The sequence below is a fragment of the Semicossyphus pulcher genome, unplaced genomic scaffold (genome assembly GCF_022749685.1).
Source record: "Semicossyphus pulcher isolate SPU_LCO1_2020_fin unplaced genomic scaffold, fSemPul1.0.p SCAF_2, whole genome shotgun sequence".
Lineage (NCBI taxonomy): Eukaryota > Metazoa > Chordata > Actinopteri > Labriformes > Labridae > Semicossyphus > Semicossyphus pulcher.
The window spans coordinates 8,300,036-8,567,421 of NW_027211693.1; the positions used below are offsets into that span (position 1 = coordinate 8,300,036).

Consider the following 267,386-nt stretch of genomic DNA (forward strand, 5'->3'; position numbering starts at 1 on the left):
CCGGTGATCTTTACCAGTCGTGTCATAAAGCCGATAATGTTCACGGCCCCTGTGGTTCATAAGACGTGAGGGGGACAGGAAGGTTAAGCAGACAGGGAGACTGGAGGGACTAAATCAGATGCATCAATTCAGTCAGGCAGTCATAACCCTCATAGAAAGGAGACTAAAATCTTGGGTTAGAATAATATCAGTCTTCAGTTTGTTGGCTCATTAAATTTTGTACTTATTTGTACTTTTTATAGATCATTACCTCCTGTAAGGGATGCATGTTTTCCATCATGTTTAGTGGTGGCGTCCGAGCAGCATATAGGGCTGCACAATAAATCGAATATTAATCCCGATCACGAGTTCGGCTTCCCACGACTAAATAAACATGACTGACAGCGATATTGACGTTTTAAATTTGTCACCGCCTGTAGAAAACTCTGCTTCATATCAAATCAAGTGCTCCCCAAACTAACAGCCACTCCCCGCACTAACAGCGACCCGCCACAGGGGGCGATCGAGAGGTTTGGATTCAGTCAGACATCTTTAACAGCGACGTGTACAGCGCAACACCCTATCCACCCAATTTTTCAAAGACAGACTGACATTACCTGAATTCATGTAAAATTTGTACAATAATGTCCCAGAATGCAGCACAACATGGAACTGAAAGTTTAGCTATTTAAATGTCAAAGCACATCAAAAACATTTTTTCCCTAAAACTAATAAATAATCGCGATTATCATTTTGGCCATAATCGTGCAGCCTGAGTTGAAGCAATGTCTGACAAATTTACTGCAATGCTTTCTCCCAAAACTTCATCTCAATGAATACCTAAGATGCCGTATCAAATGTGTGAAAAACTTTCGAAACAACTGCAGTTTTTTTCACGTACCTTGAAGGAATTTTTGTCTTAAATTTGAATAGTCACATCTGAGAGAAAAGGTAATGAAGGCACAGGAAATGTAGAAGGGATGACATAAAGCATTCTGCTTCTAGTCTTGTTATTGTGTCTGCCTTTTGCACACTTTACTGTACAAGTTCTAAGTTGGACTTGTTCAACCAAGTCCAGTTGCCTTCTGTATTAAACAGACAACTTTACTGCATGAAGGCCATAGTGCCAGACTGAATTTTCTTCATTTACTAATTGTATTTTGATCCGTTTTCAAATCTATACGGATAAAAACATTTCAACAAATGAGCATGGTTAAGCAAGTGCTTAAGCAAGTTTCTAAATGTACCTGATTTAAAGCTCCTGTGAGGAACTTTCTGTTTGTGTTGATTTTGGCGCCCCCTGTGGACAAAGCCGTACCTCTTCTATCTTTGCTGATTTTGTCCTGTACATGCCTAAGTGGTGGTTTATGTATAAGTGTGTGGTTCATTTGTATCACTCACTTCGCTCACAGAGCAATATTTGCCCTGGAAGATGTAAACAAAGGCAGCGTGCAGTTAATCGCTTCGTTTGACACCTACCCCCCGCCAGCGGTCTCAGGCATTAAAAATAACTATCTAGAAATAATCAATCTTGTCGCTGATGGTCTGGTTTGTAATCAGAATTAATTTCAGTCTGTTTCATATCCAGTGAAAAACTCCTCACAGGAGCTTTAAACATTCAGACCAGTGTCTCAGAGTGAAAGAGCTGAACTGACTTTATATTCCCTCTTGAAGAAATAATTCATCCTTTTTTCTTTCAGCTCTTTCTGTCGAGTTTCTGCTCTGCACTTCCCAGAGAGAACTTATCCATCAAACAGTGAGAGCAGCTGTGTGAGGACGTCCTGTGGAGTTTCTGTTAATAATGTTTGATTCTGTCTGCATCGCTCTTTTCTGTTTGTGCTAACTCGCTCTTTGTTGTTCTGTTTATTAGTCGCCCAGCAGCACCTCGGGGCCGGCTGTGTTTATTGATTGGTTGATTGGTTTGTTTACATTTAAACACTTTTTTTCCCCCCCACCATGCACGCTGTTCAGGGAAATCGCATTATGCACTGTTCAGCTGTACAGAAGCCTGCAGAAGGGAAATACAATGTGCACTCATGCACCACGTGGAGATGTCAAAATCAATGTCGTTTCATTCTCTCCAATCATTCACCCCCTACCTTCATCTTTTTACGCTCCAGCAACTGAAAAAAGTGCACGATTTTTAGTTACAACAAATGAATGCATCACAAAAAAGCACCACTTCCTGTTTGCCGGAGGATTTTCCAGGAAAGTATCTAGCAGATGGTGTTTAGAAACAGCTAATATAAAAGCTTTTATAAAGTGGACACAGGTGAATCACCATCATGTTGTATTAGTCGGTGACACAGCAGGAGCAGCGGAGCATAAAAGTCCTTTTTTCACACTGCAGCTACATTATCTTTCCCTGAGTATCGTCTGTCAGATGCTACTTAAGCCCGCAGCCCAAGCCATCCTCTGGAACATTTACTGTTTATTTGGCTGTGCAGTCCTGCAGAACTGAGCCCTGTTGGGAACAAAAGGTCACCTGACACACGTGAAGCTGGTGTTTTGTGTATTCCAGCTCTAGCATGTCCTCCTCTTTGTGCTTTTATCCCCTCAGTACTCTCTTTTAAGGCCCTTGGAGACTGGAAAAACATCCCTGGAGCACAAACTGTGGACGTTATGAGTTTGCTCAGCCCTCCTGTCTATAGGCTTACCTTCCCCTGCCCTGAATTTCCTTTCCTCTCTTGTCCTTTAGCTGGTATTTCGCATGTTGTGCCAGCAGTTCCCCCCTTCTGCGATGTAATTTTTGTTAAACAAGTCTTTCAAAGTCAAGAAAAAGAATCTGGGATGCCTGAATGGTTGATTCCCTCTAATCCCCTGACTGAACTGCCCCCCTCCTATGTAGTGAACGTATAGTTGTGCGTGCATAGATTCTGCACCGTAAGGTCACATTTGTTTGGCTGGCTGGATCACCACCACAGAGGCCTAATCCTGCAGAATTAGTCCATTCAGCGACCACCTCTTGACCAGGAGGCATTGCCCATTAAAATGGTTACAAAAGGAATGCCTGAGTCCTTTACAAAGGGAGCTTTTTTCTCCATAAGGTAAAGGTAGCCCACAGAGTGAGTTACAGTTCCTTCAACTCAGTTTGAAGCCCTGTGTTGCAGATTTCATTCTGCACGTTGACTGAGCTTATTAAACATTTAGAGAGCGTAATTGGAGCATGTGCAGGCTGTACCCTGATAATTACTTGTCCCACAGAACGGTGCAGCTGAGCAAGCTTTGATTTTATTTTGTGTATGAATCAAGAGTTGCTCTGTGTGATCGAGAACAATGGAACTACGGAAGGTTTCTCCGACAGCTTTAAAACACATTTAACACATTATGGGCATGTCTGTAGGAAATCCCCACATCTTCTGGCAGCAGGATATTTCCTATCTTTCTTTTCCATGATGAATGTTACCAAGATGCCACATTAGATTACTCCTCTTTTTCAAACTGAGACCCAATTCAAGCAAGAGCTATCTCCCCCTGTTGAGTAGTCTTGACAGAAGCAATTTCCGAGTTCTAATCGAAAGATTTCTTCATTGGTACAATCTACTAAATACCAGAGCGGACTCACAGCGGCAGCAGATGTGTCCCCGCGTCCTCACACACACTGGAGCCGATTTGTGCTGTGAGACTTGCAAAGAAGCACAGAGAATATGAGCTGAATGTTAATTTGAAGTTAATGAATGTGTAGATGCGTTCATGGTGAAAGTATTCTGTTCCTGCATGGATTATCTTTTCTGCCTTTGCTCCAAAGTTATCGGGAAAAAACTGATCCACTCATTCAAGATGACTTCTGGCAGGAAACTGATGAAAGCAACAGCACGTAATGCATCCATATTGTACACTAATGTTAACAGATATTCATTTAACATACAGGTAGGTAAAAGACGTTCATGTGCTAATGGTTTTGTACTATTTTGAAGCTGGTGCATCAATTAAACTCACTGCAGAACACTATGGACATTTTTTACAGCTTCACTTTTGAATAAAAAGTTGAGTTGTTTTCAGCTTCTGTCCCAACTTTTTTTGCAGCTGTAAAGTTGTGGCGTGTTTCCCTCATCCCTTCAAGTCATCTCACTACTTTCAACTATTGATAAAACTTATAAAAATGGGTCTGAAACAGAAGAAAGTCAGACGATAAGAACAGGCTGAACAACTCGACGTGCTTTATGATCTTATTGGCAAGATGACAGTGTTTGCCAGTGCCAAATTTCCCATTCACAACTTTGCAAAGGCTGAAAGTTTTTATAACTCACCTGTTTAAGTTACATAAAGGCTGAAAGTTTCCTGCTGTAATGTGCCACTGGACTTGACCCCTTGCGTTTCCACTTTCTTGTTCAAATTACATCTTGGATCAAATCCAAAAAGCTGTTAATTGCTTGAAAGGAGATTATCTTTTATTTGTTGTCACTTTATGTTTGAACACCACAAACCAACTCTTTTACGTCCAGGAAGTTCTCACATATATCTTTGCATTTTATGTCAACAACTTCTCTTAACTCAACTTAAATATAGTAATCCACAAACCAACTGACTTTAGGTTGGCTAGATATAGAAAGATATTTACTTTATTGATCCCAAACTGGGACATTGTGCTGTGCTTATGATACAGCAACAGGTTATAAAGCAAAAAATATAGTACCAGTTAAATTATAAATATACAGTCAACATAAATACCGATATAGTACATATAGATAGTGGTTGTAGTGCATGAGTACAGTACAATGAAATTGGATGGCTGTCCTGACCAATGCAGCTGAAAAGGAGAGACGTAAGCCGCCGCGTCTATGCGCCCATCTTGCTCAAAGAACTCACATATACATACCCTAGAACACAGAGAAATTACACTATGCAAAAATTAAACTAAACTATACTCAAATAATGTAATGAAAATATAAAACATAAACATACAATATAATAGGTGTGGGAATCGCAGCTTAACTCATGATACGATACGTGGCCTACGATAGCGATAATATCACGATACAGCGATTCTGCAATAATTGATGTTTTGCAAGAAAATCATATAATAAACAATACAGCATGATTACTGATTAACTTTAGAAATATCTGCCAAATATTTGTAAATTAAAATATCGATATTTGGTGCCAGCCTGTTGATAATTGTACTGCACGAGTCACAACGACAATATATTGCTGTATCAATAGAATGTCCCACCCCTACTTTACAATTAGGGTAGGGGTGTTGATGTGCAAAAACAGTGTGCAAAGGTTTTGAATGTGCAAAAAGTTAACGTGCAAAGTTAAAGCAGAACAGACTTGAGAGCCGTGCGATGATACAGAGACTATGGGGATACATAAACAGTACATATAAATATAAAGCATTTCAAACTAGACCATTGTGTTATAAAATGACTGGCAAGTATTGTGAGCTCTTTATATAGTTAATCTAAAAAATGGCGTGTCTTATTCAGTCATCACATTGCAGACATGAGTTTGAAACACTGATAATAAATGAAATAGTCCATACGACCCTTTTGTTTCCCCGAGTCAATGTCATGTCATATCGAGTTTTTTTATAATATACAGGAGCAACCATCACTTAATGAAGCATTCAACTATCTGCATCCCTGCTTTACATTGTGTTATCGGTGTGTTGCAGTCTGCTTGGCCCATCTGTTGTTTCTGCTTGGTAGGACAGGCAGGTGGTCAGCCGCTAATGTGCCCCAGCTTTGGACCACCATTCATCTCAGCCCACTCATTCTCCACACGGTGATCAAAAGCAACTTGGCTGCTAAATATACAAGCTCATACATATGCATGACACGGCGAAACAGTCTCCGCTGACACCCATTAGTTGTACAGTCACACTGTGGAGGCCTATTTGGAGAATTTGCATGCGGACATTAAGCAGATTAATCACGAGTGACAGTCGAGGGAAAGCTGCGGTCAGAAACCACACGGGAGCCAAGATGGACTCTGACCTACATGTACCTGCTAGATTGCATGGCCTGGTTACTTTATGAGATTCAAATGATTAAAACGACCCACTTTCCTCCTGGCACTGTGACGTGAACGCACACACACATAAAAATAGTCCTTTCTCAAAAAAGCATATCACATTTTTGGATAGTGAAATGTAAAAAAGGGAATTGTGTCCCAGGAATTCGAGGCCGTCTCTCTCTGCAGGCCATGTTTTACAGATATGAATATTGTTTTAATTTTTGCCACAATGCCTCATTCATACTGAAACCCTCACTGCAGTCAATATGAGATGTAGAAAAATAAAACCCTTGAAATTGATCCAGTAATTCAGGGCAGGAACTGGAAGCTCAAAGGCTGTATTGGCCTTGCTGCAGCTGTTCTCTGCTATTGAGCGAGTATCAGCAAGTGAGGCTGTGACCTGGTTTTTCATTCAACAAACTATGGAAATATATACTAATTAAAACTTTTCTTTTTACTTATATTTCATCAATTCTCAGGGACAGAAATATTCTCGATGTTTCAGATTGAAGTAAGTGATTTTAGACAATAAGCCAGGTCTTAGAGAGAATTTTCCTTTCTTGTGTCTCTTTGTAACCTGATCGCTCAGAAATACTTGAAATGACCAGGACGTCTATACACTGCATTACCTGTTGATGGAACCTAATGTGCATATGGGAGAAGACGAAAGCATTTCTTACACATGATTCAGGTTATGTTTGGGCACCTTAACTACTTGGTTATGTTTAGTTGAGCCAGACAGATGTATCGCTACACGATATTATCAGGCCGATTCATGCTTGTCACCAGTGTTGGGGATAACGTTATAAAAGTTAGCGTTACAAAGTAATCCGTTACTGGAAAATAATTGCCTTATTTCCCTTTTATGTTTGTCGCCAGAGAGTCCCAGAAGCACTGTTTCTGTTTCTCTCCTGCTTCTTGGCTGATAGCTGCTCACCAGCGGAAGGGAAACACAGCTGTGTCAGTGTGCATGTGTAGCGAGCTAATTCAAATAACGAAGAGGACAGCGTTTACTTTGTGGAAATACTCTCATTATATTGAATGTTCGTGTGAAAGGGACGAGAACAACAAGTAAGTTGTGTCTGGAGGATAAGTGCTCGTCAGCAGTGAAGAGCTCGACTTCAAATGTAAAGAAGCGTCTGTAGCTAACACAGCTCCACAACACTGGTGGGACTAAGAGCCTGTGTTGTCTCATGGAAACAGCTGTGCCTAATGCTGTATGCCTCCGCCCAGTTCACTATCAGATGGTTAGCATAATAAAGAACTGTAAAGGTTATACTGCATCTGTCATTCCTGTTATCAGGCTGCAGAGTTACAGCTTATGGGTCCAAACGAGGCTGCAATGACAGTAGAGTCGATACATTCAGAGCTAGACGTACAGCAAGCGACATGCCTTCCTGACAATATAACTGACGTGTAACGAGTCACAAAGGGGGTTTCATTTTTGGTAACGCAAAAGTAATCTAACGTGCACTTTTCTCAGTGGGTAACGTAACATAAGGAGTTACTTTTAAAAATAACTTTACCCAACACTGCTTGTCACAGATATATCTGATAGCTTAAATGGTTTCCAATAGGCCCTGAAGCTTTTTTTAACAGATCATATAAATTAAGCTTTGTGTTAGTTCATGCAGGACACGCAGAAGGTCATATGCTTACTGATAAATGCTGCACACACTGCTGCTGCTGGCAAAGCTGCCTCCACCGCCCCCACGCTCCACCTTTCTAGCATGTCTTTGGCCCACTCTTTTTGCATTGTGCTCCCTGTAAAGCCGTGGCGTGCTGCTTGGCTAACCCAGGGAGCATCTTCAGAGCGGAGCCATCAGCGGAGAGTGTATTTCCATTTTTCCATTTGGGAATAAACGGTTAAATGTGAGACGAGTGTTCCTGACTGAACGTGTAGTGTTCTGTGTTTGTCCAACAGCCATATCACGTTATCTTTTTTATTCTACACCACCAGACTATCTGTGCGCATTATGTGATACCACCATGTTATTCTGTGTTAAGAGGTCGTTGTCATGAATTTCATTGCTTTACTTGTACTTTTCTTTTGCCTTCAGGATAATGTAACATGGCTCCATTCAAGATCTGTTCTGCTGCCACGGTATCTTTTTATGACTGCTGTTTCATTCTCTGCAAAATCGCTGCAAGAAAACTGTCGTCACCTGGTTAGACTCTCATTACACACAAACACCGACATGCCAAAGGAGGGAAACCATGAACATTGATTTGTTATGGGGACTTTTTTTTTTTAATGAAGCCTACTTGCACGTGAGTGTTGCAAAGAAGCGTGCGCACAAGCACACGCACTCACTGCACCTTCATAACTACAGTGGTCTTATAGATTGTATGTGCCATTCTGTGAGCAGCGCATGCTACATCATTCATATCTACGGCTGTCATGGAAAATAATTTATCAGTGCCTATTTACAGCACAGATGGACTCTGGCTCCTGCGCCCAATTTACCTGTTGCTGCGAGAGTCCCCGAGAGAGCGCGGCTAAAATTAGAAGCAGCATATCGCCCCGCACTACGGGTATCAATCACACATCTGTCACGGAGAGGCAGAGGGGGGAGATAAAGGGGGGAGAGCGTGAGGGTGACTGAACCATGAGGGCTGTGCAGTATACGAGCTTGAGGCCTGATACTGTTACTGCTCTCTATGAGGTTGTATCTTCACAACTGCTGCAAGGTGAGGCAGGCCTGTAGTTTAATTTCAGGGCAGTCATGCCGTTTCATTAAAATTTCATAGCAGCCTGTCATTGAGCTCAGATAAGTTCAGATTGGATCAGAGCTTGTCCTTAACAAGAAGTAATTTTGCTTTAATATTTAATATATGTCCACACAGGCATGTAGGGAAACATCTGACATCCTGCATGTAAGTGAACAGTGTGACTCTGCATCTAACAGTTTCTCTGAGTATTTAATTAAGTGGCACTGAGGTTGTTTAAAGCATCTCATAAACACTGCCAAGTATACATATGATCCCGTTTTATCATTCAATCTATACGATGTTTAGGTACAGAGACATATTCAAACCAAAGACCTCCTGATTTTCATGCCTGCACAAAAGCGGCACTAAAGATCTCAGCTCCTCGAGGTCTAAGTGATTTTAAAGGAGCATTCAGATTAGTCCAAATCAAAGCTACAATGTTTGCTCGAGTTGGTTTGTGTTCACACGGCAGCGTTTACCAGCAGACCAAAAGCTTTGATGAGCGAGGAAACTGCTCTCTGATTGGTCAGAATTTCCATGTGGGAAAACTCCCTGAAGTAAACAAAGAGAGAGAGCACAAGAAGAGAGAGAATCACAGACTTTATTGTTTTGTTGTCCGAGTTATTTTAACTTTAACCGACATTGTTGTTTCGATCAGCTCCATTCTCCTTTTGTTTTGTTTTTTATCTCTGTGTTCTTCTGTGTTTCGACAAGCATTTGTGAAAGCCCAACATTTTATTAGAGCCCTCCTGTCGTCGCTCCCCCATGTCTGTCCTCAACTCATCTTGCTGCCTGGCTGCGTGGCTGTCTCTGCAAGTGTCAACCTCCATTAACAACCCACAATGCACAGTGTTTTGGTTTGCTTCCTGTATTAGGTCCTACTTTCAGTCCGATTACATTCTCACCTGAATCAAACCGAACCGTGGTTCATTTGGAAACAGACTGAGTCCTGTCTTTTCTAGCGGACCATGATGCGGTTGTTTGGTCCGAACCAGAGTTCAAATGCGTGCTCTCACCTGTCCAAACGAAAAGGACTTTCAGAGTAAAGTCTGGATCAAACGTGAAGAGAACTTTCCCCTTGCTTTTTGCATGCAGTCTGAATCGCAGGGTTTCTTTTGTAGTCAGTCTTTAGCAGTGCTGATTAATCACAAACAGCTAATGCATGCGCTGCTTGTAGATGTTAGCTGTAGCAAGCTAGCACTTGCTAGTGACTTTTCTGTGTGCAGTGTGACAGCTCAGATTAATCGTAATGCTTAACTAGGAATCTTTCAGCGACTCAAGTAGACACATGCACACCTCTGTTTGCACATTTCTGCAAGCTTTGGTTCCAATTTTCTCTTAATTTTCTTGTTGCGTTCTGTCTGAACAAACCTTAAGATCTAAAGTAGGACAGGGGTCACTTTGGAAGCTATCGACAGTAAGTTGCCTTTCTGTATAAGCATTTGCACGTTTAGCACCTAACATCAAATATATATCCAAATATAACTTCATATTCTAAATATGCAACTGATCCATTTGTGTAACATATGGCAACAACGAGAATTATGTAGCAACAAAATCTTTCTGCAGTCAATGAAAGGCCTGTTATTTATAGGAGTAAAACTTCCTCCATGTGGAAAGACGAACAGAAGGACAAGATGAAAACTGCAGCACACTGACTCCCAGGTTGAAAAGTCAAAGATGTGTCTGCTCAGTCAAACAAAAGGGCTTTATTTCCCCTGTGGTATTTAAACCGCACAGGCGTAAACACAGGAAAATGCATACTAGACAAGTGAAAACACGTGAAAAAATATGCTAAAACCAGGTTGTTTGGGGTTGACTTTCCCCTGCAAAAAAAGGAATTTCAGCTCAGCCTGCCTGGAGTTAGTGATTAGGAAAAGGCAGTGACAATGTATGAAATGCAGGTGTGCTTCTTTGACACAAGTAATCCTGGGTTTTATTGGTTCTGCGCTCCACCTCAAAGGCCGGTGGCCACTTGAAATTCTTTTACTGCAAAAACTCTGCAGCCTCTGAAGCCTCTTTAGCAGGAGAGAGGGAGGAGTCGTGGGCTCCATTTAGCCTGATTTCCTGTCTTTAAAAAGGATGAATGACCAGCTTTAGGCCATTGAGAGTGCCCTCACCTATAGCACTCCGTTTGATCTCAGCATCATGGCCGCAAACAGGTTGAAAGAGAGCGGGCCCTTAATGTCAAGGCCATTCTTAATGAGTCTCAGTGGACAGGACCAACCACAGGCCCCTAAGAAAATGTAATCCCCTGCTTTAGCACAATGACTTCCTGTAGACGCCCATGTCTGGTTTTATTCCCCAACGGCAGCATCGGGCTCCTTTGGTGGAGGAAATATTGGATTATTTGAATGATGAGTTAAATATTTAAAACCTTCATCTTATTAATGGATTTTTATTAGTCTGGGAGTTTAATTTATCTATAATCGGGTTATTGTTTTTTAACAAAAGCTAATCTTAATCACCTTATTGTTTCGTTGTTATTGTTATGTCTGGTGTGAATTCATCTTGTGGTGATAATGCTGCTTTCTAGCGGAGCCTCAATGGGAATTAGAGCGGTATCAGAGCTTTATCGGTTTATAGTCAGCCTCTGCGGTTTGATTGACAAAACGCTCGGTGATAAGAAGGGGAGGAATTGAAATGACTTTGGAGCGACTCCATTTGTGCTCTGCATGGAAAATCACAGAAAATTTGTGCAATTTAACTAATCACGACTCCGACGTTGTCATTTGCATATGTTAATAAAGCAATTCCACAAGCGGGGAGGAGAGAAGGAGACGGGGATTTAATTTGAAATCTGGAAAGCTTGTGCACAGATTTCATCGCTGAGTGTTAAGATGCGTTTTTGTTAAAAGGAAGCACAACGAGCGACTCCGGCGTCACTGTTCGGCTTTGTGTGAGTCTCTCCTGAAATCTTCCACCGTGCGAGGTAGCCCCTTTGTGTCACTGTATTCCCTCGGCTCCGTTCCACCCCTTTGTTTGCTTTGGTGCAGTTTCCTTGGTGACTGAGCCCAGGGCCCCCAATCAGAGGCCCATAGCTCTGACAGGCTGAGGGAGGGTGTTTGGGGGGGTAGGAGGCAGAGCACACTCACACTGACACACACTTAATATACACGCACACATGACTGAATACATGCATATTCGGCCTGCCATTTGCACCCACATGCACACACATACACACACACCTACAGGCCATCAATTATCAATGGTAATAGCCCGCTCTCGACTCCACCATAATAAATCCAGCAGTGGCGGATGCGTCAATGACAAAATGCCCTTGTGATAACACCGTGAGCTGTTTTTGCACCCTAATGTAGCATGTGACAGCTCTGAAATTCTTCTTCCTCCCCTCCTCCCTCTGTCACCACAACACTGACTTCCATTCAGGTGAAGTCTTTGTCTACCTGGAGTCTTCTCTTTGTTTACTTTCCCCCTCCTGTCCCCGTTCCAAAATAGAAAAAATATCACAGGAATTCAGCGGGTTTAACACTTTGAAATGTTAACCACCACCTGCCATCGCTACAGGCCGTCCAAACCTCCCGAGTTTTCACGCAGACTCATCTCGAATGCTTGATTTGACCTGTTGTTATTCAAGCGCTCGAGGGGGAAATACCGTTTAATCACTGATGTTGTCCAGCAAAAATAACCTGCTTTTTTTCTGGGGGAGTAAATTTCGACTTCAAAGTGATGTTGAAAGTTGATCGTGTTGTGCAACATCACTCCATTATCCTCCCCCATCCTCCCCCCTTCTCTCTCGTCTTCTCCATTACCTGGAATCTGGGCAAGGTGCTCATATTGCGCCCTGCTGATTGACTTGCAGGCTTGTTGTCACGTCTCCTAACCTTTTGTCGAGCTTTAATCATCTGTTGCTGGCTCTCTGCGCTCCCCCCCCCTTCACCCCTCTCCTCCCCTCCCTGCAGGCTGCTGAAGCCAAGAAACTGCTGTAGGTGCAGCTTGCCAGAGAGGCTGCAATTTATTTCAATGAAGCTTTTTTGAAAGCATGTGTGTGTATGTGTGTGTGTGCCTGTGTGTGTGTGTGTGGCTCCACATGCATTGGTGGGCTGTGTGTTGGGGTGTCTTTGTCCACAGCTTGCTAGCATGCTCTTTATGTTGTGCAGCAGGTGACTGGAATACTGATTGCCTCGGGGTCTCCCTGCAGCACGCAGACGTTCCCTTCTTCTCTGCAGCTCGGATCAAATGTGAATTTTGTTTTGGAAAACAAAATACAGAATGTGATCAAAAGGAAGGAACTACACCAAAAATTAAGTCCAGTTTTAATAAATTACTCAGGGACTTGCCATTTCACGAACTGAAAAGTGGAAACAAAACCTTTCGGGAGTTCTCGTCGACTTGAGCAGAATAACATCCTGAAAGGCGACATCAGTGAAATGCCCCTTTGAGAGCAAATTCTGTCCGTGTCTCTCTCAGCATGAAGCTACAATTGATCTCAGTGAGGTTCCAGCCACTTTCATCACCCTCCGATTGGCGACTAAAAATCAAATAAAAGGCCTGGATGTGAAAATAATGTATGAGCGCAGGGGAAGAATCATGAGTGATGAATCAGTGCATCACTGTGCACAGTGGGTTTGCATACTGACCCCTTTTAGAGATGTTACAGCGCTTATGAATGAAACGTTTCTACTGGACAGATTTATTTGGTGTAATGACCATTAGCTTTTTTTGCAGCTGATTATCTTAAATGACCTTTTTAAATCAGGCAAAGCTAACAGATACTCAGAGAATAGAGATGGCAGAACAAAGACTGTGAAGATGTGCTTTTCAATGGAGACAAGGATTTGATATTTAACTACTGTTTCTTTTAAACACTTGCCTTTAACCTGCAATATATTTTTTTTGCCTTGCCTTGTTGCAATCACTGGCATTTCTTTGTATAACCAGTGTGACTTGCTTGAACTGGCAGGAAGTCACAAGGAGGGGGGCAAGTGGACGGTTTGGTCTAGAGCAGGGCTTCTGTCCTGGCAACATCCAGGCAACAAATAATCCAACTGAAAACACATCAGCAGGTGAAACACACGAGGAGCCACAAGGACACTAGGCTCAGGATGACAAAGGTTTCACAGACGGGCGGGCGCTAAAGGGAGAGAAAACAGAGACTAAATACACATGGGGTAAACAGACACAGGTGAGACCAACAAGGGTGGGACACACAAAGATGGGAAAACACACAAAGGCAGGAAGTGAGCAACACAAGGAGAGTAAACTACAAAATAAAACAGGAAATGATGCTAAACAACCAAATACAAATGAAATACATGACTATCTTATAAGGCAACTTATTTACTAATGCAACGTGTTTTATGAGACACTGATGATTGGTTTTAAATTCTACTTTTATGAAATGAAGGAAAATATTAGAAAGTTACTGCAAGTCCTTTCCTGTTTTATTTTGAAACCTACCCATGTCTCTTGCTGTGTTCGAAATGCCATACTATGCTAGCAGTACGTACTGATTCGGACAAAATCTCCAGTATGCATCGGACCAGTCTACCTCGCCTACTGTATCCCACAATGCAAAGTGCTGGAACATCACAGCGGCAGTTGAAATAACAGACAGCAGCAGAAGGGGGCGCTATAGCGAAAGAAGCAGAGGTTATTGTTTACTTCCACCTGGCGTAGCATACTGCAGAATTAATTTGAAAAGCTCCTCCGTACTACAAACTACCACCGAACGCAGCATGTAGTATATAATACGACATTTCAAACACAGCCATTGTCTCCTAGATTCAGGCTTCCTGTCTTTTCCCGCCACCTGTCAGCCCCGCCCTAATTGGCCTCACCTGTGTCTCGTCTTCCCCTGACTGTCTGTGTATATAAACCCTGCCTGTCTTCCCCTCTTTGCCAGTTTGTTATGTGCTCCTTTGTGTCGCTTCGGTCCAACCTTTAACCTTGTGCTCCTGAATGTTTTCGTGTTTTGACTCTTTTGTTTTTTATTCTGCCTTTCTGCCGACCTCTTTCGAACGATGGCCTTTCTGATTACCTGTGTACCGAACGTCGAGTGGACATTAGGCTCTTCCTGTTTTTACTCTGCTCTGTGTGAGTCGTGCATCATCTGTTATTCCATTGGTTGTGTCTCATGTGTGATTTGATTAAAGTGAAAGCATCAGTCGGCTTTGCCACAGCTCTTAAATAAAATCTATTTTTATTTATTTCCGCTGTAGTCTTGTTTTGGTTTGCAGTCTGAAAGGAGAACGGCACGAGAGCAAAGCAAACCAGATGTTTCTGTTGTTGTTTCTGGTCTTTTCTTATTTTAAGGGATAAAAGAAAGTTATGTTAATTCAAAATGTAACTTCTGATTATTCACAGTATTTATTCGGTTCCTGTTTTCAATTCCCTCACGTCCCATATTCAGAGGGGTTATCTAAATGCTAATGTCTCAATGCATCAAACTGAAGGCGCAGTCGGCTCCACAAACAGAGACCCTCCTTTGTTATCACAGAGGTGCTGTTGGTGCTGTTGGCGTGGGGGATAAAAGAAGCGAGAGTTGTATTGAAGGGTTTAGAACATGAAATAGATGTCTCCCACAATCCCGTGTTCCATTTCCTGAACTTACACTGGAATTGGCACAAAGGACACGTCATTTAGATTTCTGATAGGGTAAGTCCGGTCCTTGCACTCCGGCACGCCGTGTAGAAATGTTCAATTTGTGTCATGAGCCTCCCAGTATCCCCGTGCTGCTGTGGATTAGGCATCAGAGATAGCATTGTATCCTCTGTCAGACGGACAGCACAGATGTGTGATACAGAGTGAGAGAGTGTGTCTAAGTGTGTGTGTGTTGGGGGTCGAGATGAGGTTGATGATTGAGTTAAAAGGCATCGGGCAAATAAAGCTCACTTCCTGTCCTTCTAAGTCTAAAGATGACAAAACCTGTGACTTCAGTTAAATTGTATTTCTTCTCCTCCATGTTCAAAACCCTTCCATTCCTCCCTTTGCTTTAATTTTGTTTCCTTACCTTTTCTTGCTTTCCTTTCTTTCTAGGCACAATCTGAGGATGCTTCTACCTGTAAATTACCTGGCTATGCTGCACACTAACCTTTCTCCTTTCCTTCCCTTTCCCTTTCAGTCACATTACGCTTCAATTCCTTCACTTACTTACTTGTTGTCTTCTTGTGCTACAAGACATATCGGGGACAACATCAGCAGTCATCTCCATGGCTGGGCCTGTCTGCTTTTAAACTGCAGTGTACCAAGGACAGGCTGAACAACACGTTTTCAGATTGGCAGGTTTGAGACGTCACAAACCTAAGGAGCCAATCCCGTTAATGGACGGGGTGACGCTATGCATATCATTATCTGTAACCTATGGCAACCACTTTGGCGATTTGCAGCTGTAACCATCAAACTCACTAATGACTACAAATGTTAATGTTACTGCTACTGATTACTACATTTCAAGCTCGCTAAGTTTCAACAAGTTGCCACAGAACGATGGCAGAGACGTGTTTTGTTTTCCTGACGGAGGAGGCGGTTGGAAATTTGCATAGTGGGCGGGGCCTATGCAGATTTAGGAATATTTAATGAGGGGGAAGGAGGAGACGCTTTGGGAGGATTTTTACAAGGTAATTAAACATATTTTGCAGAAAAACATATCACACACATTTTTTTATTTCAAGTAGAACATTTTGAATATGTTAAAACATGACTGAACTGCTCTTAAATACACTAAACATTAACCATTTTCCTCTCCTAAATTGCTACCTCCCTCCCTCCTTTTCCTTTCTCTCTGCTTTCCTTTCCTTCCAGTGGTGAAAGGTGAGTTGAAAAACCTGTAACTAACCTTTATTTTCCTTTCCTGCTCCACCATTTTCAAACCAGAATATGACCTGATCTAGATTAACCCTTTCCTTTCTTCTTCTTACTTTAGTTTCTTCTCTTTTCATGCCTTTTCTTCTTTAATCAATCTGAGTATGACCCACCTGTAAGTCACCTTTTTTCCCCTTCCTTTCTGTTCATCCCTTTACTTTCCTTCCCTTGATCCATCCTCTCCATCCCTGCACTTCCCAGCTTATTCTGAAGATGGCTAAACCTGTAAATCCCCTGGATATAGATTAACACCATCCTTTCCTTATCCCTCTCCTTTCCTCATTTCTCCTCCATCTCCCTTCTTTCCTTTACATTCCTTACCTTCGCCCCTTGCAGGAGAGGTGTGGCCACGCCTGCAAACCTCCTGGATTCAGATAAACTTGTTTCATTTCCTGTATAAATCAAGGACCAACTAAGTTCATATACACTTTGTTTTCCTTTTATTTCTGGTCCTTTTCTTCTCGACTCAAGGATGGACCCACCTGTAAATCACTTTGATACAAATCCAGTCCACATGAACCTTTCCTTTTTTTTGTTCAAACTGATGATCACCTGGGTGCAGAAACGCTCTTTCCCTTCCCTCCCCTGCATACCTTCCCGTCCCCTCATGGCTCCATCTGATGATGGCCGGGCCTGGAAATCACCTGGCTACAGATAAATACCCGAGAGGAATTTGTGGTGCTTCTGAAGTCAGCAAGGCGAGCGAGTGAAAGCCCTCCTCTGTGCCCTCCCACCCACCCCGGGTTGTATAACACGTCTCTAATGGAATCTGACCTTCGCTGCATTCCAGTTTTGGTCGAGTGTTAGCAACAGCAGAAGAACCCTCTGACTTACTCTCCTATGGTTACAGACACAGAACAGTTTCCCATCCCAATCATGTACAAAAGAAAAATGTGACATCAGGAAAATGCTGCTTTTTTCTGCTTGCTTTACATGCTCTCAAAAATGTTGCTTGTCTTAAAAAGCCCTACTGTTTGTTGTGTCCATACACCTAACTTTCCCAATGCTATGTTTATATTAATATTTAAGTAATTTTCTCATTTGGACAAATTCCAAAATGATTGTAACCTTGAAATAAGTTCAACATGATGATTTTTTAATGCCCAGGAGCCATAACAGTGTGTCAGTGGTAGCGGTGCCCTTGGTGCACTCTGCTGTTTGCTGTATTTTTAATGTAAAGTATGGCAGGCCGCCTCTGGGAGCCATACTGCAGGTCTTATGCAACAATAGCTGAGAACAGATGAGTGCATTTCTGAACACACAGTTTTGCCAGGATTAATTAAAGATGATTGATTTCTGTGCTCATTATTAAGTGCAGGGACTGGACTTGTTAAGTTTGCGTGGAGTTTTTTTTTCATAAAGTTAGATTCTCTTTCAGCAAATGCTAAACTATTATGGCTCTGGAATCGAGGAGTATTAAATGATTCAGATCTCATGCTGTGACCTTAACTCTCATTCCAATGGCATCACCATCAGAGATGTTGGACTGACTAGTTTATACAGTCGCACAATACATTGTACGCAGTCCTGAAAGGGATGTGATTTCAACATGACAATGTTAGTAACTAGTTGTATGTTATTATATCAGTGTGAAAGCACACTCTGGAATAATGATGTCATCACTTTCAACCATCAGTGCTCCTGTATGGGAAGCTTGAATGAAGATGACCTTTGACATGTTATGCAGGGTACATACTACAAGATGATCAAGCCGATTTTGGGCCCGATTCCTCCCCTCCGACAAAAGATTTTTTGATGCTTCTAAAGATTTTCATGTCAGATGTTCCTGTGATGTGGGGTTTTAAGAGTGATTTTACTTCCCCCGATCTACTCAAATTCAAATTGTAAATATTAAACATGTTCGGTGCAAATAATCTGATATCCGGTTGTGTGGGGGGAACCCAGAGGACAGCCGAGCATGCACTCTGTGGATTGTCAAGTGAAACAAAATGATTGCCAATTGGGAAGCAAGCTGACTATAACATGTACAGCCCATGTTCACACCTTCTCCACCACTTTATCCAGAGAATTTTCTTTTTTCTTCATGAAGTTTTAGTAAAAAGTCCAAAAACCTTCATCACTAATGCTGCGTTCGAAATGCCATACTAGCAGTACGTACTGATTTGGCCAAAATGTCTACCGCCGAACGCAGTATGCAGTCTATAGCATGCAGTATATCGCATGCGGTATATAGCATTTGGTATATAGCATGCGGTATATAGCATGCAGTATATAGCATGTAGTATATAGCATGCAGTATATAGCATGCAGTATATAGCATGTGGTATATAGCATGCAGTATATAGCATTTGGTATATAGCATGCGGTATATAGCATGCGGTATATAGCATGTAGTATATAGCAAGTATATAGCATACAGTATATAGCATGCAGTATATAGCATGCAGTATATAGCATGTAGTATATAGCATGCAGTATATAGCATGTAGTATATAGCATGTAGTAGATTATGTTCTATGTAGCATAAGTATGTAGAATGGCATTTCGAACACAATCCAATGCTTCCTGCCCATCGTCTGCCTTGTTTGTAAGTGGTAAATGGACTGTACTTATACATCACTTTTCTAGTCTTCTGATCCCTCAAAGTGCTTTTACATTACATGTCACATTCATCCATTCACACGCTCATTCACACACTGTTGGCAAAGGCCTAAGTGCTAATCTCCAAACAGATCTATGCCCATTCATACAATCAGATCGATGCCTATTCGTACACCAAGGCTCTGCCTTCGGGAGCAATTCTGGGTTCAGTGTCTTGCCCAAGGACACTTCAACATGTGACTGCAGCAGTCAGGGATCAAACCACTTTCGATTGAGAGACGACCGACTCGACCACTGAGCCACAGCCACCCTTTGTTTACTCTTAAGTCACATTTGACTGTGAGAGATTTACTGAGATTTCCAGCTGAGGACTCCAGTTGATGGTGAATGAATCTGTTAGTACAGTAACACACTAAAGGAACAAAACTGTTAAATCTACGATTATTTGTCGTCATGAGTGGGGGCTCAACAACTGTTAATATCTTAAAAATCTTTTAGTGTGGGTCAGGTCTTAGTCCGTCAGAGCCATCTGCAGACTTTAGTGCAGGTTTCATATGTAACAATACTATAATTTAAGATCCACTCTCCATATAATGGGTAAAAAAAAGATCTATTAGTATTTGTAACTCCAATGCATGATAAGATATTGTTGAGAAAGAACACTATAACTTCCTGTTTATTGTCCCAAATTTGATTCTTGAGCTGGATATTTTTTTTATCTAAATATCTCTATGTGGCTATTTATGCATTCTGCAGGACGCAGAGGGAAATACCTAGCATGTTGAGGGTAATGTATTACTAAATATAATTTATACTATTACTTACTTTTTTATATTTCTAAGGCATTTCAATTGATCTGATTGCTGTCAGCAGAGAGTGAAAGAAAATATTCACCTGTATTTCTCACAGGTTTTATATTAAGAAGCTATTCTGGTACTTAAGGCCGCCTCCAGCTAGGCAGCTCCCTGCTTTGGTTTTCATTACATTGCATATTATAGTGGTTCATGTTGTACAGAGGTTCATTATACCCCACTGCGATGCTGTTCCTGAGAATCAAACGTATTGTTTTACCACTTTTTCCATAATTCCACAGTGAGATCACTGCGGCTCCACCACCATGAGGCAGCACAATGTGATCACTACACACGGATACAATACTCCATTGATGCGTGCCTCTCACACTGCTGAAGCTGCAAGTTTTACTGGGAAAAGAATCCCTGCAGTGTGGGCATGTTTGATCCCCCAGAATGTTTAAGTCATGAGACAGAGCTTCAGCTGTACAAGTTGTGCAGGCGTCTTTTTTTCCCCCTCTTTGTGTCTCCCTCTTGTATCCCTCTGTTTCTCCCCTATCTCTGCCTTTTCTCCTTTCCTCCTACACACACCAGCTGAAGGAATCAAAACATCTCATAAACAATAACGTGACAGAACATTAGCAGAAATATGACTCCAAGCATGTACTTAGAGGGCGATTCATGGGAAAAGTTAGCACTTATAAGCCGCAGTATCTCAGCCAAACGCTCATTTGCTGGAGTTCAGAATTAGGAACATTTCTCAGCTGCTCAAGCAGACATAATCTCATCGGCTGATTTACCTCAGCGGCTGGACTATGAGAACTTTTAGTGCGGATAAGTAGTTTTAGATTGCAGCTCTGTGGAAAAGGCAAGGAGTCATAGAAGGAGAAGGCAATATTATGACACCTTGCACTTTTCCTAACAGAGTAAAATGCTCCGCAGTTACAGTTTCTCACAGAGCAGGGTTTCCAGCTGCCAATTTGAGGCAGGTTTCTTTTGACAAGCGGAGCTTTAACAGAAAGAAAACTGAGTCTAAAACTTTAAAAACAAACTCATCCTAAAGGAGCACCTCCAGCGATTTGTACGCCGCTTCATTAGAGAGTTGCAAGACTTGCATGAGGCTGACTTTTATGGTTCAATAACTGGATTTTAAAGTTGCTTTGATGCATATTGAAATAGTGTCAAACTCGATGTCATAAATTTGTAACTCAGCCTTTTTGTTTGAAGTTGTCGTCTTCGATTCGAGGTTGAGATACACAGAATGGAAGATGACAAAGTCTCCCCTACAACCATGAAGCCCTCATATAACCTTTTCCATACGCTATGTTAGTCCTACTGTTCATGATGGAAAAGTAACTTTGACAAGTAATATCTGTCGAGTGCCCCTTTATCATCCACATCCTTTGTAGCCATGCGTATGTTTCGTATGTTTAGTAATGAGAAAGTTTCATATTTGTTTTCCCCATGAAGACAGATCCTCCGTAATATCTATACCTAGCTTTAAGATACGTTGTCAGCCTCCAAGGCCATATATTGTCATGCACGCCGAGTGCCAAAGATAATCTGGGCAGTGCTGATATTCAGTGTAACAGCACAACCTCAAGTGTGATATTCCTTAAAGTAATAATCTTTAAGATTTTCATGTAAATAAACGTCTGTTAAGTCACTATCAATTACAGAATGAGGTAACACAATTGTGATTGAGCCTATGGCCCACTGATGAAAGCCTTTGCAGTATTACAGACTGGCTGTCTGTGGCGACTTTCGCGTAAATAATCACAAGTGGTGCCCAGTTAGTGACGCGTTTTCCATCACCCAGCAGTGGTTGGTCTGCCAGAGAGGGTAGGCGGAGCTAAGCGGCTGCTTTTCCGGTCTCTGCAAGTGTTGTGAGTAAACAGTAATCTACTATGGCTGAACAAACAAAGAAAAGATCGATGATTACAGATACAACTTCAAAAATAAGTGAAAATCCAAAGAAAAAGAAACAAATTGGACGCTGAGATGAAGCAAACAGTCTGAAAAGGAAGGCGACCGTCAGCGAGGAAAAACAAGAGTTACAGCCGGAGCCAACCGTGGACGTCACACATGCAACACTGTCTGGATATCTGGGAAGTGTGCTCCTACAATTACTAATTATCACCATAGGTGCCGCCAAAGAGAACGGAACTAAGATCTTCGAGATCCAGCAGCTACACGTATGTTTCATATGTGTAGTCATAAGAAAGCGAAGACAGATGCTGCATGTTATCAATAACTAGCCTTAAGATACTTTGTTAGCCTTTTAAAGGTTTATATTGTTATGCCCATGGCCAGATGCCAAAGATAATCTGAGCTGTGCTGATATTCAGAACAACAGCACGGCCTTGAGTGTGAGATTGTGTTTTATTGCGAGCAGCATACATTAAACTATTCCGCAACATGACTGCAACTGTTTGTCTTCATGTTAGCACAGACCAACTACTGTGTATCATCAACATTTATCTGTATGTTTCTGGATATTGCGCAACCAGTACGAGTCTAAAATAAGAGATAATAGTTGCTTTTCTGGCCTGTGTTTTTCTGAGCTATCAGGTTGATCAATCCAGGTATGGACTATCTGCTGTCATGTTTTTTAAGTGTATTCAGATCACCTGCAGCTGGGTGATGCATTAAGTTAAAGCTCCCAGTAATGTTGGACTCTATGGAACGCCTCTTGTCCAATCAGATTACTTGCTCAGAACTAACTGTTGTAAAATATGAAGCACCATGCCATATCTTGTAGAAGAAACTCTTCTGGGATCTTAATAAAAGTAACAACAGTATCACAGGCTTAAATAATCCAGCTCCCCCAGCTGTTTGAAATGTATTCTTTTAATACTACAGACAGTACCTGCTCACCTCCTTTCTAATTGTAACACACGCTATGCATCCTCCCGGAGCAGAGGTTCCTCTGCTGCTTAATGGTGCAGAGAGAGGCAGCCATGAATAAAACACAGCCAGGCGGAAGGAATCGCACTAGCTGGAAGGTGTTCACACGGATCGTGCACAGGAATGTGACACGAAATGATGAATCGGAAGCTCCACAGCGAGGCTTTTTCATGGCCTCTACTTTGACTGTAACGCAGAAACGCTTCCTCCCACCATATTCAGTGTTCAGCAGTAAATTACATTACAGCGGGGTTTTGTTTTCCTAGTGTTCTGCAAGTACATGTTGGACATCTTGATCCTTCCCAGGGTTCTTTGTGCAAAATTAGTTTAGGAGGAAAAACACGCATGCCTAAACACACTCGTTTCCAATTTCATGCCTTAATGTAGGACAGAACACTCAAGTAAATTGAGTCTGAGAAGTGACGGCACCACACCGGCCTCATGTATCACCTTTTTATTCCCACATTAAGTGTTTCTTTCTGGTTGGTTAACTATTATAAAAGTTTTATGTATTTACTTTTAGTTTACAGGTGGTGGAAAAGATACTCAAATACTTAACTTGATCAATGTAAAAGTAATAGTACAACAAAAAAATCCTGCATTTAAAATGAAGTATCACTAGTGAAAGATCAACATTAAAGTAATCTGATAATCTTGGTCTGCCAGAGAGGGTAGGCGGAGCTAAGCGGTTGAGTTACAACCGGACCCAACCGTGGACGTCACACATACGTCTCTAGACCTTTTTACATCGGGTTCCACCTCAGCGCCGTAACGAAGTTCCGTTCTCATGCCACCTTTGTCATTTTACATTGGACCAAGCAACGTTGGCGTAAAGCCGCCCCAGTGTGTGTTTTTGAATTGCATTCCCGTGTTGCAGAAGCAAAACAGCGTGTGCTTCAAATACACACACTCGGCGCTGCTCTGTCCTGGTGGCTCCACTCTTTACAGACACCGCTACGCCTCTGTTAATACCTCCGATACCGGCTCGGAGGCGGAATAACTTCGCTCCACCATTCCGCCTTTTAGGCTTTTAGGTATTTGTTTGGGAAAGATACAGCTGTTCCTATTGAGCACTTTATATAATGGATGACTTTTTAACAGACATTCATGGTTCACAGGCAGTGAAACAGACTGGCTCTGATGATCTTGTGACTTTTCCTGTAGCGTCACAATAAGGCGGACATTTTTGGATTCCAGGGAAAAATCTCAACAACTGTCGATAGTTGACATTACAAATTGTAAAGATATATCTATATCATATATCTATATATGAATTGAGGGGAATCCATGACTTTTCCTCTAGCAGCACAATCAAGTGCCAGTCCTATAGTGGCTTCGACGATACCCCCACCTTTCCTCTCAGCCACAGGCATGTTTATGTTTTTGGCTTAGAGTAAGTTGATCCAACAGCTGAATGAATTCTAATGTAATGGATAAGGAAAGGTAAGCCATCACCTGTCAACAACAAGGCAACTTTGGTGCATCTTTCAGTTTGTTTTTCTCCACAGTAAGCATCGAAGTCTCACCGAACTGCAAAGGTCGCTGTAGACACGACTTTTAGTGTCGTTTGGTTTCATACTAATGGTAGAACGCAGCTACTTGTGCAAAATGTTTCCATTTTCCAGGAGAGCAGTGAACGACAGGCTGGCTCCAGCAGGTTATCCCTGGAGAGTTTAGCTCTCCAGTTTCTTGTTACTCTGGTCTTAGGTGGCCAGCGATGCACCACTTACCCCTGAACAATCGCTGAGCCCACAGATATTTAATTAGAGCTCATTAAAAGGCCGTCATGAAAGAAATGTGGCTCCTTGCCACTGCAGCTTAGAAACAGGGAGTCTATTTGGCTGAAGTCTACGACAGGTCTTCATTTCTCTGCTTAATCCACCTCGTCTGGAGGACCACTGACAGCTCCTCTTTGTCTGGGCCTCATTCAGGTTTGGATTGAAACCCGGGGAGGAGGGCCGGAGGAGTGGAGGGCCCTTATGAGAAACGTGGGGACGCAACAATACAGCTGCTATTCCTGGACCTGATTGTTTGCTTTTCTGAAGTGTCTGCTGGAAAAGGGGGCGGGCGGCTTTTTTGACATAAAAGGGATGATTCTTAAGTTCAGCAGACACGCACAACGATTTAGCCTCCAGGTTCGACTATAGACTTCACCTCCTATCTGCAGAGGGATGTAGACAATGGAGCAATCACCACGAAATGAGGCACACAAACCGGTGTCAAGATCAACAAAGTGATGACAAACATGTTCCCCTTTTATTGTATTTCTGATTAGAATTATTGTTGATCGCAGCTGCTTATCGCTTACAGCACTCTGGCTCATGTTAGAGTGCAAGAGAGACAGTCAACACACCGCTCAGTGTATTTACCCCCCCTCCCCTTTCTGTTATTTCACAGGCCTCTGCCACCCAAAACCCCTCTTCGTGCTCAAAAGGCCATGACAGTGCTCACAGAGCCAATCCGAGCGTGACGCTATTGTAGCTGGATGTGTCCGGATGAGTTTTTCCTGGGATGTGTGCTTTGTGTGTCAGCGGCCCAGGAGTCAGGCTCATCCTGGAAACAGGATCAAGACGGGGCCGAGAGGTCGATGTCAGGGGGAAGACGGGATTAGACTTATTCCCTGAACTCCAGTGATCGATCAGATGCATCGACACATTACCTGTGTTCTTGTTGGAAGGGATAACATGCTAATTTCTTTGTTTGTTTTTGAAAGGAGCATGTTCCTCGAGAGATGTTGCAGACTCCAATGATCCCTTATTTTTGAAGTTGTATCTGTAGTCATCCATCTTTTCTTTGTTTGTTCAGTTATAATAGATTACTGTTTACTCGCAGAGAGCGGAAAAGCAGCCGCTTAGCTCCGCCTACCCTCTCTGGCAGACCAACCACTGCTGGGTGATGGAAAATGTGTCACTAACTGAGCGGCGCTTGTGATTTCTTTCCACGAAAGTCGCTACAGACACCCAGTCTGTGATACTGCAAATGCAAAGGCTTTCATCAGTGGGCCATAGGCTCAATCACCATTGTGTTACCTCATTCGGTGATTGATAGTTACTTAACAGACATTTATTTACATGAAAATCTTCAAGATTATCATTTTAAGGAACTGGAGATGACATTTGATACTCTGCTGATTTATTTTTCTATTTTGCAAACTGCCCTCAGTATTTATCTGTAAGCTCGTTCCAAATCACCTGCAAAAATTATATGCAGCAAGTGCCTGTAATGGCCTGATCCCTAAATGAGTGTTCCTAATTAAATTGGCCGGTCAGTCTCAAACCATTCAACCTCTAATAATTGTTCGCAGGTTTGACTCGGGGCACTTAAATGCTCCTCTCTAATTAATTTGAAAGCACACAAATATTTGTCTATAGATTATTTTTCTTTCCGAACGTGTTTGAGTGAAGAGCAAATTCCATTTTGAAGGTCAATCCCCCGTTTTTACATTTTCCCTCCATTAGGGCTGCATGATTAATTGGATTTTTAATCATGTTGCCATTTCAATTAATGCTGTCAGTGTGACGATTGGCGAGAAGCTCAGCACGCCCATGCTTTTATTAGCAGTGATGGAATTGTCAAACATGACACGTTATGTTTTATTCATAATTTGCGACTTCCACACCACTTGCTCTTAATATTTCTGCTGTCACAAGCAATGACTTCTCCGGGCTCTGTGGATAATAATTAACATAAAGGCTCAACCACAGAAGCCCCACTTAATATGACAGAGTTTACATTTTCATAGAATATATGAAAAGAAATAACAGTGCCTCCTTTTTTTGATGTTTAATGTATTTCTTTCCAACTGGGCTGATGCATAAAACATGAAACTTTATACACAGAATGAATCTCCAAGTTTGAATCTTGCACATTAATTTTACATGTTCCTTCCCTTTCCTGCCTGCTACATGTTTCATTCAGCAGAGACGGATGTTAGAAGGACATGACATCCCTTACTGTACATACTCCTTCCTTTATGGACTAATTGGCTACATAAACTACTAACTAACTAACTAACTAACTAACTACTACTAAACTAATGACAGTGGAAGGAAAAGTTAAAGAACACAAAAATGATAATGCAGTTCTAAAGCTGTATGTTTCATAAAAGGGAATATTGGACCATTTATCTAACATCTACATGTTCAGTACAATACAGTAAAGGATATTGTAGTTAGCAGGTTGTTATCGCAGAATGGTACCCCGACAGGGTGAGCAGGACTTAGCAGGACGTTATTACATGACTATTTATAGAGATGATTGTATTCAATTAAAAATGATTATATTTCTGTTTTCTATTCAAAATAGTCCGTTACACTCACAGTTAGAGCTACGTCCATAGCAACGGTTAACACTGTAGCCTTCTGAGAATGAGCTAAGCTATTAATACTCACATTAAAATGAGCTAAGCTAGCTGTTATGACTCACATTAAAATGAGCTAAGCTAGCTGTTATTACACACATTACAATGAGCTAAGCTAGCTGTTATGACTCACATTAAAATTAGCTAACCTAGCTAATATTACTCACATTAAAATTAGCTAAGCTAGCTTTTATTACTCACATTACAATGAGCTAAGCTAGCTGTTATTACTCACATTAAAATTAGCTAAGATAGCTGTTATGATTTAAATTAAAATGTGCTAACCAAGCTAATATAACTCACATTAAGATTAGCTAAGCTAGCTGTTATAACTCACATTAAAATGAGCTAACTGGGCGAATATTAATCATATTACAATGAGCTAAGCTAGCTGTTATGACTCACATTAAAATGAGCTAACTGAGCTAATATTACTCATATTACAATGAGCTAAGCTAGCTGTTATGACTCACATTAAAATGAGCTAAGCTAGCTGTTATTACACACATTACAATGAGCTAAGCTAGCTGTTATGACTCACATTAAAATTAGCTAACCTAGCTAATATTACTCACATTAAAATTAGCTAAGCTAGCTTTTATTACTCACATTACAATGAGCTAAGCTAGCTGTTATTACTCACATTAAAATTAGCTAAGATAGCTATTATGATTTAAATTAAAATGTGCTAACCAAGCTAATATAACTCACATTAAGATTAGCTAAGCTAGCTGTTATAACTCACATTAAAATGAGCTAACTGGGCGAATATTACTCATATTACAATGAGCTAAGCTAGCTGTTATGACTCACATTAAAATGAGCTAACTGAGCTAATATTACTCATATTACAATGAGCTAAGCTAGCTGTTATGACTCACATTAAAATGAGCTAACCAAGCTAATATTACTCACATTAAAATTAGCTAAGCTAGCTGTTATGACTCACATTAAAATGAGCTAAGCTAGCTGTTATTACACACATTACAATGAGCTAAGCTAGCTGTTATGACTCACATTAAAATTAGCTAACCTAGCTAATATTACTCACATTAAAATTAGCTAAGCTAGCTTTTATTACTCACATTACAATGAGCTAAGCTAGCTGTTATTACTCACATTAAAATTAGCTAAGATAGCTATTATGATTTAAATTAAAATGTGCTAACCAAGCTAATATAACTCACATTAAGATTAGCTAAGCTAGCTGTTATAACTCACATTAAAATGAGCTAACTGGGCGAATATTACTCATATTACAATGAGCTAAGCTAGCTGTTATGACTCACATTAAAATGAGCTAACCAAGCTAATATTACTCACATTAAAATTAGCTAAGCTAGCTGTTATTACTCACATTACAATGAGCTAAGCTAGCTGTTATGACTCACAATACATACATACAATTTGCATTTTTGCTCCATGTAACTTTAGTGCTGGCCGGGACAAGACTTCCCAGCAGATTTTCAAATGACATTTGGCTGACTGTTGATAAATTCCATTGACCATAATATTGTATAAATAATGGATGGATGTATCACAGTCTAAAACCATGACTGTCCCCCAGCCAAATAGTTTTTGCGTCTAACCTGCGACTGACAGTTTGGTGAGGGACAGGAAAAGATCTTGGTTTGGGTAAAAATGTATAATCATTGTATTTTGGTTTCACAGAGGTCACAGGGGTCTCCTGGGTCCTTCGCCATGTTTAAAAGGGGCCCCATATTCCTCCTGAAGGGTGTGCTGTCAAGATAAGCGGTGCCCAATATGATTATAAATCAAAAACACTTTCTGCTTCTACTTCACCATTCTGCTGAACAAGGTTTCCAAGTTCATTCTTCACAAAAATATATCAAACGTCCAGCTCTGAAGCTAATTTATTCACCAGTCCCTCCAGTACTGTTACTTAGATACTATCACAAAAAAAACAAGTGTGATTTATTATATTTGCACACAAAAATGTAAGCTCCAAACAATGAATACAGAGCTCTTCCTCCTTCTAGGTGTTTGAGCACTCGGTTCTCTGTCTCACTCTGGAAGGCGCCTCTTGCTCCTGGTGCTTTGGCCAAAACTGAATGTCAGCGCCTTGTTTACTTTGGTCCTCTTTTTATTGCTGACTCTCTGGACTTAGTGCCAAACGGTGGCCCTTTGCTGCATCACCCGCCTGCCTCCTATGCATAACATATTTCACACACTGGTGTTCCCATTATAACCCGGCAAAGCCCCAGTGTCGTCCCATTGAAGGGTCTAAACACACAGCCCATTAGGCTCGTCTGTATTGACACAAGCACATTTTGCACATCTACTCAGAGTGGCCTCGTGGTGAGAGAGAGCCGGCCAGTGACAGAAAGATCACAGGTTTCATCTCTGCAGCAGCTCCAACCAAAACATACTCTCGTCAGATACAATGAATAGAGTTTTTTTTAAAGAAATAGCTTTTAAACATACAGAGAATATAAAAATGAAGCAGCGCATCAGACAAGTCAGCAATTATTTTCATTTTTGATGAATTCACCAATTTATTTTGACTAATTACTACATTTTGGGATCCTGCAGGAGAAAACGATGCTCGGGGGAGGGATGCTGATGGATAGATATCCCAACATCATACGGTACTTCTTTTTCATGTGGTCCTGCTGAATTATATAACAAATCTCCTGCTACTTCCATTAAATATTTAAGGCATAATCAATAATAACTAATCCCACATTTAGGTTAAATTTTATGCACATGGAATTTGAATTAGTTAGCTACACAGCAGAGAGTGAGTTTCTCCAGAGTTTCCTCTGTTTGTCTGGAGGCTGATTAAACTCAGTGGTAAGGTGAAACCTTGCAGATAAAGTTCTGTTGAATTGTGATGGGATTCATGATATTAGCAGCAGAGATTTGTGCACGAGGGACAACCCACGCAGAGTGTTATTTATGACTACCCTTACACTTTCAGTGTCATCACCTCAGGCTTTGCACACACTGCCGCTGACCAGTTCATGCCCATACTGCTGTGAAACTGGAGGCGAGGCAGAAAGGGCCAGTTCGCCGATTTTCAACCTCAGTCCTCTCACATTTTAATGGGGAGCTAATGCCATTATGGTAAAAAGGCATAAAAAATGCAGTTTTGCTCTTTGCCTTTTGAGGACACTATCCGCTTCTGCACTTGGCTCTGGAAAACACGTTATCTGGCGGAGGCCAGGGAGCTCGCTAAACTACACTTCCTCAGTCGAGGATGCCCGTGTCCGATGTCATGTCTCGTTCAAAATCATCAGATTTGACATTTTTTTAGACGATCCACCGGTATAATCTCGTCGTATTTCGGATTCTGTACCGTTCTGAGCCATTGTCTGCAGCGATCAATGTCCTTGACTGGAAAATGGTAGTATTTCACTCTCTCGCTCTTGCCAGTCTCTCACTGGGCCGTTCCTTTCGGAGAGAGGGGTGCAATGCACGCTGGGTGTTGAAGGAATGTACAATGGGAGAAAACACAAGCTGTTCCTACAACTATCTTCACAGCTATGGCGCCAATTTCAAATATTATTGCTTCTATCGATTACAGAGAACACCAGCTTTAACTGACTGGCTTTTTCCAGGGACGAACTGCTCCTTTAATGCTGAAAAATGCCAGGCTTACAGGAGCCCTAAGCGGACATGCGTCCATTCATTATATGTACATGTCATTTCACATCGTTTTCAAGAGATCTTGAATTATTTATGCGTTCTCTCAGGATAACAAAGCTTGTATTGTCTTGATAATAAGATAATCTTCTGGCTGGTCACTGTGATATTACAGAGCAGGACATGCCATGCTGTCATTGCCCACACTAATGAGTGAAGTTAAACCGGTTTCTATGTTTGCTTTGTGCTTTTGCAGCTCTGGGGATACGAGTTATTATTATCTGCCGTTACAGTGGTGCAGCATTGTTAGTGTGAGATAAATAAGTCAAGAGAAACAACCGGAAATGACTCGTTATCACGGGGTAAATAAAATGTCTGCTTAGATTGGTTCTACAGTATAATCATAATTTTATCTAATATTTGTTTGGACAGCACAACAACAGCATGAGCATTGATTGCTGTCATGTCTTAATATTTCAGTATTATCTTCATTTTCTACAAAATTCAAGTGGAAAGACATCCGAGTTTTAGATCGGGGCTCTTTGGAAGTTCAGTGCAAAAAGACAAAAGCATGAAAGAACAATCTCTCATTTTAAAAACTCTATTTGGAAGCAAAGTCCAGCTACGCTAAGTTTTAATAAAGTCGTTGAATGATGACCTCCAGTTAATGACTCATCCTAACGAGGGAAGAAGTCTTGTGTAGTTCTACTCATCAAATTCAGCATTTTGAACTCGGTCCTGTTGATTTGATCCAAACTCCCTCTGCGCTCTTCTTCTGTTGTCCCCACCTCCTCTGAATAACTCACATTCCCCAGTCGCTGCATTGCCTCGTATTATGTAGCATGAGCACAAGCGAAGGCCTGGCAGTGCATGAATAGGGTCAGTTAGATTTCAAACCTCTCCCCGATGAAAAGAGCGCTGGCTGCGGCTGGAGACACTGGAGCTGCTCCCGGCAGCCCCACAAAGGCTAGCTTTCAAAAAAGAAAGGAGATGAGGGAAGGGTTAGAGGGTTTTTCTTCTTTCTTTTACCTCATCTTCCATACAAGCAGGGAGAGAAGAGTTGTTGGAGAGCAGGAGAAAGACAGAGAGAGGCACAAAGAGGAAAAGACGATGGGCATATTGGTGGAAAGGGAAAGAAAAGAAGTAAAGAAAAGGGATGTTAGAATCAGAAGAAAGAGGAAAAAGCTGGAGGGTTAAAGAGATACAGAGGTATTAGTGGTTTTCAGTACGTCAGGGGAAACTTGTGATGAGCAGCCAACAGCTCACTGTCCTTATATTGATGTTTACATCATCTCTATCAAAGCTTCGGTACATCAGTGATACCAGATTGCATTGTCTATTGCTGCTTTACAAGAACAGACCCCTTCAGGTGGAAAACCATTCATCTGAAGCATAGCAACACATGATACAGATACAGCCTGGATTTGGGCAAGGACACCGACTCACGTTGGCCGTGGTCGACACCAAGCAGGACCACAGCAGCAGGAGTGAGATTAAAGAATATTTTCAATGAGATGATTTCATGTGTGTTCTTTCCAAATAGCCTGTCTTGCAGTAAAATATCTGTTTCCTTTGTGGTTATGCTGAGTCACTAACAGCGCTTGGTAAGAGTAAGAGAAGGATTATTGTCAGGTTTGATGTGGTAAAAGTTAAAGGCGACTTTAGACAAACATGCTTACTTACAGTCAACCAAAACCATGATCTTTCTCCAAGCTTAACTACATTGCTTTTGTTGCCTTACCCTAACCAAAGACAGGGGTCTTGTTGCGAACTCTACAGCCTTGCTCTGACGTCTCACTCATCTGTCAGCGCCAGTTCTGATTCCCAAAAGTCGCCCACAAGGCGGCATGGACTCCACGCCTGGCTCTTTGCCAGCAAGCTGGGTTTTTTTTATCCATTTTAAGAGAAAAGCTTAAAATCGTTTTGGCCACAGAACCTCAAACCATTCACTTTACCAGATAAAACTGTGAGAGCCTCAGCTACCCTGAGGGAACCTCCAGGGGGAACAAGCTACTAGATGGTTTGACAACTTTCCCCCCTGTACTCAGATGGGAGAACCAATTTGAAAGTCAGGGCTGCTACGGGCCTCCATCTAAGATTCCTCTGACTTCCCCCTGCCCAGGAATAGTTCACCATCTTCCAGGTCCGATCGCACGAGTCTGGAGTCACAGTTCTGTGCTTTGTACGCTCTTGTCCAAGTGCTGTTGTGTACTTTTGATCTGGGGCAGTGTTTCATTATTTGAGAGAGGCACATTGATTCCAATAAAGGGACATCTTTATTTCGTCAAGGGGAACGTTTCCAACTTTAAGGAGGACTTTAAGGCGGGTTTTTGGGCTTCCATTACAGTAATTACCATGGGCTGGGGAAAATAGATGAACTTTGGGCTGCTTCTGTCAACATTTGGCGGGATTTTGAACACCAAACAAGCTGTCAGTTTATGGTCAGAAACTAAGATTTCGTCAAATTCTCATTGTATTCAATCGTATGAATAAGGGGGGACCTATTTACTTTGACATCACTACCATGGCATACTTATTTAGTTATATTTTTTATTTATTTGATGTATATGTTTGATTTTTTAAATAAGTTGGATTTTGGTGTTTTTTTGTTGCTGACTTTTGATGGCAGTATTTGGTGGTTTTGCCACAACGTCAGGGGTGCATGTCACAATTTGTGTGTTTGGTTGACTAACTGCACTCTTTTTAGAGTACAATAGCATATTTATCTAACATTTTATCTTTGGTTATTAGACACAGATGTGAAGCTTTGTATTCTTCTACTGCGTAATGGTTTTTTACGGTTTTACATGGGTTTCTGGCACGGTCATGATTTGGGCTGGTTATGAGTTGTGATTGGGTTGGAAGCTTTCAATCTGATCTGGTTACACTGTAAGTACTGCCATAAAGAAACTGCTTTGCCTTTGTAGTGTGGAAGAACTTGACAGTCCTTCACCAAACCCTGATCAAACCAACCGCATTGGGTTGAACTGGTATGTCGACTGTGAGCCAAGGATTATCGCCAAACATCAGCGCTCAACCAATGTTCTTGTGGTGGAAAGGGATGAAATCCCTGCAGCCAAAATCTGGTGGAAAGTCCTTCCAAAAGTGGAGGTCTCGTTGCTGAGTATTATTGTAATGACCAAGATTTTGGAAGGAGATGTTAACTGTGCACTTTTGGCCATGCGGTGTAAATGAAACCCACACAGAGCAGAAGATTTAATTTAAGAGAGAGCAGGAATAACAAAGACGTGAGGGTGGTAGAAGAGCAGGACAAAGAGGGGAGCTAAATAAGATGATGTGAGTGACAGACAGAGAGAAGAGGGTATGACAAGGGAGAGGGAGATGAGTTCTGAGTCAAGTATTGGTCTGAGATTATTAGTAAAAATGAGGTGACGGGAAATAAAAGGAGGAAAACAGGCAGATAAAACGAGCACTGAAAGGGGAAAGGAGGTTTAAGAGCAATGGGAAGAGGGGAAATTTGGTAAATGGAGCTGGAGAGGCCGAGGGAGAGAAAGAAAGATGACAATAGCGAGTAAAAGGACGAGGGGCTGCCTGAGAGAGAGAGAGGGGGGAGAAGGGTTGACGAGATGTAAAAGGGAAGAGAGAGAGAGACCAAATGAGAGGGTTGAGTGAGAGCAAGCGAGCGAGAGGGGGAAGAGAGGCTCCACTGGCTGTCTGAGAAGCCCTGCTGTAAAATGCCAGCTCACACAAAAGAACAGGTGTTTGGCGGTTTAAGGTTTCAGGCAGAAGGAGCTGATGGGATAACAGGGATGTTGACATTCAGCGGCGACAAAGGAGGGCCTGTTCATGGACGTTATGTTGTTTTAGGGGAAAATATGCATAAAAGATTAAGGCATTATGAGCAATATGACGATGACAGCTATGAAATGTAATTCGCTGCATATCTCGGGGTAGATCTTTATTACACTCTAACAAATCCTGACATTTAAGGGCCTGTGTAAGCATCCAGAAAGCACAAAAAGCCTAATTTGTGTCTTTTTCTTTTCTAGCTGAAGCCCAAATGTGAGGTTTCTGCGTGACATTAAGCTGTCGTTTGGAGGTATTGCTTTCTGTCTAGGTGATAGTCGAACAATCTTGGGCCCAGAGGGAAATTCAATACCTCGGAAAGTACAGCCCCTGAGGGGGACAAATTACTGTTTTAAGTGTCACATGTTGACAGGTGAGAGGCCCGGCCTTCACAGCTCATTTATTGCAGCTCTTTGTCAGATGTTATTGTGCGTTTGCAAGGCGCTGGCACGGTGCGCTCCTGCTTTCGCTGCTGTTGTTTGCGGAGTCCTTGCATAATGATGATGGTCATACTGTTACTGTATGATGATGGGGTTTAAGTGCTTGACTTGATGGGACAATGTCATTGATTTTAAGCGGTCTGCACTCTAACTTGCAGGCTTTAAGATCTGCTTTCATTTTTGCAAACTCACCACATGCTCCATTACTGAGGCGAATGTCAGCCTCATCAATAACCAAATACATCCATTAACAAAGAAAGCAGACTGCTGGCTGATTTTCTCCATGATGCCTTCAAGTTTTCATCTTCCCCTTTCTGCCTCTCTGTCTGCAGTGACCTGAGACGGATCTTAATGTCAGCCAGCTGAGGAGTATAAACTTTGAAATATGATTCATGTCACCAGCTAATGATACTATATGCCACAGTGCATCATTGCCTGTGTTGAGGTGACAGATTAGCCTGAAGCGCTGCGATGCATCAGAGTCCATTTAAATGACTGTATTCCAAATGAGACACACAACAGTTGAAAAATTAGTGACACACTGTCTCCACCTCTATATATGCACGTATATATACAATGATAGATGGCACAACATACAGGTAGAGTATTGTATAGTGACATTTGATTTCATCCCGTATCAGCGTATTGTGCCATATCAGTTTAACAAGACAAGATGTTGAGTAACGACTGTTATGTTGAGTTCTTTGTTGTTGTTTTGATATTTTGTGATTTATAGTGTTTCTCAAAATAACTGAAAGCTTGCACATTTTCACAGAACAAATAAAGGAAATATAAACTGAAAAAACTTTGATTTGAGCTACGCATGTCTGCTCTGAAACACAAATCCATCACTTCAAAAAAGCTGGCGTGCTCAGCTCAACAACTCTAGAAAGGTGATCGGTGCTGACTCCAAGGTAATACTGTAAACACAAAGACGTCAGCACTCGCAATAATGTCTAAAACTTTTAATGAAAAAATAATGAACAGAAACAAACGTGTTTCAGCCCGAGGCTTTCGTCAGCGTTTCACAAACAAATGTGGGTGTGACACCTTTTTAAACCACCTATTTGCAAACATTAAAACAGTTAAAAACATGTACTTTATTTAATGCAACTCACTAAAAGTCACTGTAGGGCTGAAATGATTCATAGATAACCAAACTGAGCGATTGGGCAATCTATGTTGATCCTTTATCTCCTTTTATTGCTTTAATCTCTTCCGTTGCTTTACTGATTTTATTTATTTTTATTGCTTATATTGCTATTAGCTCTTCTATTGTTTTTGTTGCCTTTACTGGTTTCTATCTTTCCTATTGCTTTCACAGCTTTTATTTCTTTTTTGCTTTATTTCCTTTCTTTTGTTTTATTTACTCTTTCTACTTCTTCCTGCTTCGTCCCCTTGGTCTTGGCGGTGTGGGTTCTCCTGTTGCCTATTGGGTATTGGGTTTTGTGATTTGCTGGTTTTATGATCTGCTTGTTCTCTGCTTTACTTTGCTTGCTTGGCTGCCAAAGCACTTTGTAAACTCTTGTTTTTAAAGGTGCTATATAAATAAAGTTATTATTATTATTATTATTACTATTATATTAGATGGATCATTGAAATGATTTGTTAAATACCAGGTGTGATCTTGTTCACATTTATCAAATATAAGATTTACTTACTTTTTCATTTTATATCACTTTAAAAATATTGATCAGGGAAATTTCCCTTTCTGTGTGTGATCTATAAATCTGTCAGTTTTGACTAGATAACAAACCATATCTGACAGAATGTAAGACAATCATCCTGATTTTAAAACAGCCCCACACTTTCCAACACCAGAGGAAGATTAGATGTAAGATTAGAAACTCTTATCAGACTAGTGCTGTTGGGAATAACAAGTAAGTGGGGGGAATCGCAGCCTAACTCACGATACGATACGATACACGATAGAATACGATACACGATACGAAGCAAACGATACGATAATATCACGATACAGTGATTCTGTGCTAATTGATATATTGTTAGACAATCATATAATGATACATCACGATATCTGCTTAACTTCTTCTTACCATCGCACCATTGATAATTGTATTGCACAAGTCAGGACGACAATATAGTGCCGTATCAATATTTTGTCCCACCCCTCGGATTAACGATCAATCCACGTGTAATAGTTCTTCCTGGAAGGTCTTTGTCTTTAACAAAAGTAAAACATGTACAGAAGTGTTTCCATTAAAGCGTTATGTAAATTTGTGCAGCTTGTCCAAGTACGTTCTCAAGTGCAGCTAATTCTTCACTGGGTTTAACGGTCACGTCACTGATGTGATTCAGCCATCCACCACTCATTAGGGGTTTATCCTGCTTCTTTAAACAGGTTCATTATATAGTCGCAAAGACTCGCTGCGGTAAATGTGTAAATATGTAGAGTATAACTTGTGAATATCCACACATCTCTTTGTAGCTCTCCACATGATGGATGATTGTTTTCCACTTAGTTTCAAACCTCGTTGGACTTGAACTTAACTCAAACTCTACTTTCTCAGACCTTGGTGTTGACCTGGCTGACGTGGTTGTGTCTGCAGGCCCAGTTACGTCAGCTGGTGGTACATCCGGTTTTCCCCACGGACTCCAACCCCGCAGTCCTCACTTTCTACCATATCATGTGGCCTGGCCTAGATACACATGAAATGTAGCAGCCTCCGGCCTCTATTTTGTACCATTCTCTTCCCTAACCATATTTCAGGCTTATTCTCACAAGGGCGCGATATGTCCCTCCCAGGCACGCAGCAGCAAAGTGCTGTAGACGGAGGGTACCCAGCAGAGTCGGCTGTCAGGTGCGACAAATTAATGGCAAATCTAACCCGGCGCTGCTGCCAGGCAGGCAGGGGTGGCAGCTGTTCGACGAGAGACTCGCTCTCGCTGCTGCGCGCATTAATGTGGCATGGAAACTTGTTTCAGGCATCACTGAGACAATGTTTACGAGCTCTGATTTCTCCTGAAAGGTGAAGCGCGGACGGAGAGGGAGCAGAGACCAGCTGTCGGCGAAGCCCGGTGGATTTGAGTCAGCAAAGAGGCTCTGCTGTTAATGACTGCTGTTAAAGATGGCGTTCACTCCACAGAAGGTGAAAATCAATGGTTACGACATGTGGCCTGAAGGCAAAAATATCATCTCTGATAGCTGTTTTTTTTCTCTCATGACATTCTGTTATGTGTTTCTGAGTGGAAAGAGAAGTCCACTGTGCCTGTTCAGGCTTTCAGAGTTTCATTCAATGCCACTGCAAACCCAAATCCACGATAGCTTTCTAACTTTGTTATTTAGGGACTTTTGTGCATAATAGAAAGCATCCAAACACGATTACAAGTTTAAATCCACTGTGAAAGAAGCATGTTGGTGAACTTTTCTGATATTGGGTTTCATCTGGGCGCGGTTAAACTCAGATATTGCATAATTAATTTAGCAATCTAATCATAGAAACAGTCCCACGGGAGCTTTTAGGCTGTTAGCATTAGCCCTAGCATTTGCTACAGAGCTTTCATATAGCATTGAGATCATAACTCTAAGAACAAAACAGGGCATCTCAGCTAACATTGTATGCTAACTGCTAACTATAGCCATTTTTACACTGCCGGTTCAAGGCGGGATTATTACGCCTCTGTTACGTTCCGTCTTTTATGTTAAACGCACTGAGTCGGACAGGCGGCGAAATCGTTCAACAACAGAAGCTTAACACAGGCGAAACGGCGTCTGTGTAAACAGCGGAGCAGGCAGGGCGGAACAGCAGCGTACGTTTTGAAGCTCACGCTGTTTGTTTACACCTCACACACCTTTTGCTTCTGCAGCGCCGGATCGCTATGTAAACGCACACACTGGGGCGGCTTCATGCCGGGCTTATGACATGGATGGAAAAGCATTTTGATACTCAGCAGTCAGTGATCAGTTAAAGTGAGGGCTTCAGCTTCCTCCTCTGATTCACTTAGATAATTCAAACATACAGTATAAAGCTGCACTGCACTAATATAGCATATGCACTAATTTAATAAGCCAGGCACCTGTCATTCAAAATGTGATCGACCACACCCCCACAGTCTTCAGAAATCTCGATTTTCTTGTAGTTATGAACATTTATTCCCCTTCAGATTTTTGTGGTTGCTTGATGAGACTCTGAACTTTGATGTGTTTGCATTTTTACAGTTTAAAGCCAACTTTCCAGAGTCTTTAAAACCTTTTTTTTTGTAATAAATCTGTAAAAAGCCTTCATGTGTCCGGGTTTTTCCCCTTACTCCTGCCAGTGTTATCCCCGTGCTCTCTGACTTCCATTCATCCAGCCACAGTTTACAAAGACAAACCACTGAAACAGTGAGTGCTGTCGTCACAGGTTCACTGAGTTTGAAATCGTACCCGGACGCCCGCCCCCTTCCTCTGTCTCTGCGCCACTGCCACTGAAATGTGTTTGTCTGATTGCTTCTGAAAGCCGGCACTGACCTGAAAACAACTTCCAAAAATTATAAATAACCCGCCCTCCCCTCCTTTAATCCAGTGGACGGATGATGGGAAAGTGGCCCCCTCGTTCACACATCCAATCAAAGTCTTTAGAAAGATCAAAGGTGTCTCTGGACACTAATGCAAATCTCTGCAGATTAACACCGGATGAAACCACTGTGGAATTTTCTGCAACTCAGAGTTAAACCCTGAAACCCACTGACAAGAAAAAGAGAAGTCAATAGCAGCAACAAGAGCTTGAATTGAAATGATAGGCCCCTCCAGTGCTAAACTTACTTAATGCTGTTTCATGTCTGCAGCTCCTGAAAACCATCACAACACTAGTGGCAGCCTGACATTATTTTCTTTTATACACTATTGTCTAATTAAACTTTTGTCTTGGACTTTTATAAAACATCAGTTGTCACAAAAAATCGCTCTCAGCTGCTGATATAGATCCAATAGTCTGCATGGAATACAGAAGCAGAACCAGTGGACACAACGAGCTGCACGCGGGCAACATTGATAGGGTGGCATAAAATGACTGAAAACCCAAATTGAATAAGGTTAATGTTCTTTGTACATTGTCCTTGCTCAAATAAAGAAACATAACATAACATGTATCTAAACCTGTAAGAGAACCATAGTCTACTCTCAAGAGTCAATTGTATTCTGCTTACACACAAACAGTAGCTTTACCATATATATGTTTGTTTTGTTTGGCGGCACCTATGGTGAGAGAGAGGCTGTAACAGACAGAGCCCTCGATGATGCTTTTGTCTGTTAATTTGATGTAGAATGTTTATTTTCTTTGGATATGCACTTGTTTTTAAAGTTTATCCTAAGTAGGGATCAATTTTTACTCTGTGTCTTCGACTGTAGTAACAGTGAATGTCCCGGGAATGTCACCTAGAAATCCAGGTGGTAAAACAAAAAAAATACTGCCATTATAAGGACTTTTATAAGCCAAAAGATATTTGATACATTAGACTTGACAGACGTTTTAACATAAAATCATCTTGGACATATGCGAAATTTGCTTGTACTCAGAGTTTTGTTTGTTTGTTTGTTTGTTTGTTTGTTTGTTTATTTGGATTATTAGTTTATTTGACAGGACAGTGAAGAGTGACAGGAGAGATGGGGAAGAGTGAGAGGGGAATGGCATGCACCTCAGGGCCGTGGACGAAGCGATGAGGATTACGCCTCTCAACATGGGTTTCCTGCTCTAACTGAGCTGAACCAGCACCCTGTTCCGAGAGTAGACCATATTTGTATAATTAATCTGAATCTACCACAAGCAGCTTATTAGCTTTGCAAATTTAACTTTGTAGTTTTTGTACTGATTATTATGTAAATATGTAAAATGACAGCTGGCTTATACTTTGAACTTCCTTGTTGGCCAAGAAATTGTCCGGTGTTCAAACCCGGCAACGTGTTTGTTTTTGTGCAGATCAAACTAACGAGATTTAACATGTTAGTTTTTTCCAAGTGCCAGAGCACGGCTTACTTTTCGAAGCCTGTGCTAAGCTAAGCTAATACTCTGCTTGTGGCAGTTATTAGTGATATCAAACTTTTAAGAAGGCATTTTTAAAGCCTGAAATGAAGAGCTTTGCATTCAGATCACAATCCATTTTTTGTGCACAAGCCTCACACTTCTAAAGAATTTAAATGCACAAAACTTTTCATATCATCATGCAAGAAAAGCCTGGTGTTCCCAGTGTTAGTGTTTCTTGTTCTCTCTCTTTTTCAAAGTACAGACTGCGAGGAATGTTTTCATCTTCATCCTTTGCTGTCACACCTGTGCTTTGTAAGTATTATTTCTAATTCTGAGTTATTTTCTTTTGTTCTCGCCAGGTGTCTGAATCCATTCAGACTGCAGCAGGATGTGAGCTCGCTATATTTGGAAACATAAAATGCTCAGTAAATGGATTTCCGTATTGCTTGGAAGACTTCCAACAAATTACAGCTGTGGTGTAACACTCGGTGTATCTCCTGCTGATTGATTTCTGTTCAGCATTGCTTCAAACATCACTGTGCAGTCTGAGCAGAGGTTTAAATGTGCCTGTTTGTCCGTAAAGCTCGGTAAATGCCTGCAGCGGCCATCCCCCTGCAGTGTCCTGACCGCTGCAGTTTCCAAAGGGCCCGGGTGAGAGAGTTGTGCACTCACTCATCCGTTAAGTGAACACCCAATAGCAGGTCTGAACTGGTGCACCAGCTAAGTTACAAGTTGTGACAAGCTCAGATGGCTCCCTGACTCTCAGGCCACGGTATTTATTAAAGTCTATTCAGCTCTGTGTCTTGCAAAAATAAACAGAGTGCCAGGCTGCTGGAGAAAGTGCTGACAGTGAGCATACTTTATCCAGGTTGGAACAGAATGGGACTGAGCCTTATAGCCCCTAGGATACCGAGCCTGCGGGGGGAAGAGGGAAGCAGAGCTCTACTGGTGCGACTACGTGAGCAGGCCTTCTGCTTTCCACTTGACTTCAGGTGCAGTCATTTGTGGACTGAAATGGTTGTGTTGCCGGAGAAAGAAAAAGCAGAGGGGAATGTGCGGAGGAAGGGGAGGGAGTGAAAGCTTAGGAGATAGAAAAAGTGAGAGAGAGCTGAAGAGCGCTGTGCTCTCCTGCCAAAGAGGGTAATGAGGAGTGGATCTGCAGAGAGAGCAGAGTTACTGAGCGGTTCATTGACATGCTAAATGTCAAAGGTGAAGGAAAAATCTCTTGTTAAGCTTGTGGCTCGCCTTTTTAAGCGCAGCGGTGTAATGATGTGAACTGTTGCGTCGAACCTCACTGCTACTGCTGCCACGACTCGATTTAATCCAAGAGGGATCTGAGAGTGTGAGGAAGAGCTGGAACAAACAGCGAGTCCCTTTAGAGCTCAAGTTAAAAGAGATTTAAGACAGCAACTGTAGATATGTACAAGATCAAACTAAGATTTACTATAGCCTTAGATAACACATATAACTCTAAATGTATCAGCCAGTAGTCACGTCTTTTAGAGCAAAAGTTTAACATATTATGGCAAACTTTTTCTAACCTGACGCTGCGGTGCTGTTGCTCTCTACGGAGCGTCTCCGTGTCTTTTAGCTCGCTCTCCTTGTTTTACACCAGACAGCAGACATACAGAGTTAGCAGTTAGCTTCTAAAAATACTGAAGCATTAACCATATAAAGCTCCAGACGTTGTCCTTGGGAGTTACTGAGAGCAAACACAGTGCTGTCAGTTTGCCAGAAACACGACTCCAAAGAAATGCTAATGTTGCTCTGCGCGTGTTTGGTTTGTAAATAGGCGACTGTTTGCTCAGACACATGAAGAATGATCAACTTTATAAGGCGTGTAATACATGTGTGTGGTTCAAAGTGGTGTGAAGTTAAAGCTCCTGGTTTGGCGTCTTTAGAGTCTTCACGGTTTGTCTGCCAGAAGTGAACATTGCTCAGATAACAAAAGGGAGTTACGTTATGTCGAATAGGAACATTTTACTTCTGCAGTGAAACGTTTGCAGACACATTCAATGTTTGCTCATTATCTTAATTCAAAGTTAATCCAGGCATAATTACACTTCCTACGAAACATATTTGCAGATGCAGATTAGTTGTACCATGAGCATCATTTCAGTGGAAATATTTGATGTCGTATTAACACGTTAATGATGTCTTCATTTATTCATCAAAAACTGGGAACTGTTCTCTCCTCCTCTGTCCACTGAAGATGTTCAGTGAAGGTCAGACCTCGCTTCTAGCTGCCGCTCGGAGTGAAAACTTCTGCTGCATCTGCTTCGTTGTGTTCATCCTGGCATGTTGTACTTCACGCTTGGCATCCGGTGAGTTTGGGGCTGCGATGAACACCAAACTGATGAACGCAATTTTTCTCTTGCCTCACTGGCTGGGTTCCCTCGTCTGGCAGATTTGCTCGTCAAACATCTGCCTCGCCCTCCATCAAAGCGAACGACGGCCAGCAAATGTGCTGCTTTGTCTGCAAAGCACCTTAAGAGTCACTGTTACTGGTTGAATTCCAAAATTAGGCTCCGGATTGGAGCTCGGTTGTTGCTGCTGGTTTCATCTTGGAAATTATTCATTTGACACTGAGCATAATTGAATCGCTGTTGAGCTTTTGTGCACAGAGCAAGCAATCTAACTGGTTGCTGGGTGGTTGGTAAAGATAACAAGAATTCATATCTGCTTAAATTTGCAAATTACCAAAATTCACGTGGCGGCCATTTTCCTCTGATGTCACCCTCAGGGTAGAGAGCTCTAATGCTGTTTTAATGTCGTACTGCTGTGATTAGGCTTGGAAGTCATTTAAGCACAGAACATCTGACAAGTTTCACCGCTGGATCGTTAAAATGTAGAGAGAAGTACAGCTCTGGAAAAAATGAAGACTTCACTCTCTCTCTGCATGTCCAGCCAGATGTGAACCCCAATGAAAACCTCCTGATATGATCAAGAGGGAGATAGTTGGTCACAAGCCGTCAAACAAAGCCGAGCTGCTTGAATTCTTGCACCAACAAAATATGTGACAAAATATCAACCAACACTAATGTGAAAGGCTTTCAAGATGCATGAACGCTGTAATTAAAAACTGTAATTATCCCACCAAACATTGATTTCTGAACTCCTGAGTTAAAACATTAGTATTCTGTTGTTTCAACAAGAACATCGACTTGTTTTCTTTTAATTATTTATGCTCTGAAAAAAATCTTTTTGTTTTCCTAACCAGTCGTCTGCAAATGTCTGCAAATAAAAGACCTCAATAAGTATATTTGATTTGGAAGTATCCGTCCATCCATCTATCTGGGGCGGCTGTGGCTCAGTGTTAGAGTCGGTCATCTTTCAGTTGGAAGGTCGGAGGTTCGATCCCCAGCTCCCTCAGTCAACATGTCAAAGTGTCCTTGGGCAAGACTGTTGGGCACTTTACGCAGCAATGTCTGCCATGTAGTAGTGTCTTGTAAAAGCAGCTTTGAGTGGTCGCAAAGACTACAAAAGCACTATATAAGTACAGTCCATTGTTCTAGAAAGTAGAACCAAAGACAAACATATTTTTGCAGTGGTCTCTTTATTTTTTCCGGAGCTGTATATTCGAGGTACAACATATTTGATAACCCATGAGCTAGCCTTCCTCTAGACAACAGCTAACGTTAGCTTTCATCCACTTCCAAGCTAACTTCACTTTTGAAAGTTTGAATAGGAAATGTCCTGTCCATTTTATTTACAGGTTTAATCAAACGTGCCATAAATGTCTATGTTTATAACTTTCCTATCATGCCGTGTAAAGTTATCAAGCAGCACGTTTAGCTAGCAAGGATTGATGCTAACGTTAGCTGTTCAACTGTAGCTAACTGCTAATCAAATATTTTGTTGTAGTTTGAATTATGGCCTTCTCGCCCTCCTGATCCATCAATAAGCTGTGATATTATAAAGATTTATCAAATGTATTATTACTGTAGTGCAACATTTCAACAGAATTTAAGCTTTAATCCCCGAGTGCATCAAAGGAATAAATGGCTGCCAGGTGAATAAAGTGAATACTGCAGGTATCAAATAAATCATTTACAAAACTTTTCACCTTCCAGCCAACTAAAGTCTCATATTTAGCTGGCATTAAATGTAGTCCGAAACTGAGACGAGGATAGACGCTGCCATGTAGGTCTTGTTGCTCGCTGTGTGTGGGTGGAAGGCCCTGAGGGAAGAGGATTTACACTGGGGCTGGGGAAGGAGGGGGGGCAGGATCATTGGAATTCAATTTCAAGATCAGGGGGTGATGACCCCACTTTTAGGGAGAGCCTCAGGAGAAGGGGCTTAGAGATTGGCGGCCCACGCTTGACTCCCACCATCTCTCCTCCCAACACACACGTGCATGTGCTCATCATCCTGTGGTATCTGAGGAGGGTTAATCACTTCCTGAGACCTTGGGCTGTGAGGCCGGCCTGGGCCAGGCTGGTTCAAATCACATCTCTGCCTCTTTGTCTCAATCTGTATGTATTTGTTTTTTCTTTTTCTCTATCAGTCTCCCTCTTTTTTTCAGCCCTCAGTCCTTGACTCCCATTTCTGTGTTAAATACAATGACCAGTCTTTTACTTTGAATGTTTGGGGAAAACCTAGAAACTCCAGCCAAAAGATAAGGGCAGTGGCTGAATAATGAAAGCACAGATAGGGAGTGAAATGACCCAGCCAGGCTCAATGCCCCACTGTATTCCTGCACTGTTTTGTCTCCTCGTTCACTCTCACTTTCCTCCTCTCCCCGGTGGCCTCCTCCTCTCAGGTTGTGAATACTGATGCAGCCTGTGTGGGCATGATGGGAAATGTCAATTGGAGAAAACTGGCGAGCCGGCTCTGGCTGTTTCTCTGCAGAGCTCGCTGTTTGCACTGCCCTCAAGAGGTTCAGCACGTCTCTGCAGAGGAACGTCCAGCCAGGAGAGCAAAGGTTACAGACAGACAGGAGCAGGCTGACTTCTTTTACTGATGTGGTTCAAAATGTTAATTTGGGGCCAATGCCTTCATGGATTCATATCTGAGGTCGACAGCAGGGCAGAAATGAGACTTTATAACATTGGATTGGATTGTTGAAAAAGGGGTGAAGGTCAGACAAGCTTCCTTGTTCATATATTTGATGGAAAATCTGAGTTTTCCTTAAGGTCTGTGAAGTCAGTTTGACTGTTGTTTGATACATTTTAGTTACATTACTTGTGATTTTTAAAAGTTAAAGTTTGTAAAAGTACAAAAAAAATCCTTTATCCATCCATCCACTTTATCTTTACCGCTTATTCTGTTCAGGATCACTGGGGGACTGGAGCCTCTCCCAGCTGTCATTGGGCAAGAGGCGGGGTACACCCTGGACTGATCGCCTGTCAATCACAGGGCTGACACAGAGACAGACAAGCTTTCACTCTCACACCTACGGGCAATTTAGAGTCACCTATGAACCTAACGAGCATGTCTTTGGTCTGTGGGAGGAAGCCGGAGTACCCGGAGGGAACCCACGCATGCACTGGGAGAACACGCAAACTCCACACAGAAAGTTCCCCTATGTCAGAACCGGGATTCAAACCAGTAACCTTCTATAAGTGAGGCGACAGCGCTTATATCCTCTGTTGATAATCTTGAAGTTGAAGTTGAAATAGTTTTTTATTTATGGTATATCTTGCTAACACTGACCTCAGCATCCGTCATTTGTTTAAATGACTTGAAGTGGCACGTGATTTTTAACTGACAGAGACTGTGAATTATGAATCTGTATTTTAAGAGCAAATGTGGAACAAACTTGACATTGTTATACAGCTGCAATATTTCTCTTGGAGGTGGACGTTGGGGGGGATGTATGGCTTCCTGTTTCATACCGACAGTCAACAACGTTTGACGGTTCAGTCAAACTGAGCCTCGAATAAGAAGAAAACAAAGTCTTTAATGTGGATCTTTCATGTACAAAATGTTGGCCTACCAATCTGAATGCAGACCTGTTGGTGAGGGACAATATTTTCTTTACACAAGGACTCTGGTTCCGTTTGTAGCCACTGACTGGTCGAGCAGGTTTTGGTTGTATGAAGGAAAAGTGGAGATAAAGAGGCAGAACGCATTTGCCAAATTCAATCCTGTGACCGGTCAGCTTTATGTGAATCTCTATGAGCAGAGAGGCAGCGACTAACAACATATGTAAGTCTTTTTTAACACAAAACAACAGCACAGAACAGCAACGTCATCGCCAAGCAGTATGACATTCATAATTTCCAGATAATATTCTAAGTTATAGATGCACAGGAGGTCTTCATACACCGCTTCATAATTTACATGATTTTCAGAGCAGAAAATAAAAGGGAGGTAAATTACATATTGAGCAATGAGGATGAGCAAACCACCAAGCGCGCTCTCTGTTCAGATAAATATAGTTTCCATTTTGTCCGTCTTGCAATGTACAAATAATTTCTCAATCTTAGTCGGAAATCAGTCTTTCCATCTCATTTCAAACCTGTTGTGGGTGGATCAGCCTGGAACCACTGACGAGTGATTGCTTTTTCTTTTTCTCCTCTTCTGTAAATATTTTCGGGAGGTATCAGCCATTTCCTGTTATTCCTTCCGGCAGATCACACAAATGAAGTGACATGAAAGTCAATGGGAACGTTAGTCCGAGACTCTGCGGCATGATTGTTTTCCCAAAACAGTTGAACCTGTGGGCAGAACCAAACAATGTGGTGCCTCCTCGCTCCTGCAGTGACTCCAACATGCATGGCTAGATGTAAGATGCTGTATATTTTCAATGTAGGAGTAATTAAATAGCGAACAAGGTTCTTCCAACCAAATTCACGCCAGTACACTGAACAAGAAGTAGAGATTTCACTGCAATATGTGCTTTAATGTGGTTTGTATACATGGATTTTGCATCAACAAGGAGAAAATGCCATTTGGCTCATAAGGCAAGTTTTCATCATAATTCATGTGTGGTTTTCCTGATCAATAAGAAGATGAAGGAGAGCAACATTTTGAATAAAGAAGTCAAACAGAAATGACAGCGACGCCTTCCAAATCATCATGTTAGAAGCAAAGGTTTCGGCAGCCCTCCATGTGCTTGTCTTTATGTCGGCTGCAGTAAACAATCAGAACCAGGTCACAGTGCGACCGCATATTTGGGGTAATTGTAAAAGAGGAAGGACATCAGTTACAATCTGTGCGCGGCCGAAGAAAGTTCTTTGGCAGAACCACAAACAAACACACAGAAAAAGAGCAAATGGATTTCATTGTGAAATTCCAAACATGAGCCTGTCAGCGGCTGTGTGGACTCGGGAGCGATTGAAGCTTATTCATTCATAAATCTTGAAAGTAAAGCATGCGCACACAACATGTGGAAGTGTTTTTCCTGAACCAGGTCCACATGGTAGCGTTATTATCCACGGCAGCGTGACGTGCTCGGAGCCGGGAGAGGCGGGAGGCTCGACAGAAATTATTTTTTCCACACGGGTATCTGATGGAGGGAGAAGAAGCCAGCACCACAGCTATCTCAAGAGCCCCTCCGCATATGGAGGCAATTATATCAAATGGTGTTCTCCGGCGATTCCCCCAGTCGAGGAGAAATCACTGAAATTCTTCTCCCTCTCTTTCCTCCGTCCGTCCTCCTGCTGTTAGCCGGGGCATGCAGCAGTGCGCCGTCCTTATGTCGTCTTAATCATTATGTCTTTCTCTGCAGCAGCCGATGATTAAAGGCTCTCAAGGTCTTATTTTACTTGTAAAGTCAGAAAAATGCCCTTGTGGTGAAATATATCTGCCAGGCTTTGACTTTCAAATACCTTTGTCTGCCCCTGCCGACTTAATTAGCCTGCCCCTTCCATTTAAAAGTTTATTATTCATATCAGCTGCTCTTTCATTAGCTTAATTTCCTTGTCATTAAACCGATAAACCCTGAGATGTTCAACATGTATGATGCAGAGTGTTTATCGCTTTGGTTATGGCTCTGATTTTTCACTCAGAGATCACTTGTCATTCAGACAGCGTGGTCGATATACCTGTGATGTCTTTTTTTCTTTGATACGTTGTTGATGAAGTCTGAGGCTCTGCAGGTGGCTCGCCCCTTTCTCTCTGTTCGGCCACGGTGGCTTTTGCAGCTCATGTTGACTATCGACTTCTCGATCTATTCTTGAACGCACCCCTTCCTGTGCAGCTGAGCTTTCAAAAGCACCTACCAGACCATCAGGTGTTTACAGTAAGTGATGCATGGATCAATATGTAATGCATTGATTCTGCAGTACATGAACCTTTTGTGAAGATTTTCATAGGGGTAATAGAAACTAGCTTCTTACAATACCAACCAATTCTTCCATCACATGTTGCCTAATTGGAATGATAAATTGTAGTCCACAGGCCTCAAAGAAGCAGGTTGTTTTTGTCGCTAGTTAGCATGCTACAGTGGAAGTACCACAAATGTGTTAATCGGGAGAAAAGAGCTGCAAAACAAAGATACAGCAGGGAGCAGTCCCAATAGAAGAAATTCCATTGATGCATCTTTATTTCTGAAGGTAGTAATTATCCAGTAATGTGATTAATAACCTCTACAGGTGCCTATAAAGTGTTGGAGGTTGGAAAAGATGCACTTAACTCAAAAAACATGACCTAACCCAGTTTGTGGTAGTGTAAATACAATATAAGACTGGAGACAGCAGCACAATCCATACAGAATCTAACTTCACAAAATCTAACTTTCATGTTAGTTCAGCTGTGCCATTTTAAAAATGTCCACAAATATTTTATAGTGTATATATTAACAATGTTAGCAACCTATGCTTTCATACATGTGCTGATAAAACGGATCAGTTTTCTGTGGCAGTGGAAAGTTTTGTCATTTTGGATGCAAACCTGATCAACTCCTTTTAATCTAACATGCTTAAACTACACCGATCAGCCACAACATTATGACCACCTGCCTAATATTGTGTAGGTCCCCCCTTTGCTGCTAAAACAGCCCTGGCCCGTCGAGGCATGGACTCCACTAGACCTCTGAAGGTGTTCTGAGGTATCTGGCATCAAGATGTCAGCAGCAGATCCTTTAAGTCCTGTAAGTTGGGAGGTGGGGCCTCCATGGATCGGACTTGTTTGTCCAGCACATCCCATAGATTCTCAATTTGATTGAGATCTGGGGAATCTGGAGGCCAAGTCGACACTTTGAACTCATCGTTGTGTTCCTCAAACAATTCCTGAACCATTTCTGCAGTTATCCTACTGAAAGAGGCCACTGCCATTAGGGAATACTGTTTCCATGCAGGGGTGTACTCGGTCTGCAACAATGTTTAGGTAGGTGGTACGTGTTAAAGCAACATCCACATGAATGGCAGGACCCGAGGTTTCCCAGCAGAACGTTGCCCAAAGCATCACACTGCCTCCGCCGGCTTGCTTCTTCCCATAATGCATCCTGGTGCCATGTCTTCCCCAGGTAAGAGACGCAAACGCACCCGGCCATCCTTTTCCTTTTTTCCATGCTCCAGTTCTGATGCTCTTGTGCCCATTGTAGGCACTTTCGGCGGTGGACAGGGGTCAGGGGGCACCCTGACTGGTCTGCGGCTACACAGCCCCGTACACAACAAACTGCAATACACCGTGTTCTGAAACCTTTCTATCAGAACCAGCATTCACTTTTTCAGCAATTTGGGCCACAGTAGCTCTTCTCAATGAGCCTGTCGCAGGTTCACTGGTTTTCCTTCCTTGGTTCATTGTTGGTAGGTACTGATCTCTGCACACCGGGAACCCCCCACAACAGCTGCAGTTTTGGAGATGCTCTGACCGGGTCGTCTAGCCATCACAATTTAGCCCTTGTCAAAGCCGCTCACATCCTTACGCTTGCCCATTTTTCCTGCTTCCAACACATGAACTTCGAGGACAAAACATTGCACTTGTTGCGTAACATATCCCTCCCGCTGACAGGTGTCATTGTAACGAAATAATCAATGTTATTCACACGACCTGTCAGTGGTCATGATGATACGGCTGATCGGTTATGTTGCACTACTCAAGGACTTTAACAAGCTAACAAAGGAAACGCCTTTGTCTGGTCTCGCAGCAACACAAAATGAATAAATAAATAACTGTTCTGTAGAGTGATGTTTTACAGCAGCATGTCAAAAGACTACAAACAGACAGGCTGCTGCAAACATTAGTTGTTAGTTTTAACAGCAAGCCTGGAGACACAGACATACGAGGATGGAGGCTTACTAATGTTTTATCCTGCCCCCATTCTCCATTTAAACATGTACAGTTAAAACATTTTTAATCACTGAAATGTAAAAGGATTGGTGAAAAAGTTTGTCACTCATTTTATGGGGCGCTCTGAACCTGAGCCATCGCCATCAGAGGAAAACGTTGAATCAAAGGAGATGAGATTGAAAATAAAATGGAGTCATGACTTCATCCTTGCTGCAGAGTGACCTTGTGGCTTCCTGTAAAAGTGATGGAGACAGAACATAATACACCTGATTGAACTGATAGAGGTGTAGGCGTCCGATCCAGTCACCCTGCAGGGAGCGTTCACTTTCATCTCGTTGCTCGTACTGTACATGAAGCAGAAGAAGCCGTGTCGGGTGGATGTTAACTGCACTCAGGTCAATGGATAGTTGAACTATATTTCACAGCAGTTTAGTGCAGGTTCAAGGTAATCTGTGCTAACTTTTGTTTGGGCAACTTTTTTTTTTTTTTCTGTTGACAGTATTTAGTGAACTCCAGCGTATGAACTAAATATATTTGGTAAAACTTACATAATGAAGTAACTGACACTCTACAGTTTGAACAAAAAGCGACAGTTTGACCTTTAACCCTCCATAAATCACAGTTTTTTAATATTAACAGTGATTAAAATCACTACTGTTGAAGATGTTGTTCCTCGTGACAAACTGAATTATCACCCCAAACCCCAAGCAGCTCTACAAACCGTAGCTTTTACCTTCACTAGCTGTGTTGGTTATTTAGCATTTGCTACAGTTAGCGATCAGCTAGCCAAAGACATCTCTCCCTTTTCTGTTGTCGGAGACCAAAACATAGCTAAAAGGGGACTGCACATTTTTTCAATTCTAACAACCAATCGTGTTGTTCTTTCATGCCATGTGTGAGGGTTAATGGAGAGAATGAGGGAGCTGCACAGCAGGCGCCCCGAGCGGTTGGGGGATTTGGTGCCTTGCTCAAAGGAAATGAATTGGCACCTCTCCAGCTACCAGTCCCAATTTCAATGCTTGGCTCACAAAGGGGCTTGAACTGGCCACCCTCCGGTTCCCAAGCCAAGTTCCTGCAAACTAACTAACTAACTGTGTTGTGAACTGCTGTGGTTAAGGTTTGCGTCCAGCTGGTTAGTGAAATATCTGTAGTTTTTGGATTGAAATAAGTTCTTTTGTTAATGTCGGGGGGGCTCTGCTGTCATTGTGACAATATGGTTTAAGTCAGTGAATGACTGTGACATGCAGTCAAACACATTGCAAACAAACTGCAGTCTTTTGTGTTGGACTCTGATGTTTTGTTTACCTTCCGTTGTCCATGGTAACATCACCTGACTAGTAATAAGTATTTAAAGTTGTTTGGACAGTCAAATCTTTTTCTGTGGTGAAGCTGTTGGAACTACTTTGTGCTATAGGATGGTCAGCCTGTATTTAAAAAAAGCAACTAGTAACTACAGCTGTCAGATATAAAAGTACAATTATTCCCCCTTTGAAATGTAGTAGAGTTGTATTATAAAGTAAGACGTTCTTAAGAACCGTACGTCATAAAGGTTAGAAACTACTCTGATGCACTCCTTTACACAACTTTTTATGCAATACCTGAAAGGGGGATAAACTGTTTTCAGCAAATAATACGTTTAGTGACGAGAAATCAGGTGAATTTACCATCCGCTCCGTCCTCTACTTGAGCTTTATAAGCTGATTTTACTGTGAAAATCTGACTTACTGTCTGAATACATTCACTGCAGTGAAGCAAATGTGACCTCAGGTAAAGACGGGAGTCATTTTAAGATTAATTTCAAGCTTATTTTTGGCGTGAATTCTAAGAATACAACCTGTGCAGCCTCTCTTCATGCTGTCTCGACCGCTTTGAGCCGCACAAAGCCAGACAACCGCAGTTCCTCCGGACATTAATATTCACCAGCGAATGCTTCAAAGAAAATCCCTTTACAAATCCAGGAATGTATCTCATGTGGATTTCAGGCTTTGACATTTCACCAATGTGGATGTCCCTGTGGCTCAGCGGCTTGAAAAGTGCATCTTCAGCGCTTATAGTATGTATTATTCCCCCTTATTTGCAGAGTGAAGTCTGTATAGGTTATATATAATTCATTGTCGTTCCCCAGCTCAGGCAAGGTCAGATCTATTTGGATATCATTTCAACTGCAACTAATATAAATATGTATTATTGAGGTGAGCTTCTCAGTATGCACTCTTCTTGTTACTGTATGGATGTGTCACTCACGGCGGCAACAAAAAAGGCGTCATATGCACTGACTGCATAATGAGTGGTGTGTATGACTGCTTGAATTGAGCAGCTCAGTCCTTGAATCATATTTGTTTCATTATGCATGCGTTTCTCTCTCTGGCCTTTTTACTGACAAATTCCTTTTAATTCAGATATTCTCCAAATAATGTGATTCTAACTGAAAATTGTTGAAATGACCTTTAACCCCTTCTGCAAATTAGATACTGTGGTCACGGTTGAATAACAGTTTCAGGATTTATTTATATGTGAAATAATTGGACGCGTGTTGACTCTCAGTTCCACCCATTAACTATAATAAGAGGTGTTGGTATTTACCTTGGAGACATCAAACACATGAAACCCCTTTGGTGGAAAAACAGACTAATTCTGCCAAAATATTCAGTTAAAATCTCCTGTTTTTGACACATTTTCCATCTTAAGCTTCCTGTTTAAAGAAATATAAACAAAGGCAGTAAAACTGAGCCCCATCGTTATATATTTGTTTTCATTTTTTAAAAGACCCAAGCCCATGGCCCACTTTGGCTACCCTACAGGGCTAGTATAAAAAATAAAACAGCAGCACTCCCATCGATCACCGGGCACACATGTCAAGATTGCCCTAATAAAAGCGAGGTGTAAATAATGTAGGGGGCAGATATGGCGCGCAGCACCATTTGCTGTGTGGAGATACAGGCTATAAAAACACAGCAGCACTGTTTGTCTCAATCTGAGCCGCTTCACTTTCCTGTTTGCCAGCACAGCACCAACATTTCAGCAAAACACCCCTCTGAGTGCCAGATTCTCCATGTGTTTAAACAAGATGTTTGGTTTGCTGTTTGGCAAAGCGGGAGCTCTTGTGTTGGATGTTTTTTCTTACCAATGTTTTCCTATTAGGGAAAGGAGTTTGTTTTGTTAGATTTTGTTGGATTTAATGTTTTTAATGCAGTCCTGTTCGTAATACTAAACATATTTTAATACAGGAGAAATAACACAGAAAGTCTACAGCTGGCCTAGCAGCTCTGTGATTAAGGCAGAGTAGTGGGAATGCTAACATGCTGTTTATCAGGTCCAATGTTTACCATGTTCAGTGTTTAGTGTATTAGCATGCTAGCCCTGAACACAGAGTACAGATAATAATGACAAGAATATCATTGGTTCTGCAGGTATTCAGTTAAACAACAAAGTGTTGGACAAGCTAAAATGTGTAAATGGTGTCGTCCGACTGATTGCAATTAATCCTGAGGAGGTCTTTGTGGTTTCCAACGTAGTGGCTTTTCATTTATAAACAAACATGTCTATTCTATGGTGGCCCAACAGGACAAATCAGAAGATGTTTATGTTGTTTCTAAATTAAAATTTTCAATGTATTTTTATGCCTCTATTTTAGAGAGGGCAGTGGGTAGTGTCGCACAATTTAGCGCCTTCAAAATGTAATCTTTCCTTTACAGTAATTCCTAAAGATCATGTTTATTTTTGAGGCAGACATGGCCACTAAAGTCAGTTGGATTGAACCTTTGAAAACCATCAAAGTCTGTAGCAATATTATTGCCGTCAATCTTTAATCAAACACTTTAATCTGCTGGTGGCAGTACATAAAAATTCAGAATCACCAAAGTAATTAAGATTAGCCGTCTGAAAGTCACAAACTTCTGCACACATATTCAAGTCATTCCCTCAAATAGTTGATTTCAGCGTGACCAAAGAGGTGAATCCAACAGACTGAGAGGACTATCTGTGGCTTTAGTCCACACATGGATGGAGAGGAAAACAGATGGGCGAGTGAAGGAAAAAGAAAAACAGGAACATTTATTTTCCATCTGATATTTTTATGTTGCATATCTTGGCTATGTAATTACAAAAAGCTTTTCCATCACTGCATATTTGCTGAAATAGTCCTTAGAATCAGCTCAGGAGAGGATTTAATAGGAAATGCATCGATATCAAAAGGAAAATCATTCATGTCTCTACACAAAAGCATTTTTATTTTTGCTATCAACATTCCTCATCTAAAGCATCCTAAACATTTCTGAGTTTGGGCAATGTTCTTATATTTTCATAACTATGAAGTGTCTAAGCAATAATACGACCTCCCTGAGATGTTCTGCAGAGCACAAGGCCTCTGCGACCTTTGACACAAATACTGTCTGACCCCAGAGAGTCAACGAAACCCTCTCAGAGAAGCCTGTTTCTTTCCATCTCATTGTTTCTAAGCGGTGAACCTGGTGGGCCGAGCGTTGTGATATGCATAGTAGGAGCTTTGATATATGTCTCACTGTCAGAATCCATCCACTTCAGAACGCCGTCTGCACCGCGCTGCATGAGCGTTTTCTCACCACACAATGGAGATGTCACACAGGGACATGTGGAAAGCTACGGCCCCTTATTCTTAGCCCCTGGAGAACACAGGAGGAAACCCCACGCTGGTAAAAAACAATGCCCCTCTTTCACCTCGATGACTGTGAAGTGCACTCCTGTGGGTGCCTACTGTATGTGATGATAATGAGAGCAGGAAGGAAGGCAATGACTTTGTAAGTGACTGGGAACTGATATACGAGGGCCCGGTTAATTGGCGCCTTTTATGAGGTGATGGATATCGTGTTGCCCTGTTACAGGAGGTCTGGCTGAGTTCCAGTCGCCCCCCTTTTACGTGATGTATTTACGACTGAAAGCAATTTTCTCGATGAAATATTTATGATAGTAACTTTACTTACTTAGTCCAGTACACAGGGGTCCGCAGTGTCCGGTTCCTGTGGGGGTTACGCTTTATGATTCATACTGTAGGGCACAAAGACAGCACAGAAATCATTAATCACACACGATGATGGTATAATTAAATTCTTGTATAGTTCTATTAATGTAGGAGCTTAATAGCAAACTGGGATTTCCACCAGTTTGGAAGCAAACCAAGAAAGTTATTCTGTCGTTAAACATTCATTATCTGAAAGGTTAACTCCAGTTCAGTAAAAGGCTGGGCTTATTTTATTCTTAATCATTCTTATTATTGAAGTTTGGGCCACTGTCTCAACTGACTATAATATCATTGTTCCCCCCCCAGTTAGACGCTGAAATCAGTGAATACAGTGATATCTCCAGCAGGGAGTCTTCTACGTGGATGTCCAATGAGTTACTGGTGGTGAATGTAGTCAGATCATTGATTTGTGAATCCCTCGCTGGCTGTCTGGCTGGCTGGATGGATGGATGGATGGATGGTGGTTTGGACAACAGGGTGGATACACATTGTTGCGTTTCTCTCCTGGTTGACACGCTGTCATGGTAGTTACTCGTCAGTCACAAGAAGCCACATCCCATGGCTGCTTTATTGTCTATTTTACTCTAATAATTTACAAAATGAACATCACGCTGCATTGAAAAAGACTTGAGACAATAAACACAACAGGAAAATGTTTATTCAGGTTTATATCCAATGAGATCATTTTAACATCCGCTTTCATCAATCTCAATTGATGCCCCCTGCTGGCTATTAGAAACATTGCAGATTTAAGACACATTTGCATTGGCTTCATTTCTGAAACCAGAGGTTATATCAACCTCTTATAAACAGGTGGCATTGCACGCCATTAACTGCAGCTGTGGACTAGCTTGGCTGCATTTCTTCCGCTGTATACTTGGCTTTGCTTGTCAAAGTCAGAGTCCGCCAAAACACTTTAAAATGTTTCCTTTTATCAAACATCCTCCACACTCGTATTAAGGCATGCCATATTTGCTGACGGGCGAGTAGTTGGGTCGCTAGTTTGCAATACAAGCAAAGCTGGAGAGGTTGGTCGTTCTGATGATGTCGTTGGTGCCAGAAGAACAACAGATTGTGCAGCTTTGCAGAGCTCTAGTGACAGAGAACATCAGCAACAACTGCTGTATGTTTCACTCTATATACCTCACTCTATATACCTCGCTGATATAGAGATAAGGTTGGTGGTTAATGCGTTGGCAAAGTCAGTGTAAGCAATGGGACAGTAGGCAGTAGCATAGGTGGAGGCCATCAATCGTGTAGCATGTTGCTGTCAATCTTCATCTCCAATAACATGACATGTCACCTACAGTACACACCAAACACACTGAGCCTAATCAACACAGCCCGAACCTGACTGACACTCCTCTCAGACATCGAGCCAGGAATCGCAGAGCAAACTGAACCGCCTCGACCAAACAACCCTCTCTTTTGCTCTCTGTTTCTTGGCCAAAGAAAATAAACGTGCCATAAAAATTCAAAGCATCAGCGGAGGAGCTGCTCTCTATCATCGTCTGGGGGTGAAGCAGCAGCGTGAAGAGGTGAAAGCAGCCAACAAGAGCTGTGTGATGCCTTTGAGTCTGTCGCTCTTCTGCGACCTCAGGGCCAAAGAAAACTCCCGGGTAACAGCCCGTGGATTGTACCTTCACCTGGCGGAGGATATAACATGTACATTCATGAAACTGAACAGCTCATACCTGACTGCCTGGACAAGGCCCTCTTTCACCCCGCTGCTTGTTTCCGAGACCCGAAATCTCCCTTTGGAGAGTTCGTTAGAGGAGTCGCCCAAGGTCAACTTTATGAGGAACTTGTAGAGTCACTTGGTGCATGTAATTTTACATTTTATGCTGCTCTGGAGTCATTTGGTTACGTGACTTTTGACTAATGTTAAATGCAAAACACACCAATCAATTTGTTCTGTTTACAATCTGTAAGTAAGTTTTACTTTTAGTGCCTCAATTTTTCGTCCTGTTGAAAACATTGTGACAGTTTAACAGAAGCAGCTGAGCTGCTGGTGTAACAGAGTATAGTTTAACATGTGCCTCGAATGTACTGACTGTCGCCCGCTTGTTTTCACTTCAGCATTTTCAAAATCTGATATGTTAAAGCTGCTAGCTAACAGTTGTGTTAGTAAGTGTTGTGTTTCTGGCCTAATGATGAATATAAATACTTTAACTTTGTTTTTAGTCTGCACCAACTCCAGAGGAAAACCTCTGTCTCTTAAAGTCGAGCTGAAACGGCATTTCGAGAGTATCTAGCTTCCGTATCGTGACATATTTCCGAGTGAAACAGGAAGTGCAGGCGGGACATATCATTAGAGGGATTTGATTTGATCGTTGGGAAGTGGGCGTAGACAGACGTTCTCCACAGCGCAGTAGCTAGCTAACTGAGCGAGCGTTCTTGGTGCTCTGCGGCTAAATGTTGCAGATTGATTGGTTGAAATTGTTTGGTGCTAACTTATGTAAGCACACGTGAAATTTAGTTTTACCGGAAGAAAAAATGATCCGATTTTGATATAAGAATATGAAGAAATTGATTTTCTGTATTTCTTTTGACCTATATTGTCAAATAGATGCACAATATTACCGGGGATGTGATCTGAAAGGATTAAAATGACATTTTTCATTTCACCTCGACTTTAAGCAGCCCAATGATCTGCTAGGTTTACCAGCTTGCTCGCTTTGACTGTGAGGCATCTGCTGCTGAAAAGGCAGCTAAGAGTTGGTATTTCAGAGCTTTTTGACAAGACTAGGTCAAAACCTAGTATGTGGCTGACCGCATCAGGTCAATGTGCGCTTTTGTGGGCAATGTGTTACAAGGACTGTCCTCATGAGGCCGATGACAACGTGTTTGAAAGCAGGTGCGCGCTGCGGACGTAGGTGAGAACAGCGGACGAGCAGCAGAGGAGCAGCCCCGCCTACTCCTCGAACAAAGTATCCAGAGCCGTCAGTCAGTCAATCAGTCACATACAGACCCATGTGTAAAAAACTGCCTGCAAACATTGCTTAGGAGAGTGCTAAGAACAAAAGAGTAAAGATGCTGCACATATAATTAGGATATAATGAGGTGAAAGATGCTCTAACAGTCTGCAGAGTCAGGTGATAGTTCTCTGTGGCTTTATCATTTCATCTACTGTGAATATAAAAGCTTCGTTATAGCAGCTCTAAATAAATGTTTCGTATTAGTATTTAATTATTCTACAAGTATGCTCAGCCTAACTCAATTTCAGTCTTTCAATGCTGCTTAAAGTACATTGTATATATCATACTTTTATTTTTTGCATGCAGTGTTATTGGACCCATTTTCAACCCCATGTTAAATCAATGTCCCTCATCTAGATTCCAAGTTGGATTTTTTTCTGAATGAACATAAACAAGCTGCTCTGAAAACTCTCACAAACTCACAGTGACTCATGTGATGGAGCCCAGCGGAGATGTTGTGTAGAGCTCTGAGTTCAGGAGAGCAGCTGCTGCTGAGGAAAACAAATTCTATTAACACTTCCATGACAACCTCAGAGCCCGAGGTTTACCCCATATATTTTTTAAGAATCTGTGCTGCTGATAAATAACAGTGAGACGTCGGGGTGCCTCTGACAGGCTGAGAAGTATAGTAAGCCTGTCAACAGGGTGCCAGCAAGACAAAAACTCACAGAACAGAAGCCTGCAATCTGATACCTATGGGTCAGGTTACTATATTATTTGTTATCGATATCCTAGTCAGCATACTCATGCAGTGTTAGCTAAAATGCTCTTATTTGTTTTCATAGCTTTATAAGCAATGCTAAATGATACGTAGTGTTAGCATAACTCCAGCAGCTGAAAACTTCACTCAACTTAGAGTGACCGTATTTTCAAACCTCCAATTAAGGACACTTTAATGTTACCGCAAACACACATCCATGAGCTCATGGATTTTTCATCAGCGCACCTTTCAGCACCATGGAAAGTGTATCAGCGGATGAAAAATCATGTCTCCCAAGACACCATGGATACTTGCAGCGTGTGCAAAACGCAGAATATTCACTGCCTGATACTTTTCGAAGGAGGCTGTAACTCTCCTGGAGCTCCTCGGAGAACGCTGACTTCCTCTTCGGCACGGCAGCTGACGTTACGCAGCAGGTTCTGTCAGTAAGAAAGCTGGGCTAGCTAAGCAACAGCCGCACGCTGAGATTGATTGACACATGAACAAACAAATCAGTATTGAACTTTGACGCGGTGCATTAGTGATGTTTTACTATTGGTTAAAACAGCAAAAGCCTTGGCAACGGGGCCTGTTCAAAACCGGGACATATTAGTGTTTTATAGATATTTGTTGGGACTCAGGACATGGAGCTTGAAAACGGGACAGTGCCGGTCAAACCGGGGTGTCTGGTCACCCTAAAGCAACTTCTTCTACTGTCAGTTGTCACCTGTGGAACGAGCTAACATTCATTTTTAAATGGATGAAGAGCTAGTTAGTTTGCAGAATGAATGGCTAAATTTCCTTCATAAATATCCGAACATAACCACTTCCATTTGAAACCCAATGTCCGGAAAGATAGGGAAACTTAAATGCCAATTTCTTATCATTTTTAGATGCTAACTACAGTGTAAATAAGACCCTGAATTACATAGTTAGAAGGCTTCAGTGGACTTGGGTTTCCAGGGGCTTTAAAGGCAGCATTAATCCCAAATCTTGATGTGTACATGGCCTTGTGTTGTTGATCATGTGGCTGTAAGAAGAAGCACAAACCAACACAAACGGTCCAACATGCTGAATCCTAAACAGATCACCATGTGGAGGTAAACACAAGTTCACGACTCTGCTTTTACAATGCTCTGTAAGACAGCTTTGTGAGGCTGAACTATGCAACGGGACGTGACACAACAGCGCCGTCAATCATAAGGCACAGTGTCTGACTGCCGTCTATTGGTGGTCTTTGCTCCTGCACAGTGAGGGGGCTGCAGGGTACACAGTGGGGTAACAGGCCCCCGCATGGACACCAAAGACGTCTGTGTGGAGCAGGCGCCAGCTGGTCGTGACTACTGTAATCTCTGCCATTGATTAAATGGGTTCCCAGGTCTGAGGGGGTGCCCGCCTCCTGATGGAGCACGACCGCAGCGGAGGGGCCGGGCAAATGGATGAACACACCCTGGGCTGCTTTCTGATGTCGTCTGATGGGGCTGTTGGTGTGAAAGACATTGGCCCTGGCAGCCCCAGAGAGTGAGACCTGCTGCGTGGGTCTATAGGACAGGGGGGATTTCTAAAGACAGCAGCGTGATGGGTCGTATGAATAGAGGTTTAGAGAAATTTTTGACAAAGCATAAGAGCGAGCAGGGAGCGACTGCTGGGTGCCGCCTCTCCACAGAGCCATTAGGAAATATTTCGAATACTTTTGAATACCTTGACCCATATTGACAGATGAGGAAAGAAAACTGAGACAAATGGAGGTTTCAGTCTAATCTACTGATGGTGCAAACTGAAAACAACAGCATATATCTAAGACTAAATCTATCTACCTATGTTAGTTAGAGAATAGGTTCCTTCTCGTAGGTCATAAGTAAAATCAAGGGATGATTAAAAGGACAGCAAAGAAGAAGACAAAAATCCTACTTCATGAATCATGCCCAGTTTTTTCATCTATAATCTTTGCTTCTTACTTGCAAAATGCTGAAGGTTTGTCCCTCTTCAGTCCTCTAAATACAGTTAAATTAAACAATCGGATAAAAGAATTGCTCACCACTCATAAGGGGTCAAATATAGACGTAGCTCATCTTTAAAGGAAGTAGTTAAATGTGAACATTGTGTTTGGTTGCCAAATAAACCCATGTTCAGTATTAAAATTACCTCCATTTAACCCTTTCTCTTAATAAAAATAACATCCACACAACTGAAACTAAGTGTTGTTAGATATTAATGTATCTGGCACATTTCTGAATGCAGATTCTGAATATATCAGCAAAGATTCACTGACAGTGGATTTTATTTTCCTACACACTTCGCTTTCACATTACAAAATCCCCTCTCAGCAGCTCCAGCGTGATTACACTGAACCACAGTCTTTCACAAAGATTCAACCAAAGCGCTTCTCATCCCTGACCCAACCACAATCACAGTCTAAGTGTCAGAGTCCTGCACTTGGTGCACGCATCATCCAGCCCTAAATCCTACTGTTATTTCATGTGATAAAAAAACACAACAGTTCATGGCTGCCTTTGAACAGCTCACACATTGTATAGTTTGTTTAACACTTATTAGAGACTGTGACAACAATAGATTTTTAATCATGATTAAAAGACATTCATTCTTTTCTTCTTGCGGGTGGCAGCAGGCTAAGCTAACCTTACCTTAGTAAATAGTAGATCTACGTCTGGTGTGTTGTACTAAAAACGAGTAGAGCTAATTTATTAAAAACATGCTTTCTTCTCTGCAAAGAGGGAAAAACCAGACATTCACAAAGTTTGTGACAAATGACAAGTTGTTTCTTCTTTTAAAATTAAATTAGGCTGCTTTATTTTAGGGCTTTAGCCAAGGCGGGTCGTTTTTGACCCGAAGGACAAGGGGTGTAAACAGAAAATAAGGACAGCACGAGGGTTAATGTATTTTATTGCCTTTTGTAGCATTACGCAGGGACTGTAGTTGATCCAAGACGGCCAACATTTACAAAAAAAGCTATTAATGTAATGTGTGCTTTTCCTATAAATTAACAAAAAAAAACCTACCAAGCACAATCAAAGGAGCAATAACATTTCCCTTTAAACAGGCCTACCCAAACAAATGAGTAACATAAACCTTATTTCTGGGAATGGGTTGTGTATCCTGTCTTTGAGTTATCTGTGTGTGTAATTTACAGGATTCTAACACATAAATCTGCATGTTAAAGTAATGAAAGGAAGTTGTGATTTACACACTTGGTTAAATTACATCTCAGAGATAAATATCAAAAGATAAATAAACCAGATGTGCAGGGCTCCAGCACCGAGGTTCTGTCTAACAAATGGTTAACTACTGAACGACTACCAACACTTAGAAAACGTTTCCGCTGTCAGACACGTCTCTGTTACAGCCCCCACACTCCCTGCATTGCATACCCTTGAGCTATTATGGCCTGTAATTGATGCACATTATAAAGTCATATTTTCACAACAGCGGAGGATAAACTAATTACGAGCTGAAATCCAACATAAGCGTCTGGTGGAGAGGTAATGTGTCACCGTGAAAAATAGAGTAATAATACTGACACGGTGCGATTTGACGTGTTTTTAGCTTCAGCTGAGGCTGACATGTTTGTGATTCAGGCAGGAAGGTTTAGTTTCTTCTCTCACATAGCGACAGTGGATATCATCTGCAGAGGGAATTTCTGAGGCATCTGTATTGATCAACAACCCTATCATACCTTCCTCAGATATATTGTTGTAATTTTTTACATGGCGCAGTAAAAACCTTACCTATTGCCCCCCTTCTACAGCGCGGTTTGATGTCCTAATTTACACAGCTATGGCACTGAACAGCCATACAATTTCTCCTGGAGAGCACACTGCCGAGAGCGAATACATCACACCCGCCTGCTGACTTGAAATTCGAGCGATGGCGAGGGGCTGGTGTGCTCGGGGGGGCAGTTTTCCTCGAGGCTTACCTGAGCTGTCAGAGGCGGCGGACGACAGGCTTCTCCATCTAACAGCCTCTCGCTCTAATAACTGCAAGTCCCATCTCGGAGAAAGCCCGCCGCGTGACTGATCAATGTCGACAGGTAGTTTCAAGGCCGCTGCTCATATTGCCCAGAACAGGGAGCAGCACATTTTCCTGAGGGCTCAGCTGTGTACGCCTGTTACATTATATAATAAACTTTATTTGTGAAGCACTTTCCAAAACGCAGTTACAAAGTGCTTTACAGACAATAAAGCCTGGAAGATATTAGATAAAAACACAGATGTATGCGCTTTTTATTGATATATTAATGCAGATCCAATTGTGTAACTCTGCCACAGCACTTTTAAAATCATAAAACCAAACATTCAAACGTGATTCCAGCTTGAAGTTGCATTTATTATTAACGACTACGACTGCAGACACATGTTTTAACAGAGCTCTGGGTGTATTTGATTTTAAACAAATTAAAACCTGCAGAGAGTTAAACCAAAAAGCAAATATTTTCAGCAAGTGAGGTAAAAATAATCTTCCTAGTAATGCAATTTTCCTGGTTCCTTTTTTATGCAATGAAAATTATGGGTAGACACTCCAACTGCCAACTTCAATGCCCATCTAAACATGCAGCGCGTCATACGGACAGACAGAAAACACCCACCATTGGCCAGCCACAGTTTCCATGGAGACCGCAGTCTCCTTTTCCTCCCGAGAAAGCGTAAACAGCGAGTGAACATGAGACGATTCATATAAATTGTTTCCTAATCTTGTTATTTCTCATTTCCATGCTGGAATGGATATTGGATTACAAGTGTGCAGGGAGGGGACGGAGGCCGGGCTGCAGAAAGAGACAGAGAAGTTTTCATGTTTGACATTTCTCTGGAGTGCATGACATGGTGCAGTGTGGACATCTACTGTTGTGTTGGGAAATGCTCGCAGGGAGTGAACATATCATTCAGTGGCTCTATGAGGCACGTAAGGACAAAAATCACCATCATTTCTCGGTTAAATTTAACTTCATTAGTGTATTTTTAGTACCAGATACATTAATATTATAGCAGCTGTCCATTTTAATTTGCTTGCTGATATTAGCTTTCTTACTTTGTGACTATTATGCTTTCGGGAACACTCCACTTTACAGGACTATGGGCCCTAAAGTGCATGGGGCAGAGGCATTATGGCAGGTCCAGCCCCTTTATGCTACTTAAGCAGTGCATAACCTGGGGCGAAAGGCGCAAAGGTGTGTGTCACCTGCAACTTCTTTTTAAAGCCAAATTTTCTTCGCTGTGTGTAAGTGCTTTGTGATCCTGCCTACTTAGGCGCATCTTGAATGAGCATCTGAATATTAGTGATGTGCGAGTTATGAGTCAATGGTAAGAAACAAACGACTCTTTTTACTGACTTGGTCGTCACAAGTCCTCATCTCCACTAACTTGTTCGCTGACTCACCCCTCCTACCCGCTACTATCCACTGCAAACTTCGAATTTGAGGCGAGACCACAGTAGAAGCCTCACCCTGTGAGAAAAACAACTGCTTTGGCACTTGTTTCAACTCAGTAGTTTAAGTTTGTTTCAGTTGTTTAGTGCTGCAAATTGAATCTCCATTAATGTTAGCTGAGTGCTAAACTGGATGTTAGCCCAATTGAGCAATGGAAGTCTCTAGTGCGCATGCTCTATGGGCGCTTGGGCTGTTGAGGGATTAAAGCTCTGGGTAACTGACTCAAGTGACTCGAAAACCCGACTGTCTTTAATTAATGACTCATACAAACTCGAGTTGGTAAAAAGAGTCGAACCTCCCATCTCTGCTGAATATTGAACCCATTGAATAGCAGGAGAACGGCACCATTGACTTTGGACCAGGTTATGTCATTAGTTTTGCAACCACTTGGTCACAGACTAAGGTGTTTGGCTAACTGACATTTTGACCTGAGGATGGCATTAGATGAAAAGTCAAAGAATCACTTAAGTAATAGCGATTTATTCTGAGATGGACATGAATATCTGGACCTAATTTAGTGATAATCCAGTAGCGGTGGAGACATTAAACTAAAAACAACATGTTACCCTCATGGTGGAGTTACAGGAAAACTCAGGCAGTCACCAAAGTCAGTAGAGTAAATACAATAGGCTCTATAAATTCCTGTAAGATAATGCAGTCCAGACCAAACTGGTGGACCAACCAACATACAGAATGACGTAGATGTTCACGCTCTGGACCGGAATGCTGGATTTAAACATACAGTATCTACATCAAAGGCTTCCCTTTTCTTCAGGCCATATGTAATGCCAAATAAATCACCTCGGTTAGCGGGAGGTTGAGGGTGAGATAAGGTTTCCTGACACTCCCATGTCAACCTTGACCTATTTGCACTGCGGTAATGTAGGTCTCTTTTGTGCCGCTTTTGATGCCACTTTACCTACAGCCCCTTTTTTTCTGAGCTGAAACACAAGACAGAGGGGTTAGCCGCTTCATGGCTCCTGCATTTGCTGCTCTGCTGGGTTTCAAAAGGAAGAGCTATCTTTGCACTCCAGAAGCGTAATGTCCCCGGGTCAGGGCTCTATATCATGTCCAGATATGAAAAGGCTGTCAGTGGGGCAGGGGCCCATGAAATAAACACCTTTTGACCAATGGCACCCCTTGAATCCATCATGATTGTGCAACATTCACGCCCCCCTGTCATAACACGTACAGTATCAATTAATGGAATTACAGGACGCCATAAGCTGGACTCGCATCCTCTTAATACGGAAGCTAATTTACAAAGTGCTGGACTAAGCTTGTTTTCTGCTTATGCAAGGGGTGAAATGATGCCACTTATAGACTACTGTACCATTCATCATGTTTTGGACACAAGGAGGGGGGTTCTCTGCTGGGAGGAGGCAGAGGTTGTAGCCTATTGGTGGTTCATGGTGTGCATCCATATAACACAGAATGCAACACAGCCCAGTGAACAAGAAACTACACCACCACTCCTACTGCATGCTCACATTTGTTTCCTGATACACTGGTGCTGTGGACTAAGCTGTGTGGTATGACTATGTTAATCCTCAGAGTTACATCATCTTGTTTGTGTTGAGACTAATGTGTCCGACTTGATGAAGTGAATCCAATCTTTTGTGCTTCCGCAGAATAAAAACAGCAGCGATGGATTTTACAAATCCAATTAGTAGTTTCTGCTTGGCTTTCACTGATGATTGGAAGAGCCTGCTATCGCATATTAATGGCACAAAGTAATTAGTGAAGTGAAGACAGTCCATTAGAATCATCATTGTTATCATCTAATCAGGGATATTACTTATAGAGGGAAAAGGCTAACTGTTCCTCAAGGACATGTATGGATCATTAAGGGGAGGATCAGGGTTGTTTTGACTTTGGTACTTTCAACAAGTTTTAGTGCTGGACACATTCAGTTTAAAGACAAGCGGACTATCAATTATTTTTAGTGAAGAAATAAGAACATTAAGGAGCCCCTTGGTAACCGAATGTTTAAAGTGTATGGCCACATGTTCCCCTGCAAAGTTGTTGGCTTAATGACCTTTTTTAAATCATTCCTCTCTCCCTACCCTGTTTCCTGTCGACCTCTGCTTGTATACAATTAATGTGGAAATTGAACTTACATTTAATGTTTTGAATCATTTTAGGGCATATTTGTGATAAATGCATCTAAGCTTCTGAAAGGGCAGTTTTCTTTGCAGCAGTGGACTGAAATTTGAGAGCTGACATACTGACAGCGTCGGTGCCGCACTACTGACTACAAATAGCATGGGCTATCACCTGCTAGCAGTGATAGATGTGGGGCCCATTGTGTTGTTAAGTTTGTTTTCCACTCAGAAGATGGAAGCCAGCAATCTAAACTGACTTTCTTTGGATTGGCGGCACCTAAATAGCTAGCCTAGTTTGCTAGCTAGCGTAACATTAGGCTACTCTCAGTTCACATGAGTTCAGCCCCTGCAGAGCAACTGGCAGCTCTCATACTTAGTGTTACTTTGTTCTGCATTATGAAAAGGAAGGGGCCTAGTTAGCATTAGCCATCGCTACGGTCATTAACCTCAACACTCACAGAGCATGTGGGACGTTGAAAGCTATAATGTATTTCATCTGTTTCTTCATTTCTGACTGATTCTGACCTTAAGCATGTAACATATCTTTATCCTCTGTTTGTTTGCACAATATCATTGTAGCTATTAAAACATTCAGTCGAAGGTATGCATATGGGCTTTTCAACCAACTCATGAAGCTAACATTAGCTTTGCCAACTAGCTAGCTCCAGTGGATAACATTTGCTACTGATAGTTGTCGTTAAAGCCAACCAACAACAGTTGCTGGCTAAATGACACACCTGCTTTCTTTTTTTTCTGTGGCTGCCTGTCAAGCATCTATGTTTCCCAAACCATTAAAATTTGAGCGGTATATTTACCCTTATTATCACTGTAAACTGTACGGGCTGTGTGTTCGGCCGAAGACAGCTTAACAGGCACACCAATGGTAACAATGAGAAAGCTGAAATGACACATAATTTTGGTGCCAAGCTGCAAATTTATACCAACTTAAGAACAATGATGTAAGGGTTGTTGCAGAGCGTTTTTCTACATATGTCAACATAAATACACGTGTCATGAATGAGCAGATTTCACTTGGACGGATTCATTGAGGATTGAACTGTAAAATGTAGCTGGAAAGTAAATATATAAATAGTACTCCTCTGGTGCTCCAAGTCACAACATCCTCTATAATTTATTTGCAAGCGCCTCTTCACCACGGTCTACTAACAGCATCAAATTACCGATCAGCTAAGCAGGAGAAAAGCTGACAACTGAGATGCACCAGCTTGCCCACACAGTCACACCTCCTTCAGTTTGTTTACAGTTTTTTTCCCCCCTCCATCCCTTCACAGTTAAATCCCACCGCTCGTCTCATTGATTTAGGGTTATTACGTTAGTGGCAACTGGTCCGCAGAGTGGAAGAGGTCTTGGATTAACGAGGACAGCGATAAGAGTGCAACAGAAACCTGCGTCTCTGTATTCAATAGCTCCTGCCATGGGGTGCTACAGCTCGTGCAGCCCTTTGGGATTTTATTACACAAAGACAAATGGATGATCCAGGCATGGCTGAGTTTTGGGAATGGGGAGGGCAGGCTGGAAAAAAGGGGGGACAGGCAATTAGCCTACTCAGTGGTAGCATGTCTCGAGTGGCGGGTAAGCACACAATAAGGCGACCTAGTGAGAGGCGGTGCACAACAAAGGAAGTGGTACATTTGTCGTCTTCTGTAAACTGCAAACTGTGGCAAAAGATCAGAGCGGAAAAACGTTTTTCATCCGTGGCCACAGTGGACTGTGAGGGCGAAAATACAACAATAACTGTTTTCTCGTCCGAGCCACAGGTGATTTTTTGCAACGAGGACAGGGAAACACACTCCTGATGAGAGCTGGTCTCCTGCCAACGATGCTGCTAGAGTTAGAAGAACATTTTACCAGTCACAGCCAAATCTACCAGCATGAGGCACATAGTAATTTCCCATCCTTCTTTCACTAAGAGGCTCTACACCTGGAAGTTAGGATTGGAAGAGATGCCACGCTGTTTGTGTGCTCACAAGGAGGTTTCAAGAACATGGTAATTGCTCCCACAAAGTCTTGGAAAGGCAATCAAATGAAAATTGAGCTACTAATCAGAGCTTTATGGGGTAATGTAAACTCTATGGAAGTCCAAAATTAAAACATTTCTGCTTTTTTATCTTATAAATTTGACATTTAATGCAGACATAAAAGTAGGTATATTATTTAGTAACAGTGTAATTACTTGCAGACATTATCATGGCATTTAAAAAGCAAAGCTGTCAAAGCAAAATGCGTTTCTGTGTCTGCAGAATTGCCATTTACTGCGTGAAGGCTTTCGAGAAGAAAACCAGTCTGCAGGCTTGTAAAAATTCACAATCCGTGACTTTTTGGTCTCTCACTCATTGCTGCACCAAATTACATATCACCCACATGTTTGAAACAACACTGCCAGGGGTTCTGAGAGAAAATCAAACCACTCACGATCCAATGACTGACTTCAAATCTCTCCCTTTGTCCTTTTGTATGCATTGTTAGACATTTGTTGCTCTCAGCTGTTGACTCTCTTCGGTCTTTTTCCCCGCACATTGTCTTTGATAACACTAAAGAACAAACTGATATTGTGCATTACAGAGAAGAAAAGCGAGAAATCTTGTCGGTTGTGGAGGAGTCATGGCTGAAAACACATCTCACTGTGGTATACTTGAGCTCGGCCTTTGAAGTCATAAGTCTGCTAATGCTTCCTGTTGGACCGGAGCTTCAAGAGCTCCTTTTAATTGCTCCCAGAGAAAGAGGTGAGTGGTTAAGGAGTAACAGATTCTATGTAAAGGGGATTACAGTAATCTGAATACAAAATATTGGCAGCTGTAATCTGTTACGGACTGTTTTTTTCTCCTCATCCTCGTTTATATCCTGTCACATGTGCCGTTTGAATCCATATCCTTTGGATCTAAGGGAAAATACTTGTATGAAAATAATCAGATTATGTTACAGAGTTTGATTTTAGCGACACATTAGTTTAAGGCCCCTAATTTCACCCATATGGAAGAACAGCTGAAATAAATCTAAACTGGACAACAAGCAACACATACTGACAAAAACAACCTTCAAACTACCCTTAAACAAACCACCTTTTTCAGATGTTTCACGGCATAACTGTACAAATAAAGTTCTGTTGGTGAAGAAATGTAAATTAAAAACAGCTGTTAACTGATTACTTTAATAAGAATTAAAGTAATCATGGCTGCCTCAGAATCGCATTCCTCACTGTGCAGTGAGTCTTCTCTTTGTGTACTTATCGAACATTCAATCAATATTACAGTCAAAGCGTCAGCACTGGAAAGAGATTCCTCCATTAAAAGCTTTTATGGAAATACCTCGAATGACAAGCAGAAAATCAATAAGTGCACACATGCACTCACCACGGGGAGTCATTAGGAACATCTGAGCCGAATTCCCTCACATACATCAAGCGTGCAGAAACACAATAGGCTTTAAATCCTGTTTTTGAATGGCTGACTTGACATGGGGGCAGCTTATTGCCATTGTGTTGACACAAATTTACTTCAACAATAGAGCAGAGGGGAGATCAAATGTGCTCCTTGACTAATCAGTCGTTATCCTGCTAGCTTAATGACCTGTGTAACGTGACATTACGACCATGAACGGTGACGATGAGGAGTACTCTTAATCTCATTCTTCAGCCGGACTCGAGCGTGGACACCAAGAGATTGCAGCTGGAGCTCAGAGAATGCACGGCTGCCCTTCCAGCAGGATAAAAGCTGATACTGCTTTTACTATTTTACAGCCTGCGTCAGCTGTGTTTTTAATTAAGATAAAGGAGATGATGTTTTATGGAGAGTAAACTATAAGCTACAGAAAAAAGGGGGGAAGCTACTTTAGTATTCACCCAAAGTTCAACTTGAGGACTCCATGTTTGAATCTTTCTCCTGATGGTCTCTACCTGACAGTCTGTATCATTAAGTTAGTCTTTAAATTGATTGCAGCCCTAAGGAATTAATTGCATGTTGTGTTTGTATCTCAGAATTACCTGTAATGGTCAAACTAATTAGCAAATGCCAATTAGTGTGAAACCTCGCGGTTGATTTTCAATTTCCAAAGGGTGTTATCAACAAGCACAACCCATAATGCCCCTGGACCCTACAACCAATCAGAGTAACAGTGTGCGGGACGCTATTAGCTAGTTTTAACATCCAATTCAATGCTTCTAGTTCAACATAACACACAGACGTTTGACATGACATGGTTTAGTAGCCGACATTTACACTAACAATGTGAGCTATCATGCAGTTTGCGTAATATCGATGTGATATCAGATTCAGAATGTTCCACTTCAGCAGCAGCCATCTTGGTTTTTTTAGGGAAAAGCCTCAACTGTGCATAAACCCGCTTCATGTTAAACACATAATCAGATCTGCTAACCTAGGTTTACACATACGAGGAGTTTGTTTCGGTGATTTTGGTGCAGAACATTCAACACAGAACTAGAATAAAAATAAGTAAAAGACTTAAATAGAATAAGATTAAAAATATAAAAAGCAATACGTATAATACAAAACATGTACAACAGTGTGATTAAAAACTGTACAGGTGTGCAGGATATTGGCGAGTGCAAAAAGCTTACAGCATAAAGTTAAAAACAGTGCAGTGTACAGACAATATAAAAGTCCAGTGTGCATTAATGTGACTAAGGGGCTGGATGAGAGCCCATGTCACGTGGGGGGGGTGGGGGGGTCTTGATGATCAGGCTGGCAGCAGAGGGGAAGAAACTGTTCCTGTGTCAGGAGGTTTTGGTCCTCATGGAGCGCAGCCTCCTGCCAGAGGGGAGGGTCTCAAAGAGACTGAGTCCGAGATGAGAGGGGTCGGCCTCAATCTTACCTGCTCACCTCAGGGTCCTAGACCTGGAGGTGTACAGGTCCTCGAGAGATGGAGTCAATCACCCTCTCTGCAGAGCCATCCAACACCTAGTCTTGATCATTGTCCAATACTGAGTACCTCTCTGACCCCAGTGTGATAAAAATGTATATATATATTATTATTATTCAACACCTGTAGGCTATGCTACTAACCTGGCATGGGTGTGATCGCTATCATTGTTGGCCAGGCTCAGTACATTGAAGGAACTGTTACCTCAAAACAAGCTATGCACCTGGAAACAGGCTAAGCTAACGTTCTGGCCCTTTCTAATGTCCTGTGTTTGCCTGAGAGAGTCGGAGCAATCCTACATTTTTACATGAAACTGTTTTATGTTACATTTTGCCTTTTAAATTGTTTCAAGCTGAAACAAAAACAGGCCTAAAATCTGTGATTAGAATCCACAGATTGCTGACCTTTCGCTAGCTTGAACTAGCCTTTCAGCTAGCAGTGCACCGTTCTTCCTCGCAGCTCTAAAGTAGTAGTTGCAGGCTTAATATGTGTTATTGATGTGTTGGTTATTGTTTTGGAAAATAAGACACAAGTTGACTTTGGGAGGATAATAAGTTATGGTAACATATTGGTGCATAGAGAGCTGACTTGCCTATAGGCTACCCAGGCCGCATTTTATGCAGTATTTCCAATACTAGTATTGGTATATAAATAACTCTAGTCTTGTTGTTTTTGCAGATTGAAGGAGAAAAAAAAGGTAACAATGAAAAAATACAGCATTCAATGAAAATGTGAACAATCGTCCGATCTAACAACACATTGCATAATAAGAAGAGAAAGCGTGACTGGACAGTTGCATCTTGTTAGTTCTGCTTTAAACATGTGAAGTTTCTTTTTGTGCCAGATTTTAATTAGATAATCAATCTCTCCTAAACTGTAGTGGTCGAAGGCTTTGGTGGAGTGCTTCATCAATGTCAAAATACCAGCAACCCCCCTGTCCTCATTTCCTCCCTTCGGTAAGCTGCAAAGTTCAGGGAGTTACAGTGGAGGATTTATCTGTGTGAATCTCTCAGGCTTGTAAAAAAAAAAAAAAAGGCTGAGAGACGGACAGATACAAATGGGCGGCAGCAGCTTTCCAGGTGATTTATATATCTTTACAAGAAAGTTCACTGGGGGGATACACCTCATCTGATATCTGCCACCTTTGACCCGCAGCCAAGCTTTTACAAGTTATCATGTCAGGAGACTTGAATCCCGCCCTCTGCAGCCTAAACTCTAATGGCAGATGTTTATGCGAGGGGCCGGATTCCCCCCACTTAGCTGGCCTGATAGAATTCAGGTGGCAGGAGCTAACAACATATGGAAAGCCCATTAGAGACTGCATTAGAAACAACCTTTTAAGCCCTCCGCCTGTGCTATATTTCATCATTTTGGACATTACCTGCAGAGGCATTAGACTCGGTTTGAGTCTGAATGGATTAGGATGTCTATTGATGTCTGAATTTGGGGGAAACTCAGACGAGTGGTCCGTCCCGTGTTGAAAGCAAGACAGAAACACGCTGGGTTAGTAATCGTGTCGGACATGTGTTTTGAAGTCATTAGTCTTGCTTTGAGGACACGTGAAACCGAGTTAGGGTTGGATGAAGTGTTGCACATAACCTTCAGAGCTTTATGAAAAGATTCAGTGCGATACAACTTTCTGTGAAGGTTTAAATTCACCCCAAAAGCCCCCTTTACTCCCCCTGCTTTATATAATTACCTCAACTAAGTCAACTGATGATTTTAGTAGTGAAATTGTGTTTGTAGAAAATTCACATCTGAATTAGAAGGTTTCTAAATAAGTTAAACAAAGAATCAGTGCTTCTATAAACCAGCAGCCCTCTTTTATTTTGCACAAATCACATTACTGCTGCATGTGCTTTCATTTTTGGACTTCTACGCAGACTCATTTGCATCTGCAGGCCAAACATAAATGTCAAACTGCACTCTCTGGCTCATTAATAATAAAATGGAACATCTAGATCCCAAAGCTTGGGTGGCATTTTTGGCAATTAACGGGCCGACTGTTGTAATTTCAAATACTGCCCTTAGGGCCCGATATGCATATGATAAATATTTAAATGAAACTGCAGTCAACAATGAGCCTGGGAGAGACAGATTTAGGCAGCAGCTATTTAGCCAGTGTCAGTCACCATGAATCTTTAACAGTGAATGTGCGGACCCTGTAGCTAAGCAAGGTTCATGAATGTGTAGATGTACTCTCATCAGGTTTTTCTACCACAATAGAAGACGTGCAGGATTATTGAGATGCAAATCAATTGTAGCCTTGGTTTTATTTGAAAGACTAACTGCACTTTGTGGCAGTTTATTCAATATGTATTTACCCAGGTGAATAAAGTGTTTTCAGCAGGAGAACATTCATAGAGTTCCCTGCCTTCACAATGATATTGAAACACTGAGCGTAAATAGAGCTGCCGACGGTAACATGCTCTGTTTACGCCTCTTAAACAAAGCTGGATGTTTTCAGCCAAACATATTACATTCTACTTTACAACCTTGACATTCTATTCAGTCTATTCAGTTTCTATGTTTATAGTAAAATTGTCTTTTATCTGATTTACTGCTGTGAAAACTTTTCAATTCCTATTAGTAAAAACTTAAAGGCACAGTATGTTGTTTCTGCTGCCAGGGGTCTCTTAATAAGAACAATGACAATAGAATTGCTTAGATACGGAGGTAGTTTGGAAGCATGTTTTCTTTGTTAAACAACGACCATTGTTGATGAAACCCTTTCAAAGAAGACTCGTGCAGATCATGTTCAAGGAGGAGATAATGTTATGGTTTTAACATTTACTACTGTTATGTAGTTTCATTCTAGTAATTAGCGGTAAGAAATGTTACGCCCCCTGCTGACTGGCTGCAGTATAGGTCATAAAGCCCGCCTCCTCCATGATAACAGGTGGGACATGGGTGGGTGGAAGTGCATCCGCCTACCCTCTCCGTGGCCGTGGTTGGGTGATGGAAAAATCGTCACTAACTGGGCGCTGCTTGTGATTTTTTTCCGTGAAAGTCGACACAGACACCCGGTCCATAAAAATAATATATACTGCAAATGCAAAGTGGGCCATAGGCTCACTCACCATTGTGTTACCTCGTTCGGTGATAGATAGTGACTTAAGAGACATGTATTTAAATGAAAAAGTTCAAGATTATACCTTTACCTATTACGTATAAACGCATGCACATGTCTGAATTCAGCAATGCAGTGAATATACTTTTTTTATGGGGGATGAGGCTTAAGATCAACATCCAGGTTCCTGGACGTTGATCCTCTGCAACTTTGAACAAACAACAGATTTACCTTCCTTCAACAAGTATCGTCAAGTAGTCGTGTGTATGCATGTGCGTGTCCCTCAATCCCAGCGGAGCTATTCCTGCAGGCTGCTGCTGCTGCAAATAAGACGGTGCTTAGTCAACCTGCCTGCAAGAACAACAGCTAGAATTTTAAACACCACTGATATCTTTTGTCTGACATTCTGCAACATAATATCCGTCATCTAAAGTAAGTGCCATCAACAACACCGTGTTTGGGTAAAACTTTCTTTCAAAGTACTCCCCCATTTAAAAATGCAAGGCACTATGTAAGTGCTTTGTAATGCAATAAAGGGAAGTTGTAAATATATATAAGGGCGTGTTTTAAGTGCTTATTCATGCATTTGGAAACAACCTTAACTGCCCCCCAGGCAGAGCCATAACTGCTGCTTTAACAGTTAATGAAGGCTTTAAAAGAGAACACCATCATTTATTTCTTTAAACAACTAGAAAGGTTTCGTGTGCATAAACAGTCAATTAATACTTAATATCACACTAAATTAGTTATACGGTGTCTTTTGATTTGTTATTCACAAATACACTGTGTACTACCTCAAAGCAAAGGACATTTTTCCATCTCCTGCAGCTGTGAATTACTTTCCCAGCCTGTATGGTTGAACAATCAATTTTTATATAACAATGTCAGCGTTTATTACATTTATCATGGATGCATATAAATTATTCATATTCTTACTGACAGTGAGTTTTACAGGATTCATTCCCTGATGGTCATGCAAATGTTTATTTAAAACTCATCTCAAAGCCGTCAGTCACTCAGACGAAGTGTTTGTGTGCTTCCTCTCTTCTAAAGTTTAAAGCAAAAAAAGGAAACTTCTTTAGAAAACAACTTTGGTTCTAATGGGTAACTGCTGTGTGGCTTGTTGCATAGCAGACAAAAGGTCTGTTTTTTGACAGGGCTTTGTGCCATTAATGTCTCATTACATAAACTGTGATTATCTAGCCCGTGACTCAGATGCCATAATACGGTGTCCTCGACTTGTGAGCTGAAAAATAGAGGTGAACATCTGCTATTAAGGATTTGAAAAATGTTGCAAAGGCTTAAAGTTTTAAAGAATTTACTGGCATTTTTGGATATAAGCTTATTTGCTTCCTTGGGCACCGGTTTAGCTCAGTGGTTAAATTGCGTGGCCCATGTACAGAGGCTATAGTCAATGCGGCGGCCCTGGGTTCAACTCCTGCTCTCAGCCCTTTACTGCGTGTCATCCCCTGCTCTCTTCCCCTGTTTTCAACACGATCCAATGTCCTCTCACTCATAGAAGGCCAAAAAATAATCTTTATTTGCTTCCTTGTAAAAACAAAGAAAAAAATAAGATGAAAAGCTGGAGCCATCAGTATTTGATTTTTCCTGGAGGGGGGGGTTTATCACCACCACCATGAAGGCTCTGTTTGTCAAGATAATGCAAAAACTATGGGCCGGGTGTCCTCTGAATTGGGTGAACCATAAACTAAGGAACACCATTAAAGATCAAGTGTTTAACCTTGTAAACATCTCCATGTGGTGTTCTTCATGTGCTACAAGACATATCAGGGACAACATCAGCAGTCGTCTCCATGGCTGGGCCTGTCTGCTTTTAAACTGCAGTGTACCAAGGACAGGCTGAACAACACGTTTTCAGATTGGCAGGTTTGAGACGTCACAAACCTAAGGAGCCAATCCTGATAATGGACGGGGTGACGCTATGCATATCATTATGTGTAACCTATGGCAACCACTTCAGCGATGCGCGAGCCAGCTGTAACCGTCATCGTAATTTTTGCAAACTCACTACTGACTACTAACGTTAACGTTACTGCTACTAATTACTACATTTCAAGCGAGCTAAGTTTCAACAAGTTGCCACGAAACGATGGCAGAGACGTGTTTTGATGACGACTGGGTGAGCGATTGGAAATGTGCATAGTGGGCGGGGCCTATGCAGATTAAGGAATTTTTAATGAGGGAGAAGGAGGAGATGCTGTGGCAGGATTATACAAGGTAATTAAACTAAAAAATATATCAGACACAATTTATTATTTCAGGCAGAGTATTTTATACGTCTTTAAACATGACTGGAGCTGCTCTATTTTGACGTGATTCCAAATCTGACTAAAAAAAGAGCAAATTATATCTTAATTCTTACGGTATGATTTACAGAAATCTTTGGATCTTGTTCCAGAAAGGTCGCCTGGACATTCAGGGCTGACGGTGAAAAAGCTATGTTTGGTTAGGGGAATAGGCAAGTTTTACATTTTTGGGAAAACCCTTAATGGCTTTTTTTGCGCAGAGTTAGATGTCCAGATCCTGACAATAGTCTTTTAAATATTTTATATGGTTTGAGCAGGTTGTCTATTAGCTTAAATTAGCATGACTTAGAAAAAAAAAAGGAAGCTGGGGAAAAGAGCTAGCCTGCTTAAGGTCACCAATAAATGTTTTATTAGTGAGCTTATCTGCGTGCCTACGGCTGAATCATAGCTGTGGTATTATTCAGTACAACATCACGACCTCGAGTGTGATATTGCTTACAGTTACAAGCGGCAAATAGTAGTAAAAAGTAACATACAACAGATTATTTTTTGCTCCACAACTTAACTGAAAGTGGACTTTTGTTGCCAAGCAACCCAAACAATCTCCTGCACTCTGTGAGGTTTGTGTATGAAATATTTAAATGACTGAAAATGTGAAGTTGAGTAAACAGGAGTCACAATATTTTTGTGTGATTTAAACCAGATTTATGTTATACTTTCTCTTGTAATCAGTAACTAGTTGAAAAGAAAAGTGTATGAAAACTGACACATTGTAGCTCAAGTGTGTTCTCAGCATTGTGCTCTTCTGTTTGTGTATAATTTGCAGTTTTGAATCCTGCATTAAACAAGACTCACTGAGAGTCCTTCTTCAAGTGTGCAATATTAACATGTTTATTTTTAAACTTTAAAAACAGCCAGGCTAGTTTTTCTGCTTGGCTAAACTAAGCTAATTAGCTCATAGCACTAGCTTAATAATGCACGGGTATACGAGTTGCATCATCAGCCTCCTACAGGAAAACGAGCAAGTGTAATTTCCCCAAAGTTTAAACTATTCCCTTCGGCTGAACAGGTATAGGAGTGCTTGGATATTGAAAAATCCTTAGTTACCATATACTATATGAAATACTATAAAACAAAGAAATAAACAGGCGCTGTGGATGAATGAGATAACCACAACAGACTGTATATTTTCACTGAATCCACCAAATTAATACCCGACTTCTAATGAAACTTTATATTGCCCACAATGAGTTCCTCCTTAATTAACTTATAGCTTACAAAACCGTTTGTCTCAATGGATTCAACCATCTGTCCCACCATTTTCCCTCCCTGTTTGTTCTGCTCACGGCGTATTTGGTTCAGATAAATGAAAACAAACAAAACCGTGAGGCAGATTTTACCACTGTGCAACTGTATGTCCCAATTGTGACACCATCTGTTTGGCTGTAAATGATCACTTCACCTGACTGTCAACACACTGAGAAGATATCTTGTTTCCTGCGCTGAGATACAGCGAAGGCTGAGTGCAGCTTGTTATCTGTGGCAGGACAACTTCAATCTATCCGAGCCGTGTCCTGCGTGTCCCTGTTCTGCTGCCTGTTGAAAAATACATGATGATATTGCTGAAGAAAGACGCGGGCTCATCCTCTCCTGGGTCGCCGGTGTCTAGATATTATCCATGTTTCCTTCGCCGTCAATGCGGCTCTCATTGTTTACCAAGAGAGCGTAATACAAAGCGCAGTATGAGGCAGTGTACCCGTTCAAAAGATGGCCGAGGAAGTCAGTACCAACTGTGCAGTGAATGCCATTATCTCTGGTCTGCATATTGAGAGGCACCAAGGGCATCAACAAGAGCGTGTTGTGTGTTTTGCCATGCTGTGAGCTGCCTTTCAACGCATTTCAAGGGCAGCGTTGGAAATGCGCTATAGGGGCCCAGTGATAGAAAACAATATTCTCAATAGGCTCATGTGCTTTTCTCAGTGGCGAGAGAGAGAGAGAGTGAAACTGCCGTGACCTTTAAAATTCACAGAGGAGAGGTGCCTCCCCTCGGGGCTCTCAAGAGCGCGACAGCCTGAGGGCAATATCGTGCAATTCCAGTGTAGTTTAACCATGTCAGGGGAGGCCATGAGTGCGTAATTTCTGGTATTACTCCCACTGAAGTGAACAAAGAGCTGTTTTCTGTAACAAACAGATACACTGAGGTTTTTTTGTCTTTTGCTCTGCAGCCTTCAAGCAACGTTAGTCGTGCAGATGATAAGAATAATAATGTTAAAACTGTAGCAGGTAGCATTTCAGTGCGTTATCTATCAGTGACGTTATTCCGGTGTAGACAATTCCTGCGCCCAAAGGAAGCAGCATTCAAGCACTTCCATCAATGTCAGATCATCTGCCTCACTCGCCCCCCTCGAGAATAAAGCATTGCAGACTGGCTGTGTTGGTAAACATGAGCATGCACAGTGTTATGCAATGTGATTTAAAGGGTAAAGATCCATTTTTCAAAATAAAAGTGCTCCTTGGTGCTATTTGCAGCCGCTAAACTGAAAGTATGCGAGTGCAGCTTTAAACCTCGGAGTGAGGCAGTGCTCATGTTCTTGTTTGACATTGGTTGTTTGTTTAAAAGCTTAAAAAGACAGATGTTTATATGCACAACAAGACTCTTCTTTCAGAAGCAAAAGCAAACTTTTTCGCTGTGCCTTAGGGAAGTCTGCGGGCTGTTTAAAAGAGAGTTTGCGGTTCACAACCTGCATCCTAAAAACAACCTTCCCCGTTGTGATCTTTTTTGAAAAGTTGTTTCTGTTGTGTGAACTTGACTAAACCCAGACCATAGAGGAGGCAGATCAGAAAATGTTTAGCAGTCATTTTTGGATCCGTCGTATTGGGCGCTGCATCGACAGACGCTGCACTCCTAAACCCTTTGTTTGAGTTGATTTGCTGCAGAGACGAGGACACTCCGACTCGTATGCCCTCGCTGTGATTGCAGGAACACAACGATGCTGACATCTCGAATAAAGCTGGAAGACAACTCTAAGATTAGTTTGCCTTTGACTTATTACTGCAAACAACTGTGAAAGTATAAGACAACTAAAGTGATTACAGATCAGGAAACCATAACAGGAGTTAGACAAAGGGCGCTGCAGAGATTACAGTAACAAGGAAGCTGTATTCACAAGGGTTTTTACTCGTCATTAAAACAGTAAAATTGTTCTTCATACTGAGAATAACCAAAGTATCATAGATTAATATTTAAGTCCTGTGTTTGCATACAACACTGTAATTAATCTAGTAAACCCAAGCTGATAGGACACATTCAGGACGGGGTAATATACATCGCCACAACTTCAACTGTTCCAAGGTGAGCAAAGAATTATTGCGTCAGTGTGCTGCAGCGTTGAAATCACCCTGATGCCAAGATGGATGATAAATGATGGATGATGTTAGTGTGCATGTCTTGGTAAGGCTATCAATGTACTTTACTACCAAGAAATTTAGCACTGGTGTTCCCCCCATTGGCTGTTCACTGCCGAGGGTGAATATTTGTCGGTTACACAAAACTCAAAGAAACACTTCAGTGGCTTTATTCGCACTAGTAACATGAGGTATTAGTTTGCATTGCACTTGGTCTGAACACAGTTCAGTTAGGGCCTTTGAACTGGCAGCGCCCACGACCTCAATATCAGAGCGCTTCTCACTGCCGCTTACTGTTGCTAGGTTACGAAAGTTGTCTGGCAGCACTTCCGCTTTCCTTGGTAGTGACCGTTAAGGGCCCTAATTCTGTTTTAAATTGCTCTGTGTGCTTAATATTTGCTTTTATTCAAGGGAATTTTACAAAAAAATGAAACATAAAAACTCTGGAAATGAACCGTGTCCTGACGTTAGCAGCAGCTCTGGAACTGGAAATTGCACCCTCGAAAAAACAAAACAATTAGCTTCTATGCCATTGCTGCCATTGCTGTTGACAAAGTTGATATCCTAAGTCACGCCCCTTCTTGATTTTGATTCGTCGGTGAGAAAGAAGTGACATTGACGAGCACGGCGGTGTTACAAAAGACTCAACTGAGAGCGCTGTGAGCACAGCAACAAGAAACAGCTGATGTCTAGGGCATTTTTGCGCTGAGAACTGCATTGGTGCTGCCAGCACTAAAACACAGGCCCTTAATCCCATTGGCTGTTGGCTGCCAAGGGTGAATAATTACAGGTTACAAAATACTCTTAGAAACACTTTAAGGCTTTATTCACACGAGTAACACGAGCCATAAGTTTGCTTTGCACTTGGCCTTAACACAGTTAATCAGACTATTGTATTAGCAACATACTAGCCACAGGCAGCTAATGGCTAGTGTTTTAAGCACTCCAAGTGGTTAGAGAAAAACTGTACAAATGACAAATCAACAATCATAAAGTGTACCTACAGACCTACAGAACATGTTCCAGCAATGGCTTTTGTTTGGACAGTATATAAAAGATGTCTGTTTGTTTGGTCAAGGTTCTGACATAGTGGCAGGTTATCGCTATAGCAACAGAATGTTCAACTGAAACCAACTGCTGTTGGCAGAAAAGAAACAGTTAAACAGAGACTCCAGTTTAATCTAAAGATATTGATCAGAATCTCGTTTGCTTCATCCTCAAACATCCAAATTTAAGTGTTGTGTTGTTTCACGGTTCTCTCTTGTGTAAATGTGCTGAATGTCAGAAACTCTGAGGCCGTCTGAGAGCTTGAACTGCTCCCCACTCTGAGAAAAACATCTAATTCAATGTTTCTGAGCACATTTGAGTAACACTTGACTGACAACATGATGGATAGCATTAAGCAGAAGTACCAGTGTGTATTTGTAGCTTTGTGTCAATCACTTGCAACTCAGCGCAGTTGTTTCCTCCCCTCAGACGAGGCTGTTAGCTGCCATTCATTCCTGCACAGCATGAAAAACAACTTCCACACAGTTAGATGATTCATCACAGGAAACATTAGGCTGTAATTGGGTTTGGTCAAAGTTTCTGTTGTGTTGTTATTTGATTATGAATGAGTCGAGTGTTTTCAGGAGTGCTGCATTAACGTATTGTTCACTCGCTGTCAATCATCAGATACACGCACAGGGAGAAGTAGATTTTACTCTCATTATTCAGAACATTGTGAGCATACAAAGCGGAAAGAGGTGGGTTGTGTTGTGTGTGTTTTGAGTTTAGAGGAGGTTTTGACACTTGCAAAAGGACACACAAGACGGCAATGATTTGTAAAGCTTTTTAGAAAGCTGCATCATCAGCGTACACAGATATTAACGCCAAGGTTTCAACCCATAAGTTGGTGATGTCTGTACACACAAATTGTGTGTGGACGGTCTGACATGAGAAAAATTTGTTTGCAGTCTGAACCAAACCTTTGATCCGTCTCTTTGCAGAGACGCACCTTGTAATTTAGTTTTCAGTTAGTAAATGCTACCCCAGTGATATTAAAACAAGTACACTGAGGTCTATAATGGATCATTTGACAGCCGTCTGGGAAATCAGATCACAACATAGCTCCAACTCAAGACAGCCGACCAGGGAGTTTTCAACTTGCCAATTGATTTTTTCCAAAAACAAATTTGTGTTGCACCTCCCCTAAACCCGACTGTCAAAAAGCTTTTCTGGGTAAATTTGCCTGAATTGTAGAGCTGCAAACTGAGACCAGTGAGGAGCACCACACAACGCCACAAGAGGTCTGTCTTTACCTGTGGCCTTCAGACTGTGGAACTGCTTCCTGTTCAGCAGGAGGAAAAATGAGGCATGACTTTTCATTATCACGTGCAATTGTGCTGTTCTGTGATGCCTGTTATACAACTTTTGATATCATGTGCAATTTTATTTTTACTTTCACTATGTTGGAGCAATGTTACTTTTCCGTATTATCGTCAAAGTTGTGCAAGTTCACACCTAAAAAGAGCGAGCACAACTTCCTTCACACAGATTAAACTGAACAAGTTCACGTTCATCTTTTGTTTTCTTTTTTGTTTTTTTTTGCACTGAGCTTTTTGAGCCTCCTATGCTTCCTTCCCTGGCTCTTACGCCTGGATCCCACAGGATCCGTGTTCGGCTCGTTCCGTCTATGCTGCGGTTCTGGTCCGTCAGACGGTGCGGGCCCTCGCCCACAGGAAGCGTGTCTGATCCGCAGCGCAGCGGAGCGCTGGCCCAAGCAGCTGGATTCACGAGATCACAAGATGGCACGAGAATTGCGAAATCACGTGATAACATTTCAGTTCAGTTTGCACCTCTGAGGTTGATTATCTGCTCATTTGGATATCTATCCGTGACTTTTGTGCTTCTACCGTGGCTGAGTACACTGCTTAATTAAAAGTGTTCTTTTTTCAAGATTTCAGTGTGTTGTTGAAAGAAAGAACAGGAGTCTGTACCGGTCTGTACATGGTGTTTTATTTTGAAATGACCGGATGCTGTAAGCTGTTTTCGTGTGTGACTTCCTGTTTGGAACGATCTGCTCTGTTCAGTTTGACGCGTGCTTGAAGCGGCCTCCGTCAAAAATAGACTGTGGAATCATGAGCATTGACTTGAATTGGCGCGATCGACACAGGGAGGCCAAAATTGGGGTTGAAAATTGGCTTAATCTGAACATTACATGAGTAAAGACATTTATTTTCTTCCTAATATCATGGTAATGTAAATGTGTAGGCTAATATTTTCATGGTCTTCAGCAGGTCACCTTTAGCGCGACTGTTCGCTCCCGCAGAAAATCATGTTATTCATATCTCTGTGTTCTCGTCCTGTCAGCGGCGCACAGCGAGGTCACCCTGCCACGTCCTTTACCGAGCTATGGGTATCTGAAAGTAATTACAAGCAGAGACTACACGGCAAAGACAAAGAGGGTGAACAGTGGTGGTCAACATTAAGAGCATTAACGCTGCCCCCACATCTCATCATTATCCTGGCACAATCTGAAGCTCAATAAAATGCAAATCAAAACCACTGCTGCTCTCTCTTCGGGAGATTTATACATTAAAGTGCAGCAATAAAAGAAATCCGCTGAGGTTTAAGGTCATGTTGAAAGAGTGTGGAGTAATGGAATATAGAATGAGCAACACGGCTGATTCAATTAGCTCTGTGCTGTTTGGTTCCAGGTGTTTTAATCTGTGTAGAAGCTGTGTGTTACTGCTCATTTACACACTTCATATACATATGATCCACTGCAGTGTCGGGCTCATTTTTTCTCATTAGGGAGAGAATTTCTTCCGCCTTTTTCCACGTTCCTATATAATAGACAACAAAGAGTGCACTGACAGCATTTAGGAGGCAGCAAGCTCGTTTAAAAAGCATAAAAATGAGGAAATTAAGGATTCAAGGAAGGTTGTTATCATCCCAGAACATGTTAGAACCTGAAAAGGAACAAATATAGTCAGGTTAAAATGAAGCAATAATAGTATATAGATCTAAACCTCCTATACCTCTGTTAAAGCCCCCTCCAGTGAAAAACAAGTGTTGAACCTTGTAAATGTCTTTCATGTGCTACAAGACATATCAGGGACAACATCAGCAGTCATCTCCACGGCTGGGCAACCTATGGCAACCACTTCGCAGTGCACGAGCCAGCTGTAAGCCTCATTGTCATTTTTACAAACTGACTACAAATGTTAACGTTACTGCTACTAATTATTACATTTCAAGCTAGCTAAGTTTCAACAAGTTGCCGCTAAACGATGGCAGAGACTTTTTTTTTTTTCGCGATGGAGGGGGCGGTTGGAAATCTGTATAGTGGGCGGGGACTATGCAGATTCATGCATTTTTTAAGAAGGGAGAAGGAGGAGATGCCTCCATCCATCCATCCAACCATCCATCCATTATGCTTATCCTGTTCAGGGTTGCGGGGGGCTGGAGCCTATCCCAGCTGTCATTAGGCGAAGGGCGGGGTACACCCTGGACTGGTCGCCAGTCAATCCGGAAACAAACATATCAGACACAATTTATTATTTCAAGCAGAGCATTTTATATATCTGTAAAGTAATAATCCTGAAGATCTCAGTTTCTTTCTATTTCGTTTTATTCCCAGATATCCAGACAGTGCTGTATGTGTGACGTCCACGGTTGGCTCTGGTTGTAACTCTTGATTTTCCTGGCTGACGGTCGCTTTCCTTTTTAGACTGTTTGCTTCATCTGAGCGTCGATATTGTTTCTTTTTCTTTGGATTTTCACTTATTTTTGAAGTTGAATCTGTAGTCATCCATCTTTTCTTTGTTTGTTCAGCCATAGTAGATTACTGTTTACTCGCAACACTAGCAGAGACCGTAAAAGCAGCCACTTAGCTCCGCCTACCCTCTCTGGCAGACCAACCACTGCTGGCTGATGGAAAACGCGTCACTAACTGGGCGCTGCTTGTGATTTTTTCCACCAATGTCGCCACAGACACCCAGTCTGTAATACTGCAAATGCAAAGGCTTTCATCAGTGGGCCATAGGCTCAATCACCATTGTGTTACCTCATTCAATGATAGATAGAGACTTAACAGACATTTATTTAAATTCAAATCTTCAAGATTATTACATTAAACATGACTGGAGCAAAAAAAAAAGAGGGCTAAAAATGATAGTAAGTAAGATTGATATGAGTGAGGGGAGAACACCTGGCTCAGTGGTCTCTGTTGCACATGCTAGACATTTACAGTAGCAGCATAATTATTTATTTAAATCTCTAATCTGCAAACTTTTTCAACATGCATCCATGATCCTCTCCAGCATTGAAACTGTACACACATTAGCATACCTCCCACTCAAACAGCCCCCCTCTGAACCTCCCCCCATATCCTGGCCTTTGAGGAGCCATGCTTTCTTACTTTCACATTTAATCCAATTCATTACTGCCGGCCCCCCTCGGTACACTCAGCTGTCAGGGGAGACAAAAGCCCTGCCAAATATGGATGCGTTTTTGTTCCCTTGGATTTGTGCTGCCCTCCCCTGGGGATACTGCAACCCCTCCACAGCCCCATCTCCCCCTCACACACACACAGACACACACACACACCCTCCACCTCCCCTCTATTCAGGAGGGGCGAAAAATACCTGGGGCTGTTCATTGTGTCACCTCTTCCATGGGTGGAAATGGCATTCAGAAAGGATGGAGGCGAGCTCAGACGCAGCGGAGGGCTTTTTCTTTTCAGGGTCATGCTAATCAAATGTAAAAAAAAGTGGCAGAACGCAGAGAAAAGTAGAGATCTGAAGGAAGATATTAACTATTGATTGATGAATATGTGATGGCAGGAAGTGCAGAGGAGCTCGATTTTGAATTAATTTAATATGTCAGATTTAATTTAAGTGTTTCAGTGCGCTGCTTTCTCTTTGTGTGAGGCAGAGACATTATACAAGCTCTCTTACACACGATGCAGCAACACTAACATTTTCCTTTTCCAAATACATTTTGGAGGAAGTATTATTGCTGCATGGGCTACATTAACGGGCAACATTTTTCAAAATGCGCCAAACATGTTGTTCGGTTTTAGGCTACTAAAATGTTTGGAAAGATCAAGCAAAGACTATAATTTTCTCTGCAAAGCCACCAGACTCGCTGCCAAAACACCAATTCTGCATTGCAAAACATGGGAGTTGCTGCTACCACTGCCTTTATGTGTTAGTTTGTATTATTGTGAGCTGAATTGTTTTAAATGGTTACTTCAGATCAAAAACAATATTTGTGTAACACAAAAATGAACAGACAAGCAACTCCTAAATTCTGTGAGGCAAAATTACTGTTATTGTCACTGCAGTCTTGGTGCTTTGACGAGAGCAAACTGCTGTTTTTGATTTGACTCTTAAACACACAAACCTTTCTCTGTATGGTCTCTTTTTGGCACATTTGCCCCCAAGGTTTACACGATCAGAGCTGTGTCACAGCTTCTTGTCGAGGCAATCTACTGGACGAGTTCCAATTTGGTTTGGACTTACCAGCCATTTACACAACAGAACATGCAATATGGGGCCTGGCTCAAAAGAAAGGAATTCCCCATCAAGTTCATTGAGTTACCTGAACTTAAAGGAGAAATTCTCCCCTGGAAAAAGTCACTGTCAGTCAAAGCTGGTATTCTCTGTAATCGATAGAAGCAGAGCTGTACAGGATCCGAAATATGACGACAATATACCAGTGGATCGTCTAAAAAGTCTTCAGGTCTGCAGTCTACATTTCAAACCTGACGATTTTGAACGAGACATGACATCGGAGGCGGCGTCCTAGATTGAGGAAGTGTAGTTTAGCGAGCTCCCTGGCCTCCGCCAGATGGCGCGTTTTACGTAGTCTGACGGAGGTTTTCAAGGGCCCATTGGAGAAGCAGATAGCGCCCTCCAAAGTTTTTAATTAAAGGTTTTAATTAAAAAAGAGTCAATTTAAATGTTTCCCCTTTATGTTGATTAAAAAATGACCTTGCCTGGCAGCATTACAAAATATATGTGCAAATGCAAATTAGATATGCATCTATATGTTATTTAGCAACCAGTGTTGGAGTGGGAGTGAAATATCACTATAAGATAATGTCTTCTAGATTACCTCAGTTTAAGCTAAGCTTTGCAATATTTAGGACCACACAGGGATGCTCGTCCTGCGCTGTGACTGAAATCTCCCTATTTACTGAAAAGTGCCATTTTTGTTTCAGTGATGAAAACTGAAATATGTTTTGCAACATAGAGATGCTAAAAACACAACTCTACAAATGTCAGTGATTAGGCAACATTATTCATACATGTCTGAGGTCTTCATATTCTGCTCATTGTAGAGTAAACTGACACAGTGTCTGTTATAAAGGGTGTATTGAAAGAGTGAACAACTGACAGTGCATGCAGCTTTATCTGACGTACTTATTTACAGTTGTTTGTGTAGGAGACTCTTGTTTGGATGTTTGACCCTCACAGGTTCATTTCAGCAGGATTTATGTTTGTTGATGTTTTCTTCTGCACTTTGTGATTTTGTTCTTGCCTGAAGCAGCTTCGAGGCTGTATTTAAATAAAAAACGTTTTTTACACAAACACAAAAGTATCACCTGCTAGCTTCCTCAATGAATCCTCTAAAAGCAAACATGCCCTTTGTCCTAAAGAGTCTCTTGAACACAACTCTGTCAGTCACAGCTCCTCAGGTTTTGCAGATGTTACCTCTCCGTGGCTGCATTGCTTCCAATTACCCGGCGTGAGTGATAGGTGGTGGCGTGCAGGGCTTGGGCATACAGCGGGGTCACTGATGCTAGGTCTCAATTAACCACACAGCTACACATGGGATCTGCCATGGCCCTTATCTCGTATTTATAGAATAACACAGAGACAAACACGGAGCGCTGTCAGGAGGCGAGACCCACGAGGTCAGCTGTTGTTACTGCTGAAACCGCAGCTCCTGCACAGGGACGAGGAAGAGAAAGGAAACAAGAAGTTCAGATGGAAAATGTTGCCAAGTTTACAGAAAAAGTACAGCTGGGGTTCGGCTTCTTTGCTTGTTAGGTTTCTTAATTTAGGGAGCAACTTCCCCGACAGTTTCAGTGCTCAAAAAAGTCAAAAAGTTTACTTTACTTTCAGATTTTTCGGCTCCCCTCCCTGTTTAATAGATTAAAAGGAATCGTTGGGAAACAGGATTATAATGTGTCTTCCTGAGACTGCAATGAAAAGGTCAAGATGGCAATAATTGATCTGAAACGTATTGTTGGACTTTCAAAATAAAACCTTTTATCATGTCTTCCTGAGAGTGAGAGGACAGTGGAAATGTCGGAAACATTCAAAGAGAAAGTGAAGAGTACTGTTGCCTCAGTATACGGGACGTGCGATTGAACGACTGAGCTAAACCGGCACCACACTTTCAAAATAAACTTGACAGTGTTTCATATTTATAACTTTTGGAGGTGCAACAGTCTCAGTCTCAATCTCAGTTTGATTTGTATTATTTACAAAATGATAAGTGAGCGAACAAAAGAAAAATCTAAATCAAATCAATATTTGGTGTTACTGCCCTTTGCTTTCAAACCAGCATCAATTCTTATAGGTACACTTGCACACAGTTTTTGAAGGAACTTGGCAAATGGTGGTCACACCAAATATTGATTTGATTTAAATTTCTCTTCTGTTCATTCATTGCATTTTGTTAATTGGTGGAAATAAACTATTAACACTTCCTTTTTTGAAAGCATTCTTAGTTTAAAGCATTTTTTCACATGGTTCTGTATAATGTTTTCCTCCTTTGTCTTATTTTAACAGAATACTTAAACATAAATTTCATACATCCATTATGTAAGCCTGCTTATCCTTTACAGGGTCATGGAGGGCTTGTATTAGAATATTAAAATCACTAAATCAACTTTTTATTTGGGGAATAATGTTCATCTGAAGCTGCAGCAAAGTTCACTCAATGTAAAGTAAATTGTAGTGAACAAGGTGTCAGATACTGTATGTTACTGAACCACACGGCGACATCCCGTCTTATCATAGTAAACAACAGATGTTACGACCATTATTCAAAGAAGTATGGCTCCTTCTCCTCTGAATAATCTCCCTCTTGCACGTGAGCCTCCACATAATGAGCACGAGCAGATTAAAAATTGTAATCCACGCGCTAATGGCCGTGGCATTTTGTCTTGCTTCATTATGGAGATTTAATGCAGACTGAGGGGCTTTCAAATCACTTTTTATGACAAGTGAAACGCAATCAGAGCCTGCATTAAGAAGTTCGTTAGGTGACTCTTAAGGCTTTGTGGGATCCAATTTGCATCTGGAGTCTAAGAACTAACAGAGCAAAACACACAGCATGCATGCAGATCGGTCTAATTATAGAAGCTTCTGTCTTCCTTAACGTCCACAGATTATAATGGTGTCTGCTCTTGACAAGAATAGTCACATAACATATGATAATGTGCAGCAATGTGAATAATATGGAAAACAAGGTCGAGGCCCATATTCTGCTCGTGACGACGGGATGAAGTGTGGATCTAAATGCTTTACGAATACTAAACGAGCTACTTTAACATCCAGCACTTGATTTGAATCATATAGTTGCCCTCTAACACTCTCACAGTGTTTATTAGGAGATTAAAAAGGGACGATGCACATGAAAGCTAACATGCCAGTGCAGAAAAACATCGCAGTTCCAGTGACAACACGCGGTGTTAAAGGGTCAGTTTGTTTGTTCAGTTTTTAGAGTGGGAGAAAAGCTCAACTCAGAGATGAAGCAACAACAGAGTTGCTTGTAAAAATACAAATGTACCCTGAATGATGATGGGCCACATCAGAGAAAAAATGTCAGATTATTGAGGTGTTTCGGTTTTAAAGGAAGAGGGCCTGGATGAGAACTAGGATATTTATTACACCAAAAAAGGCAACATCCAAAAGGCAGAACAAAAATCTAAAATTTCAACTAAAAGACAAAAGGCTTACGTGTAACTGAGTCCAGGTAAATCCAACAAAGGTCCAATATAGATCCAATCAAAAATCCGGTGAGAACACAAGGCAAACACACAGGGAGCCACGAGGAATCAGGACAGGTAACAACTGGTTTAGTGAGGATCGATGAAAGTTTCACAAGGAATGATGAAGACGAACTGGCACAGTGACGGGGAAAGACAACAACTAAATACACAAGGTAATCAGGCACAGGTGAGACAATCAGGGGGCAGCTAAATACAGTAAGGGCAGGGCACATAATCAAACAAGCTGGAAAACACACTCAGGGCCCGATCAGACAGAGCGAGTTCTGCAGGCTGTACAACGCGAGGTGCACCGCACTGCCTTTTTTGTTGTAGCCTACGGTTACGCCTTTTTTCTCTACTGTTGTTCAGGCAACCACCGAATCATACTGTAGCTGTCATTAACCTAACCGTTGTATTGTCTACTGACAGAAGGCCCGCCTCTCCTTTCATCCGATTGGACAATAAGAAAAAACTCCAATGACGTTGGGCACTTTTCTGCTTTGAGTTGAAGTTTTTTCAACTCGAGGCGCTCAGAGCGTTTCCTCAAAAACGCGAGGCGCACAGAGCGGAAAAAACGTGAGGCGCTCTGCAACGTAAAAGCAGCGCGCCAAAAGCCTCTCATTGAAAACAATGACCAAAAAGGCCCCAGCTGCTAAAACACGTTCTGTCTGTTCGGGCCCAAAGACAGGAAGTAGCTCAACACAAGAGACAAAGTAAAACAGGAAATGATATCTGAACAACCAAATACAAATTAAAACAGAACTAAACAACCAAATAGAAGACAAAACAAGGATCAAACATGACATGAGGTGGTGGAATTTGCCCAAATTAAAGTTTTACCTTCATTTACCTTGTAGCAGGTAAAACAAATGAAGAATTTTAAAGCTAAAATACAAAGTGAGACAGGTGGGACATCAAAGGTAACCCTTTCAGTCCCTTTGGTATTCTGGCTTTTAACATCATTACCCAAAAAAGTCACTTAAGCAGCTTGGGAGTAAAAGAAAGTAGCTGTGAACACAACTGACATTATCATCATTTAGGATGTTCTCGATAATCTGGATGAACAGTTACGTTTTTTCACATAATCAGACACAGAACTTCGTTTGGAGTTGTTCCAATATTGACTCTCCTTTCAGCTCAGTTTTGGTCTCCACCAACAGAAGTAAATGTCGGGATCTTAGATGCTAAATGCTTCGATACAATCACCTGCTAGTTGCTTACTTAGTTTTCCATGTAGCACAAGTAGTCTACGCTGATTCTAAGAGCCTTTCTGCTGAAATCAACTGGTTGCTGTCCAAAAATGAGAGCAGTTACTGACAAGGCAAAACTGGCTTTACACCTCACTGAAGTAGAGGGGAACGGCACAGTTGGGTGTTGATGTTAATCTCTTGTTTTGCTTGCCAATGTCCACATTTTGCGCTGCAGCTTTGTTGTTAATTGAGTTACAGAAAGAAATGTAAGAACAAGAGCCACTGCAGACGTAGGGTACTGTATTTAAAGTGCCTTAAATAAAGATCAGTTCAAAGTAAAAGTTTGGTTCATTGTTAATGTGTCATAAAACAGCCCAACACTCAGCGTGAACTACACATCTTAAAATTAGAAGTAACAAATTACACCATTCAAACGCAGACGCCTAAAGTGCTCGCTGCTATTACACGATCAAAGAGCTTTTGTTCAAATATGGCAATTACTCTCAGAGCCCAGTCGTTTACATGAGTGATTCATTCTTCTTAAATGCTATTCTGAAACCTTGAAAATGCATGAATAAAGTTTTTATGTCCTTAAAAATGCTTCATGAGTGAATGTAAAGTTATAACTGCTGAATTTACCGTTCCATTCGTTTTCTAACTATTGAGTGTTTAGATGAACAAATACATAACCCTGGCTGCAATGTTTGATTCAAAAATAAATTTAAATGCTGATGCAACATTGGATTTGTGCAATAAACTATAACTGTAGCCCCATAAGCTGTTTTATTTGGTCAGCCTACATATATAACCTGTTGCAATAGATGACTTCTGCTTCCTAGTTTGACATGTACTAATAACAGAAAAGGGTTTTCAGAGTATAAGAGCAATGATTCATTAAAACTTAAAGCTTTTATTTTTATTTCCACATCTACTTGATTAAAGGGGAACCCGAGGTTCTGCAGCTTGGTGACCTTCTGCCTCCCAGCAGCGCGGAGCAGAGAGCAAACAGGAAGAAAAAGTATTCCGTTTTAAAGTGGCCTTGACAGCTCTGACTTTCAAAAGGAAGAAAAAGCACTTGCCTGATGAAATGCTGCAGGAGAGAAAAAGAACAAAGCATATGGTGCTCTTTTATTCAAATCCTTGTTTAACAAAAACAAAAAAACTCAGCAAAAGAACAAAAGGATTTTTTGGAGAAGGACCTAGAAGGAGAACGCAAACGCTTACATGCCTGCAACTCCCACATTCCCCTTTTCCTGACAGGATGCAGCCAACAAAATATGATGCACCCCATTTACAGTTGTTCCCCAAGTCATATAAAAGCTATCGAGGATACTGTACCTTTGTAGTATAATAGACCAGGGATAGCTTTAATGGCGTGAAATGTGCCACTGTGCAGTTACACCCCGAGTGATATACAGACCTGTCAGGAAAATCACCCAAATCAGGTCAGTTCTGCACTCAAGGCAAATGGACAACTCTGGGCCAGACAGATTTAATCAGTGTCTGATTTACAACCTCTAACCACTTAATGTCCCAGTGCCACGCTCACATCATATCCTCATTTGTTTTCCTATCAGAGACCAACAATAAATCTGAGGGGAAAAGGGAACATTCTGGAGTGAAAGGCGTCTCTGGTCTGCTCTTATCTCGCTCACAGAGCATAATGGCCGTGAAATGGGGGACAGATAGTAGAAAGAAATGTAATACTATTGTGCCAAACGCTGCTCTGCAACTGCACATTCAAAACAATATTATTGTGTTATGGTGTGTGCACCTGGATTTTGACATTTCATGATCAGGGGTTATTTGTGCATGAAAAGCCTAAAAAACAAATCATCCAACAGGAGGCAATTTAGCAGGATGATTGAAAATGAAGTTTCATTCCCCGCTCAGCTCTGACTTTTGTTTTCATGCTCCTCTTGTAATTGGACCCTGTGAACCTGAAAGAGCCAAATACAAATTGCATGAACATTATTTTTTAAGTACAAATCAGATTTCATAAAAATGTGTTGCAGGTGCAATTTAAAGTTCTCAAACAGCTAAATGGACCGTGCAGTGAGATTGTTTTTTCCAACTGCTGTTTTCAAGGTCAAGAATGACCTTTGACCCTCAACTTTGAAGCCAACCTGAACAAGAAGTACATAAAGTGCCAAGAAAAACTGGAAGTTTGAACCAGACGTGTTTAAAGCTCCAAACAGAGACTAAATTGACCTTTTGCTGAGAACTTTTTGTGCAAATATTTTCCCTCTGTTTTCCTGTTGAAGGAATGATTCAACAAATTGGCTTAAAAAGCTTATTTGCTTTCTTGCAGAGAGATTGATGAGGGGTTTTTTAGATGCAAAACTTAGATATTTAGATATAACGATGACAATCAGTGGATAATAGTTAGCGTTGCTTAGTATAACGACTATAAACAGGAGGCTAGCAATCTTCCTGGCTCTGTCCAACGGTAAGAACATTTGTCTACAAACCAAACTGTATAAGATCATCATTACTTCTCAGTAACTAAAGGAGACTAAGGGAAGTCACCGATCTCTAGCATACTTGTTGTACAGATCAAACAAACAACTTATAATGTTATGGGAGGGAAGCCACTGGGCTTTCTTCAGACACATTCGCACTGAGCCAAGTATTTAGTTTAAAATGCCTTTATTAAATCAGGGCATCTCTCGTAAAAAACAACATCAAAGAAATAAACGTTGACAAGTTTCAACCCTCATCAGGTCTTCCTCAGGGCGAGACTAGGAAGTTGTTTTTTTTCATGATTCTTCCTAGCCACGCCCTGAGGAAGACCCGATGAGGGTCAAAGCCTTACATCCTTGGATCCTTTAAAGACAGCCCTGTGGCTTCCCTCCCTCGACAGTTAAGTTTATAGCCTTCAATAGCACCTGGTGTTCACCCATTATCCCTCTTTTCCCTAAACAACTTGTAATATTTTGTCCGTCTAGAAGTTCAGACATTGACAGGCAAGTTGTTTTTTAACCAGGCTGCTTGCGTCAATTCCTTCGGCTTACATTGAATGCATAGACACAACTCTGGTGTTAATCTTGTAACCTCGCAATCTCTTGGAAAGAAAGAAATGTATCTATCTAACGTTTGAATTTCTTGTAAAACAATTATTCTGTTGTCGCTTGAAAGTATTGACAAAGGTTTAGTTAACAAAGTCATGATATTTTGTGATCATAAAGAAAGCAGTGTTTAAACTCTAAAATGGACTAACTATTGCTGAACCATCTAACTGGTGTGCACATTTAAACACAGGGATCCAAGAGCCTTTTACCATTTATTTATGAGGTGCGGGATGGATGATTTTCTATACAATAAATTTAAATAATTCTGCACATTGCGATGCATATTTAAACAAATATAAATAAACTAAGAACATGAATCGACTTACGTTATTCATGCATTTATTATAATAAACAGGGAATCTATGGGCATCTTCAGCATTTACACCAGTTTTCAACAAACACTTCAAACACCCTGGTGCAGTGGCAGCATGGTCAGAGACAAAGGGAACCGAAATGACCACACCCAGTCCTTATTAGCTCCTCCCTTCTCCACCCATTCCTGCCTCAATACTTTTATCTAAAGACCTTGAGGAAAAAAAATAATTTTATGGGAAGATGAGGATGGGAATATAAAATTAAAGATGCTTATAAACATCTTCACGAGTGGCATCTTCTTGACCTCCCATGGTAAACAACTAGTAGTCCAGTTTAACTTACTTCATGCATAAGATCACACTGATTGTTACTCACACAAGGCCTAAGATCCAGCCAACACACAAGCACACACACTCACACACACCTGGAGTCAACAAAGAAGAAAAGTACTAAATATTTACTTTACAGTGTCCACTTGAAGGAATTCTTTCTTGCAGAGACTTTGATGGGAAGGTTGATACACTCAGTGCAGTTAAAATAAAATAAAGGCATCATAGATTTGATCAGCTGTGCTGCTGCTGTGACCCAAACCCATTCTGTGTCCTAATATAAAGTCCATTTGGGCAGCAAGCGATGCAGCCTCCTCCTCTCATGTGGGCTTGTAAAATGCAGGTCTACACGGGGGGATGGAGGAACACTTGTCCTCCACTTTCGAATAAGATGAAACAGACCAAGGCAATGCATCAGATTAGACATTCACAGCAGCCATAAGTGGTTGCAAGCAGGGGAATCTCCACAGAAATCACATGAAATACAACGTTAAACAGGACAGGCTGCAGGGGAAAAGCACAGGCCCTGGAGGTGAATTTATGTCCTCGACAGCAGAAGTTTATCTATGTTGGTCAAAAATGGACAAACAATACAATCTAAATTTCATATGATGCTGTGGCACTACCAACGACTATAAAAAAGCAGTAATGGATCACATGATGCTTATTCTGCTTCAAGGCCTAATATATCTATGGCTACTTCAGCAGTAATAGACTCATGGGAAATAAACTCAGCAGCTCCAGAACATTTCGACTCCACCCATGGCAGTTTGTTGGAATTACTCTCCATTTTGAAATAAGGTCATTATGGCCTGTGCTTTTCGGGGCAGGATGGAGCATGTAGGGTATGTGTGGGTGTTGTCTTTGCCTTTAAAAGTCTTTAATTGTGCTTTACAGTGTGTTTTTATTAGTGGGCTCAGACTACAAATGCAAGACATCTCCTGTATTTCAACATATATACTGTGTTGATTATTAGACATGCCATAGCTGCAGTGTTTGAGGAATAGCATTGTCTTTCTTATGATCGACCGATGTGATCCAGACTGAATTATCACAACCATCAGAAGGACTGCTTTTCAATTTCTTACAGAGATTCAAGGTCTTTTATCCATCATGAGGCTGACATTTGGATTTCGAGAGAAATATCTGAACAGCTTCTTGATGGATTGCTACACAGTTTTAGACACATTCATGGTCCTCAGAAGATGTACTGTGTTTGCAATGGCATATTTCGTTCAATACTTGGTTTTATCAACAGATAAAACAAGTACATTCCCTTCAGTCTCAGCTTTCCTTCGCAAATAGAGCTAATTTGCTAATATGTGCATGCTAACTGGCTAAACTAAAATGGCAAAACTGGTTAACATTATCATGTTACAATTGCCCCTGTAAGCATATTAGCATGCTGATGCTAGCATTTAGCTCTCACAGCAGAGAGTAGAGATGTTGCCAGCTCTTCTGCTCAATCAGGAGGATGACACAGGTAAATAGCACCAAGCTGCAAAACTCCTGTTTACTCTTTGCAGCCGGAAAGGCTCTTCGGGAGGGATTCATGGGTCCTGATTCTTGTTGTAAATATGAAAAATGGGTAAAATGTAAGTAGCAGAGGAAATAAAATTAGAATCCTTCAATGCTGCAGGATGTAGTGTGCAGATTGTCACACCAACTGACCTATACTTGGCCAAAATCGGTCCTATACATTTTCACATCCAAACCTGCCTTAAGCCATTTAACAGATTACTATAACAGCACCCTTCAAATGTTTTGCTCTGTATAATAGTTCAACAGCTTTGACAAATCAGCACATAATTTGAAGGCCAACATATCTGCAAATCCATCAATTGTGTGCCCAAGGAAATAGAAGTTGCTACATTTCAATCAATGACCGATTTTGAAATGTAGTAGCTTTGATTTTCCTGAACACACTAACAACAACATATTTATACAATGAGAGAATATGCACTGTATATTTTACTCAAATGATCCTCTCCCCTGCTCACCGGTGAGAATTTTATAGTGGCTTTTCATTTCTTACTTCCCTGGCAACTTAGAAATCAATGAATTCACATTTCTCCATCCCACCTTTTTGTGTGTATTTTGTGTTGAAATCAATACGCCCTTAGTGGGCTTTGAAAGGTTGATGATGCAGAAGCACAATTGATCCATAAAACATTCGAGTCCAATCCATACCGAACAAGAGAAATGAACATTGGGCTTCATACACTCACACACACACGAGGCACACAATCTATTTTTTCGAATCTGGTTAGCCAAGCAAATGCTTGAATAATATATAAAAGGTCAAGGATAATAAGATGTTTTGTCGATGTACGTTTATTGAAGTAATTGCACTTGTTCCATCCCTCCAGCAGAGTATTCCCTCACCTGCTTCATCGACCCTTTTCTGTTTCGGTTTTGTATCTCTGTCTGTCTCCTACATGGTCCGGGTCACACACGCTGCTAAACATGATCCCTTTGCCTCTTGTCATGATTAAATGTTATAATAACAGTTTTTAAAGAAAAATTGAAACAACTGGAGCCAGTTACTCTTTGGTCTTTTTGGTCTTATTGCGGTTAAAGCATGAAAGTGACTAAAACACATTTTCAATAGAAACCTACAGTACACTGCCATGTAGTGCACTGTTTACAATAAGGGCTATACATGATGCTAACATAGCTAACATTCAGGCGCACGCTATCTCTGCTACAATGGCTAATTGCTCAGTATTTTTGTCATAGGCCGACTTAGTTTGAGGCTAACTTCCTGGGGGAGAAATCATAAGCTAATGTAAGGTGTTATACAAGCTAATGTTTGAGATGAAAGCAAGTTAAGCTATACGTCAAGCTTGCTAGGTTAGTTAGGCTAGCTTGCGATTAAACTTTAGGTAGTAGGCCTGCTTATAAATGATGCAACTATTACCCTGGAAGACATTTTTTTGCCCTCTCTTTGACCATTGTTTTCTGCATAACGTATGCTAATGTTGGTGATAAGCAAAAACACTATTTAGAAGACAACTTGCAAGCTATCAAGCGGTCAAGCTTCCTTCCAGCTTGCTAATTATGTTGCTAGCTTGCAATTGCATTTTTCGGTTATAAGCTTACTTAAAGTTGATGTAAACATTATCCTAAGGGGTCGTTTTTTCCTTTTTTTTTTACCATTGATTTTACAATTAGCTACATAACTGCAAGCAGACTTTTAAAATGATAGCTAGCAAACTATCAAGCAGTCTAAGTTGTTAAGAATAGCTTGCGATTACATTTTTATGTCAAATGCCTACTTAGAGTTGACACTATTATCCCTGGGGATAGTTTTTACTGTAGGTTATTAGCTTATATTTGATAGCTGATAGCTAGCAAGCAGTCAAACTACTACCCAACGTGTTAGGTATGTTGCCAACTAAGGGCTAAAAACTGATGAAGAGGATAGAAAACCAACTCTTTATCCAAATGTTAGCACTGTAATAATAAAGGTAAAAATACAAATATGTAATAGTGTAAATTACTGTGTTAGATTGCATCAGCCAGACTTCTGTGTCTTAATGATAAAACAGGCGAAATAAGCTTTTAACAGCACCACTAGAAAGGCCCACGTTATGTTTGAATAAGTAATGAAGCATTCGTATCATAATGAAAATATCTGACGACAGTCGTAGCGCTTGTTCAATTTTCTCTCAGCATCACCTAAGTGCTCTTACTGCTGAGGTATGTGACATGAACAGCGTGTCTCGCTTCTGCCTGAAAATAAAAAATCTCAGGCGTAGGAGGTCTCTTAAACCGGGAGCAGAGAAGCTACATTCTGAGAGGCTTCAGCCCTCTTAAGACACGGTGGGAGGTCTATTTTCTCTCAATCTTCCCTCTCTCCACAGGGAGGGTGCATTTGTGTGTGTGTTGGCTGTGTGTTGTAGGTTGAGTTGTAGGTCAGAGGCGGGTGGTAGAGTCACCTCACACTGTCAGATCCCCCCACAGATTAAAAGAGAGATCTTCCGCATTTGCATTTTACAACAGCAGACAGTGATCAAATAGTTGGAGCTTCCTTTAAAGCGTGTGTCCAAGTGAATGTAAAATAAGTACCATGTTTCTCAGAGCAAAGTTAATTCTGAAAAGAATCTCTTGCCAGAGACATGTAAGCACACATGGTAACCAGAGACAAACATTTTTAAAGAAATAATCTGAAACTGACAAAAAGTGTAAATGAAAGAAGGTGGTGGTGGAGGCTCGATAAAGGTAATTAATATACCAACATGAATCTTTTATCAAGTGAAATGATAACATAGTTCAGTTTATAAAGTTAGGAAAGCTTCCCTCTGCAGCTAAAAGACAAGTACAGAGAGTGCTGAAGAGATGGCATATTTTTTGTGGAAATTAGCATCGCCCTGGTTCCCTCAACAAAAAGCTATTTTCCATTGGATTGTGGATTATGCTGAAAATGAGCTATGTGGCAAAACAAGCATGTTTTGTACAGAAGGATCATATTAACGAATGCGCTGAACTTTTATGGTTTTTGAAGCTTAGATGCATCTGACAGAAGTATAAAGCTAACGTTAGACTTTAAATGAGAGTTGCATGACTTCACTGTCTCCATCTGTGAACTTCAACTTGTTCCTGTTTGGTGTGATGATGTTTTATGCCCCCACAACCACTGTGGTCACATGTAGCCGCCTGTTTTAAGCCTTTTTCTGCACTGCGGTTCCGCCTCAGCGCCGTAACGAAGCTCCATCCTCTTGCCTCCTTTGTCATTCTACATTGGACCACGCACCGCCGGCGTAAAGCCGCCCCAGCGTGTGTTTCTAAATAGCGCTCCGGCGTTGCGGAAGCAAAACATGTGCTAGGTGTAAACAGAATAGCACGTGCCTCAAATACACACACAAAGGACTGTTCCACCCTACAGATGCCGTCTCGCCTCTGTTACTACCTCCAAGCTGGCGAAACGACTTCGCCCTACCATTCAGCCTGCGTTCTACATAGAATATGGAATGTAACAGAGGCGTAATAATCCCACCTTGAACTTGCTGTGTAAAAAGCCCTTTAGAAACATACAAGCTTGAAAATTCACAAGTGAGGTATTTACTTTCATATTTTATGTTGTTGAGCAATATCTAAAAATCTCTGAAGGCGGGGTACACACTAAAAGATCATCGAGCAGATTTTGTACCTGATTTGGTTCTTAAGATTATCTTGCCCGACTCTCCTGTGGTGTGAGGGATGGCAAAATTGTACTTCCCTTGATCTGCTCAAAGAATGCATGGCCGCACCCATTTCAAATTGTAAATAATAAAATGGTTCAGTATTTTCAATCCGATATTCTGTTGAACCCGGAGGACAGCCAAGCACGCAACTCTGTGGATTGTCACGTGGAACGCATTAATAGCCAAGAAGCAATTCTTCCAGCTCGTAATCGACCATGTATGGTTACTCTAAAGTCGTGTTTGACTGCGAGAGGTTTTGGACTCTGGTTGTTGGTGAATTAATCTGTTAGTTTGTGTTTTGGTCATATTGTTTCTCTCCGCACACCGCAGGAACAAAACTGTTAAATTTGTCGTCATGTGTGGGGTCCCTCATATTTTCAACATCTGTTAAGATTTTAAACATCTTCAGCCTTAACACAGATTTTATTTCAAGATGTCTGACCTAAAACCCAAAACAAACACTGACTCTGAGACAGAGAACGGGAAGCAAACATGCTGATTCCTGCAGTACTTTCTGTAGACACAGTATAGTGCAGAAACATCCATACAGATAGAAAAACAACCTCAAGCTTATTGAACTCTTCAGTCAGAGTCTCACTCCTGGAAGATGACATGTTGGAGAAACTAGATTTTCAAGTGACAGCAGTCAGATGTGAGGACAGAGCATCATTACACAACCCTGAAGTCAACATTATGAAGTGTGCTCCGTGTGTGTGTGTGTGTGTGTCTGTGTGGGGGGATTGCAGGCTATCACAGTGAACCAAATATAGAAGTGCCTTGGTCTCTGGAGAGGCCATCAAGAGTCTCCTTTCTCCTTTTGCTCTGCCCACTCCAGTTGATGAACCAGACACAGAGGGGACGGCTTTGTTCCTTCACTGCCTCCGAGGCAACATGGGATGAATTTTAAGTGTTTACGCCGCTGTCAGAGACGGTGATGGTGAAAGGAAATAATTTACAGAGCCATCCAGTTTTCATAAGAAAAAGATGATTTTCCTCATGATTGATTTGGCCTGACTTTAACCGTGTCTACTCTGACACCCTGTGTTTTGTGTTAACTTCAACCCAGTCAATACTCAGTGGAGCTCCTCACAGGTGCCTTCGTTTCCACTGACAAAAAAATTAACTTTTGTGGTTTAAGGTTAAAAAAAATGTCTGGTTCATTTATGCTTTTTCACCTCCCCTCAAAGTGCTTCCTTTGTAGACTGACTTGACAAAATGACATCACAAGTTTTGAATGCCTACATGGCCTTTGTTTACAGCTACCTGTTCGGATTTTGCTGCTGGCATCTCATATCCTGCCAAGAATTTAATTGGTTTCTTTTAACTTTTAGGGAATGATAATGTTGCTGCTTATCTGCAAGAAATATGAAGGTTGCTTATAAAAAAAATATGTCAGTTTTTATGATTACAGCTCATTTCTGTTGCCACCAAGTGGAAGAAAATCAATGCAACTTCAACAAAGCAGTTTCAATTAAAAAATGTAAACAAAAGCATACTTGGCTTTTTCCAGAGAGCTTTTTTGCCCCGTTAACAGAAGGCTTTGTGGCTCATTTGCAATGAGGGTAACTCAATTTAATTCAAGTATTTTATTAAAGCCAAACCACTTTATGTTCCCCTACCTCAGTCCCAAATAATTTTGTACCTATTCCTAACCAAACTGCTGCCAGATCACAAAGAAGCCATATGGATCATATTTAATGCAAAGACATTGGACCAGGAAATAGTTATGTTGTTTGTGGACTGCAATGATGAGCAATGTCTTAATATGTCATTCAATTTGGCAGGCACGACCCTTATTAATTGATTAAAATACCAACATGAATCTTGTATCAAGTGATGGATAAAAAAGTTAGGAAAGCTTCCCTCTGCAGCTAAAAGAAAAGTACAGAGAGGGCTGAAGGGATGGCATGTTTCTGTGGAAATTAGCATCGCCCTGGTTCCCTCAACAAAAAGCCATTTTCCATTGGATTGTGGATCATGCTGATAATGAGCTATGCGGCAAAACAAGTATGTTTTGTACAGCAGGATACATCAGTCCTAATCATGCCTCACTTTATGCCTTACACGATCAGCCATAACACTATGACTGGCACCAAGACATTAGCAGCAGATCCTTTACGTCCTGTAAGTTGTGAGGTGGGGACTTTTTTGTCCAGCACATCGCACAGATGCTGGATTAGATTGAGATCTGGGGAATTTGGAGGCCAAATCAACACCTTGAAGGGCGCATTATCCTGCTGAAAGAGGCTACTGACGTTAGGGAATACCATAACCATGAAGTGGCTGTACTTGGTCTGCAACAAACCCAAGGTTTCCCAGCAGAACATTGCCCAAAGCATCACACTGCTTTCTTCCCATCGTGCATCCTGGTGCCATGTCTTCCCCTGGTAAATGACGCACACGCACCCGGCCACCTTCTTCCATTGCTCTGTGGTCTAGCTCTGATGCTCTCGTGCCCATTGAAGGTGCTTTCAGCGGTGCACAGGGGTCAGCATGGGCACCCTGACCCGGTCGTCCAGCCATCACAGTCTGGCCACTGTCAAAGTCGCTCACATCCTTGCCCATGTTTCCCGCTTGCAACACCTCGAGGACAAAATATTCACTTGCTGCCTAACATATCCGTCCCACTGACAGGTGCTATTGTAACGAGATAATCAATGTTACTCACTCGACCTGTCAGTGGTCATAATGTTATGGCTAATCAGGGTAATTAAAAAAACCAACCCCTGAAAAGTGTTTGTACCAGGCTGTAAACATGTTGCTGCTGTAGAGTTGGGGATTTCACTATGGGGGTCAATGGGGACTGAGTTGCTTTGGGAGCCAGCATAATAATGCCATTCAAGGAACTGCAGCTTTTAGCTCTTCTGCATTGGCCTAACAATTTTTTATTCTGCATTTTATCAAATATGTGGACGTACGACAGACAGAATATCACCCTTAGTCTGTGAAATGATGTAAATCAACACGGTTAAAGCATTCCAACAAGAATCCAGCAAACTGCTCATACTGTCAAACCTCTGCTTTAAGTGTATTATACATGATATAATGTAGCAGCGCACACACACAAAGATGAGTGTAACATTCTCTGCATAGCTTCAACAGTCTCTAATACTGAAGAGGTTTCTGTCTCTGTGCTGATATGATCCTGGTGAATAGCTGGCCATAAGTTCCCAGCAGTTCCATGTGGGGTGTTTGGGTATGAAGGCCGGGCCTTTGTGCAGAGGGCCCGAGGGCAGTGGAGCATTGGCTCTTTTAGAGTTTGATTTATAATTGAAAGCTGTGTTTACATCAGCGCTCCGGCTCCAGCCTCCGCAGCACAGAGAGCGGTTCATAGCCTGATGAAGGAGGAACTCGGAAATTGGACCCATTAAAAAAGGAATTTTTGAGGGAACTTTGGAGGAAGGGGCGAAGGGCTGGGGCGGTCACAGAACATGGTGTTTACATTTGCTTGTACATCATTGTGCAGACCAGTGGTGCTCCGCAAGAAAGCCGAGGAAATGTTAAATCACATTTGACAGCTGGGAAATTGACCACGTCTTGGCTCTAACAGTTGTGTTGTGGGAAGTTAGGGGGACTATCCGGGCGGAGATGGCGGTGGAAGCTAACGAGCAATCATTACAGTGGGTCTACTTTGTGTAATTACATATCACATACTGGCCATTTGAGGACAAGCTGGGTACGACTGGAAGTGTCTCTGAAATTCCTGCTAGAACAAAAAGCCATTATGTTTTAGTAAAGCCTGCTGAGGACAAATGTAGCAACATTATAATAGTTGTCATTTACATCATGTTGTTTTTCTTTATTAAAATAATAATCTCTGAGTTTTTAATTTAAATAAATGTCTGTTAAGTCACTATCTATCGCCGAATGAGGTAACACAATGGTGACTGAGCCTATGGCCCACTGATGAAAGCCTTTGCATTTGCAGTATTACAGACTGGGTGTCTGTGGCGACATTTGTGGAAAAAATCACAAGCGGCGCCCAGTTAGTGACACGTTTTCCATCATCCAGCAGTGGTTGGTCTGTCAGAGAAGGTAGGAGGAGCTAAGCGGCTGCTTTTCCGCTCTCTGCAAGTGTTGCGAGTAAACAGTAATCTACTAAACAAAAAAAAGATGGATGACTACAGATACAACTTTTAGACAACAGTCTAAAAAGGAAAGCGACCATCAGCGAGGAAAATCAAGAGTTACAACCGGAGCCAACCGTGGACGTCACACATGCAACACTGTCTGGATATCTGGGAAGTGTGCTCCCACAATTATCGTTTATCGCCACAGGTGCCGCCAAAGAGAACAAGATCTTCGAGATTACCACTTTAAATACCAGTTCATCTCTCAAAAACTTGATGCTGGTTCAGAAACTTGCAGTTAATATTTATAAAGCCAACAAACTCAGCTAGAAAACAGAATCCAGAGACTCGAATCTTTGTTCCAAAACACAAACTCCTTTAAACTGCTGAAAAATAATCCTCACAGATGATTACAACCAGCCTGCATGTTGCTATTTTCTGAATGAAATGCTCCAAACTGCTAATTAAAAATATTCACTGCTTTGACTTTCATGCAGGCAGTCGCTTCCTCTGAGTGGGCGTTTCCTTATTTTAAAATGTTGACATATGAGACTTACTTTGTATACCAATCAGTTGGTTGTGTTTGCTTCTGCATTGAAACACCATCAGTACTATATATTTGGGGAGCTTCTAATGATAAATATGCTTGTAGCCTTTGTCCATTAAGTCCAGCAACTGCAATCTCCACTCACCCCGCAGGCCGACTAATGATCCATGTGTAAGATTATAAAGTATTCTTGCAGCTTGCCTGATTTTCCAGCCTTATTACTTGTTTTACTCGGTGGAGACTGAACTGTTAAACTAGATGGATTTACACAGCTCTCATCCCTGACCATGTATTACATAACCTCCATGTCTAATTCATAGTAGTTGACAATTTACACCACTTCCCCTGACTCTCTTTTATATCCATCTCTCTTTTACTGCAGCGAGTTTTCGTACATTTCCTTATTACAGCTTTTATCACTCTGTTGTGTAACATTCGTGAACTCCACTCCAGACCCTCCCGCGGGCTCCTGGAAATATTGCATTTAATTAAATCGTGTTTTTGCACAGATATTATTTATTTAAATTCTGCACTAAATTGTCTCTAAACCATGTAATGGCTCTCCAGCTGCTCCGAACGCCCCAGCAGTGCCATTAGAGGCAAATTCGAAAAACTCCATCTGAGTTCTACCCACAGGACAACCCTCATGATTCTCCTCATTTTAGATGCGCTGCCTGCTTGGAATCTGAGCCATTCATTACGGCCAGTTAGGGAAGGAATACTGATGTTTGTAAAAGATTTTCCCTTGTAAAACGTTATTTTTTATTGTAAACATTGACACTGAGGTCTGAGAGTAAATATCACAACATGCTCCAAAGGGAGGGTGTGACAAAATAAGACAGCAGTGAAATCATCAGGTATAAATCGGGACATACAGACTTTTTACATCACAAGCTCAAAGGATAAAAAGTGTTATGCAAACATTCGAAGAGTTGTCCTCTGGTGCAGGAATAACATGTAAGTTGTAAAAATATGTGTCATTTCCCTTTAAAGGCTGTCTCTGTCAAACTCAGTTTGATGCCTGAGATTCTACTCTTTTACAAAGGATTGAGCGCCATCAAGTGGTGACTCTGTGGACTACGTGTATTTTTTTCTCTTTGTTTCTTTTGTTGTCGAGAGGTGATTGTGTAACAGCAGTAAGTAGTATATTGGATCTCCTCTGCCTGTGTGGTATTGTTTTTATCTGGCTTAATTGTTTTTGTCTGACGTCTGGGGGCTGAGTATGATACAGATGCACTGAAAGTATTAAATTATATTTCTTTTCTCTCTCCTAAATTATTTTAGGCCACACCATCTGATATGTTAAATTACTAAGAGTCATTATAGCATGGATATTGTTTTACATACCTATGATTTAATATATATTACTACTGATAACAACTTTGAATCAAAAGAGAAAAATAAAATACATCTTTAAGTCGTCCAAGAACAAAAAGTAGATTTTTGTAGAGAATAATTTATTCAGCACAAATTTTTAATACGCAAAATCTTTCACACGTGTAATACCTGAGATCATGAAGTATGTAACACTCTTGGTTAGTCCACACAAACTGACCCACATCTTCACCTGTCTCCCTTTGTGCTTTCCTGTCGGTAGAACACCTCCGTCATGGACCGAAGCTCAGACTTGATGCAGTAGCAGTCCGGCCTCGCTCTGATGTGCTCCAGGATTCCTCTAATGTCGTCAGCTCTTTGCTTCCTGTGGATCAGAATGACAGAGCAGCCGGAGGGGCTGAGGAGTTCCTCTCTCTCCAGAGCCAGAAGGTCTGGGAGGTACTGCTGGGGGTCATGGTCCATCAGAACCAGATTGAGCCCCTCACTGGTCGCTTGATCAATCTCAAGAAAAGGATGTAATGTTGGGATGGCTTCAGCTGAGCTACATGTCAACACCTGGAACTGCAAAGACACAGGAGAGTACAGAAAAGGTGTTGGAATCTCTGAGTTAATATATTCTGGTTTTCTGCTCCTTTAACTTCCTTCTTTCATATGAATGTAGTGAAGAAGAAACTAATCTTCCCTTGAAGTACCTGTGAGTGTTTGAAGCCAGCTACAAGTATGACCTCCTCCCCGAGATCTGCTGTGAGGGGGTCCAGCTCCACTGTGATCAGCCTGCCAGCAGGGGGCAGCAGACGCAGCAGGCGGACAGAAGTGTAGCCACAGTGCATCCCTAGCTCCAACGCGCGGGAGGGACAGACGCGTCTCATCACTTCATCCACTGCCTCGCCTACAGGAAGCAGAGAGGACAGGAACAGGGTGGTGCTACATCAAGTACATGACATCACGCATCTGACACTTAAACACTAGCGGTATATCTTTTAATTTCTGTGAACAAAAACCAATTTTTTTATATAAACTGAAACACTATGTACATGAAGCAAGAAGAGAGTGCAGGTTTCCAGAAATAATGTTATTTGTGGGCTGAATATAATGATAAAAACTGGCCTGGTGTGTTTTTATTAACATGCTGTGAGAAACTTATGGCTTAAAGTTCTGCAGTTAAATGTAAAATAGTAAAATTCCCCTGAGAGTAACGCAGGAACGTCTGCAGTTTAAAAATGATGATGATGATGATCTGAGTGCCACCCAGCACTAATGTAGGTCTAACCAGTCTGTCTGTCTCTGCAGTGTTACTCCTCTGTTGTTTGTTCATGTCTGTGTAGCAGATGGGCTGCACACTTGGGTAACGTTAAAGTCGCAAATAAATTAAATTTAAAGCTGCCTTGCAACTCTTTTAACTGATTCCAGATTTGCCTGGGACTCCTTAAAATGACTTACAGATAACGGAGTAGATCAAAGATTGGTAATTGCCCTGTGAATACTTGCGGTACACATTTTACTCCATCGGTTCACAGTGTGCACCTGCCCACCAAAAATGTGTGACAGTGATTTAAAACAAAATAAACTTATCTGATATCAGTAGCTTCTAGAGGGTTCTCTACTCCAAGACTTTTGATAAAGGGACTTCATCCATCCAACCATTATCTATACCGCTTATCTTGTTCAATGGTCGTGGGGGGCTGGAGCCTATCCAAGCTGTCATTGGGCGAGAGGCAGGGTACATCCTGGACTCATCACAGGCTGATGTGTCAATCACAGGGCTGACACATAGAGACAGACTACCTTTCACGCTCACACCCACACTTACGGGTAATTTAGGGTCACCAATGAACCTAACGAACATGTGTTTGAACTGCGGGAGGAAGCCGGAGCACCCGGAGGGAACCCACGCTTGCATGGGGAGAACATGCAAACTCCACACAGAAAGGCCCACTACGTATGAACCGGGATTCGAAATAGGAACCTTCTGGCTGTGAGGGAACAGTGCTAACCACTGCACCACTGTGCAGCCCTAAAGGGACTTCAAAAGACCTATAATCTACACCAAAATATTACGGCCTTTAACTTTACTTTAATGATTAATTTAACTTTAACTTAAGACGTGAGGTTTCACTGGGATTCCAGATTTAAGTCTTACGACTACAAATTGTAACACCTCCAGCTTTTAATCTTTCTCTCCTCTACACTGATTTACTAACATAATTGTATCTTAATGAACTTGATAAATAAAGTAATACCGCTGCGTACTGACCAGTCTGTGGGCTGATGCAGAGGGAAGGGTGTGTCTCACTGTAAAGGTCAAAGGTCTCCAGGACGCTGTCCGCTTTGCCATGAGTGCATGTGGAGAACACGAAGGCGTGTGTGCTCTTTACACACACTCTCCCCCTCACCAGCCTCAGCGTCCAGGCCAGAGCTCGATGGCACAGCGCCGCAACTTTGACACGATAACGACTAGACACCATGAGGATGGCAGGAAGCAGCGGGACAGAGACGACCACCAGCCACATTTCAAATCTTCAATGAAGAGAGTAAGAACCATTTAAAACCTGTGGGTAAAAGGAAGAGAAAAACACACCTTTATTTTCAGCAGATATTTTAACCCGTCCTGAACACGAGTCTGCCATAAATGTGTCTGAGGTAATTTTTGATCCTAACCCGAAAGTCAAAATATTTCCCCCCCAAAAATAAATACAACTGTTTCACTGTGTTTCTAACAATATTGCATTAAGTGCAACTAATTTATGGTTATGTTGTTAAAAACTGGAAGAATGTGGATTTATGATATTCCACTAGTAGCTTCTTAACACATTCTTCACACAGAAAAGGTTATTTTTTAACAAAGAACACTGAACTGAACTCAAACAGTTAAAAACAGAAGTAATAACATATTAGCCGTAGATGTGTAATACTTGCCAAACTGCTCTGTCAACCGTCCAGGTTAGAAGTGCCTCCTATCAAACACAGATGGGACTGTCACTCCTGCAAGTCAAGACGCTGAGCAGCAAAAACAAAAGAGGCAGTCTGCAGAAATAAACAAACCAAGATTTTCCTATTAGACACAGATATCATGGGACAAAGTTCTCATGGTAGAAGTCATACTACTCTATTTTTTGAATCCAGGAAATAGTTGCCTTGGAGAGTGGGAAACACACAGCATGCCTGCCTGGGAAGCTCCTCCTCCCGCTTTTCAGCACTGCTGCATTCATCCACACGAGGTCAGCAAAGATGTAAGAATATCAACGAGGCTGTTGACACTACCATGGGTGTCTAGATAACTCATCTCAGGGGCACCTATGGAAAAAGATACAGTTCATACATTTATGAAGCTATCAGTGTTTGCATTGTGCTTGAAAAGGTTGAAATTATGTATCTGTGTTTTATCTGAGAAATGTCCCTGATTGTGCTGATTTATGTAGGCTGTTTATTTAGACCAAAGTGGGATTTCATGTTCTCTAAATGCTGTTTTAATTGTCTTTAAGAATTAATTTCCTTTAACAAGAGTTTTGTTATAATTGACTGAGCGATTTGCATATGAATATACCATTAAGCAATAGGGGAATGCTCAAATTCAGTATGGGGTTTAGGGCCGTCTCTTGAACAAAACACTGTCAAAATGGACACAGCCACAAAAAGTTTCCCCAACATAGTCATGGCAAACATTTCGTTATACGTTTTTGTATAGTTTATCAAACTAAAGAGATATCTGACTAGATGTTCTAATTATCATAATTTTTATTTTCCTCCAATGATCAGTGACTGAGGGTAAGAGCTGACCCTTAATATAGATACTTTTGCTCTTATTCAGTGAACTCTGCTCTCTCTCAGTTGCTCCATATAGTGAAAGTGGGTGTGAGGTCCCCTGTGTGTTGCTGCCCTCGTTGGCTGGTGGTGGGGCGGCACTGTTCTGTGTATTTTTGGCCATTGGAGCGAATCATACTGCGGTGTGCAACTCCTGTCAGTCCAGTTCAGTCAAGTTAGCCAGTAGCAACGAGATCACTACCGGAAACAACGCGGTTTTGCAACGAAAAATAAGAGCTTCAACAAAAAGCTCATAGGGGTGAACGCCAATGAGCAGTACTAACAATAACAGGCAACATCAACACGAGATGTTACTAATAACATTAGTTCTCATGCGTTTACAAAAGGAGGCGTTTAAGTAGGTCAGTAGGTATGTGGTATGATATAAGAATTTGAAAAACACTTACAAGGCATTTGAAAACAGTGAAGACAATGCACCAAGTTCAAACACAAAATATTAGTCTACACATTGACACATTTTTCTTTATCACTCCATTGTTCTTAATGTTTTGCGCAGTATATGTGTATAAATCCATTCTTGTATTTACTGCTGGTTAACTTAACCTTAATATGGTTTTACGTATCACTATTATTTTCACGTTCTTTGCTCATCCAAAACTAGCAAAAAAATAAATGAATAAATAATTTTTTTTTAAAAAGCGTTCCTTCTTCTTCTTTTGGTTTAATGGTGGGTTGCAATCATTACCTCTTAGCATACCGCCACCTTCTGTATTGGAGTATGTAGCATGGAAGTTGTCTGAGGATTACTTTACATCTGATAAATTCATATAATAATAACACTACTACTACTACTACTACTAATAATAATAATTTTAAAATAACTCTACAAAAAAAGCAAACAAACAAAAAAAACATTTAATTTCCGGCGGTTAGTTTTCCTGTCATGTTACGATTGTACCGCCAAAACAAAACCCCATGACTACTTCCGGTTGCCATTCGCGTTTTCACTCGGCTACCGAGGGAGATAACTTAACTCGGCAATCAAAACACCGTAATAAAAAGTACAACATTGGAATATTTTTTTTCCATTTCGGTTGGATTAAGAAGTGTTCTAGGATTCAGAAAATCTCTTCAAATCGGCGATATGTTAACTATAAGTATTTCTAAACGACTTGCACGTAAGATTACCTGCCCTTGTGATGTTTTTTTCAGTTGGTTTCAACCGCCATTCAGTTTAAATTTACAGGTAAAACATTAGCCATTTCTCACTTCTCTTTAAGTTTTCAAGGTGTAACTTTACTTTTTTCATTGTGGCATGTAGTCTTTCGTCCTGACACATTCAGTGGTAATATTTGTAACATTGAGCTAACGCTACTAAAGCTAGCGTTAATCATGAAAGTAACCGACTAACTGACGTTAGCTAGCATGCTAGTGGTCAATTTTCAGTCAAGTTGCTTCCGTCAAATTGTTAGAAATGCTAAAAGGATATGGAGAAATTGATATCTAAAGAGTGACCAGTGATTCTAGAATGTTATTTGTATTTTAATTTTGCTCTATGTTAATCGACCAAAGCTTTATTTTGCGACGTCACACCGGAAGTCCTGTAAGTGCCTCTGGCTGACTTGACGCTTGTCATCTACCACACAGACTCCAACAGGAGCGATACCGGGGAGCAGGAACTGGTTCGTTCGCCTCGCCGGTGCTGCTGCTGCTGCAACACCTACAACCGACGGAGGAGAACCGACTGACCGACACGGCTCACGACTTCTTTTGGTGGAATAACGCGGCACTGGGCTGCTTTTGCAAAATTTGAAGGGCTTTAACACTTGGAGAGCAGAGCCTCTTCGCCAATGGCAAGTCCGGTTGCAGACATAGGACCGTCTCATCAGCATCACCCTGTGACCGAGTCGGCCGCAGACTCCGCGTTTCGGGAGGCGCAGAAATGGATAGAGGTGAGTACAAACACAGACTTCTATACTGTTATTAACTCCTCCGCACTTTACCCCCCTCTTGCACAGGTGTTTTGTTGTCATTGTGTGGCCTTAGTAACTGTTTTGCAGCCTGTATCAACAGAGACTTCTCCTTTAAATGGCAGTTTGATTTTATTGCTTCGTCACCTGTTGAAAGGTGACTTAAGCTGATATACGTTGAATCAAAATCTGTGAAGAAATCCTCATTATGTCCATATGAATTTTATATGGATGGTTACATGCCTGCTGCTCACTAATGAATATGTTAAATTTATTGTTGTATTAATCTTCTGCAATTTAATATCTATTAAATAGCTTGCTTCTGAATGAATGAAATAACCACCTGAATACCTTCCAAATAGAAACGTATGCTTTTAACATGCTTACCAGCATTAATAACATAATATCCCTGATAGGATATTGCTTATATTTATACTACAGCCTTTTATATGTTGCAGTTTTCTCTCACTTGTTTTTGGTGTGGTCCATTGTACAGTAGCTGTGGCAGACGTGGGGCCTGCTGCGTGTTTGGCTCAAAACAATGAATGCATCATGTGGAATGGATTTTTGCCTCATTGCGAGCCTGCCGAACAATAATCACACAAACGAGGTTTTGTTCTGGGAGAATTTCAATCACGACACTTGCCTGCCCCCATTGCATTTGACTTTGTCATCCTGCAGTGGGCTGTGCTCCCTGTGAGCCTTCAAAACACTGTTGACTGGCTGATTATCTGTTGCATGTTGTTGGAATGCAGTCTAAGCTTTGCAGGTTTACATAAAGGTTTTAAAATCTCATGTGAGGCCCTCTCTGCACGAAGTGTTTAATATAGAGAGTGTTTCAGTGTAGCAGGGGCGTTAGTAAGGATTATGGGGCCTCTTCATGTGAGATGACTGAGAGCCCCCCACACTCTCCCCTCATTTACATAGATTAGTTTTTTTGTTGGCCGTGTGAAATTGTGATTGGCCTTTTTTTAGCCATTTATTTCCGATGGTTTATCGACTAAATGATTAATGGAGAAAGAAATGAAAATAACTCTTCGTTGCAGCCTACGTCCAGGATTATTTATGTACTCTTAACAGTGAAACCTGAGCACAGTTTATTTCCAGCCTTTTCTTTTTTCTGTTTGTTTGTAGTTTGTAGCTGTTGTAAAGAAATTATTAAGTAGAAAATAGGAATACAATCGATAGTCTTTTTACCTACTGTCTCTCTTCATTGATACAGCTTTCTTATTCCAAATGTAGAGTTGATGTTAAAAGTGAATGTTTGGTATTACTGCATGAGAGGAGAAAAAACTATGTTGAAATATTATTTATAACCAACATCTGTTAGCTTTAAAGTCATATTGGACCTGTATTATTTCTATTGATAACAAAAGTAAACAACACATCAGTATTAGGCTAGATCAGGGGTCTCCGACCCTGCTCCTGGAGAGCTACCTTCCTGCCTGTTTTGGGTTTCTCCGTACTCTGAAGCAACTGAAGCATCTCAGGGGGGTGATAATGAGCAAAACATTCGAATCAGGTGTGTTAGAGTACAGAGTATACAGAAACCTAGAACATGCAGGAAGGTAGCTCTCCAGGAGCAGGGTTGGAGACCCCTGGGTTAGATAGTCCCTATGTTTGTCTCTTAATTTGAATATCAGATGAACAGCCTGACTAACAGGTTTTTCAGCTTCTGCACCTGCATGCAGACTTTTAATAATAATGCCAGTGTCAATATTGGTCAGTGGGAACAAGAGATATATTAGGTTGAATTACCCAGAAGACAATAAGAGTCATTTTTATAAACTTTAAAGACTGTATTCATATTTGGAACTAGTGTTTTTTGGATGTTTCAACTCTTGATATCTTTCTATCAACCTGACTTGCATTCATGCAATCATACTGTGTTAAAACTCATCCTGGTGTATCACATCTCAAAGTCTTAGTGAAAATGACAGAACCTATTTAAGAGTGTCAGGCTCCATCACAGGCCTACTTAGCAGCACCAAACTCCTCAGAGGCCCATATCAAGTCTTAAAAAAGCCACTACTGACCTAGAATCTCTGAGGCAGATCAGGGCTGAGAGCTGAAAAAAGAGTGAACTGATACCTCTCCTCTGTTGTTGTTCCTCTATCACCCTCTCCCCCGCGGGGACTGATTTCATTACCCATACACACCTGGTGACAGGCCTTCAGTCGCCTTGGGGAACCGGAGACAGGACCCTGGTTCCTGAATGAATAGAACAACATAAAGCGTCAGTCAGAATCCCAACGGTCTAATGTCTGACTTCTTACATTCAGCTGCTGTCATATATGAGGTCAGGACTTGAGGCTAGAGGTTATAACAACCGGTTCCCTGTTTGCCATGCATTGTTAGTTTCTGGAAAATCAAAACTCGAGAGAAACTCAAGGCAGCAGCGTCACTGTGGACTTGTCTGCCTTTGTGTTTTTGTCACTGTCTTTGACGTCCTTTGTCCTCTTTGTTTCATTTTAATTGAGTATTCTGTGCTTTTTATAGCGTTCATAACTGTTTATAATATGTCAAAGATCCAGAAGTGAAACTTTTATTTCCAGATTAAAAAAGGCACACATCTTTATCTTCTCTGAGATGAATGCTTTTAAACAAGGCCGTTCATGCTTCATATAAAAAAAACAATCAGATAGTAAAGACACGTCTTACTGGCCTCTTTCATTTTTCAAAAACCTGGAGCAGTTAGCTTCTGGTTTTAGTTTGTTTTGGCAGGTGAGAATAATTTTAACTCTGCAGTGCGCTAGCTAACCACAGAGAGAATTTTGACTGCTGTTGAAAACCAGATTTATGCCTCTCTGTCAACATGTTCTGGTGGCTGTAGAACCCAAGTTGCATCTGAATTAGAAACTGATTAATAGTTTTGCAAGTTTTGTTATTTTTTAGAAAGCAAGTAACCTTTTTTATCCCCTTTGAATTCCAAAAAAATCCTTTCCCACCAGTCACCATGGGAACTGAGCTCAGACAAACGGCATCAAACAGCCCTGTCTGTAAAACCCAACACCCTGATCAAGCATTCGCACCTGTACCGATTACATCCATGCGAGCCACTCCCTCTCTCATCTCATCAGTAACACTGTCGCTAATGACGGTGTTTAGGCTCCCCTGAACTTCAGAGCAGACCCGCTGGTCCTTTGATGAGGGTGGAAATCTTCAGTTGGTTACATTGATTGATTTGTGTCTGACAGCCACAGGGTGTTTGTATGAACGGAAACCGATGAAATTATCTGTCGGCTCTGTTTCCCAGCACACATCTTAGTGGTGTGATGAATAGGCTTTGTCTGAATGGTTGTTGAGGACTGTTTAGCTGTTGGCTGATTCACATAAAGCACAGTTGGAGTTGCATAGTTTCATCACCCGCCTTGTTTATGATTTAAGACCAAGAAAAGACGTCCTGCGGATAAATTAAGGACAGTTGGGACAGGAAGAAACATTTCATTTATGTAACCAAAAACTTGCAAAGAAAAATAAACCCAGTTGTGCATGTGGAGTATAATAAGTTATCGTGTCAGTTTTGAACAAAGCAAGTATGAGAGATTAGCTCACTGAAGTATTTCTATGTTGGTTGCTTTCCTTGGACAGTCAATCATATTCAGTAAAAGCAGACAGTGTGAAATAATGATTTAAAGTCTGTAGAGAGAGGCAGTTAAGCTGCATAGCCAGACAGGCTGACTTGCAAAGCTTAGAACACAATACATGATTTAAAATCTGCTTAAAACTGAGACATGTCAGCTGAGTCTGCACTGATGTCTGCACAAAATGGCAGCTCATCATGGACTCTCTCTGCACATTAACTCAAATGTAGTTTATTCATATTTCTTGCAAGGAATAGTTATTTTGGACTGACCAATCTATTATTTTCTTGATTTATCGATTAGTTGTTTGGTTTATAAAATGGCATATCATGTTGAAAAAGTTGAAAAATCATTGTTTCCAAAAGCCCAGGATTGCGTCCCACAATGTCTGGTCTTATCCATAACCCAAAGATGGTCAGAAACAATCATAAAGGGGTTAAGAAATCAGAAAATATTCACATTTGTAACTGGATAATTTTGCCTTTTAAAAAACATGCTCAAAAGCAAGAAATTATCAAAATAGTTGTCGAAAAATATTTATTTCAGCTCTGGTTTATTAAGAGTCAAATGTAATATTTACATTATATTTCTTGGCACCACGTCTTTTCCAGAGCTTGCCTCAACTTGTTGTGTCTCTTCTTTATTAGTTCTGTATTGTGTGAGTATCTTCTCTTCCTCTGTAGCCCCCCCGCCCCCCCACTATTCTATCCAAGTCATGGCATGTTCAGGGGGCTGTGAGTGATACAAAGTTCCATTGTGATTTGCCTGAAAGGGAAGGTGATATCATCTACATTTCAATGGCTGATGTAATTCCAGTGATATCGTGGCACCCAACAGGCAAATAACCAGAGTGCTACATGTTATCAGCGTGTCAGTTCAGCCCAGCTGTTACTGTGACGGGAGAATTGATCCTCATTCTTTGAAGTTTGTGTGCAGTATTGTAAAGTGTGTGTAGAAGTCAACACAAAATATCTAAACTTTTTACTTTTTTATTTTCGTAAAAATTGTAGCTGAATTAAAAAAAAACGCATAAATGATGTATATAGTCCCATATAAAGAAATTCAATAGACACTCACGCTTCTAAACAAATGGATTTCTATCAGAGCAAAATCCAACTAGAATGAGGTTCAGGATGAGGTTTAAGTGTCAAACAGGACTTGACTTGATGACAGCTCCTGGTGTTTGCTACAGAGAGTTTGAGTTACGGAGACAATGAACGAACCAAGCGAATGAGGGGGTAAGAGGGTAATAGTGGTCAGGAACAGAGAGTTTTTAACACAATTTGTGATCCTCATGCAATGTAACAACGTGTCGTCTAACCACACTTCCATAAGCCTGGTTTGTCAATGAACGTGCACATTCGAAAACCATCAATATCTCCCGTCTTATTTTCAAAGTGCGTCCAGAGAGCCTGGTGAAAACAGGCACCTCACTAACTAAAAGGTCACATGGTCAATCTTACAGACACAAATGAACGTCCATCAGCCATGCTTTTTTCTGAAAAAGAGATTACCTTTATGTTTCTGCAACAAATTTCAATGTTTTCATTTTGCTCTAATAACTGTTTTTTCATTGTCTTGACAGCAACAGAAAATGAAAAATGCAATGCAGCACTGTGTTTGGCCTTAGGCCCTTTTACAAAGCCCAGCACCACGTGCACAGAAAGATCTGTAGTCGCTCCTGAATTCATGATGTCATTCACAGTTTGGGGGTATTGTCATCCCTTCCTACAGAACACACTGATGTGCTCAGCCTTCTTGTCAGTTTGCCTCAAACTACATGAGATGAACTGCTATAACAACAAGGCGCGGAAGAATGTTATTTAAGAAGGAAGTGATTGTCAGAGAAGGGTTAAGGCTAGATTGAGGATGTCCCCTTCATCACTCACCTTAATGCTTTGATGAACTGGAAATCCATGGTGTACCACACCTTCCAACCCCCATCCCCTCTTTTCGCTGTGCAGCGTGAATGATAAGGTTAGAGTTCACAGTTAAGTGCATTATTACAGAATAAAAATTAAGTAGAAACACGGACATGATTTGAATCAGCCGCCCAAATCTTACTATTGTTTTTCTGCATTCAAAGTTACATTTATGAACTCGGTGTCTCTGTGTTTCTAGTCATGGTCATATTAAAGCACTTTGGGCAGAATGGATGATGAATCGGTGAAAGAGTCATTACAAATTGTTTTTAAAGGAAGAGGTTGCAACATACATGCTGGAAGTTAAAATCAGATAATTTTAACTAGTAAAATGATCTTGATACAGGATTGTATTGTGATAAAATCTATATGTAGACAATGTTAAAAAAAACGCACCCTTTTCACTAAATATTAATCCAACACGCTTTCAAATATCCTGCAGTATTTAGCTTGAACTTCAGACAATTCAATATTTCCAGCCAACCGCTTACTTACTGTTCCTATCATGTCACCCCATTTTTTTTAAACCTAGGCGTTTTCAACAACATAATTTAACCGGGTAAAGGATTTGAGTCATGTTAAGTCTGGAAGTTATGAAGGAATCAAGATAAATTTAAATTAGCAGCAGGTCGGCTCAAAGACTCCAAGTCCCTGCCAACAAGCTTCAGAGAGACACTGGTCTCGTCTATTGGTTGTATTATCGGGTCTGTTTATTTTTACGAGATGGAAACCTACGTATACTATTCAGCTCCTGATTGAATCCTTGAGAACAATGAACCTTAAAACTAACACCTAGACACAAGCTGAGATCCAATTAGCGGCAATTTGGCTTGCTTCCCTACTTGACGTCCTGTTTCTGCCAAAAAGGTTGGGACAAAGAGAATTTAAACATAAAAATTTAGACAAGACATAAAATTAAGATAAAATAAAAAAGCATGTACATACTATGTAAACTACAGTGCTTTTTACAAATACATTGATTCACCTTCTTTGTCAGTAGATAAATTGACAACACACAGTTTCAGTCACTCACACAGATGAGAAATCTCTGAAAGTAAGATGCTAATCACTAATCCTGTGGTTATGATCTTCTTAATCTCAGCAGAAGCCTTCTGTCCTCTCCTGGTGGAGCAGAAAAGAGCTGGCGTGTTGACACAGTGGATTTAGTGAAATAGCAAAAACAAGGGATTAGACATTTCAGGGAAGCAGATTTCTTCTAATATACTTACTTTTTATTTTGTAGTTATATATTTTGTGTTGCAACATTTCATCCGATTCAGACAGTTTTGAAACGGTATACAAGCTAAAATGTAGTATAAAGATAAAGATGCAGTTGTCAGCGAATGCTTGCCAGTCTGGGTCCAGATGGGTCTTTATGAACACGAGCACGTTTGGGGTGAGAGGTGATCATGTGGTGGATTACTAAAGTAGATGGGAGATTAGCCCCCTCCTCCTACACTATGTGTGCAGGTTTGTACATTTGTGTTCTCGCAGTCATTAAAGCTTAAGCATCCACTCAAGGTTAGTCTGCATTCTGTGGTTTCTGGAAAGCTGGTAATCTTCTGATATAAAGTCAGTGAAACATTCTCCAATGTTAACCAGGGTTTCACTGTTTCCTCATGTACTGTAGCTGATCTTGATGGCAACATCACTAATCATTAGCCTTTCTCTTGTCCATGTGTGTCCTGCCTGCAGCTGATTTGTGTAATGCCCTTCATCAAGGAGCTTCCATGTAAAGCAGTGGGTTCCTTGGCTGCTGTTTACTTCCAATAAGGGCAAATTGGATATTTGAAGTCTGTATCTGTAAGCAGATAGCACAGCTGTCAGGAAACTTCATAAAATGTGCTCTTTTGAAGCAGCAGAAAGGTCCAGCTTATCTAGTTAAATCCGCAAGTACTTAATTTCACAACCAAATACATTCAAATATAGTAGGCCACTTGACTAGGTGACTATCATGATGGTATGAAAATAAGAATAAATGCGTACATTTTCAGCAGACGTTCATATTGTAACGGTCAGTTGTTCACATGAAAATTGATATCTTAATATTTTATATTGACATTACACACAAAGAAGCCACCAAGAACATGGCACAGAGAATATCAGCTGCTCAGTCAAGATGTCCCTTTGACTTGCTGGCTTTGCTTGCGTGCTCTGAGAGTCTGTCGGTGACAAGGTGAACATATTCATCCTGTTCAACTGTCAGGTCTGTGTGTTCATGCACTGAAAGAGAAAGAGAGCTGTCAAGGAGGAGAGAGCAACACTGCCTGGCACTCAACCTGACACCCTCACACACATGCACACACAGACTCCAAGCAGCAGTGTAAAGGAGGTAGAGCTGACTGTGTGCCAGGGCTGCACAGCCACTCTCTGCAGGAAAGCTGTTAACAGTCGTTGTTACTTGCCACTTTAGCCAGTGCACCTAATACTCACTCTGAAAAGAAACGCAACTGACACACGCTGACAGCATGTTTGTGAGGACTGGGGAGTTAGGCATTTTGAAAATCCTGAGCATGTAGAGAATGCTTACATCCAAAATTACTTGCTATGCAAAACGTTCTGTCCTTTCCCATACTGTACATAGTTCAGACTTTTTGCTAGGAAGTGCCTTTTTTTGTTAATGTAAACTTTTTACTATGTGTCTCAAACAGTGCATTGGGTGTTGGCAAGCATAAGTCAGACTATTTGGAGATTAAAATCTATTTCTAGTAAACTGATGAGACATTAAGGGGGGAAAAAAAGCTAATGAGCCAGAGAAACTATATTTCTTTTAAAGACGCAAAGCATTCTTAAAGCAGAATCTATTACGAGGTCTACTTGCAATGTGCTGCTACTTCCTCATGAAAGCCACAGCATGTCTGAATAAGCATTTGAATTGTTTTTAGCAATAATATTCCTTTGGACTAACCGTAAAATGAAAGCTTTACCTAAAGGACCTGCTTTCCTTGTCATTAAAGAGCAGCCACAAACCAAAGATGGCTTTGACACAGTCACACAGACCTCTGTGGAGGGGTTCTCTGACCTGTCTTTCTTAATTTAAGTAAGTCAACATTAAATATTGAACATCGGCTTGGATTAGATACAGGGAGAAATCAACCGTACTTGATATCTGCTCTGTACACTCTCCACAACCATCACTAAAGCTCTGTTACTGTTCAGACTCCGAAAAAAGACTAGGCCTACTTCCTCCAAAAAGATTTTCTCGACCCATTAGGTACTCAAACTGTTCACTCACAAGCCTGTTCTCTAATCTGTGCCCATAATTATAGGCTGTAACTCCTCTCTCGTGTAATCTGCCATCACTCTATTGATTGCCCCTATTCGGGAATGTGGGTCACTTTGCAAGCCTCCCAAATAAACTCTGATTTTCAACTCTGTTTTCAGGGCTTTTGACTGAGAGGTCGCAGGTAAAAATTTTTAGACGAACCTCTGCAGTCCAACCAGCAAATATGTTAAGTATATATTGTATTGTCCTTTTCCCAAATCCGCAGGAATATTCTTAGCTGCAGTTGTGGATGGAGTTTGTGATAGGCAGCTTTCTAGTGTGGATGTTTAACTTAATTCTGCTGGAAAAGATCAGAAGCAAGCTTAAAAACATAATGAACATGAGGTGTTACTCATACTTGCAATATTTGGAGCTGTTCTCAGAGGGCATATGGAACTGTTTGATGGATTGCTCAGAAACCGACATTTGTCCACCGTCCAGGGGATGTTTCTAATTGGGTCATGCAGGCTGGGCTGGTTTCCTAGTTTTCTGAGTTGGGGCACTTGGGAGCTGGACTCTTTCTGACTATCGAGGGAGCAGGCTGACTGACGGTCTTTTAGCAGCAGTGTAAAGCTGTGTTCACACCAATAGTGAAGCAAAGTTTCACCTGGTGTTACTGGTATAAGTTTGACTGTGGGATCATTTGTATTTGTATTCACAGCCAGCCCATTTTTGCCCTGCAAGATACTGTATGTACACAGAGAGAACAATCAAACAATGTCATGTCTGAGTACGACAAACACAGCTACAACCTGAATTGATGAACTGTTAGCTAGGTCAGGCTCAGCTCGGGACCAGTGTTTCTAGTATGGACATCAACTTTCGGTGTTCTGTTACAGTTGTGAAGAAACTGTCCATTTAAATACAGATAACAAACACATCTTGCTGTGATTTCATTGTGATAAATGGGTCGATAGGATGCTTGTCTAACTGTTTCAGATTTGTAAAAGGTCTGAATTCACGTTTTGTCAGGTCTGTCTGCAAGCCGAGGCAAACAACTTTAAAAATGTTTGGTTTTGTATTCGAGGTCGGATTTACAATTTCTGTTACAACTTCAGGATGTCTGGAGAATCTCGCTGATTTGCTTTTGCAAATTGGACCAATATTTTTTACAATTTGCTTAAATTGCAAATATGACTGGTAAATTTTAGCAGAACTCCAAATTTCTCGTGCTTTTTGGAGTCCCTAACAAAGTTATAGTCTGTTCAGCTTTTAATCAGTGTAATCCAATTGGTATAATTTGAAGACGAAGAGTGCCAGAATCATGAGTCAGATAAATTTACCTCAGGTCTTTCCTTGTTTCATAAAAAAAATTCTTATTTTGCTCCTGAAGCAAAAAGTTAAAGTGCTGGGCACAATTAGTGACAAAATAACATTGAGGGTTTTTTTTTTTTGCACTGCACAGAACCAGATGACTCAGGTCAGTCATGAATGGAGGCTTTTAGAGCCGAGTGGGATGGCTTTCATTGTCTCATACACACACAGTCTCATGCACATGATTCTGTGCCCACTTAGCCCAGCATTCCTGAGCCCCTCAATCCCCATTCTAACGCATGCATACACACATGCACACACGCACACGCACACGCACACGCACACGCACACACACACACACACACACGCTAATGGAGCTCCCCAGCTGGTCGCCCCCCACCAACAATGCATGCTGTCACCACACTCTGGAAAGTGACACAATCGTCCCTCAGCTGACTGGCATTTGTCTGGACAGGATTGCATGATGCAGCACTGCTGTCTTTACAGTAGTGAATTTCTTTCATTAGAGGTGAATTTCTGCACAGTCAGTGGGGCATTTTTGCTGTACAGCTACACTCTTCACTATTTAATCCATAGTGCTCTAGATTTTAAATAAATCATAGATGAGTCTAAATTATTTGACATAAATCTGTCTTTAAATGTCGTGCTACTTTTTTGTTTAAGTTAATGGGAGAAGGGTTTTAAGAAAGGGTATCTGTAGGTGTTGGAAAGGAAAATCTAATTGAAGATGGATGGACTTGGATGTTCGGGTCCTTTGTGCTGCCTCTCCAGTATTAGTATTCAGCTAAAACCATTAGCTGTTATTTGCATGAGAATAAGTGTCCGCTTTCTGTCTTTTTCTCACGTTTTTTGTGCTTCCTCCTGTGTCAGACTTGCCGGTCATAGTGTCACATTTTTGCACTTCCTTAGAATTAAAACTACATGCTAAACACAATAGATATGATAGTTGGAGAGAGAGAACTACCATCCTTTTTTGACTTGGATGCACAAATATGTCTCCATCATGTTTAGCTTTCACCCATTTTTTGGTGTATTTTTTTATTTATTTATTTCACAAAAAAGAGTAAAATTTAAAATCCAGCTAACACTAACATGCTCTGTTGGTTCCTTATAATCCATCTAAACTTGCCAAAAAGTTCACTACTGAGCGTGAAATGTTTCTGATAGGGTTGGAAGCTGAACCAGGTCTTCATACATAAAGTTTGAGCAGGTGTTGCATAGTAAACCTGTCTGCTGAAGTAATCTGACAGTCTTCCTTTGCACCCAAACTCGCTGCTTGGATGAGTGTGAAATGGAGGGGAGTTAACACAAAATTGACTGTCCTGCCTTTTATTGCTTTTCTCTTTTCTTGAGCAAGGGAACATGAAACAGCTTGTTAACTTTATAGCAACAAAGTACTACTGCATTTAAATCTGATTTGCTTGAGCTTGAACCGTCAGAATGTTTGACAAAAGAACATGTTTTACTGTAATGTTCATAGACTTTAGGCATGGACGAAGCGACGAGAACAGAAGTTATCAGTAAAAAAACACCATGACTTAGGCTAATCCATAAACAGCTCCTAATCCATAAACAGCTCCACCTGCTGCCCAGAAACTTAAACACTATTATAAGAAAATTATGAGGAAATGAAAACAATCATCTTGGCTGTTTGAATTACAGTACAATTTACTAGAAGACAGAACCATACAATATCAATAATATGAATAACTTAACACACAAATGCCATGACATAAGATCATTTTGCAGATTACTATTTTAAGAAAGGAAATTGTCATATCCATCTGTGATGGTCAAACATCCCACCCTCATTCGTTTTTACATCTAAGGTCTAAATCTAAAGGTTCCTTTTAGGCAACTGTTGTAATTTACTTGATCAGAAATCTAGAGGTAATATGAAGCCGTTGCATCTTAGAATGAATCCCGAATACAGTAGTAGATTAGTAGAACAGACATTTTAGGACTGCAGGTATGATCAGACTTGAGGCTATTTATCTGTCCACTACAATGTTTGTAAATTCTAAATTTGATATGCTAATGTTTGTGAGCGAGAGAAGAAGAACCAAACACAAGGATTCTTCTTGTTATGTTAGTTCAGAGAACCATCATGGCACTAGTTTCAAATAGTTAAAATATAGCAACCATTCTGTAAACTTTGGCAGCAAAAAGGTGATGGCTGGTTACAAGTCTGGCACCAGTTATAAACTCACTTTCAGTTTGATTGTTTGTATCTCAGTGGAGGCAGCCTGGCACTGTCACTGCCAGGGTGACAGTTCAGATTTCAACTGGGCCCAACCATGCTGAAAATAAAAGCACTCACTGAAGTGAAGGGGATAAAAGCATCCGCTAAATGGCAAATGTTTGACTTGTACAGTAGGAGTCCTGTTCTCTGCGACGGCAGCAGGTCAGCTTCTCTATTAACAGCAGCAGGCAGAGGTCTACTCAGGCTCATTGATGCTTGGACCAATGCCAGTCTGCAGATCTGTGAGGCTGCTTGTTAGCAATTTAATTGTTACAGGGCATTTAATAAGTCTCATTGTAGAACAAACCCAATATACAAAACTTTACAAGAATGCATTTCAGATTTGTGAGAAGCATTGACAACAGCATGGACTAATAACTGTAAATCTCATATTTCACATTTCAGTTGTAGTACAGTTGGATCATGTACTGTAGCTGGTATTGCATATTGCATTTTCTGTATAGTTCTTATACAACAGGATATCCATGATAAATATTCATTTCAAACACCTATATGTTTTTCTTAGCCTTGTTTACTTTATAAGCTTGACAAAAGGAATTATAATGTAACTGTACAGCGTACTGTGGTACTGTTTCCTAATTGGGTCTGTAAAGAATGCAGCATAGCCTATTAGAGGCTATGCTTGCTCACCAATTGAACTTTGTTTGATCCAGTACTGGAGCTGTTATATCTCTGGCATGTGTCTTGATCAAAACACCAGCAGTTCACTCACTGCATGTCTCCCTAGTTAAGAGTGTCAACTAAATACCAACAATGGAATGGCTTAGTTTACAGTACTGGCCTCTTGAGTGCTGTTATCCCCATCAGCTTGCTGGTAGCAGGGGATAAACTCTAATCCTGACTAATCTAGCCTGCTGCACCTCCCTCTTTTGGGGGCGAGCTTTTCCGCTCCCCCTGGGTGACCCAAGTCCAGTTTTGACAGTATCAGTAAAGAGATATACGGGAGGTTTAACTGCATGTATTGTCTTGACATTGTGATCTCTACCTTTGGGGATAAGATATCTTCTTAAAAGCAGCTAAATGTTATTAATTAATTAATTTATTCTTCCAGGCAGCCAAGAGACATGCTGCTTTTTTTTTAGACAGAAAAATACCTTTCCTGTACCATTATTATGGTGTTGCTATCCCTTTCCCCATCTTTACATGTAGCCCCAGAGCTTAAAGCAAGAAGTTCATGACCCCTCTTTGGGGGTTTTTCAAAGCCTTTCGAGGAATTCACTAATCTTGAGTTGGAGTTGAAGGAGACAAGTTGGGGATCACAAAAACGAAAGCTAAAATATATTTTTGCGAGATATCAAAGTTTGATCAACTTTATCAGCTCCACTAGAAACTCCGCTGAGATCAAGGTTGCAAGCTAAATGCAATCAAAGTGTTGAACACAGTGATTAAATCAAAGGCTTTGTTTTGTGTGGTTGATCTAATCTAACTCACATTGCTGTGAGGGGCTCAAACATTATACTTTCACTGATAATAAATCTCCTCTTTATTGACAACTTGCATATTATCTGTCAACTTGTTTGTTGCACTTTAAAACCACAATGTGTTAGCTCAAACATGAAACATTTTTATCTTTCAAAATGTGCACTTACTTAGCAAGAGACTGTTTATGTTCTCAGTAATATAATCAGTTATTCAAACAGTTACTAAGCAACTTATGTAATGTGAGGAAAGCCTAAGCCTCAGTCAGTGAGCCTTCCTAGATTATAGTTGTAACAGCTGTTGTGAAACTATTCAAACTTTGCAAATAAACTCAAGGAAGATCATTTCTTGGGGCTCAATTTGAAATGATTCTTACTGCCTTACCTGATCATTCAGTTCATCCTAGATTCCCATACAGTCTGAAGTGCTGCAGTCAAGTAAGTGCTGCTATGTAAAAGAGTGGAGGCTATAGAGCTCCTGCAAAGGAAATTAGAGCTTATTCTAATAACTAAATTCCTTTTAAAATCTTCTTAAAGAAGTATTTAATATTATCGCATTTGCACATTTTTAGGGGTTAGCTCCTAAACACACTGTTATGCTCGTTGGTCATGCTTTTTTCACATTTGTCACATGGATTATTACAGGACTTGACCCTGCCCTGTACATGACCCTCAGCGCAGTACTATTACACAGTGCAGGCGTTTTGTCCATATCGTAGGGTTCCTGCATGTACAAAAAAAATCTTAAAAAACATCTTATTTTTACCTGTGAGAGGTCTTGAATGTCTCAAGGTATCGTTATGCTACGTTATTTATAATTTTATGTTCATGACACATATTTTTCAGAACTTTCAATCAAACTTTCCCTCTGATATTAGTCACACAAGGTTAAAACATCTTCAATTTGGAAGGGCAAAGCATTCAATATATGATGGGATAATAGAACTCTTTATTTCAGCTGAGTATGCCCAATCAGTACATTAATCAATACTTTGGTAACTGGATCACGTCTTACGTGTTTTACCTATACCACAACTTTTTAAAGAATTTAAGAAGTGCGGCCTGTATTGGTCCTGGGATTCTTTCCTAAAATCCCTTTACCCCCGTGGAGAGGCACAATAGCAGGATTCCTGTGCATTTGGTGTAAGGAAAGCCGGCTCCAGTGCTTCCTTTTGCTAATAGGAGGTCACTTTTAACTTGGACTGACAGACGTCCATGTTCCCAGGGGTTACTGAGGAGCTTAGCCCTGGGAAACTGTAGGGGAACAGGGATTCCATTACCTTCTACTTATAGAATTGTGTCCATAATATGAGATATAGGGGCTACTTCCAGCCTCTTAAGGTATTAAAGTTAGTTTCAATGGCCACTTGCCCTGTCCTGTCACAGCATTAATGCAAGACAATCCTCTTGAAATGACCCACCTTTAGTTGTCAAACACATTTTTTGTGCAAAATGGTATTTGTCCAGTGTTGCAAAGACAGGGCATTTATGCATTTAAGAAAACAGTTTTCACATTCTGACGTTTGTTATGAACAATGTAATTCAAACGTGCTAATTAATGCAATAAAATATGTTAAAGACTTGAAAATGTCTTTGTAAGTCTGTAAAATGTATTGAAGACTAAATTAATCTGAACCATTTGTCTCTTTATTAAGAATTATTGTTTATATTTTATTATCCTCCATATTTCTGAACATTATATCCTGGCTACCTTTCCAGTAGGTTTGTAGTTTGGGAATGCCAATAGGCTGTTTTGTTGAAGCTACAGTGGAAACCAGATTGTAATGGAATCATTGTTGAGTTGGCTGTCAAGTGGATATTTCAGCATGATTACTCCATTGGCCAAGGAGTGTCTGAAACGACGTCCAACACTTGTGAGAGCAGAAGCCATTGTAAATGCTGATTAACCCCTATCGTGCTCCTGTGTTGACACAGTATGTCACTGAAGCTCCTGATTAGTTAAAGCCTCCTGAAGACAGAGCTTTGTAATGAGAAGAGGGGAGAGCATGTCTGAGCGTGTAACCAAAGAAGAACAGAATCTTATCACGTTGGAAGTATAGAGGGGGTTTTGTTTGTTTTGGCTGGTGTACAGACCTCCCTTTCTTAAAATGACATCATGAAGATGAATCTAATTCTTATCATTCTTGTATTTACAAAGATTCAAGGTCTGTTGCCTGGATACTGTACTGAGCAGAGTGCACTTCACAGGCACAGTGCCAAATCTTTATATTGCTCAGTCTTCTAGAAAATAACACTTAGGTTACACTCCACTAATTTCACTGAAAAAAATCCACAAGTGAGAACTCTTTGCTTGAAGCTTAGGCCCTGTTTCCATGGGATTTTTATTAGCTGGGGACATGTAGTGATTTGAAATAATTGCAGGAACTGTCAGTGATACTAATCTGGTACCTGCCGTAATTAGGTGATGACAAAGGTCCTGTGATAATACTCATGAATATACTACTCCCTTCAAATGCAGCTGAGTGGGTGTATATTTCTGTCTAACTCGATGGTTTGTTCCAATTGTAAAGAAAGTTCAAGAAATTGTTCAGTATTGACCCCAAGTATATACACTGTGAAGCCACTTTCCCACTGGTCCAAAAACCTGCTAACACCCGGCTTAATGGGAAAGGTTACAATCGGCATTCAGACCCGGGTCAAATGACCCTCTGCAGTAGACCCGGTTAATTATTGCCTCGGCTCCAATCGGCATTGATGGGAACACAAAACCCGGATTGACACACTAATCTCCGGCCCCTTTCCCCGACGATGCTATGCTCCGTCGGTTACTTCTGCAACTCCTTGTCATCTCAGCTACAGATTCTGCCCGTCTCCGTCAAAGCAGCAGACTGAATGAGTAATGGATACAATAAAGACCTAACCACTGTAACATCCTCACTGTTTACTAACCCTGTTTCAGGCGCATTTGTGAGGCGCAAAAAAGTAAAATGACGTTGGCAACATTTGCTGGTTCTAGTTTCTTAAATGTAAGTATTTGAGGCTTTTCTTTGTCATCTATGATAGTAAATGCGGTAAACTGGGTTGGATTTGGGATTTTTTTTTTTTTTTTTACCAAGAATATTATTTGATTATTATTTCCCAATTCTTTGTGTAAACAATCCACAGATGATCGATAATGTGAATTATCTCTATCAGCCGTAGCCGTACTCTTTAGCACTTGTTAAACCACTGTCAAATAATTCACATGTTCATTAGTGAACCCTAAGTGACCAACAGTGTTGAATTAAAATCCTGATTAAAACCTGGCTACTCTAACACTGGCGTCAAGATCTCCACACCAGCAGGTCAAGGCTCGGGCGTCTGTCTGTCTGTCAGACTGTACTCTCAGTGTGGCCGAGGGCTAGATGTTGCCCCCGGCCACACTGAGACTGTGGCAGGCAGGATATTGGAGACTAGCGGAGGCCCCTGGAAAAGCCCCACTGCTTAGGAAGCTTAAAAACTGGTTTCGACATGAAGGCCCTTTGTTTCTGATCTTGCAGAGCTGTGGGGGGGTTGCCACTAAATTCCTGGTAAATATAGAATTTATGGTGAGGTAGGATACTCTGTGCTCTGAAGGGGTTGATTTATGTGTAACATTGGTTGTTGGATGTTTTTGATCTACGTAGATATACCTAAGGGCCTTTGGTCCCACCCAAATGGTCTCACTTCTAAATCACATCACTTCACATCTAAAGATTTGTTGGCGATATTACAGTTTTTCTTCCACCAAACTTTTTTTCTCGACAGCTTTACCTGGTGAATGATTAGTTCCAAGGAGAAGGAGTGTGACCCAATCTGTGATGCAGATCTACAGTATACAAATTGTCACACTACAACCAAAAACAAAACAGAACTTCTTCTACACCTGTCACAATGACAGGCTATTTAGTTTAGGTAGACAACAATTTATTCTTGTTATTAATGTTGACACAGCTGTGATAAAGGTCAAATTTTCTTTCATGATCATTAGAAACACACACAACTTTATTTGCATTTCTAACTCAAAGGGAAATTTGGCAGTTTGGTGGCATCAAATGGCAGCAAGCAAACCTATTGTGTTGTGAACCTGTGTTTGCCCCCAGCACCTTCCTACAGCACAGTAGGGGAACTATTTGAACGTTCGTTTACAGATATCAGATGTCAGCTAACTGCGCACAGTGCACCCATTCATATCAACCTGCATGGGCACTGTGTTGTTTAACACTATAGGAAACTGCAGCGAGGTAACAGATACCTGACTTTGGGAAGTTTTTTTAATCTAGATGTTGTAATTAAGAAACTTGCTCTACTATTTTTGGACTCATGTTTGAAACCTTCTACCCAACAGTGACTTTACTTCATGCAAGAAATGTCTTTGCTGCAGCAACACTTTACTACTTAGACTTAGATTTTATACAGACTTGTATTTGTGTGTAAAAAAAAAGAGCTGTTGCCTCACACTGCATTTTTCAAGTTTCAGCTGGGATCCTGAATGAATGAGAGGGATGAATTTTTTTAAGCAGGACTATTGTTAGTTATAACTCAACCTTAGGAGTGAATTACAACTGTAGATTGTTTTTGTTTGCACAGAAAATGCTGTCCCTGACCTATGTTCATATCAACAATAAAGTGTTGACATTGTAGTGCGAAGCCTTGCCTTAAAAATGTCTGTGCTCCCTCATCTGTAAGACCCTTGTAGAAAGGCATTGCTGAATCACATAGCCATTACTGTGTGTTGTGTCAGCATGCGCATACAAATGTTTTGATCTTGTAATGTATTAGCTTATAAAATAAGTGACTGAATCTGTTCTAACCTTAGTCCTATTCATACACACACCCGCATGCGAATTAATTTAATGGTAAATGATTTGGCAGGCAAGTCATAACTGTCAGCATCACCTCGCAGCGAAAACAGGACGAAGTAATCAACTTAAACCTTCCTCTCACCTCGCACATTATTTCACGTGACCCCAGTCAGAGTTTCCTTCGTCCTTTTTGCACAGGTCCTCTTCCCTATCCTTTATCTCTAACAACTGCCAAGTCGTCCTCAAGCCAAGTAGGCCTTCCTTTACCCCCCCCATGTGGGCTCAAGGCCCTGCGAAGCCTGGAAGAGAATGGGGGGGGAGAAAAACATGGGAGGGAATGGGGGTGGAAGTGAGTAGCAGCATTGGGGGCCAGGAGTGGGGTTAATCCACAAGCCAAACATTGTTCCATCATCTAATCAGGGTGGAAATGGGAAGGACTGGTTGGAATACTAACATTTAGCTTAGGGCTAGGCCATTTTAGTTGCAGGAAATTTGGCTTGTTTAATCAGAGGGGCTTATCAAGAGTTGAGGGGAACGGGAGGCATAGAGAAGAAAACCGGGCGTTGGAATTCAGACTGTTAAAGCTCTTAGGAAAACAAGTTTGTCTCCTCTGCCTGAATACCACGTTTTAAGGTTTGAATGCAAAGAACACTGTATGTGATCTGGTCTTTGTTTAAGCTTATTGCTTGTAAGCAATTTAGAAATTTGAATTTTGAATTTAAGAGATTCAAACACTTTCTGCTCTAAATTGGTGCTTCCGACAGCCCAGCATGTTCTCATTCACGACTCAATAAAAGCACTGGACAAGGAGTAGAAATGGCGCTGTCTGGCATGTGAATGGTGGCTGTGCTGGAGTTTGTGGCACACTTGCTAAGCTGTTTTGGCCCCACTGAGTAGAAATCACTGCTGAATCTACACTGATGTAGATTCATTTGCTGGAATAATTTAGGTAAAGCATCACAAAGCATATGCAGGCAACCACTTCTGCAGCATAAACGTCTTATTGGCAATAGAAAAAAAACTGTCTGGGCTGGACCAGAGAAGTCTGGAGGGTGAACTGGGTCAGGGCTGTTAATCACTGCAGCAGGGTGGCAGTGTTTTTCTTGGGAGGGATGTAAGTTTCCAGTACGTGACAACAGCTAGAAGCAATGGAAATGAAAGTGTCAGATAATATAATGTTATCCTGTCAGCAAAGCAATAAAGTTCATACTAATCATACGATTTGTGGAATGTTGTGAGGATAAACTTTATTTTTATGAATTATTTCATCTCTATCTTATCTTAACCATCTGCACATGAGATAGATTTCTCTACACTAAAAAAGCAACAAGTGTTTTGGATGGATTTATAAATAATTAATTGGTGGATGACTCCATTTCCCCTTCACATACAATTGCAAAAGATCTGTACTTGATTCTTTACATCTGTGTTTCACTTGGAATAGCATATTCCCCATTGTCCTCAGTGTTACATAACACATTTTCATGCATCTATGGAGCTGCCACTCTTCGACATGCAGGATGTTCAACATGGGAGTGTGCAGACAAAAATATGTATGCAGCTCGCCATAAAACAGCCATGTTTCATTCTGGAGACATGTGAAAGTTGACCTTCCTGTTGAGCTTCCTCAAACAGTGAGTTTATGTGAACATTGGCATGAGGCCATTCAACTTCCATCTTTGATTTTTAAAGGATGCAGAGATCAAGAAGCACTTTGAAAGGCAAACCTAGAAATCTAACAAGGGACAAAGACTGTTCTGAAATCAAATGAGAAGCACTGTGAAACAATGGAGAACAAAGCTTTTGTCTCACTCAAGCGTGAAAGGATTGCTGGTGCCTAAAATTAACTTTTTTTTGCAAAGATATGTATATGGCATAATTCCTGGTTTTGAAATTCAGTCATGTTCTAACAGCTTCCTCTAAAAGAAGAACTAATAAACATTTTCAGGTTATATATCAACTACTGAGCATGGCAGAGTGATTGGAATAATAGTTGAATAGTTCTCTGTGGATGTCAAATAGTATTTTTGCTTGGAATGCCCGTGCATATAGGAATGCAATTGCAGTACAAGACATTTTTAAGGTCAATCACAACATACTTATAAGACGTGTGTCACTATGAAATTAACAGTAGCTCGTACATGGGTGTCTATTCCCTTACTCTGCTTTTTTTTAGACCTTTGTGTCTTTTCATCCTTCAGAGTTGTATTTTGACCTTTGAACTTGTGTGTCGTTGATGGATTGTTAATATCAATATGTCAGTTGGTTCTCTTCTCGTTTGAGAAGTGTTTGATTAAATGCTCTGTTGAAGACAGATGCGAAAGTTGAGCCAACCCTGGAAACTTCTTGCACTCCAGGTTCCTAACATGTCTTTGGGAATTACTGTCACGGAGTGTTTAGTTAAATATGACAGCCTCTGCGTGCGTGTGGAACTGTGTGCATGGTCTGCACGTTTCCCTGTAATCATGTGCAGGTGACGGACTGTTTTACTTGCTGGTATGTTTGTCTGCAGAGGTTGATAAAGAGGTATGGTTAGTATTAAAGTAGAAATAAAGAATAGTATTATCTTGATCTTTGTTATGACAGCCTATACTTCTAAAGAACAGAACATGCATTGTATCAGCAATGAGGCCTTACAACACTAGAGACACTGGAAAGCCAGTAGTCCCACACAGAGAACTTAAGGAAACCCTCAGGGATACATTATTAAGGCAGCTTTTATGTCCAAGGCTGCCAGCCCTCCTGTGGTATTTTGGCTTTAAGTGATGGGGTCACTTTCTCGTCACTGAAAAGAAAAATCATAATGTCCTTGCCCACATACTGTAAGTTAAGAAAGAGGTCGGCTTCATGAGTTTGAATTTGTCCTTGATGCAACACAGGTACATGTCAGAAAGCCATGTGAAAGCAACATGAGACAGAGCAGGGATCACATCAGCTGTGCACTGGTTACCACAGGATGACATTGCACTGCACTATAATAAATTGTCCAATATTATAATGTTCTATTTTTATATTGCTCCCATTCTTTGGTGACATATTAAAGCCAGAGAATTCAGCCACATATGGACAAAACTTCCAGGTGGTCTCCAGATTTACAGTGTGAATACAAACAGCAGACAGTCATTCATTCACAGCTCATCATTTCATCATGACAGACAGTGGGCCAGTCTCCAGAGATGAAGGTGTGACATTAAAAACAGCTCGGCTGTGGGGAAGTGTGTTTCTGCAGGCTGCTGCAGCTGACAGATGAGTAGTCCCCTAGGTGCTGTTATTTTCATCTTTCTAATTTAGCATGCGACTTACTATCATTTTTAGTTGGTTTAAATGCTGGTGCCATTACAGTGAGTTTACTTAGTAGTTGTCCATTGTCAGGAATTAATGGACACCCTCTGGCCAGTCTGGGAATTGAGTATTTACCCAGATAGTGATATAAACAGAATAAGGCATTTCGAGGTGTCCATTATCAGGAATTGATTGTTTTTTACAGTATATCCTGATAATGGACACCTTACAGACTTGTCCATATGCCAAAGGATTCTTGTGGTTTTGGTATTGTAGGCCATAAACTTTGAGGCTATTTTCTGATGTATCTCATGTAACCTAGGATGGTGTAGTTCTAGTGGAACTTTCCCATAAACTGGTCACACATCTGTCTGTGTGTTCTCTGTCCAACCTGGTGTCATATTAAAGTATTAAAGTAAAAAAAAAAACTGACTACCTGCCATAATGATTAAATACATTATAATTTGCTCCCATCAAGTGTTAGCTGATTACTACAGCCTAACATGTAAAAATAAAGTAGCTTCTGATCAGATGAAACTAGTGCATCTTGCTGAGTAGGAGAAATACATGAGTAATCAAGAGTTGTGTAAGGTTTCCCACGCCAGATGACTCTCGCAGGATTCACAGTGTGCCTGGGAACATTTGTGCTTTTCTGACTAAAATGAGAAAGAAGCAACAATAGAGAGTGTGTTTGTGTTTTACATGAAAAGCAGTGAGGAGCCGAGCTGAGCTATTTCTCTCCTAACATTCCTCAAAATGTGTTATGAAGAAGTACTCTTGGTATGCTAAAAATATACTCTTGTAACACTTGTTTAAAGTGTAAACTCTGACAAAAATTCTGGTCATCTGTCAGTGTTTATTATAGCTGGCATTATTTTATGAAAAATATTTTAGTCTGCAATTCTGTTTAACTGATTTAGGCTTGGAAGGATTTTTCCCTCTGGAACTGGAACAACATTCTTATTTATGTCTTCCTTTCCTCTTTATTTTGCTCTCCATGACTACAAATCAACATAATTCATTGCCACTGCCTGCGGCGTGTGGTGGGCACATGTGAATGTTAAACTTGCAGGAATCCAGTACAAAGGTCTTTCATAACGTTTTGTCGAACTTAATCTTTCTCATGTCTACCTGTTTCAAAATGATGTGATCAGTGTGTCGCTGAAGGCTTTTTAAATCAATGTTTGAGTTGACCTCCGACAGAGGTGATTTTATTCTCCAAGGTGGTCTTCCAAGATGTTAGCCATTACAAGTTTTAGTCTAAGAAACATCTATCACAACAGATTGAGCCTAAGTTTTCAGCTGTCATCAGATCAGCCTACTGTATAAATATTCCCCTCCGAAGCTGTGGTCCAACTCTGGGTTTGGACTGATGCGGTCCACTGCTGATTCCACTGTATAGCCTAATACCAATGCAATTATGGTCTATTAACTGTCATTACCTGTGATGATCCCTGTATTATAATACTCTCTTGTTCATTGTCTCTGGCCTGTGCAGTGGCTCGACTGTGGCTCCAGTCAGGCTAGATTGATTTAGTTGCTTTTTTTAGAGCTTTCTGTCTCAACTCCCGCCAAAAAGAAAAAAACAAGCTGCAGCCTCCTGTAAACACATGCTGATACCAAATGTCTGTGATGATGGGTTTAAAGGCGTGGGAAAGTGAGTGAATACATTTCATATGTGTGACCCAATGAAGGTCCATGAATCTTTGTGTGTGTCAATTGATAAATTATCACAGTGATGATCATCGGTGAATGTGCTTGTCCGATCATCCCCCCCTACTCTTGCCAGTAATGCTCATCTGTATCAGATGGCGTCACTGTCTCCAGATAAGTCTGACATAGTGAACCGTTAGATCTGCAACTGATTCTGTTGATTTAGTGGTGATCTGCCACACATGCTTTGGATGCATGGCCCAAAATTAGCCCAAATCTTATAAAACCTCTTCCAGTTCAAGGAAAACCTCATGAATCATGATGCTAAAATTATCCAACGAGGAAAAGATACACTAGCTATTCTGTTTTCCAGGCCCACATTGGCCCCAGATGTATCAAGTCACTTGGGAAAGCATCACTTTTAGCACATCTCTAATGATAAGCTATATCACACAGGATAAAAGATAGAACATATCTATTATGTAACATGCTGTGTTATGTTACATATTATTCCTCCAGATATTGCTTTATTTTTTTGTTGATTCCTAGCTGGTAATCACCCCTCTTGTGGATTGCCTTGCTCAGGGGCATTTGTAAAGAATAGATAGAAAATATTTAATGTAGAACTACAACTAATGGTTACCTAATCACGTACTAAAGAGTGATGCCAGTTTTCCAAAGCACAAGGTACTGCTTTCAAATAGAATATTTTGCAAACAACAGTCTAAAACCCAAATATACTCAATTTACAAATCCTTAAATTAGAATCTGGAACCAGAGACTGTTTTTGCTTGAAAAACAACTTATCGGTTTCCAAATAATCTCCCATGGACTGAATAATGGATTAACCGACTAATCGTTTCAGATCTAGTTTTATGTGGTGTCCCTGCCACTTATACCTGTTATTGCCTCAATACTAATGCTTAATTATTTTTTGGGGGGTAAAAGTGGATAAAACATGTTAAAATATATTGTAATATTTATTAATTTATTGTTCTACAACTGCATGAATTATACTCAGCCCTTTCACCAACATACCAGCACAGTGAGCACAGAGCAGACTGTCTATAGTCACAACAGGGGATTCCTGCAGTGGTGGCAGCTTGTGAAAAGGTCCAGATGATAGACTGTAGGCGGATACCACTCCTGGCCTTTGGCTGAACTTGTTAAAGCTCCATGAGTTGAGGGGACCCCCAAACAGATGGTCCCCCCCCCAAAAAAATGAAGAGTCAGATGGTACCAATTTCTAGAAAGTTGTTTGTCTTTCGGACATTTTTTTTTTATCAAATCCTATTTCTCCTGAAGCCATGGGGAAGATTTTTTTTATCTTTTTCATGAGGATATAAACTTTGCAGTTGACTCTGTCTTGGAACAGATGATTTAGGTTCTTGAAAAATGAACAAATGGAATGTTAGCATTGTACTGGTTTTTGATGTTATAACTCATGCTTGAAGAAGACACCAGAGTTGTTTGTTTCTCAGGTTGTAAAGTTTGCATAACTGAATGTTTTTACCCTGTTGTTTTCGTACTGTTAATCAGAACCAGGAGCATGTACAGATTAAGCACTTGCCAAATTGAATTAACTAGATTATTGGCCCAAGACCAGAAGACGTGTTTACGTGTGTTCTTGGACCTGGACGCATAGTGTTGGATTCGGTAAGGATTATGCAACACACTTAAGACAACATCCTGTAACGCAGAATGCCTTTGACTACATAGAAGGGGTGTGACTGTAAAGTAAAGCAGGCGTGTGGCTTAGGAGCACATGTCTCTGTTGATGTTTCACCAGTCCTCGAGCTAACAGCTGTCAACTCTTTAACAGGCTGATCGCACTTCGCCTCGGGCCTCGAAGTAAGTAGTGTTTTACTTCCTAAAGTCACGGAAACCAGCCTGTCTCAAGCCTTGAATTATTGGTTGTTAATTTAGGACAGGTAGCCGTCCAGTGCGGGGCCTCTGGGATTACTGCGGTGCTGCAATAGATCTGTTTTCATTGGATAGCCCTCAGGCTGGAGGGATTGCAGTTGGCTTGTTCAGACGGTAAAATGTTAAAGAAGTGATGCACGGCCGTGTTTGATGAAAAGATCTTCATTTGGCTGTTCTGTTGTCTGAAACTAAAACACCAATTTTTTATCTGTATGTTCCCAAAGATTTTCTTGGCGAGATTGTTTTGGTAAATTGTCTTTGGTCCACAACCAGACATGATTTAACTGTCGAGGAGTCTCTTCTTCACATTAATCTCTCAGAGCATGAAAGTGTAATCTCCTGGGAATTTGAATTCTAAAACTTCATTGGCTTTTCTGTTTAATAATTCATCAGAGCACAAAAATTCACACACCACTTTTCCCTCAGGAAACAGTTTTTTTGCATAAGCTAAGTTTGCTTCTGCTAAGTTCATTCATGTGTTTCTAAACCAATAGAGACTTCCTTTCACCTTGGATACCTAAGTGATAATGACCGCCGCTTTGGACGTGGATCCATGAGCTTGACTTCTGTTTGGACATGAAGGGTTTCCAAAGGGGAAGGAAGTGAAAAGGGCGAAAAAAGCCAACAAGCATCGTTTGATTGTTTGTGAAACAATGCAGGCAACATTCCACTGAAAATAACAGAGGCGACACATTCCTCCTTTTAATTGAGTCCCCTCGTATGACCATGGCCTGTGGCGGTTTGAAAGCACTGCAGAGATCCAGAAGTTTCTGGCATTTTGAGCATGCATATTTCAATATTTTGTTTCAAGTCCAAATTACATTATATTACACATTTGTTGTCTTGCACATCATTTTGTGTGCTCTATAAATAACTTGTCCTCAGTTGTCCTTTACTAAAAAAATCTAAAATTAGAAGGAAGAAATTAATATATTTGTTTTACCATGGCCTTTGTTAGTTTTTTTGTGTTTTTTTTTAAAGATTATTTTCCTTGGCCTTTTATGCCTTCACTGAGAGGAGACAGAAACAGAGGAATAGAGAGTGGGACAGACATGTGGCAAAGGGCCGAGGGTGGGAGTTGAACCCGGGGCCGCCGCCTCGAGGACTGAGCCTCTGCACGATCTGGTCGCTGAGCCAAACGGGCGCCCCCATCTCTTAGTTTTGCATGATTTCGACTGAATACTGTAACATTCATTTAGGTATCACTTTACTTGATGGAAACCTTATCTTTATTCAGCCAATCAAATCTTGCATAAAGCACTAACATAATAGTTAAGCTTTCCTGTCAAAATCTCTTTCTTATCTGATTCACAAACATGAACACACGTCTTGTCCTGCTCCTAAATTTGTTCAAAAGGGAAGTACTATTAACAGTTGGAAGGTTGGATAGCTAATTTGCTGCTCAGCTTCAGCACATTAAACAGCATGTAAGCCTATTTGCAAATGTCACCTAGGTCTGATAAGATTCTGGTTTCTGACTCTTCACTGACACTACTAACATACAGATATTATTTATTACAAGGTAGGATGAGAAATGTGACTTTAATTATATATTACATATATTTTTCTGTAACGTATGTTTAATTACTTTGTAAAATCCTCCCAAAGCATCTCATCCTTCTCCCTCATTCAAAATTCCAGAATCTGCATAGTCCCCGCCCACTATGCAAATTTTCAACAAAAAACGTCTCTGCCATTGTTTAGTGGCAACTTGTTGAAACTTAGCTCGCTTGAAATATAGTAATTAGTAGTAGTAACATTAATGTGAGTAGTCAGTAGTGAGTTTGCAAAAATTACGATGACGGTTACAGCTGGGTCGCACATCGCCGAAGGGTTGCCATAGGTTACACATAATGATATGCATAGCGTCACCCCGTCCATTTACGGGATTGGCTCCTTAGGTTTGTGACGTCTCAAACCTGCCAATCTGAAAACGTGTTGTTCAGCCTGTCCTTGGTACACTGCAGTTTAAAAGCAGACAGACCCAGCCATGGAGATGACTGCTGATGTTGTCCCTGATATGTCTTGTAGCACATGAAGATGGAGATGTTTACAAGGTTAAACACTTGATTTTCACTGGAGGGGGGCTTTAAAAGATGCAAACAACAGTATCGTATTTATCATACTTGGTGAGATGGTTCCTATCTGAATATTTGGTTTTGTGATGATGAACAGTAATACATTAGCTTGGGTGGTCTTCTGCAGGCGTTTTATAATTTCCTTTTACTAAACTGGATGCAGATGGGGTTTTTGTTTCAGCGTTTAATGGCCACTTTAAGTAACGTTTAATGTTTCTCTGCACACCATGCCTTACACCAACAATAAGCAACACTTACATGTGAAAGGAATATGGCACTTAAACTTTTATAGCAAAGTTACTGTAGCTGTAACTCGGGGGATGTTTCATAGGCCCGGAAGGTAAATCTCTCCACCAAGGTGCTAAGACGACCAGCAGATCTGCTCATATTGTATTCTCTTACAGTCTAGTACAGCCAGAGCATGTTTGTGTAACCCCTCCACCCAACATATGTTCGTACAAAAACGTGTGGATTCTGTGTTTTATGTTGCCCAAATGTGTGTTGTGTTAATTTAAGTGTTCCCTCTGGTCTCTCTCATAGTTTCATATGCGTTCCAGCTCAGGATGACTCTTATGGGAGCAGCAGATGTACATGAATCAAGGTCCTGGGTAGCTTTGCTCTTACTGCCAGACTGAGAAGAAAGATAATGAGAAAAACTGAATCCCTGCTGTTTTTTGCAGTTCAGACCTTTGTCATAGCCAAGAGAGAAAAGTGCAATTCATGTTAATGTGTTTGAACCCCATAGGACAGAATATTAATTGACCTAACCTTTGAGACACTGGTGTTCACCTGGAGGTATAACCCCACCAGAGGCCCATTCAATTATTTTTGGAAAATGATATGCCTCATTAATCTGCATAAGTGCATTTTCCTTAAATGTTGTACTAAAATGATAGAAGATGTTTTTGTCTCATCTTGCCTTTTTGTAGCGTTTTCTTGAATCTTTGTAAAGGTAGTGACACTGTAATCTCTCCTGTTGAAGGTGGTGTGACACTTTAATCTCCCTGTGTACTCACACTGAATGGCAAGGTTAGCAGAGAGCTGACCTAGTTATTAAAGACACTGCTCTGTAACTGAGGGAACACAAGTTTAACTCCTGAAATACCAGCATGTTTCCTTTTATAGCAAGAAACCAAGATCAGACCTCTTTCACTGGATGACAAGGGACGATGAAAGCTGCATATCAAAGCAAAAGGGTTATTCATCTTAAGCAAGCAGAACACCAACATGCATGTGACACATTTTTTAATCAAGGTCATCTACTGAGCTGCAGATATAAAAGTATCTAGGCCATTGAACCTTAACTGAGATCAGAGCATGAAATGTCTCTTTAAAAAAACTGGTATGCTATCCCATAATGTGCAACACCTTGGATTTCTGTGTCCTGAAAACTAATCAACTGAACAATATCCGATCAATGTAAATGTTTGATATTGGAATGTGCTGACTGGCAGCGATTGATGCAGCAGGATGCATTGCCACTTTTAGCAGAACTTAAGTTGGATGCCCTGTTTCTATTTATTCATGTCACTCGATGAAATTTGCGCACAGAGATTTATGATGTTAAAATGAGGTTTATCTACATGATACTCCTCATTTTATAACAAAAAACTGCATAAGGTGGCGTCTTCCTGAGGGGAAATCACTATCACTTATAACAGCCTTCTCTCTGTTTGCTATATTCTGTCATTTTCAGTTAAGACATATCTAAATATCACAATATAAATGTTCGTTTACATGACACAACAGAAGTGCATATTTATGCTTTCATTGTGGACAAAGGGCGTCCACAGGGCTTATAATAAAGTTCAATGTGTTACAGTGAAGACTCAGAAGTATTATTCCCACAAGACCACTCAATGTTCCTCTAACTAACTTTCATACTGATGTTGCACAGCTGCCCGGAAAGGATGTAATTATTTGTCTCACATTTCGCATTTCACTGGGGCAGATCTGGAGACTTAATTAATCACATTGATTAAGTTAAACGTACAATAAGCAGAGCCAAAGAAGTTGGTCTGGCAGAGTACCTTAAGCCCATTGAAGAAGACAGGCTGTCTCTAACTGAGGACATGCAGTCTAGCAACATTAGGCTGTCTTTGTTAACAAGCTTGTTTCACAGTGAGCTAACACTAGCTCTACAAGCCTATTAGATGCTTCAAAGAATAATTTGTCATTCTGGGAAACATGCTTTTTACCTAGAGTTAGATGAAAACATTGATATTAGTCTTAAATCTTTAGGTACATATGAAGCAGCATGAATACTTTAGACAGTAGGGAAACCTCTATAGCATGGCTCCACCCAAAGCTCCCTGTAAAACTACAAACTGTCTTTGTTGCAGTTAGATTTTTGGTTTGGACAATTAATGTTCATTTTTAATATAATAGCTGCTTGTTCGGCAGATTGTTTTAGGATGTCAAACGTGTCATTCAAAACTGTTGTTGACCTTCAGAGGTCATGAACACGTTGTCGGGAATAAATGGAATAAAAAAAAAAAAAACTCTAATTGACAAGTAATTGACATATATATATTTATTTATTTTTTTGTCCGCTTTTATCGGCCTTTGTTACGTCTTACTGCAATTATAGCATATGGGTTTTGTGGACCATGTGTTTGTACTGTGACGCAGATTTTTAGGCCTCATTCATCACTTTAGTACTGTCAACACCAGGCACACATTGCCCTGCTAACAAATGGTGCCGCAGTAGGGAATAGTGGTAGTGAATAGCTAAATGTCAGCATATACCGTGAAATCTGTGCTACTTTCTTTGATCCTGTAGTCTGTCTTCATCTGCCCCTCAGTCTAACTCCTGAGCATCCAACCAGACGTGACGTCTGCTGCCCCCAACCCCCAGCAGCAGAAATTAGGCCTACTGTTGTCCCTCTCACTGAGATACAGCAGTCCACTTCTTTTGTACCAGGTCCAGGCTCCCAGACGAGCCAAGAAGCTGACAGAAACACACAGCCAGGCCAGACACTCTACATCTCCACACTTTCTTTCCACAGCTGTGCAAATAAATGTGAAAGGAACTCTCAGGAAATTTAATCTTGTAATTGTTTTGGCTTCCAAACCAGCAGTCCAAACGGGTCCCCCCTTTTTTATGATCAAACCCTGCCAGTGTTTGTGAGAATGAATGGATTTTAAGTAGGCTTGGTCCTAAAAATGTCCTGCAGCAGCAGATATTCTGGAGTGGGAGGAAATGATTTCGCTGTTTGTCTGTTTTCATTTGGGAAATCAAAAATATTTTTAAAGTGTCCTGTGTCCTTTTTAAAGTGTCCTGTTAACTCTGATGAATAACAGTGAAAGATTAAAATTCAGCTAAAGGTTTAAAGTCAGAAGTAGAAAATAGCGATTTCGAATAAATTTAGGCTATAAAAGTTGCTGCAAATATACCTTACACACATTTGGAACATGAACAGGTTTAATGCCAGGGAAATTTTGTGAAATTAAACGTCTTACAACAACTGAAAAGCCTTTACATGTGTGCAAGAAGAGCATGCCTACCTGATGATGCACCGTAGTCATGCAGATTCATGCAAAGAGGCAGCTTCTCCTCCTCAGAGGGTCTGAGCAACTATTACCCAATAAATCCCCTGTCACAACATATTAGCTTGCCAGAGCCATTTGGTCGGGATGATTGCGGCTTATGTCAAGCTTGTTAGTGTTTAGCGCTGCTACCCAGAGAGGGACTTGATATATGGCCGGCAGCCCTTTATACGACTCTCTACACCATTCCCAGGATTTACTGTGAAGGAAAGACGTGAAAGGAGTGTTGACAAAGGTTGTTTGGCTTATTTCTTGGTTTCCAAGTGGACCATGTGTGTCTAGACTTCAGATTCAGAGACTGACTTGATCGTTTGATGTTTTGTTTTTGCTCCTGAGCCGTCTTGTCATCTTTTGCTAACTCACTGCTTTTATTCTCTCTGTAGGCTGTGACAGGAAGATGCTTTGGTGACAAGGATTTCAGAGGAGGTTTGGAGAACGGGATTCTGCTATGCGAGTAAGTTCTCACACAATTTTAATTCTTATCTGTCTCTCTTGACTGTCTGCAGTAATTTAATAGTCCACAAGCTGTCGTTATGCTTTTATCTTTGTTGCTGTCATTCTCTTTCTGAAAATCAAGCTTTCTCATTGTTGTCAGAGTCACCGTGGAATATTGGTTCTTATTCAATGCCTTGAGATGAGATTGTGTTTCAGTGACTTAAAATGTGTGCAAGAATACTCCTGTCCTAAGAGTAGGAGTGCAACCTCAGAATTTATGTCCACAAATAGGTCCCGTAAAAGTTCCCTCTTGCAGAGTTGTTATTAACTGAATTAATGACAACTATCCATTTGAAAACAGAACGTTTTTATGCTCTTGCCTTTCTCAGCATCTGCCTGTTTCTGAATCATAATGTAATGACTATAGTCTATATGGTATAAAAACATTATGCTGACCTACAATAACCACATATGATTCATAATTAATAGGAGGAACATCAGCAGTGAATCTTGTTATTCTTGGTCTTTGGTCCAGTGATCAGAGAGACTGCCGTCCTGTTAAATTGTCTTCCTGTGTGACACTTGAACTCTCGTCTTCCCACTCTTAATGAGGCATGGTGCTGAAATGAGACTGAAAACAGACTCAGAGACTTGCTCTTTCTCTCCTCCACATTCCTGTGTGACAAGTTAATTTACACAAGACCAATGTTTACACCATCTTTATTGTGAATACAGACATCACATCCAATTTAAGCGGATACCCACTGGGTTTGGAATGTCTGGAATATCATGAAACATCTTAAGATATAGAGGTACTCCAGGCCCTGAAAGTCAGGGTATGATGCTGCTTTTTAGTGTAATTTACTAGATACCACTAGAAGCAAAACAACAAAGGTTAAACAATATGTGGTTTAAACTGACAATCTTGATGATTTAGTTTCGGTCTCTTGGGCGCCACCTAATGGCAATAATTTGAAGGACGACACCCTTTGTCGTGGTTTTAACTCTTGATTTTCCTCACTGACAAACGCTTTCCTTTTTAGACTGTTAGCCTTCATCTGAGTGGATTTTCACTTATTTTTTAAGTTGTATTTGTAGGCATCCATCTTTTCTTTGTTTGTTCAGCAATAGTAGATTAATTCTACAAAATACTGCAAATGCAAAGGCTTTCATCAGTGGGCCATAGGCTCAATCACCATTGTGTTACCTCATTCGGCGATAGATAGTGACTTAACAGACATTTATTTAAATGAAAATCTTTGGGATTATCACTTTACTACTTTTGCTGTTCTCCCGTCTGTTGTAGTTTGACATAGAATAACTAAGTTTTGGCCTGTTGATGTTAATGGCAACAAACTTTATTCATGTCCACACTTAACTTATGCTTGCATCCAGAGAGGGCAGATGCACTACAAGTAAACTGAATATTTGAGGAGTTCATTGACATATTTTGGAAACTGTGCAAAGATCAATGATATGATCACCAAAAATGCCAAATATTCAGTTTAGTGATGTAATTTAAAAACTAAACTCCCATCCTCCTGTAGTAAGGTCATTGATGTGATTCAAATAATGCACTTGAATTGTATCAAAGCAGCAGAGAGTAGACTAAACTTCACGAGCAAGATTTGTTTTAAGCCAAACCATCTCAACCACTCTTCTTCTTTTCCCTAATAAACAAATCTTCAGGAAACACGTTCCTGTACATACTCATCAAGATCATGTATTTATGTTGCTTGTCCTTTGTTTGTTTTTAATGATGTCTATGTTTTAAAATCCTCAAAAGCACTCAACTTTGTAGCTATTCCAACTTCTTCTTAATGTTGAAACATGTTTGAACTGCAACAGTCTTTAGGGAACACAAATGGGCTCATATTCCTACAAAAACCTGGCAGATAATCTGATATCATGATTTCAATCATGGGCACATTGGAGGGAAAAAAATGTTGGAGTCAAAATAAACAAAAGAAAAACGCAGAATCCAACATAATTTTTAGTCTAGGCAATTTTTCAAGAGTGGAAATCTTCACTGTGTCCATTGCTCACTGTCCCCACCTACATATATTCTATGAAGCACTGAGAACACCCTTCTCTTGGCCTTGTTGAAAGTTATTCTGGGAAACATACAGCAGGAAATCTCTGACTGAAGTTTAGGTAGACAAGGCAGGCTGAGGGAGAGAGAGCTCACTAAAAAGGTTTAGTTACAGCATTTCATCCCAAATACCTGCTGAAATGCCATCAACACAACAGGTTCGGATATCTAAGACTGTAACAAGATCCACGGGTGGGTTTTCCCTTTACAGGGCAGAATCATTACAGTGCTTCCTCTGATGAAAACACCCACAACAGAAGAAACTAGATACAAAGAGTGGGAGAGGCGGGAACTCTGCGACTGCTTGGTCATGACAGACGAGCTGTCCCAGGTTGCAGGAATATACTGTAAATTTCCTTTTGGAAATAGGACATACCTTCTCACATGTGTTCTTCACTCTGATAAGAAGTGTACTGGAACCAGTTAACAGCTCCCAGTGGGATGGAAGTAGAAGCGCTGATTTCCACACTGATTTAGGATCTGTCTTGTCAAAAACCATACAGGCACCACTCTGGGACCCTGAAAAATGTGTCTTTCTCCCTTTTTGTTCCCCCTCTTTTCTCTGAAGAGACACACACAGTTTCACACATGCTTGATCTCTTTTTGCCTGCAGTTATTTCACTCTGCTGGGTTTTGTCGTATGAAATATTTATCTCAGCTTATCATAAAGACGAGGTTTTAAGGCATGACTGTGCTTCTCTTTTTGATAAAATCCAGTGTGTGATGGTTTCTTCTCCATGTTTCTTTTGTTAGGCTGCTGAGCTCGATTAAACCTGGCCTGGTGAAGAAAATTAACAGACTTCCTACACCCATAGCTGGCCTGGTAAGTCCTCTACCCTCACCATTTTCTGCATTCCCACCAGTGACAATCCTTTGATCCTCTTGGATCTTTTCCCCATGCTATCTCTTGCTGTTTTCCTTCCTTGTCACTTTGCTTTATGTCTTCAACTCTTCCTCCCCTTTCTTTTTCCAACCATGTCTGTTTCCCTCTCCAGGGATGCTTTAGACAGATGCTTTAACCAGTTATTTCCACTGAATAAAGTGCAAGACTTTATACTTGACATGGCATAGTGCTTTCACAAACAGATGTAGGTTTAGGGGCTTGGAAAGGCTTTACCTCGTACAGTGCAAGGGGTGTTGCCTGTGTTTGATTACATATACCTGCAGCTGAATTATCTCATTTTCCGTCCTCGCAGGCAAGGTGTCCATCAGCAACTGTGTGTGACACTGAGCCCTTAATGGCTCAATTACTGCACAGTGTCTGTGAAAACACTATTGATCCCAACATCAAGCAGAGGTGTATATTAATTTTGATGTACCTCCAGTATATATATTTTTTTGACTAACAGATTAGTTAGGCTCAATAAAACCACCAAAAAGTATTTTTTCTTTTCAGTAGGAAGAAGTTTTATCTGGATCCCAAAACCTGAACTGAATACTGTACATTGTAATGTTGGTTTTATTTAAGAGTCTTACTTGCCCCTCCTCATCCTGCTTTGAATTGGAGTCTGTGAATTTCAGTTGACCTTAACACTGATACATTTCAGTAGAGTACAGTGCAATACAGTGGAGGCCTTTCATGACCACCTACGACCTTGATGTAGATGATGTGACCTTTCAGGACCAGGACTGACACGTAAACAGCGGCACATTATATGTACTTTCATTTTGTTTTCCTTTCTAATTTGCTCTCAGTTGTATTCATATCTGCTGCCTTTTAGACCACTCATGTATAAAAACTACTTCAGTCCTTAATAGAGCTGCACAATATATCGTTTAACAATCACAATTGCATTGCAAGAGTGAGGCAAATTAAGTAAAACACGTCGAGCTGCCACTTTTTTGTTGCTTGGTGCAAAAGGAAAACTCACCAGCTTCTCATATTTAATGACTAATCCACAGGAAAAGTCTGTCTATCACATTTGTGCAGCTCTTCAACGAGCACACAGAGAACTGACCGCTGAGCCGCAGTCTGTGTGTCACCTGCCTGTAAGCAAAGACAAAACACACTCCTTATTCCAGCACACAACCTCATGCCTTGTGTGCGCTGCTGGTGTAGCCGCTCAAAGGAACAGATACCATCACAGAAGATGTCAGCCAGATGACTGAGCTGATAACGCTGATTAGCCCAAACGTCTTTGTATATATTTTGTGAAGAACGTGTCGCTCTACCTGAACTCTCTCTACTTTGTATAAGGGTGTCCAACCAAGAGTGATAAAAGTAGGAGCGGGTTTTTGTTTTGTTGTAGAAGCAAAGACACTAGCACACACCAGGTCACTGTACAAAATGACACAATCTCTTCTCTGATGCTCAACCTGAGGCTCCAGAATAGTAGTCTACAAACCAATGGGTCTTGGTGGATGCATGCACTTCTTGCACACTGTGGGGTGAAAAAAGAAATGAAACTGCACTTACAGGTTGTTTTATTTCATTAATGACTCTGATGGAGGGTGAAGTCTAGATTGCATGCATTCATGGTGGAATGAGTCCAAGTGATGACAGACAAAGGGATTAAAAAGCCATAATGGTATCCACGTGGTGTACAGGCGTTAAGACAGAAGATGTACTTTGAGAAAAAAAAAGTGTAAGAGGAGCGGGGTATTCTTTGATCACAGCAAGAACAGACCAGGAAGTCTGAGTTGGGCTGAAATGCCTTTTCTTATCTCTTGGCGTCACTAATGGCTGCAAGTGGTATAACTGATAGAATAAGTGATCCTGTAAGAGCTTTTTAACTGAAGGGCCTTTGTGCTCACTCCTTCTTTGGTAAATATGCTTCTTGCTTAACTATGTAATCTGTGCATAAACATCAATATTAAGTTTCTGGTGAAGCTTTGTTCTTGGTTTTGTTTGTGTGTTTTTTCATCTAGTTGTACTAAATTGCACTATTCATTTGATTAATGCACTCTAATCAGTTCATCTGTTGTGCTTGTGCCTTTTAAGGGCCATGAGAGATCCATCAGTGCACTTCAATTTGTCTCCCATGCTCCAAAAAACTCGTAAAAAGATAATCATATTTACCAAAATAATGAATTAATGCAATTCACTTTTCTCCATAATGATGTTGAAGGCAGGTGTACACAGTAATGCCAACACCTTGTATAAAATAAAATGCATTCCGTGATGTTGATGTAACTCTGTTTTAGGTTTATATTATAGGAGAAGTTATGCAATTTAACTAATTGGTTGTGTCACAGGATTGTATAGTAGGCTGTTTTAAATGTGACCTATGACAAATGTACAATAACGTTGAAAAACAACTGTCCTTATGTGCCCATGAAGTGTCAGTGCAGTTACATAATGCAAAACATTACATGACCAGTTCTAAGCCAGAATGCAACATGTTTACATTAGTGTCCTCAGGAAAGCCTATAAAAAAGTAAAGGACAAATCATACTGGGTGGTTTTATTCCAGTCTAAACAATACGACCCTCTGAACTCTGAAACGTCCATAGTTCTGTCTCTTATGCTTCCTGTGGCTTTGCAGGGATTTTTCTTGCTCTTGGCTGTGATTAGAGAGGTGAGAAACACATAAACAAGGGCTCTGCTGTTATCTGGCCCATCGTAATAAAACACAGGCTACTCCCCCTTCCTCTTCCTGTTTGGGGGCTAATGGGAAAATGAGTCTCTGAGGAGCTTTGACTGTTTTGTAATTAGAGCAGCTACCTCAGTGCTTTGGCAGCTCGGCCTGTATGGCTCAGTGTTCGTCTGAACAGGTTGGTTGTTGCGTGCTCTGTTCCCAGCCGTCTCTGGGTCGACTGGTATGCTCATGTTTTACAGTGTGTAAACAGACACGCTGTGGAGATCGGCCTGCAAGTTGAATGGTAGTAATTCACATGTTTAAAAAATATGTTGTTTCCGGACATTCACTTTAAGACGACAGGCATGTGTGTTGCTTTTCAGTGACACACATGTAAAAAAAACAACACTTAAGACTGGCAAGTAAAACGCTTTAAATTCCAGCTTTGGAGATTTTCAGTTTTGATATTCTTTTAAGGGTTTGAATGCTTCATTAGTATCTCGAGACACTTCAACAACATTTGTTGCATCGAGTGCTTTCCAAAATACATTAAACCAAACATTTTGTGGCACTATTTTCTCAGTACCACAAAGTCTTACATTTTCATTATAAGGAGGATTTACTTTGAACATTTTTTCTAAATTATACAATTATGAAATTATTATGGAATAATACAACATAAATATGTTCTATAACCCTACTGTAATACTGTTTTTTGATGTTTTATATTAGTGTTCATAAGTTGGTGTTATAATAAAAATTGCGTAATGAGAAAACTAAATCACAAGTTTTTTCTTTCTATGATTTGTGACATACTGAACAGGGACATTTTGTCATTGAAACTTAGTTAAGCTAAAGTTATTTGCCTCCTCTATTGCACAAACTATAATAGAAATATAGCTCCAAAATATCCTTTTTTACACTGCAACTTTTCCAACATATACACAGATAACTGCAGTTACCTAAAATTGGTTGATATACTGGTCAAACTATGACAACATAGAAATGCAAACTAACAGACATCATCACAGCATGTTAGCAGAGTGGATGGTGAGAATTTCCACTTCTTGCACACAAAAGGCCAGAGCAGTAGCCTTCCCTGGCATCTTAAAAAACAATTGATTAATACAACTCTTGCATTGCACAGGTGCATTTTGAATATATAAGTACATTAAATGACTACTATAAATGGCAGTCTAAGGTATATTTGACAGTGAAACTTTTAAGGTACAGCTGCATGGTTGAGCTTTTCACCTTCATCTTGCGTTTGTCTTATCAGGAGAGTCAGGAAGAATCAGTACTGACACACAAGTGGCTCCTCCTGGGCAGTTTTCATCTGGATTCTGTCTTGAGCTAAAATCAGGGCGTGAATGCTGATCCTTCTCCCTGAGAACACCTGGTTGGTCTAATCTAATCTTGGCAGACATATTGATTAAAGTGAGGGTTGTGTTCAAAGGAAAAAAAGGTTTACGCTTTTTTTATTTTATTTTATTTTTTTTAAACACTCACATGTAGGTACATTACACACATAGTAATTTGCATCATATGCACAGTCACTGATACATTTATGACAATATTACAAGTAGAAAAGGCCCTGGTGTCGGAGTCAACCTCCTACCTTCCAATCCTTCTACAAGCATTCAGCTGTCAGTCATTTATTTGCGGTTGACACCCAGTTTCCTGTGGCGGTGACCTGCAAAACACCACAAAGTAATGCTCACTTCTTAAGACACACACACACACACACACACACACACACACACACACACACTCCTTTCACCCTGTAAATTATCCAGTTTGTCATTACGCAATGCTGTTACTGAATGAGCCTGTTTAATCTTCTGTTGCCTTGTTGTTTATTTCAGTGTTTGTTATTCCAGGCTGTGTGAAATACCAGCTAATTGGAAATGAAAAAAATGTGGGATGATGTTGTTTAGCTTCTAAAGTTATACAGTTAAAATTTCTGTGTGATAGCTGAAATTGTTTTTGTCAACACCACCAGATTCTGATTCAGCTCCTGGCTACAGCTTTTCAAGTACTTCCTCCTTCTCTTAGAAATGTGTTTCTCTGGTGGTTCTGTATGACACAGTCTCTAAGGCCCGTCTCCTCACACTATCCCTTTACAGTACAGGTAAAGATTGCACGGCATGTTGAAGGTATAGATGAGGGGTTTATGTTTATAGCCCCAGTAATTACATTTTTTTTGTTCTGATTTTGTTGCTTAATACTGGCATGTGTCTTGTTCTCATGGTGGAACTTGCATGTATATTTTTGTGCTAACTTTTTCTCTCTAGATCTGACTGCAGCCTTTTGATTTTTTACTTATTGAGTCAGTATCATTTCTTGCTCTCTGTCTTTAAATTAAAGCCGGGAAGCTCACACAATTAGAGCTATTAATGGATTAAAGGTTCAGACCAGCTCTTCTAATAACATTTCCTGTATACTTTTAATGAAAGTTGACTGAGAACACGCATTAAAAGCTGAGAGCTGTCCAATGTGTCTGCCGTCTCCCACTGTTATCCAGCGTATTTGGTAAGCTTGTCCAGCTCTTTAAAAAGGATTTAAGCACTCTGAGTTTACAGAAGCTTCCCAACATGTGTCTGCTCAAGTGTTTGCACAAAGTTTGATAAGCAAAGTGTATATATCACAGTTGTCTGTTTATTGACATGTATGACCACTATAAATTCTGCCTTAAACAATGTTCGGAATTTTGAGTTTTTGTCCTTAAAAATGTAATAACACTCATTATTCAAGTGTTAGATAGCTTGGAATTTATTCAATAGTTGACAACTACTTAATCTTTGCAGCTCTAGAGGGTTAATATAGGAGAAGCACTGAGGTGTAGCCACGTATGTAGTAGTGGTACAGTATGTGTAGTGCGCATGTGGAGAGTTGATTCTATGGCTTTGTTTATAGGTCTGCATGGTGAACAATAAGGGACCCCTAGGGAGTCCATGTTGTTCCAAATGACTGTTTATTCCTGATATGTGGAAAATGAAACTGAATTGAAAGCCCTTTATTTGAAAGCAAAATATGACCTTGATCCGCAGTAAGCTTGAGTGTGAGACCCAGTAAATCCCACCGTAGGTGTGTCTTGTGTCCCTGGAGTAAAACTGTCAAAAGAAGAGATAGCAGTGTCCTTTTTCAAAGAGTTGGCCTTGTGTGTGTGCGTGTGTGTGTATGGGCGGGTGAGGTTGCCTCACCAGGAGCGCACAGACGGCTCTGTCCCAAAAACACAGGAAGCTGCAGGGTGGGTTCAGAGGGGGTGTTTTGCAACAAATTGGAAGGGATCGTGAGAACAAGTGTTTCCAAGTTGAGTGTGTTTATGTGTTTACAGGCACGCATGTGATCATACACCAATGTGTGTGTGTACATATAAATAAGTCTCTAGTTATGTTGAGCAATTGAAAGGATGATTATATAGAACAGCAATTTGTTTAAAGGGGCGCATGTTGTATGTTGATATAAATGCATTGTACTTATGTTTTGGCTTGTTAGAGATGTAGAGAAAGAGTGCTTGGGACAATCAGGGTGGAGACAAAATGTTAAGAGAGAGAGAGAGGGAAAGAGAGAGAGAGGGAAGGGCTTTAGCTGTGGCCCTCTGAAGCATGGAAAGACGTAGAAACAAAGAGTGAGAGAGAACCTGGGAACAGGAGAGGAGAGCATAGCTCAGGTTGCATCCCACAAAGAGTTGTCTGAGAGCAGACGGGAGAGAGGAAGCAAGTCTGAAAAGATGGGGAGAGTGTGAAAGGCAAAGAAAGAGCTGAAGAAGAAACAATTGAGGAAATATAGATGAAGAAGAAGAGGTAAGAAGGAAGCAGGAGACACTTAAAGGAAGGAAAAGGTGAAGAGTGAAAGTTGGAGTAATCTGAGAGAGGAGAGGCACGAGGAGCCGGCCACAGAATCTTGTTGGTGTCACGTTTCTGTCGAGCAGGTATCCTGATTTTCATGTTGTCTGTTTGTATGCATGCAAAATAATTAGTCGTCCAATAAGTTGCCTGGACTCTGGTCTTTCGTGCAGTTATTCTTCTGTATCTCTGGCCAACATGAGTCTGTGTGTGTGTGTTTGCTTGAGACGTGAAAGAGTTGTTTAGAGGTGTGTCTGTGTACTGTAAATAAGAAGCATCTTGACCATATCTCCTATTATCTCAGAGTGTGTGTTCTTGTAGATCACGTTTATCCTTGTGATTTGAATTCTTATTTCTTAAGAATGAGGACAGTTTTGGACTATTAGGACTAATAGGTCTATTTCACGTGTATGTGAATGGCTGTGTAAGGGAAGGGATTCATGATTACATCATCGCATCATAAACACTTAGAAATTGAATATCGACATTGCAGTATTTATTTTCTACAATATTGTATGACTTAAAGTGATTAGGAAAAAGGGTGTGTGTCTTTGTCGTGTTTGAGTTGAGACCTTGAGCAGCACTTATACGACCTGACCTCACTTTGCCCCGTGTCTCTGCCAACATCTATATATCCTGATGAAAATGTGTGTGTGTTCTGTGCAGGACAACCTCAGTGTGTTTCTGCGTGGCTGTGAGGAGTTGGGACTGAAAGGCTCTCAGCTGTTTGACCCTGGAGACCTGCAGGACACGTCGACACGCCCCAACGCCAAGTAAGACTCAAAGCTTCACTGTTCTTTTACTGCTCAATGGATTTTTGTGTTCATGCATGTGTGTGTATTTCATTCAGTTTTTTATTATCATTATCCTCATCATTAGAAAGAGGTGAAGAAAGTATCTTGCCTTTAAGTGCATTTACTTTTGACTCCTTCATGCTGAAATGCAGCTTATTTTAAGGTCCAACATAACCACTGCGTGACATTTAAGGCTTTTAAATTGTTTAAAAAAGTGGAGTTTTCTTGTCATTTTTATGGAAATGTAGTTGCTATTCCAGAACTTGAAATCATACTGTAGAATAAAGGCTTGTCTATTATTAAGTGGATGGGCCGAGTGTTGATGATGAGCACTTGAATTGTGTGTTAATAGATAGCTTGTCTGTATCACTGACTGTGTCGTTCATGAAGTGTCACTCTCTGTCAGTCACCCTGTCTGTCATCCTCTGGGTCCAACAATCAGCCAGTTCACTGCCAACATAAATAAATAACTGAGATTCAGTGGAAGTTTGTAGAGCCTCTGTCAGTGAGGCAACAATACCTTATCTGTTAGACACAACTGCTCTCTGTCCAAACATAACACAAGGGTTTGCATCACTCACTGAACCATGACTCCTTCTTTGTTGCTTGGTAACAAAGCCAAGTGCATGTTTTTATATATACAGTACTGCATGTGTTTTGTGTGAAAGTGTGGGTGTGTCACTGTGTGTGTTTGCATGTGCTGTCCTCGTGCTGGCTGTGCATCCACAAGGTTTCATTCACACAAGGTTTTAGAAAGGTGCTGCAGGAGATGAGGGGAGAGAGAGAGAGGGGACAGCGCTAATCTTAGCTGGTCTCAGGAGGAGCTGCCAGACTGGTTCTGTCAGGACAAGGATTCTTTGAAAGCAGTGTGCTGTGTGTGTTTGTGTGCATGTTTGCTTTTGTCGTGTGTGCTTATGTACACACTTTGTTTCTCTGCATGTGAGCAAGTTTGCAAATAGTAAATATTATTCATTTGCACCTTTTTTGTTAGATGCTGGTGTCATTTTTAGTAATAATCTATTTTAGGGCTACAATTAATAGTTCATTTCTATAATGGTTACTCCATCAATTGTTTATTTGATTAAATGCCTTTATCTATCTATAGTCAAAAACATGGCCATTCTAGTTTCATGAAGTGAAAAGTGATCCCTTTAAATGTCTTGTTCTGTCATTCCAAAGCCTAAAAATATTCAGTTTTATATAAAACCAGAGAAAAGCAGTAAAATCACAGTATGTGAGAAGCTGACGTCTGCATTTCCTGCTGTTTTTACAAATAAATTGCAGATGGCTTATGGCAGAATATTTGTCTTATTTTCTGTCAACAGGATACAGCATAAACAATACAAGGATGTGAGAAAAGTGATACGTTTTTGATGGATAATTTTCCTGCTGGCTAATAGAAACACCAAAGTAAATATTTGTGTGTTAAGGCTAAAGGCTGCTGTCTTGTATATGTCTTGTATAATGTATAGCCACTTTGATAGAAGGATGCCAGATAAAATTATTGTCTAAGTGTTCATTGTTTGTAATCTTGTTTATGTAGGGACGCATGTAGGGACATTGATAGCAGGTTATGACAACAAAGTGTTTAATAAAAACCTATGAGTGCTGTTGTTCGACTGGTAGCTATTGCAGCACCCAGTTAATTCTCCTTTCCTCTAATACCTGCAGTTTGCTTGCTTCAGAACAGGAGTAAATTTTGCAATTTGAAATCTTTTCAGAGATTATTCTTTGGCCTTTTTTGCCTTTGTTGAAAATACAGTGGATAGAGATGGAAATGTGGGAAGAAGGGGGAAGGCCTGCAGCAAAGGGCCGAGGGTCGGAGTGCACTGAGAACTGTACATGGGGCACACGCTTTAAGCACTATGCCCAGGACAGGATTTTGTTCATTTCCAGTGCCTTCACAGCCTCCTTTCAGACATACATTGTTACAATGTCAAAGCCAGATCTGCAAACAGATTAAGAACGCCATCACTTAAATACAAGGCACCGCCTGTTGCACTTATGTTCTAAATATTACAGAACCTTGAATTTGACCATAATTATTACAGATTGTAAATATCCGGCTACAACTTTTTGCATGGAAGGTCATTCTCATATCTACTCGCTCTAGAGATATCCATCTGAAAACTGAAAAGGAAACTTTGGTGTCATTGTCTTGGCAGCCTTCTGCTCTTTCCAGTTGTTATGTAACCCTCTGTCGTGCAGGATGCTTGTACCCTGTGCAGGAAGCCGTTTCGGTGCTCTCTCCCCCCTGACTCTCTGGACAGGTGTTTACTCATCTAGGAAACAGCTTTTGACAGGGAGGCGTAGAGACAGGCATGTTCTGGTACACTATGAGCTCAGGCCTGAAATATCTCCTGTTCTCCTCTGCGTGTTGATGGAAACAGATCGATCCAAAGATAGGTGACAGCTTGCCAGGCAGAGTCAATGAGAGAAGCTGTGTATACATTCAGCTGTCTGGCAAATTTCACTAAAAGTTTTGAAATTAAATGCTGCAAAAAATAAAATACTGTCAACTGAGTGTCCCTCAGTGGCTCCACAAGAAAACACAGATCCTTCAGGATTTCATTATTTATTAATTATTGATACTGCTCTTTACTGTCACAAAAAAAGTGCAAAATATTTAATTATTTCATCTAAAAAAAATCAAATCAATCAATCAAACAACAATGATATATTTTATTTCAGGGGGAATCATTAAATAAAGTAAAAACAAACCCTTTAACTGTAGAAGTGTAGAGAAATAAAAAAAAAGTAGAATATGCCGCTCGTTATGATCTAATACCTTGTGGAATCTGTTGTGTTTTTCCTTCAGGTTTGTTTCCACAAGGTAACAGTAGATAGAGGCAACCTGTCTCTCTGTTTATTTAGTCAGAATGAGGATGAGAAGGGAGGGAGGGAGGGTGGGGGGTAACAGATAATTCCCTCCAGCTACTTTCACCTTGCTTTTCTTCTCTTCTTTCACTCCCCTCTTTGTCAGGTCGCTGGTGTCATGGAAAACTCACGCAACTGTAATTTGGTCGTCACTTGTGTGTTGATTGAGTGAGGCTTTGGGGCCCTCAGGCTTTGGAAACTAGTTATAAACAGTTTCATTGTGTATACTTTGAATGAAGAAATAAGATAATGCTCTATATTTCATTTATTCTTGAAATGAGGAACTTTCATAATACAGATGTTGTAACTATTGACTATTATTCTGTCATGTTACTCAGACATTAAAGCCCCCCTCCAGTAAAAACCAAGTGTTTAACCTTGTAAACATCTCCATGTGGGTTTCTTCATGTGCATATCAAGACATATCAGGGACAACATCAGCAGTCATCTCCATGGCTGGGCCTGTCTGCTTTTAAACTGCAGTTTACCAAGGACAGGCTGAACAACACGTTTTCAGATTAGCAGGTTTGAGACGTCACAAACCTAAGGAGCCAATCCCATTAATGTACGGGGGGATGCTATGCATATCATTACGTGTAACCTATGGCAACCACTTTGGCGATGCGCAAGCCAGCTGTATCAGACATATACACCGAATTTCCCCTCTTGGAATCAATAAAGTACGATCTTATCATATGAAACTTGACCTCTTAGTTGCTTAAAGTTTATATTGGGCATACACAAAGGTGCACTACATATTCCAAATAACCTCTTTTTTATCCATACAAGATGATCTGTTATCCAAGAACAGTTAGTGTGTTTTCTTGGATCTCCAGTAGATATAGCAACAGTGCAGTGTATATATAGCCAGGACCTGTTAAGCTGGAATTACTCTTCTCTGAATATAACCTACACAGATAAAGGTGTTTGGGAGAACCTGTATACCATGCCAAGGAAATCCTAACCAATGTGTGGCAATGGGCTTTTCCTAGATGATTGGTTTTCTACATATGTAATGTAGACTTCACATTCAAAAAAGAGAGTTTGATGATGAAATATGGTTAATTTAAAAAGATAATGTAGGAAACACATCCAAACCATCATGTTTAACTTGAGAAACCTTGAGAATGACATCCCTCATATTCTGTCTTCTCTCCATTGGCTTCATTTTAAACTAGCGTACATTTTGAGGATAATTTGATCTCATGTAAGTCTTGTATCGGACATGCACTTTGTTACATTGCAGAGTTATTTTTTTCACCTACCAGCTGAAGCCTGAGAATGACCCGGTTCTCTATGAGGGTGCTTTGACTCTGGCAGGAAGACTTTGGCCGCTCCTTTAGACTTTACATTAAGAGAGACTTTCAACTTTTCTTTTGTTGTGGTGAATGCTGGTTGATTATTAGTCCTTTTTTTTTTTTTTACACCACATACAATTTAAATTTTGACTTAATACCGTTTCTGTGTTCTGCTTTTCTGCTTTTCGTGTATCTTGCAGTTCCACACACTGCTTCCACTTTGCTGCTGGATTACATTTATGGTGCTGCTACTTTTAGTTGCAACAGTCTTTGGACAAACTTTACAGCGGACAGAGGTTTGCTTGAGGTCTGACGCTGCAAAAAGCCAAACCACTTCCAGACGCCTGAGGGGACTTTTTGAGAAAGAACTCCTCACTTATGATAGCACTGGCCACATGTTGACATTTTACCTGTGTCTGAAGAGAACTGTTGCTTTACTATGAACAGCTTTGGTATCCAAGGGAAGCTTTGGTGTTTCTACTTTAGATTTTTAAACATCTTCATAAACCACGAGTTCAAATTATTGATAAAATGTATTTATCACCCAGCTCTAGTATATGTAATTCTTTAATTACTGAATAGCTTTATATGTATAGTAAAAGTAGAAGTTGTGTTATTTTTCACCTTTTGGAAGTCTGACCAGATGTTTTTGGCCAACAGTCAACATAAAGGAAAGAGGTGTTAGATTTAGTCAAGTCTCTAGTGATGACATGTCTAACTCTCTTAGCCTATAGGTTTGTAGATCCACAACACAAGTGTGCATTGGGGTCAGTTTTACAACTGCTTCATTCCACTTCCCATTTATAGCTTCAAGTGGTGATCCGCAAGATCCACATCTTTTCATTTTGGCAACATCTGTGGCTCTAAGTGGCCGCTGCTGTGGTCTTTCTGCACTGCATCTCCCAGAGATCACTTGGCAGACATCTGGCCACAACTGTGACTTGTGTCTCTTCTGACTTTTGTCTTTTTGTGGAAGAAAGTGTGAATGATGAAAGCTGGTGCAAAATTGCAGATAAATGGGCGCTCCCACACAAATATTCCATAATGCAGTTTATATTTAAGATTTCACACAGCAGCCATGGAGCACAACTTCTGTAAATATGGAATAGATGGATCACCACACAACGAACTGGATTCAGAGGTGCAAGACAGGAGCCTGATAGTTCTCTCCTATGTATTCAATACATTTATTGCTGCATGAACCTGTGGGAGTCGGCTTGTTTTAAATGTGTCTGCTGTTATTTTTATGTAAGATGTTTCATTAGATGTCTCACTCTCTCTCCATCTCTCTCTCTGTCTCTCTTCCAGGGGAAGTGACTGCAGCCGAAAGCTAAAGAATGTAAGTGATACTTCTGGATCACAGACGGATCATTTGTTTGTGTGTTTGGATGAAACTTGTTATTATGGTCTGGTGTTTCTGTTTGTGCAGTGCCTGTCACTCTCTTTTCCTTCAGCTGCTCTTATCATGACTGTTGCAGCTCTACTGGTTCTGTTCACCCTATACAGTCAGCTCTATGTCATACAGTATATTAGCTTCTACAGTACTAACTACTCTAATGATTTCTATTAGAGTAACGGGCGATTACGGATGATGGCATCACCTGATGTTCCTACTTTTAGTACAGAACTACAGTACTGTCTATAGGTCCTCTTGTTCTGTTTTTTTATTTGTTACAAATATTTAACACCCATGCCCTTCTGTTCTGCTCTATCCTCCTTTTCTGCATGTTCTCTGTAGTTTTAGGCCTTTTTATTCTCCCTGGTTAAGTTCTCTGTCTATTTGTTGTTCTGTCTCCCTTCTAATTATTTGTTTTTACAGTCCTAGTGTTGTCTATTGTTGTTTAAATATACCTCAGCATCCTTTTCTCTTTTTCTAATAATGGCTGCTTTAAGAAGTAGAACAAAATACTAGCCCTGCCCCCTCTGCAGTCAAAGCTCTCTCTCTCTCCCTCTGTCTCTCTCTCTCTGATGCTGCTGTACACTGTACAACTTAACGTGTCGAGCTGCAGAGCCGGCCTCGGCTGCTAGCTCATTTAGCTGACCGCACACAGGGACTCTCAGCCACATTAGCCAGCATTTGCAGCAACAGCAAACAGCTCATAAACTCCCAGCATCCAGCGCATAAGCCAGGACCTGCTGCTACGGTTTGCTACCACACTATGGATTTGCCCTGCAGACTCTCAGGCTGAGGATTGGGATTTGATAGCAGCTGTCTCTGCAGCACATCACATATTGAGAGGTGAAGGAACTGGGCTGAGTACAATTTGGTTATAAAGGTGTTTTTTGGTAAACAGACTGGATGTTAAAGTAAAAAGAAGGTGTTGCATGGATGGTTTGAATGTTGCTGGAGTCAGATATGATTGTTTAGCAGGTGCTGGTGTGAACAAGAAGGGTTAAATGTGCATTTGTGTATTGTGATGACTTGTATACGGAATTTGTGTCTACATTTACCAATACAGACCTGCAGATAATGAAACGTACTGAAATGGATGCATGTTTGGGCTTGTGTGAATGTGTTTAGATTGTATGTTTTTGGTGTCTAGTCATGCTCTTATTTGTGCATCACTTAGATGTGTGCACATGAAACAAAGAGATGATTCTGTTTTTTTTGGAGAAACCTCTTTGAAAGGTCTTTCCACATCTGCCAGATCAGACAGCTGCTGAACTGAAAGAGAAAAAGTGAGCGTGACGCTGTGCATCACTTCTTTGTCGGGCCCATTGATTATGTCTCTGTCAGTCAAAACTCGTATGACATGTTTTGTTTGGACGACTGTAGCTCGGTGCTTCTGTCCAAGTTTCTGTTTTTGCACGGTTGTTTGCTGTAGCTTTAGTGCTGCATGTCTGAATCATGCAGGCGCAGTTGTGGCTTGTATTCCCATTGCACTGTGCAGTTGGGATCAATATGGCTGCGTTTAAATCACACTAGTAAGCAACTGAAACGCATTGGGTGCTGACCCACTTCCAAGGGGAGCTTGCAGGGATAGTTGTCATTAAATTGGTGACACAGAAGCAATACACACTGCTGATCAGGGTGTTAAAGTTAGCAGATAATGAATCATAACCACAGCTGCTGCAATATTATTTTAGCACAGTACTTGTGTATTTTTGACATTCTTTGTAGTCGCAAGATGAAACGCCGTGTGCACGACTAATGCCAAAACTGCAAATCTATCACCAGGATCTTTGATCTAAATTTGACAAGTTCTCATTTGATCAAGGACTGCACCCGACTAAGAAAGAGCGTCAACTTTTTCTTTCTTTTTTCCATTAAGCACAAAAGCAAACTTCAGCCTACATTATGTTTGAGCTTTAAGACACATATTCAGAAATTGAAATAAGCACTGTCAGCTGGACTTTAAACATTTCCAGCTGACTGCTTTCTCAGTGTTCCAAATAACATCCCCATCATTGACTATATTACTTAATCAGATGAAAGATTTTTTAACCTTGTGAGCTAAAGTTAGATGCAGCTCAGCTTGCGGCCCTCAAAGTGCATCAGATAAACTCTGATTTATCATGTTATGTTACTCAGTGTTTTTTTCTGGTTTTACTTATCTGGTCGGTTCGTTTTGTGATCCTCTGTGGATAATTTGGCTAACAGTAGAGCACCAAAACATTATATGAAAAACAAGTTTAGCACTTACAAACAAGCTAGTGGAAGCACATGCTTTAATGTTTTAGTGAAAAATGCAGATAATTGAATGACTAAATGTGAGTCAACTCCAGGTAGTCTGGTGTCCACTCTTTTTGAAGTGTCCTTGAGCAAAACAGTAATCTAATTAATGCCATTGCTCTACTTTGGCCTAAAACACAAGTATCCCTTCAGGAATCTATGCAGTATCACTCAGAATCATCCTGTGCTTTTTCGTAGCAACAGGCCCGTGTCTTTGCTCTTCCTTCGAGCGTGTTTGATCGGCAGAGGGTGTTGCCACCGACAGTATGACTGAAATAAACACATTAAGCCACGCTGAGCTTTCCTATCAATGCAATCCCTATGGAGTGCCTGTTGACATGGACACAGTAAATATAGCAGGGAGCACCTGGCCGACGCTGCTAGAGGTGCAGCTCTCTGTGATCTCCCTGTGATATGTACATGCTGCATTTTAGACATTTAGCTGACTCCAAAGAGAGCTACACTGAAGGCGGAAAGATTCTGCTCCTCAGTCACATCCAGGATCACTTCAGGACGTCAGGTTACAAGCAAGAGTCAGAAGTGCAGCCTCCTTCTGCCTCCTTCTACTGATTTCACAGGGTTACTGTGTTGGCAGGAAATGAGATTGACTTGGTTATTTATGCACTCGGGGCTAAGCTAGCTAACTATAAATCACTGTGCTGTGTTTTAGCAGGAGAAATGCTGTGACTGGTTGCAGAGTCAGAACAATGGCTCAGTCTTGTCGTGTTTGTGCAGCATGTTTGAGCTAACATGCAACTTCTTTGGAGGAGACCGGACTGTAATGTACAGAAAATCAGCTTTTAGTTCCTTGTAGCGAGAAATGATAAAGGAGCAGAGAGGAAAAGTGCTTGCATTGTGCACTTTTACCCTCCGTCTTAAAAACAATGAGCTGGTAAAATATTATTTCTGTACATTTTACCTGTGAAAAAAGACTAGTTGAAGGTTGTATGTGTTGGCCTGCATTGCCACATGTACACCTTGCACGTAAGCCTGATTGAACTGCACAATTTCTCCTCTGAAATTACAATACCCTGATGTTTGTGGTCATGATTGTTTTGGAACAGACCACTCAGGCTTCAAACAAATGGTTTCTATGTACCTTGATTGACATGCTTTGTCTTCACACTCTGATGGACAGTGTGTCTGGATCCAAAGTATCATTATAAAGACGTATGACTGCTGTCAGGGACCAGATCACTGTCTGACCTTTGTTGCTATTGTGTTACACAACTGTAACCAGTTCTCTTTCTGTTAGTGCTATGGCAAATGGTGGTCACACCAGATACTGACTGGTTTTCTGACCCCCCCGGACCCCCTCAATACACTAAAACTGCACATTTTAGAGTGGCCTATTATTGCGGCCAGCCTAAGGTACACCTGTGCAATAATCATGCTGTCTAATCAGCATCTTGATATGCCACACCTGTGAGGTGGATGGATTATCTTGGCAAAGGAGAAGTGCTCACTAACACAGATTTAGACAAATTTGTGAACAATATTTGAGAGAAATAGGCCTTTTGTGTACATAGAAAAAGTCTTAGATCTTTGAGTTCAGCTCATGAAAAATGGAAGCAAAAACAAAAGTGTTGCATTTATATTTTTGTTCAGTGTATGTTGGAAAAAACTAAGATGCATCCAAGAAAAGAGTCTTATGATCCAGATTAAAAAAGAAACTAAGCCTTCAGAGGTAGGACTTTAATTTAAAAAAAGAGGCGATTACTGGCAAGGACAAACAGGGATAAATAATTCTGTAGTTGAAAGAAGGAATAATAAGTCATGAGCAAGTGTTCCCCACTGTCAGTTTAAGTTGGATAGCCTTATTATCTTTTATAATTCACACACTGATAAACAATTGCATCACCATATGGGTTACTTCACTACTTAAATTTAAGCCTGTTAATAAGGTATAATAAAAGGCAATGTAATGACTAGCAAATGAAACCAAACTCTTACGGGGAATCTACAATGGGAATGTATTTGAAGCATATTTTTGACACGTGTGCTGGGACAGAATCGCTCCAATGTTACTCAATGCTGCAATCTCCACCAGCCGCGTAAGCTGCATGGGAGGCGGGCTTAATACGCAATAAATGTTCTGCTGTTCCGTTTGTTTTACGTGTCAAGTCTATTTTTTCCCGCTGCTGTGCAGTGAAGCATAGAAAGCCATTGACTGCTATGTAAATACATACCCACAACCATGGAATCCATGTTAAACGATGTGATCTCTTCATTTTGGCCAATCTCAATCTTCAATCTCAGTTTCCTACTGAAGTTATTGCTAGATGCTAGATGAGCAGGCAAGATTTATTTGAAAGAGCAATGTACATGTATATGTATATTTCCTCAACATCTGGGTATACCAATCCTATTATTCATTCTCATTTGACTTCTACATCCTACATAAATCCAGAATTTCCCCCCAGGGATAAATAAAGTATTTCTGATTCTGAAATACAAAATCTGTGCACAAGTAAAAAATAAGTCTCCAAGTCAGTAGACTTCTTCTACTGCTTCCGGCAGACTGCACACTTTTTGGCGTCACTGCCACCCCGTTTATGGCCAGGAATCGCAACTACCATTGGCTAACATTGAGACTCATCTTTGCTGTAGGCACAGCTGGTGTAGATGGCAAAATAGATGCTGCTGTGACGCTTACGTGTTGCGCACGTTCGTCTGACGCAACAGTGTCGGTGTAGATGCACAGTTATCGTCTCTTGTTATTATAATGTCTGACTGACTGTATTTTTGTCTTCTTTAGGTTTTAATCACCATCTACTGGTTGGGTCGTGCTGCCAACGGCTGTACCTCCTACAACGGGCCCACGCTGGACCTAAAAGAGTTTGAGGGTCTTCTGTCACAGATGCGAAAGGTTTGCTAACTCATGTAAAGTAGTTTCCAGGGTGCTAAAAATATCATGAAAATCTTAATCTTGAGTACAGGAACAATGCAGTCGGTACTTGCTCTTGCAAATCTCCTAGCAACCACAGCTGCTGGAGGACGAAGTGGAGAGGAGAGGAGAGAAAACATGTCAGATCCAATAAGCAGAAAATCACAGACTTTATCTCTGCAAGGATCAAATGTAATAACAAACCACTTACAAGCACATTATCCTGAATCATTCATTCAAGGGTAAACTGAATAGGTATCTAGTTAAATATACACCCACCACCCAGAAATAATGACCTCTGTTGAGTCAAGCATTTCGACCTGTTCCCACCCCAGAGTGAAAAGTTAGCACTAGCAAACCCCCGGGACACACATAAACACTCAAACACACTGTCTATGTCAACCACTCATAACCATGATGTCATCCCCATGCGATTTATTCCACAATGTGACGTCCCTTTGCTGTTAAATAAATCTGAGAAATCACTGCCAATTCAGCAGAATTACTTTACCAGATGTTCACACGTTGCAGGCGACCAAAACAAAGCAGCGTTACTATGAAACAAAAGGACATTAAAAATCACATCAGATATGAAATCATGGAAAGCACATCAGGTGCAGCAGTCTTTCAAAATTAAATTGGCACTTGTCTGCTCACTTCTAATGTGTATACTGTAAAATGGGAGCTAGAGCTTAAAGATGATGATTGAAACGATAGAAGCAGGTGAATGTTTGGCTCAGTTGCAGTTTTATCTGCTCGTCTATTGTTAGTAGTTTAGTAAAAGTGCCTCAGTTTAAAGGGGAGTTCGGTCGAAATAGGAAAACAATATACCACCTCACTTAGCACTGGTGATATCTTAACATCTTGGCTTTATACTGCCAGGTTTTGAGGTATCCACCTCGCCAGATAAAGCCAAAACACTTTTTGTGTAACTTGAGTTAACAATATGGTTTTAGATTAAGCCTACAAGAAAAATGTGGTTAAAGTTGGGACAATCTCGGATCCTGTCGGCTATAGTCTGACAACGATGTAGTCTCTGGGGACAACGGTGAACTTGCCAGGCGTGCAGCCAGCAGTTAGCGAAAAACGACTTCCAGTCGAGACTTCCTTTTCTGTGTGCTGCGTTGTTTACGCTGAACGGCTTTTGTGACACAGCGTCAGGGAATTCATCTCTAGTTGAATTTTAGGTCTCAAACAGATTGTAAGTTGTTGCATGCAGATGTCTGTTTATAGAGATTAATAAGAAGCTAAATCCTCTCAGATAGCCGCTGATGGGAGCCGGGATGTCATTACGGCTCATTACGTTCCGCCTGCTTTTGCTCTGATACGTGATTGGTCAACATTACTCGGACTACATGTGTACTACAAACGGAAACCAGAACACTTGCCAGCCTCTAAATCCACGTCACTGCCTAAATGGAGATTAAAGTTGGGATAATATTCAGTGTTAAAATTAATGTTTGAAATAATCGTTTATCATTTTAAAGGTAAAAGTTTAAAAATCTGACCTTGGGTTTTAAAGCAAAGCATCCACCTATCTGACCAATGCACCTTTAGTGTGCAATGTCACTGCTTTGCTGAAGAAAGTTAAATGTAACACATAAGTTCTCTGGCAGTACAGCCTGGATAAAAACATAGAGTTTCAGAGGTCTGGAAGTTGCATAACAGATGGTCCAGGGGTCAGGAACAGGAAGTCTTTTGGTAGACAGGAAAGGCCTTTCTCCACCCTCCATTAGCTACATAGGCATGTTGCAACTGTAGACAGACAAAGGGAGAGGTCACTGAGGTGAAGATAGAGTTATTGAGTTTTTATAGGATTTACAGTGAGTTTGTATGTGAAAGGACATGAACAAATTCCTATGCTGTTTGCCAGCTTAAACTTTAAAATCTCTTCAGTTTTCAGAGGAAAGTAGGACACACAGGTTTCCACAGAGTAAACTAAATGTTATGTATCTTTACAGTTGTTTGCATGCATTTTAAGCTAATTTGTGCATTTGATATAACCTGTGTTTCTAAATATTCAGGAGGCGGAGGAGGCAGAGAGCCCTAAACGTAGCATCCGGGACAGTGGCTACATCGACTGCTGGGACTCTGAGCGCAGCGACTCTCTCTCCCCGCCACGGCACGGCCGCGAGGACTCGTTCGACAGTCTGGACTCCTTCGGCTCACGATCACGACAGACCCCGTCACCGGACGTCCTGGTCCCCCGCGGCAGCAGTGATGGTAGGAAATACTTTACTTTTTACACTATTAATTTCAATTTCAATTTAGAATCACGCTTTAAAAAAAAAGGTTGCAGGATGAATGTGTTTATAAGCCATTGTGCCATTTTATCCACGGCTGTACTGCAAGCTTTGAAAGGGGAGTTATTCAATGTTGGCTGTTTTTGTGCGAGTCAATTGTGGCGTATAGATACAGTATATAGATAAATGAGGTGCATTGTCCTTCTGGTGCTACTATAGTAGAGCAAGTTGTTCTCCTCTCTGTGTTTTTGCAGGACAACGCCCAGTGTTTGTCAAAAGCTATTTAAAAGAATAAAGTGAATGATCTCAGTGCAATGCCTGTTTTGAAGTCAAGTTATGGCCATTGTTTCATTTCAACTAAAGCTTTATGTCTTGTGAAAGGGCAGGAATTTAGTACAGACAATTTTAGAATGTAGACACAGTGTTCATATGTTAGTGAGGTAGTTAGTGTTTATGTCAGTGTGTATGTCTGTTGAGATAAATATGTTAAAATTAGGAATCTAGTATAATTTATTCAAGAAAGGGTTAAATGCACAGGAGTCTTCGTATTCCTCTCTGTAAATCTGCTTACATACTCCCTTTGTGTGTCTGAGATCAGTTCTCATATCACCCAAATCTGAGATCAATCTACAATGTTAAAAAACATGCACAAGCCAAGCTACAATAACAAACACTGGCACATCTGTTATTGTTTTAAACACATTTAGTTATGTAATGTTAACAGAGGCTCCTCCAACATGACCTCCAAGGACAGTTGTGTGAAAGTGATGTAAAACATAAGACATCCGATTTACTTGTCCTCATGGAAACCCTTACAAATTCAGATATATTTGATTAAACTAAAATGCTACAAGTAAAAGGTTAGCTTCCACTTAAATGTTATTTGCTTTTGACATCAGATTCCTTTCAGCTCTTTAATAGAAATACAGTTTAGAAGCTTAGAGCTGTTGTTTTAAAGCTGTGAGGCACTGAACCCCTGCTTGGTCTGTGGTAGCTCTGTTTAAGAGACTATAGTAGTTGTGATTGATTGATTCCTTTTTTCCCTAAAACATTTCTTGTTGCAGTAACTCTGTTTTACTCTTACAATAACTTCTGTAAGAGTAAAGCCTGCTTTTGTTTTGGTTCATATATTCATGAATAGTCCACACAGAGCCTTTGTGCTTGTCCAATCTTGCAGTCTCATGGTTATTGTGACACCTTTCAGTGAGGATTTCCAGCTCTGTCATTGAATTCCACACAAAAGTGGCTCTGTGCTGAGTGTTTGAGCCTGTTGTCCTGAGATACACATGTTTGATGACTCTCATAAAGTGTGGAATGAGATGAGTGACAGCGAGAAAGAGGAAGATATGAACCATGCTGTTATAGTGAGACAAAGAAGAGAGAGATGTGTGTTGTATGAACGGTGGCTTTCAGTGGTTTCTGATCTGACACTTGACTGATGTTTCACAGATACTCTCAGGCAGCTTTCTGTTGAAGAACAAATGACACAATTCTATATAATGATACTTCCTCATCTTAAAATAAAAAGCCTGCCTGACACCTAGACTTACTCATCTCATGAAGTGTAAGAAACATAAAACGTTAAAATATCTATCTACAAAATGTGCAGTTTATCATTATCCCCCCCTGACTAGGACTGTCACGGTAACCGCACGACTGCAATACCGCGGTTATGTGAGGCCAGCCGCGGGGTGGACCCAATGACCATCTTCACCGCTCTTTTTTTTCATATAGACCCAGTGAGGTTGCGAGGTACACGTCCCTGCATCTCTGACACATTAAAATCTAAAGGGATGCAGTAAACTGACTATCCATGCGTCCCATGGGAGCACCTCATCTTTCCCATACAGAAAGATGCAGAGCAGCCTCCCGACATGCTTGTTTAGCCGCTACGACAACAACTAGCCCGTCACCACAGATTTCTTTTCAGCAATTAAGGATACGAACTTAGTAGTGGTTAATAATGTTTCCTCTGCTCTTCTATGATGTGTTCACTCATGTCGAGGATGTTTTACCGTCTCGGGGATGTGCTGTAGTTAATAAACAAAACATACTCCGGCAGCAGGCTGGGGCGGCGGTTAACAGCCGAACTGCAAGTGTTTCACCGCGGTTTGAAAAATGTACTACGGCCATAGCCCTACCCCTGACAACTATTGCTGTCCACACAGCTATAATGGTGGATAGAACAATTAAAAGATCACAGGTACTAAAGCTAACAGAAGAGACGAGACATAAAGCTCTGTCTGCATACATGAGTATTAGTGTATAATACAGTTTTAATTAGATAACCATATATAAGGAGTATAATGCATCCAACTCGGTAGCATTAAAAAATGTACATAAAGTTAAGCTTACCAGAATGAACAAACTTCAAACAGCTGTGATCTTGTTTTATGCTTCTTGCTGAAGTCAAAAAATGAAGTCAAAAATAGAATTTGGCTTCATATATGCACTTTATTATGCCAAGCCGACCATATGCTGTCAATGAAAGCTGTTGATTGGCACACTTTATTTGAATTTGTTCCTTTTTAAACGTTAATGACAGCCTATAAAAGGTTACAGCAGTCGTCAAAAATCTTTATGAACGCTTCATCTCTGAACTGCTTGTGGGAAAACCGAGCAAGACCAGGCATCCTGTCAGACTGTGTTTTGTTTTGAGGAAAGTGCAGAGGAAGCTGCTGTCTCCAAAGCCTAAGCTGCTGTCAGCAGCATTCACATTGACTTGTGAAAACCCTTGTTGCATGTCTGCTCTCAGAAATAAATCCAACAGAAAGATCACTGTTAGAAAATAAGTAATGACCATTTTATCCCCCAGATAGAAAAAAAACAACTTAAGTTCTATATCTTTGGCAAACTTAAGATTTCAATGTCCAAAACAGGGCACATTAAAAAGTCACATTTATGACTGACAATCTAAAATCATGTAAGAAGTCCATCACAGCACTGAGATACATTTTCCTCTCAGTACTCAATAGAATTAGAATAAAGCTTTCGCAAGACATTTTTAAAACCCTCTAGCTTTTACTAGAAAAGAATTACCACAATCAATCTGTTCTCCAACACTCAACCCACAGCTGATTAGTCACATCATCGGGCGTCTTTAATGCCAGTATACACACTCAAAGTAACATGCTGTGTAATATAGGAGAAATTAACAACATTTCTAACTGATTAAAAAAAAAAGAGAATAGGGTTAAGAAAAAACGAATTTTCACAAACATCAATGATTAACTGCATAACAACCAATGACTGTAGATGAACGTCACGTCCCCATCTGTTTTCATTGTACGAAATTGATGCCACAATAGCCCCCGTGACCGGCTCTGTCATCTTGCGTTGGTGACGTCATTTGCAGCCAGAGTTGCGGTGTAGAGATCGGCGGGTGGACCTGCCGTAGCCACTGCCGCTAACCAAAACACGCACATGAATTGGCTTAAAAAAAACAGCAAGGATCCCGCACATCGGCGTATTTAACAGCTTCTTTGTGTTGGTCTGAAGCAGATATGAACTTCAATGCCTGTAGTGATTGTTTTATTTACGTCTCCTCTCACTGTTCCTCCTCTACTCTGCTAATCCGGAAAAATGTATTTGACATGTATTTGATTTTATAATTTGACTCATGTCCCATCTGTTAACATGGAGGAGGCGGGCTTTATGACCTATACTGTCAGCAGGGGGCGCTCAAAATGTTTTGGCTTCACTTTCAGGGAGCTGTCATGTCGTCCATTTTTTTAATACAGTCTCTGGTAACAACATCATCCAAAAATGGGAATCTCTTTTAGTTTTTATTCCTATTTCTGTGTTTCAGTTTTGCATAATTAATAGTTTAGTAATAATGGCCAAGATCTACATACAACTCCAGTATCGTGGTATCTTTTTTGTGGAATGACTCTTTTCCACTGCATGATACTGCTTGGCTTGACTCGATTTTCATGCATATTGATGCATTTTGTTTACTACTGCAGATATAACCACCACAGTGAGGGCCGGATTCTTACATGTCATAGTAACGCTTTATGAAACTGCTGTGATGTTATCACCAACACAACACAAACAACTGAATCTTGTTTGCACCTCGTCAGCTGACCACAAAGTAGTTTTGATGGCTGCCATTGATTAAAATCTTGGTTAAGTGATGAAATAGTTGCAGTCGCTTTAGTAGTTTTATAGCTTTTTAAAGTGGCAGGTTTGTGCAGGATGTCCAATTAACATTCTTGGGATCGTTTTCACTGACTAATCATTGGGCTTAACTCCACTGTTTAGGATCAACTAAGTTTGCCTGAAACTTCAACCCATGTGATACCAAAAAAGGAAACGGGTACTTCCCTCAAGTCAAAACCAAACAATATGTCTCTGAGTGAGTTGAGTTGTGCAGTACCCTGTGGTGGAAATAAGGCATAATAATATTCATAAGCCCTTGCCTATATTGTGGGTGTCATACTATCACTGTTCAGATCAGACCCAGGAGGCACATACTAGAGAAGTGAGACAGAAGAACAATGCAGTTCTCACCCAATCATCGGGAGCTTTGAGTACGCTCAGAACAAGAGCATCTATTATCAACATGCACACCAGCTCCCCTCAGCCAGGTTTTCCCTGCCCTGACCTTTAGACAAAGCCCTTCCTCTATTCAGCTCAGTAAACTGACTTCACCCTGACAGTAATTAGGGGACAGGGAGAAGAGTTTAATTCAATCTCTGAAAGATTAGATAATGGCTGTGTTCTTTTGTTTAGGCAGAGTTTGGTAGATGGATAAAGTGTTGATAAATGAGACCCTGAGCCTGCCCGCCTCCACACCCGCTTTTACTTAAAAGTCTTTCTGATGTTTTTCAGAGTGTTTTTAATAATGATTGCCCTGATCGGCATACAAGTTTTCTAAAATATCAAACTATTTCTAATACCACTGCTCTTACATCACATGCCTTTTTGCTCAGGTCCAAATCCCTGCTCAGATCTGACATGTTTAGATCTTTTTTTTGTCATGGGCCATGATTCAAATCCAACATAAACAAGGCTTCTGTTGGCTTTACTTTTAGTTTAATTGCTTTGTTGTCCTCTGTGTTCTATTGCTTCTATTATTTGCAACAAAATGATGATGTATCTGTTTACAAAGCATGTGGTTTATCGCATTTTATAATATCTGGTATCGATTCTGGAGGTAAAATCTGAATCCTCTCAAATCCCTTATTAAATCTAATAAGCTTAAGCTTTCAACATTTCCAATTAAATTGTTGGTAACTAAAAGCAGATATCTCTATTTTTCCTTAGGCGGAAAGAAAAGAAAGAAAACAGTTTTTTGTTTTGCTGTAATTAACGTTTCCTGTAGCTGCTTCTGGAAATACCCTCTTAGTTTAAACTTTATCTTCAGAAGCTACTGGCTACAGATTCCGGAGATGCTGATTCAGCAATACTTAGTTGATAAGCTTAACTCTCACTTTAATCTCCATTTACAGATTCTACAAAAAAATGTAGAATCTGTAGGCAGTGACATGGATTTTAGGGATCGCAAGTGTTCTGGTTTCCATTTGAGCTACGCTTGTAGTCCGAGTAATATTGACGACTCTCGTATCAGCAGGCTGCAGTGTATGCAGGAAAAACAGTCCGTGTAGAGAGCAAACACAGGCGAAACATAATCCGCTGAAATGACATCCCGGCTCCCATCGGCGGCTATCTGACGACAATTTACCTCGTTATAAAAAGACACCTGCATGCTAATAGCTAACAATCCGTTCTAGAGCTAAAGTTCTGCTTGAGATACATTCACTTGACGCTGTGTCACAAAAGCCGTTCAGCATTCAGATTTCCTGACTTCCTCGAATGCATTAACAATGAGCGATCTGACTTCTGTTCAACAAACAAGCATTTTAAAAGCTTTTCTTCTCCTCTTTAAGACAGACGCCATCATGATGTTGAAATTTCGGCAAACTTAAGACCCTTTAATTACAGTACATCACAAGAAAAATTGGTTATTTTTCCGTAGACAATGCAGCACGCGGGAAAGGAAGTCTTTTTGCTAACCGCTGGTTACACACCCGACATGTTCATCATTGCCCCCAGTGGCTATATCGTCGTCAGTATAGCCGACGGGATCCCAGATTACTCTCACTTTAACATTTACCAGACAGCAGCCAAAAGCTACAGCTGTTGCTGAATCAGCAACAATAAAAATTGATAACCATACTAGACAGTGTCATCATTTATTTCTCTTTAATGCTATTCGAAACATCAAGTGTATCACTATCAATCCTCATTGGTACATCGGAACTGGACCCCATGGATTTAACATTTCTCTTACTATTACTGTATCTTGATGATTTCTGATGTAAATAGGTTTGTATGAAGCTCTGGTACAGTATGGCACTGACCCGTGATAAACGTTCCCTCAAGCTTCAGTGTTTCCATATGTGCAGAGAGAGTGCATCACCCCAAAGAGACATATGTTGTTCCTTAAGGATGGGTGGATAGACTCGGATGGTACAGTCACTCATGTTTCCAATTGATGGGTTAAGAGCTGGAATATAACCATTCATTGTTGGGAAGTGCAGATACCTCAAGGCCTCTTTTGGACCTTGATCTGTCAATCTTTGAGGCCACATGAAAACGAAGAAGTCTATTGATAGAAAGGAGAGTTTCACAAGTTCAGAATATGATGTTTGTTTCCACTGAGCGCTGTGGCTACATCCACATGTGTCTGTTTAGAGCTAAGAGAAGATTTTACGCTTTGGATCTGGTTGAAATTGTGGGTTTATACTTGGAAAATATATACATTGAGTCATCAGATTTAGCGCACATGCATCCAAAGGGAGGGGAACTTCAGTAGCACATGTGCTGAACATCTTGGAGAGGAATTTTGAGAGACCTTGAGCAAAGCAAGACTGCAGGTATCCATTACCTCCTGTTTCCAAATGTTGGGATTTACATTAACAATAAAAACAGCTTAATGAAAGTGGAAATTACTGGTAAGCTGACAGTTAATCAGTCACCGTTATACTCAATTCCCTCTCCTTAGGATTGCACAATAACATCTTGCAGAGGAATTTAAGACGCCAAGCAGGGAAAGTCCTTGAGCGATGCACTTCTGCAAGGCCAGGTGTTGCCACTGACATTAAAGAGCTAACAATGTGTTTCAAACGTGATAACAGACACAGGGGCATCCTAAGTGAATTCTTCCGAACTGTAGGTTAGAATTTAGTCAGCACAAAATGCACAATACAAATTTAGAGATGATTTATGTTACTTGCTTTGTTTCATAAAAACAGCCCATCAACCTGCTCGGGGGTTGATTTATGTTCAGCAGCTGGAATGCACTGCATATAAAACACTGTAACAGCACTTTTATGTTTTGCCAAAACAGTATGATGTAATGACTTAGAGAGAAATTCTGTAGATTTACAGGTTTTTCTTTTCCCCAGAATAGAAATGTAGGGTATCCCCAATGAAACTCAATCATTTGTTTCTGTGCTCGACCTATTTTTGGATTCACTGACTCTCTGTCTGACAATGACTTAGCAAGTAAGGTGACTCTTACTCTCACAGATACATAAAGGGGAATCGTGTTTAGAATATATTAATTTACTAAAGCTTAATAGAACACATCAGAGACTTTACCAAAAGTGCAGGAAAACTGAAGCCCTTATTACACTGCGGTTCCGCCACAGCGCCGTAACGAAGCTGTGCCCGTCATGCTGCCTTTGCCATTTTACATAGGACCAAGCAACACGGGCGTAATGGCGGCCAGTGTGTGTTTTTACATAGCGTTCCGGCATTGTGGAAGCAAAATGTGTGCGAGGTGTAAACAAACAGCACGTGCTTCAAATACACACACACGGCGCTGTTCAGCCCTGTCATCTCCGCTGTTTAGACAGACGCAGTTTCGCTTCTCACTACCTCCGAAGCCGGCTCGCAGGCGGAACAACTTCGCCCCACCACTCTGCCTCCGTGCGTTTTACATAGAAGACAAAACATAACAGAGGCGTAATAATCCCGCCTTGAACTGGCATAGTAAAAGGGGCTTGACAGCATTTAAAGTTAATGGAGTAAAAAATTACAAGTTATGTTGTTTTCCAGTAAGAAAGTTTTAGACCGTGTAGGCGGCAAAGTCCCTGCTGTATCTTAAATTTTCCTCCTCAATATTTTTTACGTGTATTGAATGAAGCTTTTAGTCAGTGACCTTCATCAGAGCATGTTTATTTAATAGAAGGAAGTGTATTGTTCTAATGAAAACACTTCAGCAGTTACTTACCATGACACCCTCTCTTGAATACATTTTCTAAAAATGGCTGTTTTCTTCTAAACAGCACACATTATAATTGTGCCATCAGTCTGTTCTCAAATGCATCTGTGAACCTGAACTTGCAAACAAATTAGCCCCAGAATGAATTCCTCGTCTCTTCTCCTCTGTCATCAGGCCGCGGCAGTGACTCAGAGTCCGACGGTCCCCCCCACAGGAAGATGCCAGATGTTCGTAAAGACGACATGTTGGCGCGGCGGACATCCATCAGCGAGCCGCGAACTGCCATGCCTTTCAACCAGTACCTGCCTAACAAGGCCAACCAGAGTGGATACGTACCCGCACCACTCCGCAAAAAGAGGAACGATAAGGAGGAGGGAGGTCGGAAGAGTTGGAGTACTGCAACTTCACCTGTAGGGGGAGAGAGACCGCTCAGGTGAGTTTGACTTTGAGAGTGATGTGAAGAAATAGAAGCACTGTGACGTAGAGGAAATGCTAGCATGTCATGTATGAAAGAAATGTCAATCATTATAGTGCATTTCTACAAGAAGCTGATCTTTTACCTGAAAAATTACCTAAAAATATGTTTTGTGAGGCTGAATTTATTTGATAGCTTGATAGCATTACTAAAAAACTACAAATGGTTAAAACATTTAAGATGATGGAATATTGCTGCTATAGTACAACATTCAACAGCAATTTATATTTGATATTTGAGTGGCGGTGCAGCTGTGTTTTTGTTTGAGATGATGGATTTGAAGCTAGACGGGACCAATATCGTGCTGAGCCATTCAGTGTTGTGAATGCTGCTTGTGACGGTCGAGTCAGAAGTGTGACAATCCGGTCATTTAAGGACAAGTTGTACAACTGTGACCCTGTTTAGCTTGAAAATATTGATCAAATCAATTAAGTAGACATGACTATAGTCATTGAGAAAAAATAATCATATGTTGCTCATTTACTGTTTCTCATACCCAACAACATCCTGTTGGGATGATTTAATTCTATCAAGCACTGTACATAAGGGGGTGGTTGATGGAGGCCAGATGTGTTTATTCATTGGCTCTGACTCTGTTAAAACAAAAGTGTGAAGTATTCTGCATTGAGATACAGTGAGGCAGATTAAAGTCAGGAGGCTTTATTGGCATGTAATGGTTAGGCATTTTCTGGGACCGCAGCAGGAGGTCGAATATATTGAATTAAAAGCAAAATATCTGCCCCTCATTAGTTTTGCCCAACTGGCTTTACATTTGGAAGTGCTGCAAATGTGTGTGTGTGTGTGTGTGTGTGTGTGTGTGTGTGTGTGTGTGTGTGTGTGTGTGTGTGTGTGTGTGTGTGTGTGTGTGTGTGTGTGTGTGTGTGTGTGTGTGTGTGTGTGTGTGTGTTGTGCCTCCATATATCACCCAGTGTGTGTTCCTAATCTGTCTTTCATTACCCTAATGTTAACTTCATCCATTGTGTCATGTGTTACATCAAAAGGCATGCATTGATTGAATTTGCATTATTGTTTTTTTTTTTCTCCATCTCCTTCCATTCATCTGTCCTGGTGTTTTCCTTCCTGCCTCCTTTTATCTCTCGTGTGTGTGTGTGAACCTCTACATTGTCTTATGACCATCATGTCATCCTCGTTTCGTTGTTCCTAATTTTGCTCCAATATGATTATGTCTCCCCTTCCTGTGCGTGGTGTACGAATGGTTGACATAACAGTCTAAATGTTGTCCCTAACTTAGACGCCCCACCTGGAGACTCCCCCATCCCTTCCCCCACTTCGCCCCTTAAACCCCAGACACAGATTCAGAAGGAGAACCAGACTAATAAGGACGAGGAGAAAGGGGAGTTACCTGTCTCCCTACCTTGCGTTGAGGTCCATGCCGCAGGCGTGAGGAGGAGCAGTGAGCCTCTGCCCTCTAGCCTCCCCCAGCCCCATGCAGAGCCCCCAGAGGAGACTCACCTGATGGTCACCTCAGATCAAAGGTTTTTTGCCTTGATTTATGTTTTTCTTTAAACCCCAAATCAGCAGCCAAATTCCCTCTTTTTTTGATTCATAGTTTCTCTAAATTAACCAATTATAGAAGTTTATTTTGTAAACAAAGATACTGTATATTATTTTTTACATGTTCTCCTGAAAGGGGACCATAACTGATTTAACAAAGTCTGTTTCCATGTGTATAAAAAGGTTGTATAAAGCCTTTTGTGGCTTCAGAGGAAGCTGTGAGGAATTACCTCATGTGCAGTCTTGGATACCATCGGCTATAGTCTGACGACGTGATAGCTTCTGGGGACATCGGTGAACATGCCGGGCGTGGAGCCAGCGGTTAGCGATAAGCGACTTCCAGTCAAGACTTCCTTTTCCGCGTGCTGCATTAATCATCATCAGATAGCCGCTGATGGGAGCCAGGATGTCATTACAGCATATTACGTTCTGCCTGCTTTTGCTCTCCACATGGACAGTTTTTCCTGCATACGCCACAGCCTGCTGATATGTGATTGGTCAACATTACTCAGACTACAAGTGTAGTTCAAACTGAAACCCCTAAAAAAAAAATCCCTAAAATCCACGTCTCTTCTACATTTCTATGTAGAATCTGTAAATAGAGATTACCTCTTGTGGTGTCACTCGAGGTTATGTTGGTTGTAGGTGAGGACTACAAGTTTCAGAGTGTGGAGTCTGAAAGAAGTGAGCTTACCTGACTTCTGTAGCGCACGACTTTTGTCTGCTCGAAGCTAGCTGATTGAGCCTTCATTAGCCCCTGCTAGCATAACACACCAAATGTCTGATTGAACTGTCAGTGGTTCTGTTGCATTGTGGGTAATGTCGGAGCCAGGTTTTGACAATGAAAAATATTGTGAGGAATAAAAATGTCCCTTGTTCAACTGAAATGTTGAACATTTGGAGACATATTTAAAGCAGGGCTTAATTTCCCTGTCATAAGAAAAAAAACACAAGAGACATCTAGCTATGCAGATCATTTTCAAATTTTGAGATATCTGACCCTGAGTCTCCTGCCAGCAATACCATACAGAGGAGGTGAATGGAATATTATTTGTGCCCTGCAAAACACTAAAGAATTACCCTCGAAAACCTCAGCAACAACATGTCTGTCCAAAAACAAGGTCCCAGTTATTTAGGGTAATCCCTACTCTTGTGAGCATCCAGTTTCATCAGGGCTGTTTCTTTGATAGAATGTAGTTGTAGTTTTCACAGCTGGTGTTTCCATCCATTGAGCCCTCCTTATTTTTGGCACTACCATTACCAGATCACTGTTTCTAATGCTGTTCTTATCCAGAGCAACATAACAGTGAGTCAGCAGGAGGTGTCCAGCTTAATGAAACTAAGCCTCACGTAGATCAGACCTAGAAGGCCAGCCAGGGGTCACAAATCTGGTGTCAGGTAAGAAGGTGAGGATTGTGAGCTGTCAAGAAGACCCAATACGGTTGTATATTTAACTGTGCAGACGTCCATTATCATGCATGACTACATTGTTGCTCTTCTGAAACATGTCAGTTCAGGCCTCTGTTGTTATTTCACAATCCAGCCCTATCCTGTGTGTTTTTTCCCAGTCCAGCAGAAGTCTCATTCACAGCCCGGTTGGAGAGTTATTAGAGACACACCCCCAGTTTCCAGCTTTTGGCACAGACATTATGGCATTGATTGGATTGTCAGCGGTTCAAGGGAGTGAAAAGAATCCTCAGTAGACATCTGACTTGTTTATATGTGCGTTCCAAGGGAAAGGGGATTTCAAGGATGTTTGTAAAAAGGCTTTGATAGGGGTGGTTTAGTAACAGCTTGCTTTTTCCAAAAGAAAACTAAGGCAGGAATTTGGGCTTTTTAGTGTAAGCAGGAGTTGATACTTTGAAAACAGTTGTATAACATCAACATAAAGATGTTTGATGATGCCTTTAAAAGTTCAGTGTGTTGTGATATTGTTGTTTCTATCAGTATATTTGGATGAAAGAAGGGATGAGCTGACATCCAGTATTGTGGTGTTGTACTTTCACTGTACTGTGTTACTTAGCTTGAGAAGATATTCCAAATTGCATGTAACATTTGGAAGGGTGGGTATTACTTGTTTGTGATACACCTGGTTGGCAAAACCATCCATCCAGAATCTATTTCTAAAACTTTAACAAGCATAAATCAAGAAATTACAATTGCATGCGATCTAATCCAATGATATGCCACTTGATGTTTCCCATAAAAGTCTAGGAACAAACCTGCACACACCTATAAATGCAAAGCCAAACAGAGAGCAGGTACACACAAGTGTTCTGTGTGTATCCACACGCAAACACACTCGTAGGGAACACGAACATGCGACCCACCCTCAGGATGTAAGGAAATGAGGCTTTCTTCCTTCCCTGCCCCTGAGCAGGCTGGGGCTGAAGCCTGGCCTTTTCACAGCCTCTCCCTCCCTGCCATGAAAACTGGGAATTTACATTCCAATAATAAGCCTTTCAGAAAGTAGCCATTCATCTCAGGATGACAACAACAGAGTGTCCAGTGACTGCAGTTTGTTTGTTTTTACATGCAGTCTGCTCTGTAGGGATTTGTGACCTTGCTATGTTATTTTCTTTGATTTATGTCTTTAAAAAAACTCAATTTTGGCTCCTTCAGAGGAAAGCTGTCTGCTGATATAGGATGATAATCAGGCAGCAGTGCGTTTTAGTTTGCTTTGCTTTCTGCAGTACTCCAGCTCGCTCATGCTCAGAGGAGCTCTTCCACCAAATGACGACTCTCCCAGCAAACGCGATGGCAGCTAACACCGCTATCACGTCCGGGAAACATCCACCTGTGAAGGGAGACATCGCTGCCCTATCAAGTGCAGATGTTGAGCAGCAAGCAACGACCTCTCCTAAAAACATCACCACCTCAAGCCCGTCCCACTTCCTTCCTGTGCCTGCTGCCATGGCAACGGCTACAACAGCAACAACTGATGCAGGACGACGAAAGGGGAGGGCGCTGAGTGAAAGTGACGACCCACAAGGATCTTGGGTGGACAGCGACCTTCCTGCAACGTGAGCAACGTCCAGCAACTACACCACATTTTGTGAAATGAACTACAGCCACATAATTCAACTTTAAAAATCAAGGGATATAATCATGTGGTGCTTTTGAGCACTCAATCTCAGCATGTCACCTTGACCTCAGGCTGTAGTGCTCCTATATGAATGACTTAACTACCTCATACTTGCATGACCTTTTTACATGAATGCAAGTTGTTCTCTTAAAATGCGTTTTTTGGTACGGTAAAGGTACAGAAACTCTGACAATGTGTATTTCTTCTCGTTCCTGTCTTTTTTCTGTTAAGAAATTTGGAGAAAAGAAAAAGTTGGAGAGTGTTGTCTTTCATTAACTTTGCATGACTCTGGTTGGCAACATTTCATCTATTCAGGAAACCGAATTAGGGGATGACTGCAGTGGGCACTAAATTGAATTTTATCCGATTTAAACTGAAATAATTTGGAAATTCTTGGATGCTTGCACATCTTCAAATTTGTAAATCAGTCCGGCTGTCATATTATTTATACTTTTATTAATTTAACATTGGCAGTTATGTAATATGCGAATACAATTCTGGCATTTGCTCTCGTGCTAGCCCCACTGTATCACAGGCATCTTCAAAAAACCATATGGCAATTTACTACTCTGTACCATATGGCAAATATCCATCTAAGACAACGATCTTTCTGATCTTGATTCAGTGAGGCTTTTCTTGTTGTCCTGTGGCAAGAAACCACAGGCCACACACTCTCTCTCACACCCCTCCAACATCACAGAGGAGGCTCCTTTAAAAAAAAGACTGTACGACCTCTGTGGTTTAGGTTAAACCTTCAACTGGTGGTCACAGACGGAAAGAGAGACACATCCTTCATGCTGCTGTACTGCTGTCTAATAAAAGATGCATGTGCTTTATTTGTTATTAAAGTGTCAGCTGCATTCTAGGACCATTGCCATATGCATCTGTTGAATGCTAGCAGTGTTTCTGGTTTGCAGTGATGCAGTAAACTTGACTTCTGTTCTGGCTGTGTTATGGATAAGACTGCCCCCTTGTGCTTGGTTTGAAGATCAGCCTTAAACTAAGAAACTGACAAATGCACCTGTGCACAGACAACAACCTCCAGGCATGCTTGTTTAAAGCATTACTAGCCAACCTTAGCTGTTACATGTTCTGCATTTAAACTCACAACTAACTCATAGTCAGCTGTGACCACAACACACCATGTTGCCCAATATTTAACAATTTCCCCATCACTGTTTTAATAGTGACATGAATGACATGTTCCTCTGTTGTGTATTCATTTGTGATTGTGCTCTCTCTCCATGCTCTCTGCCTTCTGTAGATTCAGCAGCACACATAGTGTGTCAGATGACCCACAGTAAGTTTTCCTTTTACCACTCACAGGCTCGGCTGTCTGCCTCAGCGCTGCTCAGCACTTCAAAGAAAAGCTTGCTCAAAAAGTCATTTAATCATTCATCTGGCTTTAGAATTGGATTTTTCTTTTCAACAAGCGGGGGAAATCTTCAAACGGCTAAAGTAATTTAAAAAACTTCATTTAAGCCATTGACAACAAACTATTCTGTGCAAGTTTTCAATGTCTTTCTGTTGACAATCTTGTAATGGTGGAAAAGAAAATTAAAAGAATGTAGAGTCTCCACAGATGTGTACTCTTGCTTGAGTATGATCATCTGAAATGGGCCCACATGTGATACTGAAATTATCTACTGAATGTCTTTAATTACAGCTTTGTATTATTATGTAAGCTCCCACATAAGGAAGAGTTGTATGAGATTAATTGTGTATAAAATAATTAATCCAAAATGTTCTTTGTAGAAACAGCAATATCTGCAGATTCCTTTTTTATTGAGTAGGGCTTAATGTCTGTGGATTCAGCAGATGTTTCCTTCTTCAAATGATAAATTAAATGACTTGGCAGGGTAGACATTTTTGACAGTTTGCTGTAAAAGTGTCAAACAATGTCCCTCATCCTTAAATTTTTAATATCATCTTAACATGTACCAAAAAATGTGATCAAAATGCTTTTTTGCTGGCATCCATCCATCCCTCTTAGATTTATTCAAAGTGCCTGCAATTTTGGCTGTAGAGAGAACTTACTCAACTGTACTTATTTAACATCACCTCAGTGCTTCTGTCAACTGCATGTTTCACATGACAACCCTTTAAACATCCCATCCCTTAGAAAACCTTAAAATACATCATCATGGTAATTGTCATTGGCTGCTAATGCAGAAAAATGCAGCTTTTATTGAAGCAGGTGAGAGGATTCATAAGCAGGTGATGACTAAAATGCATGTTTGGTTAAAAGTTCCTATTTAGCGTAGCAGGTTGTCTCCACAGAGTGCACTTTACCTGTCCCACTGGCTCCAACCTTCAAATACAATAACACATAAGTCATCCCTGAGGCTGCAAACTCTCTCCTGCTTTAAAATTATTTTAATATGTGTGTAACCTACACTATAAGGTTATTCTGCTCCTAACTATAAGGCTGCACTTCATTCTCTTGTCTGTTATTATGGAGGCTTTAACATTACTGACTGTATTAGACCAATGTAAACTTTGTGTAACAAGTATTTGAATGTATGAAGAACTTAACTGTTTGTTACTCCTGGGGCGCTGGTTTAGCTCAGTTGGTGGAGCAGGCGCCTCTGAAATGTACAGAGGCTACAGTCCTTGCACACTGATGGCAGTTTCTCTTCAGCTATCCTATAAATGAATGCAGAGGCCAAATACATAATCTGTTTGCTACTCCTCCCATGCACATATAGCTGATATTTTCCAAGGTCCCTAAGTGGCATCTGAACTGACACATGAATCTTTGATGCGTGTGATGCATTTCCTTAACAACAAATGTTGGAATGTGACATGAAACAATGTGAGATTATTTTAAAGAAAAAGGCAAATTGCTTACAGGGGAAATGCTCAATAACTTTGTTGGGGGGGGCAGAGGGTTGTTTTGGTTCTAGTTATGCCTAATGCGTGTTTTTCCATTCATGGGTCTTTGAAGGAAACATATTTTGTTGTATCTGTTTTGAGCAATTAGTTACAGTTTATTATATTTTCCTGTTCATCAATAATTGGTCCAGAATTGTTTTTTTGTTTTTCATGTGTGTGTTTTTTATACCACTTTGTGTGCCAAGATTTTGGGTGGGGCAACATGAATTCTTATTGTGTTTTTCACATGAACTGTAAAGCCACTGCTGAGTTTTGGACAAGTTTATGGGCACAGTGTTTCCACTGTTCCTCACGACTATGAAAAGAAAACATATGTACAAACAGACGGTATTTGCACTGCGATAAACCGGGGAAAATGTATCGACTCACTGAAAATAACTTTTCACTGACGTTTTATTGTTTTTCATGATGTTTCTTCTCTGTCTCTCTCTCCCTGCTCCCTCTCTAGGAGTGTGAGTATGATCGACATGCGTGGTGAGGAAGAGGCCATGTTGCAGCCCCACAGTCAGGTGCGTCATGAACTAATGCACAACCAGTACAACAAGTTGAAGGAAGAGGAGGATCACTGGCAGGACGTGAGTGTCACACACAGTTTGTCAGATTTTTTTAAACTGTTTTTCTTTTCTTTCTAGTATGATTAGATTTTTTAATTTTGGAGAGATTAGGATCCTTATTTTTTGTGTGTATCGTAACAGAATTATGATAATATACTGTATGTCGTCTCCTCTGCACAGTTTGTGTTTCCTTTCTGCATTGTGTCTGTTAATCGGGGATTTCAGTGCTTTGAGATCTAAGTGCAAACCTCAGTAACTTTTTGCTGTGCCCCAGTTTAAACATCTTAGTCAGGGCCACAGCAGTTCAAGTCACACCATGCTGCTGTGCCAAGCTCTTTTACCTTGTTTCACTTGGAACTGAAGCACTTCCAATATGTTTGCCTTTCAGGACCTGGCTCGATGGAAAAATCGGAGGAGGAGTATTTCCCAGGACCTGATCAAGAAGGAAGAGGAGAGGAAAATGATGGAACGGGTGATGTCAGGAGACACCTGTATTACTGAGAGGAGGAGAAGCATCAAGACATACAGAGAGATAGTGCAAGACAAGTATGTGAAACACACACAATCAGGATGTTTAAATTATATTGTATTCACATATTGTTATACGTGGCTGTTTTGATTCATCGCTCCTGCACATCCTTTCATCCTCCACAGGGAGCGACGTGAGGAGGAGCTGCGGGGTGCGTACCGGAGAGCTAGAACCCCAGAGGAGGCATCAGCCATTCTCCAACGTTACGCCCAGCGTTTCTCCATCAGCGAATCGGTGCTGGAACGCCTACAGCTGCCAAAGCTGCTGGACCGCAGCATATCAGCGGACCCCTCCTATCCCTGCTCGCCCTTCCCTCTCTCCCTCTCCCCCTCCCCAACAGCACCAGACCCCTTCGACATGGACCCAAATGGGCCCATGAAATATCTGCGTCAACAGTCCGCCCCGGCTCCCAAGTTCACGTCCACACTGGAGGCGCGAATCGAGGAGTTTCCCAAAGACTCGTCACACCAGCGGCCACAGATTCGCTCTCGCTCGTCTGAGCCGCCTTCTACCCGAGGCCTGTCGCCAAAACCGGTGCCTTTGCTGACACCCAAGCCTTACTTCCAGTCCCGACCCACAGCGGCTGAACAGTGGCCTAGCAAGGTAAGACTGCCTCTAAATCACCTGTTAGTATGTCATCATCAACAAAATGGTGGCAGTCCATAAGGGAAAAATATTCCCTCTACAGAAATATGCTAAAAACTGCAACATAAATTCAACCACTGTCAGGCTCGTCAGGTTTTAAGAATGTAACTGTAGCTGAGATTACCCAGTCAGTGAATAGGCCTACATGGAGTACCTACGCTACTACTGCATGCACGTCACAGGAAACCCTGTCCTTCAAAATAAAAGCGCAGCATAGACTTTTTGACTTTCCAAGCACACATCTGCAACCCACTTTTGGGTCACAACCCACCAGTTGAGAACCACTGCTCCAGACTACACCATCCTTCTTATTAAGGTTAAATGAAATAGTTAATATTTAGTTAGTGTTACCACAACAGTTCTTGAAGCTTGAGATCTTTACCAGTTTACATGTGGATACTTCCCAGTGTTGGCTGCCCTCCCCACAGGCTGGTGGGTAAATCCCCTCTGGCTCTCTTGGCAGACACATTAGCATGCCAGAGATCGGCCATGGTGATGAGCCGGCTGGTTTCTAGGAAAACACAAGACTTCCCCTACCAGAACAAGCATGTAATGTTTCAATTTAGCTCAAAGCACTCTCAACATGATCCATTTCCTTTTCTTCTGGAAAAATTGCCAAATGGGAATATTCAAAATGAGATCTTGTGTTTTGGTGTGGCGGGGAGGGAGGGGCAGGTTATTACCAGACCTAATGGAGCACAGCGCTTTTCTGGAATGTCTTGTCAGGAGTCTGAGCAGAGCCCGGCTTTGAATGGAGCCCTCTGTTCCCTACTGACTTAAGAAGTTGACGAGTAGGGTCCTCTCAATGTGAAGTGGGCTTCCAGCAGACAAAGAGCGCCCACACAGGCTGCGCTGAGAGGGATGAGAAGATGGAGGCGGAGGGGGTGCAGACTGAGAGCCTGCATTCACCCAACTCCACCACAGTGTCTTAAGTTACCGCTCACCAGGAGCTCCTCACACATACATTAGTGCCTCTTTGTCATAGAGGCCAGCATGGTGTTGTGAGCGGGATGAATAGCTAATAACGAACATAGATGAGAGGCGGATAATGACCACCAAATGAGGGCACTGGGTTTGTAGGCATGGGGTTTATCTTAATTTTCAGTTTATGTGTTTTATATTGAAAACAGCATATTCAGACAGATGCAAATGTGCTCATTTAGAATACCTAAATAATCCAGAATCCCACTGCATTTAAAAAAAACAAAAAAACAGCAATATCCTTTCTGATATATATATTCAACTACTCATATTGTAATTAATCAATACAAACACACAAGACAGGGCTGGGTACATTTATATATACAGTCTTAAACTCATCCTCCTTCAACTTAGGCGGATGGTTTACTCCGAGTCAACGGCGACATAGGAAGTGTTCCAACCTCGCCTGAGAGTCAAGGAAGGGAATCTCCTCCTCAATTCCAGGCGTCGCCTTCCAATACCAGCAACAGCACTGTGGATGCTCCCTCGTCAGCAGCCTCACCAACGCACAGTCCACCAGCCTCAACTGGGGCACCGTCAACACCAATGTCAACAGAGGCCACGGAGGCACCAGGTTGCAAAGAACCTGTTTCTAAGGAAATCCAGGAAGAGAAACCTGTCAAGCATTCGTCACCCAGCCGGCCCACCTCACTCCCATCGGTCAGGATTACAATCTTTGATAGTTAATAAAGATAAGGTGATAGGTGTGCATGAAAGATCATTCTTGCTACTTCTTTTAGCCGACAGCTCAAAGACTAGCATATGTGCTGCCCCACCCTTGTTAAGGTGTTTGTTTTGTTTAGTTTACTTACAGGTAAAGTCTTGTTGAGTCCATTTAGGGTATATTTAATCAATAAAAAAACAAATGGGTAATTGGTCAGTGTAGGTTGGTCCCGATAAGTTTTCCTCAGGGCACAGAATTTAAGTCTCGCAACACTTCAACAGAAAGTCCTGAATTAGATAGTGTGGAAGTGAAACACCCTGCTGTTTTATATACATGCATGTTTGAATGCCTAAAGCTATTTAATCTACATCACATTCCTTTCCTTATATGATTAGTAAAACATTAGATATTAGTTGAAAGAAACAACTTGTGTGTCATGTATGCACATATTTACCCAACACAAGATCTTTGCGTTAAGCTTTATATTTACCACCTACTAAGGCTTTTGGCATGTTTTTCTATATATTGGAATTGGACTCCTAAAGACTGAAATCTATTTTATATTTGGAAACCATCTGTGACACCTATAGGAGCTGCAGAAGCCAGAAGATAGCTTTGTGAAGCCTGGAAACCAGCCCGTAGCCGCTCCAGAGGAGGAGAAGTCTAAAGCTGCGGCTCAGACAACAACACCTGCAGGTCTGAACAGCATGTTGCTATACTGACCCCTTGTGGTCGCTTCTAGACTTGTGCCACTACAGGTCATTATTATGAGTATTTTAATTTGACCTGAAAGTTTGTTATTCATGTAATCTTAAGAGAAGTGTTGTCTATGTGTTTTCAGAAGCCAAAAAACAAGAACAAACTGAAATATCTCATCAAAACATCTCCAGCGTTGTCCAGTCAGGCGTCAGCAAACAGCAAAGTCAGCCAGTAACTTTACAGGTGAGGTTGCTAACCAAACTGATATCAACTTTAACAACAAACAAGCAAAGATCCAACAGATAATTCAATCTCTCAGCAGGCAATTTTTCCCATTCCCCTGGAGTCGACACAGAGGAGAGAGGATTTACCAAGCTTAGCTGCACCAGATTCGTTTGGGCATCACCCACCAAAGGAAACAACAGCAGGTCAGTGAACTCCTCACATCCAGATGTCAGGCCAGCAGCTTCTTTTCCATACATCTCCTGGTTTTCTGAGTTTGATTAGCATACCCTCCTTGCTGGCTTTCTTTCCCTTTTGCCTCTCACCCTGTTTTATTACACAGCAAGATGTTTCAGTCAGAGTTATATGGGCCTTCATTTTGACTATCATCAACCTATTTTGAAAACCTGCACACACTCCTGCTTTAGCTTTCTTACCTGTTCAAGACAGTATAACAAAAACCTTCACACAGTTCTCTTGATGTCCATACCAACCCCTGGTTTTGACATCTCTCTACCTCTTATCGCTTCCTTCCCTCCCTCCTTTCCTTCCCTCATTCCCTCCTCTCCTTCCACCCACATTTTTTTTATTTCGCTTTAGAGTTTGAAAACAGTGTCAGGTCTCCGCTGGCAACCAGCAACCCTAAGTTACGTTGGGAGTTCTTCGCTCCGCCAGGTAAACCCCCTTCTTTCATCGGTGAAGATCATGTTTCCGTCCCTGGGGCTGCTGAATGCAAAGGGTTTCCCTTCTGTTTCTTCAGGGGCTAGACAACGGCCCCTTCAGTCACATCGCCTCTTCTTTACTCATCTCCAGAGTCTTGTGTTTAATCACTAATCCTCTCTCTGTTTTAAATGTGTTTGGAAGTTTCTCTTCTACTCCAACTACGTACAATGAAACAGTAGCTCCAGGTCTAACTCATCAGTGCTTTCATTGTTTAAGAGTGTTCTCCATTTTGACTCATATTAGTCATCATGTTGATCATGGAGTTGCAACGGTATTTTCATGGTGAGATAACTGTTTCAGAAAATAACACAGTTCTAAGGTATCATTAATTGTTGAGTTGAATAAACACTGATTTAAAATATCTTACAAATATTATTAGACTATATAATTTAATACTCCAGAAATGCAAATTATATTAATGTCAATTTTCCAACCATAAAATCATTTCAGCATAAAACAGTTTACCGCTGCAACACTAGTTCATACAGATGCTAATTCCGAAGTCATTTTTTTCCAAAATCACCAATAATACAGGTCACCTATGACATTTTTCGAATATAACAAAGATGACCTTCTAATCAATGAACTTTTTAACTCGATATATGATCCTTTTTCCTCAGTGCTCATTTCATTGCTAGCTTTTCCACCAAAAGCTACATCATTTAAGTCTACCTCAAAACCTGGATCAATTCTACCTAGAGGGATTTCTTTCAATTCAAAGTGCTAATCTCGAAGATTTCAGTTTTGTTCTCTTTAGAGGCACCTATGGCAATGAACGGTAATCGCGGGAGCACACTTCCCAGATATCAAGACAGTGCTGCATGTGTGACGTCCACGGTTGGCTCCGGTTGTAACTCTTAATTTTCCTCGCTGACGGTCGCTTTCCTTTTCAGACTGTTTGCTTCATCTGAGCGTCGAGTTTGTTTCTTTTTCTTTGGATTTTCACTTATTTTTGAAGTTGTATCTGTAGTCATCCATCTTTTCTTTGTTTGTTCAGCCATAGTAGATTACTGTTTACTCGCAACGGAAACCGGAAAAGCAGCCGCTTAGCTCCGCCTACCCTCTCTGGCAGACCAACCACTGCTGGGTGATGGAAAACACGTCACTAACTTGGCGCCGCCACAGACACCCAGTCTGTAATACTGCAAATGCAAAGGCTTTCATCAGTGGGCCATAGGCTCAATCACCATTGTGTTACCTCATTCAGCGATAGATAGTGACTTAACAGACATTTATTTAAATGAAAATCTTCAAGATTATTTCTTTAAAGCTGAATCCTTTAAAAACATGGAGATAAAAGTTGAAGGGCAAAGAAATGCCTTTTAGTTATCTAAAGATAAAGTATGTTGCTCTTGGTGGACTGGTTTACTTCAGGTCTCTGTCTTTGTTTACGTCATCTGCATCTTTTCTCATTGGGTTGTCAAACCTGCCTTGTGTGTCGTCTGTCTCTTCAAGTTTGATCACATCTATAAAAATGGTTTGCTCATAATTGTCTTTTAACTAAGTTTCTCTTTCACTCTTCCTCTGCAGAAGGGATGGAGAAAGATTGCCGTGGAAACGTGAGTAAAAAGCATCATCTGACCTCGTATTGTTTTGAGATCAGACTCTGAAAACCCTTTTTTCTGCTTCCCATCTGGCTTATTATCTCCAGGGTTAGATTTAGTTTTGATAGAAAGATAGAAGAAAAGACAAATGCTAAAACAGTAGTAAAATCAGGTAAAACAAAAAATAAATTATATAAGTTTAAAGGTAAGATTAAGAAAATATTCTATTAGGGACCTTTCATTTATAAGGAAACATAACCTAAACCAAGTAAAATATGCAAACTCTGCCTGAATCTAAACCCTTCTCTAGCATCTCAAGTATGAGGATCATCATATCTCAAAATCCCATTAAGTTAATAATTTCAGGTTTTGTTATTAGCGCAGTTTATTTCTAATTGTGAACCTGCTATGTCTTGTGGCAAGGCTGTATATACTACATAACATAGGACACACGCAGAGCTGTTTGTGTAGCATGCCAGATGAGGATGCTGTAGTAAACGGCCGAGACTGCTTCCGTTTTTCCTTTGAGCTCATCCGTCTCTCTCTCTGTCTTCTCTCTCCTTAGTAGGAGTCCTTTGGCTAGCATTGGAGTAGTGCTGTTGTGGTAGACCAACTATTTCTGTCTCCTCCCTTCCCTTCTTCTTTTCCTGTGGTGGATGTGTGTGCACACTGGTGTTGAAATGTGTGTGTGGGGGACCATATATTGGCTCCATGGTTGGGTGAGAGTGTGTACATTTGTGTATGAATGTGTGCATGAAAATCTGTGTGTTTGTGCATGTTGATGTGTGTGTGTTTGGATGTGTTTCTGTGTGTTGGGGTCTATCAGGTGTCAGTCCCGGTGTTGCCCCAGGCCAGGCGGGCTGACCGCTGGTCTTGGGACCCGGATGAGGAGCGAAAGCGTCAGGAAAGGTGGCAGCAAGAGCAGGAGCGCATGCTGCAGGTACACAGTTTACCTCAAAGGGTAAAGCATGGCGCATGAGTCTGCAACGTTAGGGGTTAAGATCCTTATGGAGCCGAGTGGGTAGAGCAAGGCACCAGAACTATGAGGAATAGGTGCAAAACTGACTCTAAGCAATAAACATATTATGTAATTCAGGAACATGTGCACAAATAAGTTTAAGGACGTTTAGGTATACCATCGATCGTTCAAATATACATGTGAGACTGGCCTCAAACTCTTGCTACAGACTAAGACATTTTTTAAACTTGCCTGTGTGTTATTCAAAAACATAGCTAAACCTACGAGTTCAGCTATGGAGTTTTGCAATCAGCAGCTACAGCTTTAAATGCCTAATTATAGGTAGGTTACATCTTAAACGCATTTGAGTATTTCCGTGCGAAGCAGGTCCTGGCTAGATGTTGATTTATAATCAATCAGTTACTTCAAAATAAAAATATACGTAGCCCAAATGTCTGAAAATTTTTCCCTTAATCAAACATTCCCCAGTTTTAACCATAAACTTGGCTAATTACTGTTTCCCAAACCTTTCAGTTCAAACCATGAAGGGGGGCAGTAACATGCTGTCTGTTATTGCTCAGAATCAGATGCATTAACCACATTTCATAGCTACTCGCAAAGCTTGATTCCATGTTTGTTTTTATATTAAGCTGATCCTCCTCCAAAGGCACACCCCAACTACTCCTGTGCACACTTTGACCACTAGAGGGCGATTTTGTGCAGCAGACGAATCCTTACTCTGGTCTTGTGTTACTGTCTCCTTCTCACACGTGCACACACTTACACACACACACACATACAAGGACTTTGTCCGAGGTTGCTGCTGTTGCTGCTGCCCAAATCACCCTCTCTCTCCTCAGCCAATCAGAGGTACATCTCAGGTCCATGTGTTTTTAAACACTTTAAGGATTCATTGGTATCCATGATACACTTTGCGTATCTTCAGTTTAATCTCGATAATTGAATCTCAAAAACAAGAGTAATGAGAACAGATTGCTCTGCTTTCTGGTTGTTGCAGGAATGTTTGAGATGAGATGCGCTGAAATGGATGAAAGTTTGGTGCTTCAATGTGCTTGTTACCTCCCTGATGATTCTGTGTTGTCTTTTTGCCTTGATCTTGGACTGTCATCTGTCTTCCTCAAGTTGCTTTTTGCTGGAAATATTGCCTTCTTTTTGGGCTCCTACACAAGTCTCATCAGAGTGAAAAAGTACTCTTGTAAGGTTTGGTTATTTGGATGAATCTTAAATGATGCCCAGTCACTGTTATGCTAACATACATGAAGGAAAATCTTACATTATGAAACATTTGAGATGGTTTTTGAAATGAAAGTTGTGTAGGAACCCTGTGCTTCACAGGCTCTGCATGCTCTACTTTTACCCTTTGTGCACAGTGCCTGCTTCTGGTTGCTTTTGTTTGCTTTATACCCCTAACACACACATATCTGAGCAAGTGTTTAGGCTCAAAGGAGGAATAGCAAGATACATTTGCATTTATCTATTTCTCTTGAAGCCAAGCCTTATGTTAAAAGCATGTACTGAGAGCAACCAACATGGACATTTTAGGTAGTTTACCATTATTTAAAGTAGGATTTAAAGTCCTTATTTGGATAAGGTAAAACAGGATATACTAGGAGATAATTTTTTATCGACTGCAGCCTTTTGAAAATCCTCTCAGAGCCCTTTTGATGCAAGATGTGTCTCTGCATCATCTCTCTCTTCCTGCCAAAATATCCACTTGCAGGCAGTTTAGTCTTTCCTCTCGTTTGAGGCTCTGTGCTGTATGTCATGTGTCTGTTGCCATGGTGACAGGAGAAGTACCGGCGCGAGCAGGAGAAGCTGAAGGAGGAGTGGGAGAAAGCACAGAGGGAGGTGGCAGAGGAAGAGAGGAAGTATCACGAGGAGGTGTGTGCTTGTTTATGCTTGAGGGCACATGTTGCACCTGTTATGTTTCTTTGGTGTGATTTGACCTTGTTTTCATACAGTTAAGATCCATAATCTATAATTGGGAGAATTTTGGAATATATATATAAGGAGGTTTATTATATGTGTGAATTCTGTGTTTTTTAAATCTAAGTGTATTTTCTGTCTGATAATCTTATCCATAATAGTGCTTATGTGTTGTTAACTCACCCAGCTCTCCCTTTATAACAGGAGCGTAGGATACTGGAGGAAACTGTGACACCTCTGACCCCTCGCTCCTCAGCCTTGCCATCCCCCAGCCGAGGGGAGCTCTCCTCCATCTCGGCGCCCCAGGACACCATCGTCCGCTCGCTGGCCGACTGGGAACGCAAGCAGGAGCTGCTGGAGAAGCAGTCGGTAAATGACTCATTGACTTATTATAGATAGTTTGTTTGATGCATGAAGTTTGTAACAATTCAGGAGGGGAATCTGTGTGACAATTGGTTAGTATAACATTCATCTGTACTGTTGTTTTATGATTGGTCAGTCAGCTAACTGTTCCCTGTTGTTGATTGGCCGGCACAGAAGGGAAGCACAGAGAGTGTGGAGTGGAAACGGCGAGAAAACGACAGGACCAGTGACATCAGCACCGCTGACGACAGCATGAAAACAGCCAGAAGGTTTGTGAACCATGGGAGACTATATGTTAATCACTTTAGCTGACATTATGAGCAACAATGGCTAAAATTATACCTCATGTGGCTTTAATGTACGAAGGTTGTTACCAGTCATGATACAGGAACAGGGAGACACATTGTGGAAAAGATGAAAGGATTTGAAGGAACTGCCCCCAAAGAGCCTAAAAAAGGATGTTGTTCTAGTTTAATGGCCCCCTCATATACTCAATAATGGGTCAGAGCTTCATGTGTTTCCTCTATTATTTGTTTAGATTGTTGTGTTTCTGCAACTTTTATCTAAGCTCTGTTTTCTAGTAAGAATACCATCAAGATGAAATATAAGCCCTTTTTACACTGCGGTTCCGCCTCACCATCGAAGTGAAGCTCTGCAGTCATGCAGCCTTTGCAATTTTACATTGGACCAAGCCGCCCCAGTGTGTTTTTTTACTCAGTGTTCCGGCGTTGCAGAAGCAAAACGTGTGCGAGGTGTGAACAAACAAACATACACACAACGCTGTTCTGCCCTGCCGGCTCCGCTGTTTAGACAGACGCCGTTTCGCCTCTTTTACTACCTCCGATGCCGGCTCAGAGACAGAACAACTTCGCCCCACCATTACCATATGATTTCAACATGTTTCTGATCCTCAGCTCGGGGAGTCAGAGCATCAGTCAGGCAGAGACTCTCGGTCACAGTCTGCAAAATGGCCAAAAACTCCCCCCGATGTCTACCAAAACCTCGACTCCAGTGAAGAAACAACAGCAGCCCACAGCAGACAGCAGCAAGCCCGGCCGGCCTGCAGGAGACAGGAGGTGGGTGATTGTGTGTGTTGTAGTCTGAGTGGGATGTTTCTTTTAATCTAGAGATCTCTACCTTTCAAATTTTACATCCATTAATCTCTTATGGTTGCATAAGAGACTTGTTTTCATTGGTTGCATGACATGTTTTTTATTTATTTTCTCACATTTATTTTTTGTTAAATCCCTTTACATGTCTGTGCTGGCCCTAAGGTCTCATAACACTGCCTGTTAAATCCAAATATAGTACAACTACATTTTATCCCCACTCTTACTGGCACTGTTTGTTTTTTATTTTTAGCAGCACCTTACAGTTAACCTGTTTGACCAGCAGGTGGCATCTTGTAGCTGTATTTTCTACCATATAAAGCTACTGTAGTCCATGACAAGAAAGGTGTTTACTGAATCACATACTATAGAAATGTATAACACTGTGTTTTAAAGAATAAAGCAATCATCGGTTTGGTCTGAACATTACTGAGTAGATTTCAGTCGTTCTTGCTCGGATTGGTTCGTGTCAGACTCTGGCAGCCAATAGAGAGTCGCTGTACCTGTGAGTCATCATCATGTTGCATGTTGCTGTCCATTTCCAGGATCGGTCCCATTGATAATAACAAGGGACGCAGCTCATCAAAACCCCCCACAGCATGTCCACCACCTCCAGACACACTGCCTCCAGCACCCAACAGGTACTGCATCACAAACAGCCCACATGAAAGGAGGAGGAGGGGGGAGTCATTTCTGCATTGTCATTCTGCTTTACTGCCTTCATTTCTCGATCCATCTCATGACATGGACCACTGCAGCCAGGAACCTTGAATGCAGGGGGGGGTTTACTTATTTCTTTGTTAACAGTGAAGTGTACATTTGAATCATAACAGAAAAAATCAATCAGTTACTGCACATTTCCCATGGGTGTGCAGAAATGCAACTGCTCACCTTAACTAGGTGTTTCTCTTCCATATTAAATGAAAAAAGAGTCTCACTGGTCTCAGATAAAGGCACCTACGGGACCTTCTAGTATCATGGGTCTTCTGTCTCACTGTGTATGTTCCTGTCTCTTCTTTTCTCCTGTAGGTCTGTCAGTGGGAAGAAGCTGTGTTCCAGCTGTGGGCAGCCCTTAGGGAAGGGGGCGGCCATGATCATAGAGACGCTCAGTCTCTACTTTCACATTCAATGCTTTAAGGTCGGTAACAGAAAGAGCACTTGTCTTCTCAAAACTACTTCTAATGTCAAGATTCAGTATTGTATTATTCCTTTATTTTTAATCTGGCGTCTGACATGTGAAGGCGTTTATCTGTACTTTTTATGTGATCAATAAAGGACAAAAAACAACAATGGAGTGATCTAAATAATGCCGCAGGTGAAATTGAAGCCAGATGCAGCTCACTCCTCTGTTCCATAAAGCTCCACTGTTAGAACAAAAAATATTTTAAACATATCATCGAGCCACTGGATGTTCTTTTCTTGCCATGAAAAATTGCGACCATCTTGAATTAATCCCACAAACACCATCTTGCTGCCTGACATACCAAGCAGAGCACCAAATCCAAGTTAGCTAAAATCTACTCTGCTGTTTCAGAAATTACTGAGTCTTTAAAAATATTTTTAAATATCTGTAAATCTCTCTCTGTATCTCTCTCTCTCTGTGTCTTCAGTGTGGGGTGTGTAAGGGACAGTTAGGCGACACGACCACGGGGACAGATGTCAGGATCAGAAACGGCCTCCTCAACTGCCACCAGTGCTACATCCGCTCCCGCTGTAAGTCCCTACAATCACTCCCATTTCTTTCTCACCCTCTTCATCTCTCTCTCTCTCTCTCTCTCTCTCTCTCTCTCTCACTGTCTTCTGTCTCTATGGCAGTTTCCATACATCTAAAATGTAAATGAATTATGAATGTCGTCTGGTTCTGTCAGCTGATTTCAAGCAAATCAACCGTAAAAAACAGAAATAAAAAGTTTTCTGTGACATAATGCTCATAAAGAGAGTTTAATCTAACATTATATATAGGCTAAAGCGTTCTTATCTTATTCACACAGAAATAAGTGCAGTTTTCAATAAGGTGATGGTAGTAAATATCAAGCTCATAAACCGGTTAGAAAACCAGAGAAAGGTTTGTTTGATTTATTGTTATCAAAGTGAACGTGACACTATTTTATGATAAAGATTTAAGGCGTATATCAGAGGTTTCATTCTTTATTGCAGCCCCACTGTGCAGCTCATGAGATGAGTGTGTTTTAATATTAAACTTCGACCCAGTGCAGCTTTAATAAAGAAGTGTCACAGTGAGGCTAGGCTGCACGGAGGGATGGCTCTGAAGCTGCATCAGAGGAAAAAGAAACTGGTGACGGTAACTTTCCGTCCCTTTCACCTTGCCTGCAGAGGAATAAAGTTCATGCTTTCCTAAAGACACAGCTCACGTAACCTCTCAGAAGCTGTTGTCATTTGAGTATCAGAAAACCACAAATTCAAATAAGAGACTCAATTAAAGGACTAGTAAAGCTTTTATCATGATTAAAGAGGTTTTCTTTCATTACAGTTGAATTAACTTGACCTTAAAAAACCCTAAAACAAATAAATTGTGGGTTTCCTTCTCTTTCTTCTTCCTTTCAAGCGGCCGGACAGCCGACCACATTGTGACGCCCGACAGAAAAGCACAAGGTTCATGGAAGAAACCTCCATCCCTGTTATAACCCGATTATCTGCAAATCATGTCCTTCACAGCGTGTCGGGATCTTTGCATCCTCTGCAGTTCAATAACCAATGAAGATTCATCATGGTGGGGGGCAAACAGGGATCCGGGGACAGTCTTAAGGAAAAAATATCTATTCTTCGTGTTTATGTCATCTGATATGTGAGTGAAATCTGGATTTGATTGGTCCACGTACCACCATAGACTCTGTTTCATCATGCAGCCAGAGAAAGAGGGAGGGAGACTGTTCTGGGGTGGCGGCCATGTTGAAAAGAAAACACAATAACAGACAATAAGAGATGCTTCGAACACAGGTAGGCGGTGCAGAGTGAAGAGACTGACGCAGAAAGAAAATGTGCCGACAAGTCTCGGCTAAGTAGAATCAGATTCTACTTTCCCGGTTGGAACAAATATTACCATAAATTCCATTTAATGGAAATGCAGTATATCACATAATCACTTTTTTATCACGTAGGAAAGATTTGATTCGGAGTGATCAAAACACGGTAAACTGGAGTGAAAACTGAACATGTGGTGAGGCAGCTCAGACTGGACTTTTTAACTTTTCTTAACAGGCTGGATCTGAAAACTATTCATTTTACATCCCTTTAAGAGAAGTACTGCAGAATCTTAAATAAGAAAGTGCAATAAAGGTCACTGTAAACCCTCTATTTAGATCCAAAAACACATTATATACAATACGTTATATACAATAAGTCCCTATTTCTGATCCTTTGGCCCTCACAGTGACCTCCCGTGTCTCTTCTTCTGTGCTCCTAAATAAAATTAGCTTCTAAAGACATATTATGGATGTAGTTTCATCACTAGGGCAATAACACGACTTGTGAGCTGTGTCTGTGCTTTTTGGGTCACAGCAGGTTGCTCCTCGGTCAGCTTGGAAAGTCAGGACTTCAATGTGCCTTAAAGGGGAAAGCAAGGTGATGCAGGAATAAAACACACCAGCTATTTGGTGTTATTATTTCTCCTTTTTTTCTTTTCTTTTTTCGAGGGTGTAGGGAGGGACTTTGGCCAAATTTAAACCCTTAAAAGTGCAGACACGAAGGCTGCAGCCCTCCTTGACATCACGCTTTACTTAGGTTGATAAGTACTCTTTTATTTACTTAACACTTAATTTTACATTTCCCCGCCTGTATTTTGCAGTGATAAAAAAACAGTGCAAAGGAACACATCTGTTGTCTATTTGGAAAACTACACAGTATAGCGTCTTTTTACTGCAGGGGAAACTATTGATTTAAGTTTGAATGTTTTATTTTAGACAATATAGATTCTGTATGCTATTAATTGAGGTAATTTTGATAATTGCTCAGTGGTAGGATTCATTTATAAAAATTAAAAAAGATAAAAATCACGTTACATCTAGAGAAACCGCAGAGGTTATACGAACACGTACCAGCAGCAGTTGCACCTGTGCAATATTTGGTTGGATGAAAACTAAAGATCTGTGCCGCCAGCTGCACTTTTAAGTCACTTGCTTCATAATTTTTTTCTTTCTTTTTGAACTTGTATGAGAAGAGCTCGGTTATGTATCGTGGATGTAAAAAAAAATGCACGTTTAAGCCTAAAACCAAATGATTTGCTGTATGAAAGCAAACTAGCAGCGTCCTCCCCCTTTAGCAAAGCTTCTCCTCCGGGTTCATCTCTCTGATCTACAGTATTTTTAAGCTTCTGTTCCGATTGTGTATTTTTATTTTTTATCCTCATTTAGTTCATGAATAAATCTCGGCTGAGTCTCTTATAGCGGGATCTTTGAGACGGAGCTCTATATCCAGACGGTCTTCTTAACAGGATAGTTGGGGAATGAAACCTTTTACGTCTGTTCTGTATTTATTGTAATATTCACCTGAACACTATCCGAAATATAGATTAATTTGATGTTTAAATGCAATGGCATTTATAGCATACTGTATGTTTATAAATAAAATGTTATACATTAAAACCTCGCTTTGTCTCTTATTTCTTTGCAGACAGTAACGAATGAACTAAATGATTTAAACCTACTACGGATGATAAAGGAAACAAAAGGTTAGGTCTTTGATTGGATGTTGTATCGACTTCTGTTTCTACTCTAATAGTGTAAACTGCAGCACTGCCCTCCTGGTGTATTTTATTTAATTTCATATCTTTTATTTAACAAGATATTGTAGAAAACAGCTATATTAGATTGTTTTAGCTATGTGCTTTTGTCTGTTATATTTTGCAGAAAAACAATCCACAAGCTGCACATTTATCAAACTGAGGTAGCAAGTCTAATGATTTAACACATTTGATCCTGCAGATTAAATCACAAAGTCTGTTTCCACTTCAGTTGCTTACTTCAATACTACCTCCCTGTTTTATTATATTAAACTACATAACCAGGTCTGTATAAAACAATAATATTGAACTGTTCTAAAATAAGGCTACAAACACACGATTAAAAGTGATGTCCAGTAAAACAGACTGGTTTGAGGCACCTGAACAAATAATTCACAGAATTCTGTCACCTTAATAGAAATTTCAAGTTCTGCTGATCGGAAACTGGGACCCTCCCCACACTATTCAAAGCGAAAGCGGTTGTCAAAGACCAAAAGAAAAAACACATCTCGCCTGTGTTTGATCGTTATTTGATTTTAGTTTATCCTCTAGCGACACACAATCTGACAGGTCCCAGATTTTAATGTAACACCTCCTTCAAAATGTCCTCCTAAGAAAGCCAACCAGTCCGATGCTTAGCTTTAAAAATACTTTTCTTTTCCATTTCATTGGTTTGACTGAATGCCATTTGATTCAAATTCAGATCAAATTGTTTCAATCTTTTCTCCATTATAGCTTCAATTTTCTTACATCACTGGAGCGGTCCTTTCTTATTCTGCCGGATAAGGTTAAATTATTTTAATCTAAAGGCAAAACGTGTCACCATTTAGATAAAATGTTTGTAAAAATGAATCTTCAATACGCGATGAGTTGCGAAGCAGTGCGGCGCTGTCCGTGGTGCTGAAACTTCCGGCCTTTTCAAACGACCATGACAGAAAGCGGAACAACCATGAAGCAGCTTGTTTAGTGTAATCAAACACACGTTGTTGAGCTACCAAAAGAAAACATGACAAAGCAACTTGGACTATTATTTGTTTTTTATCATCAACAACCATTTCAATGGTACACCTGGAAAACTATGTGCACATGTAGAAATATTTCCTTCTTAAATATAAGCATTCATTACCTACATATAAATAACTTTCAGATCCGGGACAAAACATGTTACATAATGCTCACAAAATGGAAGAGAACGCATCGAAAAATCAGACAAAGAGACAACATGCAAATTATATCGAAATAAATACGTTTGCATCCATTCCCTTTTTTATACCCAAAATAAATTCTTCCGAGGGAACTTTGAAAAACATCAAAAAGACTTGTATGATCGATCTACGAGGGAGTATGGCCTATGGTTCAACTATAGGAGACAAGAATACGTATTAACACTATACAATTTGAGCCACAAAAACACTGCCGTAGAAAGACACACAAAACATACAGATTTCCTGTCAGAGGTGAACATTGCAGTAGTTTGTGCCTTTTTTTCTTCGAGGAAATAATTGTGTTTATATCGATAATTTAAAGAAACTAAACTCTCAGCAGCCCTGGAAAGAAAAACACAGCTGTAAGAGGCAGATTGTGTCTACAGAGAACAGAAAAGCGTGATGCGTCAGCGTCTCGTTGGATATTTAGATGTGTCACAGCGTGGGTTTGTGAGAGAGCATCCTCAGTCATGGATATTAAACGTCTCTCTCTGCCAGACAAAGCAGCTGTTGAACTTTGACATTAAATGTTGCTTAACGAGGCTCCTTTACGCACTGATGGCACGACGCGTCCCCAGTGCGCAGACGAATGTGTTTGCTCTGAGATTTGGCGCAAAAAAACCTTCATCTTAACAAGTCACTGCATCAAATATTCAGTCTTAAATGCGGTTTTTTTTTCTTAACACAAGAGGAACTTTTTGCTTTGGATGAGATGTGTAATGGTCTGAATTTACGCATCAACATCAGTTTCTTTTTGTTGATATTAGTACAGTGAATTTCATTTTTTTTTCAGGTTTCTGTTTTGACAAATGACTGGAAACATTTCACCCAACTTGCACTTGTTTTAAGAAAATACAGCATTATTATTATAAGACAATATGACTTGTCAAGATGGATATTTTTACAGCAAAATGTCCACTGACCACAAGAAACGGCGCAAGGCTTAAAAATAAAATAAGAGAGTTTTCATCTTCTTTTAACTGCGTTTCATTGTCCTTAAGTCTGTCTCGGGGAATTGCTTTTCAGTCTCCGGAGGAGGAGGAAGCATCTCTCTTCCTTTGCTCTGCTCTTCTTCCTCCGCTGTGAAGCCTCATTAGAACATGCTGGTCTTTACTAACGTGGCTTTGGCTCCGTTCTGTCTTTGCAAAGACGACAGTACGCTGGCGAACGGCCCGCCCAATGAGTCCGGGATAGAGGTGATGGTCCCCGGGGCGGTGGCCCAGCCTTGGCTCGGTGCTGTCACGCCCATGCCGGTGGACACGGAGTTCTTCACTTGGTCCACCTGTCCGTTCCCGGTAGTGTTGACCTGGCCTCCGGTGGGGCTCGGTCCGCCGCAGTTGGAGGTGGGGATGGGGTTCGGACCCGGTCCTCCTGTGCTGTCTGGATCGGTAGATTTGGTGTCTTTGCTGTCGTCATCTCTGGAGTCGGATTTCTTTCCAGAATTGGACTTGGCGGCTGCTGCGGCCGCTGCAGCTGCGCGCTCCTGCTTGCGGAATTTGGCACGTCGGTTTTGGAACCACACCTGGAAAATTCAGAAAGGGAGCAAGAACCAAAAGTTAAACCACCATGGATGGTTGTTTTGCGCCAAAAAAAAAAGATCAATTACACCTCATCATAAACTTTGAATCTTTCTCAGTTATTTAAAAATGTCATGACCTTAAGGCACATTATCACACTGCAAATCTTTAAGCTTATAAATGCATTTGAAGTTTTAATGTCTTAAAGTGTCCCTAAAGACACAGCAGCTATTTATTTTGTGCATTAATGTAGTAGAGATTGTACTAGCAGTTGTAGGCCAGTATTTCATCATTTCAATATTTTATTTCACTAAAATCTATTAAAAATGTGTGATTAGTAATATGATACTCAGTTTCTTATTTGGATCATAAATCCAGCTGTGCGTAATTGTGCGTAAAAGGAGCGCGTTGGCGCTGTGTTTGGGAGCCGGTGTCTGTGTACCTGCACTCTAGCTTCAGTCAGATCGATTTTGAGTGCCAGCTCCTCTCTGGTGTAGATGTCCGGGTAGTGCGTTTCAGCAAAAACCCGCTCGAGCTCCTTCAGCTGGGCGCTGGTGAACGTGGTCCGGATGCGCCTCTGCTTCCTCTTCTCGTTCAGTCCGCCGTGATCCGTGAAGAGTTTGTAGGGAACTGTAAAGGAGATAAAAGCCACCGTTAGCCGTGCAGTGGTCTCATCTGTGCAGCAGCAGATATGAGTGTGTGTAACTGTGATGTTGTCAGATGGAAGTGAAGTCAAATTCGATATTTTGTATAAAATCCGGTTAAGGATGCTGGGCGAAAGCTTTCAATCGTATTAAGCCTCTGATTACCTGTGAATTACTTCTGAATTGATAACGCTGCTGACCTGTGATGCGGTTAATTGTAATGTTAAACTAATTGTTGCTCCTCAGATTGAGGCTCAAGTTTGAAAACTTGTCATAATGTTCCCATCCGCCCCGCGTGTTGCTACTGTAACTCCAATTCGGTGTCAATAATGAGCTTTAGTCTTTGGTTATCTAATTATTTTCGAAGCTTTATGTCTCATCGCAAAGTAAATAAATTATGCCGATCATTTTGGCAGCTTAAGATAATTCTGTTGGCGGTTTTGGGTGTGACTGGGATAGTATAACCCCGTAACCGAATTACCGCTTGCCTGCAATCGCTTCTAACGTGATAAATTCTTTCATTTGTGTAAGCAAATTTCGTTTGGTAAATACTAAACACATTTCCATTTTCAAATGCAATCAAGACGTCCTATAATACGGCGGGTTGAGGCTCCGGAGCCGCTGCTTACCTGCGGCGTACGGGCTGCTCTGGTGGTCCCGCAGGGTCCCCAGGCTGCAGGACCCCGGCGTGAGGGACGGACAGCCGGAGGTGGCCCCGAACGTGGTCCTGATGGGATTGTACTGAAACCCGCTGGCTTGACTGCACGAACTGAAGTCCGCATAGGCCGATGCCAAGCTCGAGGTGTCCATCCCGGCCATACATGACTCGTAGGCAGAGGAATTTAGGTAAGAATACTCCATTTTATACATTTGAGAAGGCTCGGTGGAGTTAGAAAGCTGCACTTCCCGGGAAAAAAAGATGTCAAACAAAAACTACCACCCAAAAAATTGGGTTAGAAGTAAAAAGTAATGAAAACCAAACTGAGGAGGACGCGCGGTCTGAACTGGGGGGGAGAGAGGACTGGTTTGGTTTGAACTGGTTGGAAAGAGGCTGGACGGTGGGTAGATGTTCACTGCTCAGCGCCTGCTCCAAAACTGGCCTCCTTTATAGGAACCTAGCCCTGTTTTATGAAAAGCCCCCTAAGAGCCGCCTAGCCCGAGGTCTCTAGAGCATATAGTCCTCATAATAAACTTGGCTCTTTCCGCTTGGACAATAGCAAAGCGTTTGGTCTTATTGCTAGCGCTTTTTTACATGACAATAACTCATCAGTCTATTGGGCTGGCACTGGGGGCCCGGGCTGTCCAACCTCCCTATCATTGATCCCCTGCATCTCTAATTAGAATTTAATACCACGCCATTACGCAGCCCTCCACCACCACCACCACCCCTCCACCCATCCACCCCACTCCTCTCCAACCACCATCTTGCCCTTTAATTCAATCACACCACTTGGAAATAATGAAAGTTGGGTGACGATTCTCCCTGATCCAATTTTCTCCAAGCTTTTAAGCCTTTTAAGCGACCGTATACCTTGGGCAGGATTTCACATAGTATTCCCCCTCTGCCTCTGCTCTCTGCCCGTCTGCTCCGGCTCTTTTCTCTCTGTTTTGTACTCTGATCTCCTGCACTGAGGCAGAAAGAACATCCACGTTTATATCAGGCGGAACGAACACTTTTGTCCTTAACACATGACGACTATTGCTATTCAAGAACTCAATTAAGGACAAATATAAATAAGAAAAAAACGCCTGTTTCACCTGGTTTAATGACGTTTTTCAACCAAGTATGACCCACAATATTCAGTGTTGTTTGGCTACACTGCGATGTAAAAATACTGAATCAAGCACATGTGCTGTGAGGTGATTTATCTCCCTAACTGCCGGATTTTTCACCAATATTTTTACAGAAAAATATAGTTTTTATGCTTCACGTGGCTCCAGAATATAAAATGCTTGTCCAGGTATTTCTTTTTTTCTCCCCCCAATGTAATAACACCAATCACATCTATAACACCAGAGCTTTAGACTCTTTGTTTTGAATTTCTTCTTTTATTTTCGTATATTTCACATTTCTTTACGCGAGTTGTTACATTTTTATAGAATTTATTGAATAATTTCGACCTTTACAGCATTTTTTTGCCATTTCTGACTAAGGGTTGTGCAGTAGACATAGATAAACGAATGTCTCTTTGCATTAAAACCTCAACATGTTGCAATTTACGCGCAGTAATGAGCGAATTCACCAGCTTTGATTTAATATTTTGTATCATACAATCACTCCTTATTCCCGATTCTCCTGCTCTGCTGCAGCAACATCTCTGCTAAACTTCCGGGTGTGTTTTTATGATTCAAATGAGTTTGTAATTGTCTTTATTACTTTCATTATTCCGTTTATTTGGCAAATAACATCTTTCTAATGAAAGTAACGAACTGGCGAGGCAGTCATCGGACCTCTTAGGCTCACAATATTGGCTCAGTGCTTAATTCGGTTTGTGTAATAAGGTGAACCGTTTTGTTTGGCGCTTACACACTCTGTGTGTGTCTCTTTTTTTCACTGGACAGAGTTCAAGTCCTCGGCTGAAGCTGCGGCTTTATTTCTCCTCCAAATTACAGAAACGCACAAAAAGACGCAGCAGCAGTTCTGGTGCAACAATTAAATTTAGCAGATGAGTGTTTGACGTTTGAATTTGTTCATCACTGTTGCAGTTATTGATCTGTGAGACTCTGCGCTGAAAAATCACTATAATATTACTCTAATAATACAACAGGGACTGGGTATCTGTGTTTCTCAATAGTGAGTTTATATCATCACACGAGGCTGCAGAATCATTTTGGCGGCTGATAATATAAACTTTAGTCTCACAACCTATTAAATGTTATTATAAGATTATTATAGATCTTTAGCTTTCACTTTTTTCGTTTGATTAGATTTTATTCTTCACAACATTGATCTTATTTTTCATCATGTTTAAAGAAGAATGGACAAATAGGAACTAAACATATATGTGTTGAAATCAGGAGATATTAGGGAAAGGAGGAATTCTGAACTACAGTTTTGTATAAAATTGTAAAAAAGAAAAAAAGAAGAAGAAATATATTTTATTTATTTGTCTAAACTTGGAGAAACGAACTGCCTTTCTTTCCACAGTGGCTCCAAATGTCTGTAAAACATATGAGAAGGAACGCTTTTATAAATTGAACATTTTGACCTTAATTCTTCAGGCCGCAAGGTGCAGCTCTATTATCTGTTAAAATAAGAGAAGACCCGCTCCCTTTTGCCATCAATTATTTTTCTGCACAATTGCTGACGTGTTGCTGTGTGTTTCTGCCTTTTCTTCCGCGTGCACGTTTTCTTTTCAGAGATCAACAAGAGCCAGAAAAAGAAAAGTTAATTCTTTCTTGACACAACCCGGTGCCTATTATGTAAATGTTTTCTTTTTTTATTTCCCCTTCTCTACACACGAGCTGGGACCCAAAAGTTGTACCAAATGGTTAATTTGATTATTGAAACCAAAGAGCCAAATGGTTCACCGTCCTCCCTCCACGCGTCTGGCAGCGAGAAAAGAAACCATCTCTGGGAATTAATCTAATAACGCTCAAAGAAACGAGAAGTCTTTTCTGATATTTCGCCGAGGCAAATACAATTATAGCTTTTAGCCATCGGTTTCTTTCACTGAAGCAGCTCTTTATTCTTGCGGTCTATAGTCCCTCCACCAGCGCCCACCAGCTATTGAAACGCCTCCGCTTTGATAGTTTCAACATCTTTTAATTCTTTCAGCTGGTTCGGCTGCAAAAGAGGCCACAGTTTGATATTTTGATTTGAGGAAAATTAAATCAAAACGCCGGAACTCTGCAGTCTGACTTATTTAAATGATGTTTTTAAAGCTTTTGCATGATGCAAACCGTGCAGACAGTCCTGCACAGGGGGGGCTGGTGGCTGCAGGTTGCATCAAACGGTGCACACAGTGATTTACAGTAACACAATGAGCCTTTAACTCACGTAAAGCGGTAGTTAATTCGTAATTATGAGGCAAATGAAGGGCTTCAACCATATGCCTTCACTTAAATAAATCAGCAAAATGCGATGTGTGCGAGACCCTAAACTCCCCTGGCAAGTGCCGGACAATAGGCGGGATGCGGGAGGAACTCCTCTCCATTTAGTGCGCACTATCGTTGCTCAGCAATATAGGAATGCGGGTCGACAGGGGGGACAAAAAGAGGAACAAAATGCCATTGTCTCTGGATAGATTGGATGGATCCACTCCCCCGAAAAGGCAAAGAAACAGAGGAGGATAAAGAGAGGGAGAGGGCGCGATGGGAGGGTCCCGCTGTCACATTTCACCTACAATGTCTCACTCCTCCGCCCGAGGAAATCCTGTGCTTATCAAAACGCTTATTAATAAGGCCGCGTGTTGCAGGGGAGGGGCGCGCGAGCAGATATAAAATTCATTTTGGGGGATGCTCTCGTGGCAATTTAGTATGATGTCTCAATTTGACAGACAGGCTGGATAAAGGTGAGGGTCGAAATTTCACCTGCAAAATGCGTTAAAAATGTTAGTAATAAGCCATAAAGGGATTTCTGCTCCGTTCCCACAATTCAACTTTTATTACAAGACAAATATGATGTTCTAGAATAAATCATAACACATTTTATATGTTGTTTCTTAATTTTAAGACTTGGAACTGAACCCGAGAAAAACATGTTAACACAAGAAAGGAGGGGAGAGGAAACATCTGACTTAAAGGTGTTCCGAGCCAGTGCGTAAAAAGCGCATCGCGTTTCCAAGTGCACAGATGGAAAGTGACATCTGGAGAAGAGGCTAAATTCAATTAGAAGCTGGTGTCTTCTCTCTGTGTCTGCAGCAAAAAAACGTGCACCACAAAAGACTTCCGTGTCAGGCTGCTTCGTGCACACTCATGTTATTATTTGAGGATGTTTGACGTTTTCACCTGATGCGTCTTTATTCTGTCTCTGGCGCACATGTGAGGACGTTGTGCGCCTTGGTGACGGTGACGGTGACGGAACAGGGATAAGGGGGAAGATGATCCTGCCTGGTCGCATTTTATCCCAGAAATAGACTGATTGCATCTTTGAGCTTATTATAAATTCAAACATTTTTATATCTGGGGTCAAACATCACAGTGTTATGAAAATAAAATGGAGAGGAAACCAAATGTATAACCTTTATCAACCCCTTATTTGGCCTATATTGAAACAAAATGATACATTTACAGGTTCATATGTTCTTCTCGTATACTGCAGGTTCTTCTGTGTGTGATATCTCCCCCTTATCTCCCACTAACTCCTCTCTTTGTCTTCCAGATGCTGCAGCCAGCTCCTGCACAGCACGGCTCGTCTCTGCTGGCCTCTCCGGCCCCTCTGAGCCTTCATCTGCGCTTCCCGAGTGACCAAGAGACCAGCCAGTGGATTAACATAAAAATCTTATTCCGGGGGATAAGATTAGGAAACATATTACCCTCAAACGCGGCCTTGGCACGAGCGCGAGCCAGGCAAGGAATCAATTACTAAATTACTCCAACCTCTAAGTCGACATTAACGCAGAGAAATGCCATCGACCGGTTCTGAAATAAGATTTCGCAAAGATGTGATCATTAAATCTCTTGCCAGTGTTCAAGAATTTGATTCATAAAATCGTCTGAAATGAGATGGAATTAAATTCTTATCGGAGCTCTTGTCATCGTTTCATCCCGCGCTGTTTAACGTTGGTCAATGGCCTTCATGAGATTTTCCCTGTAAATAAACTTAGTAATTGAATCCGCCTCTCCACGACACATTGTTTGCTTGTTATTAATTTATTGCAGGCGAGTGGAGGGGGCACGAGCGCCTGAGTCTGGCCTGGATGTTGCTGCAGATTCTCCCCGAACGTTTTGACGCACAGACACCAAACCAACGTTGTGTTTTAGACGCAGTTAAGCTGCAACATGCTGTAGAGGAGGGGGGGTATCTGAAAAATCATCTGTCATTTTTTTCTTTTTCTGGCCTCCTGCTTTTCACCCCCCAGTGGGGTCAAGGCATATTTTATTTAGCATAGTCTACTGGCAATGCCCCCCTCCCCACTCCCGCATTAGCAATTGACAATTATTAGCCTCAGCCTCATAAATCAGCTGCGTGACCCGTTATTATTGTTGAATTGAATAGCTGTTGGGGAAGTGAGGGTCAGTGTCATTAACTTGCCCCTCTCCCTCTCTGCACACCCACCCTCGGGCCCCCTGAAGGCATTTGGCCCTCTATACAAGGACCTGCTGGCTAATAATGCCGTGTGTGCGGCCCTAGAAGCTTAATCACACATGCATTAAGCGGCAGACAGCGCTCTTTTGTGCGCACGTAGGTTTACTGGAATTAAGCGATTAATGGTCATCTGAGCGGCAGGCGACAAGGCGGCGCACCGAGGATGATGGAGCGCTTTTTAATGTCAGGAAGAAAAAAAGCAGAGACTGGCCTGTTGGAGCGGAGGCGTTAAAGGAAGCAGGGAGGGAGGAGTGGGCAGCAATTACAGTAGGCCGTGTCTCCCAATCCATCATAAAACGTCAAGGTCATTGTGAATTATATTGATTATTATACAGCGCTTTGTAGCTTTATTACACCCCCCCCCTGCCCCCACATTATAATATGCAAAAGACAGAACATGTAAACACCTGCTATCAATTTCTAAAGCTGCTAATTTGTCTCGCCTCGTGCACCCCCCCTCTCTCATCTCATATTCTTTTGATGTGTTATGACTGAGCACGTGGCCTCACTTGTACATTAAACTCTGTGTTTTTGGCCCCCAGCAGCCATCTGCATAAACCATCAGGCCTCATATGAATTATTATTTCCATATAGTCAAAAGAGGCCCAACAAAGCAAGGTCTCACAACAGGACACTCTGCACAATGTTGTTTCACATAGCCAAACACAATCAATCAATAACTGAACACATCCTTAAGTGAGAGATTTGGGTGCCTTTGTCCTCATGAATAATTTGATAATATGTACCAGGACAAACATCTCTATCTGTTATTTTTTACTCCCGTTCTGCTGCGTTACCTTTGTTCCACCTGTGCGGGTGCAAAAGCTTATAATTATTGTTTAGAGCCCAATACGAGATCATCCTCACAGGTGTTTTTAGTTGTGCTGATTAGACCTCTTCTCGGCAGCTGTTATCCTGTGCAGACGTTTACTTCCTGTTAGTTGGTCGAACCTGTTATGGCAGGAAAACATACACCTGTATCCTTCTTAGGATTTGATGATATCTTGCATGTTCCAAATTGGCACCACCAAACTTCAACCTCAGCAGAAGACTATTTTTAATTCTATTTTTTTATAATTGTTGAACTTTATTTAACCATGTCAGTCTCAGTTAGATGACAAGATCTCTTCTCAGGGGAGCTTTAAGTTTAAAAATCACAATGAAACAACAAAATCTCATAAAACCCCACATACACTAGCACACAACTCATATCAGCTCAGAGTACCCTCATCAGTTGATGTCATTCCTGTAGTTTACAACATAACTCATTATAGGAAATAGTGAAGGGTCCTAAATCTTTAAAATAAGGATATAGTCAGGAGTATGAGCAGCTTGTTGTTTAACCGATAACGCCTTTAGGTTGTTTGTTCCTTACATATCCATTACATACTATAATTACACACTCATCAACATCTTAATAGTGTTTTAAATGCACAGTATGTGTAATTTCTGCAGCTAGGGGTCTCTATCAAAACAATAACAAAAGCTATAATTTGATGACATTGTGAAGTAGCGTGGGATCATGGGAGTTGTTGTCCTCGCTGTTTAACCATCAGCAATTAAGACGTGAGAGCTCACTGACTTCTTCCTCACTCTCTGACGCATCATCAGGTGTTCTTCCTGAAGACAGCCGGACAAAAGAAATGCACCTTTACCTTTAAAATATGTGCAGAATTTTAATGCCAAAATGTTGCATATTTGACATTTTAAATATATTTTAGGATAAATTAACTTTCCAAATAATTGGCTTGTTTGTGTTTTTATGCGTAGTTTTGTTTTGGTGTCAGTGTTTCGACTTAAACATCTGTTTAAAGGACAAACAGAGCCAAATCACAATATTGATTTCGCACACTTTTCACTTTTCTATACACCTTATCTTACATGTTTCTATGCAAACAATGATGTAACCAAGTTGTTGTCAAAAGTCAGTAGAAAGAGCTCAACAACAGCCACTTATGTCAATTATAGTGAACAGGTTTGCATTAGAGCAGTGGGCTTATTGTTAATGTATTTATCTCTGTACTTCCTGTTTGTTTATCAGGAGTTTGATGTAAAACATCCATCTTTGAGCACAATAATCTAACTTCATCATCTCTCTCCTCACAAGCACAAACTCTGATTAGTAAACTGTATATTGGCCACGAGGAAGTCAACTTCCCTGGATTTCATGTTCACTCTGTCACCATTACTCCTCCTCAGGACAGCCATCCATACAGACGGCAGAGGGTGATTTATATTGCCATGACCACCGTCCAATGGCGGCTCCTGTTGATCAATCAAACCTAATTTGATTGGAAGGAATCCTTAAAGAACAGCCAGATGGGAGCCATCAGAGTCAGTCTGTCCACTGCCGGCTCTGATTCACTTCCTGTTCCCAGAAGGCCGCTCTCTGGGCTCTGAAGGATGATGCTGCAGCACAGAGCTGGAAGAGATAGATTGGGTATTCCCGCTGAAATCAATATATGTGGATGGTGAGTTGGCCGGTGCACAAATTGGGTGTCCTAGAATGTTTTATAATGCTGTCACAAAATAATGCAAAGCACACAGTTTAGAGAACAGATATGTTGTTTGTTAGAGGATGTTAACATAATTTTCAGCAGCATTAGTGCTGGATAACGTTTTAGAGTGTCCAGTCAGCCAAGTGAAGCAATGGCAACATTATTAAAGGATCAGTTTGTAATATTTAAATTTCTTATTGATAAAGAATCCAATGAAAATACCTAAACCAACAATACATTTTCTCTTAATCCAAACCCTGATACATCTTTTTCCTCCATGCCATAGACCTCATGAACCTTGGCACTTGTTTTGAGTTGATCCTGCGTGCGTTTTCTTGCTGCTGTTAAAGTGATAATCTCGAAGATCTCAGTTTCATTCTCTTTGGCGGCACCGATTGTGATAAACAGTAATTGCAGGAGCAAACTTCCCAGATATCCAGACAGTGCTGCATGTGTGACGTCCACGGTTGGCTCCGGTTGTAACTCCTGATTTTCCTGGCTGACAGTCACTTTCCTTTTCAGACTGTTTGCTTCATCTGAGCATCAAGTTTGTTTCTTTTTCTTTGGATTTTCACTTATTTTTGAAGTTGTATCTGTAGTCATCCATCTTTTCTTTATTTGTTCAACCTTGGAGATTACTGTTTACTCGCATCACTTGCAGAGAGCAGAAAAGCAGCTGCTTAGCTCCGCCTACCCTCTCTGGCAGACCAACCACTGCTGGCTGATGGAAAACGTGTCATTAACTGGGCGCCGCTTGTGATTTTTTCCGCGAAAGTCGCCACAGACACCCAGTCTGTAATGCAAATGGAAAGGCTTTCATCAGTGGGCCATAGGCTCAATCACCATTGTGTTACCTCATTCGGCGATAGATAGAAACTTAACAGACATTTATTTAAATGAAAATCTTATCTTAAAAGATTATTACTTTAATACTTTCAAGTTTAGTCTGCTACCAAAGACAATCCCCAAACTTGTTTGCTTATGTATAAGTATGTTGTATGCGACTCAGACTATTATTTTATTTTACATGAGATTTATAAGATTAATTAAAAAACAACAACATAGAATAACACCCGCCTTATCGTTTTAAAGTGGTTTGCAGCAGCAAAGCTCTCTAAACATCCCTCTTGTTATCAGTACACTGAGTTTCTATTCTATCTCTTCTATTTCTATACCCTGAATCTCTCCTCCTCTGCCTCCCCTGTTGAAGCTTGACGTGACAAATAGCTGGATCTGCACTTTTCTGCATCAAAACCAACATGCCCCTCATCATCGCTGTGTGCAAATTCAATCAGAACACACCCAGAATCCCCCGGCTGCCCGATGATGAATTGGCATATTAGGGACGATGTTTATGCATCAGGCCGGCACTCTCTCGGCAAATGACAGTAAATTGCTCCTCAGACAAATCTCTGGTCTGGGATTCCACTGACTGCGGATGAATTGAAGCCTCCTCGTGGATCCCATGGGTTCCAGGAAACCTTGTCAAAGAGAGATGTTGATGACTCGTGCTTAATCAGCTGGGATTTGCAGATACTTTTCTGTGCTCATTTGGCAAAAGCAAAGGTGAGCCTAAACAAAACCAAACTACAGCAGGTCTTTTAAGTGCTACCATCAGTGATTTAAATAAAGATGGAGGTAAAGCTACTCTGAAAACAACCACCTTTCATCTTCAGAGTATTATGTGCATGTATTTTAATTCATGTTGGTGTATTTGGTAAATGTGAATATGGCGTCCAGCAAACCAAAATGCGTATAAGAACTTCAGGAAGAACATTGATTTGCCCTTAAAGGTGCTAATTTTCAATAAAACCATTATAAAAAACACACATGGGTGTTATGGGAGCGGCACTTTGCTCACTCTGTGAAGATGCTAACAAGCTACCTGTTCATCGGCCAAAGCAGTGGCTAGACATGAAGACTGACAGACCTGCATCACATTAGTTTTACACCTTTGCATCGTGCATTTAGCAACATAATTTATTGTTGGCTTAAAGAATAGATAAAATAGAATATTCTTTATTATATAAGTTATTAACATGTTAGCACACTAGCGTCAGAAAGTCTTTTTCTATTTTGCTTGCTAGCTAATCTTAGCCGGTAAGCAAGTTAAGGTTAGCTAGCTAGCTGTAATGTAGCTAAACGTATTATACGTGGATCTGGCATTGGTTGCTTTGTAACGTTAGCTGATTGTTATTTACAAACTAGTTAGATCATCCCCTGGAGTTTGGATAACTTAGATAAAATGAAATGAAATGAAATTATTCAACACAGTATTTTGTTTGCTAGCTAGCAAGTCATCTGTGCTAGCAAACAAGCTAATGTTGGCTAATAAAACGAAATAACAGCCCTGCTGATGTTGACCCTAGTTTTCCTCCTTCAGTTTCCTGTTTGCACACAGGCTTGACTTGATGAAACATTTTGTGCTGAGTGTTTGACTTTGTTGTGGTTGGAGCTGTTTGTTGATGTTAGCTCGTCTCTTACACAGTTTTCACCAGGTTAGCACTGTAGTGGAGCTGAAGAGAGGTTAGACAAAATAAAATCAAATAAAGATCTCATTATTTAAAGTCACATCACAACCAGTGCACACCTCGGCGATTTAAAGTGATTAATACGTGTGAATTCCTTTACATAGTGCCACTAAATTACTGTAACTGTAAATGCAGCTTGAAATACACTCAGGAAAATGTAACGTCACATTGATGGAGTGAGTTTATGAAGTTGAACTTGGCTGTTCATATAGCTTTTATATGAATTAACGTCAGTGTTAGCTGGCCTGGCTCAGCCTGGTCCGGGTCCAGATTGAAGCCACAGAATGAAAACCAATAGCCCAGGGCTGATATAGAGTATCAGTGAGAAGACGGAGGGAACCGTAAGAGGAGCAATAAAGCTAATGTGATCAAAGAAAATGGCTCTCTGAATAGAGGTGGGATGAAAGCCATACCCCTGAAATCTGGGTTTGCAGGCCCTGGCCGAGGTGACAGCATGATGAAGTTTCTATTGGATTTCCTGAGAGTGGAGGCAAAGTAGCTCTTAAGCAACACAGCTCACGTGTAGGATGTGAAATTGATAGGCAGTAAGTGTTCATTGTTGGTCGGCCTCTTTAAAAACATCACAGAGTTGCAAAAATGTGACTTCTACTTTGATTCAATCCATTCATGATTGTAGCATTTCATGTTGTACGGCCGTCAAACCAGAAATCTAATTATTGGTAGTGACAGTTGAGAATTAGTGTTAGCAGAAGGGTTATAAACTACCTGCGTTTATTCTACTTAATGTTAAAATATGTACAGATAGTTTGTGGTCATGCCACTTGATCAAAACAACAGAAATGTGTGAGCAAATTGGCTCAAAAGATGCCAAAGCTTACTTTCAAAGTACGTAAAGTTAGAGAACATGAACTTCATGGAGTCTTTTTATCATCGAAAGGTTACCAGTAAATCAGAGAGAAATCTGGGTATATATACGTACGTAAATAGATGTATCAATAAATGTGCCTGCATGTAACTTTCCCCTAAATTCACATATCGTAATTTTTACATCCATTTTAGATTGTTAGTTTGTGAGATTTACATCTAGGCTCGATGTTCCCCATGCTTCAAGTCTTTCTGTGAAGCTAATCACTTCCTAGCGCAAGCTTCATACTTAAAGCCCCCCTCCAGTGAAAATCAAGTGTTTAACCTTGCAAACATCTCCATGTGGTGTTCTTCATGTGCTACAAGACATATCAGGGACAACATCAGCAGTCATCACCATGGCTGGGCCTGTCTGCTTTTAAACTGCAGTGTACCAAGGACAGGCTGAACAACATGTTTTCAGATTGGCAGGTTTGAGACGTCACAAACCTAAGGAGCCAATCCTGTAAAAGGATGGGGTGACGCAAATGATGCAAATCATTATGTGCAACCTATGGCAACCATTACAGTGATGTGCGAGCCAGCTGTAAGCGTCATCGTCATTTTTGCAAATTCTACTGACTACTAACGTTAATGTTACTACTACTAATTACTACATTTCAGGCTAGCAAAGTTTCAACAAGTTGCCGCTAAACGATGGCAGAGACGTGTTTTGTTTTCACGACAGAGCGGGCGGTTGGGAATTTGCATAGTGGGCGGGGCCTATGCTTTGGGAGGATTTTTACAAGGTAATTAAACATATTTTGCAGAAGAAACATATCACACACAATTTATTATTTCAAACAGAACATTTTATATGTCTTAAAACATGACTGGAGCTGGTCTGTAATCTGTAACACTGATATGATTGTCGTTTACGCTTTTAATCTAAATCTCTGGTAAGAAAGTGAATACATTATATCCTAAATTGTGGACGTATTTCTTTTAAATGTGATGTGTAAAGTGTTCAGTGATCACACAAGTAGAAATTTTGACCTGTATGTGGCACAAGATGAAAAGTAATCTCAGAGGTCATGGCCTTAAATTACAATTAATCCAATAACTCTCAGTGCCATACCGAGAGCCATTTCCTGGAGTGGCTCATCCTTCTTTGCTGGTTCTGGTTACACAATTTAGAGAAATTCACATAACTACAAGTTACCAGGTTGTTTCATGTTGTGACTGGGTTAGTTTAACTTAGATGAACCCAGTTTAATGGGCTATTGTAATATTGTAGCAAGACAACATCTGATATATGGTTGATGATAACCCAATATGCAGCACACACAGTATTTTTTTTCTCATCATTTATGAAACTATCTGTGCATCTTTACTGGAATAACATCAGATAAAGTCGAGACTAATATTCCGTCAGGTGTTTTCATAAGGTATGGCCGAATGTGAATCGCCCAAACACAACACAACTTTGAGCTTCTCGGTACCTCTTGATTCTTGTTTGGATGTTTTACCATCAAATCAATAAACTAATAAGGCAACAGCCATTATCATTTAGGGTAACTAGTATTTACTAACTATTGGCAGCATGTTGAACCCGAAGGCAACAAGCGGGGTGTGTCGAGCGCTTGTTTAGCTTCCATTCAAAAGCAATCACAAAATGCCCACCAGTTTGCAACCAGCGTTCGACCGCCCTCTCCTTCCCCGGGCTGTGTTTGCAGGTTTGCATCTGAATCAGGGGGCTGGCGGGGGCCCGAGCGCTCGGCCACGTGGACCAGATTGATGTCATTGTCTCGGCACACTGACCTTTGCTGTAATACCCACGGCAGACATCACAAACTCTCACATCAATTTAGCCCAATTGGATGTGGCATGTCTTGGCTAACTCAATTTGTGGAGAAATGCACCTGTCTCTGCCTTCCCTCCCTATAGATTTAGTCGAGGGGAGGGGGTGGTGCAGGGAAGAGAAAGGGAGAGTGAGGGAGGGGTTTTGGAGTGGAGTTGGCTGCTGATACACCACTACCCTCCCCCCTCTTCCTCACCCCCCAAAAACACTCACCCACATGCATATAAACACCACACACCCACTTCTCCCTCGTTCTCTTTCTCTCAGCTCTTTTCCCTCGGCCTTACTTTGCAGATGTAGCTCTTCTGCAGCAGCACACACCCCGAACACTCTGCATGTGTGTGTGTGTTTGTCTGTGTGTGTGTGTGTGTGTGTGTGTGTGTGTGTGTGTGTGTGTGTGTGTGTGTGTGTGTGTGTGTGTGTGTGTGTGTGTGTGTGTGTGTGTGTGTGTGTGTGTTTTCCAAGGTCTGGGCAGAGCGTCTGGGAGGAGCAGAAGGAGAGCCATTAGCCCGGCGGTAATCAGATTAGAGCGACGTTAAAGGGGGATGTGAATTTAAACAGCCAGCAGAGAGAAGAAGAGGAAAAGTTGGAGGTGTTATTAAGGTTGTTCATTACTCATGTGCTCTCAGTGTGTGTGTGTGTGTGTGTGTGTGTGTGTGTGTGTGTGTGTGTGTGTGTGTGTGTGTGTAGCATATGCTGTATGGTGGGCAAGGTCACATTTCTGCAACATATGTGTGCAGATACAGTACATAGGATTGTGTGGCTTTACGATATGTATGCATTATAGTTAGCTCACCTGCATGTGTGTGTGTGTGTGTTTGTTTTTGTGTGTGTGTGTTTGTTTAATGCAGAGCCGGCGAGCTGTCAGAGATGAATAATACGTGTTGGGATCTGAGCATTAGGTAATGAGCAGCGTGCTGCGAGGTGAGGCAGAAGCCCTCCATCTGCACTCACACTGTCTACTCGTGAACACACACCTTTGTCGTACTATCCTTATGAGGACTTTTGTTTGTTCTTTCATCAACAATATTTTAATGAGTCCAAATTTAAAGCCACACTTTAACAGTTAGTCAATTAAATAAGATTAGTTGTTTATAATACAAAATCCACAGGTAATAATCTCACATCTTCAAAGCTCTGTGCTGCTTTTTAGCCCCCTTTAGAGAAATGTTTTGGATATACTGCATGTTTACTCTACAGCTCAGTCTTAGTACTCCCTTTAACTTTGTTTTAGCAGAAAAGCTCTTACTGAAGCCAAAGATATATTTGCTTTTAACAATGCATTCCCTGCATCTCTTTGGAGTGTCGGCTGTGCATGTTCTCAAAAATTGTGCATACGCAAGATGCAGTATGCACATGAACAGTTGGGCAGTGTAGAGGCAAAGGGGATGTAACCTGGTCAACACAGCAGCAGGGACAACAATCGCAGAAAGTTTTAAACCCACACTGATAGACCAAGCGAGCAATTATCCACATCTGTACGAGGTGTCATTGCCACTGCACAGCAACAAACATGTCTGTCAAAACATCTGGAGACAGATTAGTTACATTTTGGTCGACATGGAAACAAGTCTGGGATCGTTACGTCCGTGCATGGGGGGACATGTTGCAGAAACGGAGTGGGGACGGTGCTGACGGGGTGTTCTGTCCACTGAACACACAAAATCTGACGGTTTTTCTGCTGTGATCTCAGAATTAACAGTAACCTCCTTGAGTGTCGCCATGTCTGTTGTTAACATCCCGCACATACAGTTGTTAGTTTGGCCTCAGCTCTCTGGTGTGCCTCTACAGGTATCCTCCAGTTACAAATGAAGTGCATAGCCAAGTATGTGAACAATTACGTTCATGATGCAGATGGTTGTGTATGTGAACACGAAGTTATAAAGCAGGTATATCTCCAGCTTTATGCTACCTGCCCTTCACCATATGGTTTGTATATAAAGTTAGCATTTAGCAGCTAAAGAGCCAGGTATTTTCTGAGGAGTAGAGAACACAAAATAGCTGCTGGTCCTATAAGTAATAAATAAATGTTTACCTATTATCCCTACGAATGACATCCATCTTTGACAATTTTGCACAAGGCAAATGCTTCGAGTCAGTGCAGGAAGTTCTGTTTCCTTTTGCAGAGAATGCTACAGAGAGCTTTTACAAGACCTTTTTTATTACACTAAACATAACATTTCACAAATTTGTGCTAATTGCAATAATCACACCTTAATCACAGTTTATTTGCATTAGTTAAAAATGTCCCTTACTTCAAATGTTCAAGTTATTTCCATGCAGAGTGCCAAGGCTAACTATTTGATGTAGCGTGCCAAACAACTTCACAAGCTTACATGGTACATGATACATGTTAAGGCAAGAACCTAACTTAAAAACCTTTCGCTTAGCATTGTCCAATATCTAGTGAAAAAGTGTAGTCCAAATGCATGTATATTATAGCCCCAAATTACAGGCAAAAATCCTAAATGCCATACCATTACAACAACAAAAATGGTTGCAATAAAATAGCAACCTTCTTGTCTTGGGCTTACTCCCTTAAACGTTTCCCCTATCTGCTCCAAAAGGTCTTAACATGACAAAAGAAAGTGTCTGTCAGCTTATTGTGGAGCTCTTAAAAAATTTCAGCCACAATCAGAGAGAGACAGAAACACATTTATTTCACTAAAACATTTTCCTGTCCTTGCAGCAGAAGGTCTTCATGTAAAGGATGTAACATTGTAGTACTAGACCTTTAAATCCTCCATGCATGAGCGAGCGCGCCCCCACAAGCGGATGTTGTGATAACATTTGCAGGCTTTATGGATTTTCCCTGCAGTGGTATTGACAGGCGAGTCAATAAGCCGGCAGGGTAAAGACAAACCCAACCTTACTATTCACTTAACATTGACTTTAGCTGAATCTCCTGGACAACCCAGTGAAAAGAGCTCAGCTCTGTCAAAACACCAGAATGTCAAAATGTTAGTGATGGTCATGTGATGAGAGTCGAAACATTTAACATTTCAACTTGGATGATAGTGTGGATGTTACACAGGACAGAAACATGACCGGCTTTTTGTTTTATTTGATCTATGCTCATCCACCGAGCCATTTATACTCTTTAAGGAAGCCTTTCCTTTCAGTGTGGTGATATAACTAATCTATAACACACAATGAGACTTCCTGACGAATGAAAATCTGGAGGAAATAATGTGGCATCCCCTCTCTTCTGTCATTTTAAATTAAGTGCTTGTCTGTCTGAATCCTACTTGATGCTGTGATGGCCATGTGTGCAAAGATGAGAAAGCATGCAGGATTTGAATTCCTCTCCCAACCTTTGTTTTAGTTTCTCGGCTCAACTACGTCTGTCAGTGTTCATGTAAACTGCAGAGTGCAACATGCCTTTGAGCAGAGGCCTGACCAAAGGTGTGGGTCGTTATCCAATCTTTATGATGGACGCCTTTGAGTAGTAGTCATGTGTCAGAAGATGTCGTTTCTCTGTTATTTTGCCTTTACATGTTCTGCTTTGCATTAAATCCTTGCCAGCAAGTGAAGCCAAGCAGCTGTGTTCTCACAATTTAACAACATGCACACCAAGCATATTGTGTAGCTATACCATTATCATAAGTGTCTAAAATCTGACTTTATGTACCCCAAACTTCAACTTCAAATCATAAATGATCTACTTGATATTACAACATGAATTTTGTGTCTCTTTATGCCTGTTTCTGTTGAGATTCTAGGTGTTAAAGATCAGCTCCAGTCTTGTTTTCAGAGATATAAAATGTTCTGCTTGCTCTGTTTCTTTCTGCAAAATACGGTTAATTACTTTGTAAAAATCCTCGCAAGGCGTGTCCTTCTCCTCCCTCATTAAAAATTCCTGAATCTGCATAGTCCCGCCCACTATGCAAATTTCCAACCGCGAACTCCGTCACAACATCAAAACACGTCTCTGCCATCGTTTAGTGGCAACTTGTTGAAACTTAGCTAGCTTAAAATGTAGTAATCAGTAGTAGTAACGTTAGTAAGTTCCCAAAAATTACGATGACGGTTACAGCTGGCTCGTGCATCGCTGAAGTGGTCGCCATAGGTTACACATAATGATATGCATAGCATCGCCCCGTCCAGTAACGGGATTGGCTCCTTAGGTTTGTGACGTCTCAAACCTGCCAATCTGAAAACGTGTTGTTCAGCCTGTCCTTGGTACACTGCAGTTTAAAAGCAGACAGGCCCAGCCATGGAGACGACTGCTGATGTTGTCCCTGATATGTCTTGTAGCACATGAAGAACACCACATGGAGATGTTTACAAGGTTAAACACTTGATTTTCACTGGAGGGGGGCTTTAAGTAGTGGCATTGGAAGTCCCTCCAGATGTCCTCCAGCAGAAGTCGTGCAATCGATAAATGTTTTAAAATAGAGCATATGGAGTACATAATGTACAAGTAGTAGAATAAGTACACAATGCTGTGAACATTTGCTTCCATTTCTCCTGCATGAAACATAAATCATCAGTCAGTCACAACTGGAATCCACTTTAACTAAACTTACTATCTATAACTGAGAAACTTGAAGCAGCCGTGTTTAAAGCCTACAGAGGGAGAGAGTTTATTGTTTAAACTGAATGCACCAAGTTCATTCTCCATTCCAAGTCATGTCATAGAATGTCACAAGGCATTCTGGGAAATGTAGGAAATTAAGCAAAGAAAGCTTAGGAAAGTGAGTTACAACCCTTAATTGTTAAATTGAATATACTTCATAAGACCTGACAGTCTCAGGGCAGATATTTATGTTTATGAACACCTGAACATAAAACAAACGCACGTTATAAACACACACACACACACACACACACACACACACACACACACACAGTCACACATACAAACATGTTTCTCCCCCTCCTTTTCCCAGCCAGAGGTCCAGTCAGTGACCTGTTACAGCCAGGCTGCACAGAGTGACCCCCACTGCCCCCTCACACCACCACAACCACCCGTCTCTTTGCCCCACTCCCCACCCGAATGCTGAGGCATCACTGCTCCTGAGCACACAGTCCTGTAGCACCCCCTGACCCCGCGCTGTCCCCCATTATAGAGCAGTCAGAAAGCTTTTAGGGGCTCCGGTAACGCTGAAAGATTGATGGCGTAAAATGGGGTGGAGGAGGGGGGAAGAGCAGGTGGTTAAGAAGAGAATGTCCTGCTTAATGGGTTGCCAGGAATGTAATTCAATAATTATGAAAAGTGACTCAGGAGAGCTGGCTGGATGGATGGATGGCCGGACCGTCGAGCACTGAGGGAGGCAGCAGAGAGGCAGCGGGGCCTGTGAGCATCCTCTTCCTCTTCTTCCTGTCTGGGCGGAAACAGGTGAGCAGATTTCTCCTTCAATAACTCAGCCTTCATTTGGAAGAACCATAATTAATAATTATAGAAACACTAAGAGCCAAATTCACCTGCTTTAACCTGCTGTCCTTAGAAAATGTTTGACTGATGAGGTGTGTCTTATTTGTCCAAGTGAGTATTAACATCTCGCAGTGATTTGAGGACACTGGGTCACATGACATGGAAGCTATTGAAAAAAAAAACGTAATATTTTATCTACAAATATTAATCTAAAACAGCGGGCTCAGACTCAATCAGAGAGGGGGCGAAATTAAAAACTGGGTCTAAGACGAGGACATAAATAAACAACAGACATAAATAAACCACATTTTCATCAGAGGTATTATGACAAATTAGTCATACAGAAACATTACTGGTCCAAAGACATGTTAAACTTTTAGATTAGATTCTATAAATTAAAGCTCCTGTGAGGAACTGTCGGTTTGTGTTGATTTTGGCGCCACCTGTGGACAAAGCCGTACCTCTTATCTCTTTGATGATTTTGTCTTGTACAAAGCATAAGTGGTGGGTTTTTGGCTTTTCATGCCTTTATTTTAGAGAGAGGACGGTGGATGGTGGCAGAGAGAGTGGGGGTGACACGCGACAGGGGGCCGAGGATGGGAGTTGAGCCCGGGGCAGCCGCATCGAGGACTATAGCCTCTGTACGTGGTCGCCGATTTAACCTCTGAGCTAAACCGGCGTCCTCATCCTGCTTTCTTTAACAGTCATATGAATCATTCACTTTAAATTACTGTCCTGCAAAAGGTAAACAAAGGCAGCGTGCAGTTAATCGCTTCATCTGACAGAAATGATCAATCCTGTCACTGATGGTCTGGTTCACTTTTGTAGGTCATATAGAATCATCAGAATTAATTTCAATCTGTTTCATAACCAGCGAAAAACTCCTCACAGGGGCTTTAAAGGTACAATTTTGAATATTTCAGGTTTGAGCTCTTGAGTGCCACCCACTGGCGATAATTAATAGACATAGAAGCACACTTCCCAGTTTAACCAGATGTCTACAGCTGTCACGGTTGTAATTCTTGATTTTCCTGTCTGACGGTCGCTTTCCTTTTCAGACTGTTTGCTTCATCTGAGCGTCGAGTTTGTTTCTTTTTCTTTGGATTTTCACTTATTGTTGAAGTTGTATCTGTAGTCATCCATCTTGTCTTTGTTTGTTCAGCCATAGTAGATTACTGTTTACTCGCAACACTTGCAGAGACCGGAAAAGCAGCCGCTTAGCTCCGCCTACCCTCTCTGGCAGACCAACCACTGCTGGGTGATGGAAAACACGCCACTAACTGGGCGCCGCTTGTGATTTTCTCGGCGAAAGCCTTCACAGACACCCAGTCTGTAACACTGCAAATGCAAAGGCTTTCATCAGCGGGCTATAGGCTCAATCATTGTGTTATCTCATTTGATAGATAGTGACTGAACAGACATTTATTTAAATAAAAAAGTTTGAGATTATACATTTAACAGCTTTAATCCAATGTAATGAAGTAAGTGTTAATATCTGACAGTAGTTAGAGGACACTGGGTCACATGACATGGAAGCTACTGAAAACAAACTATAAGTGTTTCTATAATTAGATGAAAACTTGATGCAACTTAAAAAGGTTAAGGTAATCAGTTTCCTCAATTGAAACGAGTCGACACAGGAGAGTTTTAATTTGAGATAAGCTACTTAACTAAGTTCATCGTACTTAATTGATTAGTTCAAAATAATAATCATTTTAATTTCTATACACTGTAAGGAAAGTGTGCTGTTGACGTACCTTGACAGTAAATATAAGATTTTGGTTTCCTCAGCTGGTTTGAGTTGAACTAACTGATCAGGTTTTACAGTGTACTTGTAGACATTAAGTGCTCACATCTTTAAAAAAGTTCAGCTTACTCAAATAACGTTCTTATACTTTTCCCACGGTAATCGGTTTCCTAGTTTTGTTGAAGTAAACTTAACTTGTTAGACTTTACAGTGAATACAAACAGACTTTTTTGCTTTGCTATTCAATCTTTTTCCAATCTTTTTCCTTCAATGAGCCGCACACAGTTTGTAGTTTAGGTGTCAAACTGCAACATTTCCACACAAGAAAAGAAACCAAAGTTTGCAGTGAACTTTTACTAGCCAGTCACACATGATTAAAGCAAAGTACTTAAAAGCAGTACTGTTCCTCATGCAATTGTGGAAAATGTATGTATATTTAAACTTTTATTGTCCATAATATCATACAAAGAATCCCGGCTGCTCTGTTGCTGTCTGAAATCACATTTCTGTAGCTGTCCATGTTTACTGTCTCAGTCTGCAGATTTAATTAAAGGTATTGGTTTGCCTCAAACTGCGTGTGTCATCAATTTTGCAGCAGACCAGATGCAAAACTCTGCAGACCTGCTGCATTGCTGCGAAGCCTGTGAGTATAATTTCACTTTTTTTATTTTGGGATGTCAGAATCATTTACGCTGCAAAAGAAAACACAAGAGCCAAATTTTATATCGTTTTTATGTTTTGTGCAGCTGATGTTGTGTTTAGTTTAAGAGTGGAAACAGGAGAATGTCAACTTTTCTAATTGTAATATTGTTTTTGTTCTTGAGTTTAAAAGTTTGTCGGAGCAAGTAAAGTAACTTCCAGACAAACACTCACAGAGGAAATTGGCTTTATTTTCTCCCAGAAGATGCTATTTTTGCTTTACTTTCATACTTTGCAACAGTGTTTTTATGCACGTCCAAAATTGTAATGCTCCCAGTTTACTTACAGGATTTAACAGCCGCACAATAAAGTCTCTTCCGTGCAGGAGCCAGCAGTATTTTGATGTGATTTACACACTGTAGCATATACATCTGACCCCAGCATGTCAATAAATCCTTTTTCCAGTTGCTGAAAGTCTTCCCATCAACTCTTCCTCATCTTTCATCCCTTCCATCCTCCCTCGCTCCACCCAGGGTCTACTTTTGCTCTGTGTCTTCTTACTTTCGCTCTCGGAGATGTATTGATAATTTCCAGCAAAAATACGATTTCAGTTTATTCTACAGAGCAAAAAATCTAATAGCTGAGGCCTCAATTGGATTGTGTTTTACCGGAGTGGAGAACAATAAACAGGGAGGAGGGCTCCGCTGCAGACGTTCACCACGAGATTATTGTTCAAAAGAGATCTGATACGATTACAGGAAGCAATAGATGATAATTACATCAGAACATGACTTTTCCTCAGCGAACACTTATATTCATCTGGGTTATGCATCGGCCCAAAACTGAAATGTGGCAATGCATGAGCTGACATGGTCTGCTGTAGTGCCGGAGACTGTGGGAGGAGGGGGCACGGAGGCGGTGTTCGCAGTCATCACAGGGTCACGAGTCTGTTTGTGAAGTTTGGTGGGCTGGTTTATCCAAAGTCGGACGCTGTGGCATCACACTGGATATTTAATAGATGGCAGAAGTACTTTATGTACATAAGTTTACCTGATTATCTATTAATCCATAAATCAATCTGCAATTTGTAAGGAACAAGCAGCAAACATTTCAGTTTTTACTACTTTACTTTTGCTCCGATAAAGGAAGCGACCTTTTAATGAAATATTTTAGACCAAAGAATAAATCAAGAATATAAAAGTCACATTAATCAGTAATGAAAGTTATTTTTAGTTGCAGACCTTTGTATTTATAGAAGTGGTGTAAAATATATCGCAAACTAGAAACTTTTACTTTGACAGAATCACAGTTAGAGATTTTAAAGTTTTACTATAAAAGATTCAAAAACTAACCATGACAGTCCACATTAAAGTTGGGTTTAAAGGCCAAATGTGACCATGTCTTTGACATCATCAAGTGAAGAGTTTGAGATCAGAATTTAAAATCTGCATTTTGTATCTCTTGACCAATCATTGTTCAAAATATCAGCCAGTTTACTAACTGATGTAAACAAACATTTTTCACCATCCTCGAACATTACAGACTGAATTAGTTATTTAGTTAATAAGTGACATTAATAAAAGTAGATTCAACATACATGCACTTAAGTTAAATATCACAAAACAACTTTTAAAAAAAGTACACATGTATCAGGAAAACATTTAAAGTTTCAAAAGCAAAACTGCATATAAGTCAAAATGCAGGTAAAATCATCTGCTGCAGTAAAAATATCTTAGTTATAATGCAAAAAGTTTACATAGATTAACATGTATATTAACAATAGAGAAGCCCACACAGACATTAAAGAGTCAAGGTGGTAGTGAAGATTTATAATATAGATGAGATAAGTAATTTGTTGGAATCATTATACACAACTATTTTTAGCCTGGAATACACCAAACATATACGACAATATGTTCATGAAGCACGGAGGATAATCGAGTTTTGAAAGATAAATACAAAACTGCTCTCGTGAAGAGAAACTGGTCAGTGACTCTGATCCCTGCTCTTATATTCCACCTGCAGGCCTCGTGTCTCTGTGTCTCTCACTGTAGAGCCGCTCATTCTGTAAGTCGGCCACACAGTCGCTGAAGAACAAAAACCTGTGGAGAAAAAAAGCAAAACAAACAGAAAACACAACACAGTGGGAGTAATGAGGCTCGCAGTTTGCCAGTCGGCTGTTTGGTAAAGAACGAGCGGTGGTGAGCGCCAGGCGGTGAAAGATGGCCGCTTTTACAAGGCGAGACAATGCAAAAGAAAAATAACAAAACTGGCCAACTTTGATGGCCCCTGAATATATTGGGCACTCTGCCTCTGCTGTGTGTGTGTGTGTGTGTGTGTGTGTGTGTGCGCGCCTGCAGCAGCGGGTGGGGGGCAGAAGGGTTAAGTAGGATAGAAGGCACCCATACTTCAGATTGGCAGCAAGCTGCCGCAAGGATAATCTAATCAGGGGATGCAATTCAATTAGCCGAGGGTCTCTGGGGCCACGGAGCCCGGCAGCCGGTGGCAGCGCTGCGACCGAGGGGGCCGCTGCCTCTACAGCCTGACACCCCGACGCTGCCTCCGCCGGGGCCCTGCCCGCTCCGCATGAATGCAGATGAAATTTGAAATATGAAAATCTCCAATAATTTATGGAAGTTGTCAGGAACACAGAGCCAAGCTGCTGCTGCTGCTGCAGGCTGGGGGAGACAGAGGGGGGAGGAGGGGGAGAGAGGGAGAAGAGGGTGTTATTTTTCTATGGAGGGAAAATTGTCTTACAGCTGCTGCTGCTGCTGCTGTGTGAATGTTGCCTTTATAACACATTTTACAGCGTGCAGTATCAGTGATGTGATGAGAAAAACATCCAGGTTATTATCATTTTGGTGTTTTTCATTTTCACTGTATATTGTTAATGTGTTTCTGGACCTTTAAGAACATTTAAAATCTAGTTAAACAACATCCAGGATCATTTACAGAAAGACTATTTTAAAAAACAATCAAAGGCAAAGCTTAAGTTTCGTGTCATGGTTCTTGTTTGACATCAGAGATCTCTAATGTGATGCACCAGAGCAAACAGCTTTAATTGCTCACGACTTAACAATCAAACAGTAACTGGCATCATCGTTATGGTTAAGTCTGATGGCCGGCTCCTTACCTGTGCTTTAAACTGTAAAAATAATCTTACTTTTGTCTATCAATTAGCCCCACATTCAGCCGGTTCATTCAGAACACCTAATTCAACACAGCAGGCCTGCAATATCACTAAGTTCTGTGTCCATTTATATCAATGAGAGAAGACTAAATAAATCAACACCTGTATAGAAAAATCTATGTATGAAGCGCCAACAGCACCATAAGTCACAGCTCCCTCTAAAACACTTTAAACAAACACTCATAATTGATATATTTTTCACAGGACTCTTGTTTAAAGTCGAGCCTAAACGGCATTTCGAGAGTATCTAGCTTCCGTATCGTGACGTATTTCCGAGTGAAACAGGAAGTGCAGGCGGGACATATCATTAGAAGGGATATGATTTGATCGTTGAGAAGTGGGCGTAGACAGATGTTCTCCACAGCACAGTAGCTAGCTAACTGACCGAGCCTTCTTGGTGCTCTGCGGCTAAATGTTGCAGATCGATTGGTTGAAATTGTTTGGTGCTAGCTTACGTAAGCACACGGGAAATTTAGTTTTACCGGAAGAAAAAATGATCGGATTTTGATATAAGAATACAAAGAAATGGATTTTCTGTATTTTTTTTAGCTTATATTGTCAAATAGATGCACAATATTACCGGGGATGTGATCTAAAAGGATTAAAATGACATTTTTCATTTCACCTCGACTTTAAGACTGCACCAATTTTAGCTAACATGTATTATGACACGTTTGTTCAAAGTCATGTGACTGAGTTTAAAGCTCTGCCCTTTCATCTTGAAATGGTCAACAATGATTTCTTTCTGGTTTGATTAAGTTACTTAATGCTTGTTAATGACCTCTCTAAATGGGTACGTTTATTATATAACACATAGAATTTAACCCACACCATTATTTTTTTAGCTAACTTAATAAAGTAGTGTTGCTGAGACCGTATGACACCATTAACCTGACTCAGGTCAGCTGACTGTTTTCCTTTCCTGTATGTTTGAAACAACAAACTAAAATGTGTGTGATGCTCAAGGAGGTTGGATAACGACCAAGCCTCCCTCTTCGACTTGTTGTCAGTGGAGACGTGTTGACATGAGAGGCTGCTATCGTATTTATTTCTTCACACTAATGAGAAATCGGCCATGCTGTGGGAATAATTCCAATTTTTTAGACTCTTTAAGAGTTTATTAGAAATGTGTGTCAAACTCGACAGAATAAGGCTCATTGTGGAACCCTTTTTATTCAAAACAAGTTACAAATTTTCTCTCTACATGAGAAATATTTCATCTTTTAAACAGAAAATAAGACTTTAAAAGCTGCTTATATTGATTATTTTTGCAGTATACATTTTATATGTATATTTATATGTTTGTATATTTTGCCTATGTTGCCTCGTATTTCTCAAATATCCTTATTTCTATTTGTATTGTTTAATTACTGCATCCTTTTTTTGTTGATATTTGATATGTCTCTTATATCTAATATTAACACTTTTCATTGGAGCATCCCAGCATAAGAATTTCACACAGTTGTACTTGTATAACCGGAGTGACATCTTGAATCTTACATCCTGGTGATGAACCTTCATTAAATGCATCAGTCCTTAGCTTACCCTGTAGACACAGACTTTACTCCTCCTCTGTGTCACAGAGCTGTGACATGCACCTCCTCAGAGGGAAAGAAGCTGATGAGAGCTGGAGTGGTGGGGGAGGGAGGGAGGGAGGAGGGTGAGACAGGATGAGATAGAAGATGGAGGGAGAAACCAAAGAGAGAGGGAGAAGCTCTTAGACAGATTATTGCTCATTAGACGCTGCCTTGCACTGTACCATTATGTCAGGAGGAATCCTTTTTCATTTGCACAAATTTGCCTGGAATTTTTCTTATTTAGCTCGGCCTCCATTATCAGAGCCTGAAATCAGATTAGCCTATGATTATTCTCCGGCTCGCCTGCCAACGTTTCCCCATGCGGCCAACGCCGGTGGCTTGGATTGGTCTTGGCCTTTTGTTAACCTCTGCCCACCGACAACGCACACAACAACGGGCCGATATGAAATCATTCAGTGCTGGATGATGGCTGCAGCCTCAGAGCACACGCGCGATTAGATTTGTCCTGATGCACATAAACACATGATTTCCATGTCAGTCATGAAGGGAACATCACAAATCAGATCCACTTCAAAGGCATTAATCTTGATGTGCAAAAATCTGACTTGATTTTAACCTAATGTATTTTTTTTTAAAAAGGGGAACAAAAAATGTAGTGAAGTAAAAATTATAAAGGGATTTTATATGTCAAAGTCTGTCTTGGAGAGTCGGGTTGCATGCATGAAAAGTTGTCTAAAGCCTTTTGTGTCTCCACAGGGAGCTGCAAGAAATCAGATTTAAATTAAAAATGTTGGATTTTGACTAAAATCTGCAGTAAAAAAAAGTCAGAAAGAAGTTAGCTTAGATGACTTCTGTAGCCTGCTCCTCATCTAGGCTAACAGGCTAAGGCTAACAATTCAAGGCTACATTAGCTGCTCCTGGCATATCGCACCTACAGCTTAAGCTCTTTCTTACTTACTTGTGTCTCCATTCAGGCTGCAGGATTTGTAGCCTGTGTAGACGCTAAAGCCGAACTGAAAAGAGACGGTCTGGTCTACGGAGGATTTCCTGTTTGCGTCACCAGCTGTTCCCACCCTTAAGCCTGTGTCACCAAACGCCACTCCTGTCACCTAGCAGCAGGTAGCTAGCAGGCTAACTAACTAGCATAACTAATGTGACATAACTTATGCCTATTATTTTAAAGATAATTTGTTTCAAGGCCCCTTTCATTATTTTTAACATGTGTATCGCGAGCTATTTGATTGAGTTGAAACCAAAATTTTTTACATTTAAAGTGTATTCCTCGGCCGTTTAAAAGTCACCATCTCATTTGAATTGCCGCGCAATGAATCTCTGGATTAGTTGGGCTGCGAAAAATGCACCTGTTGGATCCTTTGTGGCCCAGGAAGAGGAGGACGCATTTGTCGGCCGCATCTGAAGGAGCCTTCAAATTAGGACAGCCTTCGACGCGCCGTTGTGACGCAACCGGCCTAATGCTGATTTCATCTGCATCGATATTGATCCTAGATGCTAGGATGCTGGGGGATTTGATGTTGCGTGTTGTCATAGCAAGGAGTTTGACTGACAGCCAGCCATCCAGTCATGACAATCACATACCAAGGAGCTCTCTGAGTCGTCCAGTCATGGTTCCAGATTTGCGCTGCACACATACATGATAGTTAGACAGAAACTTGACAACACTGAATTTTATCATTTTATATTTAACAGCTAACATTTAAACTTATGAACACACGCAAGTCATCCGAGTCATCATGCCTCAAGTCAAGTCTCAAGTCATCAAAACAGTGACTCGAGTCCAAGTCACCAAATCTCAAGTCCACATCTCTGGTTTTAGTGACCTTATCCTGCGTGTGTGGATCCCCTTTGTTCTGCACAAACTCGTAATAACGCTCCCATACTTTCTGAAGGAGGACTTTTACTTCACTGTTTTTATATCTTTCAGTTTCTACTTAAATAAAGGTACACGTGTTAACATGAATTCAAACCCTGTCGACACTTCCAGAAGAACAGAGGAGAACAGGTGGAATGGTTTCCCATTGCTAAATAATCACTCCAATTATGCAATTAAAACGTGAGGCAGAATCAGGTTACAGATACCCCACGAACACGCCCCCCAGCTCTAATCACAAATCAATACAGACACGTTTGACTGTTACACTTTCATTATTCACCTATTGCTTTAAAACTGCTCACACAGATTTTGTGCTGCTTTAATTGGCGCTAAAGCAATCAGCTGTAATTTGTTGTTAGTTAGACAGTTTTAGGTTCATTAGTAAATAGTGTGAGTCGTTGATTATAATCATGAGAAGATTGTTTGACTTGATAACAAGTCAGATATCAGCAGGAGGGAGAGTGAACAACACGTGGCTCCAGAGGAGAACAGGTACGTTTAAAGACACATTCTGAGATTTACTGGTCAATCCGTCGTTAAACCAGAACGTACGTCCATGTTTCTTTAACTGTTTTGGTTTTTCTGTCTCCTGCTGAGGTTTGCTCATAAGTCCTCGTTGTAGGTCTGTCGTTCCTCGTCGTTTCCTGTTCATCAAAACAGCCTCATGCTCTTCAACCCTCAGAAAAACCATGTCGTTTTTAGGTAAGTCGTTTTTGGTTTTTGGATGTACAGCGTGTGGGATGTCACTGAATACATCTTATTGCGTACTGCTCTTAAGAATAAACTATGAAACTTTTTCATGCATCTCAAAGGCTGTTATTGTTCTTAACAACATCATGTGATAGCTGAAATGTGGTGTGTTGAATGTTTATGACAAGACATCAGTAAGAATCAAATGTCTTGGTGTCTCCTATTTCTTAAGATGACTGAACTATTAATGGATTGATTGATGTCTTTATTTCCAGCATGTTAATAAAATAACAGTCAATCAAAAACGAAACAAGAGAAGCAATAGAAATTATGAAAGAGTAAACCAAAACAAGGGGCAGAAGAAGGTTCCTGGTTTGGACGTAGTTGGCCTTTCTGTGTGGAGTTTGCATGTTCTCCCCGTGCATGCGTGGGTTCCCTTCAGGTGCTCCGGCTTCCGCCCACAGTCCAAACACATGCTCGTTAGGTTCATAGGTGACTCTAAAATTGCCTGTAGGTGTGAGAGAGAAAGGTTGTCTGTCTCTGTGCGTCAGCCCTGTGATTGACTGACGATCAGTTCAGGGTGTACCCCACCTCTCACCCAGTGACAGCTGAGATAGGCTCCAGCCCCCCGCGACCCCGAACAGGATAAGTGGTATAGATGATGGGTGGATTGATTGATGGATGGATGGATCCAAAAGACTTTTTTTTGACTTTTTATTATGTTTTATTGTATTTATTTTACTGTACAGCACTTTGGAAACCTTTGCGTTTATTTAAAATTGTGCTTTATAAATAAAATGGATTGGATTGGATGGATGGATGGATGGATTGATAAACCTTAACAACAAAATTGACCGTCATATTCACACAAAGCAAACAGTTCATGTTCAAAAAGTTTACACTTATTATTTCACACCCCTTATACCTACCTCTTAGACAACTAGCACAAATATCCACCCAGTGTCAACAATAGAGAAAAATAACACTTTCTTTGTACAATTTCTTAGACAGTTTTAAAGCGCCTGTGAGTAACCTTTGGTTTGTGTTGATTTTGGCGCCCCCTGTGGACAAAGCCGTACCTCTTATCTCTTTGCTAATTTTGTCCTCTACATGCTTAAGTGGTGGTTTCTAACAAACATCTCATCCTGCTTTCTTTAACAGTCACATGTATCACTCACTTTAATTTCTGCCCCAGAAAATGTAAACAAAGGCAGCGTGCAGTTAACTGCTTCGTCGACACCTACCGCCCTCCAGCAGTTTCAGGCATTAAAAAAAAGTGTCCATTTGCACCCACAAAATAAACACATTTGCACACAGGTGAAAATAGTCTCACAGCAACTATTTGACTATCTACACTCGGCCCTCTCAACCCCGCCCACCCAGCTGAATATAGTGCTCCTTTGCCAAGTCTATGCAAACTGATAGTGGTATATTATTCTGTGTGTTTTTAGTATTATTGACACACATACACACAGAGGCTATAGCAATAAACCTGAAACTTCTAGATGAATAATGTTGTTACCTTGCCCAAATCAAAGCGTGTAATAGTCAAAAGTAAATATAGATGGATTCCAATTGGATTGGGGTGTGATAAGCTTAAGAGCCTATTTACATTCAGATGCACATATACAATTCAGTTAAGGCACTTTATTATACACTTATTAAAATACACATAGCTACAGTAAATACACTATCTAATGTGTGCCTGGGTGCAAATAGCATTGTTGGCTATGGATACTGGGGTGCAAATAGCGTCTGAAAAATGTAAACAAAGGCAGCGTGCAGTCAATCGCTTCGTTTGACACCTACCCTCCTCCTGCAGTTTCAGGCAGTAAAAATAACTATATAGAAATAATTAATCTTGTCTCTGATGGTCTGGTTTGCTTTTGTAGGTCAGAGTAATCAGAGTAATAGAGTAATCAGGATTAATTTCAGTCTGTTTTATAACCATCGAAAAACTTGTAACCCATCTCTCAGCTGAAAAACATCTTTAAATATATGTTGGAAGTGATTAATTTCTTGCTTCATACATAATTTGTGCTGTGTTAAATTCTATAAGACCCATAAACTTCAAAACATGTGATTTTTGCAGTATCCCACATTGTTCACTCTCCTTACTGCTCACTTTTGTAGTGTGCATGATGGCTGTAGGGTGCTTTTGCAGGTTTTACCACCCATTAAATAACAAGTGAAATGTGTTTTAGGTATAGACATTAATGTGACCTCTACATCCTAACTACTTTATTAGTAGAGTATTAGTATTAGACTGAGGACATTTGGGACACCCGCTGAGACTTGCTGAGAGTTCACTTATCCTTTATAACTTGTGCCTTCAAATGGACTTTTGCATGGAAGAGCTGTAATAAAAAAAACAAAACAACTATTTTGTTGAAATGTTGGTTTATTTATTTTCATTCAGGACATGAAAATACAAGTAATTATGACAGAAACACACAAGACAACAGATCATGTTTTACAGCTCATTTTAGTACAATAACACAAAATCCCAGAGTGTTTGTTTACTGTTGTCCTAAAGTAAAGTCTGTCTCAGTCAGGCTTATGCTTAAAAAATCTAATGTAAGTGCAACATCTGCAGGGTCTCAGCGGTCTCAGCTGTGCTAGATGCATGATAAAGTCTCATCAAAAAACCACCACCAGGCCATCCGTCTCCGGCCCTGCTGCTCCTCTCAGACTATCATCCTGCCAACTCCAGCGTGGACGGTCTGCAGGACATCGTGTATCCACGCTGGAGTCTCTGAAAGCTGGCTTGGTGGGAGCAGATTGCTGCCTAATTGTGCTTTTCAGAGCTGCTGTGCTGCTGGGGGTTACAACAGGGCCGCATGCGGTCTGCGGACGCTGCACCGATGGAATCCAACCAGGCAGGCTCTCATTGATCTGCAGAAGCAAAGGTCAGCAGAGTTATGCATCTGTAGGCTGAAGGACGGCCACCAGAGAGGAAGAAGAGAGGATTCAGACATATTCATTAAGGTTTTTAAACACTTTTTTCTTAACCTTTCTTGCCTTATGCTCATGTCTAGTGTATGTGAAAAGCAGCTTTGCAGATCTCATCTACAGGTTTGTTTATCTGCTTCCCTTTTTCCCACAATGCACCCTGTGAATCCATCTTTTTCTCTCTTCATATCCTTCATCCCCCCTCCAGCTCTCCACCAGCCAACCCCTGCTATTTTCACCCCACACACATCCGTCGCTGCACTTATCCAGCCTCAGACGGCTGCTGGCTCGATAGCTAAACGGATTATCCAACAACAGAGCACCTCTCCTCCTCTCTCCCTCCCTCTCTCCCTCTTCTCTCTCTCTCTCTCTCCTTGCACTCCTCTAGCCGTGGGTCCTCGGAGGCGGAGGGGGCCCTATTGAGCGGGGCCCAGGCTCTCCACTAGCCCAGGCTCTTTATTGAGGCGTCTATGGGGCTTTATGCTGCCAGCGCTCGGCCTTGCCCTCGCCATCATCAATCATCCTCGGCTCCAGGGCTGCTATCACAGCCCCGGACAGGCGGCCAATCAGAGCCTTCCAGGAAGCTCTATAGGAGATGGAGAGAGAAGCAGAGGAGAGGGGAAAAGTAGAGAATCACTGTTTCTGTTGCTGCCAGTCTGACGTCTGATGTGATTGACATGTTGTGGGTGAATGACAACACTGGTATGAAGCAGGACTGGCCTGAGAGTTTGGGTCATGAAAGCACATATAACCATGTTAAAATAATAGCTATAGAAGACATTTGGCAGCAATAACAAAGCCTCTTATGAAGGATCTATATTAATCCTATAAGTCTGAATTTTACATGAGGAATGCGGTGTAGAAATATTGCACTAAAACTATAAATCCCCAAAGGAATAAAGGAATATTCTGCTGGATAAATCGATATAAGATCTCACTTATGAGTGCCACAAGTTTCTATAAGAAAACACAGTATTTTAAAGAAAAAATCTCAGAGAAGAGAGTTTCTACGGTAAAGCTCACTTTCCTCTTTTTCATCACGCCTCACCAGTATGTCGAATTTCTACTCAAGTCTTAACTTGATTTTTTTGTTTCTTTTCTTTTTGCCCCATCTCTCTCTGCAGCCCTGAGCTCTCATCCTGCTCCAGGAGGAATAGTCCAAATCTGATTACAGACCTATTTTACAGCAGACGCCGGGGCGCAATAAAGGGAGAGAGAGCACGGAAACGGGACTCGGCCCATCAATTAGATCTCTATTAGCAGCCAATGCAGACCTCACCTCAGGAAACGCCGGGGCCCTGAAATTAAACAATTCTTCAAGCCCGACAAGCCAGTCAGCTCTGCTGTATGTTTGAGAGGAGGGAGGAAGGGTGGTGTCCTTACAGAGAAAACTATCCTGCAATACTTGTTATAGATCCATTAGAAATAAACAATATGGAGCATATGGAACGACCCAAACAACACAGGACAATAAAGAGGACATGACCTGTAAGATGAGGCCACTGCTAAGCACCAAACACTGACTATAAATCTTTGCTTTGGCAACATATATTGACATGATATAAACCATAGAGTACGATAAAGCAAATAACATCACTATTTGTATCACAAACACAATAAAAGCCGTACGACTGATTTAAAAAGCTAAGATATCTTAATAACAAAACACAATATAATGTATTACAGTGACTTCTTAGGGGTTGCTTGTCCTATAACCTCCTTTCAGTGCCATTAATCTCCAACTGTTGACCCTCTGACCTGAGGCGGGACAAAATGTCAATATTGGATAATTAGCTGCAGCATTAAAGCCGTTTAGAGAGGACATGTTCAGAGGTGTTTTTCATAATTGCTTTTCTGTTTTCTTACAAAAGTTAAAGTTTAAATCAGCTGTTTTATGATTTTGTCTGAGATTTGCTTCAACCAGAGCTGCTGCTGCAAGATGCCGATTAGTATTGTTTTGTTTTTTTAGGGGTTTACTGGTGGGAAAATGTGCAGGGATACTGGACCAGCTACCTTTAGTTTCAGACCAAAGACTCCTGTGTGTTCATGGGTTCTTACAGGGTTTGTTACACCAAGTAACCTGGTGGGAAATAGGATTTTAGCCTGCTGGGGGGATGTCTAGTACCAGTAGGGAGCTGGGCCTCAGCTGTCACTCACTCCAAGCCGGTGGCTGCTGTAAGTTTTGATATTTGTTTCCAAATAGCACACAAGACTAATTATTCTTCCTATTTAAATCCACTTAAGGTTTAATCTACTTATATGTCTCACAGATTTTATAAAACACAGTTGCTTTAAGGTTTCTTGTGTCTTTCTGTCTGGCATGTTCTGACGCAGGACTGTGCGTCACGAGTCTCTCAACAATCTTCGCCTGTTTCTCAGATTCTGTGGCCCGTGTTTCTCCACTTGCTCAATCAAAGGATGGCCATTTATCATCGAGAAGGACAGCTTCGTATTTTCTACCTTGCCCGCTCGGTTCCAGGACCAAATTCAGCATTTTTATGGAAAACTGCAGTCATTTTGATTGATGAAATCCAAAGATGTCCAAAACAATCCGGGGGATCCCCAACTGTGGCGCACCGGCGGGGTGCTCCACTGTTGTCATTGTTCCGCAGAAAGAAAGGAGCGCGTCCGGAGAACACCAGGGGAAAAAATCACGATTTTCAGTTCAAAAGGGGCCAGAAAGCAGCGTTTCTTTACAGGCAGTGGGAAAGTGCAGGAAAACCTTTTCCACTAGCAGACGGAAACAATACTTGCTTTGCTTTTTCCCTCTCGATGCATTCAGCTATAAAGACATGGGCTAATAGAAGCGGGCCAGAATAATGAATAGATTATTTTACTGTGAGGGCTTGATGTTATTGAGCCTCCTGAATAGCTTCTGCAACACATCCCCCTGCTTTCATCCGATTTGCGCATACAGCCTCATTGTGTGTCATGTTTCTGCGCAAAGTAAAATAACTTTTCCTTAAAGCTGATTTCAGCAGTGCTGCTCGTAGCTTGTCTTGTTTGCAGTGATTCATAATGTCACCACAAATGTCACCTGTCGGGCCTAATTGGCACCCTCTGTTATTAATACCCGGAGTGTGTCTCCCTCTTGCACCCGCGGAAATCAGCCTATATTGCGCTACTTAATACAGCGTCACCCAAAGGGAGATTCAATAAATCTCCCTTTAACGGCGTTTCCCCTCCAAACTCCTTCAGGCGAGTGGAGGCCGTGTCAAGATTGCGATTGTGCGCCAGTGTTTAGGACCAGCTGCTCCCAGGACAGACAAGCCCTTGTCAATTAGGCGGTGACAAGCAGGTCCTCCAACTGCCTGCAGGCGCTGCAGCAGCCAGCAGCGTTCAGGCCCCGCAATTAGTATCCATTTCTGTCCAGACCTCCTCGGAGCGCGCAGACACAGGCCGGGAAATGGCCAAACATTGTCCGAATAACACCGAGAGCCACACATGACAACGCGTAATGGGGCCAGCGTTAACTGCGCGGCGCTGCGGGGGAAGAAAAACGTTTGAGTTCAAGGAGGAACAGGACATAAAGTCAGTAAACACACAGACCCTTAAACCCCTGACCGCGTAATGGACAACAACAACAACACATTAGCGCTCATATTCATTTTCAGTTCAACAAAAGCAGCGAGACAAAAATATAATTGTCACTTTAATTAACATTAAATTGGAATTTAATCTGTGAATAAACACAAATTATGACTTCCCCTTATAAATGGTTTATAGGTTGTAACTGGAGGATAAATGAAAGGTTGATAAATAATTTAACAATGTTTCATCGATCAATTAAGAATCATAAACAAGAACAAATCTGATCTTGACCAAAATCTATTGAAGGATGTTATTAACACAGCTGCAGATCTCCTTAATACAACTAATGACTTATAAACATAATGACCATGCATTTGTAGCTTATAAGAGAGTGAGACACTGGTGAGCTTTAATTAATCGATTAAGAACATTTACAATCAAAATATGTACCTTTAATTTTTTTTTTTTTTACAGTTGTGGATACCAAAACAAGGCTGCCGTTCTAACGCACTCGTGATTTATAAGCCATAAATATGGATATTTTGAGGATGTCAGGTTGTTTTATACATCAATTATAATAATAATTTCTTAACTAACTATTCTTAATTAATCAATAAATGCTTGTGGGTTTCTTAAGAGCAGATATTGCTGTTGAATGGTCATTAATAGAGGGTTTAAGCAGTCTGCAGTTGTAAGTGTTAATAAGAACTTTAAAGCTGGATTTTGGTTCAGATATTCAGCAGCTCTTTTATGAGAAAATATTGGTCAAACAGTTAAAGAGAGTTTTCTTATATGACTTTTAAATAATCAAACATTTCAATTACCGATATAAAGCCATATAAATGGTTTAGTCTGATGTACAGTAACAGCAGTTCAGATTTATTAGAAGCAAATCTAACTCTGTGGCTTCCTTCTTCAACCAAACCGCCGTTTTTGGTGCCATGAGAGAGTAAATAAATGTCAGTCCAGCTCTGTCACAGCTCTGACAGCCCATAGAAGGATTGCTCACCAAGCCCCCTTTGTACCCGGTGTCACCGCTAGCAGCTGGTGGTGGCATTCCCGGGCCTTGGTCGCTGCCCTTTGGCCCCTGGGGGGTTGGACTCCGGACAGGGCGGTCCAGCCGTCTCCACAGCGCCGTGATAGCTCGGGTCAGCGGGGCCAAGTTTCCAGCAGGAGAAGCCGGGGCAAAACCAGCGAACAAAAACCCCAGAGCTCACCAGGCCAGTGGGATCATTAGTATGAGCGTTTGTTTAACTAATTAGCAAGCTGGGCAGCAGAGGGAGGCTTGTATAGAAGACATGGACGTCATATATGGAAAAGGTGTGGGGATCCGTCATTGTGCGTCAACGCTGCATGAATGCGGATTGTGGCTGAGCCGCAGCTTAGAGGACATGAAGAGGAAACTAATCAAATACGATCTCCTATCACATATTACGCACAATCCAAATAGACCTAAAATGACTTTAAGCCCCCAAGTTGGGGAACAATGAGGCACTATTTTCTGTGGAATATTGTCCCGCAGGGTTCAAAGTACAGGATGGGGACAGGGCAGCACACTGAAGTTCAAGAACAGTGCAAACAGCACATGCCAACAAAAGAAGCCACACAGCATTGAGCTGAGGCAGAGCAGGAGAAGCCGGAGGGGGAGAGGCTGCAGCTCCCGCGTTAAATATGGGAAAGTTTGGGGAACGAGGTCGGCAGGTCAAGAAAAGTCAACAAGAGAGCAGTCTTGATGACAGAAGGAATTTAATATCAAAAATACATAAATCTTCAAGTGAGGGCAGCCGCACAATGGGCACAAAGGAGGCGAGTGTTAGAGTCAACACACATTTGTTGTTTGCGATTAAATGGATCAGGCCAAGTTGTTAACATTTAACACAAAACGTTGGCACTAGAATGGAGGTGGAGCAGAAAGACAGGGGGGTTTCCTGGATGGAGCGCTGGCTGTCATGACGCGCAGAAAGAGACAGTTCTTGCGCACGGCTTGGGATTGTGCTGCAAAGGATCATGCGGAGTATTTAAAATAAAAATCATCTTCAATCCTATTTAAGTTTGATTTGTGTCAATAAAAATAAGCTGTTAATCATTTTATACCCAGCGCCTTCGAGTTTCCTCTGTGGGTGTTGTCAGTGGACCACCCTTGGCGTTCTTGCGCATTTACGCACGGATTTTACGCATTTTCTGACTCCTCTTGGATGCACAGGCGGCTAAACCAACCTCAGCTTTGAATAACAGTGTCACTGCATAGACATCCTTCATTTGGTACAATGCATAGATTAATCTTCCCATCGTGTAGGAAACAGGCCTATTTGTCTCCACATCCCCTCTGACTGCTGCGCCACACTGGCCGCAGCGCTGAGAACTCTGTCTGACCTTCGCCCTCAACCCTGCGAAGCCCTGCAAGTTCCCCGGCCGTCGCAAACAACTCTGAATTCCATAATTCTTCGAGAAAAGGCACTATTAGGGAAAAATCCTTCCTTTTTGACAATTTAATAGTGCAAACTAATCATGTGGTTGACACGGGCCATTCATCTCCGCACAGGCAGACAAAGACAAGGCCTTTTCCATAGGTTCGTCTGGATCCTGCAGTCTGACCAGCCTCTATTTTGAGATCAAGTGCACAATAAAAGCATTGTGACTGCTTAATGGCTATGTTTGTGAAGCCACCCAAAACCCAGTGTATTAAATGCATTTTTCTTTTTTTGGCAAAGAAGAAAAAGAGGCCAGCGTGGACTAATGACCGCAGAGCTGAGAATAATCCGAGAAGCAGCTACAAAACTTAGTTTGGCCGCTTAAAGCAATCAAAACATGAAACAAAAGAAAATATAGCAGATAAAAAAAACCGTGCGCCACAAAATTGCTTAAACCCCCCAAGTTATGAATTCGTTTCTGAATCAATTTAGCGGTGCAGGCATTTTCCAAACATCCTCTTGCGGGAGTAACAAGACAGGGAAATTGATCCGGTGAGACCTCACCTCTCGGTGCGCCTCAATAAAAGAGACATCAGCCTCTCTCCACGACTGTATAATTTTTAATATATATGCAATAAATGTTCAATTTGTTTCCAGAAATGACGGGAAATAATAACGTCAAATTTTAAAGCCATCCATTACAGCCAAACAATGCTCGTGCATACGTGCTCTGACGCAGAGTGCTTTGATTAATTCACGTTTTGATTGTGTTTGATGAAGCAATAACGTTACAGCGCGCGACTTTGGAGCATTTTCAGTCCTGGAAAACAAATATAATGGTGGCTTTGATTTTTAAAATATGTATTTCTGTATATCAATATATTTTTAATCAAAACAAAGATCCTTTATTAGAGGCTTTCTGTTTGTTTGCTGTCCGCGAGGGTACATTTCAACACAATTATCAAATTATGAATGAGACTCAATTATTGCTGTCACACTATTTCCCACAGCAGCATTCATTTTAACAACTCAATTCTAAATCCCCCTACAGAATACAAACATTAATACCACCTATTGGGCTCTTATTGGTCACAAAACTTTTACCTTGTCTTAGAAATTAATCAGTTCCTTTAATACATTTAATAAGTTATTTGCACGCTTAAAATGCCACCATTTTTAAATGAATTCTGGTTTGCAATTTAAGAGCTCATATAGAGAATGAAAACTGGTCCTGTTGTAACAGGACATAAAATCACATACAGTAGGAGGTTAAAACCACATGTATTTAGGAGGATACTATATAGATGTAAGACATGTGATACAGATATTTGTCTCTAAACATACAAGAAGGCACTAAAAGTCCCTAAAGGATTTAAAAGTGAATATGTAGGTGATATTTTTAAAATGCATTGACTAAAAGGTCACAGTAAGTTGAGTTAATTGTCCCAAATAGAAAAGTGTCTGTGTTTTGAGTCTGGTTGCAGCTGAGCTTGTGCAGGTACAGAGGGAGGCCGGGCCGGGGTCTGCTGTAGACCTTGACACAAAGTGCATTAAGTTGGCTGATCTCTCTCAAACCGTTTGATTAATTCATTCCCATTCAGGCCCAAGCGAGCAAGGAGTGGAGGGACGTGACCAATGACATAATAGGCTCTGTCAAACAGCCGTGCAAAACGCCCAGACCATTTGTGGTGACAATCCTGATGCCATCAGAGCCATTATAAGCCCCCATTCAGCCCAGAAACAAACATCGCTTAGCTCCCAAAAAGGGAAAAGTCAGCTTTCTGGTGGATTCTCTTTGCTTTCTGTGTCAACAGTGTTTGGTTCAGGGCTCGCACTGGGCACCGGAGTCCCTCCAGGATTCATAGAGGAATGAGCAGAAAACAATGCAATGTTTTCATCATTAAAGACTAAAATCTAATTTGCATACTTATTTCCTGTCCCAATCGTGGTTTGGATTATATTTTAGTTATTTAACTTTAAAAATATTGAGGATTTAAGCAATGTTTATGCACAATTAAGTCTATTTAAGTTATTGCAATCCAAGCATGCAGTAAGCTCTTCTTCTTTGTCACAGTGATGTTACCTAAATCAAATCAAAACAAAGATTTCAGTGAAGGCTTTCTCTTTGCACACATGCAGAGGTAAGAAGGTGGTTTTAGAGATACTGACAGATTTATATAAAAGGGTTTCTGAGTCTATACAAGCAGGAGACGTGAGGTAATATTGGATGTCTTGCATGCAAGGAGAAAGCTCATACGGAAAGCTACGACACTGACAGCACAGGCTGACACATCATGCACATAACAGCCGTGTTAGAGGAAAAAATGACGCTCCTACATTCACGATCGCTCCAAAAAGTGTTGTGTTTTTCTCAAATCAAGGTGGAACAGTTCTTCGTCTCAAGGTGGCCAAATGCATTTTGTTTCTGTGTATAAATGACAGCAGAACACATGGGGCTAAATCAAGAGGACTGAGTGAGATCAATGCAACAGTTTAGGAAAATGGTGCATGACTGGTTAAATTCAAAGGAGCTTATTTGTTCAGATTAAAATGCAGGACCTTTGCAAATAACCTCATTTAGCCATAACATCTTTTTTTCTTTCCTGCAACAAATAATTTTAGATATTTACATGTTTTGATTTAAAAAAACTAATAATAGTAGTCTGCTACAAAAAAAAGCCAAAATTAGAAACATTTCTTTACTAGAGTACACTAGTGTGTTGACCACTTAGTTGCTGTAATAAAGCGAGCTGCAGAGTGCGAATCAGCTCCATTCTGCAGGAGTGTGAGTAACAGAGGCTCTCTTGCAATGTGAATGACTTTCAACTGTTTTAATACTTTTTTGCAGACAAAGGTCATTCTCTTGAGTCTCAGCTGAAAGGCATTAAACACAAATATTTAGTTATTTTTGCACACTATCAGAGAGGAGCTAAACATTTTTCATTATTTGTTTATCTCTTATTTAAATCCTTGCAAAGAAATAAAACTCATAAGAAAATGTAACTAATAAAGACTTCTTAAATTGCCTATAAATCACAGGGATTTTATTCCCACTGCAGCCCATCATGAAATAATAGTGAACATTCTTGTGACTCTTGTGAAACGCCTTCTCAGATCAGCCAACAAAGAGATAAAAGGCGGAGAAGTCTGTTTATAACTCGCTTTATTGTGATTTTAACCACTCCGAGGGAAATGCACCGTGTCCTTCTTTTCCTCCCCATCAAACCGACTCTTTCTTCCCGTCGTCTTCCTCGCTTGTCCTGATTTTCCTCCCTCGCCACTCCCTGTTTGTTTAACCGAATAGAGCCAGAGACTGAGATGGAGCGATTACAAGCGCATTCTTTGAGTATACAAGACGGTTTATTTCTTTGAGAAAGCTTCACTTTGGTCTGTCACTCACTCTGCTCTTTGTTTGTTTCTGTTTAAAACAGTCGATAAAGGAGCTTTAAAGGATCAAATGAAGTGAAGGAATAAAGTGCGCGCAGGTTGAGCGTGCGTTTGTTTACGCAGAGAAAACAAAGAATCAAATATTATTGGTATTATTTGGCCTCTTATTATAGTGATAGTCAGGGTATTTTTGCTGTTAGTTTTATTCGTAGCAGTAGTGAATAGGTCGTTAAAAATATGATGACAATAAAAGCTCAGTGTTATCAACGAAAAGTTCAACTTAATCTGCAGTCCACATAATTAAGAAATAAAAGCATCTGATTTCGATTTTTCTTAAAATAAATGAGCTTTTAATATTATAAAGAATTCGTCGTTATGTTGTTAGTTTTTCTTATTACGTCTTTATTTCTTATGTTTATAGTTATGTAGATGTAATCCTTTAAGCGGCAGTGATCTGTCTTTGTTGTACACCTTGACCGATACAGATCTTTGCACTAAATTCTCAGTGTCAGCGTCTGAAAGTGAGGTATGTTACCTCCAAAGAATGTCCCTCTTTGAGTAAAATAATCATTACTATAGCAGGTCATTCTATAGCTAATAATTATCTTACATACCGTACAAAAGAAATCTGCTTTTATTGTGCAAACAGCTCATTTTCAAAGGACTACAAAGCGAGATTTACCAACAAAAAAGTCATTAATGCTCCTTTACTATTCTTTTATTAATAGTTTGTTCGATTTTGTGACTCTTCGGCAAAACAGGTGCCCTTTTGGCATCACTATGGGCTAATAGGCTACTGAAAAAGTGTTATCAATGAGACAAAATCTACTTTCAATATAATAGTAGCGCAGGATATTTCTTTTGAAAAGGTAACAAATGCTCTCCTGTCATGAGCCAGCTCGATTTAAAAGTCGATCAGAAAATGTTCTCTCATTTAAATTCTCACCTTGAGCTCTCTGGTGACTGTAAATGGTCCGAGAGGAGCTGACGCTTAAAAAATCATCAAGGTCTATTCTCACTGCACGCGACCGTTTACTGAGTTTGGTCATGCCCCGTAAATTACACAACAATATAAAGAGAAAAAAAACAGATAATAGTAACAATGTTTCTGCAGCAGGAAAGCAGAATCATCAATTAAAGACAGAAAATGCATGCACGGCAGGACGCTGCAGCCTTACTTACTCTGTGCTGTGCTGAGTCTCCGCAGTTTAATTACGAGCCCTAATTTCCAAACGCACATAGTGTCAAAAACCTGCGACTATTTCTCAGAGATTCCCTTTAACAAGTGGAAACTTAGTGTCCTCCTGCACCATTTTATACATGATGAGCCGTCAGTAATGGGATTATTAAACAAAAACGTTTCAGGCGCTGGCGTTAACCTTTTTTAATGCCTAATTAGGTTTTGCAAAGAAATAATTAGATTCTACAGTGCTTACACTGCCTATATTTTCAAATGGCATCTCCAGCAAACACATCATCCTGCGACACTCGTGCCAATAATCTGCGGATATATGCGCTACAGTAGCAGTCAGATGTAAGATTTTAAAACATGTTGGGACCAAATAAGGTGCACTTAAAGCTAAAATAATTATCCAACACAGGCTATAGGCCAACCTGCAGGAGCATGGATAGTCTGGTCCAGTGCGCCCTCTTGTGGCAGCCTTTCAAATAACATTTAAATTAAACACTAAAGCAGGCTATTATTATTATAAACAAGACGCAATTTTTTGCAAAAAATTCTTAAGTTCATCTCTAACTGGAAAATAAGAAAGCCTGCTGATCACCACCTGAGATATTTTATGCTCGAATGGGGGTACATGTAACCCACTGTGCTCTAAACATGTGGGCGTTGACCTTTGCGCAGGCGCACTGCAGATTTTTCCTCCAGATGTACGTCCTCAGAGCAGCTGTTGATGTCTACAAAACCCTAAATACGTATTTCAATGTGTTATTTTATTTATTTTGGCAATGTTAATCAATTAATATCTGTTTCAGCTTAAACAAATCAACAGGCTAAATGTGTAACGCATCAACACATTAACCATATTTAAAATCAGCTTTGTTGACCAACTTTTCTTTGGTATACAAGGAATTTGACACTCTAAATGTACCCAAGGCAAAGCTATATCGTCTTGTATCTATACAGCATATAGGATATTCTGTCATAGGATATATATGCAACAATATTGCAAATGAAAGATTCATGTTATTTCCCAACTTCTGTATTAAGTTGTAGTTTGTAGAATCTTTACAGATGTCAGCAGAGATATTGCAGGCCTTTGTGCAATTCATTATAATTACCACTAGAGGGAAGTATTGCCTGTGATCCAGGAAGTAACGTTCTAAACTATCGCGAGAGAAATTTCCCTTCTTGCTTCAGAAGGTCAGCTGATCATTTACTTCACTGTAGTGACTCCAGCAGCCTGTCACTTTTAAATTAGCACGCACCGTATTACATCGACGCTGTAGCACTGGTAAGCTGTTTGCGCTATAACTGCTTTGTACCTTATCTCCCACGAGTGTTCATCCTGTAAGAGCTCATTTAAACAGCCGGTACACCAAACGTTGGCCAGCCTAACCAGGGAAACATAAATTCACGAGCTAGCGTAAGAGCTAACGTTAGCAGAGGCTTTAGCTCACATGCTAGTAACGATGGTAACAGAATATTCTAGACCCACCTGCTACTAGCATTAGCTAGCGTCACATTAGCATCAATAAACGCTAAAAGAGGACTCTCCTCAATGTTTCATTATTTTAGCATGGACTTCTATTCAGTAGTAACGCGTTAGGATTTTCCTTTTGCATCAGCCCTCCACTTAATAAAGGAGATATGTCTTACCTACCCAAACTAGCGGATGCTAACGGAGCTAATGTAGCTGCATCTTTCACATCAGCCGGAACACATGATGGAGGCAATAGTTCGCTGGTTATTGTGATGCTTTTCCTCTGAAGATGATTCTTAATAAGATAAACTAGTTCCCTAAAAAAAAATACCACAGTTTTATCCTGGTTTTCTGTGCTGCAATTGCTTTAATAGTTTCCTCAACATTTCAGTGATACATCAACAATGTCCTACTACATTAATACTATAAACATTAACAGGGATCAAAGTTTGCGAGGTGCAATTAACATTAAAAGCTGACTCGCGACCTAGAGGCTGGTGGAAACGTAGCGTGGAAATGTTTATATATGTTGCATTTCAGAAAAGTAATTATCAACTTTTATTGATGATTAATTTTTTCAGTGCTTGTTAGTTGCTGCTTTGGAAATGGTAGTTGGGCATTTTCCAATATTTCCTAACAAAAACAAAATACTTTGTTAGTTGCAGATTAGGGAAATGTTTGTAACAAAACAACAACTACAAATAGTTATTCATAATGCCTTTTGGTATGACTAGTCAATTTTGCTTCATGATGTAATTTTTTTCCCAATAGAGCAACCCACACTTCCAAAGATGGCTGACACAAACCAACAAAGTCCTCCTCCCCAGCTAGGGCCTGTGGTAAGTTGGCTATTTGACCAGCACAGTTACGTCTTCCAACTATTTCTCACATTGTAAAGTGCACTCTGCTGATCCTACTAACAAAGGTACTCATCACATGGAGAACTAATCTTCCTACTGAACATTCATAGGAAGTCTTCTGTGGCTTTAGAGGGAGATTTCTCAAGTCTGAGAAAATAGCGTTACATAAATCCAGAGTTGAATTCAAACAGACTCATAATAAATTAACAACTCAAGTTTCATTTTCATTTTTTGAAGGTGTGCCTCCTCAGGAAATTATCTGCAATCATTTTAATAGTTGCTCACTTGTTCATGGCATATTCACACATGAAGGGCAAAAATATATCAGTTCTTTCCACTATAATGTGAATATTTCCAAATGTTCTAAAATTGTTTAAGTCACAATTTGTTGAGAAAAAAATTGGTAGAAACTCATCATCGCTTGGAGCACAAATTTATTTAATCATTAGATGTTGAGCTACTGGTATGTATATAAACTAGTCAGTATATGTAGAATCATTTGGAAACTCAAGGATGAACTTACTATGGGGATGACAGCTGAAAGACCAGGGTCTTTCATGAGAAACAGCTGCAAGTTGTCTCCAGACTTTTGAAGAGATAGTGCCAAAATTAACTGCTAGATTCAATTAGGTTGTTTTTTAGTTTGGCCTGTTTATGTTGACTGTTGGGAGGACACGAGTGACAGTCTGAGCCCCAGTCAATTTGTTTTCAGTAAACATGAGAGGACAGAAGCAGAAACATCCTGTTATTTCTAATGCTAAAATAGTCAAGTTTACAGAGGTGTCTCAGCACTTTGTTTATAACTCTAGCACGATTAACACTGTACATCTTTCAAACACGATGTCATATCATAAACGATGGAGCAGGTACAACACTCATCACTTTTCCTTGTACTTTGTGCCTAAAATGCAAATTTTTATTCTTTTCTTTCTTCCACAGCAATTTTTAATGAGTAACAAGCTGGAAACTGCAATGTGGCTTTCTCGACTCTTCACCGTCTACTGCTCTGTAATGTTTATTCTACCAATTTTAGGGTGAGTTCACTCAGTGACACTAAAGTTTTATGAGTTAGAAATATGACAGTAACAGACTGCTTTCACCCTTTTCTCATTTCTTCCAGCAGTAACATAATTTAGAACATTTCTGACTTGTGTATTTCAGGCCCTATGCAGCAGCCAACTTCTATCAGAGAGCCTTGTTAGCGAACGCCCTCACCAGTGCCCTACGCCTGCATCAAAGGCTTCCACGCTTTCAGCTGAGCAGAGCTTTCTTGGCCCAGGCTCTTCAGGAAGACAGCTGTCATTACCTGCTCTACTCGCTCATCCTGGTCAACTCCTACCCCATCACAAGTATCCTTTCACCTTCAAATGTCTATCAAGGACTAATGCGTAGTGCTATACATCTGGTAAAATTTTTAAATCTCATATGGATTACAATATTTATTGTAATCCAAGTAGAAGTTCCATTGCATCGATCATATCAACGTAAAAATGCACTGCTAGGACCGCATGGCCATTATCCTCATTTCAGTCTTGGATCCCATCGGCTATAGTCTGACGACGATGTAGCCTCTGGGGACAGTGGTGAACATGCCGGGCGTGTAGCCAGCGGTTAGCGATAAACGACTTCCAGTCAAGACTGCTGCATTGATTACAGAAAATGACACCATTTTTCTTGTGATTTACTTTAATTAACGGGTCTTGCCTTTGCCGAAATTTCAACATCATGATACAGATTAGTAAAAAGTAAAAATGAAGCCTTGTCAGGTCTGTCCTCAAGAGGAGAAGAAAAGTACTTTTAAAATGCTAGTTTGTTGAACAGAGGTCTGATCGATCATTTCTGATGCGTTCGAGGAAGTCGGGAAATCCGAACGCTGAACTGCTTTCGTGACACGGCGGCAAGGAAATATATCTCAAGTTGAATTTTAGATCTAGAACAGATTGTTAGCTGAACTTACAAGCAGATGTCTGTTTAATAGAGATTAATAAGAAGCTAAATTGATGTGTCAGATGACACTGATGGTAGCCGGGATGTCATTACAGCGCATTACAGTCTGCCTGCTTTTGCTCTCTAAACGAACTGTTTTTCGTGCATCCAGCGCAGTCTGCTGATACGTGATTTGTCAATATTACTCAAACTACAAGCGCAGAAACCAGAACACTTGCCATCCCTAAAATCCACGTCCCTGCCTACAGATTCTGCATTTCTATGTAGAGTCTGTAAATAGAGAGATTAACCTAATTTAAAAGTTTATATTATAAAGAAGTACCACAATACGACATATCTGAAAATATTGACATTAACTTTTTGCATTCTGAATAACATTTTTTATAAACTTAAAGCTACTTTTCTCTCTTATGACCTGATTTTTCTTAAATTTCTATGTTGCTTATATTTTTTCCTGAAGACGGTCCATGTAGGGTTTCTGTGCAGACCTGTCTTTTTGATTGCGTGAGTGCACACTGCACATTCAGTGGATCTGATTAATATCACATGAAAGTGCTAATGTTCTGCAGTGGGGCTTTTAGGAGCATTCAGTATGTATCATATGCTCCAGTATGACCATATCCAATGATTTCATTTATATTAATGGGGTCCTAACTTTACCTGAGGTTTTTGTGTGTTGATCCTTAACACTTGTCCAGTGAGCATCTTCCCAGTCTTCCTCTTCTCCCTGCTTCATGCAACAACATACACAAAGAAAGTCCTTGATGTGAGTACAAGCAGCAGTCACCTGCTGTGACTTTTAATGCTGTTAGCTACAATGCATTACTGCAAAGCCTGTTGCTAAATATTGTTTAAGCCTCAGCTAGACTAACTGCCAACTGCCAAATTATGTTTTAATAGTCTACGCAGTCAATCAGCCATTGATGAGAGACCTAAATTCTACCTGAAAATCTAATAAAGCTCATGATTAAATATGTGATTACCTTTATTTTTGATGTATCTTTTCTTCTTCTCTAGTCAATGGGCCCCAGCAGCCTGATGTTCATCAGAAACCTCCTCGATAAACTTACAGCCAATCAGCAGAACATCCTGAAGTTCATCGCCTGCAATGAGATCTTCTTGATGCCAGCCACTGTTTTCATGCTTTTTAGGTAAACACACACGACTGTCAAAAGTGTTTGCCTTGTTATTGTCAAGACACTTTTTAGATCCTTACTATATTTTCTTTATCAGAATGTATTTACACTATTTACCAATTTGTATGCCATAATCAATGCCACTGTGGTGGAAGTACAGATAGTGTTCTTCGACATTTTTCTGTCATCTTAAATACTTGGGACAGATAATTAGCGACAGAGCAGGCCAGTTTACTGTATTGTCACACGACTAATATGTATTTATCTGTCTCAAGTACACAAAAGCACAATCCTGTAAAGTCCAGTAACCAAATTCACTTTCAAGATCAGTCTGAATGATTTGTATCAGAGAAGCCACCCAGGTACACTGAGGCAAAATAGTCATTGTTTTGGATTGTAAGTGTTTTTATAGATATTCTGTGTACTCAGTTATGCCCCTTTTTTTTTTATAATTTTTTTTTTCATCTTGTCATGTATGTTTCACAGCGGCCAGGGGAGTTTGCTGCTGCCTTTCATTTACTACAGATTCCTCACTCTGCGCTACACATCCAGAAGAAACCCATACTGCCGGTAAGATTTTAAATTATACAATAATGTTGTGAAGTGTAGCTGTTCACTATGTAAAGTATCTTACACTGCAAGCAAGTCATAATGGCCGCAAATGCATTAGTCAGACTCTACAGCATTTAGTATATTTATTATGAATGAATGCAGAAACATACTTGCATCCCGCATCCAGCATCATGTATCTAGACTCAAAATAGAAAGACCCTCTGAAAGGTTATATCAAAATATTTTTAAAAATATTCTTAACTGCTTGATATGTTACTGTACAGTGATTTTAGAATTTAACAAATTTAAGTGCCTTGGTCGAGAGCTTTGAATCGGCCGAGACCTAGACCTGTCTGACAGACAAAACTCCTTCAAATTGAGTGAAAAAGAAGTGGCGTTTGTAATAAGTTGACAATTCCATCTGATATTAGGCTACAAATGTACTAAACTTGTTGACTGCAGAGTAATGTCATCTGATGAAACGCTTATTAAACAAATCTGTTTCCACCGCAGCACCTTGTTCACAGAGCTGCGAATTCTTCTGGAGCACTTCATCATGAAGCCTGCCTGCCCCGCCTTCTTCAGGAGAATGTGCCTCAGCAGTATCGCCTTTATCAGCCGTCTTGCCCCCACGGGCGTCTGATCACACTACATAAGAAGTTTTGTTTTCTTTATGTTTTGTTTTTCCAGCATTTAGGATGTGACTTAAACTCTGATGGGGACAGACATTGCCATCAACAGAAGGAACTACCTTTTGAATGTCAACTTTACAGTCTGTGCTCTAACTTCTCTGTATATTTGAGTACAGATGAAGACCAGCCAGTAATGCACTGAAGTCTCACGGTGATAATTTCTTTTCCCATCTTCTTAATGTGACCTCATTGAAGCAGTGGACACTCCTCACTTTGTTACGTTCACTGAAAGGAGCACAGTAGACATCAGCTGTGTTCTGTTTGTATCGGCTGTTATTTTTTCCTTTTATGTCCTTATTTATTCATGAAATTGCTTATTCTATGATGAAACATTAACATTCTGAGATTAGTAACTTAAATGAAAATATGATTATATATAATTGTTATTCTTTTTTTAATAATGATCTTGTGCTTTGAAAGATGGAGGATGGGGTTTGTTTGCAGTTTCTACCTAGTCAAATTTCTTTTTTTATGTGCAAGCATCTGTTGCTCTGATTTGTCTAAATGCCTAACTTTCAATGTATTCAATCAATGCCATGAATTCACTCTTTTAACAACATGCACATTCTATGTAGGTATGATGTCAAAATGGGTGTATAAATGAGAAACAAGATATCTGCTGTATTTTATAGAATATTTTAAGGTACCAGACATTTTGCTGTAGGATTCATTTTGAAAATGAGTTGCATGTCATACTTCTGGATGCATTTTGACTTGTTTCTCAGTTTGAAAACTGTTTTGATATATTTGTTATTCATTTGTTGCTATGTAGCTACCCTGCTTAATGCATGCTTTCATTCTTTTTCAACTATGTTTAATGTGTTTGCCTACAAACAAACCACATTTTTATGACGAGAATAAAATGATCTCTTAATTAAACCAATAAAATAATAAAGAACAACTAAAGAAAGTAACGCACCACAGTATCTGCTTCCCTTAGATATATTATGCATGTATTTCTGCGCTGAGAATGTGTTTCAAATAAAATAACAGTCATGCCAAACAGCCGTTATTCAAAGTCAATTTACCAAAATAATATCAATTAGCTTTAACCTCTAACTTAAAGCCCTCTACATTTATAAAATGATTTATAGACTTTCTTAGCTAGAAGTATATTAATAGCTTACTGTAAAGCACAAGATGTGTATATTGTATATCTGGACGTTAAACACTCAGTGGCTACTGAATTGGATACACCTGTACAATCGATGCCAAAAATGCTACTTTTACTGTGCACATTATGGGTTTTAGAATAGAACTTAATAAATACCGAAGGAAATTCTTGTGCCAGGTTGCTCCAAAGTTACAGTACAAAAACGAGAAATACAAAATAACTAAAATATAAGTGAAATATACAACATAAAGTGTACAGAGGTTAAATGCAGAGACAGTGTCTAATAAAATAACAATAGTACAATAAATATTTATAAAATAAAGCTTAGTAAAATGCAATGGTGGCAGTTACATTGACAGTTGTATTTGTAGTGAAAATAAGAAGCTATGAAAACCTTATACTACATAAATATGTAACAGTGCATGGTAATTTTAAAAAGTTATATTGCACAGGATAGTGAAAGGTTAGTCATTTGCACCTAGCAATAAATAAGTGGCGATATTGCACATAAAAAGCACTCTGTAAATATAAATAAAGCCTTTGCTATCAAGGAAGATATTGCACATAATAATAAACATAATACAGTATAACCTGATATTAAAAAAGTGTTATTGATATTACAAGTTGTTATATAGCTGCTTTGACACTGTCAAGGGTGAGTCAGAGTTGTTAGTTCAATTATAAGTATCCCAATCCCCCTCATGTATATAAATAAAGGAAGATATACAAACACCAATCAATATCACAATGTATTTCGGTAAAACACCACCTTTAACTGTGAGCTCCGTAATAAACATTTCCGAGAATTTAACCACAAACTGAACACTATTCTGACAGAACTGTTGTATTAAATTCAGTTAGTATGTCTACGTGTAGGTAATAAAGTGGCCACTAAAGCTCCATCAGCACCAGTGAAAAACAAACATTACACAGCTATTGAGTTAGGGGAGTTGGTACCCTCTGTGTTAGCTTTGCGAGTCAACCAATCAGCACACTGCTTCAATTTCTGACGTTCGACATCTTCCAATGGTGTCACAGCTTGTTGCGACAGGGCAGCGTTGCCATTGGCGACGGGCACTGCGTTCAGTTGATTCTCAAGTGTAGCACAAAACGTTCATGTGTAATACTCGCGTTAAAACGGCTAACGAGGTTTGTTTCGCACTATAACACATACAAACACTGCCTTATTTTAGCTTTGTAAATGTCGCTCGGTAGATTTTTTTAGAGATGATATGTTAATGTTCAAAAAAAGTAGTAACAGTTGGCGTGAGAATAAATCGGGTTAGCTGATTAGCTTGCTAGCGAAAATTAGCACGTCGAGCTTATCTCCTTGCTTTAGATGGTTAATCTCTTTTCACTATCGTTGTCGTCTTGTAGTTTAGATGGAAATGTTAGCAACAAGCTGCGAATGGCATATGGTTAAGGTGGACTACAACTAAGGATCCCTGTAGTTTTATGACCAGATAATCTTCTGAGATTTGCAGCACACTTTTATTCCACCTTTTAAAGACAACCTGTGGAGAAAGAAGATGGACCTCCAACTAAATCGAGTGGATTATATCCAGGTATATTCTTTCAGGCGTCTTTTACTCTGACATTTGATTTAAAACGTTTGCTGTCTAATCAGGGTGTTTCTCTCAAGTTACTTTTTGTCCTCAGTCAATTTTAATAACACTTAACTCTGTTTTGTCCTAACAGGTTGGTGTGACATCCCAGAAAACTATGAGGCTGCTTCCAGCATTGGGGAAAAAGGCAACCCAGAAGGTATTTTAATCTGTCAGAAAAATACTTGCTTTCACTAACACAGACTAATTAGTTTTATTGTAGGTTGTTGCATTATATTTTAAAGATTTCATATTACAGCATCATGGTTTTGGTTGTCACCTCTTTTGTTTCAGGTTGCTATTGCTGATCATGATGGTATACTGACATGTTTTGGAATGAAGAAAGGAGAAGCAGTGGTGTGTGTCTTGCTTACTGGTTTTCTTTGCCTATCATACTAGTTGGATCTAAATGTGATGAATTTTAGGTTCTAATGGCAATGAAATGTAACTCTCTGTTTCAGCCCGTGTTTAAAACACTCCCAGGGCAGAAAATATCCAGGATGGACCTTGGAGGAGCTGCAGGAACACCTCAGGAGAAGATCTTTGTTTGTTCTGGTTCTCAGGTTCGAGGATTCACTAAGAAAGGCAAACAGTTCCTCACTTTTGAGGCCAACCTCACTGAGAGCATCAACGCCATGTAAGAGCCAATTAATTCATTTTTGACTGACTTAAACTGCTTAGTTGACTTTTTAGAACTGTGTGCATTGTAGTGTATTGAGTATGGTTAAGTATGTGGTTATCTCTTTTCCAGGCATGTTGCTGGCGCAGACCTTTTTGTCTGTGCAAGTTACATCTATAACCACTACTGTGACTGCAAGGACCAGGACTACTACCTCTCCGGAGACAAGATCAATGATATCACCTGTTTGTCCTCAGAAAACCTGGCTCGCATTGTCCCCATCCTGGCATGCCAAGATCGGGTTCTCAGAGTTTTGCAGGTAGATCAAGATTATATATTCTGTACCGTAAATTATTCTACTGTTGGATTAGATTTATTATTGTGTGCTTTAAATCCTGAAGGGATCGGAGCTTGCATATGAAATTGAAGTCCCTGGTCCTCCATCTGTCTTGGAACTGTACAACAAAGATGGAGGCAAGTTAACCCCATCATGTGCTGTGTACTACAACAATGTATATGAGATTGCATCATACAGAAATCATCTAACATAACATCAATGATTTCTCTACAGGAGAGGAAGTCCTCTATGGAACTACAGACGGCAAAATAGGATTGATCCAGATCGGTAAGGACTCAGCTGCGACTAAATGGGAGATTGACAATGACAAGAAGAAAGGAGGTATGTTGTTTAGATGACCAAAGCAGAGTTTGCATGTTTTAGCCAATTTAATACAAATCACTCATAAACTACATGAATAACTACCACTTTTTGCAACCCAATCAGTACACAATACATCTACTTTTGCAAACTGTCACTGTCTTAAAGAGCATCCAACATCCTAGATGAACACCTTTTTGTCTCCTATCAGGAATCCTGTGCATTGACACTTATGATATCATTGGGGACGGTGTGAATGACGTCCTGGTGGGCAGGGATGACGGGACAGTTGAGGTCTATGGTTTCGAAAGCACAAATGAGCCAACATTGCGCTTTGAGCATGTGAGTTTATGAGCTGCACAAATCACTAAATGTAGAGAATTTACTCCAATTCCAATCCCAGTTCACTCCTTTGATGTAGTTTGAAAATGCTGATAAAAAAACGATGTGGAAAAGCTTTGTCCATGCAGACTACTACTTCATATTGTATATTAAGCCACATATTAAATTATGATTTTTTTGCTCTTAATAGCCATACTATGCTTACTTCATACAGTTTGGCTTAACTTTAGAAAAGTCAAACCTGCATATCTCTTAATTTTTTATTATACCCCAACCCAAGTCAGCATGCCTTAAAAGTTACTTTTATATTTTACATTTTAGATTAAATGGTATTAATTGTATTTTTGCCTGGCAGTGTTAGATGCCCGAGTCCGTTGTAATTTTTTGGATGGCACTATTGATAGTGATCATTGTCCGCACTACTGTAATTTTAACTGCCACCATTACTTCCTGCCTACTTTTGTAGATAACTATTGTAATATTATGGGACTGTCTCTTTTGCTACAATCCATACACTTTATATTTTCACTTATATTTGAGTTGTTTTTTGTATTTCTAATTTTGTACTCTATTTTTGGAGCTATCTGGCACTGTAATTTCCTTTAGGATTAATACAGTTCTTATCTTATCTTATCTTGATGGCTAAAGTTTTCTTTCTTTCCTAACTTCAGGTGTTGTCTGAGAGTGTAACTTCTATCCAGGGAGGCTGCGTGGGGAAGGAGTCTTATGATGAGGTCTTGACTGCCACTTACACAGGTTAGATTAAAAAATCACTACTCAGTGCTCCTAGTTTTCCCAACTTTTCTTTCAGAGAGTTTTATGTGATTACCTGTCAAATAATCTGTGTAACTGATTAACTTCATTCTTGATCAGGGAGAGAGGAATTTCTTTCAATGCTTTCCTTCTCGTGAAAACATGGAGTAGTAGAAGGAGATCTGACATGTACAGCTCATTCTCTATTACTGTCATTACCTCTCTCAGGATGGGTGACTGGATTGACCACTGAGCCCCAGAAGACTGAGGCAGGCCCTGGAGACGAGGTCAGGATGAGTAAGGAGACCCAGTCCAAAGTAGAAGCACTCAGGTATCAGTAAAATAGTGCTTCATTTCTAATTATAAATACAGTCTTCTGCCTTTCATGTGTTGGACTTACTACTAGTGGATCAAGCACGTTATAAACCACATTCAGTTAGTCATCTTGTTGCTTTGCAGGGCAGAGCTGGAGCAGCTGCAGGTCAAAGTTCTGCAAGGCCGTGAGCAGTACCAGCAGACCTCCCAGTCCAGCACAGCTGTCTCTGCTGTGCCTATCTTCAGTATCAATGACAAGTTCACCCTCTGCCAGGACGATGCCAGCTACAGCCTCACTCTGGAGGTGCAGACTGCCATCGACAATCTGCTGCTCCAGGTCTGCTTGTCAACAAATTCCTGTGCTTTAAACATCTGCTGCAGGGTTGCCAGGTCCGCAGTTTTCCCGCTGAATTGGACTGCTTTTAAAGTGTTGCTGTGGGTGGAAATTTTTGTCCGCTGGTTGGGTAGACCTATTTTGTATCCAAATTACATGAATAACCGGCTGCGGTAGTGGCTGTGGTTTTTGGGCAGGTTTTGTCACACAGACCTGGCAACCCTGATCTGGTGACCCGTGCCTAAAGACTCTGCTATTAATGAATAAATAATACTCTTTAACATACAAAATGTAACTTAAAGATCAACCTCTTTTGCAGAGTGATGTCCCCATAGACCTGTTGGATGTGGATAAGAACTCGGCTGTTGTCAGTTTCAGTGAATGTGATTCAGAGGTGAGGCGTGTAAACTGTTTCTACACAAGAGAAAGAGTGTGTACAAATAAATCAGTAACCTGCTGCTGCTCCCAAAGGCCTGACTCTCTTAATCTGTTTCCAGCAACCTAATGGGAACTTCCTTCTGGCCACATATAGATGTCAGGCTAACACTACCAGACTTGAGCTTAAGGTAACACGTGCATCAAAACTTTTTCAAAAATACAGTTGTTGTATATTAAAAATAGGCACACACTGACTGCAGAAAAAATAATGTGTTTCATCCAAAGTATCTGTTTTCCTAGGTGAGGTCCATCGAGGGGCAGTATGGAACCCTGCAGGCTTACATTACCCCCAGACTGCAACCCAAGACATGCCAGGTCCGCAAGTACCAGATCAAACCTCTGTCCCTTCACCAGCGGACACACAGCATTGACCAAGAAAGGTAAAAATTTTAACTAAACAACTAAATTTGAATTGGTCTGGAAAATTTTATTTTTGGGTTTGCTTAGCCTGGTTTCAGACTTCTAAATGGCTCGACACATCAGATTTGTTTGGATTGAAATGAAAAACCATTCAAACGATGTCTCACACCAAATGCTGGAGCTCTATTTTTTAATAAAGAATGCCAAAAGGTTGTTTTGTTTTGAATTATTTGTCATAAAAACTAGGCTAGATTTTTTTGATTGTATTTTGTAGTCCCATATATTTCAATAGCTGTAACATTAAAATCTTATAACATTGCTTTCATATGCTTTTACATGTCTATCTGTCTCTTACGTTGTCTCTCTGTCTGTCATACAGGCCCATGAACAGGCTCAGTCTGGTGGGACAGTTCAGTTTTGCTGAGATCCACTCCTGGGTGGTCTTCTGTTTGCCTGAGGTGCCAGAGAAAACACCAGCAGGAGAGAACATCACTTTTTATTTCAATAACACTTTTCTTGGGACACAGCTTGAAGCCGCATACTGGTAAATACCAGCACGCTGTAGAAAGATTGCAAAGTGGAGATTTGTTGTTTTAATGTTCCTTGAATTATTGTTTTTTTCTGGAATTAGCAAAGGGGAGGGTCACTTCAGGTCGGACAACATCTCTACCATCTCCATACTGAGTGATGTTCTCTCCAAAGAAGCTACCAAGAGGAAAATCAATCTGAACATTTCATATGGTAAGTGTTTTGTTATTCAGTGTAATTTCTTGTCAATTAAATACTGCTAAACTAATGTTCTTTTTTTTGTCTGTTAATCCTTCAGATATCAATGATGACTCTGTGAGCCACACCCTGAAGATGATACATCCAAAACTGGAGTACCAGTTGTTGTTGGCGAGAAAAGTTCAGCTTATTGATGCACTTAAGGTAAGTAAAGGTTACATTTGTCAGAAGCAAAACATCCCCCGTTTCAATACACTCCCTGTTTATGTCCACAATCCCACCTCTGGTTAGAAGCTTAAAGTTCTTACAGATTCTCTCAGGGCTTTTAGGGCTTAAACCCATCCCTTACTTACCTCCTATGATTTCTCTGTTTCGTAGGAACTTCAGGTTCATGAGGGGAACGCCGACTTCCTCATCCCAGAGTATCGAAACATCTTGGATGAATCTGCTAATCTGCTTGAGGAGTACAAGAAGCAGCCTGCACACCTCGAGAGGCTTTATGGTGCGGTGTCAACATGGCATTTTACAGAGACACTTTAACTCAATTTCCTTCCTGCTTTTTTGTGTCTTTCGCTTCTATTTTACATCTGTCAATTCATTGCTAAAACTGCAAGACAGAGTTATCTTTACAAAAAAAATAATTCTACGATACAAGGATGAAATAATGACAGGAATCTTGTTGGAGGGTGGTGACTCATACTTTTCTTTCTCTTTTCTGTAGGAATGATCACAGATCTGTTCATTGACAAATTCAAGTTCAAAGGCCAGAACGTGAAAACCAAGGTGTCCTCATTGCTGGAGATACTTGATAATTATGACCTAAATTCTCTGTTAAACTTTTTCAATGAGGTATGATGTTACGTAGATCTTAAGGGTATTTATTAACTTGTCTTCAAGATCTTTATTTGTGCTATTTTTGTATTGTAAATACAAAAGTGTTGTTTCATGATAGATACTAGCAGTGTAAATGTCACGTTGTCATACTTTCATGTAGATACTATTTATCCAAACTATGTCTTTTGATAGCACCTAAAAACAAGTATGGTGTTAAATAAACCACTATAATGTTGCAATGATCGTGAAGGTTCTTCCTTTTTTAAGCTTTGGATGAAATTGAAAGTTTCAGTGACAGAATAAAAGACAGTTAAAAGCACTCAAATACAATCATAGCACTGTAAGGCCAATGTTTTGATGTAAACAAAGAGTTTATTTGTAATCATTGTGGTTTCACCAAACAAGGGGCTGATGGGAAGTCTTGTAAACAAACACAACAAAAAATATGATTCTGCACGAAGGAAAAGGCTTGTATGAAACCATGAGACAACTTTGACAAATGTTGAATTAATTATTCTACACAACATGCTCAGACCTCATTCAGTAAACTCATGTTTAAACTCATTGTTTCTCCACAGTGACTCTGCATCAGGAAAAAACAAGCAATGTATGTTTTTTAAACAGTTTATGTGCTTAATTTCCAACATGACTTGTTTTTTTCCTCATATTTATCCTCTTAACACTTGAAGTATAACGTTGAGGTAATTCACCTAACTTGTCCATAACATAAATAAAGTTATTCTCATTCTGATTATTTGGCAGCTGTTTCAGTCTATGAAATTTGATGAAGAGCTAAATATTAAAATACCAGAATAAGCCCACCACATCCAACTACAGCATCAAAAGAACTACCTTAATTTTAATTATTTAGTAAAAATTATCCACATAAATAATATCCATAAATAAAGCATCGACAGGGGCAATTATGCTGCACAAGGAGCCTTTTAGATCACATTTTTGTGCTTCAGTGCTTCAATTTGAAATCTTTTGCCTCTTACTAAAAATTATGAATCAGGTGTTTGACCATCCCTATGAGTAAAATAGCCACCTTAAGTTGCCATTAAGATAAGATAAGACAATCTTTATTGATCCCCACATTTACTCCTTACAGCAGTTCACAAAACAGGCAAATTAAATAAAGTACTCAAGTAATACATTTAGACAAAAAGTACAGGTGGCAATAAAATGATTTAAAAAATATATGACAGTATAAATAATAACAGTGAAAAAAAATTTCCTTGTTGAAAGATATGCAGGGGTTATTTTTCTGCACAGAAAATCCCACAGCTGTAACTTCAATATAACGTACGCCTTTGTGTGTCGTTTGCTTCGAAATCTGTCAAACCGGTTTTAAATTTGTAATCAAGCGAACTTTGAGCTCTTTCGGCTCCCGTACATCTAATACGTCACTGCTGAGCGGCCTGTGATTGGTTCTTTTCAATCCTCGCGGGCTACTTGAATTGAGAGAAAGCAACATCTCTATACATGTTTCTGGGTAAAAGGACCGAGGCTAGCTGGCTTCATTGCAGGTTGGTGCTTTCGAAACTGACTAGTATGGCGACTTCATAACACTTTGTACTTATTGTAGATATTGTACCGCTTACTGTGCATTTTTTGTTTTCATCTGCACTATTTTAGCACTACAGTTCCAAGTGTCGTTGCCATCTCAACAGCTCAGTTTTGATTGAACTATTCTTTAACCTTCCTTGGCAAGATAGCAGCTAATGCTAGCCTCGATTTAAGAGTCCATACGGGATATTTTGCAACTAAACCCGATTTCATCTATTTTTCACACCCAGAGCACTAAATCATTGTAGTTTCTTGTTAAGCAAACGGACAGAGGTTAAACTTTTGTTTGAGGGAAACATGTCGGGAGCTAACAGAGGACAGGGAAGCGCGGCTAGTGAGTATCACAACCAAGAAAATATGCTGTCAAGACTCAGGGGCTCGATAAAACCCCGAGCTGCCGAAAACCAAGAAAACCTTCCACCGAAACAAGCGGCCAACAGAACCGTGCTTGGAGCCCTGCAGAACAATCAGAAGAGCAAAACCCAGAACCAGCGCGGAACCAAACAGGTGAGTCTGGGTAACGATGCTAAGTAGCTCTCCTAGCTCGAGCTAGTGTTTGCTAATGACTGTAGCTACGATGGGGGCTATTGTACGTTTTGGAGGCAACTAATTTCAGTTGTCATCTTGCCAAATAACAATAAGCTGCTTGCATGTCGGGCATTACTTGTGTATTTTAACCAGCTTTTGTATTTTACGGACTCAAAGTATAATATTTAAATCAACCTCTGTTGTTCAAGCTTTCCGCCATTTTATTATCTGCATTACTCCTACACTTTATACTATAATGCTGAATCCAACGCATTACTTAGACACCGACAAGGCTTGGTTTAGTGTCCTAACATTATTAGTTTAAAAGGTGCTGACATCCTATTATGATGCAAGTTATTGAAAAATGGTTTAACAGTTCCACTCTGGCAGTAAATGGTTGTGTCTTTAATAAAAACGAATTACCACTTTCTTCATGCAGCTTTAATTGGTGTTACATGAACATTCGTAGTAGCAATATATTGTCTACATTGAAAAATTGTATGTTTCAATGCTGCCTCCCTGCAAGAGATATTTTAACTTCAAATGCCAAAGTTCTGACCTGGCATTGCTTTCTGCTTCCAGGACTCAACACAGCCCCTGTCCTGCAAAAATGAAGATTTCAGCAAAAGCTGCTTTGAGAAGCCCTCTGCCAAACAGCCCTCTTTTCAGATCCATGTGGATGAGCCTGATGGCGCCTGTGCCAAGAAGCCACAGCCTGCGATCGACGCTGTCAAAGCAAAGTCCATCCCTGAGGAGTCTCCCCTCACGATTAACAATGCTGTGGCATGCCTCAGACGGCCCCTGGCCACTATTGATATTCCATCAGCAATGGATGTCAGCTTTGGTAGGTTTATAAAACTTGGTGAAATTTTTCAAATTCACAATCGGTGAAATAAAACTCCCGTTGCTGACCAGTAATCTTATACCTTTCTATGCTCAGACTCGCCCATGGACATGTCTGTGGTTGAGGGGGAGGAGAAGCTAATCAATGTAAACGAGGTCCCAGAATATGCTGCTGAAATCCACACGTACCTGAGGGAGATGGAGGTGAGAAATTTAGGGGAAATGCTACTTTTCCCAACTTTATACAACAAACTGCTCTACTTTGAAGATTACTCAGCTGTGTGCTTGAGTTATCATACTTATCACAGGAACTTTAGAGACTGCAGTGAAGTATCTATAAATATAGAACCTGTTGGTTAATGTATACTGCACAATGGTTTTGCTTCACAGGTAAAAACCAGACCTAAAGCAGGCTACATGAAGAAGCAACCGGACATCACAAACAGCATGAGGGCCATCCTGGTTGACTGGCTGGTCGAGGTTGGAGAAGAGTACAAGCTCCAGAACGAAACACTTTATCTGGCTGTAAACTACATCGATCGCTTCCTCTCATCCATGTCTGTCCTGAGGGGGAAGCTTCAGCTGGTTGGAACTGCCGCCACGCTGTTGGCTTCGTATGTATTCATTTTAAATTTACTGCAAGTTTGTAGCATATATTCAATCCTGGCTTTCCGTGTGAATTAACTTTACTAAATGTTCCAATGCAGGAAATTTGAAGAGATCTACCCCCCTGAGGTGGCAGAGTTTGTTTACATCACAGACGACACCTACACCAAGAAGCAAGTGTTAAGAATGGAGCATCTGGTGCTTAAAGTGCTCTCCTTTGATCTGGCAGCACCCACCATCAACCAGTTTCTCACCCACTACTTCCTCCATCAGTCTGTCAGCAAACAGGTGGAGAGCCTGGCAATGGTAAGCCTGGTGTCGATTTAGTGAGAATTAATAAACATTTGGCTTTACTGTTTGGATACCTGTGTCAAAGGATTTCATAGCCAACATGGCGTAGAACCATAAATCTTGCTCTTAGCCCAAATGAACTGTGGTCAGTGTAATTTATCTACATTAATTGTAACTTTTTTTTTTCCTCAGTACCTCAGCGAGCTCAGTCTGGTTGATTCAGATCCCTTCCTTAAGTACCTTCCATCACAGACAGCTGCAGCAGCCTACGCCCTGGCCAACAACACCGTGACTGGTGGCTCATGGGTAAGGATAAAAAGTGTAGGGCTTGCATTTAACATTAAGTGGTAAGGCTAAACTTGTCTAATCTTTAGTGTGTGTAAAGAATATTTTTGCAAGCATCTGAACTAATCTACAAGGCCCTGAGTGGAAAATGAAGAGCACAAGCAAAATGACTGGTTTTCTCCTTTAGCCCAAGTCCTTGATAGAGAAGACCGGCTACTCCTTGGAAGATCTGATGCCATGCATTGAGGATCTGCACAGAATTTACCTCAATGCTCCTCAGCATGCCCAGCAGTCTGTTCGGGAAAAGTACAAGGGCACTAAGTAAGTAGGCTGATAATAAACCTGCTCTAAACTGTTCAAAGATTTCATTATTCTTTGCCCTGACCTAATGTTCTGATTTCTTTCCCCTCCAGGTACTCTGAAGTTTCCCTCATCGACGCTCCAACTAAATTGCTACTGAACTGATGTCTTCCCATCCCCTCGTCCATGTAGAGTTGTTCCCCTGTCAGTCTCTCATATTTTTTTTAAATTTGTGCCACAATTTTATGTCCTGGCCTGCTCTTCTCGGAGTAGAGCTAGATGTTTAGAGTTTTAATGGTATTTTTATACATGCATTCATACCAGACGCCTCAGTTTTGGTTAATCAAGCAGTTTTAATGGTTTGACTTTTAAACAGACAAAATGAAGAGGTCCTATCGCCACTGTGTAAACATTCTGCTCTGATCTACAGTGTCTCAAACTCTAATATCCCCTTTTTCTACTTTAAAGGTTGAGTTGATCTAAGCAGTTATTGTTGCAGGTTCACCTTGTGGTGTAACCGTCACTATTTGGCCTCATTGGATGGCAATTAAAGCACATTTTGTCTGTCATTGAGTCAGCTGTCTCATTACATTGGTGTCTTATACTTTTCAAGGCATCTTCTGCACTGTAAAATATGGCTCTTGTAAATAAAAATCCATTTAAAGTAAGACTTCATGTCTACAAGTTTATGATCACATTGGACTCATGGGGGCAGCAAAGGACTTGTTTTGGTCCTTGATGGTTCGTTCAGATGCATGGGGACTTAAAACCTGAAGTCTGGAATGCTTGTGTACAAGCGTGTAAATGGTCGAATAGCTCATTAAAAGTCTGATGGCTTATTGATCTACGGCACCTTACCCTTAATGCGTGTAATTTTGCCCGAGGCTTTAAATGCTAAGCTGTAGTTGAACAGGAGGTTAAAGGTTTGACTCGTACAAACATATTAAAATTGATTAATCCTTATCTGCTCCGGTGAGGTCTTAATGGGAGGCTTTAGATTCCATTCACTTAAATGTGTGGCATGTGCTCTAAAAGATCCAATTTCTTTAAGGAAAACAAGATGTTAAGCATTGTTATAGCCTCCCTGACAAAAGGGAAGATGTATTCCTCAGGTTCAAAATGGGGACCGCAGCATGTTAAAAGGATGCCACCCAAACATTTAAACCCACAGGCTTTACTTAACCCAAAAAATGTTCCTTAGATCATGAATGAACTAAGGGAAAAGGAGCTGGAGACCCTGGGTAAAATGAACAAAAGATTAATACAATAAATGAGAATTTGTAAAAGGGAAATTAACAATGGAAGTACAAGGAGGAAGAAAATGGGAGTGAAAGCCTGGCTTCGAAAATTAAGGGTGATTAAAATTCTTCAATATAGTCTTTTAGTCTTTGCAGTGTTTTCACATTAACCTTAGCAATTTTCAATGCTTACAGAATATGTAAATGCACATATGTATAAAAATACACGATGTAAGCAAGAAAGCCAATTTGATCTAAAGCACATTGCAAGTTACTAAATACAGATTAAACTATACGTCACACGAGTAAAAAACAGTTGTGCAACGTCTCAAAATAAGTGAGCACAGTTCTGATTTCCCTCAAGCCATTATATGAGCTGGAGGGAGATCGATCTATTAAAACATGTAAGCAAACAAAGGTTGCCCCTTTCTTTGTCTGCATGTAATTTTCAGTAAATTAACAGGCGTCACATCTCCACTTGTCATCCATCAGGGATTTGATTTACTCTGTGGAAGGGAAGTAGAGGCAGCCAGTGGTGTTGAAGGCATCTCTCCCTCTCTCCCCCTCTCTCTCTCTTTCTCGTGATAAATTGGGAGGCTGGCTTTGTGCGAGGCGTCTGACAGGAGACTGGAAGCAAAACACAGTCCAGCTGCAGACAGATTTCCACCATTTCAGCTCAGGAGCAGCTCAAAGACCATGCTCACACAACAGGTTTGCTTTGTGAGTGACACAGCACACCAACTGGAGGAATAAGCCATGGAAACAGATGGGAATTCTATAGCCTAACCAAATCAGTTGGATACCTGTTTAAACAATGGCTCCTACAGCTGCAGCACAGCATCTGTCCATCCCCTGAGAAGATCCAAGTCTGGGGAAAAGAGTGTTTTCTGGAAGAGGTGGGGAGGGCGGGTGGCTGCCTAACCTGATGCCTGCCCCTCGAAAATTTCTGGTGGCGTCCACCTCGCTGCCCCTGGCTCTGGGCTGGGGCTGGAACCTGAGCCTGTATGTGGGGTTGCTCCTCGGACTCCTGACGCTGATGCTGCTTCTTCTCTGGATGCTCCTCAAGCAGCTGAGCAACTCGGTGGGGAAATCTGTGCTGCAGCCGGTCCGCTCCTTCAGACAGCCTCGCTTTGAACACAGGTTTCAGCACGTGTTGTGAAGAAAAATGGGACTATTTTTAAAAAAACACTGCCAGGACTGTGGCTTGATGGAGTGATTGAATGTGCCTTTGCAGATTCATGTAAGAAAATGACTTTAAAAAATGATTTGTTATGGACTCGAGCGCTTATATTCTCTCACAAAATAATAAAATCTGTTCATGTTCTTATTTATAGTAAGCACTGCCTGTTCTTTTAACAGATTATCATGCTTCTATATCTCTTTCAGACATGCAGGACTTAGGTAGTTATATCTTTTTGTTCTGAGTGATTAAAGATATTGTTATTCTTATGCAACAGCTATTTCTTTTCATCCCTCAGATGAATTTACAAAGCCGAGCTGAAACATCTAAATGGCAGGGTAAAAGTAAAAGCCAAGATTGAATCTGCATCCTGATTCATGCTGATTAAAGCAATGCATTCAGGAGGGCAATTTGCACTCCTCTCATCTCATTGGTGAATTGGCAGGAGGGATATTGAGAATCTGCCGCCGGTGACAAATATGAAAGGAACCGTGTGCCACATGGTCTCTCGACTCCTCGGGGAACAAAGTAAATGAGACCCTTGAGGCAAAAGGCTAATATCAACAGCAAAAGCCCACAAGGTTCAACCTGTTTGATATTTCTCAGGTATTTAAAATGGTTACTTAACACAAGCAGGGGCATTTGACACTTCTCACTTCACTCAGTAGGACTTGGTGACTCT

General features: G+C 40.8%; 6 protein-coding genes across 13 annotated transcripts; 4 read left to right on the forward strand and 2 right to left on the reverse strand.

The window, feature by feature from the left end:
- Positions 1–107,148: 107,148 nt before the first annotated feature.
- On the reverse strand, positions 107,149–109,492 carry LOC138598769 (transmembrane O-methyltransferase homolog). Its single transcript, XM_069670621.1, has 3 exons — positions 109,237–109,492; positions 107,675–107,871; positions 107,149–107,543 (listed from the first exon to the last, which is right to left on the reverse strand). The coding sequence occupies exons 1-3, from the start codon at positions 109,490–109,492 to the stop codon at positions 107,211–107,213; spliced, it is 786 nt and encodes a 261-aa protein (XP_069526722.1). The 3' UTR covers positions 107,149–107,210.
- Positions 109,493–112,414: 2,922 nt separating this feature from the next.
- On the forward strand, positions 112,415–199,111 carry LOC138597790 (LIM and calponin homology domains-containing protein 1-like). Of its 8 annotated transcripts, none has more exons than XM_069669303.1 (28): positions 112,415–112,696; positions 144,094–144,164; positions 146,991–147,060; positions 154,270–154,376; positions 159,881–159,911; positions 165,004–165,114; positions 167,157–167,355; positions 175,783–176,041; positions 180,292–180,621; positions 181,948–181,983; positions 184,027–184,153; positions 184,521–184,678; positions 184,787–185,264; positions 186,642–186,947; positions 187,542–187,647; positions 187,793–187,893; positions 187,970–188,078; positions 188,473–188,547; positions 190,126–190,154; positions 190,966–191,079; positions 192,907–192,999; positions 193,249–193,413; positions 193,582–193,676; positions 194,322–194,483; positions 195,062–195,157; positions 195,546–195,654; positions 196,127–196,229; positions 197,083–199,111. In XM_069669303.1, the coding sequence occupies exons 1-28, from the start codon at positions 112,595–112,597 to the stop codon at positions 197,106–197,108; spliced, it is 3,768 nt and encodes a 1,255-aa protein (XP_069525404.1). In that variant the 5' UTR covers positions 112,415–112,594; the 3' UTR covers positions 197,109–199,111. The 8 variants fall into 8 exon arrangements, with proteins under 8 accessions (XP_069525404.1, XP_069525406.1, XP_069525408.1 ...); XM_069669305.1 differs by having other exon boundaries at positions 184,027–184,087; XM_069669307.1 differs by lacking the exon at positions 190,966–191,079.
- Positions 199,112–201,475: 2,364 nt separating this feature from the next.
- On the reverse strand, positions 201,476–203,490 carry phox2bb (paired like homeobox 2Bb). The gene is made up of 3 exons (XM_069670477.1): positions 203,250–203,490; positions 202,419–202,606; positions 201,476–201,981 (listed from the first exon to the last, which is right to left on the reverse strand). The coding sequence occupies exons 1-3, from the start codon at positions 203,488–203,490 to the stop codon at positions 201,553–201,555; spliced, it is 858 nt and encodes a 285-aa protein (XP_069526578.1). The 3' UTR covers positions 201,476–201,552.
- Positions 203,491–246,306: 42,816 nt separating this feature from the next.
- Positions 246,307–252,761, forward strand: tmem33 (transmembrane protein 33). Its single transcript, XM_069670050.1, has 8 exons — positions 246,307–246,391; positions 247,352–247,419; positions 248,380–248,474; positions 248,602–248,789; positions 250,086–250,153; positions 250,405–250,538; positions 251,010–251,093; positions 251,589–252,761. The coding sequence occupies exons 2-8, from the start codon at positions 247,372–247,374 to the stop codon at positions 251,716–251,718; spliced, it is 747 nt and encodes a 248-aa protein (XP_069526151.1). The 5' UTR covers positions 246,307–246,391; positions 247,352–247,371; the 3' UTR covers positions 251,719–252,761.
- Positions 252,762–254,371: 1,610 nt separating this feature from the next.
- On the forward strand, positions 254,372–260,522 carry bbs7 (Bardet-Biedl syndrome 7). The gene is made up of 19 exons (XM_069670099.1): positions 254,372–254,446; positions 254,580–254,645; positions 254,780–254,842; positions 254,947–255,122; positions 255,237–255,423; positions 255,506–255,578; positions 255,676–255,783; positions 255,974–256,104; positions 256,776–256,860; positions 257,086–257,188; positions 257,317–257,509; positions 257,826–257,900; positions 258,004–258,072; positions 258,185–258,324; positions 258,684–258,848; positions 258,936–259,045; positions 259,131–259,234; positions 259,409–259,532; positions 259,752–260,522. The coding sequence occupies exons 1-19, from the start codon at positions 254,411–254,413 to the stop codon at positions 259,883–259,885; spliced, it is 2,142 nt and encodes a 713-aa protein (XP_069526200.1). The 5' UTR covers positions 254,372–254,410; the 3' UTR covers positions 259,886–260,522.
- An 856-nt stretch (positions 260,523–261,378) lies between these two features.
- ccna2 (cyclin A2) lies at positions 261,379–264,921 on the forward strand. The gene is made up of 8 exons (XM_069669990.1): positions 261,379–261,940; positions 262,544–262,805; positions 262,902–263,008; positions 263,195–263,418; positions 263,512–263,716; positions 263,894–264,007; positions 264,174–264,307; positions 264,400–264,921. Exons 1-8 carry the CDS (start codon positions 261,731–261,733, stop codon positions 264,449–264,451), a joined length of 1,308 nt encoding a protein of 435 aa, XP_069526091.1. The 5' UTR covers positions 261,379–261,730; the 3' UTR covers positions 264,452–264,921.
- The last annotated feature ends 2,465 nt before the right edge of the window (positions 264,922–267,386 follow it).

What these genes read in the sequence shown, in the direction of transcription:
- LOC138598769 (XM_069670621.1), bottom strand. Translation starts at nt 109,492, where the DNA reads ATGTGGCTGGTGGTCGTCTCTGTCCCGCTGCTTCCTGCCATCCTCATG. An exon ending in CTGCATCAGCCCACAGACTG is followed by an intron (nt 107,872 to 109,236) that starts GTCAGTACGCAG and finishes TGCTTCCTGTAG; the next exon opens with GCGAGGCAGTGGATGAAGTG. An exon ending in CTGGCTTCAAACACTCACAG is followed by an intron (nt 107,544 to 107,674) that starts GTACTTCAAGGG and finishes GTGTCTTTGCAG; the next exon opens with TTCCAGGTGTTGACATGTAG.
- phox2bb (XM_069670477.1), bottom strand. Translation starts at nt 203,490, where the DNA reads ATGTATAAAATGGAGTATTCTTACCTAAATTCCTCTGCCTACGAGTCA. An exon ending in GAGCAGCCCGTACGCCGCAG is followed by an intron (nt 202,607 to 203,249) that starts GTAAGCAGCGGC and finishes TCTCCTTTACAG; the next exon opens with TTCCCTACAAACTCTTCACG. An exon ending in TGACTGAAGCTAGAGTGCAG is followed by an intron (nt 201,982 to 202,418) that starts GTACACAGACAC and finishes TGAATTTTCCAG; the next exon opens with GTGTGGTTCCAAAACCGACG.
- bbs7 (XM_069670099.1), top strand. Translation starts at nt 254,411, where the DNA reads ATGGACCTCCAACTAAATCGAGTGGATTATATCCAG. An exon ending in GGAAAAAGGCAACCCAGAAG is followed by an intron (nt 254,646 to 254,779) that starts GTATTTTAATCT and finishes CTTTTGTTTCAG; the next exon opens with GTTGCTATTGCTGATCATGA. An exon ending in TGAAGAAAGGAGAAGCAGTG is followed by an intron (nt 254,843 to 254,946) that starts GTGTGTGTCTTG and finishes TCTCTGTTTCAG; the next exon opens with CCCGTGTTTAAAACACTCCC.
- LOC138597790 (XM_069669303.1), top strand. Translation starts at nt 112,595, where the DNA reads ATGGCAAGTCCGGTTGCAGACATAGGACCGTCTCATCAGCATCACCCT. An exon ending in AGAGAGATAGTGCAAGACAA is followed by an intron (nt 184,679 to 184,786) that starts GTATGTGAAACA and finishes CATCCTCCACAG; the next exon opens with GGAGCGACGTGAGGAGGAGC. An exon ending in AGCAGGAGCGCATGCTGCAG is followed by an intron (nt 191,080 to 192,906) that starts GTACACAGTTTA and finishes CCATGGTGACAG; the next exon opens with GAGAAGTACCGGCGCGAGCA.
- tmem33 (XM_069670050.1), top strand. Translation starts at nt 247,372, where the DNA reads ATGGCTGACACAAACCAACAAAGTCCTCCTCCCCAGCTAGGGCCTGTG. An exon ending in CAACTCCTACCCCATCACAA is followed by an intron (nt 248,790 to 250,085) that starts GTATCCTTTCAC and finishes ACACTTGTCCAG; the next exon opens with TGAGCATCTTCCCAGTCTTC. An exon ending in ACTGTTTTCATGCTTTTTAG is followed by an intron (nt 250,539 to 251,009) that starts GTAAACACACAC and finishes TATGTTTCACAG; the next exon opens with CGGCCAGGGGAGTTTGCTGC.
- ccna2 (XM_069669990.1), top strand. Translation starts at nt 261,731, where the DNA reads ATGTCGGGAGCTAACAGAGGACAGGGAAGCGCGGCTAGTGAGTATCAC. An exon ending in AGCAATGGATGTCAGCTTTG is followed by an intron (nt 262,806 to 262,901) that starts GTAGGTTTATAA and finishes TTCTATGCTCAG; the next exon opens with ACTCGCCCATGGACATGTCT. An exon ending in GAAAAGTACAAGGGCACTAA is followed by an intron (nt 264,308 to 264,399) that starts GTAAGTAGGCTG and finishes TTTCCCCTCCAG; the next exon opens with GTACTCTGAAGTTTCCCTCA.